We start from the raw sequence: 243,793 nt of genomic DNA, 5'->3' as shown, positions 1-243,793 counted from the left end.
GACCCCATGGCATCTCTCTCCTCCCATCTCCTGATAACATTTGTTCTCTTGGCTGCTGGCTCTCAGCCAGTCTTCCTCCAGCAGCAGCAATGTTCACCTTGATGCCTGCGGAGCTCACTGTGCAGTCCTGGAGGGACTTTGTTAAATGTACACATACATAAGGGCCTCCTCCCTTTCTTGATTCATTCACAAAGCAACATAAGATGGACATTAACCACACACGCGCCAATTCATGCTTTTTAATAGCTACATAACATTCCACACTGGGGAGATGCCTTCCCTACCTCCCGACCAGTCTCCAAGCTATAGCATTAAGTTATATCCAGGTTTTGTTTGTGTTTGTTTCTCCCAGTACACATCTCTTGGTCTGTCTGCAAAGAGAAATGAGTCTGTTCTTTCTATAGGCTGGATTCCTAGAACTGGGATGGCTGGGTCATGGAGGATGAATGTTACTGAACAGAAGTTCGTATGCCCAACGCACAGTGAGGCCAAATAAACTGAAATGTTGGAGTTTGGAGCAGAGAAAGGTTTACTGCAGGGCCAGGCAAGGAGAATGGATGGCAATGGTTTTCTGCGAGAAGTTTTTAAACGCAAAATTCAGGTGAGGGCTGCTGGGTGTGTGACTTTCTTCTGTTTGTCTGGTGGGGAGGTAACAGGGCTGTGCGCCAGGAATCTTGGGTTTGGTCTGAAGTTACCATCCTCCACCTGGGTGAGGGCCTTAGTTTCCAAAGAACTCAAAGATATTGTATACGCCTGGAGGAGGAACCAAGACCCTGCCCCAAGACTGCACTATTGCTTCTTGACTGCCCTCCTTTGTTTCGGTATCCCCTCCCTTCCCTGAAAAGCAACTCTTTAAATCTGCCCTTTGGAACTCAGAGAAGGTCAGGGAGGCTGAATGAAGCCTACAAACAAGAAACAGGGACATGGAAAAGATTTTGCACCAGGGAGGACCCCACAAGGTCCTGCTCTGTTTCATGAACATTTGCAATTTTTACATGCTGCCAAATTACTTTTCAAAAAGGATGTAGCAATTCACAGTTGCCGGCAGCGAGTGAATGCCTGTCTCTCCACATTCCAACCCATGGCCAACACTCGCTGGTATCAGTCTTACATTGTTGCCAGTCTGGGTGTGTTGGGGGTAGTGGAAGGTATAGCCATTGTTGTTTTAACTAGTGTGATTCTGATTTTTAGTGTTTTTGTTTGTTTCGTTGGTTGGCTTTTTAAAATCTCACATGTACTTATTGTTAGCATTTCCTCTGTCTCTGCCGAGTGTCTCTGAGGTGCCTTTGCGGGAGGGGTGGAGAGGTGAACCTGCCCGCTGCAGAGAGGGCCCAGATCTAGGGTCTGGTCACTGAGTCTGTGCACTGTCCAGAGGCCTCTCAGGGCCTCTCATAGTAGTCCCGCATCAACTAGGAGGGCTCTCTGGCTCGGGTCCCCCAAAGGCCCGGGACTTGCCCAAGGTCAAGGCGCCGCGGGCGCCGCCATGGGGGCAGCAGCCAGACTGCGCCTCTCGCGTGCCTCCTTTTCTCTGCACCAAGATCGTCTGGGAGATGCCTGAGGGCACCTTGAGGAAGGTCGACGGCTCTGGGCCAGCTCGGGCTGGGCAGGAGAAGTGGGGGTGGAGGGGTGGCGGTTGGCACTACCGGCTGTGGAAGCCCGGGACGCTCTCGCCTGGCCCCTCGCCGCGACTACCGCGGGGAACTGGCCGGACGACGGAAGGCAGGAACTGGGGTGCAGACAAACCCGAGCGTCCTGAAGTGCCCAGTGGCTCTCGCGCCTCAGTTTCCCGCTCGGAGGCAGGCCGCGGGAGACGAATCCAGAATGTCCAAGGGCCTGAGGTTTCAGCTCCGGGGCCCTGCGTGGGCACCGATGGAGTAGGCGGGCTGCGCGGGGTCCCGGCGAGGAGACAATCGGGGTGGGCAGCCTATGGGGGTTGCGGGGGGCGGCGGGCGGCGGACAAAGCGGCTGCACCACCCCGCAGCGCGGCCCAATGGAATGAATGGGCTATAAATAGCGGCCAATGGGCGGGCCGCGTCGCGCCCCTTAAGAGCCGCGGGAGCGCGGAGCCGCCGCTGTTCGCTTGCGCCGCGCCCGGAGCTGCGGAAGGACCCAGGGCCCCCGCCCCTGCCCGGCCAGTCGGTGAGTGGGCCCGAGGGCTGGGGGTGGCCGCGCGAGGCGCCAGGGCTGGGGCGCGGCGTCGCGCGCTCTGGGCACGCGAGGGCCCGCCGCCTGGGGAAGGCGTGCCAGCTGGGCCTGGGGTCCTGGGCGGTGCAGGAGCTCCCAGCGCGGTGTCGGCCCCGCCGACCTTGACCGCGTCCTAGGTGACCCGGGCCCGGGGTAGGCTGGTGGTTTCCAGGAGGCCTGGTGCCTCGGGACCCCGCTGACTCCCGCGTCTCCCCGCAGCCCGCCGCCGCCATGCCCTTCTCCAATAGCCACAACACGCTGAAGCTGCGCTTCCCGGCCGAGGACGAGTTCCCCGACCTCAGCAGCCACAACAACCACATGGCCAAGGTGCTGACCCCCGAGCTGTACGCCGAGCTGCGCGCCAAGAGCACGCCAAGCGGCTTCACGCTGGACGATGTCATCCAAACCGGTGTGGACAACCCAGGTACGCGCATCCCAGTCCCGGGGGTCAGGGTGCCGGCGCCTTATCCGCGAGCCACGGGCCCAGCGCCACCCTCAGATCCCCCTCGGGTCAAGGTCCGGGCGCCCCCTTTCTGTGCGCAGCCGCAGGGTCTTCAGCGGCTCCCTCAGGTCTGGCAGTGACGTCACTGTCCCCATTCCGCGCCTCCCCCACTAGGCCACCCCTATATCATGACTGTGGGCTGCGTGGCTGGCGACGAAGAGTCGTACGACGTGTTCAAGGAGCTCTTTGACCCCATCATTGAAGACCGGCACGGCGGCTACAAACCCAGCGACGAGCACAAGACCGACCTCAACCCCGACAATCTGCAGGTGCCCGGCGGCCCGGGGCGTTGGGGCGGGCTGGGGAGGGGTCTCCGGGCACTCACCCCACCTCGGCCCCCAGGGCGGCGACGACCTGGACCCCAACTACGTGCTGAGCTCGCGAGTGCGCACGGGCCGCAGCATCCGTGGCTTCTGCCTCCCCCCGCACTGCAGCCGCGGGGAGCGCCGCGCCATCGAGAAGCTCGCCGTCGAAGGTAGGGGTGAGGCTCGACGGGCGCCCCCCCATCCCGGTCCCAGCCTGGGTCCCCGCTGGCTTGTTTACCAGTCACCCGAGCTGCCGCCGCCGTGCCGGCTCCGGTTTCCCGGAGGGACGGAGGCCCGGCCCTGCGCCTACAGCGCCCTGGGGCCCGGCGAGGGTCCGCCCGAGTCCGGGTAACCCGCTCGGACTGCCAGGACTGCACTCCTACCAAGCTCGGCGGGCATGGGGAGGTGGGGCGGATCCGTGTCGCCTGGGGTGGTGGGGGTGGAGGTAGGAGCCCACCAGCTTGTCGTCCTGAGCGCGCCCCTCCGCAGCCCTGTCGAGCCTGGACGGTGACCTGGCGGGGAGATACTATGCGCTCAAAAGCATGACCGAGGCGGAACAGCAGCAGCTCATCGACGACCACTTCCTTTTTGACAAGCCCGTATCGCCCCTGCTGCTGGCCTCGGGCATGGCCCGCGACTGGCCGGATGCCCGTGGCATCTGGTGCGTACTCCCCAAACCCCCTCCCGCGGGTCCCTCTTCCCTCCCTGCCGAAGCCGAGGAGGAAGAGGGAGGGGCCGCGCTGCCGGGATAGGTTCGGTGCCGTCCAAGCCTCTTCGCAGGTGACCTCGACCGCGCAGGTAGGTGAAGGGGCCCGGGCTGGTAGAAGCCTCGGCCTCAGGATCTTAGAGGTGGGTGGGGAACGAGTTGTGTTGGCTTTTTACCCTCCACCCCCCGACTCTTGGGATCTTGTTTTCTCTCCTCACTTGCTTCCCCACGGGGACTCTGCCAGGTGCTAGGTGACGCAGACGCTTTAAGTGGGGGGGAGGAGGGCCCACACACTCTTGTCTGTGCAGGGCAGGCTCCCGGCCAGATACAGCAGGCACATCCCTCTGGGGTGCTGTCCTGACTGCCTCTGCCCCTTAACTCCTGCTCCTACTCTCCACCTACCTGGGCCACACAGTACCTGCCGGCCAAGCTGGAAAGCAGCTCAGGCCTCTTTTGGTCCCCTCCCTGAGGTGTCCTGGCCTCCTTGCCTGCCCCCAGGGTGTTGATGGGGCTGGGGTCCTGGCAGCAGCCCCTGTTCTTGGGTACAGCTGGATTGAGCACCTAGGGGTCTAGAGGAGTGCGTCAGGACCTGCTAAGAGTTTCCCGGATGTAGCCCGAGACCGTGGTCCAGGGAGGAGGCTTGACTGCGCCCCTCCCCCAGGCACAATGACAACAAGACCTTCCTGGTGTGGATCAACGAGGAGGACCACCTACGGGTCATTTCCATGCAGAAGGGGGGCAACATGAAGGAGGTGTTCACCCGCTTCTGCAGTGGCCTCGCCCAGGTCAGGCCCCAGGGTTCAGGCAGCCTCCTTGGGGAGCCCAGGTCTCAATCACATCAGGAGTCCTGCAAGGGGGCTCTGGGGTCCAGACCGACGACCCCTGGGGAGGGGGGAATCTCAGCCAGGCCTCCCCTCACACCTTCTCCACTTCCAGATTGAAACGCTCTTCAAGTCTAAGAACTACGAGTTCATGTGGAACCCTCACCTGGGCTACATCCTTACCTGCCCGTCCAACCTGGGCACAGGGCTGCGGGCAGGTGTGCACATCAAGTTGCCCCACCTGGGCAAGCACGAGAAGTTTGCGGAGGTGCTCAAGCGGCTGCGGCTTCAGAAGCGAGGCACCGGTGAGTGGCGTGGGGCCTGCAGGCAGCGCTCTCCCGCAGGCAGCCCCCAACCCAGCCCTGCTGACCTAGCTGTCTCCCTAGGCGGCGTGGACACGGCCGCCGTGGGTGGTGTCTTTGACGTCTCCAACGCAGACCGCCTGGGCTTCTCAGAGGTAGAGCTGGTGCAGATGGTGGTGGACGGTGTGAAGTTGCTCATTGAGATGGAGCGGCGGCTGGAGCAGGGCCAGGCCATCGATGACCTTGTGCCTGCCCAGAAGTGAAGCCTGCCTGCACCTGCGCCACTGCCAGCCCCACTGCTTCCTAACTTATTGCCCAGGCAGTGCCCACCATGCACCCCTGAGGCTCGCTGATTGGCAGCTGAGCCCTTAGCCTCGCTGTAGAGACCTCCTGCCCTTGGTAGAGTTTATTTTTGTGATGGCTAAGATATTGCTGATGCTGAAATAAACTAGGGTTTTCGGCCTGCCCCAGGTCTGTGAGTGGTGCCTCCTCTTTTTGGGGGCAGCCTGGGGCCCAGGAACTGGGCTTTGGGACCTGATCCTTGGGTCTGCCCTTTCTGCTTCACTGTAAGATGGTAAAGTAGTTGGGAGGCAGTCACCTTGCTGTACCCCCCAATCCTATTCCATGAACCTCTCTGCCATCCTGTCTACTTGGCTTCTCTACAGGCCTGGAGCGGGCTGGTTGGGGAGGGGCAAAGAGAGGGAGGAGCCCCAGGCTGGTGGAGCCCCAGCCTGAGCATCTAAGGGACATTTGGAGTGGGGCTGGGGCCAAGGCCTTGGTTCAGCCCCACCCTGTGGCATGGGGGAGATGTTGCTGGGGGGTGGGGGGCTGGAGCCCAGAAACTTGGTACCTTTCCAGTCTTCCACCCCCAGAACCCTGTTCCTCCTCTTCCTGGCAGCTTCTCCCTGCCGCCTCCCCAACACCAACACCCACTCTGTCTCCTAAATAATCTCTCTCCTCCACTTCCCTTCCAGCCTCCACTCAGGCTGAACTGACCCCTTGCTGGCCCCAGGCCTTGCCCTCCAGCCCCTTCCATGGAGCCCCGGTGCCCCTTTACTGCCCCCTTCTCACAGCCTCCTCTCCAGGACCCTCAGGTGCCCTAGTCCCTGGGCCTTCCATGGCGGGTCCCCACCACAGGGTCCCCGAGCAGGAAGGAGGTTGGGGCTGTTCAGGGCATCATGGTCTCTAGGTCTGCTTCCTAGCCACTTCCCAGGTGCTGTGGTCCCCAACTGGTCTCTCATTCAAGGGTCCCACTTCCAGCCAGGGCCTGGGGAGCCGAGGTGGGACACAGCCAGGGGCCCTGGGCGTGTCCTCCAGCTCCTCAGCTCTGCGGATGGCCCGTGCTGCCACCTGCTGGCCAGGGCTGCCTCTGTCCTGTGCTGGCACTGCCCGAGAGAGCAGGAGCAATGGGAAGGCTCCTGGCTAGTCCTGGAGCTGCCCACGAACAGGTGACTGTGCCCACACCACCTTAAGGTGGGCACAGGTGCCTGAGGGGCCTGGTCAGACAAGCAAATCATGTCCTGAGGAAGTGTTTCAATACCCTCCTTTCACCATCTGGACTGTCAGAATGGGGCGCTCCCTGAACCACCTATGAGCTGAAACCCCAACTGCCCCTTGCAGGCCTCTCTCATCCAGGAAGGCCAAGTGGGCAGGGTTTGACAAGGCAGTGAAGTCAACTCCCTTGGAGCCTGAGCCTCACCCTCTTGCCCTCTGCCTGCAGCTGGGGCGGAGCACACACAGCACCTGGGTCCTTGGGAAGCTGGTCAAGAGGGCAGGGCGGGCACTGCTCCCTGGGCCCTGGGGGAGAGGACTCTCCTCGGCCACCGCTGCTCTCCTTCGCCACCTGTTTCCCACCATCGTTTCCCCCTTGCCTCGGTTTTTACTTCTCTTTCTTGCTTATTTACTGGCTCTACTTCCTGCACAATGTAAGTCACATTCATTCCTTTTGGACAAGACCGCTTACTCCACACGCCGGGGGCACCCCTTCGATGTAACTCCCTCCAAGCTCCCTCCCCTTCGATTCCAGAGACCTTTCAGCAGTGATTTCCATCCTCCTTAAAATCATGGTCAAACGTGGGAGGCCCAAGAAACACCCTCCTCCACGCCAACGTGCCTTTGTTCCTCACTACGGTCTTGGGCAGAGGGCACCAGTCAGCAGTGGCGACAGCATCGGACGCAGCAGCCGTGGCCCGCAGCACCCGGCACCCGCACGTGATGGGGGGTCCCCAGGCACTGTGGGGCACTCAGCAGGACTCCTAGCCTCCAACCTCTAGATGCCAGAGGTATCACCCGTCCTGCCTGGGACAGTGGAGAAACAATGTCTCCAGACAGTACTAACTGTCCCCTGGGGGCCCAAATCGTCCCCAGCCTGAGAATGGCTGCCCCACAGAAATAATGAAGAGTTGCTTCATTATTTACTCAGAACTGGGGAGGGCTGGTCAGGGTGGCCAACAATAAAGGGCTGGTCAAAACCAGGACCGCTCCCTGAAGGGGCGCCCTGCAGGCATCCACAGCAGCAGGAACTCCGTGAGATGGCAACCTGCTGAGAAAAAACCCAAGCGCGAGAGCAGCTGATGAAACCGCCTGTACCCTGCAGGCCCCGCACCGCACGCGTGTGGGGAAGGCCCGCAGAACAGGAGCTGGTGGTGGGCGGTGGGGTACCAAGTGATTTCCTTCTTTATCCTTTATTTCCCACGTTTTCTACAGTGAACATTTATTACTTACATAAGCCAAAACAAATTCCTTTTTTTTTTCTTTGACTGTTTAAAAAAATGCCTGTGTGTGTCCCGGTTGGTGGGAGACTGCCGGGGCTGCGGGACAGGACTGCCCCAGCCCCTCCTTCACTGCGGTGAACCTCTCCCCGTTCTGGGGGTGGAAACCGAGGGGAGAGGGGACTGGCTGAGGATCACCAGTGAGACCAACCAGTTCCAAGTCCTGAGGTCTCTTCACTGCTCTTTGACTTTTCAGAACATTCCAGACGTCGTCCAGCATGCAGGACCTGGCGCTCTTGGCAGTGGCTGAACAGGCAGCAGTGCCTGAACGGTCCTTACTCTGCACTTCTCTTGGGAGCTGCTTGCTGCCCACACCAAGGCCTCCTGAAGCTCCCCCCGGGGGGGGGTGTCACATACGTGCTCACGAATTCTAGGATAATTTCCTTTTCCCCAGGTAAACCACCTTTTCATTAACAAGGAGTCGTCTTGTTGGCTGTGAGGTTTCCAGTGCACAGGGGACAGCACGGCAGCATGGAGAAGCGGGGCCTTTCTGGTCCTGCAGGGGGTGGAGGCTTTTCACATGTGAGCTGGGTGACAAATCGTGCTTCCTGAGTCTGGCTAGAGGCTTTCTGCCGGGACCCATGCACAGCACCCGGACTCCCTCCACCTTGCTCCCCACACCTGTCCTTGCATACTGGCTCTGCTTTGCCAAGGACACAGTGAAGCGAGGATGTTCTGTTTGGTTTCAGAAGTCCTAACCTTTACACCTTTCTCAGAGTTGGGGCCTTGTCAAAATTTAAGGCTCGACTTAAATAGTCAAGCTTGAGACTCAAAACCAAACAGCACTCCTCCCGGCTCCTCACGTTTCTGATCGGTCTCTGTGCAGAGGCGGCTGCAAGTCTTCTGGCAGCCTTCTCCCCTTCTGCGTTCCTAACAAGAGCCTAGCATGCAGCTGCCCAGCTCGAGGGCCAATTCCAAGACGCCGCTGCAGCAGCCGTGGGGTAAGATGCTCAGAAGCCACCTGAGACAAGGGCACTAAGCACGGCGAGTGGAGCACCTGCATGTTTAACCTGGCGCACTCGTGGGTCATGGCCAGTACCCCTCCTGACTTGGCGATGGGACGGGCTGGGACTGTGCCTGGCCACAAGCTAATCCCGCTGCAAGGTCAGGCCTGGGTCGGTACCTGCTGGTTCACGTAGGGTCCTGAAGGGCTTGGAGGTGAAATCTATCCAGGAATTTAGTTCGAAGAGAGACCAGTAGCTCCAGAAACAGCCTGGCTTTGGGCATCTCCCCCAGTGTGCACTCCAAAGGGCACATGTGAGACCAGAGACTGATGGCAGTGGCACCAGCACCTCCAGACTTCTCATTTGCCATTCTGGTCCAGCCCCGCCGGGCTCCCTTCTGCATGCCTGCGTTCTTCTTGCCACACTCTGCCCTGCCTACCCAAAGCTCAGGGCCCACCCATGCCCATCTCCAGGTAAGGCTTCCCCACCTGCTCAGCCCTCCTCTGGGAAGGACCACCCATCCTCCTCTTGTGGCTTTATCCTCTGTCACCCTCCCCGTGACACAGTTTCACCGTACATCTTCTGAGAATGGTGGCTATGGGGTCAGGCTTTGGGTCTTCCTTGCTTCAGCCCACCTGAACTGGGCTGTTGACCTGAACTGGGCTGTTCTTATTACGCGTACAGGTGGTCTGTGTTAACACATGCCCAGGTTACTAGAGATACACAACTGGCAAATAAAAAGAATAAACAAACAAAATAGAACGAAAGTTACATTAAATTTTCACTGAAGTAAAAAGTCTAGTTTTGTCAATACTTTCGACTCATCAACTGTCCAACTTTAGTAGTACTTAAAATTCATTACAATTTCAAAAAAAGAAGTTAATAAAGGTGGGTGGCCCATACTGATCCGTACTTGAAACTTGACTCTGTGCTTGACAGGGGCCTCCTGCTGCACCAGCAGCCATGGCACGGGTGCCTCTCTAGGGAGGAAACGCTCTCAGCAGAGGGAGGCCAGTGGTCCTGGCTCCTTGTTCTTCCTCAAGACCAGAAAGGACCCAGGAGCTGACTGCTCTCCTCTCTTCTCCAGCCTCCAGGACACAGGACAACATGACTTTCGCTTTTCCAGCGCAGTGCCAGTGTCGTGGTTCAATTAATTACTGCCATGATACTAGGAAACGCAGTCCAGCAAAACGTGCCCTACACAGTTAGCAACATCAGGACGAGAGGAGGGAAGGCATGGTCTTCAGGGTAACAGGAACTCCCACCCACCACCCACTGAGTCGGTATTTGACGAGCCATGAGATGAGTCCATCACCAGTCTCTAGAGCTCGGAGAGGAGGGGACCCGGGGACACAGGGCATTGGGGCCACAGAGGAGAGAAGCCAGAGGGGCTGAGGCCGGGAGGGTGAGAACTCCAACCACTGGAGGCAGTTAAGTGACGGCTGAGCTGGTACAGAAGGAGCAGAAGCGGGCCTGGGGACACGGCTCTCAGGGGCACCCTCAACCAGGATTCCGGTGCCAACTAATGAACACGTCTGCACGTGCTCCTACTTCCTGGCTCATTTCCATGCAGAATACGCCTGCTTTGAGGTATTCACACCAACCCACGCCTGCTGGCAGCTCCCAGCCCAGAGAGAGAGGCCAGTCAGTGCAGACCTCACTCTGGAAGGAGCGGGGGTACCAGGTGTTCACACTGTGATGCTTCCTCCCTGGTCCCCGGGACCTGGCTCCCCAGGGCAGCAGGTCTGTTTTGGTCTGATGGCAGCAGAGCTCTACCCTGAAGCCAAGTCACTCCCTAAGGAAGTGTTGGGCCAAATCCCCCTGCGCAGAACAGAGGCGCCCTGAATGAGACATGCTTTCCTGGGATGGTGATGAGACAGAGACTGCCCAGCAGCATACCCGCACACCCCCCGGGGCGGGCTGGACCTGTAATCTCCACCTGCCTCCCCCACCCAGACTGGGCTTCCTGCTCGGTCCTGAGCCCCCGCGTCCCCCCTTGCAGCACTGGCCACACCAGGTTTCAAGACCATATGTTCCTCTTCCTGTGAGAATGAGCTTTTAAAGGACATGGGTTTTACCTTATTTTTGGATCCCCAGAGCTCAGCACAGGGCCCTCCAGAGTGGCCACCATCTCATACCATCTCCCCCGAAAATATGAATGTAGATCAATGAACACATGAACAAACCAACAATGATAAAAAGTCCTTACACCTTGTCCTGAAACACCTGAGAAGAACTGGAGCAGCTTAAGTTGAAGAAGCAAAATTCAGGGAGGGACACAACTTTTATCTTCAGATATTTGAGCCATGACTTGTTAAAGCTCCCCAGAGCAGGAGATACTACGGGGAGGTATCAGGAAAATGCAGCCCCAGCCAGCACGGCCCCAGGCCCTGGGGGGTGCCTGCGAGTGCCCTGCACCCAGGTGGCCCAGCAGAAGCTGGAGAAGTTCCTCATGAGCCACTGCAGACTTCCCTCCTGCTTGAGGGATGAGTTCTGGCTTAAAATAACCCTGCGAGGTGGGTTCAGTGGGTGGGATGTAGAGAGCAGGAAATTACAAGAGGCACAGGCTGGGGGAAGAGCCATGCACGGTGTGATCGGTTGTCTCTTTTCTCAGCGACACCCCCACGAAGGCCCCATAGTTAGAAAGCACGGAAATCTGCTTCCAGGGAGCTGGGAGAGGGTGTGAGAACCTTGGGGTAACCTGCCAGCCCTAGCACCCAGACAACAACACAAATACATCAAGAAGGCAGCAGAAATGCCTGACGTGGCCCCTGGCCTCCCCCTCAAGGTGACCCCTCTCTCCCGCTCAGTGGGTCTCAGCTGCAGCCTGGCACCGAGACAAAGCAGGCAGAGTGACGGCCACCGTTAGTGAATCTCGGAATCCGGAAGAACACGGCTCCCATGCGCTGCCAAGCCTCAGGTGGCCATCCTCTTTTAACAGACTGAATCCAAACACTGCTGACCGTGTGACTCCTCGTGCTCTGGGGCAGATTAAGGCACTAAGCCAAGCATTTCACATCTGACAGCAAATGTCATGTGACGCAGGATCTACATCCACAGCAACCAGCAGGGTCTGAGCCCGTCCTCAGCTGGATACACAATGTGGGCGTCAGCCAGACAGGTGGCGTAGAGAGAAGCGCACTGGCCCAACCTGCCCGTGGACTCCATTCTCATCACCCGAGCCTCGTCTGTAAAACAGGAAAGGCTGGGAGAGCTGCTGGAGACCAAGCAGGATGGGTGCCAAACCAAAACACGGCTCCCCACTGCTGCCGCCTGCCTGCCTGGGCCGTCTGGGGAGGGGCAGCCATGGGGGAACCCGGATGGGGGACAGCGGCCACGTTTTCCAGACCCCTCTGGCCTGTGCTTCGTCATCATCACCACCAGTACTAAATGAATACTGAGTGTAAACTCTGGACTAGGCACTATTCTAGGTATGTGGGTGACAGGGAAAAAAAAAAAGATGAGGATTCCCGCCCCCCCCCCGGCTTCTCTTCTAGTAAGGGCAGGGAAGGGACACACAACGGACGAAACCAAGCTGTCAGGGACGTCTGCTAGGGTGACAGGAGCAGCAGATGGTGAGAGGGCAGAGCTGGGCAAGCAGGCCTGGGAGAGCTGGGTGCAATTTTAAACGTAACAACCAGGGCAGGCCTGAGGACACGGGAGCAAAGTGTGCAGGGTGGGGGGCCATCAGTCTCCTCCTGTTCACCCTCTTATCTGGGCTCCCAGCTTTTCCTTGTCTTCTGGGGACACCGGCAAAGGCCTGGGGCCAAAAGGTGCGGCACAGGCCTGTCAACTCTCCCAATAGCCAGCTCAGAGCCCAGAACTTTAGAAACCGGGGAAATTTCCTTATCAAATCTCTGCTGGCAGGGCAGCGTCTTCTTCTCAAAGGCGGTGCCCGCTGTTTAAGGACCTCTGTGCCTTGGGTGAGCCGGGAGGGAGGGAGGATTAGCTTGTACTCTTGTTTAAAGATCTGAACCTCGTGAGCCGCCCTGCTCGCTAACATCTGCCCCGTACCCTGCTCTGCACTTGCCATCCATCTGGTGGGCTCTGCCAACAACCCAGGGTGAGAGATTACTACTAACCGTGCTGACTTTATACAGGAGGAAAGTGAAGTTAACCTGGAACCTGGAAACCAGGCTGCCTCGGTCAAGGGCCCCCACCCACAAAGCCTCACCGCCCAATTCCCTTAACAGGCACTGATGTCTGCGTGGAGTGAACCCTAAGAGCCCCCACTTTGGGCCCTGCCTGGCACCGGCCTCCCTGGCCACCCGAGTCCTGCTGCAGTGACCAGCTCAGTGCCTCTGCTGTGCCAGGGGCTCGCCTCCTGGCAGAGCTCTTTCTGACTTCTGAGGATCACAACGCTGCTTGACACTTATCACCCCAAATTTCACTGGTGGCTGCTCAGCTGCCACCTCACCACACACCACGGCGAGCACTGTCTCTGAGGAAGCATTACCTCTGGCTGGGTTCTGTCTCTCCAAGTGGTAAACCAAAGACCAACTTACAAAGCTGCTGGACTTTGCCCTCCTTGCTGACTGGCAAGGACACCAAGTTCTACTCAGGGACAGTCACACCATGACTCACCTGTGCGCTGTCAACACCTGCAGGGCGTGTCATTCTCTTCATGTCGCTCCCTCTAAGAGCAACCACTTCCCCCCATTTAAAAGTAGCTGCTGAGCCGTCTAGAGGACCTCATGGTAAATTAGCAATTCAACACAACACAACACAACAAAAACCAAAAAAGTAAACCGAGTCCAAGCCCTTCCTCATTCTCGACCACATTTCTGAGGCCCCTCCTGCCCGAGATGGACAGAAGGGGCAGCGACTCACAGACACGCGCCTCCACATCCCTGCGTCTCCCCTGCGCCTGCACTCACGGGAGACACAAGCCCTCCGTGGACCCCAAGGCCACCAAGCGCCACTCACTGAAGAACCGAGGGGACGGGGCGCTCCAGGGCTGGTTTCCACAACAACAGCAACCTGTTCATACCGCAGAGGGAGAGTCCTCTTTTAAACAGCACTGTTCTCTAGACCTCTGGAGAAGCACGTGCTGTGAGAGCAGCCGCGGCTGCGCTCCTGCACGTTCCCAAGCCCTCCGCACGGCCTTCACTTCAGAAACGGAGGGACAGCCCGGGACCCAGGCGCGTCTTGGTTCCTCTGATGTGCCTGGTCTGGGTGCGAGGAAAGCTGGCATAACGGGAATAGTAACCTTATCTTCAGGAGTAGGACAACACTCTGGTTGTCGGGTAAGTAAATCCAGCGCTGTGGCCCCACCAGCTACCTCACCTGACCTGAGAGATTCCAAGCGAGTAAATGAGGGAAAAACAGGGCTTTATCTCAATGATGAAAATACTCTAGTCTAGAATATTCCTTTTCAAAATTCACTGTATGAAAAATAAAAATTATACATCCCAAGAATGTACTATGTAAAGGAAGGGCATGGGCCCCTTAGCAACGGAGGAAACAAAGTTAACACTTCCCGTGCTGCCGCTGGACCCAAATCTATGTTGGTCAGTCATGGAGCCTTTTAAATACAACCAGTTCAGATGACTTCTGGGGGTGCACACTAGTATCACAGACACATGCCACTTCTAACTGGATCAGTAATGTACTGAAATGCAGAGAAGGCTTATGACAAGCAATCAAAATTAAGAACATTTCTGTCTGCAAAAAGAGCGACCATTTTATCAGGGCAGGTGGGAAGCTAATCTCTCTTAAAGGAGTTTGTTTAACTTCTAGTGTTCAATTTGTCCTTGAGAACATAAATAGAGAAAACAATTTAAAAGGCGTACTGGGCTAAAGGATAAGAAACTCGGCTGCAGCCACACCCCTGCTTGGCAGGGCACTGCCTCACCTCTGCAACTCCTGCAGGGCGGGCCTGCACCGGAAGCCGCCCACACTGAGCTCAGAAACGCGCCGAAAGGGGAAGGGTCTGGACAGAGAGGAAAAAGGCTAGAGTGAAAAAAGGAGGGGACTTCTTTTCTAATCATGAAGGCTTGAACGTTCCAGGTGAAGTTAAGGTGAAAACGACCTGCTCCGTTGTTAGGTCAAAGGGCATTCACCCCGTCCCCTCCCCCGCTGGGGCCCACAGGCCGACGTGCCCCCTACTGCACGACGTCTCCTCCCTGGCCTCAGCAGGCACTATCTCTGGGGCTCAGCACTGGCCTTCTCCTCTCAGCTTTAAATAGGAACAGTCCACCTGCCCAGCGCTCCTGAGGTCTCTCCCGGGTCCCCACCTCGTTCTAAAGGCATCTCAAAAGCTAGGTATCCGAACCTGCTCTTCCACCCCTAGACTTCTCCAGGCAACCTGCCCCAGTTTAACAGATGGGAACCGCATCCTTTCTGCTGCTCAGGGCAAAAACCGAACAGTCACCCTTGGCTTGTTCTCACTCACCCATTTCCAATCCATGAGTAAATGCAGTTGACTATTTCAAAACACCCAGAATCCAAGCACCGTCTCGCCAAGTCAGCATCACTTCTTGCCTAATTACTTTCATCAGCCCTCAAATGCCTTTCCTGATCTCTGCTTGCTCCCTGTGATAAAGTCACAACATAGCAGCTGGAGCAGCCTTTGAAGGCCCAAGGCCACTCTTCTGCCGAACACTCCCTCTGCTCCCACCTCTGAGGAATGGGCACATTCACAAGGGCCTGCACAGCCCGCCTGGTGTTCTGACCGGCTCTCCCACCACTGTGTGCTCCGGCCTCAGCCTGGCGCTCCACGGAGATGAGCCCAGGTGCCTCCCTCTGCTCAAGCACCACGTCCCCGCCTGTCGCCCTATTTAACATGGCACGTTCCCGAGCCCCGAGCCCTCTGGAATGCCAGACCCAGCGCTGTGACTTCCTCCTGCCACTCACCACTTCGCCTCACACTAGGTACTGTATTGTTGTTTATTGGTTGCTGCCCCTTTAGGACACAAGCTGTAAGAGTCTAGGGATACACCCCGAACACCCACAGGGAGTGTTTACAACAGTGATTGTCTGCCCAGACTTCCACACGCGGACAAACCCAGAATCCACACAGCACACCCACAGTGCGACAATTTCAACACGAGATTAAAGCATCAGAGCTCATGACCCTCACTACGTAACCATGTAGGTGTTGGAAAAAGTTGTGGGTCTGATTCGTGTACTGAATCACAAAAAACGAGGGGAAAGTTACATACTTCTTGGAGAACCAGCCCAGAACTGACAAGAGCGGATGTTCCTCCATACGCAGTCTCGAGGCTTAGGCTCCAGCCACTCCCGGCCCCCATTCTTCTCAGATCACCAGGAGGCCCGTCTTCTCCTGGCGCTGCCTTTGGAGAAAAAGATGCTCATGATCACAAAATGTTGGGATCCGTACTAAGGACAAAGTGGCCCCGGTCTTCATACACTTTCCGTTGGCTTCTGTTCAACTTGGTGGTGGAGGTAAAAATAAATACTTTTAGCCACTGCCTTCAGCTGAGTCTTAAATACAGTATTAGGAGACAATGCAAGATTTTACTGAGAAAAAGTGAATTTTTAATTATCTTGTGAAACTACTTAGAAAAACACACAATGTTCACAACTATAAATTTAAACCTTTTGCACTAAAAACCATGAGACAACAAACACAAAACCACAGGCATGAACTGTAAACCTGTATTAACTGTCAACTAGTCTTGAAGTTAATTCTTAGTAGTATTTCAGTATTTTCCTTCTTGGCAATTCTAATGTTTTAGCACCAAAGGATCTCCCACAGAGGTACTCGTGACAACTCTGGTTGCCAGTGTAAGGAGATGCTTCCGTCTGCACTACTTCACACACACGCCGTCCACTCTCACACCCGCACAGGAGGCATGTGGAGATGCTGTCACACGCTGACAATGGAAATAAGACAGAGGGCACACGTGTCACACACGTCTTTAATGTAGTGCATTCGTAGAAAAAAGGCCAGCTTTCGCTCCCAGGCGTGCTCTCGTCCTCGTATTTTAATATCATGATTTAGAAGATGCAGATGTTATTGCCTAAATATTACTCTATACATTTCCATCAGTGTTCATGAAAACACTTTAAACTGCTACTTAATTTACACCGTAATTACCGGGTTACAGCTTTAGCTCATTGGCAATTTTGGAAGCAATATTTTTGAAAGCTATGGACGTCCCTGATATCCGCTTGAACCGGACCCCATTCAGAGACAGTCTGGGCAGCTTGCACACCTCCATCTCCCACTGCACGAGGCTCTCTGCGTGCCCATCGCCGTGGACACAAAAGAGCAGGAAGCGCTCTCTCTGCTCATAGTCGCAGTTATTGGCGTCCAGCACTTTGCGGATCTCCCGCATCATGTCATTGGGATCCATGGAACTAGTGGTTTTCATGCTCCAGGTAAAGCGCAGGGAACGAGGCTTTGCTTCTTTGTTTTCCTCCTTTTGTTCAGCAGATACGTTGCGACTGAAATGCACAGTGGCAGGTTTATTCTTAACTGCACAGGAAAACCAACCTTTTCTATTTCAGCTAGTTCATGACCACATCTCCAATACAGCATAGTAAACGACTTCCACATTTTTCCTGCATAGACTCACATTTGGTAATTTGCTCCTTTACCACAAAGTATTCATCTGTTTTCCTTCTCCCCTAAATCATAAGTCACACACACACAAAATCTACCTGGGTGAAAAATCTTCACCAGTCATCTGTACTTACTAAAATTAAGAAAATAATTTGTTAAACAGAATCCTTGGGAATCAGGCAAAGCAGAGAGAGGGCGAGCGCATCCCCTAGAGCCCAGCCCTGCCCATCCAGGCTGGCTGCAGGGGGCAAGATGCCGGCAGGGCCCCTCAGAGGCCCAGCTCAGGAAGGAGGGGTCAGCAGCCCAGCCTCCAGCTCTGCTGGGCCTGGCCTTCTCCTCCACCGCAATTTCTAAAAATTTACCACAACCTCTACTGTCACTGTTCCTCAGGATAACCAGTGGCTCGGCAAGTTTGAAATTGCTTTCCCTGCAGACAGCTCCAGATGTTAAGCACAGCTGGATGGAGGGTAGGCCATTCTCTCAGTCCCTTCCACCCACCTCAGCACTTTTCCTTCACTTTTATTAATTTCAACTTTCAATTTCACAGTTAAAAAGAATTCTTAGATGGCACAACCTTCTTACTAAAATAGGAAAATGAAATGAGGCCTTTTGCTGGCAAGCAGTGAATGACCAGTTTGGATGAAAACTGTACGAATTCACAGTGCAGGCTGTGGTCCCAGTCTCCGCGAGGTGGTGTCACAGCAGGGCCCCACGCGTGGCTCTCAGTGGCTCTCCAACAAAAGGCACCCGCTGTCTCACTGCTCTGAGGCATTCAATCATCGCTGCCACAAAAAACTGTTCACACTCTCCTGTGTGTCTGGGCGCCTCAATTAGGAAAATCAGTACCTGACACTCTTGCGCATTAAAAACTTTCTGGATATGTAGTTAAATACACTAATCCTCTGGCAAATTCATCAGAGCTGAGGCTGGGCCAGAGGTTTTACTATGCATACGGCTCTCCCTGTTGCCAAACTGCTAGCAGAATACTGAGTTTGATTCACACCTACCAAAACTGTTCGAAAGCTTCCTACATAGAAAATGCTGCTAGATACGAAACAGGCTACAAACATGAGCAAAAGCTCTCTAAGCTGGGGCGGGGGAGGAAAGATGTAACACAAGAAGACTGCAGTAGCAGGTAACACATGAGCAATCGGCTGGAGTCACAGGAGAAGTGGAGCCTGCCCAGCGGGGGCTTGCATGCAGAAAGGCAGGGTGGGATAAGGAGGCAAGGGCTCCAGTGGGGTTGGGTGGCACAAGAGAAGAGCCGTGAAGAGGTCGTGGGATGGTGGTGGACGAGAGTTTGTGTGTCGAGCAGAAGAAATAACTAAGTGAAGGCCAGGAGGTATGGAAGGCACAGAACGTGTCGCAGGCACAATCAACTGTACAGACGGACAGGAGCTGAGGGCACAGCGTCAGGCCCCCCGCCCCCAATCCATGCAATGACAGCTACACAACACGTAAAAGAAAACATAATTCTTTAAGAAAAAATCTAATTTGAAATATGAAAACTCTACTCAATACCCTGCTTTCACCCTTAGAGACCAGATCTACACCAGGAGTTGTCACCCTGCTCCCATCGGCTCCCATCGGCTCCGGGACCTCACTTCAGATACCGGACATGCTCAGGCAGGAGGAGGGCTGTGCATTTTAACACGCAAACACCCTGTCAGCTGGGGCTGGGATCTGGAGGTTTCGCCCAGCGGGCGGCGAAAGCACTTGAGCGCCCTCACGTGGCCACTGGGCACCAAGCCACTCAGGGGCCCAGGTCCACGTGATGCTGGCCTCACTATGCAGTCCTGCCCAGAAGGAGGACTATGACGCAGAACAGTGTTGCCTCTGCCACGGAAAAGAGGTAAATACCTATAAAATATTTTAAGTAAAAATCATTTCCCTCACCTTGAGCCCTCATATCTCCCGTTCCTCTCATATTCAGTTGGAAGCCTCAACGAATAGAATTCAGAAGCACAGAGAAGTGGGAAAGAGAAAAGAGATCTTACACAGCAGTACACAACCACCTGTATATAAACACAAACACTGTAAAGTGGGCTTTTAAAAACTCCTCCTTTCATGGGTGCGACTCAGCCAGAGACCGCCGTCCATGCGTCTACAGGCCGTGCGGGGGGCGCGCTGCACACCCACTTCACATCCACTGCGGGCAACCCCGGCCAGCTCTGGGCCTGAGCGCACTCATGGTCTTGGGCTGCAGTCACTCTGACTCTTCCCTCACCCCTCGAAGCGCAAGGGGTTTCCAGGGAAACAGTCACGGAGTGGAGTCTCCCACAGAAGAAGGCACTCTTCCCACAGCTTCTGGCAACGCCGTCTTCCAGTGGCCACAGGCAGGCCAGCACCAGGAAGGCGAGTGGCGCAGCACACACAGCCGCACAGGTGTGCGTTCTGAGACAGCGAGCAGCGCTTCTGGTGTCTCGACTGTCATAAAAAGACACCCACCTAGTAGGAGTGACATTTAGTACAGCGCAGTCAGTACAAAGGAGGCACATTTCTTCAGTGGCTGGTTGGAAGCGGCTTTTAGAGACAACACTACTTACTCTTCAATTCTTGGAAAATACTAAAACATTTCTGCTATGCATCTGGCCATGTCTTAATTTCTGAAAAACCCAAGCCAAATGAGGCTGTAGATCTGAATTTTATGCTTGTTTCCAGTATCAGGACATTAGCTAATTTCTCTAGCATTTTAAAGCATTTTGCTAATGCGATCATCCACGAAATAAAAAATGACAAGTTACCACTTACCTTGTGCATGCTTGAGGCTAACCATTAATTGCACACAGTTACTGAGCATCTCACTCTTCAAACAGAAGCATGCTAAGTGTTATTAGTATAAAGACAGAATTATTTGGATGCTAAATAATTCTACCAGAGACAGAAGACGCACAGAGCATGCGCAGGCCTCTTGTTACATGGGTGCACAGTCCCTTTAAAATGCCTAACAGAGTTAATCTTTTTCTTTCCAGTTTCCTTTCAAAGACATAGGTATTTAGTTCTTGGCAGAAAGTTTAGTTTTTAAGGAAAAAAAACAGGGCTAGAAAGCCAAACTTGATGTTAACTGCAGGAGCCATTTTGAGGTGAGGATTGAAAAAAAAAAAGTGTATATATAAGTCCTACCTTTTGATAAACCTGAATGACATGTTTCTAAAAGAAATTAAGCCAAAGAAAAAAAATTAACAAAAATGACTTTCACAAGTTAAATAGTCAATTACAGAGAACAAAAAACAGCAAGTAAAATGGGGCTCCCCTCCTGTCCGACAGTGAAACTGTGACATTTGATGAAAAAGAAGTCATCACAGGTAAGTGGCATGTGATCTTTTAATAGAAAAATAAAAACATCTGTGCTTGCAAGAAAAAATTTAGCAGTAAATAGACATCAGCTGTAATTAAATTAAAGGTTCTTCAGATGGATATACCTCGAGCCAACAAAATTCAACATCTTGTGTTAAAGAAAAGTCATTTGCAATGTATTAGTAATAACATTTCTCAATTTTCTTCAGAATACCTTATGAACAAAATCTCACCTTATATAGAAAAGTTGAAAATTTCATTATAAAATATCTATGAAGGGAATTATTACTTATTTCAGGAAGATGATTTAAACATTAACAGAACCTCTGCCACGGTGGTATGATATAAATCACTTTTTAAGAAAAAAAAGTTTCTGGAGGTTTTTTTTTCCCTTGCAGTTTTAACACACTTGACATACAGCACTCTAGTAAGTTATGGGGAGTTTAAAACGAAGTAGACTTTTCAGAGTTTTAGCTACCAAAATGAATGAAAATTAAATGACAAGAGTAGGGGTTTTATTTTTATGGAATAAACTGGAAAGCTGCATTTAAAAGAAGTGACTCTGCTCGTTAAAAACAATTTAAGAAGAGGCTTAAAGGAGGCTGCACTGAACAGAATACGACACAAAGAACTTTAAACTGTGGACCAGGCTTGTATGGTCATGTGACCAGCACTCCTGGGCAAGTACAGGTTGGCCTATCAGACTATTTCTAGAACTCAGTCTATGAGCACAGGAGGCACACGTAAGTATTTGCTGAGTGACTGAATTAATACATTCCTTCCCCTAATTCGGGATGACTTCAGCATTGCTTCAGATCCCAACCAATTCTAAAAGTATCTAACTGCTGTAGATAACCGTCCACCACTTCATAATCAGCTCAAAAGTAGTACACGGCAGGGCTACACGCAGAAAAGATCATGCATGTGAAAATATTTTGTAAATAATTAAACACTACATAAATACAGGGCAGTATACTTCAAAAGATTATTTTAGTTGAAAATTGATTAAAAGGTCTTTAAAATGTATTTTCATTTCCAAATTTTCTACCTGAGAAAGTCAGGTATCATAGGGCTGCCTTTCTTAACTTTTCCTCCTACAAATCCCTTCAGGTACAAAGAGGAGGCCGCAGGGCTGGAGCTCTACACCCTCCTCCACGGGGACGGATCCTTAGGAGCCAGCAAGGGCGGGCTGTTCTGCTCGCAAGGTATGGGTGACTGAGTATGTGCCGAGCTGGTGGCCAGGTCCCCGGGGGTGGGGAGGAGCTCCAGGCCCTGGGGGGTAGGCCTCGCCCCCTCTGCCCACAGAGGGCCTCAGAGGTTGCAGAGCCACAGCTCTCTGAAGCCACACAACACGCAGGGCCCTGCTAGGAGCAGAGTGTAGCCTTCTGATACCAGCCTTCTTCCCACCAAGTCCCGGCAGGTCTCCCTGGCGGCATCTCAGTGCCAACACTGGACCTTTCAGGCGCTAGCCCCTTAATCCTGGCAACTATCGTTAGGGGAGGGCAAGAAGCAGATGCGTCAGCAGCAAGGACCCCGAGTGCTTTTAGGAATGAACCGACTACAACTGAAGCACAGGACCAAGGGGACTACAGCCCTCGGACTGCAAACTAACAGACAGAAGATGATCTTTCTGCAAAATGTGGGGGTGGAAGCTGAATGATAAGATGATCACCCCCCAGAATATTTTTAACAAGAAACCTCAGTCTCTAATTTCAGCTCAAACACTTGAAATAAATTTAATTAGAAAATGAAGGAGAAGGACTCGTGCCTGTAACAGTCCCTGGCGGTCGTCCACCAGGGAGCACTACGTACCGGGCTCCTGTGGGGACACGGACTCTTTCGCTGCAGGATCTTGACCGTGTGCTTTAATCTCTCTGAACCTCATCTCCAGTCTCTTCTACACAATGGGATGTCCTCCTCACAGGGCAGATTGTGGGGATTAGACAGAATGTGTGTGTACACACACACACTCATATTTACACATGTAAAACGAGGATTTCTGTATCTATCAGTCTACAGACATCTGTTTATCTCAGTGCACAGTAAGCACGCAGTATATGGTGGTTGATACTACTTTTATCAATGATAGTATTAAGATGACCAGAAAAAACAGCACAAAGGAGACAAATAAATTCAAGGGCTTTAATGATGTGCAAGGTTTTACTTGGAGAGCCCATCACAAACCAAAGTGTAAGGACACAGAGCTGACCGTCCTGCCTGTGACTAGAGCTGGGACAGACCTGACTCTGCACATCCCCTCTGCGCACAGGGCCCGGGGGCGAAGCAGCAGTTGACACTAAGCAGCCCGGTCTCCAGGGAAGGAGCTAAGGCATGGGGAGGCCTGGGACAGCCTTGTGATGACCCTGAAAAGAAGCAATGAATTATCTGGGGGTCACCAGACTCTTCTTGGACTGAACTCACTGTCTCCCTTGCTGGTCACAGGTACCCCAAATCTGCCAAGGCTCTCTGGACCGTTCTGCTCCTCTGCCCAGTCTGGAACGGGGCGTCTCAGCAAAGGGGCTGAGAAGAGAGTACGAGGGTAGACTGGAGCCTTCTGACTCCTCTGACCTCTCATCAGTGCTGATGGGTAGCACAGGTCCTCCCTAATCTGGCATTCAACGTCAGGAGGGCAAACAGATCATCTGGGGAATGACAGATTAATGTGACTTGTCTATGTTTTTGATGACTCATTTAAAATAAAATTACTGGAGGAATTCGGGAGAGTGAAAAGTGGTATTTAGCTTAGCGGGTGAATGATAACAGTGTGGAACAGATCAGCAGGCTGAGGGGCCACAAGGAATGCAGAGAAACAGAGGAGGGTGTGGGCCCTCATAGACTGCTGTTCTGTAAGACACGGATGATGAGCAAGAGGGTCTGTAACAGGCAAGCCTGCAGGACACCTAAGCTTAAGTTCAAAGAATTTCCTCTGGGCATCCTGGAACTGCAGGGTCTCTCAGGTTTCCTGGGTGTGGTCAAGGCTAAAGGTGCATTTGCCTATTTGCTTATGTTGCAAACTGGTATTTCTTCTTTCTCCTCTTGTAGCAGCCAATGCTTCTAGGCTTTGCAACCTCCATACTAGATTCTGGAAATAAAGTTAAAGTACCTCAAAGGACCTTCAGAGATTTCCCAAGGCCCCAGATGACAGACTACTGGACATAAGAAAGGTTTCATACGTGACCAGACACTAGCTTCTTTCTGAGAATAAAGCAAGAACTTTATCTTCAAGGCTATACAAGATGAGAAAGATCACTTGTTCTTACTGACTTACGGAGTGCCAGCCCCCAGACTACACGGGATCTGGGATTTTGCTAAACTGCAGTGAACATGCCACATGGAGAGACGTGATTAAAAGGAACAGTAATTAGAGAACCACCACCACCTCCCAAGTGCTAGAGAACTTTGTTTGAGTGTTGTGAAAAAATTCCGAGCTCTGTAATTTCTCTTCTAAGAGGCTTTAAAAGTATACACTTAGATATACAAGCCAGAAAAACCTGAGCTACAAGGAAAAGCCTCTGTGCAGTGGCTTCACACAATGGAGAAGACATTTCTCCTTTTGTTCTCGTGTTTGCTTGAACCAACCAGCACCACTTGGCACTTACCTCCTTGTGAGTTTGGAAGTTAATTTACTAAAAAGATTAGTGGAGCCTCGGCTTCGAGTCTGCGACAACGGTGTGGCTTCATGGGACAGACTGGGCGAGGCAGGTGGGCCGTTATACGTGGCAGTGCGCCGCTCCCGGGGCTGGCCATGAAAAGTGCTACGACTGGCGGTGCCTCTTGGGAAGCGGGTCCGATCTGGCGTGGCTGCACTGCTAATACTGTGTGTGGACGCAACTGGAGCTCTCTGGTCAGGAACAGTGCTACGAGATCAGAAAATGACAGACTCTTACATTTTTGTTCACAAAAACCCTGGCTTTCTGGCAAACATGGCACACGAACATTTACAATCACAATATACTTTTCATATAGAGTGGAGAAAACCAGCCATATAAACCCAGATCCAAGGAGTATTTTACAGGACTTTGGAGCAAAACATAAGTTAAATGCGAAAGGGCACCAAAGGAACAGTATATAATGAAACAAAAACCTCACAGCATTTAAGGGAATCATACATACGTATTTTCAAGGACAAGATAATGCAGGGAAATTCTAGAACAAAGAATGCCTAACTCAAGTTTTTCCCCTTTGTTTCCCTCTCAAATTGCTTACATGCAGGAACCTTGCCAATATAAAAGAAAGAAAGGCTATGCAGGTGGAGCCGAAGAACAGGCAACTAAAGAGTTTGGAAGCACACAAATGATGAAGTACTGCAAACTTCCACATGCTGGAAGCAACCTGGAAAGAGGGGGATTTCTTACACCTTTCACAGTACGGAAGAGCATGAAGACACACAGATGACCAAGGACCATGAGACAGGATGGGCTTAACTAAAGCCACACACAGGAAGAACACTCTGTGGACAACTGGAACAAAATCTTGGACTGTAAAATCCACAGCACAAAATTCAGAAGCAGTGGGTACACATTAGTTTTACAAGGAATGTGCATTTTTCTTACATAGCCTTGGAGTTATCTCCTTCACTGTCTATTGGAGGTAACATCATCTTGGGGTGCCCAGAGGCTGACATGGACATCGACTTCTGATGTCTCAGCCGACAGGTGGAGGATGTGGTACAAACAGAGGCAGGGCTAGCTGCGTAAGCGAACATTTCTGTCAGGCTGGGAGGGGGTTTGGGTTCAGGCAGAGGCAGAAACAACAGTATGACGGACCAGTGACAAAAAGAGCAACCTGTTGTTTAAAGCATATAACCTTCCTCCCCAAACCACCTCATTGTTGTCAAAGAACAAAAATCTCTTAAACTTGTTTTGGGGATTCTGGAACAGCTGCTAACTTGTATCTGCTTTTTTTTTTTAAACAGCTAATTTTTAAAGTTGACTAGCTTTCAAAACAATGAAATAACATCATATATGTTTGAATATTTCTGTGAGAGGGACAATGTCTTCCAAGCTACATGTAAAATAAGGCCTATTCTAAAAGAGAAGTCTCTATTCAGATGGAAGTGGTAAATGAATCTATAATACTATGAGCAAACGGTGCTCTCGAACTGTTCCCAAAGCACACTGACGTGCTGTAAATGAACTAGTAAAATTATGGGCAGAGCAGTAACTAGCTGTACTTGTCAAAGTATCCTGTGTTGCTTAACTATAATTGAGAACCTTCTTACTCAAAGGCCATTCACTTTTTTATAAACAATTCACAGTACCCAGGGAGTCAAAAGAGACCCATTTTTCAAAGTGGGAAAACTAATAAGAGCAAATTAAATATCTACAGACAGAGAAAGAGTGACAGAGTGGTGAAAAAGCTTAAGGCTGCAGCTTCACCGGGCAGACAGCTACCGAACGAATCTGTCCCCTGTCCACGCTTCCGGCTCGGACATCATGTCCTTGGAATTCCCAAGGGGCAGTTTCTTTCCTTTAAGGAGAATCAGGGATTTAGAATTCTGACCACACCCTTTCAGTGTCTTTCTGCAGAAATCCTTTCAAAGCCTGAAACTTGGAAACCATCAGGTTCTTTCCCTCATGCGCCAAATGCAGAGCAACCGGGACATCATGTTGGTGTCAACCCCCTAACAAAGCTCTGGTGAGCCGGGTCCTCCCCACTTCTACTCTGAAGGTCTCAGTGCAAAGCTTCATCTCTCTCACAGGGCTGGCTCCCCAGTCACCTGTCTTCACTGGTCTCCTGGCCTCCAATCTCACATCTTCCAATCTATCCACCATACAGCTGTGAACTGTCTAAAACGCAAACCTGACCTAGGCACTCATCTGCTTATAAACTTGCAAACATACACTGTGTCTTCAGGATAAGGTTCAAACTCCTCACTCTGGCAACCAAGTCACATCCTCAGGCATCCACAGCTTGCCTTGCCACCTCTCTTTACTGTCTACTGTTACCTCCTGGAACTCGGCTTTCTGGCCCTCCTGAGAGGGTGCATCAGGTCAAAGAGCTTTTGCAGGTGCTATTCTCAGCGTCTGGAGAGCTGGCATCTTTCTGCTTTCATCCAAATGCAACCCCCTCCACAAATGCTTCACTGGTTCCCTCTCCCATCAGGAGTCACCCTTCCCTTCTGTGTGCTCAGTGCAGGCACTTGCCACTGCACACCACACTGGACTGCGGTGACTCCTGTCTGCTTGTGCGCCCTGAAGACACCACCTGCAATCTCATCAACACATCCCCGGTGTCAGCGGTGCGCCTCAGGGAGAGCAGGTCCTCAATAAATGTTCTCCTAACTGATAAGGTAAGTTAATGAAATGAGCCACTGGAATCCTAACAGTCCCAAAATGATGGAGACAGGTCTTCACACTAAATTGCTCAAGAAGATCTGCTTGGTCCTGCATTTCTGTTTGACAGTTCTGCCCTCTGACTTGGGAGAATGTCTCTAATACAGTCACAGAACTGGAAACAAGTGCCTCATAGAGATTACACACAGATTCACGTTTGTGCTTCGGACACTCTTCCTGTGGTAAACAACACTCGAATCCTGCTCTGGCAGAAACAGGTTGCTGGTCTCTAGGTGTTGTGGAGTCCACGCCAGGCTTCTCCAGCCAGCCTGGCCAGTGACGGATTTAGAGGCGGGCACATGGTCAGGGCCAGACCCGCACAGACCGAGGAGACGACCCCAGGGCTTCTGTCTGAGGAGAGCTGAGTGTGGGAAGACGTTAGGGCCGACGTTGCGGAGCCCAACATGCAAGTCCTGCAGAAGCAGGACTGTGAGACCGACCTTCACTCTACCCCTGGACTTTTAGTGACAGGAGTTCACAGATGCCCTTTTGAATTTACATTTGGGTTCCTCACTGATGGAACAATCTGAAGAAATGCTTTGTTGTTTCCATTATGCACATGCAGACACACTTGCACACAGACACAATTTTACTGATCTTTAACAAGTTCCGAGTAAGCACAACTATCTTGTGCTCTGCTGTGTGCTCAGAGCAGGTCAAGGGTCAACACACTTTATTGCTCCCAACCAGCTGCTAACGTTTTCTTGCCCAAATTAGCAGCTAGGATCAATGGAAGCATTAAGAAAGCAGGGGAAGAAGAAGAGGCAGGGGGTATGTGGCATCTTCCCTGGAGACTATCAACGTCCCAATCCGTGGAGGAGGGGGCTCGTAGCCAGCGCACCAAGCAAGCAGACGCTCCACCTGCCCCAGTGAGGCCCGCCGGCCCTTGGGCAGTGCCGCTCAGACCCACAGGGCACAGAAGCCCCGGGCGACTGTGTGGACAGACACCCTGCCACGAAAAACTAACTCCCCGAAAGTCAGAGCCAATCCTAAAAAGGAAGTGTAAACTCACATTTTCAGCATAAATTATTTCATTTGGGACATAATCTTAAAGGCAATTAAATGAACAATTTCTTTAGAAATTTAATCATGTCACATTAAGAGTTCCACAAAGCCAACAACAAAACAGATGTGTTTTTTTGACTTCTAAAAGCAGGCCTACTACCTTGATTTAGGAAACAATAAATTCAGTAAATCTTTGCTGAATTTCAAGTTTGTACAAACTCACAAAAGTTCTACTTACAACAGACAACACAACATTACAATGGGCTGCATCAAGTTGGTTGTTGTAAAGCCAGACAGAACTTCCCCCAGAAAAGTGGTAAAGATGACGGTTATATATCTCACAGACTACCTCACAACAATCTCCATAAACAAAAACAGTAGCTGCATTACATTTCTAGTAGTTCTGGGTCCGAGGAAGAATCATTTTTTATACCTTAACTTACAGAAACAGCAACCGTGTTTCTTAGAATTCAAGTTGTATGAAGTTCCTACTAATCTTCCTGCTTTGTATTTATGTCTGATTATCTTTTTTTTTCACTCTGATACCCTTATGGTTATTAAAGGAAAGGTGTTTTCAATTTGTTTGATATGACATGTATCCCATATCAGAACATGGTTACTGAATCAAAGCATACTCAGTGACTGGGCAAAAGCAGAATTAAAAGTAGAATCCAAAAGATTCATGTGTTAACTGTGATAAAACCCACACACCTTTTATTAGGCATGATCATTCTCATGTTGGAATTTTCCATTTTAGCATTCAGAATGCTGGACTTTTTTTCTTATACACATGTATATAAGAATGTATGTAAGAACGTACATATGTATAGGAAAAAAAAAGTCCAACATACTGAAGGCTAAAATGGAAATTAATGTCCTTCTTTCAGAAGTTAACACAAATCCAGGCATCCTGTAGCTCACCAGTATTTTAGCCAAGGAATAACATATATATATGGGAGAGGAAAAAGTAACAATCTGCTGCCAAAAAAGTCATCTGTGTACAGAGAAGGTTCAGTGCGTCTAATTTATGACTCAGATATCTATTTTCAGGGTGAGAAAGTTGTCATATTTAGTGCCTGCCTTAACTGAAAGTAAAAAATATGACCATTACTCTGGCACTCAAATCTCCATGTTTTCCCACAATTTTTCAACTCATTCCTAAGACAGAGTAAGAAAATCCAGGTGTTACTAAAATTATGGGCCCCATCTTGTATGGCTGGAGGCTCTGTTTGATTAAAGATAAAGATCACACTATCACAAGCAAAGCATTTGAGTAACTGATGCCAACAAAAGCAGTGAGGCCCAGGCCGGGGTGAGGAGGCAGCAGCCTCACTGAGGATGTCTGCAGATAGAACACAGGCAGGTAAGACTCCAAAGATATTAGACAATTCTTAAAATTGTTTCTGAAGAGTGAACTGAACAATGTAGGAGAGGGGAATTAGAGGAGCATGTGCACACACACAAACCAAAAACCAGGGGGCAGACAGACCTTGGTCTGACTCTGTACCTCAGAGAATTGCACATTCTAAAGTTTAAAAGGAATATGTTCAACAATTTTGAAGAATTTGTAAACAGGAGGGTCATGAAACAACATCACCCCAGTTCTACAGACTAAAATCCGTAACAGAAACTTCTGTCTAATTAAGTCTTCTGCTGGTATCTTCTATTCAATCACTTTGAACTAGAAGAAATTTTATTTGAGAATATAACTGCAATAAAAGAAAATTTACCAAAAAATAGACTACTTAAAAAAAAAACACCAATCATTAATTTCTAAGCTATCTAGCCCAACTGCTATACTCAAGTTATTGGCAGTTTTTGATCATAATGAAAAAGACAATGTTAAAACAAGCACACACACAGTATTCAGAAGACAGAATACTGGAATGTAAATATTTCTAAAAAGTCACTGAAAAATAAACATAATCTCACATAACAAGCCTTTCACCTTCATATCAACTCAAATGTAAGTGGTCTGTGGAAGAAGGAAGAATGATAAAATAGTCTGGTTTTAAGGATGAAGGAGGGAAGAAGAATCTTTGCTTGGGCTGTTACAGAAGTTAATGATCAAACGTTTCATCTGACTAACGAGAGCTAAAGGAAGCAAACCTTACAATGCCGTTTCAAAAAGTAAACTTCAGAAAAAAAGGAAAGAAAGTTTTGATGCCAGACATGGGAGTGTGACATGACCAGACAATGTGCAAGTTCAGAGGCCAGGGGACAATGAAAGATGAATTTATTTTACGGATTTCTACTCTAGAACCTCATCTACTCACTTTGACTTTATCTCACCACTCTGAATTTAGTTTTATACTACTCTTCCAAAAAGAACAAAGGAAAATCCATCCTAGTTTGGGAAGTTTGTCTATATAGAATATATTTAACTACTTTACCAATCCAACTTTTTTTTCTCTCTCTCCAAACTTAGTTCTACTCCATGCTTTCTGGACCTACTTAATCCTACTTTTCTGACTATTTCTTACTTTGTAACCCCAGGAAAGTTGTTTGCATAATCTGACTCGTTACTGACATATTACTTTGTTAGTATTTTAAATCACGCTTATCCAATATGATTGCTTCTCTACCAGATTAAAATCACTTGGAAGACTGCATTCTCCACTTCTCTGGGATTCTCAAGTGCATCTGGTAAAGTGAAGACTATGTTACCACTTGTCCCCCGGCCCCTTCAGCACACTGCTGGCCTGCAACTGAAAGCTCACCCACCCACCTCATGCTCTGTGTCCTCCAGAGGCCGGCTCCCTGCCTCAGGTCCTTATCCTTTCCCCTTCGACACTGTTCAAGTTATTCATGGGCACAAAATAATCTCCATTTCCCTGTTCATAATTCTACAATTAAATTGTAAGGTTACTATCTATTTCCTCTGGAAAAGCTCCCTGGTTTAACTCAACTCATCCAGTCATCACACAGCTGGCCAGGAGGATAAACTCAAGACAATGAGAAGAACTTGGAATTGTAGGAGTTCACTAAAAATCTGCATTCAAATTTAACTTACCATTAGAGAACACTTACCACCGTTATGTGAATTTTGATCATAAAAACTGAGAAGTAAATAACATCCTTCCATTTCTCTTGGGAAAAACAAATTTTCTTGAAATCAGGTAGAATTTCATACCTGCTTTCTTTGCCATTCTGAATTACTGAATGCCTGTCAGCTGTAGTTCTTTCACTGCAGACATAAGTATTCCGCCGCGTCATTCCACCAGATGCTGAATTACTCTATTAAAAAAAAAAAAGTGGGAGGGGTATTTTCATCTTAAAACTATTTAGTAAGTGTAGTACAACAGGACCCCTCTCATTTAAATAAACATGAATACTCAGTCTTTAAACAAACTTACACTAAAATATCGACAGTACTGGCCAATAGAACAGAGGTGAAGGCAGCCACTTTTACCCTCTTTCCCACCCTCCATTATTTCTGCAATAATGAAAATGGCTATGGTAGAGTGACTTTGAAAAGCTGGCTATAATAATCCACAGAGTAACAACTCATGGATTATTTAAAGCAAAGCAGGAAGAGAGAGAGATCCACTATTTTTAAAAGCTCATACTTTCAAACTAAAAAATTAAAAAGGAAGGATTATAAATATAAAGTAAATATACAAATAAAAATAATAAAAATAAAAAAGATGTAAATATTAGAGTTAAAGCTATAAAACTATTAGGGAAAACAGGGTAAATCTGCATGACCTTGGATTTGACAAGAGATTCATACACATGACACACAAAAAGCAGGAGTAACAAAAAGGAAAACAAGACAAATTGGACTTAATCAAAATTAGAAACTTTTGTGCATCAAAGAACACTATCAAGAATGTGAAAAGAGAACCTACAGAATAGAGAAGATGTTTGCAAACCCTGTATTTGGTTAAGGGTTAACATCCAGACTATGTAGAGAAGCTTACAACTCAACTACAAGATGACAACCCAATTTAAAAATGGGCAAAGGACTTGAATAAACACTTTTCCAAAGAAGGCATACAAATGGTCAATAAGCACATGAAAAAGATGCTGAACGCTACTGGTCATTTAGGAAATGGAAATCAAAACCACAACGAGGTATCACTTCACACCCACTTGGACAGCTGTAACAAAAAAAAAACAAAACAGGAAATAACTAGTATTGGCAAAGACTGGGAGAAATGTGGGCTCAGATATAGTAGGGATGTAAAATGGTGCTGCTCTGGTAGAAAAGTTTGGTGGTGCCTCAAAAAGTTAAAACACAGAATTACCATACGACCCAGCAATTTCATTCCTAAGTATATATCCAAGAGAAATGAAAACATAAATCCACACAGAAACTTGTACACAAACATTTATAGCAACATTATTCATAGTAACCAAAAAGTAGGAACAATCTAAATGTCCATCAACGGATAAACACAGGTAAACGAACTGGCACATAAAAAGCAACGACTTAGATGAACCTCGAAAATATGCTGAGTGAAAGAAGCCAGTCACAAAAGGCTTGCATGAGTCCATTTATATGAAATATCCAGAACAGGCAAATCCACTGAGAGACGAAGCAGATGAGTGGTTGCCAGGGGCTGGGGAAGGGAGCATTGGGGTAATTACTTAATGAGTACAGGGTGTTCTTCTGAGGTGTTTGGGAACTAGGGAGAAGTGGAGATTGCACAACATTGTGAATGTATCAGATGCCACTGAATAGTATGCTTCAAATGGTTGATTATATGTTGTGAATTTCACATCAACTTTTAGAAAGCTAGTACTTTCAAAATTAAAAAGCAAGGAACCAAAGTCATAAGTAAAAACTTATCAGATAACAACAATTTTTAAACAAAGACAAAAGCGGCCACCTTTAATACAGCATGAGCAGATCATGTACAGGGAAACTGAAGACTAATGGGAGAAAATTATAATAACATTACTTTTTTCCTTTATAAATAATCAAATACAAATGACTGATAATGCTCAGGACATATTTTCAAAGGGGGAGTGGGTAGATGAGTAGACAGAGATGGAAGTTGCGAAGGCAGGGAACAAGGTCCTTTCCTCCCTCTGGTAACTGTCAACAAAAGTTGGGGGCTGAATTTAAACTGCAGGGCTATGGTACGACGATTCAATTTTACAGCCTCGGGAGGCCAAAATAAAGAACCTTTCCACACAGGGTTTACTCTGCTAAAGCACAAGGTCAGAGAATGGGGCAGACAAAACCCTCTGGGCTCCTTTATAAGCCTCATCCCAAGAAACAGACAAAGAGAGCGGCACAACTTCCATACGGATGCCTCACTCTGGGGTTTCTTTGGGGAACAGGAAAGGCTCTGTCACTGTTAACTTTTAGGGGAAAATATGACTACAAAATATGCTTAAAATTGTTCATTCTCTGCAAATTCTTTTTAAAATTACATTTGGAGTGCTAAGAGTAATAATTACTATGGTAGGTCAGAGAGAATCCACAGAAAAGTTTCTGAAACTGAACAATTTCAATTTAACAAATACTACCTACTCACTGGGGAGATTTTTTTAGGAGCAGCAATTAAGAGATGGACTCAACTTTTCTTCAATTTCTTCACATTAACATTGAGTTAATACATGGAAAAGCACTCAGCATGGTCCCTGGCACATGGTGAGGACTCAAGCAATGTTCTGTATCTTTTCAAAGAGCCCTTTGAGATGCAGTGCAAACACCACGTCCCTGGCAGTGAGACTTCACAGTGCCCTGTGCAGACTCTGCTAGCCTTCTGTTTGGGGTCGTTAGTCTGCACCATCACCATTTGGTTTTATTTCTTTCCTGTTATACCATGAAGTCTTTCCATCTTTCAGCACCAGAGAGAATCTAAACCTTAGCAGATGTTTACGGAATAACCAGAAACAGCCCTTGGCAAAAAGTACCTGACCATTCATCTAATGGGAAGCGGCTCAACAAGAAATACCTTCAACGCAGCAGGTGATCTCCACAGGCTGAGACTGGGCACGGCGGCCCATCGGGTAGGCCATACCGGGCAGAACACAGGCGCCAAATGTCTAGACCATTTCAACCCTGTAACCCTACCCATGCTATACAGTTCAATAATACTTACACTAGGCACAGTGGAGCTTTTCTTACGTTCAGGAATATCTGCCTTATTGGGATTACTTGCATTCCCAAGCATGGGACTGGCTGGAGCAATTCCCTTTCCTCCAACAGCACTGCTGCTTGGTTTCCTGGAGGGAATTCCATCTTCTTTGAGGTCACTATCTGCAGTGCTGGTCTGACTCCTTTTTGGATATGCCACAACTGAAGGAATAGCTGGTCCAGCTAAAACAAAGAGTTGACTTTTAAAAGTCAGAATATTGTCTCACATTTTATTCAGCGAAAAGAAATATTTTATAAGGTGACCCAAGATTTCTATTCATCTAAGAAAATATAACACAGTAAAATTCTTTAAAATGTTTCCCATTCAGGTATAATGTTTTTGCTACACAATGAGTTCAACTTTAAAATTTCACTCATCAGTCCCTAACTTTCTACCTTTTTTGAGTCTTTTTTTTTTTTTAAGTTAATATTAAAGCTTATACAGTTGTCCTTTCAAAACATCTTTGGGGGTGTTACCATACAGATAACTAATCAAACTAACCTGAGGCACACATTATGCAGAATGAACTGCTTCACCTAGTACATCTGAGTGAATCACATCCTTCTTTGTACAAGAGATGCCCTCACCTTTTGGAACAGAACAGTACAGATTCACAGGCCATTTTTGTTTGAAGTTTTATTTTGGCTTTTTTTTTTTTTTAAGCACTCAATCTTCTAGATAAACAGGAATTTGAGTAGACAGGGAAAGGCAGTACTAGTGGAGGAAAGCATGTTCCTCATATAAATGACAGTGAGGAAGTGGGTGGATGCTCCCAGTGACATTCTGGGTGGGCAACTGACTGATGTCCTGCGATAAATCATCTAGACTCTGATGACACAGGAGATAAGGAGTTCAAAAGAATTTTACAGATGAATAAGATAACTAATATATTCATTATATATGATGCCCAGTGGTAATCTCAAGGAACGGCACTGAAAGCTCATCATTTATTCTATGGTAGAAAAGACTTTATATTTTAGGTCTATTAAAAAGTGAATGGGGTGGGGGTAGGGTATAGCTCAGTGGTAGAGTGCGTGCCTGGCATGCACAAGGTCCTGGGTTCAATCCCCAGTACCTCCATTAATAAACAGACAAACAAACAAATCTAATTACTGCCCCTCCCCTCAAAAAGAATTCAGAAAAGTGAATGGAGTGAGGTGCAGTAAAGCTACTTCTTGGACAAATATCTAAATGGTAAATCTATCTGAAACAGAATTAAAAGTAAACAAGAGTTTGCTTTTATTTATAGGGGGAGAACAATTAAGTTCTCAATTTGTCAGTTTTAACATAAAACAAAGAATTAGCCAAGTACAGCACGATGCTACCCTTAATACTTATCTTTTCTCTCAGTATCATGAGACATCTAATGACATTCTGAACCTTCAGTGTTACTACTGTTTTGTTTTAAAATATTAATTCTACTTAGAAAATTCAAAATTTTTTAAGACTTGAGATTGTGAATAGAAACAGATATTGATACAATCCACTGAGCTCCAGGTCTACTTGTTTTATACATTTATACATGTGCATATTTTAATCACATGTGCAGACTCACAGGACCACCACCAGTAGACAGAACAGTTCTACCTCAAGGATCTCACAGCCACCCTTTCACAGCCACAGCCACCTCTTCCACCTCAACCCCCTTCCCTAAACCTGGAAACCGTCAACCTCTTTTCCATTTCTGTAATTCTATCATTTCAAAAATGTTACATGAACCGAATCAAAATACTCTTGAGATTTTTTTCCGCCTTCTCCGCATAATTCCCTTGAGATCCATCCAAATTGCATTTATCCACAATTTGTTCCTTTTTATTGCTGAGCAGTGTTTCATGGTGTGGATGTATCACACAAAAATGCGACTTTTCTGTAGTCAAATCTGCTAAGTCTTTTCTTTCGTGGTTTTTAGTGTTTGGGGCTATAGTTAAAAAGATCTTCACTAGTCCAAATTACAAAGCAAATTATCTTTGCTTTTTGCATGTTTTCTTTTAGTATCTTTCTGGTTTCATTTTTTTAATACTTTCTTCATTCCAACTGGAATCCAACCTTGTATAACATGTAAGAAATGAATGCAGTTCTTTTTCCTTGTCACTACCAAACCTCCCCAATACCATTTACTGACTGATAGACCAGTAATTCTTTCTTTCTTTTTTTTTAAGTAAAAAAACCTCTTGAAAATCTGATGATCACTCTTCCTGAAAAAAAAAAAAAAAAAGGCACACACATACGGGGGTTCACACATGGGACCCAAATTAAGAAGCAAAAAAATTAAGTTGTGATTTTACAGAAGCAGGTATATGTGAATCATTGGCACCTAGGGGTAGGGAACAAGGGCAGAGATGGGGAGGGGAGGGCAAGCTTAAAACTGATCTAGTTACAGGCTGGTCTCCTTCACGTGGTACCAAGTGAATGTGCTTCACTAGATGTCATTATTTGAAACCTATCCCATTTTCTGCACTTAAAAGAACAGTGCCAGAGGCATAATCAAATCTTCATGGTTTTTTTCCCCTGATCACTATCTTCATCCCCATAAAGAATAAAAAAGAATGTGGCACTGAGTGATTTTTCTATATACAGAATTTCTGGAAATATTCCTTTATGAACTTTAAAAAAATATATTTTTATTGAAGTATAGTCAGTTTACAATGCTGTGTCAATTTCTGGTGTACAGCACAATACTTCAGTCATATAGGAACATACATATATTCATTTTCATATTCTTTTTAACCATACGTTACTATTAAGATATTGAACATAGTTCCCTGTGCTATATAGTATAAACTCGTTGATGAACTCCTTTTTAATATCAGAGGCTACAAGAAGGCTGATTATTATTACAAAAGCACTACTGCAGGAGGTAACGGGTGGTTAGTGGGCAGAGCCCCAGGCGTGGGTTCCACCTCAGGCATTCCCACTTCCACGTAACCTCGGGAGAACTGGTGAGCTCTCTTGACCTATTTCTCTACTGATAAAAATGAGTTTGGTGGGCTCTTTTTAGCTCTAAAATTTTCTGAGCTGGGGAAAAAAGGCATGACCAATCCAGATGGATTCTGTGCTTAAAGAAGAATTAACTTATTAAGGCAGTTACTAGAGATAAGAGAAAACTCCATTACCAGGTTTCTTCCCAGGATTCAGGAACAAGTCCCTTTAAACTGGTTGGTTTAGAACAACGCATAGGCATTTCGCTGATTGCTCTGCAATACACAGGCACTGAGAACCCCTCCTTGTTAGCAACTAATATGAACACAAGAAATAGAGACCCAGACCAGCACTTGGTTTACAAATGCCGTCTCTACTAATCCTGGCATCAGAAAGGGTTCTGAACTCTCAGTTTGACTCTAGAATAGCAGACATGTGGGCAGTTCACTGACAATGTCAGTACAATGTGCTGCTTCAGCCCAAACCACACGGAGAGGCATCATCAGCAGGAAGAGAAATGGAAAGTGAGCAAAGTGCCTTCACTTCTGGTATAAACTCAAAGCTGTAGACATCTGGAATACTCTGTGCAGTTCTATATGCCAAGTCGCCAGGTGAAAGAGCGGAGCAGGACAAAGCCCAGAGAAGGGAAATGAACTGAACTAGAGATGAGTGGGTGTTCTAGGTGGGTCTGTAGTTTTAAAAGTTAGGACCAGGCCAACAGAGATTTAGTTCCTGCATGCTGAAATTAAAAATAATAATAACATGTGACTAGTGGGGAGGGTGTGGCTCAAGTGATAGGGCGCATGCTTAGCATGCACAGGGTCCTGGCTTCAATCCCCAGTACCTTCTCTAAAAATAAATAAGCAAACCAAATTACTTCCCCCTAAGAAATAATAATAAAAAAGTAAGCTTTAAAAAAAGTAATAAAGCTTAAAAAAGTATGTGAATAAACACATACATGCTTGAGTCTCTGGATTCCAACACATGGGGCTGCCTTGGAAGTAGAATTACTGGTTGTTGGTAAGTATACCCTTTAGGGTCCTGAGTCTCCTTAAAGATTCACTGCTGTGGTGAAAATGTTTTATGAGTGAGGGTATTTAGATACATCAACAGCTGGAGTGTTGAGAAAATGACACAGGTCAAAAATTTAAACCAATTAAGGCAAAACTGGGGTACTGTACATTTTCCAGGGCCATGCTGTCCAATATGGTAGCCACTGGCCACATGTGGCTTTATAAATTTACCTTTAACAAAACTGAAAATCATTTCCTCAGTTTAAGCACTCAACAGTCACATGTGGCTAAGGATTCCACCCAGCCACTGAATGTACCAAGGAGATCAGAGCCTTGAGATAATCATGTTAGCACCTACGGGACTGCTATAAAACAACCAAGAAGGGAAAAGCCTGCAATCTCCAACCCCAGTAGGCTAAAAGCGAAAGGATGCGTCCCAAAGTTAGGAGGCCTCGGGTATACAGGAGATGCCAAAAGAACACACTGGAATGGTCTCAGACTGACTTACCATGGTCACTGTACCGCCTCTGCTTCTGGCTTGAAGAAACACTTCTCTGCACTTTGTGGTGAGGAGACTGGCCGGTACTGTTGTTGAGGTCACTGCTTGGCCTAACCTTAGCAAGTGAGAGATTGCTGCTAGAACTGGAGTCACTAGCATCCAGCTAAGAGAAAATGAGAAAAACAGAGCAAACCACAACACGAGCCCAAATGGTTTATCAGGAAACTACAGTTCTCGGAACACACAAACCCTTACAAATAGTTCACTCAGAGAAAAGAATCACAACGGACAAAAATGACAACCCTAAACTCAGGCAGAAGTTTCTTTCTGACTGCTGGAAACACACACACAGCTTACAGGTAGTTATGGCCTTCTCTCCAGGCTTCTGCAAAACACTAAAAATGCTCTATTTACTTCCCCTGATTTTACATAATTTTAAAGTTATTAATGATTATAGGTTAACTTGATGAAAGCCAAGTTTGTGATAATATCCCCTATGAAGGTTATTATCTTAAAGTTAAAATAGTTCAAAAGTTATTTCCAGGTAAATTAAAAAAAAAACAAACTAAGAGTTTACATGAGCTGAAAATTTACATAAAGGTTATTTCAGGTTTTTCTCTCTGATTATTCTTACCTCTGAAGATTTTCTCCCCAACAACAAATACGTAGCTGTGATTTCATCATATTTCATCTTACTAAGAGATTCTTGAATTTCTTCTTGTGAATATCCCATTCCCACCATAATATCTAAAAGAAGGGCATCATACAGTTCATGTGTTTTGTTTGGTTAAGAAATCATTCTGTTACAGGGTAAAATAATTTCCTTTATTTGACACAAAAGATCACGCATTTTCTAACATAAATGGCAGTTGGCTTACTCCTGAGTTACTGAAAGCTATTACAGGAAACTGCAGGTAAACCCCTAAATATGACAAAACAGATAAGCTAATTCATGTATCTTAGGCCTGACTTCCCATTATTCCTGCATTAGGCATATACATCAATCAAAACAGAAATATGTTACTTGCACACACAAGCAGGCAGGCACAGAGTAATTACCTATTCTTTTCTGGTCTGAGATGTCCAGTTCTGGTTCAACAAATGGCTTAAGCTCATCTTCCTCGTGCCCTGCATTGATCCACCTGTCCTTCATGATTTGCTGAAAGGTGAACTGTTCATTAGCAGCATAAAATAAAACATTCTGATAATCACAATATTCAGGAAAATTTATTTTCAGTATTTCATCCACTATGGCTCAAGGGATAATTAAAAACAAACAAACAAACAAACAAGCAAACAAAACCTCCATCTTACGTAAAAAGCCCCAGGATAGTATTCAATATGCCACACAAACCACAGTTCTAAAAATACTTTAAAGACTCCCCACAGTTGTTCCGTATTTCCACTAACGTGATTACCTCTAGAGTGCCTCGTTTTATCGGATTTAGCACCAGGAAACGTTTGAGAAGGTTTTCACAGTCTGTAGACATGTAGAAAGGGATTCTGTACTTCCCTCTCAACACTCTCTCTCTCAGTTCCTTTGGGGAGGTAGAGAGCAAAGAAAACTAGTGAGTCAACTTTTAGGTTAAAAGAGAACTCAGAAAACCCCAGTGAAACCCCTTGATACTGAATTACTGATACACTGATAAAGCGTTAGAATATTAACTCTTATCACTTCATAAAATTCTTTTAGCTTTCTGAAGAACCTGGACGCAACTGCTTCTTATACCTTCAGGTTCTGTCCGTCAAAGGGGAGTGACCCGCTGACCAGAGTGTAAAGGATGACACCCAGGCTCCACACGTCCACTTCCGGCCCATCATATTTCTTGCCCTGGAAGAGCTCTGGGGCTGCATATGGAGGACTGCCACAAAACGTATCCAGTTTACTGCCAACAGTAAATTCATTGCTAAAACCAAAGTCAGCTATTTTAATGTTCATATCAGCATCTAACAATAGATTTTCAGCCTAGAGGGAAAACATCAAGACAAAAATGAAATTTAACCAAAATATAATTAGAACTGTGATAGAATTAGGCATTTCATAAAAGCTTTTTACAATGGTATAAAGTTAATATATCCTAATGAATAAGGAAACATTTTTTCTAGAGGAAAAAATAGGAGGTAAGTCACAACTCTTAATTTTTTAGCATTAACAACCAAAGATAGATACAAGGTTCAGTTGTCCCTCAGTCTTCACAGGGGAGTGATTCCAAGACACCCTCACTGACATCAAAATCCATCACTATACACAATGGTGTGGCACCGTGGGCTTGCCTCAGCCACAGAGGCAGAACCAGGGGACACAGAGGTCTGACTCTATAGATCAATTCTAGCACTAACTTAAATAGCAAATGTCCACACACACACACACACACACACACACACACACACACACACACCCCTTTAAATAGCTTTTCCAGTTAATAATAAGGGGCTTTTAAAAAATGGATACTTGCTTTAAGCAGAGAGCCACATTTCATGAACAATGCTAAGTAAGCTGTACAATGGCTAGTACTGAGGAGGGGAGAATCCTAAACTTGACTGAAGACAAAGGTCGAAGCCATTTTTATTTGTTTAAACAACCATTTACCATGTGGCAATCACGTATCAGGTGTTCTGTGTTAGTGTCTTGATACACAGACAGATTGAGTCTTGCCCTCCAGGAGCTCACAATTTAGCAGGGGAGAGGCAGAAAAATAAGCAGCTATATTCTCTGGCCTAAGTGCTGTGACAGAGGAGGAGTAGGGAGCCATGGGCCAGGCACTGGAAGGTACGGTATGGTTTCCTAAAGAGGCTGAAACTGAAGTCGCTGCCTGGAGGTTTAGTTGGTAGTAGTGGGTGTGTTGACAAGAAGGTATTTGAGGCAAAATAAACAGTCTAAAACCCAGACGGTGAGACAGTACATGTTTTGCTCAAGAAACTGAAAGACAGAGTGTGGGAGAGAGGTGCACAGAGAGATGGCTGCAGACGTGGCCATGGCTGAATCACAAAGGGCCAGTCAAGTGGCTTATAGTCAGAAAGTTTGGGTTTGTCACCTAAGGGTGACGGGAAGCCACTGAAAAGTCATTCAGGCACGGAAAGGACAATCTTATTTGTGGTTTTAAAGGCCATTCTGGTTGCAGTGTAGGAAACAGACATGGAAGAAAGAGGGAAAATTGGAAGCAGGGAAGACGAGGCAAAAGGCTAGAGCAGTAATCAAGTATGAGATGCTGCGGTCTGCACTAGGATGGTGCAAATGGGGAGAGGCAAGGGCGAGCTCTAGTGATGCTCTGGGAACAGCAGGAACAGGACATGGGGACTAAGTGGACAGAAGAGCAAAGGGGAGGCAGGGACCTGAGGGACATCAGTCATCACAATGAGAAATATAAGTCCAAGTTTAGGAAGGAGGAGTGTAGACTGTAAACATCCTGAACCTGAGCTGCCTGAGGGATGCTCAGGTGAAGCTGTCCTTCTGTCAGCTGGATACTACATCCTAGAAGAGAGCTGTGGCTGCAGAAATAGATTCGGGGTCTTCCAGCCACTGTAGCTACTAGAGTGGATATGAACGCAGCAAGGGTTGGTGAGCAGAGAACAAGCAAATCGGTAACAATTACGTGAGGAGAAAGAGGAGTGAGTACCAAGTTAAGAGAGAATCTAGACAATGTTGGAGAAATAATGGCTGAGAAGGTGAGAAGAGAAGAGGGTGCATATGGAAGGAGAGTTACGGTGAGGAGGTTTTTTGATAAAAGATGGTAAAGACTTGAGCATGTTTTTATAAGGGCTGCTAGTGAGAAGCCAGCAGAGAGAGAAGGTGAAGAAACAAGACATGGGAACTACATTCACTATCTTGCAGTAACCTATAATGAACGAGAATATGAAATTGAATATATGCATATGAATGACTGAAACATTATGCTGCACACCAGAAATTGACACAACATTGTAAACTGACTATAGTTCAACTAAAAAAATTTAAAAACAAACAAAAAACGCCAAAAAACCATGAGATAGGAAGAAACAGAGTGAAGCAGTCCCTAGAGGACGTAGGACACAGAACACAGAGGCAGGGTCAGCAGAGGCACTCCGCTGTCTTGTAACACGAGGAAAATTCTGGAAGGTGAAGGGTGAATGCAGGTGCAGCTAAGTTTGAGGGCCTGCTTGGTGTTTCTATTTTCTCTGTGAAATATGAAACCCTTTTGTGTGCTAGGAGAGAGAGCAGAGGTGGAGACCTGTGAAGTGGGTCTCAAATGGCCACTGTTGTAACAGGAGAAAAAGGGTGCCAGGTAGCACTGAGGACGCTGTCTGAGAGAGTGTACATTTTTAAAGGACCCCAACTGTTTAGTGATATGATTTTTCTCCAGAGACCAACTATGGCTACCCTAACTGAAATGTAAAATATATTTTAGGGTTTTTTTTTTTTTCCCATACTAACACCACAATCCAATCTGTACCTCATCTGTGTCATAACCGCCGGGAGAATGGAACACAAGCAAGCAAAGCAGACACTAGTAGGGGCACTGTGACTCACCTTGAGGTCTCTGTGAACGATCCGCTTCTGGTGGCAGTACTGGACTGCAGACACTATCTGGACAGGAGATGCAAGGTTGTGAGTCATCACTGGTGCAGATTCACAATTAAGATGAAAATACTTTGTCAACATTCACACATGCAAAGTACGCAGTGGGCACTTCAATGTCTGTGTGCGTCTCTAAATATAATTTTCTCATGCTCTGAACTTTCCAGTTTGGAGAAATGCCGGGTCGGGTGAGAGCAAGAAGAGACAGGTCAAGGTGTTCTTCCTATTCTCTCCAGTTTTAACTGGAAAGTCTCTTCTTGGGCCCTGTCCCCTGGCAGTCCAGTTATTTCTGAATGTGGTGCCAGGACTCAACGAGTCATTGGCATTCAGAGGACTTTGGCTGCCTGGGCCCAGGAGCAGAAGGCTCTGGCGCAGCCTCTCCCCGCCCAGCTGGCAGCTACAGACTGCCCATGCCCGCTGTCTTCTAGGTTGGTCAGCTTGCTCCCTGCAATGCTCTCTTCCTGGCTGATGTGGGGTCAAGGACAGCAATAGTGACTTCACTTCTCTGAGGACCAGTTTCCCCTCCTTAAGATGGGAGAATGAGTGCTGTAGCGGACACGAACGACACAGTGTGAAGACTGCTACTTGCTCCATGAGCGAGGACCCCTTGCTCGCAGCACACCGTATGCTTCCATTTACTCAACTTGGATTACTCCTGTGATTAGCACAGTTAAATAACCGCTCTGCTGAAATTTCACACTTACTAGGCATTTTTTAAAGTATCCTATTCTAATTATAAAAGTTTTATATGCTTATAGAAATTTTAGGAAAAACAGAAAAGCATATACAAAAATATGCTCGTATAACCACCAAACAGAGATAGTATCTCTTGTTATTTTGGTGTATTTGCTTCTAGTCTTTTCTTTGGCATGATGCATGTGTATTTAAATACATATATAATTACATATACACAAAACTGGGGTTATAACAAAAATACTGCTTGTTTTTCCAAGTCACCACCAACTTTTAGTTATAAGCAACACACACCTAATTACACTGGGCATAAAAACTTAGAAAGGGCTGTTCTAACAGCTGATATTTTGGTTCAGAAAAAGCAGTAAGGAGCAGCTGGGCTAGGGGTAGAATGGGATGATGCCAAAATTAGGGTGTCACCGAGCAGTTTCATACTTTATAAAGTGAATATTCAAAAGATCAATCAGACCCATTCGTAACCACCAACTAGAGGTACACAAATTCCAAAATCAAAATACAGGTTTCAGAGCATCTATCACTTTGGACACAATTACACTGTTCTATTTTGTCCTCATGAAAACTGGGAAAGTGAAATAGATTTGTTTCCCTAAGACACAGGAAAATTTTATTTTCTGCCTGATTCAATTTTCCCCTGTTTTTTCCCCTGCATATTAAGATTTCTCTTGTAGGTTATTTTCAAATTCTGCTTTTGAATCAGATTTGATAATTTCCTACCCTTTCTCAAAGAGAATTTCTCTTCTTTTACTTCCAAACAGCCCAAAGCTAACCTAATGCTACAATTACCTGAACATACTCAACTTTCAATTGCTTTTTTGCATTTTGCTTTTAAGCTAAAAGAGGTTATTTCTAAAGAAGGCTAAGAACCTCGATGTTTTTTTTCTAGGTTACAACATGAACGCAAGCCTAATTCACTTCCAGTCATACAAGAAAGAACGGAGGCAGCAGCATTAGCAAGCCACCACGGAAGAAGTGAGGCAAGAAGGTGGAGCCAGGAATCTGTTCTCTTTCTTTGAAAAGAACAAGAGCTCAGCCAAAAAAAATTAAAACAGCATATGCAATAACCAGGATGAGAGTGCTGAAGGGAGTGGGAAGAGGAAAAATCATCTGCTGATGACTACGGAAAGAACGGCCTATTCTGGACAGAAAACAGCTCACGCGTAGTGTACTTGGTGTGTGGCACACCTTTCTCTCTGGTATCAACAGGAAAACTTTTTATTGAGTCTAAGTAATGATGACTTATAAACTTTTGGAAAGCATGGCAATTAGAAATGGAGAAAAGCGGAAGCACCAGTATCATGCTTGACCCTTCCAGGTTTAAATGAGCTGTCTTAAGGAAATACATTAAATTAAATGTATTTAATTTAAAAGGAAATGCTTTAAATTAAATTTAAGCAACAGCAAATAGCAGAAGTTGAGAAGTGTATAAGGAGAAAAGACTGCATTAATTCTAAGTACTGTAAACCAAGTTATTAATTGTTAAAGTACATAAACTATCTTTCTTGGACCAACTAATAGGTTTCTCAAATGCTCCAGAATTTCTGCAGGGAGTTTCAAATAAAAATCTGAGTGACAACTGTCCAAGTCCCTCTGACAAGTGGACTGCCACCTGGGGGATGGGTAGTGCTGCAAGAGGGTAGGGGTCACAGGTTTAAGCAATAAACTGCTTCCCTGGAGAAGGTCCAGGCTCAAACCTGCTGTTGCCAGCCAGCACTAGCTTTTTCCTCACAGTCAATAAATTCTATCTGCATAAACGTTTGCAAGTCAGATTCATCTGAGTGGTGAGGAATTTAAGTTTTATGAGGCAAAAAAATCTTGGCTTATTAGGTGGCCAATATATAAAAATTAAGAGTACAGTTATGGAAAGGGCCAAACAGACTTGTTCTGTAATAGAGAGAAATTTGAGTTTCCTTCCATAGACCATAGAACAGTCCTATCAGAACTGGAAAGAATGTCAGAATTCATCAAGCATAACTTCCTCTTTTCACAGCTAGAAAAACAGGGTCAGGGAAGTTAAATGACAGTCAAAGGCAGCTTCAACTTTGGTATTTAACAGGTTTAATTCAAAGTACCACCAGTATTTCTTAAGCTTTAAATTAAATTTAAGCAACAGCAAACAGCAGAAGTTGAGAAGTGTATAAGTAAGTCCTTAACTGTAAACACTAGATTAAGCAAGTCAGAAGAGGCAACTGTAAAGAGAAATTTTGAAATAAACTTGCCTTTCCAGATACTGTGAAACCTTTAAAGACGTCTATCATACCTCTACCTTCACAACCTTTCATGTGACTAAAAAAATTTAAGGGTTCTGAGAGAAATGAGCCTGTACTGATATTTAAGTACAGTGTTAATTTAAAAGTAATAAAGTACTTGTTCCTTCCCTTCCACATTATGGCCTGTATGTGCAGTCTGGCCCACACCTGCTTCTCTGAGTGAAGTATTGCTGGAACACAGTCACGCGAGCGTATTCATTCAGATATTGTCTGCAGCCGCCTCTATGCTACAGCAGGAGCATTAAATAGTTGCAACAGGCTGCATGCCTACAAAGCCTAAAATATTTGCTATCTGGCACTTTACAGAAAGAGTTTGCAGATTCCTGCACATCACGATGATTAAGAATTTTAGTTTTGGAGTCAGGGAATCTGGGTCTGAACCAATGATAGATGTGCTATTTGCCCGGCATCAAATTTTGGGCAAATTAATCTTCGTGAGTCAGTTTCCTTATCTTGAGCAAATGGGCGTAATACTCCTTACAAACAAGGCTGCTGCAAGAACTACATTAATCCAGATAAAGCACTTATCCCAGTATTTAGTAGGTAATGATCAATTAATAAACAGTAGTCATTATTAATAAAAGCAGAAGAGTTAAGTCACCTTTATGCTTAAAACTTGCTTATTAAAATGAGTGTCTCTTTAAGGAATGGGGGTAACGACAAAGAAGAAGGTAAGCCATTAATTTATGGGTTAAGCTCCGTTTGGTTGTACCTTATGTAAGACAAAATTAATGATGATTGTTTTGGATTGTGACATTCTTTTTGCTAAAAAATTGGAAATGGTTTTAATTAATGCAATCACAGGTGTTTGAAAGGTTCTCTCGTTTTTTAAGGCTCAACTGTCAAACACTAAGGTTAAGAATGAGACTAAAATCCCAATTACAAACCTAGAAATAGAACCCATGGCTGTCTCTAGCACAGTGCCTTAGGCATGAAAGCACTTAATAAATTAATAAATTTCTGTTGAACTAAATGGCCAACCCCTGCTCCAGCCAACGTGCCCTACAACTGTTTAAAAAGGCAAGCACTTGTTTGCTTCAGGGTTTAAGTTAGATAATGTTATTAGATCAATAAACTAAAGGTGCATTAATCCATACCTGTCTAAATTTAGCTCTTGCTTCTTTTTCCTTCATTCTTCCATGTGCAACCAAATAGTCAAACATTTCACCTATAATTCAGAGAAATGAAAGTAAGCAGAAATTCTACTTTGGAGCATTAACTGTCCCATAAACTGATAACGTTTCACTTTTAGTAATGCTCTTGTTTTAATTTTTAAATATAAATGTTAAGATAAACAGGAATACACAGAATTTGAACTAAGTTAGCCTTAACTATAGGCAAAGTTTATTGATAAAACCTTTTAAGCTGGAGAAAAGCCTTAAAATTAAATTCTCATATGTTTAAATTACATAACTTTTATTTTTTAAAGGTTATGTTTCCAGATGCTTTAATAAAAACTTAGCAATGAAAATTGGAAGTTAAAATGGATAAGTTACTTGTGTTAAAAGATGTCTTCACTATAGGATTATGACCAAAAGAGCATTTCCTGAATACATTCACTCATTCATTCAACCAATGAGTGCCTACTAACTGCTGAGAAATGTTCTAGGCCCTGGAGAAATACAGCAGCGAACAAAGCAAAGTCCTTTTCCTCATGGAGTTTACATTCTAGTAGGGGAGACAGACAATAAACAAACAAACGCAACACAGGGTACCAGATAAGAAGCACTGGGAGAAGAGTCAGGGGAAGAAACAGGAAGTGTGTCTGTGTGGGTCAGGACTGTGCTGACTTCTGCGAGGGAACAACAATGTAGTTATCTGGGAGACAGATTCCAGGCAGAGAAAAGAGCAAGGAGGCCACGAGGCCAGAGAAGCTTGAACAAGGGAAAGGGGGGCGGGGAATGAGCAGAGAGATGGGTAGGAGACCTCCTGAGAGCATGAAGAGTCTTCAGGCTTTGCTCTGAGAGAGGAGAGGCAGAGGACATGAAATGACCTCTTAAAAGGATCACTCTGGCTGCAAAGAGCCTTAGGGCTGGGGAAGGGACCGGGAACCAGCCTTGGTGGTGACAAGGAAGTTGGGGGGGATTCAGGACACAGTGTAAAGGTAAAGCCGAGAACTTGCTGGTGGACATCTAGGTGGCAGTCTGTAAGGTATTAATCTGTCAGGGAAGAGAGGTGACACTTCAAGGAATTTATTAGTATTGCCAACTGCTTATGAATTTGGAGTAAGGATACACCTCTGAAGTCAACAGAAAAGAGTACTAATTTAGCAAATTAGATATAAAATGTGTTCAGGAAAGAATCACACCTACTACATACAAATGAATACTTCCATCAGCTTAATGACAACATTCAATTAAAACATTTTGATACTTTAGAAAAGCTTAGTTTTAGACCTTAAATATTTTTGAGAAAAAGATTCTGAACTGTACATTAATATCTGACTTAAACTTTTAGCCCTAACTCTGAATAAATTTTAAAATAATAAATGGGTATAAACATTTTCAAGTATCAATGATTGTATAATTATCTTTTAATAGGAATTACATATTGTTAATTTACACTACACAATTCATTTAACTATGATGAATTATAAAGTTAAACATCAGCTCAGTAAAATGTCAGCATTTTCTAAGACAATGACCTTTCTATTTGCAGAAAAGTATATTATGTCGAAACAAGTGGTTAAAAAGTGAAAACAAAGAAGTGTGCATGTCATACTGAACAGTTTTGACTCAAAAAAAAATTAAGGATTCACCCAGTAGTTGTAGAGTAACACAGATAAAGTTCAAATCTGTCAATATAATTTTAAAATACTTTTATAAATTCAGATGCAATATAAACCTCTTAAGAGATTTTGGAATCATAAAGTCACACTCCCAATTACTAAGTTATAAATCAGGAATTCAGCTCAGCTCTCCCCCCTTATTAAAAATGTATTAGTGCTCAGATTAGTGGCTGAATTAAACACCTCTAAAGGCTATTATTTATTAGGAGCAAAACCAGCAAACAGTGGCTCTCCCCACCCAGGTCAGGGCCCATGCGGCTGATCAAAGGACATCAGACAGGACAGTTCAGACAGCCTTTGGTCCTAGTTCAGGTCCTGCCGTAACTAGTGAAGAAACCACTGGCACAGAACAACCTTTCAGAGCTTTATAGTTTATCTGTAAAAATTAGGCAGTTGGCCTAGATAATTTCTAAGATTGTTTTCAATTCTAAAATTCTATGATTCTCAGGATGGCCTCCCACGGTGCCACCTCTGGTTCCTCTCTTGGTGGTGGATGTTCCCCGGGGAGGCCGGGCCCAGGCAAACTAGGGGAAGCAGCCCAAGGGCCGTGAGGTTCGTGGATGTGGCCGTGCATTTCTCCCTGGAGGCGGGTGGTGGTGTGTGTACCAGGATGTAACGTGGGAGACCTACCGCCTCCTGCTCAGTGAGACCCAGTAGCCCAGTAAGGAGCCAGCAATCTGTGGGAAGGAGGGACTGATGTCCCCAGAAGTGAGTGGGCTGGAAGCATGGAGCACTGAGCATGAAGCCTCAGCTCTCCTCCAGGTTCTCAGCTAAGCCCAGTGTTTCCCTTTCACAGGATTTTCAGGCCCCAAATCTGCCTTTATCTCTTGGGTGGAGGCATGGAGCCCTGCAGCCATCAGCAGAGAAGGGTAGCAGGTACTTCACTTCAAACCCCAGGACATGACCTTTGAGAAGCACCTCCCCTACTCGGCTCCTTAGCACACACTGCTCCCTCCAGAGCCCCTCACCTCCAGAAAGGTTGGCCTCTCAATGCAAAACAGAAAAGCTAAACTGGGACTTGTAGCACCCCTTAATCACACTGGAAAACCCCAATTCAATGCAAAATAGAGTTTGAGCTTCCAAGGCAGCCAAGGGAAAGAAAAAAAATTCTATGATTCTACCATATTGAAACATACTAGGCTGGGGAGGAGTAGGTAAAGAATTTAATGAAATTTTTGTCATTCAAAATGGCAAATGTATTAATGATAAAACAGCTGTCCTGGAGATGGATAGCGCTTCGTTGAACTGATTAAAACAAATGGCCCAAGCCAATAAATCACCATCACCATTGATTAGTGCTGTTCTGATGCTGAGCAGTGGCGCTGAGCCTTCAAAGGAGAGCTGTGTTACCATGTCCACCGGGAAGCTCAGAGACATGTAACTTATAGGGTCACACAATCAATGAATGAGGGGCACTGGCTAGGCTGACTCCACGGCTGCCTTTCCCAAAGCCCATTCTCTTTCTGGATGGATACTTCTCAGATGTATTTGACATCCCCTGTAGAGAAATCTCTGTGACCCTGGTACCTAAAATAGATGGGAACAGAAAGCCACCACTGACTGACCATTCATGAGAGGCTACATGGTATCAGAAGACTGGGGCTCCAGGCCTGGCAACATGACCACAGTGAGACTTCCCAAACTCCATATCCTCCAGGGTCTCAAGAGTAAAAGCCCATCACTCACTGTCTGGCCACATCAGAGTCACTGTGAAAGTCAAAGGAGCTCAGGCAGGAGACAAAAGCACTTGTGCACTGCAGAGGCTACACAAATGAAAAGATTTTGAACCACACACTGTAACATGAGTAGAAAGTATTAGAACCCCACATAGATTTTTGGTTCTACAATTAACCTTCAGATTCCTATTACTCCTCAATTGTGAAAATCCCAACTGAATTCTCAAACCACACATTTAAAATACAAAACACACAAGTAATAGTGAATGAGGAGTATGAAAAAGTGGTGTCAGAGGTGTGCCTGCCATCCCCACAACAGGTTTACAATCTTTCATTTAATGGTTAAATCACTACAGTGAGGCTCCAGGTTTTGCATCCTGAATCAAAGCGCTACCAATAAAATAAAACTCTACTATAATCAAAACAATTTAAGCTATACTGTAGAGTTAAACAGAATATGTTCCCAGTAGCTTAGTTTATAATTTCATAAATTCAACTTTCATTTGTCAAGTATCTACCATGTGCCAGGCCCTGTGCTACAGGCAGGGAACAGCCGGCAAAGACAAACAGGAAAGCTTCTGCCTTCCACGGACAATGAAATTCACAAGTGGTTCCAGAACATTATAAGCCTAGCCCAAAGACACTCCTAAAATGAGAGTCTTTGTAAGAGACAATGGCTATATACATTTATTTCATGAAAATGTCTACATTTATACAAACTTACAGGCAAATAATTACCAGTCTCTAATCTTTAAGGAAACTATAACCATATAACCACCATTTCTGGTCTTGGGAAAAGATGGACACCAATGACATAAATATCTGATGAAGAAAACCATCCAACATGCAGTAGACATTTATTTCAAATAGGCTAATGCACTGATATTTTGGAAAATCCAAGTACTTGGAGTAAAGAAAATGTAGTGTATCTATGTATGTATATATGTATACACACACACAAACACACAATGGAATATTATTCGACCTTAATAAGGAAGGGCATTCCCACACATGCTACAACATGGATGAACCTTAAGGACATTACGCTGAGTGAAAGAGGGAATCACAAAAGGACATATACTACACGATTCCACTCCTATGTGGTACCCAGAGGAGTCAAATTCATACAGACAGAAAGCAGAACGGTGGTTGCCAGGAGCTGGGGAAGGGAAGACAAGGGTTATTGTTTAACAGGCACAGAACTTCATTTTGGGAAAATACAAAAGTTCTGGAGATGGATGGTGGTAATGGTTAACAATGTGAATGTACTTAATGTCACAGAACTGTACACTGGAAGTGGTTAAACTGGTAAATTTTATGTTATGCATATTTTATCATAAAAAAGCCCAGCTATTTGCATATTATCAATTAAGAATGCTAAGAGTGGAACACTTCAAAGCAATCCACAGAACAGCTGCGAGTCAGTAGTGTATTATGACTCTGAATGTTAAATGAAACTTTAACATTTATCCATGTGGGCAGCGTGGTTGCGTAGTCTTCTAAAAGGGAAGAAAGAAAAAAAAACATAAATTTCTTACCTCCACTTGCATACTCCATGATTAGGTAGAGTGTTTTGTCAGTTTCAATGACTTCAAATAACTTCACTGGGGGACGGAAGAGGATACAGGAGAAAAAGAAACAAACATCTGTATGCACATACCATGTACATATAAACTGTCACTACAAGAAGTAAACTTTTCCCTGTTAAAGATTTTAATAGCTGGACCTCTAAAAAAAGCTTTTAGGAAATTTTATTATATATTACAACAGCAGAAAATATTTTTAAAAGCATGGAATTCCAAAAAAGAAAAAAGATTTTTTTCTAGGTGCTCAAACAACGTAACTTTAGGACACACTCAGAAGTCTAGTGAAGTGTATTTGATCTCATTTCATCGTCCTGTATTATGTCTACACTGGCTAGTTGTGGTCCCTGCAGCTCAACATTTGCACCTCAGGAAAAGCATTCTTACTTTGCATTTCACCTCAGGAACTGCTCAGATCTATTCTACTCCTACAAGTGCAAGTCCATTCACTTGTTGTCATGGCTTTAAGGATACATATCATTTCCATTTGAGGCTTTTGTTGCCTGGGAAACTTATCACAATTCTCAGAGAACAAGGTTCCTTTGTTTCTATTCTGAAGCCAGAGACAGCAAAGTAGAAGGAATTATACTATAATTGATTGAAAAGAACTTTTTAAAACGAATCATTTTCTTTTTGTGACTCTGCTATAGCAGTCTCTTCTTACAGATACAAATAATATTTCTACTGCTATTTCATTAACCCATAACAAAATCAGAAATATATACATTTAAAAATGAAACCGAAGTTAATTTCTAAAGCTATCAAAACATTATCTTGTGTATTTTGGTAATACACATTATAAAATTAAAGTTAGCAAAAAAAAGGGGGAGAATGCTAATCTTACATTGCAGGTTATTTTCTGATGCTTTAATATAGAGTATTAGATCAAATAAAGTGGCTAACAGTACTTAATATGTTTGTCGAACTGCGGAATAGAACTATAACTTCTAAGATGATATAAGTTCAGGTTGTCAAGAAAAAATATTTAAAGAAATTTTAGGCATATATGCTGGTGAATCATCAACATATAAATAAAACCTTTCTAAAATTCCAATACAAATATTGGCTTTTCTGGGGAAACTGGAAATTTAAATCTATTTTCAAAAATATGTCATTTAGTAGTAAGTAGAGAACTCTAATCAGGGTATAACTTAAGTAATTAAAAAACAAAGTAAGTATGTTTAAGTTAGCTAGTTCTTGGCAGTAGTGATAAAATATTTTTTTGGTGATAAGTTGGTATTTGCAATCCAGAGTTGGCTAGCTAACCCCAAAGGGCTGAAATAAAAAGCAAAGGTCTTCTTCCCACCTACTATATTCCTTGTTATTTTTCCTTTGTTCAAACATCATGATTCATTGATTCTAAGATGTATATTTTTCCACATTTTAACTAACATCATTGACAAGAGGGTAAGAGCTTGGCAGCACTTTCTTAGAACGTAACACGATAAAGCCTTTTAAATGGCGGTGGCTCAGATGAGGTGAAGTAAGAGTGTAAGTTTTTCCCTCCTGTGGTTCTGTTTTATTACTCTACCTTTGCACCTCAAGAAATCTTGATAAGATATCCTTAACATCACATCACACTCCCACTTTCTAGAACTGACTTTGATAGTAAACTGATACAACTGGTTGTCTTAAGAGCTATTTCATTCCAGAAATATTTTGAGATTGTAGAAGGTATCATTGTGTAAAAAAAGCTGTGTACACAGAGAATACATAAAACAAAATTCATATCAGAATTCCATTAGATAGCCAGTATCCTATATCTTCTAAAATAGATTCAATGTACCAGTATTTTCTTAGCAACACAGCTAGAGCAAAACACTCCACACCTCTGACACATTAACTCTAACTTACCACAATTCCCTTCTGTCTATAAATTAAGTATAATTATGGTATTTCTGAACTATTAAAAATTAGAAAATTATAATGATTACAGATGTTTCTATTGAATTAAAGCTTTACATTAAAATGTTTAATATCTAAGCTTTTAATTTATCTTTAATAATTTCAAAAAGTTAATACAAATGATCAACAATTTATACAAATATATTTTCTAAAAGTGTACCTGGATTGGGAGAAGGGAAGAAATCTCCTGTCACTCCTGGAATATATGTTTAGCTTTATGACATACTTTCAAGAAAGCATTTAGACCCAAAAGTATTTAAGAAAGCAGAAAGTACCTATGTTTGGATGATTTAAAATCTTCATTATTCTTACTTCTCTGAAGAGCTAAAAAACAAACACACACACAATCCCCCCAACACAGGTTATTAAACATTACATTCCATGGTTGCAATATAAATTAAAAATTTCCCTTAGATAACTGATTCACTGATAATGTTTAGCAGTAGTTCACATCTAATACATGGAAGTCCAGGGTAATTATGAAGTAGCTTCATAATCTATTACTAAATGAATCAATTTTATCTTACGGAAAAGCAGAGATCCCAAAGGAGGAGGATATCATAATGTGAATTACATTGTGCTATCCTGAACACACAAGGTGAGATTTAAGCAGGAACAGTTTGTGATTAGACTTAGTCTGATTCAGTATCTACCCAGGGGTTCTAATTCTGCAAATCAAAACTTGTAAAGTCCCAATGAACTGCACCATGAGTGCATTAGACTGATAATTCCAAGTAATTCTGTGAGAAGGTTTTGAATAAAACCACTTCAAGAAATCCTCATTGGAGAAGGTAGGTAATTTAACATGAAGGCTGCGGTAGATGGTTACATTAATGGCCCTAATGAGTCCTGCCTCACGTGGTCACGTTTTTGTACTGGCTTTGTGACACTTTGGCCAATGGGACATTATCAAATTTGAAGGAAGCAGAAGCTGGATAAAACTGGGGCTTACTCTCTTGGAATGATGTGGCCACGATATAAAGAAGCCAATCTAGCCTTCGAGGATGAAGAACTACAGAGAGGGACCCACTGCTCCAGCTGAATGCAGCTCCTGCCAACTTGCCAGCTAAGTGCATACAACCCAGGAGAGACCATGAGAAAAGCTGTCCAGTCAAGACCAGCAGAGCTGTCCAGCCATCACACAGAACAAGGGGAAATATTAAACTGTTGTGTATAAACATGTGCTGTGAATTCAGAGAGGCCTGGACTAACATGAGATGATCTCAGAAAATAACAGAATTTTACAGAGCATCTTCTACAACCTTCTTGCAAACAAGTGGAAACTAGAAAAAGAGAGAAAAAGATCTTCCAAGGCCCTAATATCTTTCCATAGGAGTCTGGCCAGAACTAGGTCTCCCAACATCCAGGATACTACAACCTACAGGAGGCAAGGTTGGGAAGAGCTTTGGGAAATGAGGAGCAGCTGGCTGTGTGAAAAGGAAATTGGTGAGAAATCACGGGGCTCTCACTGCACTGGTCTTTGTCCACTATGTCTAGTCTAGAACTGAATCAGCAGCTAACAACTGAAAGCATGGAGGCAAGGTATCAGACCTACAAACTGAGCTCTGCGCTTAAAAACATGGAATCAAGGTGAAGAACCTTCCTGTCTAGAATTCTGGCTCCTCCTTAAAGGCAGGAGCACTTTTATCTCTAACATAAATACCTCCTATTGCTGTTGTGGTCATTCCCACATTTCCCGTTCCAAGATGAGAAGCTACCCGCCCTGACAACCACTCAGGCTTGAGTTCTTTCTCAGCATCCCTCTATTAAGCTAACAGAGGAATCTCGTTTTCCAATCCATTATAGTTAGGTTTGTAGCTATAATCTGAATATCCCAGTTATTTCCACAACTGCTAAATTAGTAGAGTGCCAAGTTGGATGTCATACCAACACAGCTTAGGACACTGCATTTAGAATGGAATCCTGACCATGGCCATGGCCGCCCCTGCTTACCCCTCCAGCCGCAGCTCTGGGCATGCCACTCCAGCCACCTTGATTCCTCTCAGATACTAGAACAAACTAAGCTCTTTCCTTCCTTAGAGTCTCTTCTTCTTTTCATCTTCAAGTCTCAGGTAGATTCTTCAAAAACCTTACCTAACTGGGTCTCCTGTTTTACATCAGAGCAGTGTGTTCACTTCTTTCCTAGAATGTCTTTCAAGTTGTGATGACACATTTTTGTGTGCCAGTTTATTGTCCCTATCATCCATAGGATGATCTCCTTTAACTATACTGTATACTTGAAACCAAGCCTAGCATACAATAGGAATTCATTTGTTTGATAAATGCCTGCATGAAAGTATTATCTACTAGTAAGAAGTGTGGTTTGAGCCACCCTTAGCATTCTAATGACCACACTGCTTTTAAATCCTGAGTAGTAGAATGGCTGTTAAAGAGTTGTCACAGTTCTCCTGGCAAGAGGTTAAATGAAGGCAATTAAAAAAAAAAATCCCTATTAGCAGTGCAGCACTGAAACACAGAACCAAAGAGAAAGAAAAAGATAGAATACTACAGGAATTCAAGGGAAGGAGAGCTCACTTCTGTCTAGGGTGGTGGGCATGGAGGTAATCTGACGTACAAGTTGAAAATGAGCTGGCTATGCCGGCTTTGTATATGTGCACAAAGACAGGGAGGTGCAACTGATTAAGACTATTTAAGGAAGATCAGGTGATCGGTCTGGCGGAGCAGTGAGTTTCCCAGTGTGGGCTTTAGGCCACCAGCATCAGAATCATTAGGGTGTTTGTGCAAACTGCAGGTTCCTGGGCTCCACCTATCACTAGATCTGAAATAAGCCTTAGAATCTTACTTTTCAACAAGCACCCCAGATGTGGTGGTTTTAAAACAGGTTTTAAAATAGAACTTAAAATCCCTCCCTTTGAGTGTGGGCTCCCACTTAGTGATTTGCTTCTAGCAACGAGAGTTAAGGCAGGCCTGACGGTGAGGGGACTTCAGAGACTGGCCAGGTTGTGAAAGGCGCTAGGGTCCCTCCTCCTTCTCACAGATCACTTGCTTGGGTGTCACAATTAAGTACCTCAATGGACAGGCCCAGATGGCAAGGTAATGAGGCCTCATACCCACAGCTGGTGAGGACCTGCAAGCTCTTGACAACAGCCAGGTGAGAGGGCCTTTTGGAAGCAGATACAACAGCCCCAACCAAATCTTTGGATGTCTGCAGCTGTGGCTCTTGCCCAAAACCCCTTGAGAGCATCCGAGCCAGAACCATCCAACTAAGTCACTTCCAAACACACAACTCATGCAAACTGTGAAGTAGCACATGGTTCTAGGTTGCTGTTTTGATGTACTTATTAGCAGCAGATAGGTTATACACTACAAGTAAAGCATTAAAGTTTGAAAACCCCTGAGTTACAGCAGAGGTCACACCAAGGGATGTACCGCGAAAGCAGAGGAAAGGTGAAAGGGACCAGACACAGGGATGAACAGTACAAGCTTAATTCTATAGACAAAAAGAGCAGCCAAAGGTTTCCTAGTAGGACAGTGTCAGGGGCTTACCAAAATAACTACGGATTTACCTCTATCAGAATTATACATCAGGTAGAAATGAGTTAATAAACTCTATACCAAGTTAATCAGGAGGGGTAAGAAGGGAGAAAGAAGTAGGGAAGGGGGAAAAAAAAGAGCAGTGGGGAGGAAGCAAAAAGTGAATAGTTACCAAGTGCTGCCGGGGCCCGAAGCACAGCACTAGATGCTCACACCTGTGGTTGTCCCTACCTTAGTTTTCTTAAGTCTGTCAGATGACTATGACCATCTCCAATATTCAGTAAAGGAAGACTGAGAAAGTTAAGAAACTTGTCCAAGTATTCCCAGCTAATATGTGCCGGAGCCAGGACTCTCAACCCTGAGTTGTCTGACTCCAAAGTCCACACACATCTCACGATTCCAAGCAGCCACCTCAAAATTTACAAGTAAAACAACTGATAGATTACAAGTTGGTACTACAGGAAACTCCAGAGCAACATGCAGGCACTGGCACAGAACTTTTAAAAAAGGTGACTATTTGCATATGTGACAAAAATGCCAGGATTTCATGTATTTGTATCAACTGTGAACCCGATGGCTGAAGATAAATTTGGATAGATATAATTTATTAGAAAGAAAATATGAACTTTAAGTAAAGTCCCTACTAGGACTGTACAACTTTTTTTAAAGTTTTGTTACTATAAAAGGACATCTAAACAAGTTCACCTATTTCTACTATCTTAATTCAACTTATTTCTCTACATTCCCTTTCAATCTTATGTAGATGCTAATTATAAAAAAAAAAGAATGAAATAACACAAAAATGTAGAAAGTGAAAGAATTCTCTCTTGCTGACTAATCTGCATCCCTTCTACATCTCTGCGTTTTTGAGTCCTTTAGAACCGGCACACAGGGGAGGACAGACAGCTCGAAGAAAGACTTGGATCTTGGCGATGAGAATACTAAGGATACCGAGCCTGCAGTACCACAGAGCAAAGGCATGTCCCAAAGCCAGGGCCGAGGATGTACAGGAACATCTCTGGGAAAAGACAATTTTACCAATCGATACAAAAATAAAATGAGCACATAAGAGACAGTACGGGGTAGGGGGCTGTCATAACCACTGAACTGTGATCTAAATAGTCATGACAAGAGTGTTCAGACTTCCTTCTCCAGACACACAAGACAGAAATGACAGCCCTAGATGTTAAGAGCTAGGCTACTCCAGGCAGCTGGTAGGCTGAATGACAACTTACGTGTTAGAAATAACGGAAGGGAATAAAATGGCCAACCCTTCTTTGTAGGAAAGAGCTGTACAGTAAATCCAAGATTATAAATAATCACTAGCAGTCTGGATGAAGAGAATGCGATACAGGAGAGCATTATCAGGGAATAAGAGTGAGGAAGACAGAGTTGAGGCTGACACCCGTGTCTGTGGATTCGGGAGCCACTGTGAGACACAGATGACTTCAGCTGCAGCGAGGAAGGGCAGCAGGCTGAGTCTGGTTCTGCACGTACCACGTGAGGGGCAGAGAAATGAAAACAGTGAAAGCAGAGCTTGGTACTTGGTATCTGGGTCTGAAGCTCAGGAAAGAAATCTGGGCTAGAGATACATTCTGCAGCATTATTAGCACAGAGATTGTATCCTTGGAAGGAAATGACACTGCCTAGCTATGCAGAATGAAGACACAATCATTGTTTCACAGACGGAAGAGCTGGGGTCCACATGGAGACTCAGAAAAGGCAGCCAGAAAGAATGAAATCCAGACACTGGAGTCTCCCCGCCTACCACAGACCTACAAAAGGGGCCTCAAGTCTCTGTTCATAAAGAGCTTCCCAGCTCCTGGAACACCTCTCAGCGCTTCATGAAGGAAACAGGATGCTGTGCCTGCTTTTCCTCATCACACACCTTCGTCTCAGTGGCCACAAAGATCACAGCACCTCTGCTTACAGAAGAACAAACCTCTGAGAGAGCCTGACAAAAGCCCACAGAGCTCATGGAAAGAGAACTGTCAAGAAAATGCACTGGTGCCAAAAAGAAAAACAAACAAACAAACACACATCCCTTCGCTTCTCTATACAGAGTATCTCTGGAAGGGCAAACAGAAACAGGATGCCACTGGCTGCTCCAGGGCAGGGCCCTGGGTGGATGAAAGTCAGCGGCAGGTAAAGGCTTCTCCTTCTACACTTTTCTGCCCTTTGAACTCTGAATCACAACTGTATTGCTAATTTCCTCTCCCCCAGCGAATGCGAATTTTAAGAAAAAGGGTTGAGAATGAAAAAATAAAAACATTTGGGGGAGGGGGCAAAAGGGGAACTCCTGAAAAAGAAAAGGGAACTGAAACTGCTGTATTTTGAGGACTGTTAATAAGGGAGTCCACTATTCCTTTTCATAGTGTGGGCCGAAGCTGCGGGTGGGTCAATGGCAAGCAAGTCTTCCAGGAACATTTTCACAGTCCAGCAAACAAGAGAGTCAGCACACTAAGGTAAAACTTAAGGAGGTTAAGGAGAGTCTAATTACTCTTAGAACCACTCTAACAGTAAAACATACACGACAGAACAGGGAAAGTTAACAGATGATAAAGAAGATAACTGAGAGCATCACGAAAGACCGTTTGTCTCCTGCCCGGGAAGAACTGTCTACAGAAGGATGTGTGGCTGTACTGCAGTGTATTTAACCAGAATCTGACTGCTAAATTTTGCTGCTGTAATATTACAGTGAGTATGCCTGTATACATACATCCTTGTACACTTAACGCAAATGTACTGGCAGAGTGGATTCCTTGAAACTGAACTGGGGGGAGGGAGCAAAGGGCATACATGCTTTTAAAACTTTGTTAGTGCTATATTACTCTCTAAAAATATATTAACTTACACTACTGTCAACAATGTGAGATTTCCTGTTTCTCTACACTCTTGCCAACACTATATAAAGTACCATCAGGTTTTCTGCAGATCTGATTGGTGAAAAAATGTTACCTTTTAGCATGTGAACATTTTTGCTTGACTACTGACCATCTGTCCTACCAACTGCCCGAGTCTATCTTTTGACTATTTTCTATGAGGTTATGTGCTCCTGCTTCTCCTCCATTTTCAAGACCTTTCATACAGTAATGAAATGAAATTTTTGTTGGCCACAGCAGTCAATTTGGGTATTTACCCCAATTTACCCTGACCCCTTCTTCTCTGCTTACTTCTTAGGAGCAATCTTTTCAGCTTCTTTGGATGATTCATCGGCTGTTTACCTGCATATTTCTAAAATGCCAAATTATACTGCTTCCTTGATTTTCCATTTTAGACACTGTCCTGTGGTTCTGCTTTGGATTTAGTTTTCCTAAGCCCTTCCCAACGCTCATGCTTCCCTCCTCCATCCTCCTCATGAGGTTCTATCACAGTTTTGGCTAAATACTGTGCTCAACTTTTATTTATAAAAGTAGTACGTAGACACTGTCTTAGAAGTCGAACCGTGTGATATAATGTCTCTCTCCACCCTCAACTCTTGTTTATCATGCAAGAACTTTCAACTCTGCAATTTGCTGCCTTACTTCTGAACAGCATGCTCGTGCAGCTGTTCAATGATTTCTTAGCCTCTCTCCCTCAATATTAGCTACTGACTTCTTAATACAAGCAGTGAAGACTAAACTCTCTTACATCCTGTCCCCCACCCCACACCCCTTCCCTCCTTCCTCCTGATCAGTTATCGTCATGCTATTTGGCTGAATTTTTCAGTAAACACTACATAAATTTTACAGCCACACTAGGAATGTATTTCCATTCTTTTTATTTATTAAAAATGTTTCCTTTGAGATACTAACTGTCTCGGTTATTTGTTCACTTAGGTTTTCTATGAATCTCTCACTACTAATTTACCCTTAAACTTTGTAACAGAAGTGTATATCTCCTCTCATATACTTTCAAATAGTCAAGTAATTTTTTCCACTTGAAGATATCCATATTATTTTTTAAAATTGTGTCAAGTTTTAAAATTTTTACTTATTTGGGGGCTTAGGTTTACTTATTTATTTATCAATGGCAGTACTGGGGATTGAACTCAGGACCTCCTGCATGCTAAGCACACACTCTAGCACTAAGCTCTACTCTCCCCAGTGATATTCATATTCTGAAGGACTTTGTCCTGTTCTCAATCCTATGCTTTTCTCTTTTTTGGTATTCCCTCTTGTTGTCGTGAAATATCCCATCAATAGCTCCCGAGGAAGGGCAAGTAAATGATTAAATTTAAGGCCTTGAATGACCCAGAATATTTTGATTCTATCTTCACATTTGATCGACAGTTTGGCTAGGTAAAGAATTCTAGGTTAGAATCATTTTCTCTCAGAACCCCTCCCCCCAGCATTAATTGGATACAATTGACATATAACATTGTGTTAAGTCTAAGGTGAATGTAGTAATTTGATACACATACATATTGTGACATTGTTACTACAGTAAGCTAGTTAACATGTCCTTCACCTCGTATAATTACCATTTTGCTGTTGTTATGGTGAGTTAAGATCTACTCTCACAGCAACTTTCAAGTATACAATACTTATTAACCATTGTCACCATGCTGTACGTGAGATCCCTGAATATTATCCACTTTAAAACTGCAAGTCTGTACCCTTTGACCAACATCCCCCACCTCCCCCACCACCCCTATCCCCTGGCAACCACCATCTATTCAGGTTTTGTAAGTTCAGTTTTTTCATTTTTCAGTTTTAGTACGTAAAATTGATATAATTTGACTCTACAGATACAATATATTGCATGTAAATACATATATACAATATACTGCACATATTTGCTTTAATTTACATATATTTACTGTTCATTGTTTCTAAGAACAGTTTAGAGCTTTAGCTTTTTAAACTTACATAGTTTTATCAAAGGAATAAAGTCAACCACAAAATAATAATCAGCAGAATGCAGTAATCCAATCATAAAGGACAGTAAAATGTGCTTACACATATTCAAGAAATCAATCATCAGTATTATGAATAGTTATAAATAATAAGTAGTTCATTTGTGTCCTTTTTTTTTTTTTTAAAGATTTCACATATAAATGATATCATATCACTCCTCATTTTTCTTTCTCTTTCTGGCTTACTTCACTTAGAATGACAATCTCCCGGTCCAACCATGTTGCTGCATATGGCATTATTTTATTCTTTTTTTATGGCTGAGTAGCATTCCATTTTATAAATATACCACATCTTCTCTATCCAGTCATCTGTTGATGGACATTTGGGTTGTTCCCATGTCTTGGCCATTGTAAACAGTGCTGCTATGAACACTGGGGTGCATGTGTCTTTTTGGATTATATATTTTCTCTGGGTATATGCCCAGGAGAGGGACTGCTGGGTCATATGGTAAGTCTATTTTTAGTTTCCTAAGGTACCTCCATACTGTCCTCCCTAGTGGCCACAACAATTCACATTCCCACCAACAGTGTGGGCAGGTTGCCTTTTCTCTACACCCTCCCCAGCACCAATCCTTTGTAGACTTTTTAATGATGCCCACTCTGGCTGGTGCAAGGTGATACCCTCGTAGTTCTGATTCTCATTTCTCTAACAACTAGTGATGTTGAGCATCTTTCCATGTGCCTGCTGGCCATCTGTCTGTCCTCCCTAGAGAGATATCTATTCAGGTCTCCTGCCCATTTTCTGAGAGTTGTTTTTTTTTTTTTAAGATTTCACACATAAGTGATATCATACAGTATTTGTCTAACTTAGTATAATGTCCTCCAGGTCTATCCATGTTGCCAAAGAGCAAGGCTTCCATTTTTACAGCTCAATACTCCTCCTATTACTATAGGATAAAATACAGAATAAGAATACACCTCACATACTCCTTATCCATTCATCTGTCAATAGACAAGTCGGGTTGTTTCCCTAACTTGGCTACTAAGAATAACACTTGCAATGAACATGGGAAGTCAGATGTCTTTTGAGATAGTGATTTCATTTTCTATAGAAATACACCCAGAAGTAGGATTGCTGGGTCATGTGGTGGCTCTATTTTTAAGGTTTTGAGAAACCTCTATACTGTTTTCCATAGTAGTTGTACCAATTTACATTCCTACTAAAAGTACACAATGTTTCCCATTTCTCTGTAACCCTGTCAGCATCCATCCTTGTCTTACTGCTAACAGCCCTTCTAACAGGTACAAAGTGATATCTCATTGTGGTTTTGATTTGCACTCCCCTGATCATTAGTGATGCTGAACACCTTTTCATGTACTTATTGGCTATCTGAATGTCTTCTTTGGAAAAGTGTCTATTAAGATCCTTTGTCCATATTTAAACTAGATTATTTGGGCTGGGGGGGTTGTTTGGTTTTTTTGTTTTTTGCCATTCAGTACAAGTTCCTTCTATATTTTACATATTAATCCCTTATGAAATACATGGTTTGCAAATACTTGTTCCCATTCTGAAGGCTGCCTTCTCATTCTGTTGACTGTTTCTTTGGCTGTACAGAAGTTTCCTGTAGTCCCACTTGTTGATTTTTGCTTTATTGCCTGGGATTCTGGTGTCACATCCAAAAAAATCACTGCTAAGAACAATGTCAAGGAGCTTTTTCCCTGTTTTCTTCCATGAGCTTTATAGTTTCAGATCTGCTTACGTCCTTAATCCATTTTCAGTTAATTTGTGTGTAGAATAAGAGGGGGTCCAGTTTCATATTTTTACCTGTGACTACCCAGTTCTTTCAGAATTTTAAAGGCCTTGATCCATTTCCTTCCAGCTTACAGCAGTGTGGAATGGTATGGTGACATTCTGTTACAATCCTTTGGTTGTGACCTATTTTTTCCTCTGCCTTCTCTTTAACCTTGATGTATTTAAATTTTAATGTATCACCGATTCAGTATCTGTACATTAGCATTCAGTCTAGATACACAGTGGGTCTTTTGTCATTTACTACATTGGGCACTGAACCTTTCAATCTGGAAATTCTAGTCCCATAGTTCTGGGAAATTATCTTCTGTTAGTCTTTGATCATCTCCCTTCCTATCCTCTGTTCTTTTCACAATTTATTTTTATCAAAAACTAGACCTCCTAGATAGGTGATTCAATTTCATACTGTATCCTTCTTGATTTTCATCTCTTTGAACTTTTTATACTACTTCGAGAGATTTCCTCGACTTTATTTTCCAACCCCTTTACTGAATTTCTTTCCAATACCATAAGTTACCCTTTCCCCAATGGTGCTTTTCCAATGCATCATGTTCTTCTTTCATGACGAATATAATGGACATCGTTGCATTCCATCTTCCTCTTTTTTAAATCTTTGAAAACACAAATTACAGTGTTGTTGTTGTTTTTAAGTATTCGAGTTTCCTCTTCCAGTTTTCCTTTCTCTTCTTCATTCCTGTTTGTTTTAGTCTCCAGTTATCCTCAAATATCTGGAGATTTTTGGCCTTCCCATATTTATGAGAGGCACCAAAACGCTAAACTGAATGTTATGCATATAAGGGCTGGACCACAGGATGACCGGAAAGATATTAAGTAGATTCACTGAAAGACACTGAATGTCTCAATCTATATTTTCATTTAACTCAGCTTCCCCAGAGAAGAATCCTTGAAACTCCTTCTTAGGCAACACTTGAGGGGCTAACAGAGTTCTGGGAAGCAAGCAAAGAGAGGGGGTAGAGAAAGAGTGTCTCACCACTCAGTGGACCCCTATTATCAGCATGGAGTCTCCAAATCCAGATGCTCTTTGATTCAACCTCTCCTGAAAACAAACGTCCCAATTTCTACTGGGGCAAAGAAGGGCAAGTTGCCTGGCTGGCAGGCTGCAGGTGATAAGAAGCACAAGTTCAGATTTTCAGCTAATCCTGTTTCCGCTTCTACCTGTGCCTCTGCCCATAAAAAGGAGCTAACAACTCATTTTTAAAACTTCCTGAATTCTGTGGCATGATTCAGCATGATTCTGGTTGCCACCACCCTGCGGTTTCAGCTCATTATGATTTGTTAAGTCTATTACAGAAAAAAGTTATATATATATAAAATAGTGTGTACACACACACACACACACACACACACACACACAGAGCTATTCATCCATCTGTTTCCCATCTGGCAAAACTAGGTTCAATTATTCGTCTGCTAGTCTTCCCTCGTATTTTTAACACTACTTTTTAATTCCTTTACTACTATTTAGTGAATTGGGGGAAGGAGCAAAGATAAACATACTAATGTTTAACTAGAAGTCCTATACGCTAATACTTTTTAAACCTTAATTTTTGAAAGGATGTTATAAGTGAGACTGAACTGTAATTTTCTTCCCTGTTTCCAATATACTTGATAGCCATGTATGTGGAATCTGAGAGTAGTATTTGGAAGCTTCCCATCACGATTAAGTTCTGGAAGAGCTGGACAGAAATATAACTATTCATTGAAGGTCCAAAAGAAGTCAATCATGAAACTGTGCATTCAGCAATTTGAGGCGGGCAACTGGCCTTTTTACCATTCTCAATTTCTTCTAAAGTTACTGATGCATTTAGACTCTTATCTAGAGTTAATTTTGGTACGTTATATTTTCCTAGAAAATCATCCATTTCTTTAGGCTGGTTCTAATTTACTTGCACAAAAGGTTCCCTCATTATAATTTTAATTCCTCTCTGGTCTTTTCCCTGCCCCTCGTTTCACATTTTGTATTGTCGCTCCCTTTCCCCTGGATTAAAACTAGTGGTTTATCTATCTTATTGTCTCCTCATCCTCTGGCAAACAAACAGAACCCCAAAAAGCTCTAGATCCATTATTTCTACTGTTTTCCAAATTCACTAATTTCTGCCTTTATTAGTCCCTTACATTATTATTAGTTCCTGAGATTTATTTTGTTCCCTTTCCTAACTTATTTAATATTTAATTCATTGCCACTTTTTCTTGTTTACTAACGTGTTTAAGGTTTCAAATTTTCTTGAGCACAAAGAGCAGTATTCTACAGATTCGGATACACAGTGTTCCTTTCTAGATACACTGCAACTTTGGTTTGCGTTTTCTCTTTGACTCATGAACTCTGTGAGTGTGTTTTAAGTTCCATATGATTGTACTTTTCATTGGTTTCTATTTTTATTGCTCATTCAGAAAATGTAGCCTGGAAAGATCTCTTAGCCAGACTTATTAATCATACCAACAGGACCACTGCTTACAGCTGTGCAAGTTATGTACTGCCCAACCCTGAGGAAATCATTTACCCTGTAGTCACCACAGATCTTAATAGTTATCACAATAATTTCCTGGCACCCAGCTGTAATGTATCTTAAGAAAGGGATGCTTTTATTTAAAAAAAAAAAAAGCTCAAATGTGTAGTAAGGGCTAGTGGAGGGACTCTATATTGAGATCTGTATCTTTCTTCCTCTAGTTAATATGTTATGCATGACCTGAGAGAACTAAGTCTCCTTTGTCACTCTTGTATTTCTACTTATTTAGCTTAGATTTTACCTGCCACGTATTTTGGGGTTCTATTTATCATCTGCCATCTACTATTAAAAATAAAAATTTAAAATATGAAAATAAATTTAAAATAACTGCCTTTAAAATGGCAATTGTGAAGTGAAGCAGAATAATCATTTCTGAAGAACAAAAGGTGTGTGTGTGTAGGTAGGTAGGTATAGAAACTGCAATGCAGACCAGTGAGGAGAGATTAGGCAGTAAGTTGTAACACATACGAAAAAACACGAAATTGGATTCCTGCTTCACAATATGCACAACTTCCAATGGATTAAAGATTATAAAACTTTAATAAGACAATAGAGAAAAATTTCTTTGTAGTTTCAGGCAGGCAAGAATTTCTTAAAGACAACAGAAAAGGTACAGATCATATAAAACTGGCAAATTCAGGTATGTTAAAATTAAGAACCTCTGCTTTTCACCAAAAGACATCAAGAGAATGAAAAAACATACCATCAAATGGAACAAGATATCTGCCATATGTTAGTATCCAGAATATATAATCTCTAAAATGATTTTAAAAAATCCACTAGACACTGAACAAAAGACTTGAACAAGCACTTCACAGAAGAAACAAAAGCCAATAAAAATATGAAAAGATGAAATATTCATCAGTAATCATGGAAATAGAAATGAAAACCACAATGAAAAATTTTTATATCCACCAGATTGGCAAGAATTTAAAAAATCTTTCTTATATGCTACTGGTAGGAATATAAATCAGCACAGCTGCTTTGGAAACAACTTGGCCTCCGCTAATAAACGAGGATGTACACACCCTATGAACCAGTCATTCTACTACCGTATGTATTCCCTGAGTAACTCTTCTCCTTCCCCAGGGCACATACAAGACAATCCCTAGCAGTATTTGTGATACAGACAGCTTTATAAGCAATCCAAGTGTCTCTGAATTGGCCAGAGAATAAATAAATCATGGTATTTTCATATAATAGGATACATAATTATGAAAATGAGCATAGTGGTGAAAGTGAGTTACATCTAAATACATCAACATGGAACACAATTTGGGCAAAAGAAAGCAAATATGAGAAGGATATATAGAGCATGATTCTGTTTATATAATATTTAAAACTTTACATTGTATTGATGAGGGATCCTTATGTGGTAAAATTATATCAAGAAAAGAGTAACAAAATTCTTGTTAGTGGTTACCTTGTTAGGTGGGAAACAAAGAAGGAGGTCAGGTTGGGAAAGCTTAAATATGACTGATTTAAAGTACTGTTGATCCATTTCTTGAATCAAATTTCCTATACATACATATGTACATGTAATTTAAAATAACTGCTTAGATTTGGCTGGTTAATAAAATAAAGCATTTTTTAAATTTAAAATAAAAGTGGCAGCTATGTGCACTTTTATGATCAAATATATCAAAGATAAAGAATATCCTATCCCATCAAAACCTAAGGTTCTGGAGGTCAAGATTCCTGGAAATCAGGGCAATATGAGAAAATATTAATTTTAGTGTTTAAAAAAGTTTTGTGCTTACAAAAATACAGAGCAGATTTTACTGGGTATCTCCCACAGGCAAAGGGAACTTCATATGCTCCTTTGCTATCCTTTCCGTATGGAAGGTGCTGGGCCTGATTCCTTCCAAGGGGGCATGTTGGGAAAAGGCTATATGATGTTACAGCTTTAAGTTTTAATGCCAGTTCAGTCACTTTCTCACTGGATGACTGAACGAGCTACAGAATCTTAGAAAGCTTCAATTTGCTCATCTGTAAAATACAGATTAAAATAGCTACTTCCCAGGGCTGCTGTGAGAAATAGGCAGCGAACGATGCAGGTAATGTGCGCAGTAGTTAAGGATCTGACCCCCGGAGCACACTACCCGGCCCACCTGGCTCTAGTGCTCACTGCCTGACGTGGCCTCCCTAGAGCTTTGTATCCCTGGGATAAAGGAGCCTGACCTGCAGGCTTGGAACCGTGCCTGGCACACAGTAAGCGACACGTGGCTGTAATTCTGGCTGTTGTCGCTGGTATTATGATTCTCTCCCAAATGGCTAATCACTGCCCAATGTTCAATTTTCTGCAAATAGGTTCATGATAGGCTCTAAGTTTAACTCACTTAAAATACTCGTTTTTTAGTGACTTTTAAAAAATAGCATAATGAATCACTGGGACAATTAAAAATAAGTTCTAATATCCTCATTTCATAATCTACTCTAAATTTCCTGCCAAAGCAAAAATAAGTCTGGCAATAAATTCAAAAGATACCCATAAAGCAGCAGCAACACTGAAGCTGTATTTTCTTCCATTTCTACTACCACTTTTGAAATCTAACAATATACTTTAAAAAAATCTAATGATATACATGTCTTTATTTTCAATATTTTAAATGTGTATAATGAAGACAGGTTTGTCTTACATTCCATTTACCATGTCCCGCTTGCATTAGTTTACCTGATTCATTACACTGATCTGAATGCAGGTGCTGGATGTAAAGAATAGTCAGGACGCTAGTAACTCCTTCGCTAATGGCCTGAGCCGTTTAGCCTGCTACAGGTCAATGTGGAAAGAGGAGGGTACTGAGAAAGGAACAGATGAACAGAACTGTTCAATGAAAAAGATTCCAAAAATGATTTGTGCTTCACCTGGTGGGGAAGAAGGAAAGAAGTCCAGAAATTGGGTACCAAGGCATTCTCAGGAAAAGAGTTCGAGGGAGGGAGATGTTCAGCAGTGGTAATGGCAGCAGTCTGTAAGACTTAAAACACTGGAGGAAGGGCTCATCTTTAAAACAGGTTACCTTTAGGGAGAGAAGAGAAATTAAGAAACTTGAAGGGAGCCAAAGGAACTCTAGGAGCCATTCTCACCTGGGATGGGCACTAGGAAGTCTTCTGTCTCACCCTAGACCCACCAGCCAGGACCTCTAGGGAGTAGGGTGGGGGAACATTCTGAAGAAAACATGGATTTTTTTTTTTAACTCCGTAGATGATTCTAATGCACAAGCAAGGATTGAAAAAGACTGGTTTAAGGAGGCTGAAGCAAAAGTGCCCCAACTAACCCAGTGTGGTAACAGTAAAGGTATATTACACTGCAGACCACATGAAAAGCATTAACCTGTTCTCTCTGCCTCCAAATACACAATTCCTTGGTTTGTCCCACAACTAAGATTCCCTGGGATGCCAAAAAGAGACATTGCTATCCCAGAGCTCTAAGCATTAACGCTGGCTCCAAAATAAACACTAACTTAAAAAAGAAAACAGATTTGAGTGGGTGTAAGTAGAATTTCCCACAAAGACTCTGATAAAAGGAATTTATACTCAATACTGCCTCCATAATCATTTAGCAACCTACTGTATATTTTGCACATACTTTAATTTAATGTTCATTTCTGTTTTTCCCCATTAATTTTGATTAATTTTTTAAACACAGGGGATTTCCTTTTCTCTCTTACTAAAAGTCTAGATTTAGGAATGGTGCTTGGATCTCACTCAAAAAATGCTTTACTACTGGGTCAGCAGGATCAACTGAAGGATGGATTCTCCATTTGGGGGCCTTGTCTCTGCCCTGTCATATATTTTAGTTGGATGAAGACATCCTTATCCAATTTACACAGCATCAAACTAGAAGTGACAGCTAATACAAATGACTCATTTTTCAAAAATACCCCAATAAACTGAAATTATGATAGGAAACCAATTAAATGATACTTAGCAAGAATCAAATAAATTCAGGCAAAAAAAAAAATCAAGTATGCATACAGAATAAACTAGGCCTGTGTTGAGGGCAAGTTCTGCAGCTGGCCCAAGAGGCTGCGTATTTACTCTGGAGAAGGGACCAGGAAGACCCAAAATAGCTGGCTATGTTTGGACTTGTAGATTTAACCTCTGTGGCTCCATAAGACAGAAGAGAATTGTGCTGTAGAAGTCTCTAGAAGACAGATGCTAATATGCGAACTATAGAAAGAAAAAGCTGTCTAATAACTAAAGTCATCCAACGCTGGGAGCAAGATTCATAGGAAGAAGTGGGTCTCCATTTCTAGATGTGTTTAAAGCTGGCCAACCAGCTGTGGTAAGTATATATTTTTAAACATCAATTATTTTACTACATGTTACATATTTCTTGCTTTTAATTAGATAGTTCCAGTTTAAGAAAAAGAGATTACTGTTTAGATTCATTACGTCACAGTATGGTGACAATTAAGTTTGTGCCACCAAGAAGACTGCGTATTTCTAAGATAACAAAATCTTAGAAGAAACCAGCAGAAGGTCACGGAATCACTGAAAAGTTTATTACACATAGATGACTGTTCCTCAAAAGAGCTGGGGCTTTCAAGGCTCCTGGCATGGCCTGGTGTGGCCTCTGGCTCGGGACCCTGCAGAGCGCAGGCCTCCATAGCCCTCTGCTGCTGCTGCTGCTCCTGCTCCTGCTGCTGCTGCTGCTGGCGGAGCTGTGTGCAATCCTCCCAACACGCTGAGGGAGGACCCCGTGTCAGCAGTGCAGTGAAGACTGCAAAGGTCTTTCCATTTTTCACTTGATGAAAAATATTTAGATCCTTCAAGACCTGGGTAAAATTTTACTGCAAACCACATGGGATCACCCAGAGTCCGCTGCACTATCTGACCCTTATCACAAGGCTTGGTTCAGGAGAACGAGTACGCTTCTTACATGAATCACTAAGAGGACACCCCTACTTATCACCTGAAATCTGCATGTTCCTTGCAATACTATCTCTTCATTCCGGTTTTAAAATGTAGATTTTATTATCATTCAGGCATGGTGACCCAGGAGCTCAGGAGAAGACTACCACTAAAAGGATGGCTTGCCATTTATAGTTACCAAGAGAAGGGGGCACACAGGGCCGTGCAGGGCCACATGAGGGAGTACCAGGGTGGCTCAGGAGGCAGAAAGACCAAGGGGAAAGCATGGAAAAGTTTTTATCCTGGTTTCCCAGGAAAGGCAAGTCCAGGCAGGGTACACAGGCTGAGGACTGGTTCATTTGAATACTTTCAGCAGGCTCTGGGGTACAAATACAGTCTTTAGTGTCGGGTACCCAGCCCTAGAATGATTAGGGCAGTGAAATCCTGCCTCCTGGAGTTTAAAAGCCAGATAGAGCCTCTGTACTAGTTGGTCTGCATATGAACGATGCATTCATAGGGGTGTAGTTTACTATTTCCAGGAGTTAGCTAGCCCTGTGGGGTATTCTCTCCCAGGTCACCAAAGCCCCAGATGCCAGAGCATCAAGAATTCAGAAAATAAGAAAACAGTTAACACATCTTGCTTTATTTTTCTTCACAGCACTGCCATGCCATGTTATATGTTTGTTTACTGCTGCTCTCCCACTATGATGTCAATTCCATGAAAGCAGGAAATTCATTTGGTTCAGTACCCACAGTGCTTAGAACAGTGCCTGGCATACAGCAGGTATTTAGTAGTGTTTGTTAAGTGAATGAGTGAATAAACAAACTTGCATAAAAACATGACTTACACGAAGTTTAGAAGGGGAGTGGGGTACAAGGACTACGTCTCTTAAGTACTTGAAATTATTTCCTCAAACTTGAAACTATTAACTAACTTCTTCATAGCTACTATAAAGAAAAGCTTCAGATTAGTTCCCATTCAAGTTTTCATAAATCCTCAATTAGGGAAATTTAACTAATTGCAGTAAGGTAGCATAATGAAATGGAGAGGGCCTACACTTTGGAGTCAGACTAAGATCAACATGTTTGCTCCATCAGTTACTAACTGGAGGGCTTGGCTACATCAACTTCTCAGAGTCTGTCTCCTCAATGGAAAATCAAGACGGTAATAATGCTCACCTAACAGAGCATGAAGGTGAAAAGATACCTATCAGACTAGCTAATGTGAAGAAGCCTTTAAGTGTAGGAACATGGGGAACACATGCTCTAGTATGTAATGACCACGAATTCCTATCCAACAACACACTTGGGACATCGCTTGCCACGAGCACTCTATTATCTGAACTGCGGTAAGCATGTTTTCACGAAGAGGTCACTGACGCTCAACTCAGTGCTAACCACACCTGTCATAAATGACTGATTGCTCAAGTATCAATCATTAGTTGGGGACTTTGAGCGGGTTACTTTATCTCCCTGGCCTCTCTTTCCTGAATAAGAGAACTTACCTCATGCAGCTGTAAAGATTTATGTATTCCCCACAGAATTCATATGTGGAAGCCCTAACCCACAATGTGGTATCTGGAGATGGCACATCTGAGAATTAAGTAGGTTTGGATGAGGCCATGAGGGCAGTCCTTATGATAAAATTAGCACCCTTATAAGTAGAGAGGCACTGGAGACCGTGCACAGGTGCTCACGCAATCTCCCCCATCTTTGCCGTGAAGGCGCAGTGAGATGGTAGCAAGCCAAAAAGAGCTCTTACCAGGACCCAATCGTGCTGGCACCCTGATCTTGGACTTCCCAGCCTCTAGAACTGTGTAAAATAAATGTCTGTTGTTTAAGTTACCCAGTCTCTGGTACTTTGTTATAGCAGCTTGAGCAAACTAATATGATGACTTGATACAGGTAATAAACTGAGCACAGGCTTAACATACACCAAACGCACCGACGGCAGCCACGGTCAGATGCAGTCCACTGCAATTAAGTCCCTCAAGAGATGTCAGCCAGAGCCTAGCATCCAGCCCTTAAGCTTTACTTATTTCCTGAGAGGGTAAAATTTAAACAAACAAGCAAATAAAAAACATCTCCCACCCACACCTAAAACCAAGCAAACAAAAAACTAATACTCAGCATGACACACAATACGAGCAAACACTCGGTCCTGACGTGCCAACTAATATCATCAGCTCTCCTGAGGGCTTTTAAGTGGTAACTTATTTCTCGCCACAGCCCTAGAGGTACTGTTATTATTCCAGTTTTAAAAACAGGAAAACTAAGATCCAGGGAGGTAACCTGTCACACAGCTAGGCTGGGCTGAAGCCTAGATTTGAATCCATGCAGCCTGGCCTCACTGTGTTCCTGACCATTACTCATACTCCCTCTTTACATTAACAGTCTACTACAAGACTGAAGAAAGAATGTCAATAACTTTAGATGGCTTACACTTAGTGTACTGGCATGTCTTAATAAAATTTTATATTTTTGAATAGGTAAACACATTTTTAAAAAATGAGCCATGACTTGCTTCTTAATGACAGACTCAGATTTAATAAAACAAGACCCAGCAAGATTACCTGCATATAACCAAATCAAAGCTAAAAATGACTTTGTAAAACCAGGAAGATGACTAACATTTTACTATTCCTGTTGTTTTCAAAACTATTATAGATACACAACATTACAGAGTTCTTTAAAGGCTGGCCTAAAAGACATTCATGAATAGAAAATGTCTCAGGAATAGCAGTTAGAAGTTGAGAAGTACAAAAACAATGGAGAAAAATACATTTTCCTAGACTTCAACATTTATTAACTCAATGGCTGGAAAAATAAAAAGGAAAAAAGGAAGAACTTGTCAGTGAAAATAACAACAGTTTGCAAATATGCAGTCAAATCAGGTTTACTTCCATGCGTTTATTAAATATACCTGATTCCACGTGCCTGAATATTGTGAACATTTTGAAGTCGACACTACTTTAATACCCGTGTTCAAACACTGCCTGAATGAGCCAGTCCACATTTTTTTGGTAGTGGCAGCACAAAAGGATTGCATATTGTTGACAGCAGAATGCTCCTTAATGTAAATGTTAGCTCCTAAGGCAGTGCCCCAAGCTCCAGAGTTTAAAATCACAATAAAAAAAAAAGAACCACCCACTCCTGACACAGGTGTGATACAACTATGAGTCGTGCTAAGGAAGAAAGAAGCTGCAAGAACCACTATTCCAAAGGGAAAAGATGCCAAGTATACCCCATTCTGCTGCTACTTTTCCTATGGAAAATGAACTCGGCAAAAAAGAATTTGAAAGAAATATTCAGAGAATGCTCCTAGTTTATAAGAATACATGCTTATACACACGATTTAAAACAATGTCCTATAACCTGAAAACAATACACTTACCAAATCATTTAACTTGGACAGATCTGGTTTTAGTATAAATCTTTTGTGGATGGTTCATAATTGAACTACACCACAAACAAATCTTACAGACTTTTTAGATTATTTATGTGCCAAAATCAGTGCTGAAGCAAATCCCCATAATCACACTATCAGGCTAACCAGACGACCTATTATGCACTCAATTGATAATAATGTGACAAACAGTAATTCATAACTAATAAAAAACAATAGTGGCAATTAAACACCATGACCAAAAACAGTGAAAAAAAGCAAGCAAGAAGGAAAAATTACAACCAATTCAGGATAATACTACGATAAGATTCTTCCTAGAAAACTGCTAGAACTCCAGTTATCTGCAAGTACACACGAATAGTGGAAAATTTGTAACATCATTAGAATATTGAACTAGAATCCTCAGCAAACTTCTGTACGTGTTAATTTTAGTAACCCCTAACTACTTATTAGTACCAAATCCTTAGATATATGAAGAAATAAAAGTGTAAGGAAATGGATACAATTTCTACTTTGGAATAAAGGACTGGAATTTTTGGATCTTTCCAGGGCCATTCTGAGAACCTTTAAGGTCCACTATTCTCTGCAGAACCACTTGTTTAAATACCATTTTCAGTGTAAGATAAAGCCTATTTCCCTCCCCCAGCTCGCTCTCTCTCACACACACACAGAGTTCCAAGTTATTATGATATAAATGGAAAACAGCCATTAGAAATATATTAGAAGTGTATACAGGCCATTACACTTAAAATATCTTACACATACAATGCTTTGCTGTTTACAAAGCTCTAATATGCATCATTTCATTAATAAATCCATCATGAGAAGATTAAATCTCCATTTAACTATTTTTTTAACTGAAGTATAGCTGATATACAATATTATGTTTGTTTCAGGTGTACAACATAGTGATCTGACAATCAAACACATTATGAAATGATCACTGTGACAAGTCCAGTAACCATCTGTCACCACACAACATTACAGAATTACTGACTACATTTCTTATGCTGGGTATCATATCATATCCCTGTGACTCGTTTATTTTGTAATGAAGTTTGTACCTTTTAATCCCCCTTAACTATTTCACTTGACTCCCTTCTGGCAACCAGCAGTTTTGCTCTCTATAAGTCTGTTTCTGTTTTGTTTGTCCATTTGTTTTGTTTTTTTAGATTCCACATAAAAGTGAGGTCATAAGGTACTTTTCTTTCTGTTCGACTTAATTCACTCAGCAAAATTATCTCCATTTTTAAAGATGAGAAACCCAAGGCCCAGAAAGTTAAAGTGACTTGCTCAAGGTGAAGTTAGACATTCAGCTAAGTGGTAGAGTAAGGAGTTAATTCAGGACTTCCTGTTCTTATTTCAAGGTCTCTGTACCCCTCAACTATTGTAGACCAAATGCAGAAATAAATGAAGTATGTAAAAAAGCTTTGCAAAACTAAGAACAAAAGGGATCTTATTATGAAGATCATTAATCATTCACTGATGCATCAGTGAAATACCTCTGACCAGGCCCTGCCTGAGCAATTAAATCTCCCCCATGGGTCCGTGATCTTAGAAAAGAGGCCCAGGTGATTTTAAAATGCACCAGAGTTGAGAACTTCTGCTCTACATTAGATGACACAAATGGCAACACTGCATTACAAACATGCTTTCAATTATCATCCAGCTTTACCTTTATATTTTCCTTTTATATGAATTAATCATCACTCCTTAATTAGACTAGTGTGACAGTTTAATAAAGCCAAAGTGCTAACTTTAAAAGATCTCAGTATTAGCTGTGAGAGAGATGTATAGCTCTGCATAAGACTAATTACATGAAAATATGTTGTTCTTTTTTAAAAATTCTAGTCAATATTTAGAATATTCAATTTAAATGTAGAGCCTTCAGTTTGTACTAATAACATTTAAAAATCATTATCTTCAACTGAAAGAAAAAATTGAACAATATTACCTTAAACAATATTACATTTCAGTTGCATTCATTTGAGGAAGAGGAAGCTTTACTGTACTAAACACAAGAAATAAAAATAACAGCAGAGGTAATTAAGGGACAAATCAGATGGCAATCAGCACTGAAAAATCATTAAATAAACCCTGGATACTGGTACAAATCTTACCTTTTGTAGACTTGTTGGATTCAACTGAGTTTTGTCAATTATTTTTATTGCAACCTAGAAAAAAAAATAAATATTTACGGATTTTAAGAATCTGGTAATTAGACTAATTGTTAATAGTTTTGTAAATGCCCAGACATGTGGCATTGTTAAAAAGTAAGCAAGTAAACAAACCTCAAAACCTCAAATTCAACTAGTTACAATGATGTTTTACATTTCATAAATACTTTATAGTTGATAAGAAGGGCTTGCCCCCTTCCCCCTTCCCCCAAAAGGGAGACAAGATTACACAATGAAAACACTTCTGAAAACATGGTAACATAGCAAATCTAATCACTACTTACTGACACTTCAATTTTACCTGACTCTGGGATCCAAGGGCAGAAACTATAGCTTTTACAGATTTATACAGCCCAAAATGCTTCCCAGAGTGTCCTGCACAAAGTGGGAGCTTGATAATTGAGTAAATATATGAACAAATAGGTTGATGTTGAATCTGAAAACTTTAAAAACATTTTATTAAAAAAAAAAGAAAAGCCCTTTAGACAGTTAAAGAAGGAAAAGGCACTAGTTTCAGATGAATCCACAGGCTGACCAAGTGAATATATAAGAGGCAACAAATGGGTCACCTGTTAGCCACTGTTCAAAAAGGGGTAAGGCAGTCTAAAAGCAAGCCACTGAGACAAAGGAAGAAAGAACTATAGCTTCTAGTTATATGCACTCTTAAAAAAAGAAAAAAATTAAATTTTACTAATATTTACTAAATGGGCCTGTACTGGCATCCTCACCTGTTCAGTTTGTATTTCTTGCTTAAAAGTGAACTACAGACATCTAAAACTAAGAACTATGGATTTTGAGAAGGAGGGATGGAAGGGGAGATAAGTGAAGAGAGAGGCTTTGCCATGAATTGGGGAACATAATTAAGCCAGCTCTGCACCGACCTCGCCCCACATCGGTGAGGCTGTGGTCCTCCTGTGCATCCTTCAGAAAACAGATCCAGTAAGAAGAAAGGGACTGTAGCCAAAGTCTGGGGAAAGTGTTCAGAGATTCTTTATGTCAATACTTCTCACACTCTCTGTCCCCTTTACATTTTTAAACATTATGATGACTCCAAATATGGGTTATATTGTCAATATCTAACATACTATAAATGAAAACTAAGAAAGTATAAAAATAAGTGCTAAACAATTCAGTTCAACGTAATGATATTCAACAAATGATGCTGGGGAAATGATATCCATGTGCAAAAGAATGACATTGGAATCTTAACCTTGTATCACACACATAAATTAGCTCAAAGTAGATCAAAGACCTAAATTTAAGACCTAAAACTATCAAATTCTTAAAAGAAAACGGGGCCGGTTGGGGGGTGTGTGGAGGGACCAGCTCAGTGGCAGAGTGCATGATTACTGCCGGGGTTCAATTCCTAGCACTTTCATTAAAATAGAAAAGAAAATGTAGGGCAAAAGCTTCATGACATTGGATTTGGCAATAATTACTCAGACATGACACTATAGGCACAGGCAACAAAGGAGAAAAACTGGACTTCATGAAAATTCTAAAATTTTGTGCATAAAAAGGAAGTATCAGAGTAAAAAGGCAACCCACAGAATGAGAAACAGTATTTGCAAATTATGTATCTGATAAGGTATTAATATCCAGAACATACAGAGAACTCTGAAAACTCAACAACAACAAAAAACTCAATTAAAAAATGGGTAAAGGTAACTGTACATCTAAAACATGTGTAGTTTACCATACAGGAATTATACCACAATAAAGGTGTTAAAAAAAAATGGGCAAAGGACTTGAGACATTTCTCCAAAGAAGATATACAAATGGTCAATAAGCACATAAAAAAGACACTCAACATCACTTATTTTTAGGAAAATGCAAATGAAAACTACAAGATACTACTTCACACCCAATCAGATGGCTACTGCTAAAAAAAAGCCCCCAAAAAATAAGCCTTGGTGAGGATGTGAAGAAACTGGAACCCCTACGCACTACTGGTAGGAATTTATACAGCTACTGTAAAAAATAGTACAGAGTTCCTCAAAAAGTTGAAAATAGAATTATCGGATGATCCAGCAATTCCACTTCTGGGTATGTACCCAGAAGAATTGAAAACAGGGATTTAAAAAGGTATCTGTACACCCATGTTCACAGCAGCCTTATTCGTAACAGCGAAGATGTGGAAGCAACCAAAGAGCTCATCAAGGGATGAGTGGAAAATCCCTAAGACGGAATGTTATTCAGTCTTAAAAGGAAATAAATTCTAGCACATTTTACAACAAGGATGAACCTTGAGGACACAATGATACATGAAATAAGTTAGTCACAAAAGGACAAATACCGTATGCTTCCACTCATTTGAGGTACCTAGAGGAGTCAAATTCATACAGATGGAAGCAGAATGGTGGTTGCCAGGGGCTGGGGAACGTGGAGTTAGTGTTTAACAGGTACAGAATTTCAGTTTTACAAGATGAAAAGAGCTCTGGAGATGATGACTGCACAACATTATGTATTTAATACCACTGAAATATACACTTAAAAACAGTTAAGATAATATACTTAATGTTATGTGTATTTCATCACTATTTTAAAAATTGAAAGAAGTCTATTACATGTTAATATAAATCACATTTTTACGAAACTCTCCTGCAGTCAATCTGTTATTGTATCACGTCACATAGCCTCTGAAAAATTCTACTTTACACACATGAGAGAGAATGGAGAAGCAAATAATGTTGTAATAGTATTACCAAAACAGTTTTGACTTCATAGATCCCCTAAAATGGTCTCAGAAAACTTCCAAGAGTCCACATTTCTAATTCAAGAATGGCTGCACTATTCATATAACACTTTTTTTTTAATTGCTTAACTTGGTCTGAAGCCTCCATCTGCCCATGTTATTTGATTACTTCCTATGAACCTAATTAATCTCCAGGGGAGCTAATGAAAGGGAAATGCTGTAACAAGGCATCCAGTGAGTTTGATCCTGAAATGAAAGGAACCCCCCACCCCTTCACTCTGGCCTGGAGAAGGGGGGAAAAAAAAATCAGAACTGGTGGGTGAGGGGAGAGTTCATGAGTGAGTGTGCTAGCAAAAACCAAAGTGAGAATTCTAATTCTGTATTTGGAAAATATAAGTCTTGACGGAACTACAGTAAATAAGATGAAAGGAAATACTGATTGCTGGAATATGCAAACAATGACCACCTTGTGCACATCTCCATTGGGAAGAAGACATCTCATTCAGTGCTACAGTCCAGGCACAATACCACTACACGAGAAGCTTCTTGCTGAGGTGGATCTGAAGCCCTGAACACTCAAGCCAGTAACTGCCCGCATCAGAGATGCAGATAATAGCAGTAAAGAAACAGTGTTTCCGATATTTTAACAAATATCAGTGTGGTTTAGAACATTCAATTATTTTAGAGTTGAATGAATTAATTTTCTTCAAATTCTACTTTCATAAGTAATTTTATGTGGCAAATTCAGATCTCCCAATTTCCAAAGAAATCCATCAGAGAACACTTCTGGCCACAATCCTATTTTCCTCCTTCTTCCCATGGCCAAATCCATCAACTATGCTTCCTTTTCAGTTCCTCTTCACTCTGATCTTCTGAGACTTTGTTTCTATTCTCCTGACAGGCCCTCCATCACTAGTTTCTTCTGGTTCTGCTCAGTATCCGCCTTCTATTCTAAAGATTCTATTCTGATTTTGTTATTAAACATTTTCATTTTCAAGGACTGCTGTTCAAATAGTATCTAAAGCAAAAACAGGAGCTCAAAATACATCACATTCAGCTAAATCAAACTGTAGAAGAGTTACTTTATCAAAAGCAAGTGTCCTCATAATGAAACACTGTCCTGTAACAAGATGTGTATTGGTGGCAACAAAGCCTGAGGGGAAGCTCCTAATCCTCTCTTCCTCCCAGTTCCCTGCTGGGATAACGCAACTACCAAAGTAACCTTGGCCCAGAGCTAGAGTCTGGAGAAGAGCTCAGACCTCATGGTTACCAAAAGAGGAGGCAGTTGTGGGCATCACTAGGTACCTCAGAAAGATGGACACTGGAGAGAAGACCACTCACTCATTCCCAAGACTATGGAGTCCCGCATGTGTGCGTGCGGGCACAGCAAATGCCAGGGGAGTTCACTGGGCGACGGAACAGGAGTGTCCCTGTCACTTGTGTAAAGTTCTGGGAAATTCCATTCACCCCGATGCCTGAAGCAAAGTGGAAAATTAAAAAATAGGGATAAAGTGAGCTCATACACAAGAAGGGCTTTTCCCCCAACATTCCACAAATCGAGTCCAACAAACCCACAGCAAACACCCCACTGGAGAGAAATCTTCACCTTCCACTTTCTGTCAATTAACCTCTAGTCAAAAAGATCCTTATATCCTGCTCTTGACAGGTGTTTAAAGCATCTACAACCACCAAAGGAGCAGGCAAAAAAGAAAAAAAAAAAAAAGAAAGAAAAAGATCCTAGTCCTTTAAGAGGACACAGTAGCCCAGAAGAATGGCATATTAGTAGCTTGGCTGTCATAACAGAAAATACCATAGACTGGGTGGTTTAAAGAGCATTTTCTCACAGTTTGGGAGGCTGGAAGTCAGAGATCAGGATGCTACCATGGTCAGTTCCTCTTGCTCACAGATGGCCACGTTCTGACCATGTCCCTACAAGGCGGAGAACGAAAGCAAGCCCTCTGGTGTCTCTTCTTATCAGGACACTAATCCTATCAGATCAGGGGCCTATCCTTACGACCTAATTTAACCTAATTATTTCCACAAAGGTCCTATCTCCAAATAGGCTTTAACATATGAATTCTGGGGGACACAATTCAGTCCACAGCAATCAACCTGTTGGCTACAAAATGAAACCTCAAATTAAAACTGAACAATACACAACAAAATGGGAGAATGTCATAAGCATAAAGTGGAGTAAAAGAGGCAGACACAAAATAATATTGTATGGTTCCATTAGTACAATTTTAATAGAAAAAACAGTATCTATGGTATTTTAGAAGTCAAGACAGTGGATGACTTGGAGAGGAAGGACAGCAAAATGATTAGGAGATAGAAGGGAGGGCTTCTGGAGTTCAAGTCATGGTATATTCTTGCCCTGGGTCATGGTTATGCAAATTTGTTTACTTTGTGATAATTTATCAAGCTTTACACTTAATTTGGGCACTTTTTCTGGATGTGTGCTTTATTTCAATACAGAATTTTTTTTTTAAGTCAGTGATGACTTTAAAAAACCATAATAAAAAGTCAATGGATAATGATGACTAAAACTGAAAAATAATTAAGAATAAAACATGCTATTAAAGGATACAAAAATAAAACCTAAAAAAATCAGTTTAAAAGACTAAAAGTGGCCATATTAGGAGATTAGGAAAAGGGGGAAGGGGAGCAGCAGACACTTAAAAAAAAAAAGCTCTGACTCTTTAAACTGTATAATATATAACTTGAACAAAAATAAATAGAATTTTTTTGTAACCATAAGGAGGACATATGGTTAAAGATAACAGTGATCACATGCATTTCTTTCACCTCCCCAATTAAAGGACAAAGACAAAATGGCAAAGAATATCAAAGAGAATAGGAGAAGTGGCATCAGCAAACAAATGACTTTAAACACTTTCTAGGAGACAAAAATCAGAGGCACACGTAGCAGGGTACGTACAAGCCTAGAGATGCTCAAAGAAGGGTATAATCCAGGAAAAACTTTACTGACCAAGGAAAGTAACTGTGTGCTCTGTGGAAGATACTAGTGTCAAGGTCGACCTTCCTCCTGGCCACCACGAAGCTCAGCCAGGACCCTCCACATACCTCACGCAGAGAGCTCTCAGCTTGCTTCTTAGTTCTCCACACTTGAAACTGTTTCCAAGAATCAGACATATGAGGAAAGCCTACAGTTTTTTCTAATACCCCTTCCCATATATCTGTACTTTGGAGAAAACACCAATAATCAAGCCTCTTCTTTCAAAAAAAAAAAAAAGAGAGAGAGAGAGACACAGCTGGTTCTCTTTATTCACAGCAATTGTGTTCTATGAATCACTGTGAACGATGAACCATTTCCTAGGAGAAATACAGAAATTCGTGTGAACCCCGGTCATAATATTTTTATCAACTGAGCAATATATAACCTTGTTTCATGTATGTTTCTGTTTAAGGACTCCTCATTTACTATACATTATTGATTCATTAACACTGAACAGCACTAACTCATCCCTGAATAAAGCTTATCTAACAAATGTACTTTCTTGGGGGAGGATACAGCTCAGCAGTAGAGTGCGTGCTGGGTTCAATCCCCAGTACTTCACTAAAAAATAAAATAAAAATTTAAAAAATTAATTAACAAATGTATTTGCTCTATAAAGCACATCACAGCCTTCCACTTAGGAACACTGGCTAGTACCTCAGCCCTACACTTGGGAGCCATTTTAAACATCAAAAACCACCAACAAAACACACAAAAATGTGAAAAACTGGACTAAACAGACCACAAAATGGGCATTTGTTAACAGTATAAAGGCTGAAACAAGGTAGAGTGCCACCTTGTTACAATGCAGCTGGGAACTGCACATTAAGCAATTCAAACTTCTAGCTGTTCTGTGCATGTTCGAAGAGGACTGAAGCAGCATGCTAGTTTTGACTTTGAGACTGCAAACACACTTGTTTTGAATAAACATTCTATTAATCACTAGCTCTCCCCCCCGAAGTGACGACTCGCTGAGTTTGGTATAGCACCAAAGAACAGTATTCGGAACCACCAGAAAGGGGGACTGAGATACCCCTTTCTTTTCAGCTGCATCTCTGTGTAGGGCTGGATTTTCTTCATATACTGCTACCAGAACAACATACCAAAACAGTCAAAATGCAGAAGTAGCTATGAAAATCCAGCTAACTTCCTAATTTAGCCAGACATTAAAGAGACTTGTGAAAAATTAAAATGACGCCCTTCCCAATAATTTGTTTTAGGAAATAGCTATTCTTCATTAAAATGTTATTTACATTAATATGCAACAGGTCTGTTATTCTTTAAATGAATTAATGCACATTTTCAGTTTCTTAGTATTAACTTCTAACACAGTAAACAGTAACAGACACAAGCCATATAAACAAAAGCTTGCTGTGAATCCTTAAACTACAAAGTTTGATGGAACTCTGAGACAAAAATGTTTGAAAACTGCTGTTCTAACAATGGAACTGCACATAACCTACAACCATGATTTACACAGCAATGCAGAAAACTGCTGAGGATAAAATTCTGAGGGGAAAAAATCAGGATACAAAATTATGTTGAAAATACATATAAAATACAGAGAATATACAAAAAATAAAAATGGTATTCAGAATATTATGACTGCGGGAAGTTCTTCCTCGCTCATCTCCAAACTTCCTCTAAAGCTATTAAAGTAGTCTTCACATACACACAAAAAGCGACTAAAATATATAACCATTTAGTTAAAGTCTCAAGAAGTTTAGTACATTACAGGATGAAGAACTAGGGTTTTATCATTCTTATAACCAACAGCAAACACTTCCTGAGTACTCAGAGGCCAAGGCAAATGAGACTCAAGATCTAATCCTTCCCTCTGCCCTCTGTCTGGTGTCTCCTGTAGTGCAGGAGAGAGGACAGAGATATGACAAGTTAACAGCACAAGTCCAGGTAAACGTGGAGGACTGACAGTAACAGCATACAGCCATGACAAGTTAAGACAACAGTGGGAATGATATTTCAAGAATTTCTGAAAGAGAGAGGAGAAAGCAGAGGAAAGGACACTATAACCAGAAACAATGTGATTTCCCCAGCACGACTTGGGAAAGACTCCAGACTTGGAGGTTCTGGGGAACCAAAGACGACAGGGAAGCTGCTAGGCTAACTCCAAAGTCAAAAGTCTTTATAGAGAACACTGCTGCTCCCCAACCCAACCAAGAACCACTAGAAATTTATCCTGTGGAGAAGATAATGAGGCTCTGGACTACAGGCCGACGGGCCCAGGAGAGGGCAGAAGTGAGGCATGGAGATGAAAAGGGAGGAATTACTGTCAGAATGCCACTGAGGGGTGGGATCACAGGTCCACCCAGGCAGAATAGGGGATCCTTAACCTACAGAACTGAATGGTTCCAGAAAAGAAAGAGACTAAAGACAGATATCTGGTAAAATAAATAAAAGCACTGGACAAGTCCCAAAAGGAAAGCTCTGAGGTCAGACATATCTTACGCATGCAAACGCAGCTTCTGGTCAGCTTCTTACGGTTTCACCTTAAATACAGACAAATAACCAGAGGTTACCAGGTTCCAAAGAAAGTCTCTGTATGAAAGACAGACACCAAGCGAGAACCCCAGAAAAGAGAAACAATGTAGGGAGCAAAAAAATCTATCTTAAAAAAAAAATAAATAAAGCCTTTACGTATCCTCAGGAAATGAACAGAAGAAATAGCATTCATGATACCAGAACTGGACACTATAAAGACAGCTAATCAGAAAATAAGAAGTAACTGGGAGGAGAGGGGAGGACATACAGGAACATAAATGTAATAGAAAGATTGGAAGATAAAAATAAAGACATCTCCCAGAAAGTAAAATAGAAGAAACATAGAGATAGAAAACAAAAAACATTTTTTTTAAATCGAGGCTCTTTCAAGAGTTCCAATTCCCGATTAATTAGAATACCAGAACTAAGATTTTAAATTATAAAATAAGACAATTCCCAGAACTGAAAGAATTTCCACCTTAAAAGGGTCCGATGAGCACCAGGAACAATGAATGAAGACCAGCTCTTTGGGACTTCACTGTGAAATTTCTAAACAGCAAGGATAAAGGATAAAGGTCTAAAAAGCTTCTAGAAATGGGGAGAAAAAAGCCACATGCTTAAGCCATTTACAGTGTTATATACACTAGTCTTTAGAACTATCAGCATCTGAAAACCCTTTATGATCTTAATCTTACTGAGTTTCCCACTCTAACCACCTCTTCCTACTTTTCCCATCCACTCACTCTAGAACTCCAGTAACTGTCTGAACTCAGCAGGATCTATAACCCATTGATTCCACCACCTTCTTATGGTCTGCCTTCCCCTTCAAGTTCTTACTTCCGACTTAGATCTGTAGTCCTTCATTGTAATCACTCCCTTGGGTATTCCATATCACTAAGTGTGACAAAATTCCAACCACCTACAAACGTCATGCCTGCACCTGGTTAACTGAATGTTGCTGGAAAGTAAGTTACAGCTGTGCTGTTATTTCCATTTTAAATCCATGATCACCAACCTCAAGGAAGCTTGAGGGCTGCCTGGTAATTCAACTGCATTTCTCCATTCCATTCACTCTGCTAGCCCATTAATTATGTAACCTTCTCAGATCTCTGGTATCTCCTATCTCCTCGATAATCACACTCTTAGTTGATCATCTCACTTTCCATTTTACTGAAAAAAGAGCTGCAGTAAGAAAACTTCTCAAGCTCCCACCACCACACAGAACCACTCACCTACAGAGTACTGGCATAGTACCGGTACTCTACTTTCCTCCTGTTTCTAAGTAAGAACCATCCAGGTTATCCAAGGCCACTTCTTCTACCATCCACTCTCACCCCTCCAATATCTCTCACAAGCACCACTTTAACTGCCTGTTAAATTACTGCCATTAGCAGACAAACATGTTGGTATTCTGCCCACCTTTAAAAAAATATCTTGGCCTGACATCTCTCTGTAGCCACCATCTCATTTATTTGTGCCTTGAAAGAGCTTTCTTGCTGTCTCTAATCTCCATCCCCCTATTCTCTCTTAAACTAAAACATCACATCATATGCATGGGTACTGCAAGATAGCTGAAAGATATATTGGAACACCTGGGACAACTAGCAGAAAATACACAGAACCATAAGACAGTTTAAAAATAAAAAACCTGATGGGGGAGGGGACAGCACAGTGGTAGAGTGAGTGCTGTGCATGCACAAGGTTCAACCCCCAGCACCTCCAATCAATCCATCCATCAATCAATAAGCAAGCAAGCAAGCAAGCCTATTTACCCCATCCCCCCCAAAAAAACCTTGAGGCAACTATTAATTCTAAACACAGTAAAAAATTATGTAATAAAAAAATTATTGTGGTCCAATACTGAACAATATTTACATAGCTTAATTAAATAAAAACACTTTAACTTTAACCAAATACATCGTTGCAACAGAAAGACTGAGGATAGCACAGCGAAAAAAAAAAAAGTGACAATGAATATATGTATGTTCATGTATAATTGAAAAACTGCTCTACACTGGAATTTGACACAACATTGTAAAATGACTAACTCAATAAAAAAGTATTAAAAAAAAAAAGAAAGACTGAGGAAAGGAAAGTAAATGTGGAAGTGAGTTATTCAAGAAAGCTATATCCATCTTCCATATGGAGAAAGTCAGTGATGTCTACAATAATAAATCTAGAAATAACCAAGAGTATCAGAAGAAAGAGCCTGAAAAATTTGAAAGTAGAAGCCTCTGAGTAATGCTACTGAGTGATAAGGATGAGTGGGAAGAGTCCAGTTTCAGTTAGGAACTTTTTAGTATTATTTGACTTTTTAATCTACATACATGCATCACTTTTGGAAAAATAATTTTTTAAGATAATAAAAAACAGCCTCAATTAAGTACCAAATGACAGATACAAGTAAATTCTCCAATGATTCATGTAAGGGGAGAGATCTCTGGGAGGCTATAAAATAAGTGGGGGGTAAAAATGAACTTGAAATAAAACCTTGACTTGAAAGAAAACTAATACTAAAACAGACAATATTTCAAAGACCAAAATAATCTTCAGCTGTGAAAAGCTAGCCAAACACATGACAGCAGATGGAACTAACATCCCCAAATCCCAAAAATGGGACAGCTGCTTCTATGACAATAAGAATAATAGGTAGCATTTTGACCAAAGAGCTAAATCAGATGAGTTTTATGACTAGCGCTTGTATTTTTAAACATATGTAAAATAAGGATTTTGGCGTATTTCTGATTGGTTTATGGTCTAAAAATGAAGAATCATCCTAGAAAGAGGGGTCTCACCTACACCAGATGTCTACCACAATCATTCCACTTTAAAGACTTGATTAGAAACTGTTCTCTAGATGTAAGATGTTCTCTTGTTTATAATTCATTACACGAATTTGTTCAGTAGAAATGCCATTCTTCCAATTCATAAATTTTCTTGAGCATCTTTTATGTTCACAATAACCTTGTAACGTAAGTGTATGATCCAGATTATCCCCGTTCTCTTCTTTTAGAGAATTCTTTTCACTATATGATTCTACCACATTGCTATTCTTACTCCAAGGATAGCAGTTAAAACTGTTTCTTAACGTAAAATAGAGTAATTGTCTTATACTGACTCAGAATGAATGCAGTCTCCAAATCACCAATAGCACTCAAGAACACTGGGTTTTCTGTAGCAGTCTTAGCTACCTAGACAGGCAAGATACATCACATTCCCACTGAAATGCAAGAGAATGCTGACAGAAATAAAGACTAGCTTTTAGTGGGCTGAGAACAGCACCAAGTGATAAAAGCACAGTAATAAAACAGACCAGAGGTTTTAAGTTTCTTTCTATTAGGAATATTACACTGTAATAAACCTGTAATAAAACCAACCTTATAGAAAAACTTTCGTTTTTCACCACATGACCCAGCAATCCCACTTCCAGGTTGACTATCCTAGAGAAATTAAAATTTATGTTCATATAAAAACCTGAACAGAAATGTTTATAGCAGTTTCATTGATAAATGCCAAACACTGGAAACAACTCAAATGTCCTTCAGTGGGGGAGTGGGTACAAACTGTGGTCCAGCCACACAATGGAATACCACACAGCAATAAAAAGGAACAGACCATCAACACCATGTTCAACAACTTGAATGAATCTCAAAGGCATACTGAGTGAGGCAACTTACTGTATGATCTCATTTACTTGACAGTCTTGAAAGAGACAAAATTATGAGAATGGAGAACAAACATGTGATTGCAGGAGGTTATGTTGCCAGAGAGGAGGGGGCAACCATAAAGGGATCACACAAGAGAGTTTTCTGAAGTAATGGAACTGCTTTGTATCTCGATTATGGTGTTGGTAATATCGATCTATAAATGCAGTAAAATTTACAGAACTGTAAACCAAAACAAATAACAATGTATAATTTTTAAAGTAACATAAACTTGCTTAATTTTAATGTCCAAAATGAGAGTTCATTCAAAAGGTATTCAGATACAAGATGTTGTACAAATGTGGTAGCTTTCCCATATATTCACAAATCCCATTCACAACAGCAACAAAAATTACAAAATATCTTGGAACGAATTTAATGAGAATTTTATGAAAAACCCAGATGAAGATTACAAATCTTAAAAACAAAGTTGAGGCACACTTTATATTTCTTGATAGAAAGACTTGGAATCACTAAAATAGCAAATTCCCCCTCATCAGTTTATAAATTCAATTCCCACCAAAATTAATCTAACCAAAATTCCAGTAAGTCTGTTCTTAGAACATGGTAACTTAATTCTAAAATCCATCTGACAGAGTAAATGGCAAGAAGAGATATGAAATTTTTGAAAAATAAACATAGTCAACAGAGGACTTAATCTACTCCAAAAAATCAACATGTACAATCAAGAGCTGCAGTAATAAAAATACCATGCTATGGGTACAAAACTAAATAAATAAATCAGAAAAACAAAAGGACATGTATGGGAATTTAGAAATCAGGGGGAAAGGACAGATGATACTGAGTCAAGCAGTAATCCACATGAGAAAAAAAAAAAGTTAAAGACCTACACACCTCATACTAATACCCCAAAATATATACCAAATGAATTAAACATTCAAACGTCAGCAACAGGAGTATTTTAAGAACAGAGTCACTTTTAAAATCTTGGGGCAAAGAAAATCTTCCTCACCAAGACGTGAAGCCCAAATTAGACATGAAACCCAGACAGACTGATGTCTGAAATACACAAAGGATTTTAAATCACTAAAATTTAAAAGAGAAAAGAAAAACGGGTAAAGGATACAAACAGGAAATTTATTTTAAAAAGAAAATAATGAATAACACAAATATGAAAATATCAATCTAAATGGTTATCAAGAAAAAAGCAATCCTTTTTTAAATACCATTTTTTGCCCATCAGATAGATAAAAATCATCTACAGCATTAGCAAGGGTTTAGAAAAATGTTAAGTAAAAACCTTTCTCTCAAGCCAATCAAGCAGTACCTATTACAGTGTCAAATACTGATCCCTGTGACCCAGGACTTCCACTCTAGGAACTTATCCTACAGAAATACTCTTAGTAAGAACACACAGAGTTATGTTAAAGAACAATCACTACAGGTGTTTGTAATAGCAAAGCAATCAGAAACCACCCAATGCCCACCAACAGGGGATAAACCATGGCACCAGCACACATTGGAAAACGATGTTCCATCAAACAGAATGTGTGTCAGATCTAAGATCCAGACATGGTCAAGTACGTTAAGAAAAATTATCATTATGTCCCACAAGTCTCTTTGTTAAAATAAATAAAAAGTTACTGTATATATTAAAAAAAACTGTGGTAATCTACATCAAACTGCTAAAAGTGATCCTCTTTGAGGAGAGAAAAGTTCAAGGAATTTTTACTTCTACCTAATGAATTTCTACAATGTTTATATCTTATGATTCTGGGTAATACCTACAATGGGGGGGGGGGGAGTAATATGGTTTTGTCCAAAGTTAAAAAAAAAATGTTTTTAAATGTAGCTACTATCTAATCAGATTCAAGCATTTCTGGAGAAAGAACCTACTAGATGTCAACATGGCAGGCCACACTCCAGACACACAAGTTCTGTAATCCACCATCTCTTCCTACAGAAAGAAACTGGCCACGTAAACACCTGAGATTGGTGAAGGAAGCGGGGAGGGTAGAGCTCCGTGGTAGAGTGCATGTTTAGAATGCACGAAGTCATGGGTTCAATCCCCAGTCCCTTCATTAAACAAACAAACAAACCTAATTAACACCCCCTACCCCCCTAAAAAACAAAACACCCAAATAAACAAAAACCTTTGATCAAGGGCAGCAAAGAAAGCTCCACCCATTCACTGATTCCAAAAGTAGTCCAGGCATTTCTACAAGGAGTCTTAACCGGGGAACTGCCACTAAAATTGAGATGAAATGTGAAGCGGTACATTTTTAGTTACAGTCTTTATTTAAGACTCCAGTTAGCACAAACTAACGCTCCCCAACCTTCTTTAGATCCCAGCACACACAGAAGATAAGAATATTTTAGAGAGCAAATTGTAGCAAAGCCAGAGTAAGTCTTGCTCCAGCAGCCCCAGGCATGCTGGGGTGCAGGCATCAATACCACTGCACACCTGTAATACAATCTTGGCACGGGTATCAAGAGGCCCTGACACAGGGGAAGCATTTCTTTAAAAAAGCTTCCTTGAAAAGTGTCATTAAATTCACACAACGAATATTTATTAAGTACCTAATAAGTGTCAAACACAGTTAAATACTGATGTCTACCCAACAGACTAGAGGAGGAAGACAGGTAAATCAGCAATTCCAAAATAACGTAAAACATGCCATCTGAGGGAAGTATCAGGATTTTTAACATGACTCCCACGCCTGGGGAAAGGGAGTCTGTCTATGACTACTTTCCAAAAGAAGTGATTCCTACACAAAAGGCTGAAGTGTACTTCAGGTAAAGGTACAAAGATCCAAATGCAAGAAACTATGTCAAAAGAAGCAAAACAGGTTCTTTATGGACTGCACAAAGTAGAAAGTGAGGAGGGAGCTAATTTAGTAGCAATTTTAACAGAAGTGTTTTTAATAAATATGGAATGTGGTTGAGCAGAAAGCCATTATCACAAATATTAGGAAAGCATGTGCGTTCCCACACAATAACCTCTCAAACACAAGCTATGAGAAAAATATTTGGGGAGATGAAGAAACCTCTTGAAGACAAATCTATAAAAACAGACAACACTACTGATTTGCAGGTTCCATGAGCTTACAGATGAAGTCCCAAATTTTTACTATGTGGTAGAGTTTACTACTGAAAAAGAACAAAAGTCTACCTCTTTTTAAATGTGAAAGACTATTCAAATTCTCAATATAATCTTCACATTTAAAGAAATGGGACAGCATAAGAACTCTCAGATAATTAATATATGTTTCTTGTTCTTAAAAAAAAAAAAGTTGAATTAGCTTAGAAACAAGCCCAACTATATATACTTCTCTTCCCCTCTCTCTCTCTCACATGGAACTAAACAGATCAAGTGTCACAACAGAAATCAAGCGTAATTTGTATTTACCTCTCTGCCTGTAAGGATGTGTCTTGCCAATTTCACTTTTGCAAAATTCCCCTTGCCGATTGTTTTCAACAGTCTGTAGTTTCCGATGTGCGGTTGTTCATCTGCACAGGAAGCTATAGAGTTTCTACACCGTGCTCCAGAGCGCCCGGTGCGAGAGGTAACTTCTTGCCGCCCATCTCCATGTGACGTGTGCTACAATATAACATATGACAAAGGTAAGGAAATGAGAGAACCATAGTACCTGACAAGTTTTAAGAGCTTCAAGATGAAGAACAAAACATCACTGCTTTAATTTTAATCCCAATGCATCTGGCACTTTAAAGGAATCTGCTCACATGATATAAATTTATGAGGAAAACATGAGAATGCTGAGAAGAGAAATATCAAGTGTTTAAATTCAACTGGGTGTTCAGAAAGAAATGAGGTATTTTCTTTATGTGGCTATAACAAAAAACAAGAGAAACAGAGCTGCCTTACACTCAAAAAGAACTTAACTTTTCCATATGCTATTAAATGTACCAGCACACATTATCCTTAACACACTTTGTGAAGTGGGCAGAACAGCTAATATCACCATTCACCAGATGAGGATACTTTTGTGATTTATTCACGGCCAAATCACTAGTGAGAAATCCAAAGAAATCTGGATTCTTAACTCCTTTCCAAACTATGCTACTAACAATAATCCAAAATAACGTGTACCTCTTAATAAATATTTGTTGAATCAATGAATACAGTACTCAACATGCCCCACAAAGATAAAACAGATCATGCATGACTCTATAACCATACTAAACACAAAGGTACTAGAGTCAGGTTAGTCTGATGTGTACAAGCCTGTACGCACAAGCAGCCAGCTGCCTAGCGCTTCCTGTTTCCCCACACATGCTCACAGAGGCCGGGCCCCAATGCCTTCCCTTCATGGCAGCTAACTCCTTCCTGCTCAAGGAAGGCCTCTCCCTCTCAGGACGCTCACACAGACACTTTTGACTTCCTTCATTCTTTTCTCTCTTCTAAGGTTTTGTCCAGGAAAATGTTCCCTCTTTCTTGTGTTCTCTACTTACAGGTCAAAACAAGACTGATTCTAGGGATGAACATACGAAACTATGCTTTGTAAGACACTCCTATCAAGGAAAAAGGAAAAATAAGTATCTTACAGTGAAAGCTTAAGAATCTGACCATCAACCTCTGAAGCCCTCAAAAGTTGTCCTTTCACAATGAATATATGTTATGTTCATGCATAACTGAAAAATCGTGCTCTACACTGGAATTTGACACAACACTATAAAATGACTGTAAGTCAATAAAAAAATGTTAAAAAAAATGTTGTGCTTTTCAGAATGTCCATGTTAATCTCCATCTACTTGCTCATATTCCTCTAAATCTCTCTCCCTAGTACCAGGTTTTGCGATAGGTTCTCTTCTGTTTAATTCAGTTATCACATAATACTGCATTGCAAACAATAATTTCTATGTTTCTTACTGTAAATGTATATTTTAGGTAAAACAGGCTTTTACAAACTGGTTACAAATCTAAGCAACTTTGTTCCTATAACAAAAAGGATTCTAGGGGGAGGGTATAGCTCAGTGGTAAGAGTGTGTGCTTAGCACGCACTGAGGTCCTGGGTTCAATCAATCCCCAGTACCTCCATTAAAATAAGTAAATAAATAAACCTAGTTAACCTCCCCTCTCAAACAAAAACAAAACAAACAAACAAAAAGGATTCTAATTTCCAGATTACAACTTTGGGAGAACAGTCTATTTATAAGTGAGAATTTGTTGATCAAAGCAAAAACTAAAACAACTAAGATATGACACTAAGGCCTTACACAAAACAGGTATACTCTGTTGTACCCAAGACATGCTGTTGTAATGCAAATTCTAACTCCAATTGTCTGTTGTCTTCTGCTCTCCTGGACCAAGAGCAGTGTCCAAAGATGGAGGGCCAGAGGACCAAATAAGCCTGGACATGGAGATCAATCTTCATGGAGCCAATGACCCCCAGGTAAACTCTGTGTGAAGAAGCACTTTTTTTTATTGTGTTAAGCCACTAAGATTTTGGTCAAGTATATTACTACAGCATAACCTAGCCTAACCTAATATACCCTTAAGCAAATAAATAATCATAATACAAAGCAAAAAGAAAACTGCATTTCCCCATAAGATTATAAACTCATATAACAGATCAAAATATCTGATGTTTGTTAAATTCCAACAGAGTTAAACTTAGTATATTTCATTTGGCGTTTCCTTACATAAAATCCTTAAATTTTAAAATTTAATGTGTTTAACTTAAAAAATTGTCTCAAAACAGAAGTAAATTAAATTGCCTTATGCTTCTACTTGACCTTGTTTTAATTTTTCCCATGTATCCATCAGTGGCCCTAAAGAAGAAAAGCTTTCCTATTCCTATATCATAACACTCAATGCCAATACTAAGCATTTTAATAATTTTGGATTCTTGCCAATTATTTCATGCATGAATTTCTTTTCTCCCTAAGGTGACGATAAACAACCTGAGGACCAAAAAAAGTTACATAATTCTTCAGTAGCCACTTTCTGTGGCAGCACTAACAGGTACTCAAAGCTGTTTAATTCTTTTTTTTTTTAAATTGAAGTACAGTCAATTACAATGTATCAATTTCTGGTGTACAGCACAATGTCCCAATCTTGCATATACATACATATATTCGTTTTCGTATTTTTTTTCCAAAGTTGTTTAAATCTTAAAAGATTTTAAGAGTCCTGATCCTTCTTCTTCCCAGGGAATTGAGACGATACCACTTTATCCACCATGAAAACTAGTACATGGGTAGTGCTACTAAAAATTATACAGAATCAAGCCAAAGACAGAAGACAATTAACAACTCATAACTGTTAAAACACATTCATTTTCAAACTAAAACCTCTCGTTAATGCAAAACATTTAAGTTGCCAGGTTATTATTAGGGAATGAAGTAAACACTGTAGGTACCTACTCAATATCCATTCCTTCCTTCCTAATTTCTCAGAGAAGCTAGATGTGTGTTTGGAAAAGCAACATGGCCAGTGAAATTCTTGTTTTCCCAAACTTCGCTGCAGCTGGAGGTAGCATATGGCTTAGTTCTGGTCAGTTCTCATTAGTGAAGTCCATTGGGGGATTCTGGAAAACTTTTGTTTCTCATAATGGGAGATAGATACACTAGTATAGCCCCTTCTCCCGCCTTGAATGCAACCACAATACTTGGAGCTGTATAAGTGATCATGCACCCACAAGGTCTCAAACATAAAAGATGAAAATACTTTATAAAACCACCAGCTCTAATAATACTGAACTGCTGATCCAAAACTAGAAGCTGTCTAGATTTCTTTCATTGAGAAAAACAAATCCTTATTTGGTTAAGCCATCATGTTAGGTTTTGTCACTTTCAGACAAAGGACTACTAAACTGTTACAGGGGCCATATCAATATTAATGTAAGAAGCAATAAGAAAAAGATGAATGGGGAATGCATTTCATTTTATGTTATACATAACAGTTCTTTTAAAAAGTATCTATATATAAAAGAGCCATAGAATATAAATCATTATATTTGTGATGACACAAACAGGAATATACCTTAGATACACAGACACCAAAAAAATTCGTGTGTGTGTTTTTTTAACATAATAAATATGGTTCCAGGTTTGCCCTCAGATTTATCTGCTAAAGTACCAATCTGAAATTTGAGAAGACTACTTAAAAAATCAAGTTTAAATGTTTACCACAACTTTACGCTATGTTTAAATCTTTCCTGAACAGAGTTTAGTCCCTTCTATAAAACACAAGACATGTGCCCACACATCCTTTCTAATCCTTAAAATAAACAAGCCACCTCCTTAACACATGGGCAGGTTTTTCAATGTAAAAAAATCTACAAAGCCAGATTGTGACAATAAGAGGCTATCTCCCAAATATTTTTGTACATTAGAGATATTCACAAAATCATAATTCATTCTTCAAAGCAGTTGGGCAGTTATTTCATTCACTGCAGGAAAAAATATCTGATAAGATTGAATAATTTGTGATTAAAGAAACTCTTAGCAAACTAGGAAGAGTGTAACTTTCTTAACTAGGTAAAAATCATAGAACAAAAACCCTTCAGCAAATATTACACTAAAATAAGAGACTTTACATTCTTTTAAGGTCAGAAACAAAACAAAGCTGCCTATTGTCACTACCATTATTTATTATTTATCACTATTATCACTACCATAATTTAACATAATACAGGAGGTCATGGTTAATATTTTAAGGAAAAAGGTTGCAAGATATGAATATCATTGCAGATGATATGATCTACTTACAAACCAAAAGAACTGGAGATACCAGTGTAACTCACGAGAGAGCTTGGCAAGATGCAAGATCAACCTATAACATTTCTCTATGCCAGTAGTAACCTACCACAAAATTTAACTAAAAGTAACCATTTATAATGGCAATAAAAGCTATAATGTAGGTAGAAAGTAACTTAATTGAGAATATATAACAGCTCTCTGGAGAAAGCTTTAAATTTTTAATAAAAGACATAAAAGACACTCTGAATAAATGGGAATTCCACACTCTTGGACAGATTCTACCAAAATTAATCTAAAAGTTCAATGCAATCTCAACACTTTCAGCCAGTAGTTTATGAGTAATTTTAAACTTACCCTAAAGTGTACATGGATGAGTATTTCAGGGCTGCAAGGTCAGCCTTGAAAAAGAACAGTTAAGAAAAACTCAGAAATAAAAAGTGCTCAAGATTAACACCAGTAACAGGACATAACTATCACTGTATACTCTTAATAGCATGCACTGAGAGGGGCACATCTTTTCTGTGGCATTCTTGCCAAAAATATATAACCTAATCTAATTTTGAGAAAACATCAGACAAAATTAAATTGTGGGATCTCTGATTGGATCCTAGAACAGAAAGAGAACCCCAGAGAAAAACTGGTGAAAATTCAAGTAAGTTCTGCAGTGACTATTAACAGTATCAGACCAATGTTAATGTTCTGGTTTTCATAACTGTTTCACAGTTATCTAAGTGTTAACATTAGGGAAGCTGAGTGAAAAGTATACACGAACACTGTACTAACTATGCAATTTCTATTTAACTCTAAAATTATTTCCAAATAAAAAGTTCAATAGATACACATACAGATACATAAATTACGATACACTACAAAGCCACAGTAATTTGAGAAGAAAAGAAAACCTGTGGGGTACTGGCACAACAGAAAAAGATCAATGCGACAAAATGCAAAGACATAAATGTATGGGAACATAAGATATGGTTAAAATGGTCCTATAAACCAGTGGGGAAAGGATGGCCTGTTGAGTAGCTAACAGTGGGAAAACTGGTTCACTATGTCAGCCTATAAAGACAAATAAAACTAGATCTCTGCCTAAATCCCTACATAAAAGGCAGGCTCCCTTTTAATCTAGAGGGATAAAAAACGTACATGTGAAATGTAAAATGACAAAAGGTTAACATACAAAATGTAAGAGAATATCCTTGTGACCCAGGTGTATTAAGTAAAAGTTCAAAAGCACAAACATAAGGCAAAGTTTATGTTGGCTACACCAAAATTAAGGATTTTTGTCCAATAAAGGCATTACAGAAAGATGATAGAAGACACATGCAATGTCTAAAACCTACATCAGATTAATACCCAGAAAATCAAGGAACACCTAAGAATCAACAAGAAAAAGACAACAACCAAACAGAAAAAGGGACAAAGGAAAAAGGGCAATTTACAGAATGTCCAACAAAGCCAAGGAATATATAGATATACTACAAATCATAAAGAAACACAAGTTAACAATGAGGTATCACATTATAGCTAGTAGGCTGGCAAAAAAAATTAGGAAGCTGGTAATTCCAAATGTCAGTAAGAACCAGGGATACCAAACCCCTATGCACTACTGGTGGAAGTGTGGGCTTATAGAGTCATCCAGAGCAACCTGGAAGTACTGACGTTTCCTGTGCCCCAGCAAGACCACTTCTAGCCACACATCCCCAAGAAATTCTTACACAATTCCATTACTCATTGTTGTAGTGTGTGTGTGTGTGTGTGTGTGTGTGTGTGTGTGTGTGTGTGTGTGTGTGTGTGTGTGTGGTGGCAGGGAGATGGAGGCAACCTGAACGTCTATCCTGATGAGTAGACAGATAAAATGTGGTAGACTCATACTACAGAGCACTATACAGCAGTTAGAAGCAACAAGTTCAATGTACAGATGAAACATATGTAATATTTACACAAAGTACCAAACATACACTTTTAAGGACACATACATTTACACACATGACAACATATTAAAATGTTAGAATGGTAACCTCTTGGAGGAATAAGGGAAATGACACATAGGAATTAACAGGAATAAATAAAAGAAAAGAATGGCCTCACAGTGATCACAGATAATGTGACTTTTTGGACGTGAGTTTATAAAAATGTTTCCAAGAATATGAGTAATAGGAAAGAGGAACTATTATCGTTCATATCCATAAATTCCACCAAGTTGATTTCACTAGTAATAAAATACTTATTATTGGTACAGCAGGTGAACTACCATAATAATGAAATACACTGAAAAATAACTTACCTTCTAATCCTCAGAAGAACTACAGACACAAATAAATTGTGGCTAAAGAAAACTGACTCAGTAGCTTCTGACCAGTTAACTATATGCTAAGCACTTATTAAGCAGCAGGCACTACAAGAAGATAGAAGAAATAGAAAACCATAGTGTCAAACTTTTAAGGCACTCGTAATCTAGCTGGGGAGCTAACATGGGAAACAGTAACTGAAACAAGGGGCAATCCCTGCCCCATGAGAAAAGTCAGAAAGTGAATACTCCCAGAGCCATCCAACAGCTATAACATGAGATATACATGTAATTTCCAATCTTATAGTAGCAACATTTAAAAAAATAGGTTAAATTAATTTTAATGTTTTATTTTAACCTAATATAATCCCAAATGTTCAGCACATAATATAAAAAGATCAAGATTTTACATTCCTTTTTTCATGCTGTCTTTGAAATATGGTATATATTTTATACTTACAGAACATCTTAATTCAGACCAGCCACATTTCAAGTGCTCAGTAGCCACATGTGGCTGGTAGCTACTGTGCTGGACAACGCAGCTCCAAGCACTCAGAGGATATGATCACATTTGAGAGAGATGAAGGAAAAAAGGTATCCTGGAGATGAAGGGATGGAGTCTCTGAAGGACAAGTAGTAGCGTTCTAATGGGAGATGAAGGTCATTTCAAGCCAGGTACTAGCACACGGTAAGGTAAAAAAGCTTGGGGGACCTGGGCGAGGATTGGGAGCTGGGTGGTGACCTCCCTTAACCTGCAGGTCTAGCCATTTTCGTTTCTCACAACTCTTTCATGCGCCATTAACACTGGGGAAAAAAAATGGCTTTAGTTCCTTGACATCTTGACTGCTGGCAATTTCTTGTTTTTATGTTCTTGATTAGGCTGTCACTTCTGCTTTGTACCTCCTTCCTTAGCTGAGTGAGTCAATTCCTGCACTAAAGTATCTAGCAATGAGCTCCTTTAGTGCAAAAACTTTCTCATCTGTTATTTTCAGCACACAGGACCTGGCAACCAGCAGGTATGAAACTGCTAGGTGAATAAATAGCCAAGGAGAATTGTCTGGCTAAAGTGTTACATTTATATAGGTGAACTGTTAGAAATAACAAAGCTAGAAAGGTGGGTCAAGAACTTTGAATACTACATTAAAGACTTTAGATTATCCAGTTTTTGAATAACACTACAAAAGCTACCTCGAGAGGGACTTAACATTTAAAGAACCCCCATCATGTGGAGTAGAGTGGGCCTAACACTTCACAGGTGTTAGTTTCTTCAGTCACAACAACCCTGAATAGATGGTGTTATTCCCTTTTGCTAAATAAAAAAGATGTATGGTGACTATAGTTAGTAATACTGTATTGTGTATTTGAAAGTTGCTAAGAGGATAGATTTCTAAATTCTCATAACCAAAAAAATCTCTAACTATATGTGGTGATGGACATTAACTATTAACTACTTACGGTGATCATTTCACAATATATATACAAATACCAAATCATTATGTTATACCCCTGAAATTAATATAATGTCAGTTATTATCAATTAAAGTTTTTAGTTAAATTTTTAGGTATTCTGTGAGAACTCTTCCACGTGTTGATGTATTTTTGATGTATCTGTAGGTGAGGAGGAGCTCTGCATCCTTCTATTCTGCCATTTTAAAGCCCCTCTCTTAAATTAAATGTTTAAAAATGAGGCTCAGACAAGTAATTAACTTGCCCATGGTTATTTATATTTGAAGACTGGTTAGAATGCAAGCCTGTAATTCCAGATCCCAACTTTTCTTTTTATGTTTTGTTACTGCACCACATCTCGCCACCCTACCTCAGATGTGTCTGAATCTCTCCTTAACCACAGTCTTAGGCTCCCATCTTTACTCTCACTTCCAAGCCCAGACTCTGCATAGACTTTTCAAGCCTCCCTTTACATGAGGTTTTAAAAAAGATGATGATTTCATTGGAGCAAATCAGAGGGGAAGAGGCTGAAGACACAGGACATGAGATGAAAAAGACGAAGACAGAGATGAGAGATGAAAAGACCAGTAAACTAGACATTAATGACAGCTACCATTTATCTATTACTATGTGTCAGGCACCATTCTAAAATGCTTTAGCCATACTGTCTCATATAATCACTAATTCAACTGATATTTATTTACTGATCACTTGTAATAAATGACTACCATGTTCTAGGTATCTGAAATAGTATCAGTAAACAAAACAAATATTCCTGCTCTCATAGAGCTTTCAGTACACCAGAGAAAAATGACAAAACAGAGTAAACACTAATATGTAAATTATATAGTATTTTAGAAGGTAATCAATGCAATAAAAAAAAGCTAGATCAGGATTAGGGAGTTGGGGAGGGCCACAGATGGTCAAAGTAAGCCTCACTGAGGTGATACGTGAAAAGAGGAGGTGAGAAAGTTAGCCGTGTGGATATCTGGAAGAAAGTGTTCACACAATGAGAAGAGCCAACATCAAGGCACTGAGGCTGGATTATCCCTGGTGTGTTCAAAGAACAGCAAGAAGACACCAGGGTCTGTTACTGCAGGGAGTGAGGAGAGGCAGAAGATGAGAACAAAGAGGGAAGGGAGGGCAGAGCATGCAAGGCTTTTAACAGCCCTGTGAGGTCGTTACTATACCAATCCCATTTTACAGATGAGGTAACTGGGGAATAAAGAAGTTAAATAACTTGTCCAAGATCAACAGTAAAATGTTAGGTCAGATTATAAACCCAAAGAGTTACTACTACAGTGGTTTGAAAAACATGACCCCAAAGACTTTGACACACCTCCCATTACAAGGTAAGGTCCATGTCCCTTATGCTTGAATCTGGGAGCCTATGACTGCTTTAACCAAGAGAAAATGGCAGAAGTAATACTATATGACTTCTGAGGCTAGGTCATAAAAGGCAGGCAGCTTTCATCTTGTTTGCTGAAACACTGAGCCACCTAGGAAGAAGTCCGATCACACTGAGGTCTCCATGCTAGAGAGGCCGCTCTGGCCAAGAGTCCCAGCCAAGGCCAGCCTTTTAACAATACCTACCAAGGTGCCAGATACGTAAGTGAAGAAACAGTCTAGGATGTGGATCTTCCAGCCCAGCTGTTCAAATCCCCATAGTTTTTCATGATTCCCCCAAACTATGTCCCAGACATAATGCAGCAGGAGATAAGCCATTCCCGACTGAACTCCTCACACAAAATCTGTGAGTATAATGAAATGGTTGTTGTTTTACACTACTAAGTTGTAGAGTGGTTAGTTCTACAGCAATAAGGACAACTAGGAAATAAATGTTAAGAATCCAAGTTAACAGAAATGTGGGAAAAATTAGACTACATTACCATGGTATGTGGAAGATTCTTTATCATTGAATGTCTTTAATGTCTAGAAGGCAACCTTCTTTTTCAGTCCATTCCACTAGTAAAGCTACTACATGCATGAGTCCCAAGGCAGGCCGAGGATAGGCAAGGGCTACGCAAGGGAAGGAAGACAAGGGAAGAGGTGGAAGACAGATATGAACAGAATGCCATCAAAAACACCTCAAATGCCTTCAGCAACAACTGCTTGCCCAGTTTAAATTATTCTTCTGGATAAAGAATGCTAAGCCTAAGAGCAGAAGGCTAAGGTAGGAAATGGTACTAGTCTACTCCTCTCCAGGATTCTCATTCTAATCTGCTACTGTAGTCAATGAAGTCATAAAGATACTGACTACAAAAAGAATGGGGTTATATAACATTCTGGAAGAAAAACCTCTGAGTTCAGCTTACTCAAAACTTCATTATTCTCCCAGTACAGACTTTCACGTAAAATGCCCATGATACAACCCCCACAATATTTTTAACCTCGACCCAAAAGCAACTGCCTAACTATAGCAAGAAATACAAATAAAACACCTCAAGCTCTGTTCAAGCTTCAACTCTGAACACCAAGATCCCAGGTAACCCACAGAAACAATGCCTGATCTAGTCTACATGAGACTGTATAAGACTAACTATGGCCGAACAGCTCAGGTGGCTGAAGTGCAGGGCTAAATAACTCTAGCTTGAAGAAAAAGTTGGACTCGCCCCAAAAAAGTCCTTTTCTTCCAGTGCCAACTTCTGCCCTCTCAATTACTGTACACACAGGTGCATCTAGGTCAGCACAAACCCCTTATTACTACTTGCAGACCAACTCCAAGCACATTCTTTAAATTCCTGTGTAAGACAACATTAAAGCTGGCAGATTCCCAGGGAAAAGATTTCTTTTCTCCACATTTATTTCAAAAGTTTAAAATGGATGTGAGGCAATAAATAAATAAAAATAAAACAAAATGGATGTGAGACAAGTGAATTTCTGCATTAGTCCTCCCAATGGTGATCAGAAGGGGCGGCACTCCCTCTTACAACAGTTTGGAAACAAATTTGGCTGTATCTTAGAATCCAGAATAATCCTCTTTGAAATGAAAGATAACAGGTACTATGAACTCATATTAAACTGTGTATAAGTATTACAATATAAATAATCATGCACTACACAATCAAAAAGACCAATATTCTACTCATTACAAATTTCCACCTTCACCTAATTTACATAAAAAAGAAACAAAAACTCTCAAACTGAATAAGATCTTTCCCCAAACACTTTGACCCAATAAAAAATATTAATTCTTCAGAGATCAACTTTTTTTAAAAGACCCAAATAGCTTGATTCAATAGATAGCTGTGCCTGGAAGTTAAGCAGATTAAATGAAACCATATTATATATTTTAAATGAAATATTATATAAAGTACTTGGTACTGGTGCCTGATATATAGCAAGTGATCAACAAATGGCAACTATTTTTATTATCCAGAATCATATTTTCCCACAAAGAACCAACTTAAAAAAACTCAAGGAACCTGAAAATGAAACTACTGAAAATCTCTCTTCTTTAGTCACAATACAATCTAAAGGAATATAGTTTAGTTGGCAAGCCTTCACTAAACACTAAGACAGCAATTCATAGAGTGTGGCCCCTGGACCTGTAGCATCAACATTACCTGGGAACTTGTTAGAAATGAAAACCCTAGGGCCCCAAAAGTAGAATCAAGGTTTGGGGTCGGGGTCCAGCAATCAGCGCTTTCCTAAGCCCTCCAGGTAATTCTGGTGTTCACTACAGTTTGAGTTTACAGACCAGTTTCACAAAGCTCAGAGTGCTTAGTTCTGCAGGGACTGGGAAGTGCTAAGGAGCAGGAGCAGTACGGTTCCTAGCACAGTGTCATACACATAAAAGGCACTCAAATTTGACCATGTTAATAGCCTCACATAACCAATAGCTGGCTAGACTACAACACCATCAGTTTATATACTTCACAGAGATAAGAAATTCTGATAACTGTCTACATTAACTAACAGTAAGTAAGTACACAGTGTGCACACACTCTAGGAGCTGTTAAATTGGCAAACTCCTGAGGTGTCTGGTACTTTGGCAAACAATCCAGGCTTACTTACAAAGTGTCATACGCTTTGAAATATAAGTGAAAAATACTTTTCTAGTTTCACCAGTATACAAAAAGGATTTGATTTGTCCATGACTTCTATACAACTCAACTGTAGAACATAAACTAAAATGCAAACTTTTTTGTCGCCTTTTAAAAAGTATCTTGCTTCACATATTAGCCAACTATAATACACGGACTCAAGATGGATTCTAATTTGAACAAAGCATTAAAAAAGTAGACAACTGAGGAAACTTAAGCACTGATAGTATATTTCACATTAAAAAATTATGATAAAGGGTTATGATTACATTTTTAAAGAGGCTTTATCTCTTCTAAAAGCTTTGGAGACAAAATGATACCAAGTATTGAACTTGCTTCTTGGGGAAGAGAACACATGAAATAAGACTGGTCACTGAACTATATACCAGGGCTTCCCAACCCTGGCACTACTGACACTGTGGGCCAAATATTTCTTTGTTGGGGGGACAGGGAGCACTGTCCCATGTATTGTAAAATATTTAGCTGCATTCCCGCTCAGTAGCAACACTCTTCAGTAATGACAACCAAAAATGTCTTGACATTGTCCAGTGTCCACTGGAGGGGTATGTGTGGGAGGAATCCCCAGTTGAGAATCACTGATAAATACTTATTAAATCCTCTCTAAATATTTGTTTGAAATTTTCCATAACAAAACATTTTTTTAATTCTTATTTTAATTATACTCTGTGTAGTGGTACAACCACATTTCCCTAGTTGAATAATTAGTACACAAGCTTTTGAGAAAGCCTGATACACAAAAAAGCAGAGAGGACTAAGCTGGACATCTGAGGCCCAGTAGAGACTCTGTCACCTTTTTAAGCCTCAACATTCTCATTAGGTCAGATTGTCTGGCTCGTCCTTTTGAGTTTTAAAATGATTTGGTAACATTTTATGTTTTATATGCCTATCCGCTAAAAGTGGATATTCACATTTAGAAGTCAGACAAATGAAAATAAAGTAGTTAACTAGGATAAAGATAATATTCTTCTTGCAAATTATCTACCCTTTATTAATCTTGATCTGTAAGCAACATTGTTATCACAATTATATATAATTACTTAAAATTTAAATAAGATTCCTAGGGTAAGCAAAATGGAAAGTCTTTTCACAAAATATAAAGACAAAGCTGTTAGTCGTAACAGCCAAAATGTCCATCAATTGGTGAAGTGATTTAAAAATCCAAACAATGAACTACTTAACAATATAATGTTATATTATAATAATGTCATATACATTAATAAAAAGGAATGAACTACTGATACACAAAGATGACTAAATCTCAAAAGTATTATGCCAAGTAAAAGATGCTGGACACAAGATTATATAATCTTTGACTCCATTTAAATAAGGTTCTAGGAAAGGTAAAACTATAGGGGCAGATAACAGATCAGTGGTTGCCAGGAACTGGGGGAAGGGAGTGGAGACTGACTTTAAAGGGCCACCAGGGATCTTTTGGGGCAATGAAAGTGTTCTCTCACTTAACTGTGATGATGGTTACATGACTATACATTTGTCGAAACTCATCAAACTATACACTTAAACAGAGTGAACGTTCTATCTCAATAAACCCGACGTTAACAAAAGAGCTGCCCAATGGACTGCGAACTCCCATTCATTCTTGTACCCTCATCACTCAATTGGCAAAAAGTCTAATACTTAGCAGTTCAGTAATGGTAGGTAAATGATACGGTATATGCCAGACATGTAAACACTGACACAAGGGCGCAACATTGTGAAAGACACAAAACTACTTCCAGAACACATCAATTACCACAGTTACACAAGAACAGGGCACAGTGATTAATGCAACGATGTGCTACAAATCTCTATTTTAACACTGTCAAAACCTCAATTTCATTTTATTTATTCCTTTAATTTATTTTATTTTATTTATTTTATTTTGGAGGGGAGGAGAGGTAATTAGGTTTACTTATTTATTTTTTAAGGAGGTACTGGGGATTGAATCCAGGACCTCATGCACGCTAAGCATGTGCTCTACCATTTGAGCTATATCTTCCTCCCCCAAAACTCAGTTTTAAATACATTCCATGAGAATAAAAGCACACTCCATATCCTACACTGTTTATAAAGTTAGTAATTCCTAATGACACACAAAAAGATTACAACATGATTCAACAGAGAACAAGGTAAAGACCCATTTAGCGTACATCATTATAACAAACCTGATCGGTTTTGGCTTCAGTTTATTTAAAAAGTATGGAGCTACTGCTCTGGCTCAATGTAAGATTTTGCTTCTTAGAGTGAAACTCAATGAAGCAAAGCTAATCAACTCATTTTTTTTTGCCTGCTCCACCCTACAAGGTAGTCAAAGAACAGGAAAATGATGAAGTCAGAAATAGGTTCTTCAAAGGGTCTACAAGAAAATGAGTTCCCAGACTCACCTAGTCTAGACTTTCTATTACTTTTCATGTAATTTCATCTAATCCATCTCCTATTAAGGAATGTATACCACTGTACAACTTATTTACCAGGTGAAAAGGCATTAAACACAATACAGTAATATACTACAGAGATGCTTTAGACCAAGGTTTCCACAAAAGATTAAATCACCTGATACTTATCCAGCGACCAAGTGGTATTTTGAAGATTAAAATGAAGGCATTTGATATCTCTAAGCCACAATGTCTCAGGACATTATTGAAAGCATGAAAACAGGCAGAGCAACGAAGCTTTTCCTGAGTGATAGCATTTTCTTGCCAGGAATTACCTCATAACACTTATAATAAAAGACCAATGAAGTCTCTTTACAAGTTATTTTCTAGATGTTTTTGTTTTTAACAGAAGGTAACTCACAGCTAGATTGAAATAGTTCTGAACCCAGTGCTAGAGAACAGTTCAGAAAGTGCTAGAGGACAGAGTGAACATTTCTCCAGTGGAATTTCTACCATAAGTTGTCATTCCCTAAAAATGGTGCTCCTGGCCTTTTTAAAAGGTTCACTTGAACAAAATCAAAGCTTCCTTTTACAAAATCATAGAATGAGTGCTAAGAGGGACCTAAGAGCTCATCTGAGCCAACCTCTTTTTAGGAAGGAGGAAAGCTAAGCCCAGAGTGGGTGGCCCTGGGCTAGGCAGTGAGTGACACGGCAGCTTCACTATGCATCTTCCTTTCAAACATGCTTAACCAACTCCTTTAAAACAGATTCGTAAGGAAACGAAGTTACTCCTTAATAAAGTGTAAGCTCTCTCAAAGAACTTCTGAATAGGTTTGGAGTTCCTCCCAAGGGGGCCGAAGAGATTCCTCGGTGGGCACTTAGTTTTAGTGGCTGTCACTAAACTTCGCTCCAGGCAATTTAAAGAACGAGGCACAAAGGACAGTCCACTTGATTCAATCAATTACTTTTACTCAACACCACGAACATGTTTTTAGCCTGGCAGCCTCTCATGAGCTGCCTGCCTAATTTACTAAGAGAGTTTAAAAGAGCCCTCAACACTGCAGAGATCAAGACACACTCTGGGATACTCCACTACGAGGCAACCTAGCCTCTCAAGACACTGGCTGGCAACGCTGCAAGCTCCGGGCTTCCCTGACGAACCGGACTCCAGAGTAATCACGGGCGCACGCACTTCCCCGGCCCGCACGCGAGCGGCAGGAGGGCCGCCTCCCCAGGAAGCGTCCGCCCTGGCGGAGTCCCGGCGCCCACTACGCCCAGAGCGCCCCGGGCTGGGAGACCCCCGCCTGCAAGGGCTGCCGTCGTGCTGCCGGAGGCCGCGGGAGGAGACCTGGCGGGAGGAGACCCGACGCGGGCAAACCGCCCAGGTTACTCACGTTCTCAGTGTCTCGTTCATTCACCGTTGGCAACGGGGTCCTAGTGGACATTTTACTTCACTTCGCTTCTGCACGACGCGAGGGTGAAACAAAACAGCGCGGCCCTCGGGGGCCGGCGACGGCGGCGTCGAGCGCCCGGCGGTTCTGGAGCGGCGCCGCGGTAGGGCGGCTCCCCTCCCCCACGGCCGTCTAGATCCCGGGCCGGACCCGGGCCGTCCCCCGGCGGGTCGCGGGGCTCATGCTTCCCCGGCCCCGGCGGCCGCGCCGAGGAGCCCCGCGGGTGGCAGTGGCGGGGCCGGGCCGACGGCAGCAGCGGCGGTGGCGGGCTGTGGGTCGGCCCGCAGGCGTCCCCGCGCCTCAGGGCGCCCCGCGGGCCGGGACCCCCTCGCCTCCTCCTCCGTCCCCGCCCGTCGCGCCGATTTCAGATCCGGAGCCTCCACACAGCGCCGCTGGGGGCCCCTGAAGAGGAGGAGGATGTGAAGGAAGTGGAGTATAAGACAGGTCGCCGCGGGCTGCGGGCGCCGACCATGGAGGGGGCTGCGGAGGCGGCGCCTGCGCCTGGCTGCTCTTCTCTCTCGGGCTCGCTTTCCGCCTCAGCCTCCGCCCGGTGGCCGCCGACACCTCCGCTCCCGGCACCTCCGAGCCTCACGGACCCAAGATGGCCGCCCCTCAGCTTCCTTTGCTGCCTCCGGGTGCCGGAAGTGACGACATCGCCGCTCCCGGAGTTGGGCCAATCAGCGCGGCCCGAGGAAGCCGGCCGGGCTGCTGTTGCTAGGGGCGACTTGGCCCTGTCCCGGGCAGAGTGGGCGGTGCCCAAGGCTGGGAAAGATTGGCTGTCCCGGCTCGCGGCGGGGGCGGCGGGTTCCCCGCGTCCGGAGCTGGCAGGCACCCCCGAAAGAGCCGGCAAACGGCCCGGGGCGGCGGCCTGAGCTTGACTGACAGACTGGCATTCACGGTGTTGATCGAGCGCCGGCTGTGTGCAAAAGCTGTGGTGGCGTCCCTCAAAAGCTGGGGCCGCGCTGCCCCAAATCGAGTCTTGACAACAATTGTAGGGCCGGGACCGCGGGGAGGAGCCGAGTTCCTGCATCATTGACGGTGACCCGGGAGCCGAGGACTCAGTCACCCTTCCTGCCTCCGGCTGTGAGCAGACAGGGAGTGGGGGCGGCTGGGCTCTGCATCCTGAGGGCAGCAGACGCGTTCTGCCCTCGAGGACCCGGACCCAGAAGGAAAAGTGCTTGGGGCGGCGGAGAAGCGGGGGGGAATAAGGCGAAGCCCTGGAAGCTCCCAGGGTCCGCTGCCTAAATGCCGGTAGGGGATTTCTAACCAAACTCTTCTTACACACCAGCATGTATCTGCTGGAGGTCTGGAAGCATCCCCGGGTCTCACCTTGGAGCCAGCTCGGTGGATGCTTGCAGGCTGGGACGTTAGAAATGGTACCTCCCCTGGAAGCCTTCTTTGCTCTTGTGCCTCTGAATGTGTCTCGTGGACCTGCTTAGAGCCTGGACAGCGGTGGATGGAATGCATCTGTGCAGGGTTCGGCGGCAGGAGAGCGGAATGGGCGGGAATATCACGAACTGTTGCTGACAGTCTACCTTGTGGGTCCATTACATCTGTTACCTCATTTAAGCCTCAGGGTAACCCTGGGAGACCGGGCAGACACACCTTGTGATCCCAAGTCTAAACAGTTTATAAGGACTTGACCAAAGTACCCAAGTTGGTTAGCTGCAAAGCTGGGGTTTGAACTCATATTCTAAAACTTCAGTAACAGATAAGCCCTTGTAGTGAGTATGTCTTGTTTTTCCTCTTCTGTTATAAATTTCTTCTCTTTTGGTCACCCAGCATGTGCATCCTCTTGCTCCGTCTGGGACATTTCTGGCTCTGTGAGGTATATAAGTCTTTTTTTTTTCATAATTAAATATTTTGAAGTCTAATGGAACATTTTACTTATCAAATATTGCACTTTGAGTTATTAATATGATGTAAGTGAAAAGGGTTTTTTGATGTTCAGATTCTAATGCTATTGTAATAAGCATTAGTAGATCTGACTACCTATACTTGAATTTCTATATTTACATCAACTGTCGTTTTGAAAATAAATAATCATGGATAGTACATCATGGAAGTTTGGGAATTCCAATCCTCCCATTTAGTAAGATGGAAACTTTTTCATTTCAGGCATGCTTGTGAATGTTTTAGACTTGAGATTCTGAATACTCTTATTAGAATTTTCAGTTCTCACACTGTGGAGTCATTTTGGAAGAAAGTTGACTCAAGGCAGTTTATGGGGACCTTATATTAAAAGTCTGCACAGTAACAGGCAACTGCTGGCCACAGACATGCGCATGTGATGGGTCTGTACCTCCCTGGCAAGCCTGTCCACTTCAGCCTCTTGGCTCCTCTCCTTCACTCCTGGTAGGTTGGCGGGTCCAAGAGAACCTACCCAGTGTGGCAAAGTCGCAAAGAAACTTGGGTGTTGCTTTTCCCAACACTCTTCTCTCATGAATTAGGATCCCATCTCATTGTGGTTCCTTCTTTATGTCTTTAATTTTAGGAGATCTTTTCTGGTAGGTTTCGGTTTTTTTCTTAGATAGTTGTTCTGCAGTTGTGGTTTTGGTGTGTTCGTTAGAGGAGGGGAGCTCAGGGGTTCTTTCTACTCTGCCATCTTGGCTGGTCTCCCTGAGACATCTATGTCTTTAAACACCAGAATCATCCCACAGAGGACAGATTCTCACACCGTAAAAACATGTGAGGACTAAGACGCAGTCAAAGTCTTCCATGTCACCCTTTCAGGCTGAGTTCACTGGGTCAAGGGCAGCCCTATTTAAAATGTCATTCTCTCTCTCCCTCCTTGGCAGGCAGAGAGGGTTGAATCCTTGTTAGTTAAATGTGCATCTCACACAGTTCAACTGAAATGTGAGTGGGCACAAGATTGTGGGAGTCCCTGCAGGGACGTTTAGCCCAACTTAGGGGGTTGGGTCAAGTAAGCTTCCTGGAAGAGCGGTGTTTATGCTGAGTCTAGAAGTGTGAGCAGAGGTAGCCAGGTGAGGATGAGTGTGGGAAGGGATTCCAAGCAGGATGGCCTGTACAAGGGCACAGAGATGAGGAACAATGTGGTGGGTTAGGTGAATGCCAAGAGGTGAGAGATGAGATGGAGGGGGAGGCAGGCCAGATTTGGACAGAGCATGGCACTCAGTTTGGCACCCTGGTGACAGGAATGTCAACTAGGTCAGCTGGGAAAACACCTAGGGGACCCACAAAAGAGCGTCAGCCTTGGGCAGGAGCTGAGAGAAAGGGTTTGGGTGATTCAGAACATTCCGCATTGGCTAGAGAAGTGGCTGGGGATGAGGTTTCCATTTGCACGCTGTTTTCAGTGAGGCCACACATTAAATGAGTCAGTGGATGCCAGCCGCTAGGAAATGAAGCTGACACCACTTGACTCAAGATGCTTCTTTTCATAACGGCTAGATTTGAAGAGACACTTTGAACTCTTCATAGCACTTGTGTCAAATGATATCACAATACTATAAAGAGCTGGAAATGGGAGGCAAGGTGTACAAGTTACATATAAAAATGGAGGAGGAAGAGGAGGAAGTGAAAAGAAAAGGAAAGGAATGGAAAGGAAAGAAAAGGGAAAAAAAAATCAAAGCATTGTTCTGTCTGAAGGACCCTCTATAGCCCTGAGTTTTGTGCATCTGTGGATCTGTGTTCTGGAAGGAGTGGAAGGGCAGGATCTGGAAGCTGTTCTTGGAATGCCTTCTTCTGTCTTTTTTCATATTCCTTGATTCCTAGCTTCAAAATAAGTTCTATCTCAGGCCCCTTAAGCTGCAAAGACGTAACTAAATCTACCAAGTTGTGTATGTGCATAGGTGGTGCTTGCTTGCGTTTCAAGAAAGAAGGTCATCCTGGGGGGAGGGGATAGCTCAGTGGTAGAGCGCATGCTTAGCACAGAGAGGTTCCTGGATTCAATCCTCAGTACCTCCTCTAAAAATAAATAAACAAACCTAATTACCTCCACCCTAAAAAAAAAAAATCAGGGTAAATTTTTTTTTTTGATTAAGAAAGATCATCCTGAGACTTGAGAAGCTGAAGATAATGTAGTCCTACCCTTGCTGCTATAGGACAGAAGAGAAACTGAGCCTCAGAGAGGTGAAATGACTTGTCTGAAGCTGCACATATAGTTAGCAACAGAGCCAGAAGGGGGCCCAGATTTTCCAAAGCCCAGATCTGTGTCCTTTGCTCCACAGCTACTGTGGTCCCAGAGTGGGGAGATCTGTTTAACATCCACCCCACCCCAGCATTAGAAAGAAAGAGCAGCTGCACCAGCCCTGAGACTGCTCTCCTCCAGATGTCTTCTTATGCAAGAAAAAGAAGCCCCCATTCGTATAAGCCATGAAGTTTAGATTGTCTGTTACTTGCAGCCCAGTGCGTTCCTAACCAATACTGTCATGTCAGGTGGTCAGATCTCCTGACCCCCGGTCCTGTGTTCTCTGCACCACATCTGGTGTGGCAGAGGTAGAAAAGCCTGCTTCAGCCTGGCCATCATACCACAGTGCTCATGTCCACGTGAGAGGTTGTGGGCACTGCTGGGACTCAGGAGCTGTTCTTCTGTGTGTGTGTGTTGTTACTGTTGCTGTTGCTGTGTAATTGGTAGGGAGCAGAGAGCTGAGCACTGAGAATAAATAAAGCCAAGAAGAGAAGGAGTGTGATCATTGTGGGACGTCTGGGGTCACGGTGTCTGGAGGCAGGGACAGGTGGGTCCCATGTAGTCCACAAATGCTCAGGGACTCTAGGAAATATGAAGTCCTTTCCAGACTCCACCCTCCCCCACACCCCCTGGCTGCTCCCAAACACATCAAGGCTCAGAGCAGACATGCTACTCTTCTTTTAATTCACTACTCTGGTCCCCTTCTTCGCCCCATGGGGGCCATTGTTGTGCTCTGGGGGCTGGCAGGCAGCTTAGGAATTCTCACATCCAGGACCCTGTCCCTGCCAGTCTGCCTGGCATAGCCTCCTGGTCTACCTGAGTCTTCCCAATCCTTATACAGCCCTGTCATCTCCCTTCTTCCATGGAGCCTTCCCAGGCATGGTCCCAGTGAGCATTACCCCACTCCCAGCATCCTTGATTTTCACTGCCTGAGGTCACATACATTTATTGAGTTCCATTTGGAGTACATTAATTGCAGTGCACCAGCCACCTGTGCTAACACTGCTAACTCTGCAACAACCTGCTAAGGGGAGATGTCACCAGAGTGTTAGAAGGGGGTGCCGGGGCTCTGAGAGAGGCTGTCACTTGTCCCACATGGCCTCCATCGAGAGAAGAGCCAGGACCAGACTCCAACGCTGTCTGCTTTCCAACTGTCTAGCAGTGACTGGTCCCTTCCAGTCCCTCTGCTTAGCTCAGCAGAGGGTCTGGTTAGAAACTCAGCCTAGATCTGTCAGCGATTTTCCGCCCTTCTCTCTTCCACAGTGCTGCATCCTTTCAGAATAATTGTGGATGGACTGCTTCTGTAATGGATCACAGACTTCCCAGCCCTCCTAAACAGACTATTCTGAAAATTTCAGCATTTATCAAGGATTCATACTTAGCCTTTTATCAGTTCCCATGATGCAGTACTGGGGTGGCCTTGGGGCATATGAGGATAGAAAGGGCCATTTGCCCCAGGCTGTTGACATGTTCTATCCTCAATCTGCTGGAGACTACAGGCCTAGGTCTAGATGCGTGTGTGCATAGCCTTCTGTTGGGCGTCATTGCTGAGAGCCTGACAGCGGAGCTCTCTGGCAGGCTCTCTTCCTGGCCCCTCGGCTGTGATCTAGGAAAACCCACTGTTGAGAATCATATCCAAGGGTTTACGGAAGACAACAGAAGTGGGAGACAAACAAGGGCCCTGGAGTTTCAGACCTGATTTGAACTCTGGCTATGACCCCAAATGCTGTGGGTGACCTTGGGTAAGTCACTGCATGTCTTTGAGGCTTAATTTCTTTATCAGTCAAATGGGAACAACAGAACCTTCCAATCACAGTTGCTGTGGGGATCCATGGAGATAACGCCCAGAGAACAGCAGAGTTCACCCTCCCACCACAGAGAGGACCCAACTTCCCAGGCAGCTGCATACTTTTCAGTTCACCCCTGGGATGAGCACTGGACTTGGAGTCTGGAAACAGAGGTCAAGTCTTATCAGGCCACGTGTGGCTGGGAGATGGAGAATCAGTCCTCCTCCCAGGTTTCATCATCCAGTTTCACCTACCTCACTGGATACTGAGCTCATCATAGGAGGTAACGGGTGCGAAAGTGCTTGGTGAGCAGCCTGCAATACAAGAGAAGGCGTCAGTATTCCTATTATTGCCTGCTTTGCAGACGGGAACATGGGAACACAGGAAGGGCAAGAGGCTTGCCCAGGCTTCCCTGGGCAGAGAGCCAGAGCCCTCAGACCCCAGTCTGGTGGTTCGGACACCTTCTGGCTGTGAAAACAAGTGGGCAACAAAAGCATGGGGGAGAAAAGGGATGAGTGGGTGAAAAACCCACTACCTCTCCCAGAGCCTCATATATGCCTTTTCCTTTAGGGGTGTCTTATTAAAGTAAGCACCCATTGGGGAGGGTGTAGCTCAGTGGTAGTATGCACGCTTAGCATGCACGAGGTCCTAAGTTCAATCCCCAGTACCTCTGTTAAAAAAATAAACCGAATTACCTCCCCCACAAAAATTAAGTGCCCCCAAACAAATATAAATCTCCCAAATATAAATAATAACCTTTGAGTCTAAGCTCTGTCTGAGGGAAGAATATTTCTTCCATTACTCTGGTTCCTGCCCAACCTTTGGAGCCTCTGAATCCCTGCAAACAGCCACGTTAGCCTCTAAGGTGGCCCTCTAGCCTTGCCTCCTCTGTTTCCTCCGTCCCTCTCTTCCCCAGTGTTTGGTGAGCACCTAGTTTGTGCGAAGCAGTGGTTTAAGCACTGGGGATATAGCTGTGAACAGAAAAAGTTAAAATTCTCAAGTGTCATTTACAGGATACATGTGAAAGAACTCATGAATAATATAATTTCAAGACACAATAACGAATAAAAAATTAGGGCAAGGTGATAGAAATTAGCTCTTTTAATTCAAATTTTGTTAAGTTTTTTCTTCTGGTAACCGATGCACATGGTGCGAAATGTAAAAGGTACGAAGGTACACACAGTTTTAAAAAAGCTCCCCTCCACTCTATGACAATTTCTGTTTTACAAAAACATCATCGAGAAGGTGAAAATACAAACCTCAAAGTGAGAGAAGATATAAAGGATGCTATCAGTTACACCACACAGAGAATGCCTACAATTTAATGAGATAAATAACCTAGAATAAATAAGGGAAAGACATAAAAACAGGCCCTTCAGAGTGGCCAACAGGGATACAAGAACGGATGCTTAACTCATCTGTCAGTGCAAAAGCAAGCAGAGACCGTGATGGGTTACCAAGTGACAGCCCCAAAGAGAGTCTGCCAAAAGCAAGTGTTGTGGAGGACGTGGAGGGAGAGGAACTCTTAGACGCTGCTGGGAGGAGTGGAGACTGATAATAAAGGCCAGCACAGAAAATTATGAAATTACACAACATAAAGGCCAACAAAGCCAAAAATTGGTTCCTTGGCAAAAATGGATACAGTTGACATCTTGGGAGAAAATCTGGCATTAGCAAGTTCGGTCAAGTTTATACGCTCCCCCACAACCCAGCAATACCATCCACAATATTTACCCTAACTCTGGACCGCATGTGCAGGGGACCTGCATAAGAATAAGATCACACCGCCATTTGTTATACAGAAATGCTAGGAAGAAACTAAACGTCCACTATCTGCATGAATAAAGAATATAGCACGTTCACACAAAGAAATAGCATGTAGCAGGGAGCACAGGTTTGTGACAACTATGCACAGTGCTGTGAATGCATCACAGGAACGCGACCTTGAGTTAAAAGAAATAGTTCATAGATTATATAAAGCATGATTCCACTTATGAAAAGCTCAGAAATGAAAACCAAACAGCATATTGTTTAAGGATACAAATACATGGGATTAAAAAAGTGAGAAAAACACAAGGGGCTGATAAACACAAAAATCAGGGTAGTGGCTCAGTGGTTACTTTGAGGCAAGAGGCGGGAAACAAGAGGCAGGTACAGGAGGGTTTGTGTATGGGAGTCCTGACGGATATTTGAGATGTTATTTTATATCTTTTTGATTTTTAAAAATAATTTATTGATGTGAAATTCACACAACATAAAATTAACTAAATTAAAATGAACAATTTCGGGCAATGCTGTGCAACCACCACATCTAGTTCCACAACATTTCCATCACCCCAAAATAACACCCCCAGTAAGTAGCTTCTCCCATCCCCTCCCTCCCGACCTCTGACAGCCACAAATCAGTGTTCTAGCTCTAGCTTTACCTATTCTGGATATTTCATAGAAATGCAACCAGACATTATTTGACCCCCTGTGTCTTGCCTCTTTCACTTAGGATGTTTCCAGGGTTCATTCACATTGTGGTACATATCAATACTTCACTCCTTTTCATGGCTGAATGATAGTCCACTGTATGGACAGACCACATGGTGCTTACTCGTTCAGCCACTTATGGACAGTTGGGCTGCTACCTTTTGGCTACCGTGAATAGTGTGGCAATGACCTTGTGTATGCACATACCTGTGTGTGAGTACCTGTTTTCAATTCTTTGGGGTATATATCTAGGAAGGGAATCGTGGCTCTACTCAATTTTAATAAAAAATAAAAATAGTGAACAAACATTGGTCAAAAATAAAATAAAAGGACCCTCTGGTCGGTGTGGAGGGGCTGAGAGGGAAGCTGCAAGCCTGGTGAAGAAGGTGTTGCATGTCCAGTAGAGAAGGAGCTAGGGCTGCAGGGTTTGTGCTGGGTCAGATTTGGGAGAGCTTGTCCCAGTCAGGACTGCAGGACCTGCGATTGGACTGGGTGCTTGGGAAGAGAGAAAAAGAGGAACTGAGGCTGACTCCTAATACCATTTACTGAGATGGGAGAGATGGGACTGAGGGAGGGTGCTGGTTCTATTCTGAGTCATAATTTCCATCTAATAAAAATGGGGTGGGGGGAAGAAAGATGTTTTCTTTCTTTTTTTAATTGAAGTACAGTCAGTTACAGTGTGTCAGTTTCTGGTGTACAGCACAATGTCCCAGCCATGCATATACACACACATATTCATTTTCATATTCTTTTTATTACAGCTTTTTACAAGATATTAATATAGTTCCCTGTGTTATACAGAAGAAATTGGTTTTTTATCTATTTATATATATAGTGGTTCACCTCTGCAAATCTCAAACTCCTAAGTCTGCTCCCTGTGTTCAGTGGAGTACTGTTGAATCCATTTAGGTAGATTCCTAACTTTTTGGGCACTGACCACTATTGAAAATTCAGCCCAGTTTAAAGCTGCCAGTACAAGGGTAGGATTCACTCCACCCTGTGCTGCAGGTGAGCCCCCAGCCTTGGCATATTTCCTCCCCCTTCTGGGCTGGAACTCCTTGGGGCAGTGGGGGAGGGGTAAATTCTGGGGTGGGCCACGTCTGCCTCAGGGGACACTGAGAGTCAGAGGAGCAGCAGCAGCAACCCACCCAGAGCCTGTGCGGCTCACCCTGTCCAACGTCTCATGGCCCGGAGGCCCCCTAGACGCCCTGTGCCCCATGGAGGGTTGCCTTTTCCTTCTACTTACCTGCATGTCTGGGCCTAAATCCTTCCCTGCCCCCCAAGCCTTCCTTGGACCCACTCTGGATCCTCAGCGCCCCCCTCCCCTGCACGCCCTCCCTTAGGCCCTTGCCCACAGGCACCCACCAACGCCTTTCTCTGTGCCCTAAAACAGAGGAGCCCTGTTTGTCCCCTGCCCCAGGCTTTGGTTCTCTTCTCTTCCATTCTCTCCTGAGTTCAGACTTTTCTGTCTGCGCCATCCCTACCCAAGGTCCTGGGTTGCCCCTCCTACGGCATTTCCAGCACCATTCTCCCTCAGCTTTCTGTGGTTTCCCTCTTAACTTCCTAGCCTCACCGCAGTGAATGAGTTCCCACTTTACAGATGAGAAAACTGATAGTCTTAAAGGTTAAGCAGTTTGCTGAGCTCCCCCAGGTGGCAAATGCTGATTCCAGCCTCCACGCCATCTTCTGTGTCCTGTGACCTCACCAGTGAAGTGTGTGTCTCCTGTCCCAGATCACACCCCACATCAGCCAGCCCTGGGCTCCAGCGGACTTTCACAGATGTAAGGATCCGGAGCCCTGAATTTGGGCCATGAGAAAATGAAAATGAGTCATGAGAGACCGACTTCTCCATCAGAGCTCAGAGGAAGGAGCCTCAGAGTTTGCTAGCCCGGTGACCCCGCAGCCAACCAGGAGGGAGCAGAGGCAGGGACTGGCCAGGGACGGAGGTGCTGGAGAGGTGGCCACATCTCCTCCACCTCTGACGATGCAGGAGTTTGAAAGACCTCCCAGAGGCTGCCTGGGCTTGGCAGGCCTGGGCTCGCCCTGTTTGGCTGGAGGAAGGCGCGTCGGTGGGGTCTGGACAGAGGAACACCCCAGCGCCCACACCCACAGCGCAGGAGCTGCGAGTCTCAAGTCCCGTGTGGGAACCGCTGCGCTGGCTGTGCAGCGCCGGCAGCGCCCCGCACGTGCCCACATCAGCATCCTTGCTGGCCTCCGCGTGTCGCTTTCCTGTGGCCACTGTAACAAGTGACCGCAGCCTGTGGCTCAAAACGACGTGTTTATTCTCTTACAGTTCTGAGGGCCAGAAGACCCCAGCTGAGGCTGTGGTAGGGCCGCCCTCCCTCGGGGGCTTCGGGGGAGAATCTGTTCTTGTCTCTTCCAGCGGCTGGTGACTGCCAGTGTTCCTCGCCATGTGGATGCATCGCTGCAGGCTCCAGTCACTGTCATCGCCTCCTCTGTCTCTGTATTTAGTATCCCTCCGCCTTTCTCTTAGAAGGACACTTGCCCAGCTGAGGCCGTGCGAAACTAAGGCGCCCGCAGCAGGTCCACAGCTGACTGCGTGCGCGAATGGGCCCGGCCGAGCTCAGTCGGCCCCACCCAGGTCAGCAGAAGCACCCAGCTTCCCGACACAGTCAAGAGCTACATAAATGCTTATATTTTTTAAAAGGTGATGGCATTTAGAGTCCACTCGAATAATCCAGGATAATCTCCCCATCTCAAGATCCTTACCATCATCAATCTGCAAGATCTTTGCAACACAAGGTAAAGTTCACAGGCTCCACGGTTCAGGACCTGGTGTTCTGAGGGCCGTTGTTCCGCCTGCTGCACTCAGGCTTGGAGGGGTTGACCAACTCGCCCGAGGTCACCAACTTGAAGTGACAAAATAACCAAGAAAGTGTGGCTAAAATATGCTGGCAGTCTGTATTGACTGTTTTTGAGGTTTTGAAAGAACCTGCTGGTAATGAATTTAATTTTATCTCGAAGTCAGTGCAAGAGCACAATTAACAGTCGGCTAACCATCTGTCTGTCCCTCATTAAGGATTCCAGGTGAGGAGCTGAAGTTCCACCCCAGCCTTGCACCTGGCTGGCTGAGCGGCCTTGCTTGAGACCCTTCCTGCCCTCCCTCCCCTGTTTCCCCATCTGCTGATCACACGGTTCTGATGGTTCATCATATTCTCCAGCACACGTCAGCTGGGAAAGCAGTTGTAGAGACCAGAAAATATTTGCTGTTAGTACAATTCCAGGTCAAAGACAAGGGCAGAATTGAAAGAGTGAAACTCTCGAAGGCCTAGCATTTCATCTTGATAAATCCTTCACCTCACACGGACAGCTCAGGAGCTGAGCATGGCGAGGCAGCTTGTCGCCCACCAAGTTGTCAGAACAAAATTCTGTTCTGGCGGGTGCAACTACAGACGTGAGCTGTCCAGGACTGGCCTTCTGAGTCAGCCCTGAGTCCCACCTACACGCCCTTCCTGTGGGGCCACCAGATTCAAAGCCTCCTTTCACAAAGAGGGCAGGAGCATGGATGACTCCGAGTGTGGAATGTGTGCAAGCTTGGGTGAATAATAGATGTGCTTGAATATTAGTAAGTAGGAGCTGGTTTCTGTAACCAGGGAAGCCCAAAAGAGATTCAGTTAAAGTAAACTCTTGAATCTAGACCTAAGGCAGGCAAACAAACGTACAAACAACAGCAGTGAAACCTCAAACTTCCTAAACTCCCCTAAAAACAGAAACCTACACACGTTTACATACACAGGGATAATTTATAGGTCAAAGAAATGAAGAGAAAACAGTAGAATTGAATAATAAAAATTTTACACATCAAAACTTGTAGGAAACAATGAAAGAAGCATTTAGAGAGAAAATTATAGCTTATATGCTTAAATAAGAAAAGAAGGACTAAAAATTAATGTGCTATGTGTCAATATTAGGTAGTTAGAAAAACAACACAGTATCCAAAGAAAGTAAAAAGATCATAATGAAAAGCAGAAATGAATGAAATAGAAAACAAAGAAAAAATGAGATCAACAAAGCTAAGAAATAATTCTTTGAAAAACAAGTGAAAAAGGCAAAACTCTATCCTGGCTAGCTAAGAATAAAGGAGAGGAAGCATGAGTAATGCGTGAGAAAATATAAAGGAAGCCATGACTGCAGGTGTTGCAGAGATTTAAAAAAAATAAGGGAATCCCATCAACAGATTGTGTCAATAATTTCCAAGCTTACATAAAACCAATTAATTGCTAGAAAACTGTAGCATCATAACTACTGAAGAAGAAATAGAAAATGAATAGCTCTCTAGCTATTAAAGACATTGAAGCAAGTCGAAATGGTTTTATAGGTAAGTTGTACCAAATGGCACAGAGAACACATTATTTCAGGCAAGAAGAAGAAAGACTGAAAATCCGTGACCTAAGCAAGTATCTCAAGAAGCTGTAAAAGGAAAAGTAAAATTACCCCAAAGAAAGGAAATGATGAAGAGGAGAAATAACAAAACAGAAAACAAACATAATAGGAAGAATTAATCTCCGCACTGGAGAAACTGATCACGCTAAGAAACAGCAGCACAGGTAACACCAAGAGCAGAAAAAAATTATTATTCTAGATAGTAAAATGGCAGCGAGAGTGTTATGAACAACTGTATAACAATACACTTGGAAATTTACATCATATGGACAGATTCTAGAAAAATACACCTTACCAAATTGGCATGAGAATAAATAGAAAATCTGAACAGTCCCATAGCTAACAAAGAAATTAAACCTGCAGTCAAAACCTTCCCACAAAGAAGGCCCAGGTGGCGTTATTATCTGTCCTACCAAAGTTCTGGAGAGACGTAACACTAACCTCACACGAACTCTTCCAGAGAGAAGGGGAAGAGGAGACACTCACAGGTTTGTTTTAATTGGACATTGTAGCCTTTTCCCTAAATCTGATGAGGACATTATAAGAAAAGAAAATTACACGTTAATATTATACTTCTCTGGAGCATGGATAAAAATAATTCTAAATAAAATATTAATAAGCAAGCCAAGTTCCAGTGATTATTGAAAAGATAATACAACACAACCAAGTTGAGTGTATTCTAGGAAGGCACGTTCAGTTTAACAAATCAACGTAATTCACCAAAATAGTAAAATAAAGGATAAGAAAATCATATGAACATCCCAATACATGCAGAAAAACACTGGTTAAATATTTCTAGCAAACTAGGAATACATTGGGACTTTCTTGATCTGTTAAAAATATCTGAACAGTCCATGTTTAACTGAAATTGTGCTGTACACTGGAATTTGACACAACATTGTATAAATGACTATAACTCAATAAAAAAAGTTAAAAAAAAAATCTAAACAAATCTGTAACATACATTATTATCCCTAATGTTAAAATGTTTCCAGCTTTCCCCTTGCCGTCAGGAAAACACAAGGGAACCCACTTCTGCAGCTTTAACTTAGGGCTGCATTGGAGCTCCCAGTAAGTGCAGGATGAAGAGAAAAATAAGAGATCATAGGATTAGAAAGGGACAAGTAAAACTGTCAGTATCTGCAGATGACAGAATGTGTATATAGAAAAATAAAAAATAATAGACGGATAAATTATTAGAATTAATAAATGACTTCAGTAAGGTTGCTGGATATAAGATCAAAATATAAAAAGAAATTATATTTCTATAAAGTAGACACAAAGAGCTAGAGAATTAATTTTTGTAAAAAGACATACTATTATATAAAGGGTACACAAGGCATCTACATAGAAAACTAAAGAGAATTAAGAGAAATTAAAAAATATCTAAGTAAAGGTGGAATAATACTATTTTTATGTATCAGAGGACTCATTATTATAGACATATTAATTCTTCCATAAAATTAATCTACACATTCAACGTAATCTCAAAAAACATGCCAGAAGGGTTGTGTGTGTGTGTTTGTGTACATGTCTGTGTAACCTGACAAGCTGATTCTAATTTATACCAAATGTAGGAAAGAGGGTAGAGCTCAGTGGTAGAGCGTGTACTAGCATGCACAAGGCCTGGGTTCAATCCCTCGTACCTTCATTAAAGACAAATAAATAAAAATCTAATTACCATCCCCCAATTTTTTTCCTAAAAATTAAGAAATGCAAAGGACCAAGAATATCTAAAACCCTTTTAAAGCAGAGGAACACAGCAGGAGAATGGCCTCACTGGAGATCAAGGCTTAATAAATTATAAAGTCTGGTAATTAAGGCCCTGTGGCATTAGTGTGTAAATACAAAAATAGTTCAGTGAGATAGCAAGTAAAACTCAGAAGCAGACCAGCACATTGATGGGGAGCTGGTCTACAACCAAGGGGGCATTGTAGAGCAGTGGGAAGAGCAGTCTTTTTTTTTTTTTTTTGAGTCTGTAAGTAAATGGTTCTGAACAACTAGATATTCCCACAGAAGAAAAACAAAACACTTGATTTCTACTCCATACCATACACAAAAATTAATTGTAGATCTAAAAATGACAAACTATAAAGCTTGTGAAATATAAAGACTATAGTATCTTCAGGCATTTAGGGTAGGAAAGACTGGTAAATTTGATGACAGTAAAATTAAGAACTTCTGTTCACGAAAAGACAAAATTCAATGAGTAAACAAACAAGCAAAATCAAGCAAATGCCTGGGAGAAGATATTTGCAACATATGTAACTGACAGAGGCTCATATTCAGAACATATAAAGAACCTCCATAAATCCTTAAGAAAAAGCCACACCACCCAGTAGAAAAACAGGCAAGCGACATGAAAAGGCACTTCACAAATGGCTGGGAAACGGCCAGTAAACATACGTAAAGTTGCTTAATTTTGTCATCAATCAGAAAAATACAGATTATACCCACTTTGCATTAAAATATCACCATGAAAGGGAAAAGACATGCTACAAACTTGGAGAAGATATTTTCATGAACATCATTAACAAAAGATCTTGAATGCATAAGAAATTCCTGTAAGGCACTAAGAAATAGCCAACACCACAGTGTAAAATCACAGTCCCTTGTATGTGTATAGCACATTGTGTTGATCCATTCATTGGGTGGTGGATGTCTGGGTTGTTCCCACTTCTTGACTAACGCGAATAATACTACTATAATATTCAGGGACAAGGTTTTGTGTGGACATACGTTTTCATTTTTCTCGAGTATATACCTAGGGAGTGAAATTGCTCTGTCATATGGTAACTCTGTATTTAATCTTTTGAGGAACCACAAACCCGTTTCCCAAAGTTGCTGCACCATTTCACATTCCCACGAGCAGTGTATGTGCATAAGAGCTCCAATATCCCTACCCCCTCACAACATTTGCTATCTTTTTTATTACAGCCAGTTGCATTAGTGTCCTGGCTCTGCCCAAACAGACTGCCACAAACTCGGTGGTTGATTTTTTTTTTTTAATTTTCTTTTTTGTTGTTGAAGGGGTAGGTAATTACATTTATTTGCTTATTTTTAGAGGAGGTACTAGGGATTGAACCCAGGACCTCGTGCATGCTAAGCATGTGCTCTACCACTGAGCTATACCCTGCCCCCAAAACGTGGTGGTTTTAAACAACAGAAATTTATTTTTTCACAAGTCTGAAAAAAAATGATCTGCATGCAAGGTTACTGCAGCATTGTCTGTCCTAACAAAAGGTCAGAAACAACCCACTGTCTCTCAGTAAGGGACTAGTTAAATAAATCAAGATATAGCCACACAGTGGAATGGTATGCAATCGAAAAAAGAATGATAAACTCTATATACTCAAATGAAAAGATCTCCAGCATATAATAGTAAGTGAAAAAGCAAGATCCAGAAAAATGTGTCCCAAGTGCTACCACTTTTATTTTAAAAGGTAAAAAAGTAAAGAATATTCACGAGAATCAGAAGACAAGCCACAGACTTGGAGAAAATATTTGCAAAAGACATATCTGATAAAGGACGTACCCAAAATATACAAAAAATATAAAAACTTAACAGTAAGAAAGCGTGCCTCTTTCTTGTAAGAGTGCATGTGATTGCACTTAGGGTCCACTCGGATAATGCAGGATAAGCTTCCTCTCTCAAGGTCATTAACTTAATCACATCTTTTCCCACACCAGGTGTGGCATTTTCAGGTCCCAGGGATTTGCTGTGGCTCTCTTTTGAGGGGCCATTTTCTGACCAAGCACACCATCTTCGTGGGTGTGAAGTTGTATCTTACTGTGGTTTTGATTTGAATTTTCCTGACGGCTAATGGTATTGAGCGTCTTTTATGTGTTTATCAGCCACTTGTACATTTTCATTGGAGAAATGTTTATACAGATCCTCTGCCCACTCTTTAATTGGGTTAATTTGTCTTTGTAATTTATAAACTGGGTTTTTAAGCTTTATATAAGCGTTCTTTATATAGCAGTGACATCAGGGATGATGGAGTGGGAAGTGCCAGGAATCTGTCTCCCCACTTAGACAACAATCGCACTGGCAGAATCTGACGAATGTAACTATCTTGGAACTCTGGAGTCTACTGGAAGGCTTTCAGTTTCCAGGCAAGGCTTGGATGGTAAACCCTGGTCAATTCCAGGCAATTTATCTCTTAGCATGGTAGCGGTATCCATTCTTCAGTCCCTTCAGCCTGATAGCAGGAAGCCATGCCCATACTCCTGGAGTGGTTTGTGGGAGCCTGGGTAGGTAACAAAGACCCTGTTCTCTGAATACCAGGATCTGCGTGCTGATCCATGACTGCTTCTTTGCATCACAGATGTGCAGGCACAGAGGTGGGCAGTCATTTCTTGGTGGTTTAGTCTTGGCAGGTTTTGTGTTTCTAGGAATGTCCACTATTACATCTAGGTTATCCAGTTTATTGGTGTACAACAGATCATAATGCTCTTATGACCCTTTTTATTTCTATACATACAATAGTAATATCCCTATCTTCATTTCTGACTTTAGTAATTTGAGTCTTTTCCCCCCTCCTTATTCCGTCCAGCTAAAAGATCGTCAGTTTGTTGATCTTTTCAAAGAACTAACTTTTGGTTTCATTGATTTTTTTTCTATTATTTTTATATTCTCTATTTTGTTTATCTCTGTTCTACTCTTCTTTATCATTTTCTTCCTTCCACTAGCTTTATTTTCTTCTTCTTTTTTCTAGTTCGTTAAATTGTAAAGTTAGGTTGTTGATTTGAGATTTTGTTGTTTTTTTTAATGTAAGCATATTTAGCTATATATTTCCTTCTTAGCACTGCTTTTGCTGTGTCCCTTAAGTTTTGGTATAATGTGTGTGGCTTTTTAAAAAAATTATTCATCTCTAAGTATTTTCTAATTTCTTTTGATTTCTTCTTTGATCCACCAATTGTGTAAGAACATTTTGTTTAATTTCTACAATTTTTTCTATTTTTACTTCTAACTTCATCCCATTGTGGTAAGAGAAGATACTTTGTATGGCATCTTTTAAAATATACTGAGACTTAATTTGTGTTCTAATATATGGTCTATCCTGGAAAATGTTCCATGTGCACTTGAGAAAAATGTGTACACTGTTATTGGGTAGAGTGTTATGTATATGTTTGTTAGATCTAGTTGGTTTATTGTGTTGAGTTCTCCATCTCCTTATCTTCTGTCTCTGGTTGTTCTATCTTCCCTTTCTGAGAGTCGGGTATTAAAGTCTCCAAATACTACTGTAGGACTATCTATTTCTCCTTGAAATCTGGCAGTTTTTCCTTCATGTATCTTGCTGGTCTGTTATAAGATGTGTAAATGTTATATCTTCTTGATGTATTGAAACTTTTTTTAAATACTTATTTTCATTTTTCGTGGGGGGAGAAGAGGAGGTAATTAGGTTTGTTTATTTATTTTTAGGAGATTGAACCCAGAACCTTGTGCATGTTAAACATGCGCTCTACCTCTTGAGCTATACCCTCCCCCAGAAACTTTTATTAACATATACTGTCCTTCATAGTCTCATAAACTTTTTTGATTTAAAGTCTATTTTGTCTGATGCTAGTATAGCCACTCCTTATCTCTACTGGTTACTGTTTGCATGGAGTATCTTTTTCCATCCTACCACTTTTAGTCTATTTGTGTTTGAAGCTGACTCCACAGCTCACGGGTTAGAGCACTGGTCTTGTATTTGTGTTTGGACCTCATATGAGTCTCTTATAGACAGCACGTTGTTGGATCATGTGTTTTTATCTATTCTGCCAATCTTTCATCTTTTAATCGGACAGTTTAATCCATTTACATTTAAAGTAATTACTGGTAAGTAGGGACTTAATTCTTTGTTTTTTATATGCCTGATAGCTTTTTGTCCTTCATTTCCTTCATTACTGTTACCTTTTGAATTTAGTTGGATTTTTGTAGTTAAATGTTTAAATTCTTTTCTCATTTCTTCTTGTTTATATTCTAGAGCTATTTTCTTTGTGGTTATCATGGGCATTACATTAACATCCTAAAGTTATGACACTCTAATTTGAATTTATACTATCTTCATTTCACTAACATACAAAATCTCTGCTCCTTTACAGCTCCAACCCTACCCGTATCTGATGTCACAAAATTACATCTTTATACAGTGTAGTGCCCCCAAAACAACAAAGTTACAATACTAGGTTTTAGATGAATAATTTTTTTAACATAGTATCTTTTTTTTTAAATGTATTGTTCTCTTAAATTATGTAGAAAACTAAAAGAGGAATTACACACTGTTACAATATTAGCTTTTATAATTTCCTATGTATTTACTTTGAGATCTTTATTTCTTCTTATGGTTTTGAGATTATTGTCTAGTGTCCTTTTAACAGTACTTTTTTTTTTGCGGGGGAGGGGGAAGTAATTAGGTTTATTGTTTTTTACTTTAATGGAGGTGCTGGGGATTGAACCCAGGACCTCATGCATTCTAGGCCTGTGCTCTACCACTGAACTATACCCTCCCCCTAGTGTCCTTTTATTTCACCCTGCGGGAGTCCTTTGAGCATTTCTTGTGGGGCAGGTCTAGTGTAAAGTCCTCCAGCTTTCGTTTATCCAAGAATGTTTTAATTTCTCCTTCCCTTCTGAAGTTGTGACAATATTGTATTCTTGTTTAAGTTTTTTAATTTTAGCGCTTAAAAAATATATCAACCCACTGCCTTCTGGCCTCCGAGGTTTCTGAGGAGAAGCTTGCTGACTGTTGTCTCAGGGTAAGACACACACACACACACACACCCCTACACCCTGTATGTTGTAAGTTGCTTCTCTCTGGCTGCTTTAAAGATCTTACTTTGTCTTTCAAAAGTTTCATTATAATGTGTCTCTGGATTTATCTTACTTGGAGTTTCTTAAGCCTCTTGGATGTTTGTGGAGCCTCATTCACTTGCTTTGGGATACTTTCAGTCACTATTCTTTCGTATATTCTCTCTGCCCTTTTTCCTCTCTCTCTCTTCTCCTTCTGAGATTCCCGCAATGCATATGTTGTTCCTCTTCATGGTGTTCACTTTTCTTCAATCTTTTTTCCCTGTTCTTCAGACTCAATTTCCATTGTCCTATCTTTAGATTCACTCTTTTCTCTGCATGCTCAAATAGTGCCTTTGAATCCCTCTAGTGAAATTTTCATTTATTATTGTAGTTTTCAGATACAGAATTTATTTTTTTTAGGTTTTCTATTTGATATTTACATTTTGTTCAGACATCATCTTCTTGACTTTCTCCACATCTTTAGTTTTCTGATCATCTTTAGGATGGATGTTTCAAAGCCTTTGTCTAGAAGATATGCTGTCAGGTCTTTCTCAGGGACACTTTCTGTTGATTTATTTTCTTCCTTTGAATTGGCCTTATTTTCCTGTTCCTTTGTATGCTTTGTGATTTTTCTTTTTCTTTTTTGTTTATTTGGTGGGGAGGTAATTAGGTTTATTTATTTATTTACTTTTTTTTTAGAGGAGGTACTGGGGATTGAACACAGGACCTCATACATGCCAAGCAAGTGCTCTACCACTTTGAGCTATACCCTCCCTGCAGCCTTGTAATTGTTCTATTGTATACTGAACATTTGAATCTAATAATGTGTTAACTCCAGAAATCAGATTCTCCCACTACCCCAGGGCTTGCTGGGTTGTTTTGTTATTGTTTTTATTATTTTTTATTGTTATAGGCTGTCTCTGTGCCAAGTGTCACCCTGAGGTATAACCTCAAGGCCTTCTCAGGTCTTTTCTGGGTCTGTGCTTTTCCCTGGGCGTGTGTGGTCCACTTTCTAGTTTTCCTCATATATGCAGTTGCTTTTGAATGTCCTAGTCTTTAATGTCTGGCTCCCAAAAGGCAAAAAAAAAAAAAAAAAAGAAAAAGAAAAAATGAAGGAGGTTGGGGAGAAGGACATTGTCTTTTGAAATCTCCTGGGAATTACAGCTACCAAGGATGAGGGGCTTGCACCAATGGAGAGGTGAAACAATGGCTTCCTTCTTGTCTGCACTGTGTCAGAAAGAGCAATCAGTGATCAGAGCACATTTGATACTTGGAGGACAGGGTCCTTTTGGCCCCCTCTGGCTCCCGCAAGCTGTGTGTAGACTGCTCCAAGAACATGTGCTCAGCTGGCTGCCATGTGGTTGGGGGTGGAGGATGGCTAGCTACTGCTTTGTTAGGATCTGAAATTGAACAAAATCAACTACAGTTTATTTTACTGTCCAAATCTTCTCCTGGAAGTTGCAAGCCTTCACCAGGCTCAAGTTCCGAAGTAGTTGCATTAGATTGTGCCAGTGCAGTTGTCTAGGTGGGGAGACAGATTCCTGGTGCTTCCTACTCTACCACCTTCCTAGAATCATGTCTATTTTTGAATGTTATCCCTTTACTGATGTTTTAGTGCCATTCTGGGAGGGACTGGAGTCTATTTGGGTTCAATTCACAATCTTAACTAGTAAGTCACAATTTTTATTATCTTTTTCTTAAAGTTGCATGTAGTTAATATGTGCCTGGACATTCCTGATTGTCTTTTTCCTTGTTCTTTAAAAAAAAAATTCATGTCCATAAATGCTTAAGACAGAGATATTTAATCAAATGTACCTGATGAGTATCTGAAGAGCTAGGGGAACCTGAAGCTGTTGTGTGCTTTTCCTCATTTTCATTTCTAATGGTTGTACCTTATGTTTGGTAATTTTCTATTGTAACCTTGTATTTTGTTGAACTCGATCTGTCGGATTGAGTAGGGACCATGCAGAGAAGGAGTCCTGCCTAGGAGCCAGGGGTGTCACAGGCCTAGGTCTCCTTCAGCCTCCCAGAACCCCTGGCTTACTGTGGGGCCCGACTCATCTCTACACCTCACAGAAGGTCTTAGTCTGCATCTCAGTGCTGACTCAGGTGTTTACCTTCAGCACAGCCCTGTCTTTCATGTTTGCATGCTCTGCACAGGCCTCTGTTCCAGTTTAAGCTCTGGTTTCTCCAGTCACCTGTGACATTTCCGTGTTCTTGGTGAGTAGAGCAACACATTAAAATTATATTAGTGTTATTTCTTGCAAAAACAAATTGCTTTTAGTGGTCGGGGCCTTCAGAGAAAGTAGGCCAACACATATCTGAAATGGAGTCTCCATTTTTAAGCCAGTATTTTTTAAATAGAATTTGGCCTGTTCACACCTGGATTTAGTTCTCCCTTGTTCTGTTTCTATTACATTTTTTTTCCTACTACATTTTTGAAGTTTCCTTTTCTGCTTTTCTTTCTTTTGCTAGTTTGACCGTATTTCTACTTACCTCCCTTTCCTTTTTGTTAAATTAGACGTTCTACTGTGTGTTGAACTGCATTATTGATTACCTTCCCATCTGTTTTGGTCGTAAATTAACCCTGTTGACTGCATTGAACTGGACTGGACTGGATATGAGCTGAGTTTGAGGGCTCTTAGGTTTGGGTGGGTGTCTAAATTCTATGCCAGGCTCTAACGCAGCCCCTAGGGGAAATGTGCATTTTGGGAGATCTCAGAAGACGACTCATGTAATTTCAAAGCTGAACAGAGTGATAATGGAGGTAATGGAGACTGGCAAGTGGACTGCAGATAGTGAAGATGTCAATGGGATACCAGTGGTGTGGGATGGAAGAAGAGATGGGCAGGGTTGTCAGTGAAAAGAACAGAGAAAATAAAGCAGCCTGGCTTGTAAAGAGATAGGCTGATTTTGTGGAAAGGAACAGGGGAAGGGAGCAAAGAACCATGCTCTCTTGGTCTCCACACGGAATTACATACTATGAGTTTGCTACTAGGAGAAAGCATGTTCTGAATCACTGTTCACCTCCCACCGCCCCAGCCATCCATCCACTTCCTCACTTAATTATCCCTTCCCCATCCTTTCACCCACCCCTCTGTCTATTCATTCACCCTAACATCTATCTATCCATTCATCCACCTACTCATCTACCAAAGTACGTACTTCTCTGCCCACCCATGGTTCCATCCACCTATCCATCCAGGCACTTGGCGATTCCTTGAGTATCTCTTCCACGTATAAGCTCAGCTCTGGGTACCTGGGGATGAGGGTGAATCAGATCTGTCCCTGCCCTTGCAGAGAAATGAAAGCTTTCCATGAGCAAACTCTACTGTCACCTTGGCAGATAGAATTTCCAGCTCTAGACTCAATTTGTTCCTGGACCCCTCAACCTAGATATGCCAAAGGCACCCAAACCCATCAGGTCTCAGATTGCTCTTCTTTTCATGCAACTTGTCCCTCTCTTGATGTCCCTTGTGTTTTATCTAGCCACAGTCTGTTGATTTCTCCATCACACAGAATGTTCATCTTGAGTCTTCATCTGGCTCCACCATCTGGGGCTCCCTGTGGCCCAGAGAGTGTTATCTAACTTGGGGACGACCCCACTCTGCATCCTCCCAGGAAACCTCTGCTGACCGCCTTTTACAGATTCTAACCACACACGTCCAAGGCAACCTATTAGGTAACCCCCAACGGCTTCCTGAAGGCAAGTGGTGCCTCCCGGATCAGCTTGCAAGGCTTCTGCAGCAGGGCTTGTGTCCCTTCCTCTTGCTTCCCACACAGGGTTAAGCAGGGCGAGTTCTGTGCCCTCGCTAAGGGCAGAGTCCACTTGCTGTTTGGTTGACTGATTCAATGAGGCTGCTGAGCAGCATGTCCTTTACAGAGGAAATAGGTTCCAGTGAAAGCATCGTGTCCTAGATATCTCCAAGTGCAAGGGTTTCTGTTGCCCCAATCACAAACCCCTATTGTGAGGCAACCTTTGGCAGCTATGTTTCAAATCCCTTGTGACACCCCTCCCCCGGCCAGTCCCATTTGACTGGAACTGTCAGTGAAGCTCATGGTGGCTGAAGTGAACAAATCAACCTGAAAGAGTCTACCAGACATACCTTCTCAGGAATTTGAGAACAGGGCATCAAGCACAACAGAAAAGCCTAATGGCCACAGGGGGGCCATGAGAAAGCCAAGTCACGAAGAGGTTCAGTGCAGTTCCACAGGACCAGGAAGCTCGTGGGTAGTGGAAAAGGTAGTAGAGAAATTTAGAGGCAAGTGGACAGCATGCTGGAAGAATGTTCTTTCCCACCCAGGAGCCAAGAGCCCTACTTGGTAAAATGTGTCCACAAGACTGGACCTGGTGATGTCCCTGGGTCCTTGCAAGGCCAAGCTTGTGCAGTAGGCTTCCCAGTGATTCTACTATCATGTCAATCCTTGGACTCTCTCCCCACCCCACTGACTCCATGACTTAGGGTTGTCATCCAAAGGACTTGACTAACACGTAAGACCTGTGACAACATCCGAGGATGCCTGTCTTTGCTCTCTTTGAGAAATCCAACCCTAAGTCCAACTACAGACGGCTATTCCTAACTTGGAGATCTTAACAGAGAAACCCTGTATCCACTCAGGCCTTGAACCTCCAGGAACCCCCTCCTGGGTGCTAGCCTTTACCCTAACCCCAAACAGGCGATCCTGGTCTCAAGTATCACTCTGAGCAATAGAAATGCTCAAAGGTTCTGCCACCTGCAGCTTGCAAGGGTTCAATCCCAAGGTTCATTTTGCACATGAGGTCCTGCCACGTCCCCCAGCCTCGTCCCTACTGTGCACTGCAGTCAACTAGAGTAGCTTCTGCTTTGCAGTTGTGCTCCACTTCCTCCCAAGTTCCTATCCTGTGAAATGCTGCCTCTTTCGTAGGACATTCCTCAAAGTCCCCAATCATTTCCTCTCTCCTCCAAAGTTCCACTCCTCTGCACTGTGTCTGCTTAGCTCTGGGAGCTCCTTTAGAGGGGAGACAAAGTTAGATCAAATGTGAGGTTGCCTAAGGCCTGGTGCAGGCCAAGGGCAGATTGGGTGTGCAAGGCTGGCACCCTGCCTCGTTTCCAGTCTGGAGCTTCACTCAAGGTCAACCTTGGACCCTGAGAGCTTGTATCCTGTCTTCCTTCCACTGCGTAACCACTGTAAGGACCAAAATGTTACTCTTTACCTCTGCCCTAAGTCCTTGACAGTGCAACAGTGCCTGAAGACTGTATGGAAACGAAGTGTAAGCTTACGTAAGCTTACGCAGCAAAAGCCATGGGGTCCCGCCCTATGTGGGTGTGGTGGGACCCTAGGCCAGCACCCTCCTCCACTGGGTTTGTTTCTTCATTACCTTTGTTTCACCAATCCTACGGGGTAATTTCTTTTTACTAGGATTCTTTTCCTGGAAGTTAAGACGACCACTGGAATCAAGACTCAGCCCAGCCTCACACCCTGCACCCATAAATCCTTACTTCAAGGCTGGGCTGGTTACTGGTTCAAGATGCAATCTGCAGCTGCTCTGAGACCCCAGGTAGTGCCATGGCCCATCCTGAACCACTGACTGTTCTGAGCATCCCTGCAGAGTATTAGAGCACATTAGGGGCTGCTTAAGGTAATAACTCTACCACCCCAAAACTCCTCCCCAGCCAAAAAGAGCCCTCTTAACTGTTCATTACTCTGCTGTAACCTGTTCCAAACGTCTGGAGGTGCCAGCACAGGCTCTGCCCTTTTACCCGCCGCTTCCAGACAAAGCAATTCTCCCTGGCTGCTTGTCAAGCATCACCTCTACTGACTTTACAGCACTTTAAACACTGTACACAGAGGTTACCGTTCCCATCAGGCATAGGTAGATGGTCCTCCAGCTTAACAGGGAGGTATTGCCAGAACCTAGGTCTGATTCCAAAGCCCAAGTAAAACCTCACTGAAAGCATAACCAAATGCCACACAATGGCAGCCATATTCACTTTCCTGGTGACACAGGAGCCAGACTAGAGGGACCTTGGGATAACAGTAACCACACCTCAGAATTACTGTAAGGTATGAGCTGTCAGATGAAAAATACAGAAAAGGTTCATTTACACCAGTACCCTTCTGTATTTTCTACTCTTGGCAAGAATTTTCATTTCATTATGCCCAGGTCAAAGGCTTTAGTCCCTGATGCACTGGTATGAACAGTGGAAAGCAATCCTAACACAACCCAGAGCAGGAAGCACTGAATCAGACAACACCTCTCTTCTCTCTCGAACCTTTAGGACCCCCATAGTACCTTTTAAGTTCATCAATCCCAGAGAGAACTTGTTTAGAAATAATTCTTTCTTAACTGAAGACAAATGCTCTATACCCAGTTATGTAACTACCTACTTTACACCTGCAGGTCCTAGTGAACACCCAAACATTTTAAGAAATCAGATGAGGACAGACCTTCCCAGTTTGTAATCAACTTGAGTTACAGAATAGGAACACAAGATCTAAGGAAAGCCACTGTAACCAGCAATATGTTTTGTGAGTAGGGGGGCAACTGCAAAAGAAAACATCTGACACAAATCTGAAGCAGCAACTACCAAAACAGGGCAGATTCTGATGCTCCAATTTTATAAAATGAAATTTAGCTTACTTTTAATATTAAAGCAGAGACAAAAAATAATTTTAACATTGTTTTAATCAAGTAACATAGCTGTCTGAAACAGTAAATTTTAAGACAAGTTGAACAGAGCAAAGTGAAGGACTACTCTATGTAGGATAGCCTCTCTGAATAAATTTCTTACTATGTGGATTTGAGTCCCATTGGAAGTTTGGCACTAGACTAAACACTGGTCTAAGCCAAAAATTTTCTCCTTAGTGTCTAGAAGCCCTGCACATTTTTCTTCCGATTAAGAAAAAAAGGGTGTGTGGGGGGAGAAACCCCTCTATAACAGAACCTTATTAGCTTGACACAGGGTATACTGAATGCAACTTGGCTTAGGTCAACCAGTATCCCATACAGGATTTCAAACGATGGCAAAAATTTAATACCTAGATGAGATGTTAATTTGCAAAACCCTTTTTGTCTTTGGTGTGACAAAGCACATTCCCTCCAGGTAGGTATATGGCTCCTCCTTTAGTCTCATAAGGATCTATCAAAAAGCTGCTGGAGACCAACGTGTATCTCTCCAGTAAGACTTAAGGTTTAATTTCTTAAAACATCAAGCTAACAAGGTTCTATTATAGGAAACATTTCTATTAATTTCAATGTGAAAACAAGTTACATTTGTTAGGGTCTCATAATCTGTGAGATGGATCACACAAGGAAGAGGTGAATGATAAAAGCCCGTGCTTTGTTATTATAAAATTAACTCCATGCATTTGATTCCCAGTGTACTTTTTGTGTAGGTTTTTACCTCAGACGGTTCCTCAGATGTAGACATAAACCATTCTATCACTTGAGTTTAGATCAGCAAATGGGGCAAGGGATTCAGAAGCAAGGTATTTCCAAATTTAAAGCCTAGGACGGGCTGGGTCAGGCCCTAGTTACCAACATTCAGTTGCCATCATCATGTATTTCTTGCGTTATCTCACTATATTCAATGTGAAATAAAAAACCACCCCAAGTCTTACACCAAAATATAGGCTCTGACTTAGAAGTATGCTTTCAGCTTTTTTCTTTCAAATAAGACATGGGGGGGGGGTGTCTGAGACATAGTTAACACTTATTTTGGCAAGATAGCAACGAAAACCTTAAAAGCATAAGCTATCTGTCAAATGTAAAAGAACCATAGTACTGGGAAAAATTCACAGCGAACAAAAAGACAGTTATGTCTAAATATTTTGAAATTGTAATTTGAACCATAGAGTACATGCTGAAAATTATGCCGTTTTCCTAAAGATTAAGTGCACCTTTTCCTGCTTTCCCCAAATAAAATCATAGAGCTTACTATTTAATCACTCCCCAAGTTTGTTTTCTCTCAGTATAAAGCAATAGCTACATACACATAGAATGCTTTTGTTTAATGTAGTAATTCCCCTGGCTCATCCAACGTGCAATGCACATGACTTCAAAGACTATAATTTGGGGCAAGTATAGAACTGGAAAAGAACCAAAAAACAAAACCCAAAAAACCCCCACAATTCAAGTTTCAAAACCTGCTCATAAAATTATTTATAGGACACTCAGGTCATTTTAACTTCTCAGTAAGATAAAGGTGTTGCACTGTCATTTGATTATCAGTCCACCTTGGCATGAAAAGAATGTATGTTACCAGATGCCAGTTTGAGGGACCAGAGGTAAGACTTAAAAATACTCTACTTCTTAATGGCTGAGTAAGGTAATTGTAAGTTTATGTTTACATTCTGCTGAAGGCCTCTCTATAGTCTCAGCATCTAATAACTAACAGGCTCCAACTATCCTATCAGGTTAAATGATGGTACAACATTTTTTAAAGGAGCCTATTTCTTCAGTTTAAGTCATTCAGAGCCAAAAATCTGAAGAATGACCAAAATCAAGTCTTTATTTTTATAACTATAAATGTGATCCAAATGTGTCCACCACTAATTTTTCAAAAAGAAACATGCTATAAATAAGCAAACTACATCTGCTCACTGCTATGTGTATGGACTCCCTAGATGTCTTGTTGGGTTTAATTACAGACCACTCACAGCAATACATTTTTAGTAGAAAGTGTAGCATGATGTTAAGCCATTTTAGCTTTTGCACATACATGTTGCACTTCTGGCTGATGATGCAAAGACTCTCAGCATTACACGGTTAAGCTGGGTTGCAACCACCCCTTTAAATGGCATCAATATCAATGTCATCGTCCTTGTTGTCAGACTTCACAGCTTCAACTTTCGGTACACTGGCAGTCTTCGAATATACCACCTGATAAAACAAAGGCTTTTAATTGTAAAACTTTATCCCCCAAAATCTGCATATAAAGACAGTAACAAGTCAGTGGTCAACAAAGGAGAAAAACTATCTAGATACAGAACTTGTTACACAAAAACTAAGTAAACCTCTCCACAGCCCTCGTTAATTTTTATAGACAATTGGCACCCCTATACTTGATGTTAACCAATTGTGCCCTTCGGAATTCAGACGTTTATATGAAATCATGATGTCTGTCTATGGCAGAGATTTCCATCACCTTTTCTATTAATAAGACTGAGGGGCTGTATTTTATTGCATCTCAACAACTTAAATTTGGAATTACCCAAACATCCATAACACACTGTATTTAACAGTTTCCCCAATGTTTACCTCAATATTCTCATCTTCATCATCTTCTTCACCACCAGAAGATTCCTCCTCTGCTTCCTTCAACCATTTTATAAATGGTTCTGCTTTGACACGAATCTCTTTGGCAAGTTCTTTTGAGACATATTTCTTAGAGGTCTAAAAAAATGTTCAGTAAAATTTTCTTAGTTCAAGGAATTTCAAAATATCGCCTATGCCCATTTCTTTGAAGGCAATGGACCACATCCTAATCTTAAAACCCTCAACAGAACACATGTAATCAGCAAACGGAGTCTCAAAGTTCTCCGTGGTCACCACTAGAAAGCTGCTGGGGGGAGGGGGGGTCCACCCTGCAGGTTATACTAGTCAGGCACAGGACTCGAGTCTCAATGTAGAGCAAACTAAGTATTAGAAATTACTACTTCTTCCAAAAAAGTCTCAACACTTCTGATCTTGAAGAGCTTGTGTATTTCCCACCTTCTCTGACCAGCTAATGATGACTTCTTCCTCCAGAAGGTCTGCATCATACATCTCCTTCAAGATGTGTGGGATCTTGGAGATGAGCTGAGCTTGATGCATTGCTACCACACACTCCAAACCATGAAGAAGGTACCGCTGAGCTTTTTTGTTGTTGTGACAAAACTGCAAATAGACATCTTGGCATTAACAAGTTTTCTCAGATGTTCTAAGCTGGTAATTCTAATATCCATGTGTACTCTTTGCCTTAGTAGGATTGTTCCTTAAGGCCATGGCCCTGTAACAGTGGTTCCAAAAAGTCAATTTTTTAATGATCTCTAATTTACTTCATGTATATAAGGGATTACGTGCAGGATTTTCCAGATACTCTCATGCTTGTTAAGGTAGGTCAATTATCTCTATTTTCAGGATGACAGAACAAATGAGAGGTTAAAGTGATGTTTTTAAGGTCATATAGTTGTAAATCTTACTTATGAAATCTAGAATAATTTTGCTTACTCGTAAGAAATGGCGCCTGTATTTCTTAATTTGTTCTCTAATCTTCTCATTAAAAAGAACTTCAGTCAAAACAAGAGGGCCCATGGCTTTTACATCCAGTCTTTCTGCTTCAGCAACAATCTCTTTGTCAGATGAGTCAATTATACCCTCTTCTTTCTTTTTCTGCAAATGAAAGGAAGCAACTCTGAGACAGAGGCAAATCTTGCTCTACAGATACCATAATTAGACCCTGCTCTCATGGACTTTACAAGTTCTAGGACTTCTAAATGACACACAAATGCTTAAGACAGTGCTTGGAATCACCCTCAAAAAATATTTAAACAGGAAAAAAAACCCGTGTTTGAGTATTTCAAAAACAGAATGGAAGAAAATTACTTGCCAAGTATTAAATATCTAATGGAAGTTCAAAGCTGTGTAGAAGCTTCGTTCTTTTTCAAAAATTTTTTTTTCAAAGGTGTTACTGGGGATTGAACCCAGGACCTCATGCATGCTAATTAAGCATATGCTCTACCACTGAGCTATATCCACTCCTCACAAAATGACTTGGGATCATCAAAATGTTTAACTGCTCTTAAAGCAAGTATTTTACCTTAACAAAATCAAACAGGATGTTGACCCGCTCTTCAACAGTCCTTTCCAAATCATCGCTAAGGGTTAAAACTTTTGCATGGTCACTGATTTCATCCATTCTGCGCCTTTGAGCTTCCTCAGTTGTATCCTCCCCCCAATCATCATCCTCCTCTTCTTCCTGTTTGAAAGAACAAAAGTGCTTGGCCAAAGAGACCTTAAAAACATAAATTAAAAAAACAGTACACATTTCTAGTCAGGTTAATGACATCTTTAATTCCCCATGAAAATGTGTTTCAGTTTAATTTAATCAACCAACAGCACCTGGAACGCAAAGACTGGTTTCATATTTTCTGACCATCTCAACCAAAGGTCACATTTTACACAATTTTAGTACCTACCACACCATCAACCCTGCACTCACCACAGCATGTGGAGGAGGACTGATTTCATTTGGTGGTGGTGGTGGTGGTGGTGTCTCACTGCTAGACACGGAGCCATTTTCCTTGTCTTTGCCCTTTCTATTTTTCTTTTCCTTTTCTTTTTTTCCTGTACCACTGTCACTATTCTCTACAGGGAAACAAAAAAAGAGTTCAGCACCATGGCTTATATTACACCTTATTGCCCATCATAAACATTTAAAGCACTTGCCCGGCTTTTGTTTTGAAATCTCCCCCCTCAGAAAACTACACAAAACACTACCTATAATTCTAAAAATTCACAAACCAAATTTCATAGGTAAGGAACTCAAGTTTCTCAACATATCAGTGGCATTAACTATTGGGTTAAAATAAGATCAAACAGTAGTACCTCAAATGACTAGATAACACTGGTCCTCAGACCCTCTCCCCTTCCATCCCTCATAAACAAAGAAAGGCATATATATCTCAACTACACTTTAACCAACATATGGAACACTGTTCAAGTCTATATAACAGCTTGTCTCATGGAAAAGAGAACACCGGAATAGGTTAGACTTCCTTACTATAGCAAGCTCAAATTGTGTCAGATAGCTTTGATCATCTGCCACAGAGTGTTGCTTGCAATGCTCTAAAGCCACTTAGGTGCAATGAACCAAGACCTCCATTTATAAAGCAGTATTCCTAAGTAATCTTTTACTAGGACCCCATCACATTTTATTAACAACATGTATTTCATACATTCTAAACTATCTTTAAAAAAAAAAACTGAGGGTGTGGTAGTTTCACTGGTAGCCTGTGCTTCACCTTTAACAGTACATAAAACGATAGTACATTCAACAAAGTTCTAAATTCAATAAAACATGGCACAAGATTAGGAACTCCTTAAGCAGCTGACCTAAGAATACAGGTTCAAATGCACAGGCTTATTTACATGCACATTTTTTCCCAGCAAATACATACTACAGTATTACACCACCCAGTTAGTCAAATGGCTGACTGTATCATAGGTTAATTTTCACCTGTGCAAGTGTCTAAGGGTCAACTTTATTCCAGTTTTATAGGAGCAAAGAAACTTCCATTTTGTTTCTACCAATCAACTGCTTATGTCCAAACTTTAGAGGCTCATTATAAAGACTTACCAGGTGGGTTTTTGAGAATGAATGTGCAGAGTTTATGATGTGTGTCAAGCATGCCTCGATAGCCACAGGCTTTACAAGAATTACCTATTGTTTGCTTCTTTGGATTGACATGCTGTCAAAAAATAAAAACAAGTACGTTACCTATATGATGAAAACTCTGTGAGGAACAAGCTGTGAAAATATCTAATCATGAAAACACATCTGCGGAGGGGGTGGGTGTATAGCTCAGTGGTAGCGGGCTTAGCATGCCCAGGGTCCTAGGTTCAATCCCCAGTACCTCTGCTAAAAAAGTAGTGATAAATAAATGAGCCAAATAACCCCCGCCAACCAAACAAAAAATATCTAAAACACCAGTTCAATAATTAAAATAACTAAAAGATTTGATGTGTTTTGCTTTATTTTCACTTAAGTCTGTTCTGCCTTCCTGGGAAGGTGATCTGTGACATAACAGAAGCAGATATAGTTGTTTTTTCTTTTGATATAAACCTCAAGGGCACTCACCAGATCTGTTTCAGGATTCTCACACTCAGGACAGAGAACAAATTTTTTAATGAATCCATCCAACATGTCTTGCAGCTTATTCGCCTCATGAGATCCATTGACAATGTAACGGTCATTCTTAACATCAAACTGGGTCTGTGCTCCCAGCTCACAACCAAAATATTTGGTGGGATCTATTCAGGAAAAGAATTTAGAAGTCTGATTCATTACAGTTAACCAAGTTAATCTTTGGCTACACACCCTTCTTTATACAAGTATCACTATATTTTTATATTGCTAGGTTTAAAAAACGTGGCACCTAGGTAGGGTTGTGTAGCGATAACTAATATGAATTGGTTTTAAGCCCAAGTTTCTATTTACCTCAGAAGCTAATCAGCATACAATTCAGGCAAGATTTGTAGACCAGAAATTATCATAACTGTATCAATAAAATGCCTTTTCAGACTTCTTGGAAGAGACATTACTTACACGTTGGAGGCCGATTAAGCGCTTTGGCTACGTCAACCATGTTGACTATAACTGTCTTGATTCCATTTCCTTTGCCCTCAACCTAAAGGAAGTAAGAATTTTAATTTTGCAGTGTCTATCCTTTAATAGTCTAAGAAAAAAAGCTTAGAACTTGCTACAAAAATGTAGATCAGTATTACCTTGGCAATCAGACGGGGCATCTTGTAGCGATAGAACTGGTCTGACACGCTGCGGTTGACGTTGACAGACATTTTGGCTTATTAGTGGCTTTATCAATAAGATGAAGAGATCTTTGATTGCAACTTTTTGGTATCCTCTGTCTGGAGAAGAAGGGATGACATAAACGACTGCAAGAGTTCTCGGTCTCTGACATGAAAAAATTTTCGCCACTGAGGCTGTAAGCTTCTTGCTTGTACGCTATGTTTCCCCAATACAGGTACCAATGGCTGCGCAACAGCTCTGAAAGACAGAGAAAAGAAAACAAACAAACCCTCCACGTTTAACATGATTTCTGCACTGAAACACGTCCCTGTCCGTTCTGTAGTTATGCCTAATGCTCCTATGTTAGAAGCACCTGAGTACGTGCGGAAAACAGTTAATACTCAAACAACACGGGACACCTGTAGTCAACTTAGAAAACGCCTCCATTTTGATGAAAATGTGACTTTGATTAGGAGACGCCAGACTGAAAGCAACAACAAATACCATCACCAGATCAAAGAGCTGATTCTGCCGAGTGGCCATTATTTTAACTGCTGAAAAACGAACACAGACCACTCCTCCCCAAACCAAGCGAGTGGTACTTAAAAAAAAAAAAAAGATACGTTACGACAACTGCTCAGCTCACAAACACACTTCGATAACAACACACAGAGCACCCGGTCTCGCCCGGCCCAACCTCGACCTCTCCCTCCCTTCCCTCTACGCAAACACAGTTAACCTTCGCTCTGTCCCCGCCGCCAGGAGGCCGGTCCGGGCACCGCCTGCGAGCCGGGCGCTGCGGAGGCGCCCCATGGAGAGAGGTTCCCAGGCGTCGGCGGCAGGAGGGATCGGGCCGCTGCCGCCCCGCCATGTGCACCGCCCGGGGGAAACGAAACCGGCAGAGGGGCGCCGGCCTGGGCCGCCCCCGCCCCGCCCGGGAGCGACGATGACTCAGAAATGCAGCAATTAGGTCTGACTCAGCCCCGGCGGCTGCGGGCCCGCGCGGCGCGTCCCCGCGAGGCCGGGGCGGGGGAGGGGACAGGGACGCGGCGCCCGCCGCCCGAACTGCGCCACACACGCGCGGGTCACGCGGCGCGCCGCCATCTTGTGCGGCCGCCATCTCCCCGCCCGCCCGCCCGCCGACTCACCGTTTTCGTCAAATAAAGACATAAACCCAACGCTGCTCGCCCGGGACTGGGATGAAGTGAGGCGCGTGTGAACCCGAGTCCGAGGAGGGGCGCGGAGGCGGCGGAGGCAGCGCAGCGAGCAGCGGCCGGGCCAGGCGCCGCCGAGCAGCGGGGAGGGGCTGTCCCAGCGACGTCCGGGGTCCACACCCTTCAGCGCCCGGGGCCTGGCGACCTGGCGCAGAGAGACGGCGCCGTGAGCCGCGGGCGTCGGGGCGCCTTCCCCGCTCAGCCAGCGGCCCGAGGGGGTCGAGGGGGCGGGGAGGACGGGGGAGGGGGCGCGGGGCTACCGCCCCTCCACCGGACTCACCTCTGGAATGTTCTCGCTCTGACTGAACAACGCCGCCGCCGTGCTCAAGCTACCCTCGGCCCCAGCGCCCGCCCCCCGCGCCAGGACGCACAGCGCATTGGCTAGAGGTCTGCCAGAGCTCGCTCGTCACTGGCCTTCGTGCCGCGTCAATCGCGCCTTTCCCCGCCCCTTCTGCTTCCTGGAGCTCCCCTTGCCGCCTCGGCCCGCCCCCCGCCCCGCGTCTTGGCTTCCTTCTCTTGCCCTCCCCTCCCCCGCTTTTCCCAGAGGCCTTCGCGGTCTCGCGAGAGTGGGCGGGCCGGGGCGGTGAAGCTCAGTCGTGCTTTGTCGGTTTGGGCGACGGGGAAGATGGCGGTCGTTTTCCCCTCCCCCCTGCTCGGTTGGACGGCGGCTTCGTCCGTCCCTCCCGAGGTCGCGTTCCCGTACGAGTTCTCTCCGCGCCTAACGCGCGGCTTCTCAAGGCCTCTTCCCTGCCCCCTACCCTGGAGACGCCTGTCGTCGAATCTTGAGAAAGAAGTTGTTCCTCCCGACTCCCCTAGGCTGGGCTAGGGGGAGAAGATTGGAGGGCAGGGGTCTTTCATCCCATTGCTTCCTTTTATCCTCCGAAGCCCAAATCTGCGTGGCCGCGGCGACTGTGACTCCACCGCCCGCCTCGCTCCCTCCCCAGCGCTCGGCCTGCAAGCCCTGCTTGTCTGGTCCCTCTTGTCCACTCGTTTTCTAAAAAGGAAAGCAAGTTCTAACTCTGGGGCCTCCTGAAAGCGATCTTGGAGGCGTCTCCATGTTCTCGTGCTCCACCGTCACTTAGCTCAAATGAGCATCACGTCAGGTTACCAACTGTGGAAATGGACTCCTCCAGTTTATAAATTGTGACTTCCTTGCTGGGCAAAGCTTAGCCCAAAGCAGGTGTTCCTAGAGGTTCCGATGTATTCTCTTAACAACAACTGCTTAGAAAGACCATCTCATATTTCAGTACTTGAAGGTGATTACAGGAACTCCCATTCTTTAAGAAACTTAAATTTTGTGTAAAAGTTCCAGTTGCGACTGTTAACGCACCCAGAGTCTTCCCTGAAATTTGAAAACATAACTTGACTGTAACAGAGCCACGGCCACATAATCTAGCGTTGATTCCAACTGAGTCGTTGGAGCAGTGTACCCGGCAGCAGTGTTTCCCGATCCGGATGAAATAGCAATGTTGTTGAGGTCAGGGTACTCAAAGGCTGCCCTTTGTTTTAGACCAGTAGAATTTGCAAGGTCAGAATTGAAAGATACGTTGCTTTTTATCAAAGTTCAAGATTATTCCTCCATGGTCTTATAAGCTTTATAAGCCATTTAAAAAATTGATATTGTCACTGGGGAGAATAAATAAAAGGGATGACCCAGAATTCGGAGAAGCGATTTGTCCATTACTGTGGGGGCTTTTGTTATCAGTGTATACGTATGGTGTATAATTGTTAAACCAAATGCACAATGCTTTATGGGTACCAGGGGATCCATCAGATAGAAAACTGAAAAGATAGATCTCAGACATGCTTCTCTGGTTCATGCTGGGGCATGACTTAGCAGTATTGAAACTTTGAGTTTTTGCATGGCTGCATACAAATAACATTAAACACTGTTAAAAGTATGGGCATGAAACTGGTCTGAGGTTAGAGGCCTGCTTCCTCAGAAAAGTTTTTTAACAACTACAGAGTGATCATTTTGGGGGATAATGTTTGATGACTCCATATTTAATTTCAGTAAAGAAGTTTGTATTGATTTTACTTTTAATTTTTTAGTATGTGTACCATTCACTTGTGTTAATCGTGGACTTTTAAAAATTACTCTTAGCCTTACCATTTGTTGAATGCTTCTCAGAACCTTGGATTTGCCAGGTTCTTTTTTTCTTAAATTTATTTTTTGTTTGCTTGTTTTTTGGGGGGGTAATTAAGTTTGTTTACTTATTTTTTTTAAAAGGAGGTACTGGGAATTGAACCCAGGACCTTGTGTGAGCTAAGCATGTGCTCTACCACTCTATACCCTCCCTCCCTGCCAAGGCCTTTGAATACATTATCTTATTAACTTCTTAGCCCCTATGAGGAATTTTTATTCCCATGTTGCAAATGAGCAAACTGAGGCTTCCTGGAAAAAAATTAAGCAACTTGCCCAAGATCATATAGTAGTAAGTGGCAGGGCTAGAATTTAAACCCAGAGCTGTCCGATCCCAAGTCTGTTCCCTTAACCATTATGTGACACAGCCTTTCCAGATAAATATAAACAAAACTAGGCAATTTGCATGTGTTAATCCCATTTAATTCTTTAAGGATTCTGTGGGGGAGTGTTGTTAGGCCCATTTTACAGGTTAGGAAAGAGACTCAGGAAGGTTAAGTAATTTCCCAACGTCACCTGTTCAGCAAATAGTAGACAGTGTTTGAACTCCAGCTTGACGCCAAGCTCATTGCACAATTCTACCTCCCATTTCTGGGTCTCCGCCTCCTTTGGCTGCGGAACACCCAGTCAGGTGCTCACAATTTGCTAAATTAATAGGTACTTGGTGCTTATGAAATCCTTGTGGAATGAGTGCATTTCAGTGAATGCCCCGGACAGCAGACATGAACAGCTGTTGAAAGGGTAAATTATTAAATCAGTCTTATTGTTGTTTAGTTATTGGTGTCTGTGTGTCTGTTTATCATGAGTTAGCCCTTTAAGCGAGATCAGATTTGGGCGGACTGAGAACCTTGTGCTTCTGAGCTGTGGACTGCTGAGGGGAGCAAGGTAATTGCCGCCTGTGATGGGCCTCCCTCTATGACATCCCCCTCTCGGCTTTCTCTAATCTCCAGCATACTTTTAAAGCTGCACACTGCTGGTCACTTCAGTTCCTGTCTGCCCTACTTGAGGATGAGCTACAGGGGATATGCTCCGTTCTTTGTCTAGCGCAGGCCTGTAGGTGTTTGCCTAAGGCAGACATTCACAGCTGCTGGAAGGGCACTGAAGGTTGTCTGTGAGTTCAGAGGTGGTGAAGGGCTGTGTGGAGGGCTAGTGTCCTAAACCGCGCTAATCTAATACACCCGTATCGGTAAACATTTCAGAATTGCTAGGCAGCGAGGATACAGACCCTGTCTATGTCTCAGGCCCTGCCCAGGGAGACCGTGTGTCAACAAGTAGTGGCTGAGAGCTTCCTTGTGGACGCCTGGATGAAGCTTGCCCCGCTCCAGGGAATCAGTGACCCTCTGGGTGGGACGTCTCCCAGGCTTTGCGACTGTCCCCCACCCCCACACCACACTGCTGGCATTCACTGCACTTTATTGTAGTTTCCGGTTCACTAGTCCCTCTTCCTCATTAGGGTAAGTAATTCACAGGCAGGAAGCTTATCCTTGAGAACCAAGGATCTGAACTGTCCCTCAGGACTGTGGACCTTCAGCTGCAAAGGGGACAGAGGCAGGAAGCAGTGACACCTCTGAGGAAAAGGCTAGGCATCCAGGCGTGGTGTGGCTGGGGACTGCCGTGACGTCTTCCTTCTCAAACTGTGCAACTCCAGCCGACCCCACCTTGTGTCATTCCTGGAAAGAGAGAAAGAGGTGCCAAATGGTATTGATTCAGCAGATGATGGAGAAATGTGGGTGACTTGGATATCTTGGCCACACATGACAACCCGGTATGAGACTATGACCGTGCTGGTGGCTTCTGGCTCACCTCAGGTCCTTTCTTCTGGGAAGCAAGATGTGTGGCTACTGAACTGGCCCCTCACCTGTGTGATTCTAGTGGCAGCAGGAATGGCTGTTACTGATGCGCAGTGTGCTGCGGTGGGAACACGCGGTGTGTGCTCCAAGGGCTGGAAGAGGCCCAGGGGTGGTCTGCCACTGGCTTTCCCACTGAAGACCCTGGATTCCTGCTCTGATTCCTGACAGCCATTTACAAACCCTCATGAGAGCATCTTCCTGTGTTCCCATCTCTGCTACACACTGTCCTCTTTCGTCTGGCAGTTTATCCACATGCCAGCACGTTAGCTCACTGGCTGCTGATACGCTGTGGCCTAGGCCTTGTAGTCCGCGCTTGGACCCAACCCGCCGGGAACCACGAGCTCACTGAGTCAGCCACCGCTTGGGGGAGACTTGCCGTCTAGGTCTTTTCTGAGTGCAGGTGTCTATGGCTACATTCTGGGCCCTGCATTTTTTGAAGGACGCATATTCTGCTTGTCTGTGCACGACCTGGGTTTCCTAAGCCAGGAGTTCTCACATGGGCTGAGCATTAGAATCCCCGGAGGGCTTAGAAACAGATCGCTGGGCCTTTTCCAGAGTGGGAGGCACTAGGTCTGGGTGGGGTCCAGAATTTAGATTTCTACCAGATTCCCAGGCACTGCAGGCGCTGCTGGTCCCAGGAAACACTTTGCCTTAAAGCCAGGGGACCACGTGACTTTGGAGTTCAGATACCTTGTTTCCTCACCGTCCTTCTTTTGAGATAGTCCGTGTGCCCTAATTCAGGCCGTCTGTCTGTGAATCAAAGTAAGTAAAGAGCAAAACCTATGCCCCCTGCTGCAGGGCAGCACTGATCCCCAGGCCTAATGGAGGAGTTATGGGAGACTGCGTTACACTGAGCGCGCCTGCTGGAATTATGACAGTGGTCCTGACGTAGTGCGTTGCCGCCACAGCCCTGTCCCCGGCGTTCCCTCATTGGCACCCTGACACCTCAGGGAGGTGGCAAGTATGCCACTTATCCCCCACCTCTCATGGATGGGGAGAGCGAGGCTTGGAGAGGATTTATCTCAAGGCTGGGGTTCAGGGTCCTTACTCCCAGCTTTGGGGCTTTTCCCACTTGGTAGGGACTAAGTATCCAGCTTGGCACATCCAGACTCTAGAAGTGTGCGTCCCTCCCTTTCGTAGGATTTCAGTTGCCCTCGTGCTCTGTGAACACATCAGAGAGGAGGCGGGATCCAGGGGCTGACGGTATGTTTTCCTTATGCCACTGATTCTCTTTCTTATTTTTGACTATTTAGAAATCTTAAATTCTGTTCTGTAAAAGTCACCATACACAAAATGAACAAAGAAGAACAATGCACTGTTCCACACACACATTAACGCACGTATGATCCAAAGAGATAGGAAAGGATTAGTATTCAGAACATACAAAGAATCTTCTACAAATCAAGGAGAAAAAGCCAAACAACCCAACTGAGAAATGGGCAGAGAATACTAACAGTAAATTTGTAAAAGAAGAAATCTTAATGGTTAATAAAAATAGTAGAAGATATTTGGTCTCACTAAAATAAAGTGTCCACTTTACCCATCTATTGGCAGAATTTTCAAGTCTGGCTTTGTCAGGTGTTGACCAGATCATGGAGAAGTACAAACTATTATAAGCCATCAAGAGGTTTATAGATTTATTGAACTGCATCACAGTTTAGTCTAGCGATTATTATCTGCAATCCAGAAATTCCACTTCTAGGTGTATATTCTAGAAATATATGGCAAATGTGCAGAACAAAATGTTTGTTGCATTGTTTCTAAAAGTAAAAAAGGAAGTACTAATCTAAAATACCCATCTATAAAGAAAAATAAACAAAATAAAATAAAATATCCATGTATACAGTATGAGCTGATTAAGGTGGTGTATATGGATGTAATGAAGTACTATATGGCAGTTAAAATAATTTACATGGGGTGAGGGTACAGCTCAGTGGTAGAGTATGTGCTTAGCGTGCACGAGGTCCTGGGTTCAATCCCCAGCACCTCCATTCAAAATAAATGAACCTAATTACCTCCCCCTCAAAAATTAAAAAAATTTACATAATATGTATAAATATGGCTAAATCTCTGTAAAACATAATGTGGAATGAAAAAACACAATGCAGGCTCTTGTATGTATAAAAAGTTATATGATAAATACATAATGTCTAATTTAAATATAGCACATGCATGTGAAGGATAAACATAACATCTGTGATTGTGGCTGCCTTTGAGATTAAGGAAGAAGAAAACAATGTTGTGATAATATACTTAAAAAAAAGACTCAGTTGCATCTGTATTGTCTTTGTTCTTTCATGAGTAATGGAGAAGATCTGGAGCAAAGACAGCAGGATGCCACAGTATGTTAACTCTCCATGTGACACATTGATATTTAATGTCTCGTTCTTTGTAGTTTTCAACATTTTAAAAATATTTGATTCTAGTGTCTATAACTCAATAAAATGAAATTAAAAATTTTTTTATTCTATTGTGCAAGTACTTATTAGGTACCAGTTGTATACTCAGTACAGTGCTAAATAAAAAATAAATAAATAAAAGAAGGAAAAGAAGGTAGAAAGTGGAAGGAAGGAAGGAAGGCAGGCAGGCAGGCTGCCGTCAGCGTCAGGTCCCTGTCTGTCCCCCAGAGCTCTGCAGGGCTGTGAATGATGTCTGTGTTTGTCGCTTATGTCACCAGGTTAGCCGCTGTGCGTCCTGCCAGGGCTGAGCCAGGCTTGAGGGATGCAGGTGGGCCTCTGGAGGTGCAGCGTCCACCCGTACACTTGTTTTATTTGTGAGCTCACATCTAAGAACTTGAGAGATTTCACCTAAAAGTCCAGACTTCTGGTTCTTAGAGAAGTTGGAAGTCCTGGCATGCTGCGACATAGTCACACGTGGCAGCTGTTCCAGAAGCCGAGTCTCTGTCGTTCAGAGCCTGAGGTGGGGCATGAGTGCTCACGGGTGTGAGCCACTGTCCCCTCCCCATCAGGTGCGCAGCTACACCTGTCCTATCACTCACTCCTATTGCCTGCCTCACCTCTGTGCTGGTCTTCACACATCTGTTCGCTCACTCATTCAACCAGTGTGTATCAAATGCCTGCTGTATGCCAGTTCTAGGGAATTTAAATATTTGAGATCTTGTATTAGTTTCTTACGGCTGCAGTAACAAAGTATCACAAACTGCCTGGCTTAAAATAACAGAGGCGTATTCTCCCATCATTCTGGAGGCTGGAAGGTGTCTGCAGGGCCGTGCCCTCTCTCCAAGTTCTGGTGGTGGCCGGCTGGCCTTGGCCTTCCTTGGCTTGCGGTTGCTAAGCTCTGCCTCCATCACGTGACCTTCTTCCCTCTGTGTACCTGTGTCTTCACGTGGTGTTTTCCTCTGTGCCTGTCTCTGTGTCTCTTCTCTTCTTGTTAGGACAATAGACATAATGGATTAAGGGCCTGCCTTACCCCTCAGTCCAATGTGACCTCATCTGAATTACATCTGCCAAGGCAGTGACACAGGAAAATTGGGCATGAGAGGGTGGCCATTCACCAGGTCTTGGCTGAGTCCCAGAGACGCAGCCCGCCAAGGGAGGGTCCTTGGCTCGGTGCAGGAAGGAATTCAAGAGCGAGCGGTAGTTGAGTAAAAGTAGATTTACCTAGAGAAATGCACACTCCACAGGCAGAGTGTGAGCGTCTCAGAAGGCCAGAAAGGCTGTGAGGCTTGCAGGGGGAGGAGGGGTTAGAGTAAAAGTAGAGGCACACTCCGCAGACGGAGTGACTGTGCTTGCTTTTATGGGCTCGGTAATTTCCTATGCTAACGAGCGGGAGAATTATTCCCACTACTTTGGGGAAGGGGCTGGGATTCCCGGGACCTAGGCCATCACCCACTTTTCGACCTTTTATGGTCACCCTCGGAGCTGTCCTGGCACCTGTGGGAGTGTCATTTAGCAGCGAATGTGTGTCAGTGAGCGTATAATGAAGCTCAAGGTCTCCTGGTCTACTGAATGACTCTACCGCCATCTTGGTGCTAATGGCTGTGCCCTGCCCCCTTCTGTCTGGTCTCAGCAGCACCTCCAAATAAGGCCTCATTTGCCTCACCCAGTGCTGGGACTACAGCATCTCTCTTTGGCGGACACAATTCAACTCACAACAGACAGAGAAACAATGACAACAGCAACAAAAAAGCTCGAACAACCCCAACTGAAAACGTGACCCTTGCTCATCATTCAGTAGACAAGACTCCTGAAGTGTCAGCAAGCACCCTGGTGGCGCTGTAACCTTCCTGGAGCACATGCAGTGAGATGGCTCGGTGGCCTCAGCGCCTCAGACACAGTGCATCAAATTCTCAGACGGCCCTCCAGGCAGATTCCATTGTTAGCCTACTTTGCAGACGAGGAAATTGAGGCCTGGAGAGTTTACACAGCATGATCAAGGTCACCAAGGGAGCAGAGCCCATGTGTGGAGACAGAGCAGTGAGTTCCAAGGGGTGGTGAAGCTCAGCAAGGTGCTTCTTTGACCCCATCAGACTTTCCGCCTGCAGTGTGGACATCAGCCAGCCTGCCCCGCTGCTCTGGGACCTCCCAGGGCAATTGCAGGGGCTGTGAGTATGATGTATAAAAGGTCTGATTGTTTTCTTGACCGGGAGGGTGATGTGTCTACATTTACACTTAAACAAGATTTAGCCCATATTAAGGGCCAGTTTCCTGCGCTTCTGTTGCTTTCTCTAGTAGATGGAAGAACCATCCAGAAATCATAACAATATGCTCTAAATCAGCTTAATTTTGTGGTACTGATCCATCTAAGTATAGTTAGTACCAGATGGGACTTTTGCAATGCAGAGTTCTGAAGGAAGGAATAAACTCATTTTGAGTTTCCTTAAATTAGATGAGAGATTTTTTCTTGGGTGATCAGCTCCCACGTCCAACATTCCCAGCATGACGTTTGTGCTGTTATACTTGGGAAGTAAGCTCAGCTGTTCTGAGCTTCAAGTGCCAGGAGCCTGTGCACAGGGTTCCTTTTTTAGTTTAGCTCATAAAGTCTGCCTGTCTGGGTGGTTTGTGCAGAAAGCCGCCTTTCAGGCTAGGTCACTGACATTCCGTGCTCTCTGGCTAGGCATGTACAGGGTTGATGGCTATTTTTAACACACACCTTTGCTACCTTAAAACCACAGTCAGAATTTAGAGCCACGACTGGACTATTTCACATAACATAATGTCTTCAAGATTCACTAATAATGCTAAGTGAAATAAGCCAGTCATAGAGGGACAGGTACTGCATAGGTCCAATTGTGTGGGCTTCCTGGAGCAGGCAGGGTCATAAGGACAGAGTAGAAGGTGGTTGCCAGGGGTTGCAAGGAGCCGGGTGTAGAGAGTTAATGTTTAGTGGGGACAGAGTTTCAGTTTGGGAAGATGAAAAAGTCCTGGAGACGGGTGGTGGTGATGGCTGAACAACAGTGTGAATATATTTAATGCCACTGAACTGTACACTTAAAAATGGGTAAAATGGAGCATTTTACCACAATAAGAAAAACCCTATAATAACCTAAGCCACTATAAATATGTACACTATATATCGACTGTGCTTAAATATATGCAAAATATATATATATATATATATATATGCAATGGAATACTACTCAGCCATAAAAAGAATGAAATTTTGCCATTTGCAGTAACATGGGTGGACTTAGAGGGCATTATGCTAAGTGAAATGAATCAGACAGAGAAAGATAAATACTGTATTATATCACTTATATGTGGAATCTAAAAAAAACAAGCAAACCAGTGAATATAACAAAAAAGAAGCAGACTCAGATATAGGGAACAAAGTAGTGGTTATCAGTGGGGAGAGGGGGTAGGGCTTCAAAGGAGTTGGGGAGTGGGAAGAACAAACTATTGGGTATAAGAAAAGCTCAAGAATGTGTTGTACAACACAGGTAATATAGCCAAGATTTCTTAATAACTTTAAATGGAAAGTAACCTTTAAAGATTATATAAAAATAAGAAATTTAAGTTAAAAAAATGAAAAGTTCCTAAAAAGACAACCAAAACCAAAAAACCATAAAAGACAACAAAAAAATTTAAAAAAATGAAAAGTTCCTTGGCAAAGGTAAATAATTTTAGCTCCCTGACTTACTAACTCTGTGACTTAGTGCAAGTCTTTTCATCATCTTGAGCTATTACTACCCTATACAATAGGGATCCTAACTCTGCATGGCTACCAAGGGAGGAGGGAGACTTAAAGACATGGAATTTACTCTGCAGCACAAGTGGAAACCCAAGTAAATTGAGGTCATTTCTCAGTAGGGTTGAAGGTGTAATGCAATCGGGTGTAATACTGGAAACGTCTTAGTCCCACAGAGCAAGAGTCATAAACCGAAGTCCTTCAAGGGCCGGGCAGGTGGTAGTATGTGTGCAGCAGGCAGTTAGGAATGGCAGGGCCTGGAGAGCCCTAGTACAAGGGCATTCACATCCAATTTAAAAAACAAAAGACCAAAAGCTCCAGGCAGCCCCAGCAAAACATTCAGGGGTTCTGTCTGGCCTGTGGGCCACCAGTTTGCACCTTCTGCTTTGGAATGAGAGACTCTTAGATCTGAAAGGAACATAGGAGGGCTTCTGGTCCCAACTTATAGTTTTTTCAGAAGAGGAAACTGTGGCTGAAGATACGGGTTGTTTAGAAAGAACTAGCCTACAGGGAGGAGGGTGCAGCTCAGGTAGAGCCATGCTCAGCATGCGTGGGGTCCTGGGCTCAATCCCCTGAGCCTCCATGAAAAAAAAAAAAATCTAATTACCCCCCCACCAAATAAATAAATAAAATTAAAAGAAAAAAGAAAAAGAAAGAACTAATCCAGATCTTAAGTAACCATCTTAGGCCTCTCTGCTCCCTCTCTGCTGACTAGAAACATTTTTTCCCAGATAATATGTCATTCCAACTTTGAATCTTTTTTTTACCATAGGTAAATCCATTTAATTTTATCTCACTGCCCACAACAAGTCAGCCCCTAATCTTTTTCTATTTTAATAATAGCTGCCACTTCCTAACAAAATCCAACACTCAATGGTCAGTAGAAATTTTGATATGCATACTATGTGTCTACTGGCATTTTAAAAATTGCAAGTATTTCTGTTTGGTTCTTTGGGTTAAAATGCCAACGGAATTCATTGGTGGGCATTTGCATATCTCAGATTCTGCTGGCCTTCTATGAGATGGAACATGTCTTAAGAAAGACAGATTGTTCTCTGGCTCTCAGGTTATTAACACTGGCTGTGAAAATTTAGATTATTTTAAGAGCATTCTGATCCTGGGGCACAAGCTGGGCAGACCTAGAATGAATATGGGCTCTGCAGATGCGTTCGGCTTGGCTACCATTTTTTGAAGGAGGGGAACGAAATGCCTTAGGTCATTATGTGTTTTGAGGAGTCCAATAGACTTTCCCTCTCCCCCACTAATGACTGGCCACTGAAGGCAGGTGACATTGTGATCTGCCTCACTCAAGGGAGATCATGGTGTAGTGCTATCAAAGTGAAGGTCTCCAAAATATTTGCAAATGACACAACTGACAAGGGACTAATTTCCAAAATATGCAGACAGCTCATACAGCTTAGTATCAAAAAAAAAATAGCCCAATCAAAAAATGGGCAGAAGATCTAAATAGACATTTCTCCAAAGAAGATATACAGATGGCCAAGAGGCAGATGAAAAAATGCTCAATATCACTAATTATCAGAGAAATGCAAATCAAAACTACAATGAGGTATCACCTCACACCAGTGAGAATGGCCATCATTAAAAAGTCTACAAATAACAAATGCTGGAGAGGGTGTGGAGAAAAGGGAACCCCCCCCATACTGTTGGTGGGAATGCAGTTTGGTGCAGCCACTATGGAAGACATTATGGAGATTCTTCAAAAAACTAAAAATAGACATCATATGACCCAGCAGTCCCACTCCTGGGCATATATCCAGAGAAAACTATAATTTGAAAAGACACATGTACCCTAATGTTTATGGTGACACTATTTACAATAGCCAAGACATGGAAACAAGCTAAATGTCCATTGACAGATGGCTAGATAAAGAAGATGTGGTATATTTATACAATGGAATACTACTCAGCCATAAAAATAAAATAATGCCATTTGCAGCAACATGGATGGATCTAGAGATGATCATATTAAACGAAGTCAGATAAAGACAAATATCATATAATATGACTTATATGTGGAATCTAAAGAAAAATGATACAAATTCTATTTACAAACCTAAAACAGACCCACGGACATAGAAAATAAACTATGGTTACCAAAGGGGAAAAGCGGGGGAGGGATAAATTAGGAGTTTGGGATTAACAGATAACACATTACTATATATAAAATAGATAAACAGCAAGGACCTGCTGTATAGCACAGGGAACAATATTCAATTTCTTATAATAACACATAATGGAAAAGAATCTGAAAAGAAAATATATATGTATGTACATGTACAAGTGAATCACTTTGCTGTATGCCTGAAACGAACATTGTAAATCAACTACACTTCAATAAAAAAATTAAATTAAAATAAAGTGAGGTTCTCCAGGAGCTCTGTTCAGAGGTCGAGTGTCATCTGACCTTGCCAGGACAGCTGCTCATGTGGTCATTGGATTTGGCCCATTGGACAGGGGACAGATCCATTCAGCTGCTCTGCCTCTGGCCACGTGCAGGAGGGGCACATGGCCCTTTAGCCAGAACATCGGGAAGCTTCGCCCTCATGAAAGGGGCGAGCTCCTTGAGCAGCAAAGGAGACCCCCATTTAGGAATGGAACTCAAAATCATTCTGGTCCAGAGCAAGCCAATCAGCATTTAGGGAAACATCCCCACAGCCTGGCCCTGTGGGGCCATCAACGTGAATAACCATAATAAAACAGCAGCCCACGTCTACTCAGCACCTGCCAGGCAGCCGGTTCTGAACAAGGTTCTTTCTGAGGGTGAGGAGTCAGAATCCACCGGGCTAACAGAGCGTCGGCTGTGAGGGGAGCTCTGGGGACCAGCTGGGCCCAGTTGGCTCAGGACTTTCCTGGTTTTCACACCAAAAGTCCCTCATCCTGGAAACCCTCTCAGTCCCAGGCAAACCTCAACAGTCACCCTGGGAAGGGGCATGAGTTTTATCTAAATTACTGGTTGTAACGCAAAGTGGAATGAAAAAAAAAGTGGGCCAGAACAATAATCAAGATCAAGTTCTCTAGGACGTGTTGTTCACACTGCAGGTGGTGGCCAGGGGTCAAATCAACGTAGTGGGGCCAGAAGAGTGTTTGCTTGATTTAAAAAAAAATCTTTTTAGAGCAGTTTTAGGCTTACGGTAAAAGTGAGCGGAAAGGACAGAGTCCCCCTGCACCTCTCCAGGACCCCGCCACGCACAGCTGCCCCACGGTGCCCACCTCCACCGGTGGGAGATCTGTTACAGTCGAAGACCCTTCCGCGACACATCATTGTCCCACGAGGCCCACAGCTGACTTCGGGGTGCACTCTTGCGGACTTTCTACAGGGAAGAGCACCTCAACGAAAATGAAAGGGAGTAGAATGGAGGACGCGGGCGTGCCCTGGGCTGGCAAGAACCGTGGCCCCGACTAGGTGGGAGTGGCAGATGCTTGAGACACTGCTGGGAGCTGAAGGGACAAAGGGCACGTCAGGCTGGGGAGAACCTGGAAGGTTCTGTGGGGCAGGGAGGAGGGCCGAGAGAGGCCCGGGGCGGGGTGGGGGGTGGGGGGGTGGGGGTGGGGTAGCCAGGAACGCAGGGGGATGACGACGGCAGGGCGGTGGGGGGGAGGCTGCAGGTGGGTGAGGGGTTAGGTTTCGACCCCTGCTCTGAGGCTTGCTGCATGTGTAGCTCTGGCTCGTTACCGTGGCCTCGGGGCCTCTGTTTCTCAGCAGTGGGAGGGCTGGGTTGGGGGTCCGGTGGTGCAGCGCCTGGAGTGGGGGGGCTGTAATTTAGCCATTATTACGGTCAGCCTTCGTTTAGGAAGATTTGAGAGGCAGCCCCCCGAGGACATCTTGGGGAAGGCAGAGATGGCATCTGGCCAGGCGGACGGCTGGATGGCGTGCAGGATGCTGAGGGCCCAAATGAGTGGCCTAATTTGGGGGACAATTGTTTTGCTGGAGGTCATTCTTTCATGTTCTGCTTCAAGGGGCAGAGTCCCCGATACCACTGTGTTCTTTGTATCGACTTGGTGTAGGGCAGAGGACAGGCGAGCGCTGTTCGCTCTTGGGGCTCCTAGGAGATTCCTACAGGACCCTGGGCCTCCCGCTAAGGAACGTCTGGCTCTTTCTCCCACTCAGCCGGAATTCCGCAGGGTGGACCTAGCACAGGTCAGGATGCCTTCAGTCTCCACCCTTGGCCACTTTCTCTTTTAAACAAAGTGACCATGTGATGTCACTTCCTGGCCAGTAGAGCTTGGTGGCCTCGGATGGAGCCTGTGCTCCTTAACACAGAATCCCTGCTGCCCCTGAGTTGGCCTGAGGACCTCATCTCCTTCTGGCAGATGCGTTCTCTCTGTACTGGGGCCCCTCTTCCTCTCACCAGCCACTCTCCTGGAGCATGCCCGCGTTCCCCCTCCCCCTGGGTGAGACCTAGTTTTAGTGCCTGTTGTGGACTCTTACAGCCTCTCTAGGGAGCCCTGCACCTGCTGGTAGCTTCCTGCTGTTCCTTTAGGAAACACAATTGCCAATTACCCTCCCAGCCTGAATAACAGAATGGACTGCTTTGAGAGATCTAGACTTTGAAACAAAAAGCCTATTTCTCAGGCTTCTTCCTCCCAAGGTACTGCAGGGGACCAGGGAAAACGGCACTGCCTGCATCTTCAGCAGGGCCTTGGGCTCCCCTTTTGGATGCTCCATGTCTGCGACCAGATGCTGTGCACAAATGATGTCTGGGCTGCTGTGGTACCCAGAGCAGTGTCCTGCTGTGTCAGCTACTGAGCGATGAGTATCAGGGTCAGTGATGAGACGCCTCGCTTTAGGGAATGACACATGGCAACACTTCCTACTCACACAGCTGCAAAAAACCCCATCACCAGCTGCTTTTCCCCTCAGAAAAGAGTCAGGTTTGAGGGAAGATGACGCTAATCTTCAAGGATATCCTCTACTGGCACTGACGTTCCATTAATCCAGCAACGGGTCTTAAATTCCTCCCCCGTGCACGTGGTGCCAGACCCCATGCCTCCAAGAAAACCAACTCTGTGTAGGATGCAACGTGACGGGTGGTAAATCGTGAACACCTTGCATTCAGAGAAGCAGTGTGCGTTGTGGGCTGGGGTGGGCAGGAAAGGAGCCCCAGCAGCGGGGGGAGGAGGTGGGTGTTGGCGTCTCTCTCAGACGCGGTGAAGAGCAGGAGCAAACGTGTGGAGGTGGAGGTGTGGAAGCAGAGGCTGCATTTAGAAAGAACATCAGTAGCCCAGGCCAGCAGCAGGCGAGTCTCAGAGAGGGTTGGGAGGGAAGGTGGGCTCGCGCTTGTGGGGTGCTCACTGGCTGAGAGAGAAGTGTGTGCTGTGTCGCAGCCACTGCTTTAGACTGATTAAGCAATCAGTATTTATCGGCTCCCTCCTAAGTGCACCCCGTGTGCTGGACCCGGGGTACAGTGATGAGGAGACAGCTGTGGTCCTTGCTCTTGGGGGCGGGGGTGGGGGGAGGTGGTGGGCAGATGAGCACATGGACAGTGTAAACAAGAGGCCAGCACCAGCCTAAAGAGTGAGAGAAAAGGGGACCCAGGCTGCGGGTTAGGGGGTGGCCAGTTACACAAAGCCTTCTGAGCAGGGAGTGGCCAGATGAACAGAATAGGGGGCTTTCCAGGCAGCAGGAACAGCATGTGTCAAGGCTCAGAGTCAAGAAGAGGGACACGGGCTCCCGGGAGAGGAAGAGGAGGTGTGTCACCCCTGCTGTGTGACTGCCGGCGTGTGCCTGAAACTGGTGGTAGAGAGGACTCTCCAGGGTAGTGGCCCCCGGGGAGCACCTGGGCGGGTGACACGCTTCTGGGCATGTGGAGGAGGCTGCAGCAAGAGGAAATAGGCCTTAGTCCGGGTGTAGCGAGGGAGCAGGAAGCTGGACACTGGGATGGCATGGCGCGCAGAGCGACCGTTCCCGCGGCATCAGGCTCTGGGAAATCCCAGTGAGCTGGGCTGCTGTCCCCCACCTCCAGGACCTGTGGTCCATGAGGGACTCAGAAGTAGCTGGGGGCTGCCGTGGACCTTGCAGAGGGGAGGCAGAGGACAGGTGGGCACATGACGCATGTGTCGGGTTTTTAAAAAGGGCCCCTATGTGCATTTCTTCTTCACAGGCTGCAGAGCTCTCTCTGTGCACGGCGCCCACTGCGTTCCAGATCTTCTCACTCCTCGCTCCTTTAATGATCAATATCTGAAGGCTGTGTTGAAATCTCTCCCTAAGACGGTGGCTCCATCTCTCTGTAGATCTTTCCCCCAGCCTTCGCTTGAGAGATCATGAGGCTGTGCATACATATTTAAAATCGCATTACTGACTGTCTTGGTGAATTGAGCTTTTTTCATTATTTTTGGCCACCTCGAGCCCTAATTAGACTTCATCTTAAAGCTGGGGTCATCTGACACTAACAGCTGCCTTCTGGTTAGCGCTTGCGCGATGTGTCAGTCTCCACCTCGCATTTTCAGTCTTTGTACGCCCTTAGGTTTATGTGTCTCTGGCAAACACCACTTGTCTTGATTTTTTAAAAGACCACTGTGTCCGTCTCTGTCCCTTTGACTGATAGGTTTGGTCCATTTTCTGTTACTATAATTATTGATACATTTGGACCAGTTTCTACCATTTTAATCTTTTAGATCCATGTGTCCCACTTTTTCTGTATCCTTTTTAATCCTTTCTGATTTCTTGAATTGATATCTGTGTGCTCCTCTAAACAGACAAGGGCAGACCAGATGCTCACATCCTTTGGTCTTCCCAATACCTTGATTCCTCTCAACTTCATCACATCTGTCTTTTACTTCTGCATTGGGATAAATACATATTTTCTCGTATTTATTTAAACAGTCTTGGCCATTTGGATTTTGTTTTCATCTGCAGTGGCCTGTGGGTGCTCTCTGAGTCTTCAATGTCAGGTCTTTTATTTATGTATTTTTCCAAGTCGAAGAAACTTATCTCCATTATTTGTTCAGACACTTAGCTCCTTTTGGATCCCCTATGCCCCAACGTTAGCAATTCGATACCTGCTTACCCTTTGTCGTCCTCTTCCTTCTTCCTCCTAGGAAGTGTCCTCCATCTGCCCTTCCCCTCGGCTGGCTTGCTCCTCAGCTGTTCCTGGTCCTTCTTCACTCCAGTGTAGTGTGTTCTTAATCTCAACTCTGTGCTTCACACCTAATATTTCTGCCTCACTCTTTAAAAACAAAAATTGTTTTCCTGTTACTGTTTTGTGTTGCTAATCTCTCCTCTTATCTCATTTGCTGTTTAGTAGCTCATTTCAAACCCTTGATCCATCTTTTCTAATCTGTTTCTGGTAGAATCTGTGACATAGGCTGTAGGTTTCCTTTCGAAAAAGTCGGCATATCCTGCAAGTGTCGGGAAATTTTGTCCTTTCTGCTCAGTTTCCCCTGTGGGTACTGGCTTCTCTGTTAGACTTCCCATAATGGGGGGAGGCCAGGCGGCTCAGGGACATGGGTGGGTGAACTCTGGATGAAGAGCCCTGGGCATGAGAAAGACTGGAACAACTCCATAAGCCAACGTGTGGCCCTCTGTCCCCGAGGAGAAGTGGCACCTGCAGCAGACCCAGACCGTAATTCCCAGCCTGGGGATTTTGGTGGTGGGGGTAGGGAGGCTGTAGGAGGGTCTGCTGGGAGTCTGGTGGTCTCCCTCACCTTTTCTCAGTGCCTCCCAAGCTCAGGGCTCCTGCGGGCCCTGATTGCACTCCTGAGGCTCTTGGATTAGCTAGGGAGTGAGATCAGCCAGGCTCTGGCAGCCTCGAGGCCATGCAGGGAGAAGCAGGCACAAAATTCCCACAGCTCCTGCTCCTACTTTATTCTCCTGAGGTCCTGCTGCCTTGTGCTTGAGGCCGAGGTCACCACCCGCCTGGTTAAAAGAGCATCCAGCACGTTTTACCAGCTCACGAATTCTCTTCTTCCTCTGCATCAGACAGGACCCAAGTGTGGTCTGTAGACCAGCAGAGTTGGCCTCACTGAGGAGATTTTTAGAATTGTAGAATTTCAGGCCTCACCTTGGACCTATGAAATCAGATTCTCGATCTCTTGAAAAGCAGAGTTTTTTTTTTTTTGAAGAGTAACTGACATACCATAAACTGCACATATTTAAAGTGTACAATTTAATAAGTTTTGACATATGCCTTGCCCGTGGAACCATCACCACGATCAAGACCGTGAAAAGCTTCATCATGGCAAAAGTCTGGTTTCTGCCACTAAACATTAGTTCGTATTTTTCAGGGTTTGCTGGCTTGCATCGTGGGGTAACGGAAGAGCAGTGGCACAGTCTGGAGCAGCCCCGGGGTGTTACTGCAGTTCCTTCCGTTGGTCGGGGCATTTCACAGGGGCAGTGGTAGCAAGACCGATTAGAGGGACGGCACTTTTGAGTGAGTGTCTTGTATCCTTCAGAGATGTTAATGTGAGGGGTGAGGTCCACGCAGGTTAAGGATGGGATGAGAACGGCAAGAGGGATAGGTTTAGAAGACCAGGACTGTTGGCCAAGGGGAGAGTGAGGTGGTCATTTTTAGGGGTGAAATATAATACCTTTAGCCCATAGGTGTCTCTTTGAAGGTTGGGGGGACAGATCCAGCATCAAGACGGAGTTTGTCTGATGGCTACAATTCTCGAGAACTTTACTACTGCATCGAACTCCCTTTCCGCATGGTCAGTTGTAAGAGATACGGCAGAGGGTTAAAAAGAATAAACAATGACAGACATCCTGCTCCCATATTCATATCCCCTACATCCAGCATGAAGAGGCGATGTTTACCAAAGGAAGGGGATTGGGCCAAACGGCAGAAGTCAGGTAAGGGAACAGCAGTGACATGCCAGCTACTCCGCCTGTTTACCTCGTTACGTCTCTACTGGTAAGTTTGTCCTTTTGAAAAGTAACAAGATCTGAGACAGGGTCACCGGTGTGCTGAGTGGGTAACTCGGTAACTTCTTCCTCAGGCGTAGGTGCTGTCTTCACTCTGGCATGGTGGACCCCGTGGTCATGCCCTGTAATCCTAGGCAGAATGAACAGCCCGGTCACTAGGTAGGGTCCTGTCCACGTGGGGTCTAACTGGACCTGTGGATTTCCAGCCTTCCAGGTTCTCAAATCAATCCAATCCCGGGGAGGAGGGATGTAAGACCATGTCAGGGGGGGAAGGCAAGTCCTGGTTTCTGTTGGCATGTAGCGCTTTGACTCTTTCCCCTGTCTGCAAGGCATGCTTCAGTCGGTCCACATCCCCACGGCTGGCTTGGTAACCAGGTCCTTTGGGAGTGAATCTCCCGTACATGATCTTATATGGACTTAGCCTGAGCTTTCCTTTAGGGGCTCTTGTGAAAAGTGTGACAGGGAGAAGGCGGGGTCCAGGGTTGATGAGCCCCTTGACATGGCTTTACTACATTTCTTTTGAGAATTTGATCTGTTCTTTCTGTTTTTCCTGAGGACTGTGGACTCCAAGCTGAGTGTAAACTCCATTTAGTTCCCAGGGCCTTCAAGACTCCCTTAGTGAACAAGAATGGGCTTGCCGTCCCTTTGAATGGGTTTAGGGAGCCCAAACCGAGGGGTTACTTCCTTGAGCAGGGCCTTAGAGACCTTCAAGGCAGTTTCAGTTCAGGTAGGAAACACCTCCGTCCATCTGGAGAAGGTGTCAGTTAAAACCAACAAATGTCTAGGGTTTCCTCGTGCCCAGGGCGTTACTGTGAAGTCAACTTGCCAGTCTTGCCGTGGACATGTGCCTCTCTACTGGGTGGGGGCCCCCCTGACCCTGGAGAGGCGAGTGTTGGGGTTATTCCGGAGGCAGAGAGGGCAAGCCTTCATCACTTGTTTAAGGAGACTTCAGAAATCAGGAGCAGTCATGGGTCTGATAAGCTGTTGACAGAGGGCCTCCTGCTCGTGTAAGTGCTCTGGTGAGCTTCCCAGGTCACCTGGAGTGCGATGGCCGCCGGGATGCCCGTGGCCATGAGCCAGCCACCCCAGGTATTCTGGGCGTTTAAAATAGCCCCATCTCAAAGCCTTTTCTCTTTCTTCTGGGGTGTATATTGGATGGGAATGTAGGAGTTAGGGTCTGGGAGAGCTGGGGGTCGTGGCATTTGGAGCCTGTCCCCACTCTCGGCTACTTGTTTAGCTGCCTTGTCTGCTCTGTTGTGTCCTCGTATTATTTCAGCTTCTCCCTTCGGTGGCTTCTGCAGTGGAGTATAGCCTCCAGCAGCCCATGATTTCCCCCTCATTCTCAATCTGTTTATTCCCCGAGGTCAGCAGTCCTCTCTCCTTCTGGTGGCCCCGGGGGGTGGGGGGGAGTTAAATAGGCAGGTTTAGCATCAGTGCGGATGTTGGCAACTCCTCCTTTCCCAGCTCTAGGACTCCGATGAGGGTGACCAGCAGGGCAAGCAGAGCAGCCAGAGGACAAGGGTGTAGCTCCCACCACTTGGGTGATAGAAACCACACATGGCCTGCCGGTCCTTCTCCATTTTCCAGAAAACTACTCCCATCCATGAACCATTCCCATTCTGCATTCTCTGCAGGGGAGTTCTTTAGGTCAGGCCTACTGGAATAAACCTGTTTCATAACTTCCTCACAACCATGAGTTAATTTTGGACCTGCCTGAGGTAGCAAGCATGAGCACTGTGGCAGGGCCCCCGAGAGAGAGAGAACCAGGCACGACTTTCTTGACCTAAGAGAAGCCATTTATTTTGTGATCTAAGCCTGGCCACAATGCTTGCCCTTGAAGAGGTCTCAGTAATAATGATCTTAAAGGGAAAAAAGGCAGCGGAAACTGTTCTCAGGCAAAATAAGTAACAATAGCAGAGATAAGAGATCAGTTGTAAAGACTCCTAGTTCTGTGTCAATGGTAAAGACTAGCCTGAAGCACTTTCTTGAGGTGTTTTGCAGAATTTAAACCCCTTCCAGCACTCAACCTCCAGATCAGCTGGAACCTAAGGGGTGATGATTTTGACCTTTTCTGACTCTGGTGACTTCAGTCAACCAAAGCTTGGACTCTGCCAACCTTCACCCCAATTCTATGCTGCTGAAGTCTCTGCTCAAGTCCATTGATGGTTACACATGTACCCTTAGCTTAAAACTGTTACTGGGTCTAAGCTTGTACTGCTGACTGCATGACAGGCCAATAAATCGAGGGGCGAGTTATTGGGGCAGGAGTAGTGACTTTATCCAGAAAGCCAGCAAACCAAGAAGATGGGGGACTAGTGTCCCAAAGAACCACCTTACCTGAATTAGAATTCAGGCTTCTTTTATGTTAAAGGGGGAGGGAGTAAAGTCAAACATCTCCTGGTTAAGTCAGCCCCTGGAGGGGAAGTGTTATGTCTACCTTCCCGCAGGTGGGCCTGCTCAGGATGTTTCCTGTGAGCTAAACAAAGGTATTTTAGCTAAATGCTTATTACCTGGGAGGCAGGGTTCCCAGAGATGAGCCATTATGTGTATGTAATTCAAGCTTAGAGGCAACATCCCTTTAGTGGTTAACTTGTAGCAAAAGCAACAGAACACACAGATTAATGTAAACGACGCAGATCCAACGTGGAGTCAGATTTGTTCTTCCCTGTTACAAAACTCCCCCGAGCCTGCTGTTTGGGGAGACACTGCTTTGGGAAACAGGAAGATCCCCATGTTCTCCTCACTTGCTGCAAAGATAGATCTGTCATTCTGATCTTTGACTTGGTTGTGTCTTTTGGCTCAGCACCCACCAAGAGGTGAACCCAAGTTTTCTGGCTAACACTGACTCCACTAGCTGGGAAGTGGGCATGGTGGGCCCTGTCTCCGGCTTTTGTAATTTCCTCCCAATGTCTGGGGCACCCTGGGAAATGATGCGGGACTTAGGAACGGCCTGCCCTCCTCTGACTCTGGGCTCACGTTTGTGTGCACCTGCAGGCTCTCCTTAGGTGCTCAAGGAAGGCCGAGGGATTTTCCTGTGGTCCCTGGGTGACCCCCTACTCCAGTTTATGGGTTTCTTCCCTGCTGATCGAATGCCGTTAAGAATTAAATCCCGTAGAAGACCTAAATAAGCAATTCTCCAATGAAGACGTACAAATGGCCCATAGTCACATGAAAAAATGCTCAATATCACTAATCATCAGGGAAATGCAGATCAAAACTAACATGAGGTATACCTCATACCAGTCAGAATGGCCATCATTCAAAAGTCCATAAACGACAAGTGCTGGAGAGGCTGTGGAGAACAGGAAGCCCTCCTACTCTGCTGGGAGGCAGAGAGAGCCATGCAGGCGAATAAACCAGTAAAGCGTTTCTTCATTACAAGGTGACCCTTGCAGTGAGGGAAGTGGAGGTGGGCCAGGGAGCAGGGACCCTGCCCCAGGAGCAGGGTGGTCTGGGCCTGTCTAATCCAGAGAAGCGGGAGGCGTCTGGGAAGAGCTTCTGATGGGGGACATTGGTGCAAAGTGATACAGGCCAGTCTGCCTGGATGGAGGGAGACACGGGGCGTAGAGGACGTCTGGTTAGAGAGAAGTTGGGCCAGGCCACGGAGGGAGGACAGATCGGGGGCAGGGGTGGGGGCGGGGAGGCCAGGCGGGGGTTCTTTCCCACTGTCAGGTGAGGGACGGGGTCAGCTGAGGAGGTGGTGGGACATGGCATCGGGTCTTGGTGTTTGTATGTGGGAAATGTCCATGGGAGGGAGAATGTGGTGGGGGGTGCAGAGCAGCCATGCAGGTCTGGCCTGAGGGAAGGAGGGAAGGCTGGCAGCATCCTGGCAGGCCTGCAGCCTGGAAAATTCCTGCCCAGCCACCAGAGGAGCCCGTTTCCTAGGAGCAGGCTGCTTTCCTGGCCCTGCTGAGCTAGGTCCCTGGCTGGGAGCGGCAGGGGGAAGCATGAATTTCAGAGCTCAGCAGCTGGAACCCTGGGCTGGTTACCCTTTTTGGGTCTGGGGGTCTGCAGGTCCGCACTCCCTCGCGCATGAGCGGCCTGGACCTGTCCCCTCCTCCCCGCCTCTGTGAGTCCAGGTGCAAAAGTCAAAGGGGACAGTGACCCAAATCAATGCATCGTAACCAGTTCCTGCCAGTTTTCCGACGTCCGTGCTCTTTGCTTTGGGGGCCAAGCCCCTGTTCGATGGGTACAGGGGCTAAGATGGACAGTGATTCTGTTGCTACCGTAGAGGTCCCAGTGGAGAGAGAACGGAAAATCACAGCAGGAGACCTAGGAAAGAAATATAGGTTGATTAAAGTTTAAAACTCAGATCTCTGCAGTGGTTCCGTGAGTCAGCATAGAGCCCGGAGAAAGAGGCCTAGGACGCAGGGACTGGGATGGGGTCCTGCCTGGCGGCCGTGGCCTCTACATGCTGCTGCCACCACGGTCCCCACTGGACAGAGCCACCCAAGTTTGCTTTTAAGCAACATTGAAATGCATCCTGTACATCCTGGACTGCCTGGGAAACATCCTACTTCAAGCTGAGAATCTGGGTCAGCTGTTTATAAGAATAGCATTTGCTGAATGAAGCTGGCAGCCCAGACAGCGGGTGACTTCTTGTGGGGCAGTAGGAGGTGAAGGGGGGAAGGATTTGGCCGTGAGGGCACTTGTTTGACACCTGTGCTGTGCTGTTATTTTTACTCTCTGGGTGTTGATCTGAGCATTGAGGCCTCCTTGCACCACCAGAAGGACGGTACAGCTGGGCTCCCGGAAAGGCTTCCCTGCGGACGAGGGCTCAGTGGGAGCTGCAGGTACCTGTAACACAGAAGGATTAGCATCTGTGGCCTGGCCAACACACACACACACACACACACACACACACAGAAACTTGAACACAGGGTTTGTTTGAGCTGGATGGGGTTTCTTTGCAGCGGGTCTGGGTAAGGCAAGGCCCTGTGCCTCCCGCCTCTGGGCCACAGCCCGGGCTCCTGCCTTGATGGTCTAGCCTGGGTTCGGGCTCTGCTCTGGGCTGGGCTGTATTCTCATCTACCAGATTCTGAGACACTGAGGGTCCCAGGAATGTTATTTTGTCATTTCTAAGCTGCAACATCCATGTTGTGGGCTGAACTGTGTCCCCCAAAGTGATAGATAGAAGTCCTAATACCTTGTATCTCAGAATGCGTCTGCGTTTGGAGGCAGGGTCTTGACAGATGTAATCAAGCCAAGAAGAGGCCACTAGGGTGGGCTCTGATCCAGTCTGACTGGTGTCCTTATGAGAAGAGGACACTGGGACACAGACACACACAGAGTGATGGCTGTGTGAAGACCCAGGGAGAAGACAGCTGTCTGCAAGCCAAGGAGAGAGGCCTCGGGAGGAACCATCCCTGCTGACTCCTTGATCTGGGACTTTCCAGCCTCTAAGACTGTGAGAAAATAAGTTTCTCCTGTGTGAGCCGCCTAGTCTATGGTGCTTTGTGGCGGTCCTCGAGAACAGCGTCAGGTGTCCTTGGGTAGCTTAGCACTCGTTAGTTGATATGCTGGTTTCAGGCGCGCTGCGTAATGACTTGACATCTCTGTACACTGTGAAATGGTCACTGCCAATGTGAAGGAAAAGCCCAGCTGGGCTAACAAGCTAAGTCACAAATCTAAGTGCAACAAGTGTCGGATTACTGATCTGAGTTCTGCTGGGCTAACTCATAAATCTGAAGTTTAGTGTCAGTCTATTGGGCTAACGAGCTCAGTCACAAATCTAAGTGTGATAAGTGTCGGTTTACTGATATAAGTTCTGCCGGGCTAACTTGTAAATCTAAAGTTTAGTGTCAGTTTACTGGGCTAACAAGTTAACTCGTAAATCCAAGCTCAACAAGTGTCAGTAACGTGATCTGTTCCAAATTGATAAGCTCCAGTGTACTGATTCCTTGCTTTTTGTTGTTTGAACCTTATTGGCTAATAGCCCCATACTTGTAATTAACCCTATAAAACCTCATGTGCACGTCTTGGAGGTGCTCAGAGCTTCGGAGCAGAAGCCCCTCTGAGCCCGCCGGCGTAATAAATCTGAGTACTCCAACCCTCCGAGTGGTGCTTGTTTCTTGGCTGGCCTGTCATTTCCATAACACCATGAGCCTCATAACCATCTGTCCCCATACGAAGTAATTGTAATGCCACTGACTTTGTGTTCTATATTATATCCGGTGACATATACTTTCTTTTTGTGGAGGCAGGTAATTAGGTGTATTTATTTACTTAGTTATTTTTTTGATGGAGGTGCTGGGGATTGAACCCTGGACCTCACGCCTGCTAAGCGCGCGCTCTACCCCTGAGCTCTACCTTCCCCTCCCCAACATTTACTTTCTCACTGGAGGCTTGTACCCTTTCACCTTTTTCACACCCCGCCCCCGCAACCCCCGCAGAAACATCCTTTTGTTCTCTGTATCCATGAGTCTGTTTTCCTAAGATGGGAGCGATCTTCAGTAAAATCACCAAATCCTGGGTGTTATTCTTTAGAGCAGGCGGGTGAGGGAGGCCCTGGGGCAAAACTGCTCACCCGCTGCTAAACTTGACGATGTCCTGGCGGAGCTCAAGTCCAGGTCTTGGGTCCCAGGCAGAAGCTCCTCCACCCCAAGATTTCTTTCTTCCCAGGCAAGGAAAAGAGGGACCTCGGTCTTTGCCTTCCGCATTTCCCACCGACTTTGGGAGGGGCCTGCTCAGCCATGGGAAGTGGGGGTGGCACTGGGCCTTCCTCCCGGGTGGGCAGCCCCCTCCAGGAGACTGCGGGGGGCGGGGCTGCCAGAGCTGGGCCTTGTCACTTGATCTCAAAGCCGACCCTCCAGCTGGTGCCTCCAAAGGCTCGATGTTGACACCTGAGGGCTCTGGGTGACAGTGGAAGCGTGTTTCTTTCCATGGGTCAAGTCAAAAGTGACTGACTTGCAGAGGGCTCTGCCCTGGGCACTGTCTGTGTGAGGGTGTGGTCCCCCACCTCCTAAGGCAGAGAACCTTCCAGCACTTCTCTAGGATGATCAGGGGAACATCGAGAGAGCACTGGGGAGAGTCACTTGGGCCAAGTCTCTTTGGATATTTCCCTGGAGGACAATGCTGCGGACAGGATCTTTGTGTCCCCCGGAACTTATATGTTGCAACCTAACCCCCAGGGCGATGGTTAGGAGGGGAGGCCCTTGGGAGAGATGGGACTGGGGCCCTTATGAAAGAGGCCGGAGGGCTCCCTGGCCCCTTCTGCCATGTGAGGACACAGTGAAAAGACTACTGTCTGTGGTACCGAACCTGCTGGCCCCTGGATCTGGGACATCCAGCCTCCAGCACTGGGAGAAGTAAACTCCTGTTGCTGATAAGCCCCTGGTCTGTGGTATTTTGTTATAGCCGCACGAATGGCTAAGACTGGCCAGCGGGCTCTGGAGTGACCAGTGCCCTTTCTGTTTGGGATGCAGGGCTTTTATTGCTAAAGCTGGGATGGGCTGGTCCCGCCGGCAGGCCCCAGCACACCTGCGAGGCCTTTCAGCTTAGAAAGCTGCCTCGCATCTCTGCGAAGGAGACTGGTCCAGACTGGGCTGCCCGACAACCCCGGTGCCCTGGTAGGGGGCTGGGCATGGAGGGGCTGACCGCTGGGGTCATTGACCCTGACCCTGGGACCACCGCTGTGTCCTGGCAGAGCAGGCAGAGCAGGGGGCAGGCTCTGTCCGGCCTCCAGGAACCCCCAGAGCCGGCTTCCTGTAGCAGTCCACGTCTTGGCCTCAAAAGCAGTGCCTAGGCAGGGAGGCATGGCCTGCCTGGAGACCTCTGCCTGGGGAGGGGAGGTGCCCTGCAAATAGGACAGGCGGAGCTTAACCTTGGGGGGCCTGGTCATTTTTGCTGGGACCCCGTTGACTGGGAGAGTGGGCAGCGTCTTCCAGGGTGTCCTCGGGGCAGGGCTGGTGCCTCGGCAGCAGGAGAGCTCCGGTTCCATCTGCCCCGGCCTCAACTGGCCTTGCCGAGTTTACTGAGTGTGGAGATGAGACCAGCTCGAAGTCACCTCATCGGACAGTCTTCTCCCTCCAGACCACACGCGGGGGTGGGTCTGGGACCCCTGGTGGAAGGGTGTTATTCACACTGAGGAGGCGAATGGGGTCTGTCCTGGGGCCTGCCTGGGGCAGGCTATTTGCATTCCAAATTGTGTCGTGACATCCCTTTGCTGAAACATTCTACTGTTCTTTTTTTAAAAAAACTAATCACTATTTATTTGTTTTAATTGTAGTAAGTACACTTATCATGAAGTCTACCGTCTTTCTTTTTTTAAAGTATAATCAGTTACAGTGTGTCAGTTTCAGGTGTACAGCATCATGTCCCCTTCCTGCATGTACATGTGTATATACACATACTCGTTTTGATATTCTTTTTCATTAAAGTTTATTACAAGATATTGAGATTATTCCCTGTGCTACACAGAAGAAATTTGTTTTTTTTCTTTTTTTCAATTCTTATTTTTTATTGAAATGTAGTCGATCTACAATGTTAGTTTCAGGTATAAATCAAAGTGATTCAGTTATACATATATATATTTATATTTTTTTCAGATTCTTTTCCATTACAGCTCATTGCAAAATATTGAATATAATTCCCTGAACTATACAGTAGGTCCTTATTGTTTATCTATTTTATATATAGTAGAATATATCTGTTAATCTCAAACTCCTAATCTGTCTCTCCCCTCCTTCCCCAACTGGTAACCACAGTTTATTTTCTATGTCCGTGAGTCTATTTCTAGTTTGTAACTAAAATTTGTATTTTTTTTAAGATTCCACATATAAGCAACATCATATGATATTCGTCTTTCTCTGAGTTACTTCACTTCTTTATCCAGTCATCTGTTGATGGATATTCAGGCTGTTTCCATGTCTTGGCTGTTGTAAATAGTGCTGCTGTGAACACTGGGGTGCATGTGTCTTTTTGAATAATACTTTTCTCCAGATATATGCCCAGGAGTGGGATTGCTGGGTCATATGGTAAGTCTGTCTTTTTAGTTTTTTGAGGAGCCTCCATACTGTTCTCCACAGTGGCTGCACCAAACTGTATTCCCACCAACAGTGTAGGAGGGCTCCCTTTTCTCCACACCCTCTCCAACATTTATCGTTTGTAGACTTTTAAATTATGGCCATTCTGACGGTGTGAGGTGATAGCTCATTGTAGTTTTGATTTGCATTTCTCTGATAATTAGCTATATTGAGCATCTTTTCATGTGCCCTTCGGCCATTTGTATGTCTTCTTTGGAGAAATGTCTATTTAGTTCTTCTGCTCACTTTTTGATTCGGTTGCTTGCTTTTTTTTTTTTTATTAAGCTATATCAGCTGTCTATATATTTTGGAAGTTAATCCCTTGTCAGTCGCATCGTTTGCAAATATTTTCACTCATTCTGTAGATTGTCTTTTTGTTTTGTTGATGGTTTCCTCAGCTGTGCGAAAGCTTTTAATTAGGTCCCCATTCATTTATTTTTGCTTGTAATTCCATTACTTTAGGAGCTGGTTTGAAAAATCTGTTCTTTTTTTTTTTAAAGAAAACCTTTTATTATGGAAATGGCCAACATTCACAAGAGTGGGGCCAACAGCCAACCCTCACGGTGCACAGTTCAGCTTCACCAGCTGCCCTCACTTTGCCTCGCTTGTGCTGTCGAGTCCCTGGCCCAGGTCCCCCTTTGCCTTGAAGTATAAGCCAATCAGACATCACTCACATCTCAGATGCTACGCATCTCTGTGGAGAAGAAGGTCGAATTCTTAAATAACCACAATGCCACCAGAACATTAATCCCTCCCACTCAACATCACCATAGGCCACCTGGGTCCAATGGACTCTTTACTTTTTTTTTTTTTTAACATTTAGTCATTTTATAGATAACTTACAGAATTCTTTAAGAATAACAGGATAGCATCTTTTGACTGCTGCCAGCTACTGGTCATCCATCATGCCAGAATCTGGATGGAATACATCCCCCTTGTAAATGCTGACTCCAGGTTTCAAATACACCTCAAACAGGTTCCAGCTTATCGTTACGTCTCATTCTTCTTGCACTGGCATCACCAGAATGCAGCATTCAGAAGAAACTTCTGAAATCTTTGATACTCAGATTTTTGTTAAGGAAAGCTTGGCTACTTTCTTTGCTCTATTTTTTAAAATTTATTTTTTAATTGAAGTATAGTTGGTTTACAATTGTGTTACTTTTTAGTGTACTGCACAATGTTTCAGTCAAACATATGCTTTTTCATATTCTTTTTCATTATAGGTTACTGCAAGATCCTGTTCTTTGCTTTATAACTGCAAAACATTTTCATGTTTTGATTTATAAGCACCCATTAGAATGATCAATTTAATTAAGTTTTAAAATTCTGCATCATCTATTTCTTTCCCATATCTTGTATATATACTTGCATTCAGCATTTATCCACTTACGAATTGCATCAAATTTTGTTCATAAATGTCAAAAATTGTGGAAGGACACTGCCATATGCCCTTTAGGAAACGTTCACAAAATATTGAGTGAAGTCTTTCCTGTTGACTCATTGGATGAGAACATATTTCCTTTCTATCCTTAGAAATATGGTTTTGGGAGAATTCGTCTAGGATGTGGTCATCTGAAGACTCACCGAGATTCGTCTCACCTGGTCAACGTCAGCATCTTTGCCGGCGTCTGGGTGGGGCGTCCCTTTCCGTCCTGCACTTCCGACTGTCTGGCAGAGGTGAAGTGTCCTGCTCTGCCAGTCTTTTCCTTACTGTTACATGTGGGAAATGAGTAATTCTGAATTCTCCGCCATGCTGCATAGAAGTGGAGGAGAGAAACACCCATCTCCGGACTTTGATAACTTCTTGAAGGTTGATGCCACACCTCGGGCGCCGTGGGAAGGAGACGGAATAAGGGTGCACCAGGGATGATTTATCTCACTATTGTCCTTTGAGACAATTCCACCGTTTTCCCATTGTCTTGATATCTTAGATCCCTCTCGTGTATTTGGGAATACTGAATAAGTAATGATGAAATAATTCTCGGGATGATAAAATAGCCATGTATTACAAGATATAGGAAAACTAAGATCTTGAGATTCCCTAATACATCTTAGATTTATAAAAGGCATGAATGAACCCACATGGTAATTGCAAGACAGAATGGGTTTCGTTTTGATTTTTAAAATAAACATTTTGTTGTTCGTTGCAAAGTCTCTAAGACAGAGTAACTCTTACATGAAATTTCAACCCTTAAAAATTATTCAAACTGCTCAAAAAGTAAACTAAAAAAATGAAAACTAGATCCATTGGACCCTCATGGTGAATATTATCCAGTACCCAGTCCACATGTCAATTGCACTGTCCAAAAAACATCTTTGTCCAGTTGATTTAAGTCAGGACCTAAACGAGACTCATGGACTGCTCATGTTGGTAAGGTCTCTGAATCCCCAGCTGTCCTCCCACCCCCTTAGTTTAATGCTGTCGACATTTAAGAAGAGTCTTGCAGGGTATCCCACGTTTTGGATCTGATGGCTCAGTTGATCCCAGGGGCTGTGGATTTGCCCCAGTTTTCCTGGTGACTGGCTGGGACTCAGTCTCAGTCTCTGCCTTTGGTGGTGCTGGTGCTCAGATGGCAACATGGTGGTCAGGGGCCCAGGGGCAGCTGGTCCACTGAGCCTTGCCTGGTTTGAGGGGGCGCTTCTCTGGCTGGTGAGTGGCGTTCTGCCACATCAGCGTCGCCAGGGCCTGACCACTCCTGCCCCTAGTTCTGTGGTTGGGGGGTCAGGATCTCTGCACTCCAGTCCTGGTGCGGCTCCTTACTGGTTTGTGTCGGCTTGAGTGGCCTTATCTCTCCCTGGGAATAGTGCAGTCAGTTCTTGTAGGAAGGCAATGAGAAAGTTGAGTTGAAGGAGTTTTGGAAGTTATAAAGTGGCATTTCGGGTGACAATGATACTACCCCACTGTCTGCAGCTCAGGCACTCCTACCCCTCTGCACCCTCCACCCCTCTCAGACGTCTCCCCCTGCTTCTTGCCCTGCTGCACCCTCCCTCCTTCACCAGCTGACCCGTCCCTCCTGGGCTCTGCGCATGGACTCTGTGATGGGCTGATTTTAGCCTCACCCCCCCATGCTGTTGGGAGCCCACTGGAGGGTCCTGCTGCCTGGAGGGAGGGGAGCTGCTGGGCCTGAACACCAGGGCAACGCAGTAACATTGGGGTGTTTGCTGCTGGGATAAATTCATGCTTTGGGGTAAAACTCTTGGAACCCTGCTGTATTTGGGCCTGCAGAGAAATGAACTCTTAGAGGCTTATGTGTTTGGTATCTGGAGGAAGAGAAGCTTAACTGACTTTCAAAGAAACTTTTGGAACTTTTTATTGAAGTACGATCTGCATGCAGAGATGCACACAGAAGTGAGAGCAGGACCCAGTGAATGTTCACAAACTGACTGCTTGTGGGGACAAGTGTCCGGGTCAGGAAACAGCCTCATGCCTGGGCTTGAAAGCCTCCCTCGTGCCTGCTTCCGTCACCCCTACGCTATGCTGAGATTCCAGGTGTTTGAAAGGCTTATTTTCTCTAACCGTAAAGATGGCTGAACTGCGCTCAAAGCAGACCAGTCCCTCCCATATCTCCAGCTGAGCCTTTGCAAAAGGCTCATCTTCCTCAAAAGGGAGCTGAAAATGCTTTATCTAGAAAGAATCATTTTCTACTGAGATCCAAGAGGGGGACAAGTGGTCAGTGACAAGAGGTGGTTATTGGTGGGTTTCTGAAGAGGGTGGCACTGGAACCCCTCTAGAGCATGGTTTGGTCCGTGTGTGTGAGTGTGTGTGTGTGTGTGTGTGTGTGTGTGTGTGTGTGTCTGTCTGTCTATCTGTCTCTCCACTAGTCAGCCAGTGGTTAGAAAGAAAGTACGTCTGTGCCAGGACCGAAGACACACCATATTTGTTTGTTTGTTACTCAGTTGAAGTATTTGAAGCTATTAAATATGTAGTTTTAAAGGTTTAAGACTTTTTTTTACTTAAACTGGCTTGTAAATGAGACTGAACTGCAATCAAAGGCCCCTGGTAAATGGTTGTTAAAATTGACTGGGTTTATAAACAGCATAAGATTTTTAAGTTGAAGGAAATTTTAATCAATTGAATATTTATTTAAAAAACAAAATGACTGTCCAAAAAACCAAAACAAAACAACACACCAAAACAAAGTGACTGCCACGAGTTGTTTATGTGCTTAAGAGTCATCTTTAAAAAAACCCCAAACCTTTCCTGCGGCGTGTGTGGACCTTTGGACGGGGAGAAGTGGCTCTCTTGTACTGTGTGCATGCTGTGCATGCACTCCACCACTGAGCTATTTCCCTCCCCATTGAAGTGACTGTTTTGCAGACAGAAGGAAGGTGGGTCTCAGTAAGGAGATGTGGCGACTGCTGGCTTTGAATCTGATTCCTGCACTTGCTTTGGTTTCCCCTGTGGAAAGAAATGCCGTGCTTCTGTCACCTAAGGCAGTGTCTTCAAACTAGGACCTGTGACTTACTAGTTTGCTGTAACATCAGGGTATGGGATTGCAATCAATAGTTTTATAGGGTTGCCAGGTAAAATATAGGACATTCTGTTAAATTTGAGTTTCAGATAAAGGAGAAGTTTTTGTTTTTGTTTTTGTTTTAGGATAAATATATCCCTTATATTATATGGGGCATATATATTTTCAAAAAGCTCTTTGCTATTTACAAATTCAAATTTAACTGGAAGTCCCATATTTTTGTTGCTCAATCTGGCAACCCTAAGTAGTACAGAATAGAAAGTATTGGAAGGAGACACAGAGTACAGGGGGTAAGTGTCACTTCAGGTGTGTGTAGGGGGCACTCATTGGGTCACACCTGGGGCGCATTTCTTACTATGGATTGGGCAACGTGAAAGCCACTGTGCCAGCTGGTTGTGTTAAATGTAAGACAATCACAGAGGTACTTAACAGCAGCCGGTGTGTAATAAGGGGCAGCCCTGGGTGCTATAATAATCATTGTTCCTCCATTCTTTGCCTTACTCTGTGTTTCTGTTCTTTTGTTTTGGAAAGAATTTTTCTTGAAAGAACTCTGAGCCTTCAAGTGTTTACTGAAATATTACTCAGAAAACTTCCTCTGTTGATCAGATTCTCGCCTCTCCCCTGAGCGGAAGAACCCAGTTCCATCTCTCATCTCACCTAAGAGCTGCCAGGTGGGCTACCAGGTGGGCAAAGCGCCCGTCGCCGACGGACACTTCCACCTATGGCCACTAGGTGGCGAAACGCGGCCGTGAGCTGTGCGTAGCGACACTGTGCGAGCTAATCAGGCGGTCTACACCGCGCGCGGTTCATCCTCTCCCTCGCAGCATCCCCAGGCGGTATCCTCTTCTCATCCCAGTGCCGCAGCCGGGAGCAAAAAAGCCCTCAGGTGCCTGGAACCAGTCCAGTGAGGTGGGCTGATGAGCGTGGGACGAGGGTGCCAGGCGTGCCGGGGACTCCAGGTGTGGCCAAGGCCGCTGGCTGAAGGTGTGGCTCCAGGACTGTCAACCCAGGGGAGGGCGGCCGAGACAGGGGAGGTGAGAGCTGAGGGGCTGTGGCCAGTGGCCGCTGAGGGGAGTTTCCCAGAATTCCCCCGTGCAGGGCATCCGTCGCCCCTACTCGGAGTTTCCCCCTCCTCTCAGGGGCGCCCCTTCTCTGCTGTGCAGGCGCCCCTGTGCAGCCGCTCCCCTCCGGCCCGCGCGCTCTGCTCCCTGCGGATTCTGTTATTCTCTCCTTCCGTTACCTGATCGCCACGCGGAGCAGCGGGCCAGGGGGTGACTTCTCCAACGGAAACTTAATTCTGCAAACCTACAAGAAAATGCAAGTACCCATCCAGAAGGAAAACCTTCTAAATCTACCGTAAACCTTGTCCACTTCAAATGCGTCTTGCTGAATGTTATTTTTCCTCCTCCCCCGCCCCTCCCCTCCCTTCTTCTTCCTCTCCTTCTCCTCCTCCTTCTTCCTCTTCCTCCCCTTCTCATTACTCAGAAACATCATTGTGAACATTGACTACTGAGTTAATCTGGTAATAAGCCTGATGCTTACATTTTCTACTTCTTTTGATTTGTTTGTCATTTCTCCTTTGTCACTTAATTGGTTTGAATAAATCCTCAGTCTCTGTGCATGTGTTTCACTCACTGTTAGATTTGCTTAAAGTTTTTTTGGTTGTCTTTGTTTTAATGTCAGAATCTGGTGAATTGAATCTTTTCTAATTTTTTTGCTAAAATCAACTCCTGATTTGGTTTCCTTCTAATTTAGGTGACGAAATAACCAAGCTTGTCAATATTGTGCTTTACTGATTTCTTTAACTCTACTAGAATAATGAGTGGCCCCCACTAGTCGATGCTGCTGGAAGGGGACCCTTCCTGAGATAATGCATGTTTAGCTCTGGGGAAGAGGCCATCAGCCCTTCCTTCTCCTGGGTCTGGGGTGCCAGCCTCCACATCCCACCCCTTGTCCCTCATCCTCTCTCCTGCCAAGCTTCTGGGGGTCAAGATTGATTGAAAGTCTGGGAATGGAGGAGGAGAAGCAGCGGGCTTCCCAGGGATGGAGTCAGTGGGGGTGCATTTAGACTGATGGGGGATTGGGAGTGGGTGCTAGAGTGCCGGCACCCTGGGGGCTCAGCCTGTGCCCACGCTGGCCCTCAGCGGGCTCTACAGGTGTGGACAGCGAGCTTCTCTGTGGGCACAGAGGTGGATGAAGATTGAAGTGTCTGTCCCCAACCTCAGCACCTTCCGTGGTGTTCTTTAGTGTCTGAGGAGGGAGAGGGGTGGTACCTGTAGCCTCTGACTGTGGGAGCTGAGCTGGATTCATCTGAATCCTTTTGTTGTGGAAAAGCCAGCCTCTGTCCCCTGATAGCTGAATTGAGAGTTGAAGACAGAGTTTTGGAAGGAGAGAAAAAAACAGCTTTATTGCTTTGCCTGGCAAAGGGAGTCACAGCAGGCTAATTCCTTAAAGACTGTGAGCTCGCCTTGTGGGAAGGGTCCTGGGGTTTTACAGAAAAATGGGAACAGGAGGGTGGTAACAATCAGGGTGTGAGCAGGGGCTGCTTTCCTTTCATCTTGGCAACAACTTGCTGTTGTTAAGGAGGAATTTAGGAGGGTTTGCCCATTTTCTTGAGGTTCAGTCCATGACCTTCTTTCAAGACCTCTAGGGTAGGAGGACAACTTATTCTAAGAAAAGCGTGCATGGGAGGGGGCGCATTAGGCGCAAGACCGTCCAGCTGGAGGGGCGGGCCCAGCAGCTCCCGAGCAGCTTGCCTTCTTCTCGCTCACTTTCTCACCCAGGTGGGACGGACTGATTCCGGCTCCTGATCTCATGCTTTCCCCCCATGCATGACCTCTGCCACCCACAGCCACACCTCCGCTAGGCCCTGTGTTCCTGGCCGCGGTGGCCCCTGCTTAGGAGGCTCTGGCCCCCCTCAGTCAGCAGACCCCATGTAGGGGTGAGGGCAGACCCCTCCTCCATATTCTCTGCTTTAGCTCCTCTCTGAAGTACCCAGGTAACAGTAGCTGGATGCCTGTTTCCTGAGTCCAGGGCTAAAACCCCCACCAAGTGAAAGAAGTTAATTCCTCGATGACCATGAGCTTGGAATCCCCAGACCTCCCGGAGCCTGAGGACTAATGACGTCACCCCTGTGACGTCAGCCAGTCAGAGAGCTGCGTGTGTGAGCCCTGAGGCTCCCCTCCCTCACCTGGCCTTTATTTATGTTTTTATTTTAATGAGGGGAGGGGTGGTAATTTTAGGTTTATTTATTTGTTTGTTTTAAGCAGAGGTACTAGGAATTGAACTCAGGACCTTGTGCGTGCTAGGCATGCAGTCTACCACTGAGCTATCCCCTCCCCTCTACCTTGCCTTTAAAAAGTCCTCCTTGAAACCCATCGGGGAGTTTGGGTTCTTTGGGCACTAGCTGCCCCAGACTCCTTGTCTGGTGCCTTACAGTAAACACTGCACTTTGCTTCACCACAAGCCGGTGTCAGTAGATTGGCAATACTGTGTGGGGTGAGTGGCCCCAAGTCTGACTCGGTAACAGCATGGCCAGGGGATTGGTGCAGCTCGGTCGAGAGCCAAGCTGCATAGGATGGGGTCTCCCTGACTGGCCCCTGCACTCCAGGGGACACCTGTGGGAGAGAGTGGTCTTCTCCAGCCCCAGCCTCACTCACCTTGAAGCATCAGGCTTGTTTCTTCACAGAAGTACGGCTGCCCGCGGGGACGGAGGGGCGCAAGGCTCCGTCAAGGCCCCCTGCTCCTGAGATGGGAGCAGTGTCTGGGGGAGGCACTGAGGTTCAGACTCAGACCCCTTGGAGGTCTCCCAGCCCAGCCCAGCCCCCACCCCAGCAGGAGTTCTGGGGTAAGGGACACACCTCAAATGGGGGCTCAGGGGCTCTTTCAATCATATGCTCATTCACTGATTCATTCACCGATTCATTGGGAGTCTCCAATGAGCCTCACTGCGCGGGCTCTGCCAGGCACCAGGACTCAGTGCTGAAGCCGAGGCCTCAGCTAGCATGGCTGGTGGGCCTTGGAAGAGGGGTGCTGGACAGTGATGAGGAAGAGAGGGTCGGAGGCGTGGGGTGCATTCAGGCTGCTTTGACCTTGTCTTAGGGGCTAGGGACAGCCTCTTGGAGAAGTGACCTTCAGCTGAGACTGACGAGAGAGTGAGAGAAGCAGGTGGACAGAGCAGTTGCAGGTCCCCAGCCCTGAGGGGGCCCAGTGGGGAGGGAGGTGGGACACCGAGCAGTGGCGGAGGTATTCAGGGCTTCAAGCTCCCCTATTCCTTGTAGCAGGAAGAGGGTTAAGTGGGGCTGGGGGGTGAGATGATCATATTGCATGTGAACACAGTAATCTGCTGGAGAAGGGGAAGCGCAAGAGTGAGCTTGACTGCGGTCCAGGCCAACTAGAGTGCTCAGATAAGGTGGCAGTGGGAATGGAGAAAAACGTGCAGATCTGATGCACATTTTGGAGGCAGGATTTTGTGTCAAGAGGTAGGGTTGGCAGGACTGGGGGCGGGCTGGCAGGGTTATCTCTGTCCAGAGTCAGATGGGAATGCAATTCCAGTCTGGTGGCAGCCCTGGTCTCTGCGATTCCCTTGGGCATGAGGTCTTTTTTATTTTTTGCATTCTTTAAAAAATTTTTTTAATTGAGGTATAGTCAGTTCACAATGTTGTGTCATTTTCTGGTATACAGCACAGTGCTTCTGTTGTACATGAATATACATATATTCATTTTCATATTCTTTTTCACCATAAGCCACTACAAGATATTGCATATATTTCCCTGTGCTATACAGTATAAACTTGTTTATCTACTTTATAGATACCAGTCAGTACCTACAAATCTCAAATTCTCAGTTTATCTCTTCCCACCCCCCTCCCCCGGCAACCACAAGTCTGTATTCTATGTCTGTGAGTCTGTTTCTGTCTTATATGTAAGTTCATTTGTCTTTTTTTTTAGATTCCACATATGAGTGATATCATATGGTATTTTTCTTTCTCTTTCTGGCTTACTTCACTTAGAATGACATTCTCCTGGAACATCCATGTTGCTGCAAGTGGCATTATTTTATCATTTTTTATGGCTGAGTAGTATTCCATTGTATAAATATACCACATCTTCTTTATCCAGTCTTCTGCCAATGGACATTTAGGTTGTTCCCATGTCTTAGCTATTGTAACTATTGCTGCTATGAACATTGGGGTGCAGGTGTCTTTTTGAATTAAGGTTCCCTCTGGATATATGCCCGGGAGTGGGATTGCTGGGTCATATGGTAAGTCTATTCCCAGTATTTTGAGGAATCTCCATACTGTTTTCCACAGTGGCTGCACCAAACTGCATTCCCACCAGCAGTGTAGGAGGGTTCCCTTTTCTCCACAGCCTCTCCAGCATTTGTCATTTGTGGACTTTTGAATGATGGCCGTTCTGACTGGTGTGAGGTGATAACTTACTGCAGTTTTGATTTGCATTTCTCTGATGATTAGTGATATTGAGCATTTTTTCATGTGCCTATTGGTCATTCATATGTCTTCATTGGAGAATTGCTTGTTTAGGTCTTCTGCCCAACTATTCAATCTGTAACGCATAAATACACAAAGTCTTGTTTGGGATTCCACTGGATGTACCTTAAAGTGGACTCAAGACAAAATTTTATTTACTTCCAACAGAAGGGAATGCTTGAGTGAGCCATGATCTGTCCTCAGAGTGGAGTATCATGCAACTATAAAAAGGAATGAGACTTGTGAAATATGTGTAGTTTACTGTACAGAAATTATAACACTATCAATTGGTTTTATAAATAAATAAATAAAGTGTTTAAAATCTGAACAAAAGAAAAAAAAGAAACAAGGGTGACCTCTGTGCCATTGCAACAGGAGGGAAGTGGACAGAGCACAGCCTTTATTAAAGCAATGACAAGCGATTGAAGATATGACTTCCAGTGACCTTGAGCTTCATTATACGCTCACTGTAATAGATTAGCATGCTAAATGACACTCCCACCGGGGCCGTGACTGTTCCCCAGCTGAGCACGAAAGTCGAAAAGCGGACGGTGGCCCAGGTCCTGGGAATCCCCGCCCCTTCCCCCAAAGTAGTTGGAATAATCTTCCCATTTGTTAGCATAGGAAGTTACCACGCCCATGAAAACTAGCACCACTGCACCTCGAACCCTGAACCCCAAGGCCTCTCGCTCTCTTGCCTTCTGAGAAGGCCCATGCTCAGTCTAGGAGTGTGCATCTCTCTGAATCAATCTACTTCTCTGAATAAATCAACTACAGTTTGCTCTTGAATTCTTTCCTGAGTGAAGCCAAGGGCCCTCACCCAATGGGGCACGTCCCAGGGAGTCGCCTGGGACCTGGGACACGGCCATCCCCTCAAGTTCCATTTTCCTGTGTCACACCATGTGTGATTTGATGGTACATCATCGAGGTCGGCAGAATTATGGCACCCCAACGATATCCCCACCCTAATCCCTGGGCTCTGTGACTATGTTCCCCGATGTAGCCAAAGGGGCAGCGCAAATGGATTGAGGGTGGCCCAGTCGAGCCACATCAGTCCTTAAACTGAGACCCTTCCCCAGGTGTGGCAGAGGGAGAGAAGTGATGGCAGAAGCCAGGTCAGAGAGGTGTGAGGCTGCTGGCTTTGGAGATAGGTGAGCGGGGCCAGGAGCAAGCAGCAAGTTTGTCGTCCTGGGCTGTTTCCATTGAGCTGCGTGTCTCATTGCGCCTCGTGGCTGTCAGTGGCGGTGGGAGGTCCAGTATCTCTGGCCACTGTAAACGGTGTGTCAGACCGATTCCTTCGTGGTGCATCTGAGCCTGCACGTGGCTTCAGCTTTTACAAAGGCACTGCAGCCCTCTTTGTTTTTGGAGCCAATCTGTGTCCACTTGCAAGGATATCAGAAGGGTAAGTTTTTGTTGTGCAAAGGCTTAAAATCCCAGTGGATTTGATGAATGCCCTCCTCCCCCCAGTGATCCCCTTGGCCCCCTCCCCCTGTGCCGGGGGCCACTCTCCCATGTATGGTGTGGATCTGACGGACGTCATATGGGGGGAAAGAGAGGGTGCTCTGTTCTTACCAACTGAGAATTGGCACTTGCCATCTACCTCGGTTTGAGTTGCGTCACAGCTGCTGCAGCCGTGGGCCCCAACGCTCCCCCAAAGGCCTTCGGGGTGGGGATCAGGAAAATCTCTCTGTGCTCTGGAAAAACTGATAGAACAGGCCTTCAGAGAGTTAGATATTTTCAGGAGAACTGTGTAGCACAGGGAAATATATACAAGATCTTGTGGTAGCTCACAGTGAAAAAGATGCGACAATGAATATATGTATGTTCACACATAACTGAAAAATTGTGCTCTACACTGGAAATTGACACAACGTTGTAAAATGACTATCACTCAATAAAAATGTTATAAAAACAAAAACAAAAACAAGAACTTCCATGTGGTTTCCGAGAAACTGCAGGATTACAGTCAGAGAGCAGAACTGAAAATAAATAAGCTCCTTTCCTTCCAGGAGAAAACGGAACCGCCTGGTTCCCATGGGGTAACTTCACTCCTCCCTGGCTGACCTGCTCTCTGGGGTCACGTGTCTGCATTGTCAGCACTGTCCCGAGAGGCTCCGGCCCGGAGTTGCCCAAGTTACAGGTGCTGTGCTCGGAAGGTCCCGGGCTGGGCTTCTCTGGTTGGCCCCGAGCCCAGCTGGTGGGTACATTTTGTTCTCGGTCCACCCATCCTCCTACGGCCTCATCCAGGCTGCAGTGCTTGTGTGTCACCAGCACAGGGGGCTCAGAAGGCTCTTGCTCACCTGCACTACAGATGGGGCCACCCCGGAGTCGAGGTGTGCCTGTGTGCCCAGACTCCCAGACCCAGGCAGGACGCCACGGCCCTGCCACTTCCTCCCATCAGCATGATAGCCATCATTCTATTCTCTTCTTGCTGCTGTTGTTTGTTGAAGTGTAGGTGACCCGCAACACCACGTCAGTTCCAGGCGCGCAGCGTTGTGATTCGGTTTCCATGCGTGGCAAATTGACCCCCTGGATAAGCGTAGTTACCGTCTGGCCATCATCCCAATTCTTGGTAGCACTCATCCCGGACTCTTGGAGAATTGCAACGGGATGCTGATATTCACAAGCCACCCCGCTGGACACGTTCGCGGCAGCCTCCCCAGTCACCGCCCGAGGTCGGCCATGGCATCAGAAGGAACGTGAGTGCTCACACCTCCTGCACTTGACCCAGGGCTTTGGTTCAGGCTGCTGGAGCGTCTTGCTGGTTCTGGATTCTGAATACCACGTGTTTCATACTCATCACCCCAGAGCCTTTGACTCAGGGCACTATCCTAGAAATACAGGAATGTTCCAGAATGCTGAACTGAGTCCTCAGTGAGGAGGCTACATAGTGGCTACGCAGTGGAGCTCAGGACAGAGAGAGACCCAGACTCTTCAGGCTGGGTTGCAGAGGGCTTGGGGAGGGTGGAGACCAGGGGAGGTCATCCCATGATGCTGAGGAGAGAGGAGGCTGTAGCCAACTGGGCAGGGGGCTAGACAGGACAGTGCCCTCAAAGATGCCCGGTCCTAACCTTTGAAACTGTGACTATGCCAGTTTCCACAGCAAGGGTGAATTAAGGACGCAGATGGAATTAAGGTTGCTGACCAGCCGACCTGAGCACAGGGAGTGGGGCCTGGATGACCTGGCGGGCCCACTGTCCTCACAGGGTCCTTAACTGTTAGTGGGAGAGGGAGGCAGGGCGGGGGCTCCGGAAGACGGGAAAGGGGGAAATGGATCCTCTCCTAGAGCCATGGGAAGGAACGCAGCCCGGGAGACCCATGGCAGACCTCTGACCCCCAGAACCATAGGATCATAAGTCTGTGTGGTTTCGCCCACTACATTTAAGGCCGGTTGTCACAGCAGCGACAGGAAACTCACACAGGATATGTCAGGTTCAGGTACCCTGGGCTCTCAGGGTTAGGGGTTAAGCCAGACTGCAGTCTGGCTTGAAGCAGATTTCAGTTTTGAAGTTGGAATGTTGGACACATAAGGGAGAGCTGTCTCTGATGTCAGATTGGAGTCCGGAGTTACTACAGCAGGGAGATGTTCATTATCTGCGTGGAAAAAGGTGATGTTGGGTCCCTACTTCACAGCACGCTGAACAGCAGCTGCCCCAAGTCTGGGTCCTGCCGAAGCCTCCAGGGATGTGTGCTGCAGTTTCTTCTGGCATGAAATTAGGATGCCAGGCGTCCACGAGAGCCAGTGAGAGCTTCTAAGGTGCATGAAGCTTTCAAAACCCCAGTGGTGAGAATGCCGTTGTCAGTGGGAAAGAAAGCCCAGCTAAGAACTGAAAGGGGCTTTAACAGAAGTGTGTGCTCGTGTTCACAGCAGCACTGTTTACAGTAGCCAAAAGGTGGCATCATCCAAGAGTCCATGGGTGGATGGACGGACGGATGGACGGATGGATAAACACGATGTGGTCCATCCATCCAACAGAGGCTTATTTGGCCTTCGAAAGGGAGGAACTAGCATGTGGATGAACTCTGAGGATGTTTTGGTGAGTGAAACAACCCAGTCCCAGGAGGACAAATGCTGGATGATTTTCTTTAAATGAGGCACCCCGGAGAGTCAGATTCTGAGAGACGGAGAGTAGGATGGCGGTTTCCAGGGGCTGGGGAGAGGCAGGAAGCAGGAGTGAGTATTTAGTGGGACGGAGTTTCCCTTTGGAAGATGAAGACAGTTCTGGAGGTGGATGGATGTATCAACAATGTGTGATGATACAATTAATCACACCGATGTGTGCATTTGGACACCGCTAAGCTGGTAAATTACATGTTGTGTGTATTTTAGCACCATCAAATAATTTTTAAAAAGTGAATTGGTAATAAAGTTAATTCACTGTTTCATAATTTTGTTTTAAAGGAAGGAAAGTCCAACACACACTGTAAAATGGATGAACCTGGAGGATTTTACGCCAAGTGAAATAAACCTGTCACTAAAGGACAAATACTGTAGGATTCCACGTATGTGAGGTACCGAGAACATTTTAATTTGCAGAGGCAGAAGATAGAACAGGGTTTGCCAGGGACTGAAGGTAGGGAACGGAGACAGTTTTAGTTTTGTAAGATGAAAAGAGTTTTGGAGATGATGGTGATGTTGCACAACAGTGTGTATTAGTTGATGCTACTGAACTGTATGTGTACTTAAAAATGATTAAAATGGTAAATTTTGTGTTCCATATATTTTACTACAATTTTTTTTAAAAATGAAAGAAATCATAGCTATGGGTAACTTCTTTAGTGACAGACTGAAAAAAAAAAATCCTGAACAGAGTTCATCCTCACTTTTGACAGCAGTGATGGGATGGGAGTGTGGGAGTGTGGGAGTGCGATGGTGGTGGGGAGTGGTCCACTGTGAGCACAGGCTTCACGTGGCCCTTCTAACTGCATGACCTTCTGCCCTGTCCTAGAATTGACCCAAGACATCAGGGAAACATTCTTGGGCTAAATAATGAAACTGCCACCTTTGCTCAGAGGGAAGCCCTGCTGTGTGAAACAGGAAACTCTAAAAAGCATTCATTTCCATTTCAGTTTCGTTTACTCGGGTGCCCACCCAACTTTTCCATCACTCCCATTTGTGCTTTTTTTTTTTTTTGTTCGGGAGAGACAATAAAAAGGCCAGGGACTCAGAAGCTGAGAGGCTGTCTGTGGAGCCAGGCTGATCAAGACAGCGAGATGGATCAATTCAAAAGGAGGTTTTTTCCAGGGAAGAAGAAATCAAGGTGGGAAGGAGCAGAAGCATATAACGAGCTCCAAGAGATCTGCTCAATGGCGACCCGAGAGCACTCGAGCAGACAGAACAAAACCAAATCGAAGATGCAGTTTTTAAAGAAAGGTTCCCGCAGTAAGGAGGAGCACCACGCCCCTGCTGTGTGTCAGGAAGAACTTTCTAAAGGTATGAGCGTCACCTTTCTCATCTGGCAGGATGTCCTGGTCTCTTGGTTCTTCCGTTTGTTCACTCCTTTGCTCATGTGTTCATCCCTTCATTCAGTATTTATGGCATGCCACCCTGGTGGGTGTCACTCTGAGGGCTTGGAGGAGTGAGACTGAGGGATAAGACCCTTCCTCCCCAAGCCTGGAGGACCCCACCTGGTGAGAGGTGCTGGCTACCGCCTGTCCTGCGATGGGCTGTGATGGGGCTGGAGTGGGGAGCAGGACTGGCACCCACACAGGATGCAGCCGCCAGCAGTCCTCCCTTTTGTGAGACGCACCTCACCATGGCTGACATGTGAAGCTCCAGTCAAAGCTGATGAAACACAGGCTCAGAGAATTTGCATCACTTGCCTGGGGACACACAGCAAGAGAGGAGTTCAAGGTTCAGATCCAGGCAACCAGAGCTGGATACTTGGCTGTGGGCCAGGCTCTGGGGCACAGGAGTGAGAGAAGAGGCACCTGGGGGTGAGGTTGGGGCTGTGTGTGTCTGGTTTGTGTCTGATCCATGTTTGTGTCCCCACAGCCCAGCATGGGTCTATGCCCAGGGAAACTCACTGGGCGCCCTTGAAGGGGAGAGTGGGGCTGCGGCCATTCTGTTAACTAAGGCTCTGGTCCATAGTGGGTTGGTGGGAGTGGCTGGGTTTTCTGGGAGGCGCTGGTGTGTTTGTAATGTAGGGAGTGACTTCCTGAAGAGAAAACGGGGCAGGTTTTACATGCGGTCAGTGGGAAGTGGCAGATTGTCGTGGGAGCCCAGGGTCGTGGGGTCATGGGGTGTCACCAGCTGCTTTTATATCTCTGGCATCTGGATGGTGACTAGCACTGTCCCCTGAGAAGGGACAAGCCTTTATCAGTTGATTCCCAGGTGATGGGATCTTGAGGGAGGGTCTCTCCTCACTAGCTCCATGCCTGGTGACGTTGGGTGTCCTTGCCAGGACGGCCACTCTTTCAGGGCCATTTCCTTCCTTCCCCATGCCAAGTGTGGCTGGCCCGTGACCCAGGTCAGGTGGTCTGTCTGCAGTTCCATGGGCCTGCACAGGGCCTGGTGGGTGCCAGGCGGGCCAGTCTGCTGTGCCCTAGCAGCTTGGGCATGTGCAGAGACAGCTAGGGACACCAAGTGTCTGTCTTTGCCTGCCTGACCGTATCCCCACTAATGTCTCCATCCAGAACCTGTGGCTACAGGCCGGGTCGTCTTGCTGAGGCTCCTGTGGGATCCAAAGTGGAATTCCCTTCCACCCTCTCCCGGCCTGGCCCAGCCCAGCCCTCCGAATTTACAGAATCCTCAGCTCACCCCTGCCCTGCCCGACACCCACAGGAGATACGATCGTCCCTAGCCCCTAAGTGCTCATCCCAGAACTCGGGGTGTCCTCACCTCTTTTCCCTTTTAGCATATTCAAAACCTCTTCATTTAATTTGTTCTCCATGCCTGGTTCCTGGCATCTCTGTGGTCGCTCAGGGGCGCTGCTGCCTCCGATCCTGGATGCTGAGAAACGGGGCCTTTGAAATCCATCAGGTGCCAGAAGCATCCAGATGCTCACAGCCTCAGTCTTGGGCCACTGCCCCTCGCGGTGCTTCCCCTGTGCCGTCCCAAAGCCTCTCTGCCCCTGCCACCGACCCCAGCGCCCTGTGACTCTGCCCCCTGGTCCTGAGAGCCTGATCCCAACAGCCCCTCATGCTGGGGACAGCCCTTCTCTTGGGGTCTCCTTCCCACAGGTGCTGCAGTCCAGAGCCCCCCAGAGCCTGGACTGCCCTCGGGGGCTTCTCCTCTGGCAATGACTTGTGGGTCCCTAGAGGCTCCGGAAGGCATCCCCTTCCAGGGATGGGTGTTAACGGTCGCAGTGCATGTGTGCGGGTACCATGCTGGGCGCTGAGCCTGCTGGGGGCGTGGCCCCAGCACTGCCCTTGAAGCTCTGGGCTGGTGCCCCCAGTCAGTCAGGGTGGCAGCAGCTGAAGGAGGTGGCGATTGAGGGTCAGACAGTCGGGGGCAGGCGCCTGGTGGAGGAAGACAGACAACCAGGGATGTCTCCAGTGGTGGTGGCTGCGCGGGGCGGGGCAGGGAGAGTCTCTAGGCGAGGAGCACTGCGAGCTTGGGAAGGCTGGGACATGGCGCCGCAGGCGCGTCCTGGGTCGGGGCTGGGCTGGTGGGGAGGCTTGGTCTCGGGGGCTGAGACTTGCCTGCTGAACAGGTTGGTCAGAAGGGGCCAGAAGGCTTTCTAAGAGCCCAGAGCTTGGGAAGTGGGGCACAGGGGAAGTCTGGGCGTGACCCAGCTGATGCCAGGGGGACTGAAGAGTCCTGGGGTTGCCATGACAAGTGACCACACCTGGGAGGCTTAAAGCCACAGACATTTATTCTGTCAGTCTTGGAGGCCAGCAGTCGGAAATCAAGGTGCGGGCAGGGCCATTCTCCCTGGAAGGGATCGTGGGGAGGACCCGTCCTGCCTCCTCCGGCTTCTGAAAGCATCCTTCTCTTCCTCTTGCCTTGTGGAGGCTCCAGTCTCTGCCTCTGTCTTCACGTGGCCTCTTCTCTATGTGTCTTAGTTTTCTTTTCTTATAAGGACACAGCCATACGGGATAAAAGGCCACTCTATTCCAATAGGACCTCATCTTTTTCAACTTCATTTTTTGTTAGTTTGCATGCTAACTTTCTAAAAACAGTTTTAAAAACACAGATTTATTTACCTTCTTTATTTTTTGAAGAGGGGAGGTCATTAGGTTTATTTATGTATTTATATATATTTTTAATTTATGTATTTATATATTTTTTTAATGGTATTGAACCCAGGACCTTGTGCATGCCCCCGACCCCGAGCTACGCCCTCCCCTCAGGACCTCGTCTTAACCAGTCACATCTGCAACAACCCTATTTCCAGATAAGGTCACATTCTGAAGCTCTGGGAAGGTTGTGAATTTTGGGGGATACTATTCAACCCATGATACAAACTTTCTTCTTTTTTTAATGTCTGAGAAATGGAACATTCAGAAAAGCACAGAGAATAACACCCATGCCCCAGGATTCACAACAGGCCTGCATTTGTTATATTTGCTTTAAGGATGGGGACTGATGAAATGCTGGGGCATCGGGTAGGAGGCAGTGCAGCCAGCTCAGAACAGCAGGGTCAGGCCTCCGCACCCCTGAGAATCCTTCTCCTCGTAATGTGCTGCCACCAGCTACCCAACTGGGAACCACAGCCCAGACCCTGCAGAGAGCCACCCCCTGGTGCCTTGCTTGGGAGAAGTGCCCTCCCTGAACAGCCCGGGGTGGCCGGGATCCCAGGTTGTACCTGGGGCTCCTGAGGATTGTGTGCTCGGATGGGGAGGTCTGGGCGTGGCACAGGGCAGTGCACAGGGAGCCCACGTGTGGCCAAGGACACTGCTCACGAGCACGGCAGCAGCAGGACAGAGGGGAAAGGTGAGAATATAGAAGAGGGGACCATGAGGAGGCCACCACCCTGTCCAGGGGAAAGCCAAGGGCTCGAAAGGGCATCAGCTGGGGCGGGGGACTCTCCCTTCCATCCACTGGTCCGTCACATGCGGGGCCTGGGCTGGACTGGCTGATGTGGCCGAGATCCCCCTTTCCCTCCGAACTTTTGAAGGGAAGCCCCAGGCACCCATCTCAGAGACTTTGCCTCCAGCTGCTGCTCAGGTCTGAGCTGCTTCCTTGTCTGTAGAAGGGCCAGAAACCGGGGAGCCCCAGGCTCTCTGGGAGGGGGAATGGAAGGCTGCAGACCACCACCTGCACCCCTACCCTGCCTGCGGGCCGAGCCCCTTCCAGGGTGGTTCTGTGGGAGAGCCGTCTCCCCCTCTGTCTCATTTACCTGTCAGCCATCTACTCCCAACCTGTCTGTCTACCATCCGCCTGCCACCCAGGTGTCTATCAACCACCGTCTGCCAATTATCTGTACTTGTCATCTGCACATCTGTCTTACATTTATCATCCATCTACCTACCCATCTCCGTGGCTGAGCTGAGCGTGGAAGGAGGCGGCGTGCGAACTGCCCTCGACACCACGTAGAGCAGCTAGTTCTCTAACTGTGGTCCTGAGACCAGCGCTGTCAGCACCGTCTGGGAACCGTGCAGAAAAGCAAATTTCAGCCTGGGCTTGGAGGGGCCCCCCAGGTGGTCCTGACATGCACTCGTGCTGAGAACTGTTGTGCTGGACTATTTTCTAGTAGCTCTGCCCCCCCCAGCCGCATGCCTCTGTGTCCAGGCAGGATGCTGGGTTAACAACCCACAGCTGATGACGGCGAGAGCGGCCCCAGGAGCTTAGAGGCTCCCAGGTGTGAGGCTTTGCTCTGAAGCCAAAGCGACACAGCACCAGGCTTACTGGCCTCCTGCACGCGCAGTAAAAGCCCTTGACCTTCTGCTCCTGACTGGCCCATAGACCCTGCTCCCAAAGGCTCTTCAGACTGGCCTCTGAATCCTCTGGTGGGCGAGTCCAGTGCCTGCGCGCTCATGCAAGGGGGAGTGACCCCGAGGAGCCCTGTGGCAGGCGCCTGCCCCGCCTCCCCAGTGCTCTTCCATCGAGGCCCTGGTAAGTCTTCACCCCCGGCTCCCTTCTTCCAGACATCTCACAGTTGGTCCAAGAGGGCCGGTTCCTGGAAGCCTGCAAGACCATCTCACGGTCGGCAGCGGAAAAGCAGGACTGTGGCTCCCAGTACCAGGCCGTGGCCCAGGGCATGTGGCAGGTCGTCCAGGAGGCCCTGTCAGGCAGCGGGAGGAGCCGGCAGCTGCAGCCAAAGCTCCAGTCGGTGATGGCAGCTGTGAACTGGGCCAAGAACTTCGAGGGACCAAAGCCCAGCACCCTCCAGGGGGGTGGCCTGGAGGCCTGGGACAGTCAGCTGCAGAGCCTGCTGAGGAAGGATGCCGAGGCCCGGCTGCCCGGCCCCGTCTCCGGGGCCGAGCTGAGCGGGTACCTGGAGGAGCTGGGCAAGGCTGTGGAACATGTCCTGGGGCCCCAGCTGGAGGGCCGGCTGGGGGTCTGCTTCTTGGCCCTCTACAGAGTGTGCTTCCAGGAGGTCCTCTGCAGCCACCTCTCTGTGCTCCTGTCCTCCAGTGGTGAAGACCGGGAAAACTATTACAAGCTGTACACCTGGGGCAGGGCCACCTTGTTTGGGCAGTGAGTCCTCCTGGGGGGCCTTGGGGTCCTGGGCAAGGCCACTGCCTTGTGGTGAGGGCCCTCAGGCACAGGGCTGTGGTCAAGGCGGAGGCCATCGGAAGGGCCACTTGGGCGGGGGTGGTCCTCAGGGGACAGCGTGTGCACACACGTGTGTGTACAGGTGTGTTAGCGTGTCCGTGCATGTATGGGGAGCTTGTGTGTGACCCCTGAGCCCTTTGTTCCCCTTTGTCACCCCCAGCTGCCCTCCCCAGCCATGGCCTGTGTGCAGGGGGGGGTGGGGCCCGGCCTGGAGCCCACTGCCCTCAGCTTCGAGCTGCCCTCCTCCCCAAGGCCTGTGCCCCTCATGGCTGCTTCCAATCCAGCAGGGAGATGCGTCAGAAGGCACCTCCCGCCTCCAAGGAGCCCACAGCTGCCAGGAGACTCTTGGACCCAGTGATGTTTGTTACCTGGATGTTCCAGGTGCAGGAGAAGCTGCTGGAGCTGATCCAGGTAAATGGCCCCCCAAGCGGCCCTCTCCTTGTCCTGCACCTGGGGGTTTGAACCAGAGCCCGAGTCCACCCCTGGGGCTGGGGGTGGGGCGCGGATTCTGGCCCTTGCCTGCTGTCCTGCGGGTCTGAGGCACGAGGCAGCGCGTGGGGGGTGCCCGATCCGGCACCGCTGCTGCCTTGACCCGAAAGTGCAGCCTGGCTCCCTGGGCACTGGCGAGTGACAGAGCAGGGCTGGTGAGCCTTGCACAGAGTCGGTTGTCCCAGGGAGGGTGCATGCAGCTATTCCCCTGCCAACGCAGCTAGCACGCGAGGGGGCGTTGCAGCTGTCTACCATGGCAGTTTTGTCAGACGTGATTTGCTATAGGCAGCGCCTCTGGGCCTGGGCCCGATGTGAGGACTAGTGGAAGGAATGTGTGAGGGTCCAGGGAGACTCCCCGCCCTTCTTAGCTAACAGATGTAGGAACTGAGCTTTACGAGAGTGAGATAAAGAGCTTGTACAGACTTAACTGGCATTTCCCAGTGACTGATGCAGACGCTTCAGACTTTCCCTCCGTGCTCACAAGAGATTAAGGCCAGACTCAGGGCTCCGTCTCCCTGAAGCATCTGGGTCTGGGCCTCCTGTTCTTCGAAGCTCTCCTGAAGCTGTGAAGTTGCTGAATTTGAAAATTCAGGGCTTATCCTCCTCTGCTCTTCCCGGCTTGGACCAACTGCCAAGAGCTGGGCTGAGCTGCCAGGTGTCCGACTAGTCCACTCAGACAAGCAGCCAGAAGCAAAGGAACGGTGCGGCCGCCGTGGCGTGCGGCCGTGGTCCCCATCCCACCCCCAGGAGCCGCGCCAGGCGGGCTGGGGAACCCTCTCCCTGCCCAGGCGCCAGCCGGCCGGACCAATTTTCCTGCTGGTCTAGGGACCTGGGGGTGGGTGGTGGGCGGTGGGCAGAGTAGAAGGGTTCTGAGGGCTGAGTCGGAGGGGAGCGCCCTCATCGCAGGCCTCCAGGCGGAGACCCCCGGGCTCACGTTCACTGTGAGGCAGGGCGCGCCCGCCGGGCCTGAGACCGCAGGGCGCGAGCCGCGCCTGGGGTGGGGAGGGCACTTCCTCCGGGCCTGCCAGGAGGCGGGGGCCTTGGGCGTTCCTGTGGGCCGGCCTGAGGGGTCACACGGGCTTTTGGCCGGGTGCTGGGCTCCGGCACCCGGGGCTCCCCGGCCCAGCTGGGCCGCACAGGCCGTGGTGACCGGCCCATGGCCATGGCCATGGCCTGGGCAGTCCTAGCCGCCTGTGGCCTCTTGACCTCCAGTCGGCTGGTGACTGGGCACCTCCCTCCGGTCGTGGTTACTGCAGGGGCTCTGGTCCCCCAGGAGCTGTTCATTGCCCCTTGACTGAGTGGGGATTGCGGAAGCTGCCAGGAGTGAAGAGAGGGTGTCTAGACGGTGCTTCACATCCACCTACGATAGACAGAGGGATGGGAGCCATGAAAGAACGGGTTTACTGGGGAAACTGGGCCCCTGGGGGGCAGATTTCCGGCTACTGGTTGGTGGGGGTCTCTGGGCTGGTCAAAGCCTTACCCCTCGCTCCTGTCTCAGTCAGGGTGCCCCAGCTTCAGCTGTGAGGGGCTGAACCTGCCCCCCACCCCTGAGAAATGCACAGGAATAGAATTGCTTTGATTGTGTTCTGAGCAGACAGAGTTGACAGACACACTAGAACGAGTCCTGATCTATGATCGGAGAAGTCAGGCCGAGTCTTCCTACAAAACGTTCCTCGAAATCTTCCAGGTAAATGCCAGCTGGTGCCTTTCAAACCCACCACAAGCATCCCGCGCCCCTCCCTGGTGGAGGAGGGGCCTGGAAGTACTGGGGCGCTGGGAGGCGGGTGCAGCAAGGAGGGGGCTGTGTGGAGGAGGTGGATGTCCTGGGCCATTGGAGCAGGGACAGTGCTGGGGACACGCAGTGTTGAGGGCTGAGGGCGTTGGGCAGAAGCAGGGAGTGGGAGCCTGGCCCTTGAATGGTGGGGCTCCAGTGCTGGGATGCAGGGCGTATCTTTTGGGGAGATGCCTCTGCCAGGAACCTCTCAGCTCATGAGGACGGACTGCTTGGGCCTAACCAGGACCTGTGAAGAGATGGGTGTCTAGGGACGGCTGGGACTTCAGCAAGGGGGTGGTGTGCCAAGTCTGGAGGAGACAGTTGTGCAGCCCATGGGGGTGGAGGGCGTTTGGTCCACGAGGAGCATGTGTGTGTGATGCTGGGGTGTCCCGTTCAGAGCATCCAGTGGGGTGTCAGCAGCTGGGGGTGGGGGCTGTGGGGAGAGTTGGCAATGTCTGTTGGTGGGGGCTTGGGGCAGCTTCAGGGCCAGGCGGAGAAGCCCAGCGTGGGTGTGGCTGGCCGCGGGCCGCAGTGAGGCAGGACCGGGGGTCAGTGAGGTCCTGGGGGCTTGCTGACAAGCGTTTGCCCCTTGCCGCCTGCAGTGGGCAGGCGGCGGGGGGGGGGGGCAGCTGTGACAGGCACGCGGTTGGGAAGGGCCACATCTTCCCAGTGTCCCCTGGCTGTGTGATTGCCCCCTGCCCCTGAGAGACCACTTGCTCTGACCAACAGCTGTTGAAAGAAACCATAATTGTGGGCCAGAACATCGGACCACCCATCAGCAGCCAGGTTCGAATCATGGTTGTGAAAACATTTTTGGATTTTCTGAACAGGTGAGTGAGAAGGCAGCCCACCCAGACGGGGGACGTGGACGCTGGGTCCATCTAACCCAGGTCAGAGCACTAACCAAGCCACCGGCTGTCAGCCACCAGGCCAGGGCCAGTTGCCAACACAGGGGAAGGGGCTGGGGGTGCTTTGGGTCCCCCTAGTCCTGCTGTGGCTCTGGAGCAGCCGTGTGTCAGGTGGAGACGTTAAGCATGGAGGCACCAGCTCCGGAGGCTGTGTGGCTTGTTTCATGGGGGAAAGGAAGTTTAAATTGTATTTAATTTTAACTGATTGACATTTGAACAACTCGTGGGGCTCATGACTCCCATGCTGGATGGCAGGCTGGGCTTAGGCGGAAGCCAGGGAGGGGAGTTGTAGAAGATCAGGGTCAGATCCTGTCCGTATTTAAAGTATGTGCATCGTAGGTTTTTTTTTTAAAAAAAATTGCAATAAAATATTATTTCTCTCAGTTTCTGAACTTTCGGGTTCTGCCTTAGACCTTGCAGCCGAGGTGTCTCCCACCCCCACCTCTGGTTTTCCCAGCAGGACCTGCTGTCCAGTCCGAGCCCCACACCCAGCTCTGCCCTGGTCGCTGGATTTGGGAGGGGCTCTGCCTCTTTCCTAAGGGGCTCCGGCGAGGAGGTGTGTCGTAGAGTCCTGGGGCATGTGGACTTCCCAAGAAGAAGTTTGGGGCAAATCATGGTGTGTGGTCACATCACGAGGCCCCCTTTCCTGGGGTCTGCAGAGTGGCTCTGTTCACCTGGGTCGAGGGTCTCCAAAGGGCTGACACCAGGCAGGTTACTCAAGAAAGGCCAAAGACGTGGATTTTTAAGTGAAATCAGCCAGGCTGGCTCGTTGCTTTCTTTCTTTATCTTTTTTTTTTTAAACTTTAAAATTTTAATTTTACAGCCAGGTTTTAAATGTTTAAGAAAATACTGCTGGGTGGCCAGTCTAAGACCCTGACCTGCGTTCTCGGGTACAAGGACCCCCTTCCTTTGCTGTCTTTGGGGAGCAGCGAGGCCTGCGCCCTCCCCAGCCCTCTCCACACTCTCTGCTTCAGGGCAGCTGCAAGGGCCGAGGCAGGAGGTAGGCGGCGGGCCCCCCTCCTCGTGGGCATCCTGGACTCTCCTCAGGGGCCGTCTTTCCTTGCCTCTTCCTCCACTTGGTGGGGTGGATGCAGCATTAGCGGTGACACCAGACCACAGGAGAAAGCCACTCCCACTGTGTTCTAGAAGCATTTAGCACAAAGAATCATGGAGAGCACTGCATGAAAAAATCCTCTGAAAGCATCTGGCTTAGGCGGCTGGGACAGAGCCAGGCCAAGTTGTCAACATCTTAACTATTGTCACCCACATTTGTGATTCTATGAAAGAGGTGGCAGTTAAGCTGAGAAAGGAGAAAGGCTCAGCTGGGTGGGGCGGGCCCAGGGGAGGGGCCTGCACCTCTGCCTTCACTTGCAGATACCAGAAGGAGGGTGCTCCGAGCTTCATCCAGCTGCACGCCAGTGCCGGGACCTTCCCCCAGCTGCACGTGCTGGAAAACTGCTGCATTCTCAGGTGTGTCCCTGCTGTGTCCCAGATGAGGGCAGGGGGCTGGCAGAGCTGGGTGGCCAGACCTCGGACCTGGGGGGCTGATCTGTGTGGACTGCAGACTTGATGCCATCTGTGAAAAAAGGGGGAAGAACATCGCCCTCGTGTATATCCAGTTGCACAATTTCGTACTGGAAATGCCAGATGCCAAAAACACTGGCTGCCTCTGGAGAGAGTTTTTCACTGTACCTTTTGCATTTGAAGCCATGTGGATGTAACACTTATTCCATAAAGAAATACATTCAGAAGAAAGAGTAGGGACGAGATAGATGATAAGAGCCGCAGGAATGGTTTGTCCGCGGCTGCCTGGGGTGGGGAGCCGACGGTGGGTGTGCAGCTTGGGAGCTGTGGCTGGGCTCCTGGCCAGGCCCCATGGGCCCCTTTGGTTGCCCCCAACAGGAAAACATGGGAGGCTCTGGTCCAGGAAGGCTCGGTGCAAGGCATCATCAACAGCATTGAGGTCTGGAGCCAGGACGACCTGCTGATCAGGGTCAGAGCCCTGTTCCAGGTGATGCACCCCTGACCACCGCACCCTGGGGTGGGGTCTTGCTGCTCCCAGGGAATGAGGCCTGTCTCCATTCTCACCCAGGGCACCTCCCTGGGCAGGGCCCACTTTTGCATCTCTCTGTTGCCTCGGCCAGACCTGCCCTGTCCTCTCTCTACCTGCGGAGTCACCATCCTGCCAGGCAGGCCAGCTGAAGGCTGACACCGACTCCCCCAGGCCTGACCCCTGCCCCCTCCCTCCAATCCCACTCTGACCCAAGTGCCTCCCCAGGCAGGCGCAGCCCCTCCACTGTGTTCCCAGGGCCTCTGTGCCTCCCCACAAGCCATGGCTGCCTCCAGGCTCAGGCCTTGCCCTGGGAGTTGCCCGAGGCCTGACCCAGGAGCTGAAGCTTTGAGAGGACAGGGTGGCCTCCCAGATGTGGTTCGGGGCCTCCTGGGTTCCATTCAACTTCAGGCTGAGGGCAAGGCCCACACCATCCTCTCCCCAGGGACCTACTGGGCAGGAGGATGGGGAGGTGGGAGGTGCTAGTGAGGGTGGGCCTCCATCCCCGACATCCCACAGCTCTAACCAGTGACCCACTTTCCACTGTGGGAGCTGGCTTCTGGGTAGCTGCCACTGGGTTTTCCACAGCGGTCTGAGCACCTGGCTCAGTGTCGCATGGAAAGATCCAGAACGGTCGTGTCCTCCCAGGATGGCAAAGGCAGAAGAACTTGCCCTTGTCTCGCCCTGAGCTGTGCAGACACTGCTAATCAATCCCAACTTTCTGCTCTGCTCACGTCCTCTCTGTGCAGAGCTCCAGGCAGCCGCAGCTAACTGATTGGCTCGACAACATGTTTTGCAGATGATGCTCCCGAGGCTGCATCATTCAGACAGGGCGTTGGAGGGTTGTGTCTGGGACGGGATGCTTGGGCTCCCTGACTAAACATTTGGTTTTGCCTCCCCTGCTCATCCCCTGGGGTGTCTACTGAGACCTGAGCTGGCTGGGGCTGCACTCAGGTGGGGCTGGCTGTGTCCCCCACCCCCATGTCTCTGGAACTCAGACTTGGGGCAGCGAGCATCACTGGGGTCTTGGGCCATGCTCTGGTGCTATGGGGACCCAGCGGAGAGAGGAGGGGCTCTAGGAGGACTGGTGGGCTCCGGGGCAGGAGCTTGCACCAACGTCTGTGGATTGAGCCTGGGATGCTCTCAGGAGTCAGCAGGAGAAGGCGGACAGAGCTCTGGGGCAGACCGGGGAGGGGGTTGGGAGGGTGGTGAGCCTCTGGGTCCTGTGATGTGGGTTCAGGGGAGGTGGGGACTGCAGGGCTGGAGGGGAGGAAGGATGAGGGCTTGAGGGAGCACAGCTGCCTGGGTGCCTCAGGCCCCAGTTGCATCTGACCCTCCTGTCCTCAGAGTCGGCTGGAGCATCACTTTTCGACGAGGAATGATGGTCTGGTCCAAGCTCTGCAGTCCCTGCAGCAGGCCCTGAAGGGCTGCTCCAACATGCACAGCACTCCCACATACAAGGTAGGGAGGAGCCGAGAGTGGACTTCCCTGGGGGTTGGCCCTGCATGGCTGCTGGGACCCTGACCCCCGAATGCGGGCTGGAGTCTCAAAGGGCTGTGGGGACCCTGTTACCAATGGGGAGGCCCAGGGCCAGAGACAGGCAGAGCAGAATGGCCCTCGTTGTCCCTCTGGCTCTGGGTCTCCTGAGGGAGGCAGACTCAGGGAGCTGATGTGACAAGCTGACGGTCACCCTGAGAAGGTGAGGCTGGCTGCCTCTGTGCCCCAGTGATTAGGGTTAGACCTTCAGGGTAGGGGGCAGGCCCCACAGACCCATGTAGACAGTGTTTACGGAACATCCTGCGCCCTCCCTTCCCGTCCCATCCTGGAGGGAGAGCCACTAAGGCCACTTGGGCCATGTCCTGGGACCATCTTCAATCAAGCCTTTGTGTCTTCTTGTCTTTTGGGGGGACAGGTCCTTGTGAAAAGTCTGTACACGGTGGTTTTGGGGGAGTATGTCCATGCCCTGGTCACCTATCTCAAGACGCTGGAGCCTGGGGTGTGGGCGGACCATGAGGGTCAGGTGAAGAAGGAAGTCTTGGAGCTGGACACAATTTTCGGGGAGCGGGAGGTGAGCCGGAGACCCTTGGGTGGGTCCGAGTGCGGGGCCTCCGCTCCCCCTTTCCTGGTCCTCACGTCCTGCCCTGCCCCCTGCCAGCCTGGGGCTGGCTGTCTGCTCCGCCTCTGCCTGTTCCGGGGCCACCGGCTTTCACAAGGCTGGGAGCTGTGGGGCGGGGACGGGGCAGAGCCCTGGTCAGGACAGGCTGCGGGAGCTTGGGCGGCGACAGACAGGTAGGACCCCACTCTGCCAGGCAGTGCAGGTCCTGGGGCCTGTGAGCGACCCCGGGGCGTGGGCTTGTGCTGGGTGTGGCGGACCCAGGCTTCCCTGGAGGAGGCCAGGGGCACACACCCCGGCTCACCCACCAGCCATTCCCAGCAGGACGTGGATGACAGAATGCCCTGCTGGGAGACCATCAAGGACATCTTCCAGCTCAGACAGAACAGGAGCAGAGAGTCTCTGCATGAATGGCTGGCCTCCTTCAGAGACGAGTTCCCGGGTTATGTGAGGTGAGAGGGAGAAGGGGGTGGGGCAAGCTTACGGAGCTTGGGGCAGGGCTGGGTGAAAGGCAGGGGTCCTCAGGTCTGGAGGGTCAGTTGGGACCATCCCCTGCCTGGGGGTCATGAGAGGGGCTGGTCTCACCGCCCCCTGCTGCCGAGCTCGACTGAGCAGGGCCCTGGAAGCGCTCCTGTCTGGACGCCTTCCTAGTTTCCAGGGCTCCCTGGTAGGCTTCCCAGGGGTCTTGGGGAGGGAAATGTAGGTGGGGGCTTGGGGAAGCACCTAGTGTCCCAGCTGCCCTGGAAGAGATTGCTCTAGACGTCATTCTGGTCTTCACCGTGTGTGCCCCCGGGGGCGCAGACTCTGGGCCCGCGGCTGCACTGGCCCAGTGTTCACAGGTGCACAGAAGCCCTCATTTTGCTCCCAACAGAGAGGACTGGCCACGTAGTTCCAGTGACTCGGACAAGAGAAGCTGTTGCTGTCTCCAGCTTTGGACAAGGTGACCAGATGCGAGGCTTCAGGGCTCTCCTCCAGGGAAGGCAATGGGGCAGGATCCGGCCCTGGGCGGGGTGGCCGGGGAGGGGCTTCTGGGGTGCAGAGGGAGCCAGGCGGTGGGGCACAGCTGGCGCGTGGGTCCGGTAGCCGTAAGTGGACACTGGGGGCAGCTCCTTGTGCCCTAAGCCAGAACTTCTCAGATGTTCTGGTCGCAGGACCCTCTTTACTCTTAATTGTTGAACTTAAACTATAGAACATTAGCTCATGTGGGTATAGCTGTTGATAGTTATTAACATACTAGAAATTAAAACCAAGAGATATTTATTCATTCACTTATAATATTTATTCATTAAAAATAGTAGAAATTCATTAAAATACAAAATTAGTATTCTTGAAATAAATTATAAACAAAGTAAATAATAAGATTTATGAATAAATAGATTTGGAAACAAATTAGTATATATATAAAAAGAATATTCATTTAGAAATATTAGTTTATTTTTAAATAATGATAATAACCCCATAACTTAGTAACACTGATAATTTTTTTAGCGGGGGGAGGTAATTAGGTATTTATTTATTTTTAGAGGAGGTGCTAGGGATTGAACCCAAGACCTTGTGCATGCTAGGCAGGCACTCTACCACTGAGCTATTCCCCTCCACCAACAATGATTTTTAGATGAAAAAAATAAGTAATTTTCTGAAACAATAACAACAAACAATGATATGGGGGTAACTGTTCTACATTTTTTGCAAATATCTTGAGCTTGCTGAGAGACAGGTAGACTCTCATATCTGCTTCTGAGTCCAATCAGTTGTGATATGTTGTTTCAGCTGAAGTGTGTGAGGAATGTTCAGGCTCTCATGCCCCTGGCCACTTCCCTCTTTGGGAAAAAGAGGGGTATTTTAATGCCTGTTTTAGGTAATTTGGCTATTCTTCTTTGCTAACACACCAAAACTGGACAGGAACTAGTTTGTTAAAAATGATCGACAGCATGGATCCTGAAACCATCTTGATGAATTTTATGAAATTTGCCTGCTCTGTGAAAGTCAAGTCTATTGGTCTGTCTCACACTTTGAATGGCTCTTTAACCCACATGTGCTTTTCTGACGTTAGATGTTTATCACGTGGCAAATACTGGCTCATGGAGCAGATCTTCTAGATGTTGACCCATTTTATTATATGTCATCCCTAAAGAAACTTCGTTAACATTGTCAATCTCACCAGGAAAGTATTTTGCTATTGGGAGTCTTAGACTCACAGTGAGAGACACAAGTTTTCCCAAATCCTCATTTTGCTGGAGTGCTCAAATTAAAAAATAGTTTTCTCTTTCTTTAGAAAAAAATTTTTTAAATTGGAGTTACCGGGAATTGAACCCAGGACCTCGTGTGTGCTAGGCATGCACTCTACCACTGAGCTATGCCCCCACCCAGCTGAGTGTTCAAATTTCTATCACTGGCAACAAAAACTTTCAGTTTACCTATAAGTAGCCACCTTGCATCATTCATTTTCAAAAATATGCCAATCAACAGCTCAGACCTGAGCAGGCAGAGTCTCTGAATTCTTAAAACAAGTGGCTAGTTCAGCTGGTAACTCACACAGGCAAATGCACAGATGCTTTTCCTCAGCCCCTGTCCCACACTTCGCAACAGAAGGGCTAGAGGTGGCCTTGGCATTTCATCCTATAAATGGAAAAGATGTATACTCAGGGTTGAGAGTTAATAAAAATAACCATTTTTACTGCTGATCAGCATGTTTTAAAGTGAAACTAGGTCCTTTTCCTTCTGTGAGTGCATAGTGGTGCTGGATCCAGCGATTACTGGTAGAGCTTGGTGCAGCTGCCTTGCCCTGGGCTGAGGTTCCAGCAGCCCTACCCGACAGGGCTTCTGCACTATTGGTGTAAATGTCAGCCCAGTGAGAAGGGTGAATAATGCTTTAGTATTATGAAAGGAGTTTTGACCTCATGGGTCCCCAGAATGATCTCAGGACCCTAGGATTCCATGGACCACACTTTGAGAACCACTGGCCTAGCTGATCTGGGTTCTTCTTCCCCTCTGCCTGCTTTAGACTGACTTACATGAAATTGCTGATATCGATCACATTTTTTCCCAATAAAAATGACGAATTCATTTATATCGTTCAAATAGATTATCTCCACGTTTTTGCATGTTCTGTTCCACCTACCTGGAATGCCCTTTCCCCCTGCTGAAATTCTTTTTCTTCTCGGTCTGGCTCCTAGACAGCCCCTAATCTGAGACACACATCAGTGTTTTCTTTGGCCAAGAGCTGTCTTGTCTGTGTCTTGGCAAATGTCTTGATGGTGGAGGACCAGCTGTGCTTATCTTTGTCTACCAGTGCCTGGTGGCGTGCTTGCTGCCCCAGATGGAGGTGGAGCTGAGCCCCTCTCAGGGCTGTGGAGGTTGTGTGGCTCTGACCAGCTAAGGCAGAGGATTGGAATGTTCCTGGCCACTTCACAAATGGCAGCCTGATATGGAGAAGGAAGCCAATCTTTCTCTGGACTCTTCTACCAGAAGGAATCTTGATACCAGACACCAGGAATACTCTGTGGTCCACCCAAAAGAACAGGAGGACAATGGGGATGGCCAGGGACAGATCAAGACACCCCTGGATGCGTCCCACCATCCTGGCTGTGTCGTTCCTTTCTTGTGTATGTAACAGTTTTATTGAGATATGTTTCTTTTTTTTTTAAACATTTGTTTATTGACTTATAGTCATTTCACAATGTTGTGTCAAATTCCAGTGTAGAGCACAGTTTTTCATTTATACATGAACATGCATATATTCATTATCACACTTTTTTTTCGCTGTGAGCTACAATAAGATCTTGTATGTATTTCCCTGTGCTATACAGTAGAATCTTGTCTATCTGTTCTACATTTTGAAATCCCAGTCTGTCCCTTCCCACACCCCGCCCCCTTGGCAACCACAAGTTTGTATTTTATGTCTGTGAGTCTGTTTCTGATTTGTATTTATGTTCTTTTTTTTTTTTTACATTCCTCATATAAGCGATCTCATATGGTATTTTTCTTTCTCTTTCTGGCTTGCTTCACTTAGAATAACATTCTCCAGGAACATCCATGTTGCTGCAAATGACATTATGTTGTCGGTTTTTACAGCTGAGTAGTATTCCATTGTATAAATATACCACATCTTCTTTATCCAGTCATCTGTTGACAGAGATGCATTTCATATACCATGCAATCCACCAACTTAAGTTTAATGTACCATTCAGTGGTTTCTAGTATATTCACAGAGTTGTGCAATCATCAACACAGACAACATTAGAACATTTTCATAACCCTTGAAAGAGACCCTGTACCTTCAGCTATTGCCCCAAACTGCTTTTCCCCACGTTACCCCAGCCCTAGACAATCACTACCCTACTTTAATATCTATGTAGACATGCATGTTCTAGACATGTCACACAAGATCAATTATATAAGTGAATGAATTATATACCTTTTGTGATCAGCTTCTTTCACTCAGCATCTTGTTTCAAGGTTCATCAATGTTGCGACTTGCATTGATATGCCATCCTTTTTATAGCTGAATAATATTCTATTTTATGGATAGTGCGCATTTTGTTTATTCAAACATCTGTTGATGGGCATTTGAGTTGTTTCCACTTTGGGGCTGTGATGCATAATGCTGCTTTTAACATTTGTGTACACATTTTTGTGCAGACCTTAGGAGTGGAATTCTACTTAGGAGTGGAATTCCTGGGTCAAATGGTAACTCCATTTAACTTTTTCAGAAACTGTAGTCTATTTTGCCAAAATGGCTGTACCATTTTACATTCCCACCAGTGATGTATGAGCTCCTCCAAGGATCTAAGTAACACACTCTAAAACTGAAGGATTATGCCCCCAGGTGGCTGTCACTGTGAAAACAGAGAATACCAGATGGGGAGGCACCACAAAGTCAAGATCAGAGAGCAGCTTCTTTTAACCAGAGGGGAGGGCGGGGAGCTGGAGGTGGGGCTGCTGGGAGGAGTCCCTCACCACATACCCAGGGGCCCCACCATCAGCAGAAAATAAAAATGGTCCTTACTTAAACCCACACTGAGGTCTCGGTTCCAAAATCCTTACGTGGAGAACCGGGGCGCTCAGCAGTTTCCACGGGTTTTATAGCTGTGCTTTTGCCTAGGTTTTCCAGTTTTTAGTAACGGCCAAATGCAAGCGTAAACCTTCTAAAACCGAGTTCCTTAAGCAGTTTCCATACTTGTCCTCTTTAAACGCTCGAGTTCAGCATTACCCACCCGGGAGGGCTCTTTGAGGCGGGGTTTGACGGAGAACACACGGCACCTCCTCCTGGTGACGGACAGTGTTTGCACGAGTCCTTCTCTCCTGGTGGTGCTGGCATTAGTTGACGTCTTGCTTCTGAGTCTTCTCTGAGGTCCAGAAGACACCAAAGGCAGCCAGGCAGGCTCTTGTGCTGGCGAGACGGGCTCATCTTCCGGGTGCGATGCGTCCTTATGCCCAGCGCTCTGGGAATCACAGCTACGCTGAAGTAGATGGCAGCCTGGCACTTCAGTCTCCCTCACAGCCTGGAATTGCAATATTCTGGATATCGTTGTTGTTTCGCGTTTTTATGTATATAGTATGACATACTTAGCATGTCTGTATTTCTGCATGTTAAACTGAGTGCAAATTAAATGGTTTTTCATTTTCTGTTCTTGAACAGTATTTTAAAGCTGTACTCCAGAGTGCCTTGCAGTCTCATGATGTGGCGTTATTCTTTGCTGTTGTTAATTTTCTCACCACAGAGCAAAAATCAGCTTCTTCCACTAACAACGTTGTTTGTCATGTAGTTTTTTGCTTCTGAATACCTGAATATTTTGACAAACACGCAGGGGTTGAAATAAAACGAAGTAATTAAGAAAAGACACTCTTTTGGTTTTGTGAAGGAAAAGCCGGGCTGGTCTAACAAGATAACTCACAAGTCTAGGAATGTGAAGGAGAGGCTGGGCTGGGCTAACAAGATAACTCACAAACCTAAGTATTGGAATACTGATCTGAGTTCTGGTAGACTAACTTGTAAATCTAGGTTAATTAGTGTTGGTTTGCTGTTCATGTTTTTTTGCTAGCCAGCTGGATTTTCAAAGATACATATCTGGCTTTGGAATGTTGGTTTGCTGCCTCCCCGCCTCCACTTTTGTGATGATAATGCTGCTAAAGCTGTTCCATGCCTATTGGCCGAATACCCCAAGCTTGTACTTTACCCTATAAAACCTCATGTGCATGTCTCGGAGGTGCTCAGAGCTGCGGAGCAGAAGCCCCTCTGAGCCCGCCGGCGTAATACATCTGAGTACTCCAACCCTCCGAGTGGTGCTTGTTTCTTGACTGGCCTGTCGTTTCCGTGACATTTCGCTTTTAAAAACACAGATGATATTTTAAAAATACTGGGAAGGTTTGTCATGTTTGGTTTTGGTTCGTGTGTGTGTGTGTGTGTGTGTGTGTGTGTGTGTGAGAGTTGTAGGCGTCGCCACCTGCAACTCACCAGCTCCCAGCACTGTTCACCTTCAACTTTAGGCGTTGCCTTAGGCATCAGAACATTCTTCGAAACTAAATAAGAAAACTCAAAAGTAATTTTCATCTGTATAAGCTGCCTGAGCCTGTCAAGAGGAGATGCCAGTGCACGCAGGGATACAGTGGAGTGTCACTGACACTTACACTGCGTGCGATGCTATAACAGGGCGATGGTCCTCAGAACTACAGAGCAACAAACATCAGTCTTTCCTTGTGGGGATACCCCCCCAGGACTTCAGTTCTCAGCACTGTGGGGACTGGCTCTGTGTCTTTTAGGCTCTAGGCTGTTTTTCTCTTCCTCCATTGGGATTTGGGTCTTTACTTCCAATGACATGGGGAAAAAAAGTGAAAGGCTATTTGTCTCCCCAGATAGTGGTAGGGCCCTGACCAGTTGGTCTTCAGGCCCTCCTGCCTGGCTCCTAACGCCCCAGGGAAGATCGCTGCCCTCTTCTGGGAAAGGAATCCTCATTCCTTCCAAGAGGCTCAGACTTCAACCAGCATGCACTTTCAGTGGGTCAGTGCTCAGCAGCAAGTCATCCTCACTGAAGCCCGGCTGCCTTGTGGGGTCAGAAGTGCAGACTCCAAGCTGTTCTCTGAGCAGGCGCTGAGATATGTGAGGACAAACTGTCCTGATGCCCAGTCTGGAGACCCTCACTCCTCGCTGCCCACAGCCCGGGACGCCCATCCCTCTGCAGAGCAGGAAAAGAACACCCAGGAGGGAAGCAGGGGATCCCATGGGCAGAGACGGGAAACGCCCCTGCACGGGGCTGGCGGTGGGGCAGCACCCCACACTGTCCCCCCAGGGGCACCTCCAGGCCCCACCTCTTCCTATTTCATTGTCCTCAGTCATTCTGTCCCCAGTCAATTGTCTCCTTCATTGCCTCCATCCAGCCTACATGAGGCAAATTAAGCAGCGGGGAAGCAAGCTCATCTGTCACGCTGACGCCTTCAGCACCGCCACTGCGGGTTTACCCAGCACGCGCGTGCCGACGTTTGGTCTGCAGTCGCCCTTTCACCCGCCCGTCTGCCTCCTTCCGCCTGCAAGACCAGAGTTAGGGCAACAGGGTGGAACAGTGATTTTCCACCAAGATTGCCAGATTGCCTACCAAGCACAGACTACAGCTTCTGGACTTCTTTGACTTTTCTCAACAATATATTTGTTGAAATTACAATATTGAAATGTACTTTTCTGTCTGGTGATCTAACAATAAAACACTGTATTTTCTTTGTTTTTTTCCTTGTAATTCGCTTTTATTGTATTTTTATAGAAGTATCCCTTTGCTAGGTTAGGGGAAAAGATGGGGCTTCCCGGCATATAGTTTGAGAAGCACTGGGCTCAAGCCCTTAGGAGAGCAAGGTCACAGGGGAGGGAAACCCAGAGACCCCGACGTGGGCGGGGGCATTGTGGAGCATTCTTAGGAGACTGCATGGAGATTGTAGACACTGGAAGATCTGTCTGGGGGCAAGTAGGGTGGTAAATAGCAAACATTCTATATTTTTCTTCCAGTGAAGGTGGGGCACCCCTGGAGTTGGGGCTGAGCTGTCACCTGGGTAACGATACACTTGTCTTCACCCAGTCATTACTCTTTACTTAAAAAACCTCTTCTGTTTAATTTTTTGGGCACCACTTTATTCCACTGAGAGTTGCAGGCAGCATATAAAGACAGAAACGATGAATGCCAAATTGGGAACCGGGCAGAGAGGCGGCTTGATGTACAATTCTCATCTCCAGTGCTGACGGCCTACACTATTTGGACCAGCATCCTGGTGAAAACAACATTAAGTGCTGGGTACAATTTTTAAAAAGAATTTTCAAAGTATTGGATAGCTGCTGAGATCATAAGGGATTTCCAGGCCGAAGCTGAAGGGGTTACAGAAACCTGGGAAGGTGAGAGACACAAGAAAAGACTTTAGCCCTGACAACTTTGTCAGTCAGGGAAACTTCGCCTTTGGTTGTCCTGGCTTCTCAGGGAAACAGGGAAAGAAATCAAACCCCAGAGCCCACTGAGTGTGTGCATGTACTGGGGGGCATCTAAGAGGGGACCCCCACACTGGGCGGGGACCACACCCCAAGGATGAGTGCGAACCATAGGAAGACTGGCCTTCTATGGATTTTCAGTCACAGCCACATTATACAGTGTGACTTAATCCAAAAACAAACAAAAGGAAAAACTCAAGCCATGCACTTTATTAAAGATGATTCCAGGCTGGAGCTGGGCGGTAGCAAACACAGCCTCTCCGTGGGGAAGGTACCTTCATTCTAGGTGTCAAATTACTCCTACAAATAGTTTTTGAAGGACAATGAGCTGTATGCAAAAATCGTCAAGCACGCAAGGACAGAGGAACCGTGAGCCAGACCCAGCGGAAACTGTAGACAACAGAGGCAGACCTACGAAGACTTCAGCTGCCAGCTGTAACCGCACATATCACACACATCCTGTAGAATACGCACTAGCAGGTGTAAAGAAAGACAAGCTTGAAAACACCTATGGGGGCAAATGCCGCTGCCCCCTCACTGTACATCCCCTTAGTGAAGGTCCTTTGGAACCTCTTGGGGAACAGAGTCACCAGATGGTGAGTTCTCTGGTGTCATGAAAGAAATTCACTCTGTTAATGCCCCCTTCCCTGGGCTTCTGGTCCCTCCCCAGCACAAGGTCAAGGCAGTCCCACATCTCTGCTACATGATCAGTTGGCCATTTTCAGGAAGGCAGGCACCCCAGCTGTGCGTTAGGATCAGCCTCAGGGGTCCTTGCTGGAATGCTGGTCCCCGAGCCACAAGGGGATGCTCTTATGTCAACCCACCCCCAATCTGTCTTTACACTGTGCCCACATCCGAGGTCCCAGCCCTTTAAGTCCATTCGCACATGGCTTCCCCAGTTTCTGTGGGTCCGCATTTGCCAGAGACTTCAGTTCCTTCCTTGTGTGAGCTATTTTCCTCCAGAGTAGAAACTACACTCCCTGGCGTGTGTGTCCATTGTCCGACCCTGGTCTGACGACATGAGAAGGGGGGGCAGTTCTGAGAGAAGCACGTGGTCTCCTGCAGCAGCAGAATCCCCAGGGAAGAGGAAGGTGCTCCCCTCTTTACAGGGGTCTGCTTCTGACAGTCGGGCAGGGCCAGAGGCACCTTGCCATGAAAAATTCTTAGACTCATCCACCCAAATGTCCCCATCCAGCCTCGGGTTCCTGCTCCTTTCTGCCACTGAGCTTTGAGTGAAGTTTTTTTTTTTTTTTAATTTCTTATTTTTCTTTTTCTTTTGTCTTTCTTTAGGGGGTAATTAGGTTTACCTATTTATTCATTTCAATGGAGGTGCTGGGGATTGAACCCAGGACCTAGTGCATGTGCTAAGCATGCGCTCTACCACTGAGCCACACCCTCCCCTCCTGAGTGAAGTATCCAAGGGCCACATCAGTCACACAAGCCAGTACTTCATCCTTTGCTGCAGCTCACCCAGTGCCCCCAGGAGAAGCTGTCGATGTCCTTCCCAGAACCCCTCGGTCCATGTGGTTCACCCGCAGGTGCGGCCGGGGCCGGGTGGGGGCATCTCCCGTCGCTCTAGCAGCCTTCTATCTCAGCCGGCTGGATCTCTCTGCTTCTTCACCTCAGAGCTTCTTTCTCAGGTGCTCATGTCTGGGCGTCCTGGACGTGCTGCGATCTTACACTCACTCTCAAGACTCCCTCGATAAAGAAGCAAGAAGAGCGAGGTCGTAAGAACCCAGGCTCCCGGGGACATTCCACACGGTTGTTCAGAGGGCTCCCGCTAGGGTGCGGCCCAGCCGTCCACGGCGGCACCCACTCCTCCGTACACCTTTAACTGGGTCTTCTTGCTCCTGCCGTAGTCTCCCCACCCCCTTGCTCCTGCTTCTGGGATCACCTCTCAAATAAACCGTCTGCATCCAAGCTCTTTTGCTGGAACCAAACCGAGACCCGATAACGGATGAAAGTCGTGGTAACTGTGACTCTGCTGCTGCCGGGAGCTGTCACAGCCGTGCCAACGTCACCTCGCAGCTCAGAGGGACCCTCCAAACCCAGCAGAAGGGTTGGCTTTCCGGGACCACCCCTGGTCCCCACTACCTTGGCCAGGGCTTCCCCACCCCACCAAGAGCAGAGCCCAAGCCAAAGCCCTTCATGCGTGTATGTCCTCAGCACGAGGACTCCAGCAGTGAGGGGCCAGGGAGAGAGGTGTGGCGGGAGGAAGCCACCCCAAGGGCTTGTGCTGAGGGAGTGTGGAGGCTGGTTGTCGGCTGGCTCGGGCTTCGGGAGCCGCCTTATGGAACCGCTGATTGCCAGATCCCTCTGCTCTCTTTCTCTCTCATAACGCTCTCTCCTCTGAAACCTGACTGGTGTGATGTTATGAGAGAAACTCCAGCTTTCTCATGATTTGACAAAGCATATCTTTTACCTTTAAGCTGCTGTGTCTTTATATTGAAAGTGGGTTTCTTGTGGGTAGCATATGGTTGGATCTTGCTTTTTTAAAACCCATCTGTCCATTTCTGCCTCTTATTAGGGGAGTGTGGACCACTGCATTTCACGTGACGACATCCTCATCCGCTGTTCTTTCAGCTGTAGCCTTTGCGGGTCCATTCTGATTGGCTGCCTTTTCCCCTCACGGCTCCATTCTCCTGTTTCCTGTGTGCCTCATACTGTGCGATGGGCAGTCAGACCAGGTGGCGCCTACCTTCTGGGAGCTGGATATTTCTGTATCCCCTAGGTATTCTGGGTCTTCCTTCTGGATGCAGTTCAGTTACTTGAACTAGTCTGGTGCTTTCGGGACTTGCATTTAGGCTTGCTGGGCGGGACCCAGGCAGCACTCGTCCCCGGGGTGGCAAGCGGGCTCCCACTCCCGCTGGCGGGACGGACGCCCGACCGCCCCCACCCTGCGCCTGCCAGGTGCTGCGTCTTCCGGTCCTTTCCCAGCCCCGGCAGCTTCCCCCTGCCTGGTCTCACCGACCACAGGGAGACCCCTGCAGGTCCCTAGAGCTGTCTCTGAGGGTCTGTCCTCTGCCCTGGGCGCTCTGACAGCGTGGCCCCCTGGACCCCACTCAGGAGTCCTGTCCCCCCGCCTCCTGCCCCGGAAAAGCCGCAGGCCGTGCCCCCCCCCAAGGGCTCACCTCGCTGGTTTCCGTTGTCCTTCAGCGCCCGATATCCAGTGTCTTGAGGGCTGTTTTCCTTACCCTTTCGTCAGGTTTTTTTTTTCAGTTGTTTAGGTCAGAAAATAAACCGGTCCTGATTGTTCCATCTTGACTAGACACGGAAGTCCTCCTGAATCTTTTTATTTTTATTTATTTTTAGTTTTTCTTCCAGTTTCCTTGAGACATAATTGACACAGAGTGCTCTACAAGTTTACAGTGTACAGCGCACTGATTTGACTTAACATACATCGTGAAATGATTATCACAATCAGTTTAGAACATCCATCATCTCATATTGATGCAAAATCAGGGAAATGGAAAAGTTTGTTCTTGTGATGAGAACTGTCACGATTTACTCTTAGCTACTTTCATGTATGACATGCAGCATGTTCATTGCATTTATCATGCTGTACGTTACATCCTTACTGCTCATTTCTTCTATAACTGGAAGTTTGTGCCTTTTGACTGCCTTCATCCAATTTTCTCTCCCCCTACCTGCTACCTCTGCGGCAGGGCGGAGAAAGGAGACGCACCCTTCTGGGCCCTAGGGGAGGACTGGGGTCCTGGGGCGACTCCCTCCCCTAACCCGACAGATGGGCTCCAGTGGGACCCCGGCAGGGGATGCACGAGGAGCTGGGACTTGGGGCTGCGACGCCTGGTCCCGTTCCCCCTCCAGGCTGGATGTCCCGGAACCAGCTCCTTGTTCCAGCCAGGCTCCCTCCAGGCGAGGCAGCTGCTTTGACAGGTCTTGTCTGAGAAGAAGAACTCAAGCGAGACGGGTCCAGTGGGGACAGCAGTGGCGAGTCTCCGTCGATGCCGGGTGCTCACTGTCCACAGGCAGGCTGTCGGGAAGGGAGCTCAGGAGCCACCCGCAGCCCCCCAGTGGGAGCTGGCGCCATGAGGGTGGACTGGAACCGGACCAGGCTGAGGCACGAGGTCAGTCATTGTCTCTGACCTCGGTAACGTCGTATTCTGCTGAAAGCCAGTTATTTAGTATCATATTTTTCTCATATCTCTCACCTATTTTTTGTTTTTAAAACATGACTTTGCGGGTTTTTGTTTGTTTGTTTTGGGGGGGAGGTAATGAGGTTTGTTTATTTATTTAATTCTTTAAATGGCGGTGCGGGGGATTGAACCCAGGACCTCGTGCATGCTAAGCACGTGCGACCACTGAGCTGTCTCCTCCCCCTGTCTTACGTCTCCGATCTGGTAATCCTGCTGCCTGGGAATTAGACTGAGCTGGCTCTGGCTTGCGGCAACTTGTCCTCTTACCTGTTCTGAGACTTTGGACGATGAGCTTTATCCAAGGGGATCACGGGAGACCCCGGCTGAAGGTACATCCTTCCAGAGAAGTTGCCTTGTATTGCTTCTGGGATCTTTAAGGAACTAGCAGCCTGGACCCCTTAATTTCTCAGCATGCTGTTTCCAGGACCTCAAAAGGATGTTCAGTTTGAATCCCCCACCCGCTGTCCTGGTCCCAACTCCTCCCAGGCCTGGGCCCTTGTTACAAACCTTAGGGAAGATCTTTTATTTTTCGTCCTAGAAGAGCCCTGGAGAGGAAAATTTCTTTCTCCTCTCCTGTTGCTGATGGTTTGAAAATGTTTGAATTCATTCATTCACTAAAGAGGTGAGCCTTCTAGGCTGCACACTTTGTGTGGGAGTCTCAGTTCCAACTGGGAACTTTCTAAAGGCTCACCATCTTGTCTGTCATTGACGCCCGGAGCTCTTGGTTACCAAGACTGCAAATTCCCCAGGGCGGGGTGGGGGGGGGTGGCTTTCCCGCTTTGGTTTTCAGCGACTTCTTTGTTTGGGGCAGTTCCTCTTCCCCATTGTCGCAACTCCGCAGTGAAGGATTTCACAATAGTTCACTCAGAATTGCTGGTCTCAGCAGATTTTTCCGCCAGCCATCTGAACTACTTCACTGCAGAAGAGGGACTGTCCACTCCTGCTTTGCACTGGCTGTGTCCACATTGTTTTCTCCAGTCAGCAGACTGCCCAGGATGTTTGCAGTAGTCCCAGTGGTCATCACAGGCCTCCTCTGTTTGCTACTCCCGGGAGGTTCATACAGTTGTTCCCCACAGATGCCAGCAGCAGCTGCTTCCTTCCCGGGAATGCTGGCCCTCTCTGGGCCTAGTGCTACTGAGACCCCGGCTCCTCCCAGCGGGGTGGAGGCTCGGAGGGCAGAGGGATTCTCTCTGGGCCCAAGGCCAAAGGCTCAGAGACGTGAAGGGCTCCCAGGCAGCACAGACTCACATAAAAGACCAGGGCAGGCCAGGAGTTTGGGAAATGGGCACCTGGAACATGGCGTGAGTTTTACCACCTGAAATTCTCTGCCGTGAGTTTCCAGGGGCTGCTCCCCCTGGGCGTGGCCTGTAGAGCTGCCGAGTTGCCCACCACTGGGCAGGTGAGTCCAGATGTGGGGTTTAGGGTTAGGAAAGTCACTGGTGCAACCTGCTCAAGTCATCTGCTCTGACCCAGACATCACCTGTGACAAGATGATAATTTTATATACATGTTCTTTTATATATGTACACATACATATACATGTTATTGAGTCCCCTTTGTCATACCCCTCAGGTGTCTGGGTTGGTCTTGGGCAAGAATAATGAGATGTCCCTCACTGGGCTCCTTCACATCCTACAGTAACACCATCTTATTCTATTACGCTATACAGCCTTTTGGGTGCAAACAGCCTCAACAAGCAATTAGCAAATTAATTTCATGAGTATACTGAGAAAATAGTATACCAGGATAAATTGGGGTTCAGCTCAGAAAAGCAAGGATTTACTCAACCATTCAACAAATATGGTCAGTTTTGCCACGACGTATCATAAGCATTCCTCAAATTCAAGGTGCCATGCATAACTGCACAATAAAAACCACAGGGCTTACGGGGGAAATGGGGTTGGGGCAGGACACTCAAAATACTTCATCAGTGATACATTGTTTAAAAAGATAAAAACCTGGTAAAAAAAATAGGTTCGCACAATTGTATATGTTAAATTGTTTTTTAAAAATACGTAGACACTACAAGAAATACGGTACTTTCTCTGCAAAGGCCTGAAGTTCGCTTGTAGAAGTTGCCATCGGAAAGGTTGCAGCTCATGAGATATTGTCAGGTGGTTAGAAAGCCGGAACAGCGGTGTGGATGGGGGTGGCTCAGAACAGAGGTTACCAGGTAGCCGGGAGACTTTTGGGGTGCGTGTGTGCGCGTGAAACACACCTCAGTTCAGCTGGTGGAGTTTTCTGTGTTCACCTAGTATTTCTCATAAACAAAATCACACAAAAGGCAGAACTCACGTTATGCTCGAATTGTTCAATTACCTTGGAACAAACTCACATGTTCAAAGGGAGCGTCACGGCAGAGCTGCAGAGGTGGTGGTCCCTGCCGTGTGGGAGGCGCTCTCCTGGTCATCGAAGACAGCACGTACTGTCTCTGCCCTCCTGGGAATTGCGCTGCGATGAGGGAAACAGCCACCAACAAACAATCTCATATGTTATAATTTGCGTATCGCCCCCTGTTCATACGTTGAGACCTGACCCTCCACGGTGCTGGTGTTTGGAGGCGGGGCCTTTCGGAGGTGATTAGGTACTGGGAGTGGAGCCCCACGGATGGGATTAGTGTTCTTATAAAAGAGACCGCACAGAGCCTCCTGTCCCTTCCATCACGTGAGCACACAGTGAGAAGATAACTGTGTACGAACCAGGAAGCGTCTCCCACCAGATGCCGAGTCTGCTGGCGCCTTGATCTTAGCCTCCCCAGCCTCCAGAAGTGTGAGATCCATGCATTTTTGTTTAAGTCACCCACAGTAGCCCAAACGAACCAAGGTGCCAGGACAGTAAGTGATGGGCTCCTGGTGGATGGAATCACATCCCCCCAAATTCTTGTGTTGAAGTCCTAGCCCTCTTACAGGTTGATGTGTTGGTTTCTCATTTCTGCCTTAACAAAGCCCCGCAGACTGGGCGGCTTACACAGAAATTTAGCATCTCACAGTCTGGCGGCCAGAAGTCTGAGATAAAAATGTGTTGGCAGGGGTCATTCCTTCTGTGGGTTGTGAGGAAGAATTCATTCCATGCCTCTCCCTTAGTTTCTTGTGATTTGCCAACAACCTGTGTCATTCTTTGGTTTGTACAAACACCACCCCAATCTCTGCCTTCCTCTTCATGGGGCGTTCTCCCTGCGTGTGTGTGTGTCTGTGTCCAAATCGCCCCTTTTGTCAGGGCACTAGTTATACTGGGTTAGGGCTCACCCTATGCCAGTGGGACTTCATCTGAACTAATTACTTCTGCCGTGTCTCTATTTACAAATAAGGTCACATTCTTAGGTACTGAAGGCTAGGAATTCAACACATGAACTTGAGGGATACAGTTCCACCTATAACAGCTGGTAAGGGAAGATCCCTTTAAGTAAGGGACACTTGAGCAAGGGATTTGAATAAAATGAGGGAGTGAGCCACGCAGACTTCTGAGGTAACTGCATTCCCGGAGGAGGGGACAACCGATGGGAAGGTCCTGAGGTGGAAAACAGACTGGCCTGCCCAAGGAACAGGCCATTGTGTCTAGAAGGTGGCAAGGAGAAGAGTGGTAAGAGATCAAGTGAGAAACAAAATGATTCATCAATAGGAAATCCATTGACTAACCATCATCCAATTAACAAGATTAAAGGAGAAAAACCTTGTGAATTTATCAGAGATCAAAAAATGAAACAAAACAGTGCTCTCTTTGGCAGCACACATACTAAAATTGGAACAAAACAAAACAAAACAAACAAACAAAAAACCCAGGAGACGTTCCCAATAAAAACCCTCACGTATAAGCAGACAAAAACTCCCTCTTGTAATAAAGAATAGTGGTTAGAGAACAAAAGTATACGTCGTATTAGTGGTGTGCTATAAAGACATTTCTGTTAGTCAGAAGAGAGGGGTGCCAGCTATTACCTCTTTGGTTCAATAGTGTTAATTTTGGAGAGTCCAGTTAAAGCAATAAGACAAGAAAAGGAAATAAGCAGTATACTCATCACTGTTTGCAGAGAAATGCTCCTACATGTCCCCTCTCCCCAAATGAGGTGTTTTCAAACTATTAGAACTGAGTCAGTCATGTTTTAAGCCCTAAACTCAGATACTCTGGGTCCACATTTTTGCTCTAGTCATGGCTACAGCAACTGGCTGGTCGTGCAGATACAGCCTGGCTGCCACTTGTCTCAGCTGCGCTGCACGCCCCTTGCTCTCTACTGCTGCTGCTTGGGATGCTTCTGGAGCTCACTCAGCCTGCCTGGCACATGGGCACGCCTGGAAGAGTGTGGGAGTTTGCAGGGCAACCCCGGAACGATGAGGGATGGGTGCCAGTGGACACAGGCTCCCCTCACTTCTGTGCATCTGGGTACAAGGCTGATGTTCATTCCACACTGTTCCTCAAGAGTACTCTCACAGCAGTGGTAACTCAGGAATGCACCTGGCATGGGATTCCTCCCCCCTTCCCTGCTTCTCTCTTCCAGGACCCCCATTCGTGATCCCTGTAATCACTTCCAAATATCAACAATTTGCCCACAAGACCATGTCCCATGTCATAAGCTCTGTTTTTAACGTCATAATGACCCACCAAGTGTGGATGAGGATGCGGTACAGGTGGAAGCTGAAGGATGAGCTTATATGGTAGCGGTGGCACTTTAATTGCATTGAGGCAGTGGTAATAAGAAGGATGGTGGGGTTGGCTGACTTTTGTTAATGGCTTTAAAAGCCTCAAATAATACTGACAGGCTCAAACCAGCCAACTATCAATTTAAAGCACTCTGTGAATGTCCGGCAGCCTCATGGCAACCTGAAGAAACCCTTATCTCCTGCAGGCACAGGGCATTTTATGATGAAATTCCTACTCAGGGTTATTCACATCTCTGAATAATGTTGGTTTTATTTCTCTCTTCAGCCATGTTTAATCTCTTGTTTAACCTATCAATGGGTGTTTATGTTAATTCAAATAGTACATTATTATAGTCTACATTTCTAGAAGATTTTTTTTTCTTTTTGGGGGGAGGAGAATCTCTTTCAATTACTTGACCATAGTTTATAGTCTCTTGTTCCTTGCTCATATTTTTAAGCCTTTCTTTTATTTCTTTAAATACATTCAACTTAATTATATTGTATGTCTGATTAACGCCAATAGCTGCAGTTTTCTGGATGTGATTTTATCGTCTGGTGTTTCCAGAGTGATTTTTTTTCCTTGTGTGTTTTGTGACTTTTTTTTGACAGTGAGTTGCCTATGTTCCCTCAAAAGTTATCTGTGGGAAGTTGTTGGCTTGAACTTGCATTTCTCTAGAGAATATTTGCAATTACCCTTTTTAAAAAATTGATTTTTAGTTTTGCTATTTTGCAGTTAGAGAATAAGTTTTGTAAGATTTCTCTATTTAGAAATCAAGTTGTCTGTTGCATGAAATATATGATTAATACTATACATTAAGGATGTTCTGTGCACTGTTTATAGAAAGGCATGTTCTGTGGATGTATCTTATTGTCACTTAAACTTCATCTCTGTGTCTAGGCTGTCAGGGAGGCAGGAAATTCCAGCTCAGTCAGTATTGGGGTCCTGCCCCCTCCAGGGCTGCCGCAGAATGAGGCAGGTTCAGTGGTACTGAGACAAGAGGGAAGGGGGCAGGGCACAGCCATTCAATTAACACCAAAATTGTGGAAGATTTAACTCCTAGTTGGTCTTGAGGCTCAAGATGGTGGGAGATTTGACTTCCAGTAGAACTTGAGCTCCATTATATGCTCATTGTAATATATTAGCATGGTGAATAACATGCCCGCAGGCACCATGACAGTCCCAAGGCTAGCCACAAAAGGTCAAAGTAGACAGTGGCCCAATTCCTGGGAATCCCAGACCCCTTCCCCAGGGCAGTTGGAATAATCCTCCCACTTGTAGGCGTGGGAAGCTACCGAGCCGATAAAAGCTGGCGACACCACACCTCGTGGGCTCTCTTGCTCCCTCGTCTTCGGAGACAGCCCACACTCTGCCTACGGAGTGTGTACCTACTTTTACTTTAACCTGAGCACCCAACCCCCACACCTCGTGGCCTTTCTCTCACCTTCTGAAACAGCCTACAGTCTATGCAGTATGTATATCTCTAAATAAATCTACTTTTACTCAACTGTGGCTCACTCTTGAATTCTTTCCTGCGTGAAGCCAAGGACCCACACTTGGTGGGGCACGCCCCAAGGGCTCGACTGAGGCCTGGGACACGTCCCTCCTTACGCCGCACACCGTTTTCCTGCATCCGTGTCCCAGACATCATCAGGGCAGTATCTCTCCTTCCAACCCAGGCCTGCAGGTCCCCGGAAGTTCTAGGCACCTGCTAGTGCCTGAAACAGTGAGTGGAGTTTACTCTAGTGGACCATCCCAGGACCTTCTGTCCAGCCCCGACTCTCCCACTACACAGCCTTATTCCTCTGAAACCAAGGAGCAGCAAGAAGGTCATGTGCCTGGAGAGGAGAAGCCTGAGGGACACTGGGACGGAGGAGTCAGACCGAGTGAGCCCCTTTATAAACAGGGTGACCCCAAAGCTGTCCCCAGGGCTCTCCTAGTTCTGGCCTGCTGCTGGGTGCATGGGTACACGATTTCATTGTCCGTGTTGGGACAGTGAGTTAGGTGGTTACTCTAGTCTTAGGTAAACAAGACACAACAGAAGGTCAGGGAGGGTTTAAGTAGGGGAGTGAAAGGTGATTTACACTTTACCAAGCTTCCCTGCACTCTGCTCAGTGACAAGAGGGGGCTGGAGGGGCCCCAAGTGAGGCAGGGGCATGAGAGACCCCAGGCACAGAATGGGTACCAGGAGGGAGTAACTTGGGACCTTGGGCCTGAGGCTCCCTCACAAGTTCCCCCACCTCGGGGGTCCTCCTTGCCTGGAAAGGGGCCTCAGCTGCGGAGCCCGGCCAGGCCTGACCTTAAGTGAGGCCAGCCTGGCTTCTGGCCACTAGACTGGGTCTGAAATGGTGGAGAAATCCTCCTAGTTCCCGGTTGACGTGGAAGGGATCAGGTTACCTTCGGGTGCCGCAGACAGAAGGCTCTCTCCTAGGACGGGGGAGCGGGGAGCAGGGACTGATGGAGGGGCCCCAGCTGGCCGTCGGTGGGGTGCGGGGGCGGGGCGGGCGGCAGGAAGCAGGGCCTGGCAGCTCCGGGACCTATCGGAGAGGGAGGCCTGGGACGTGGAGATGGTGGGTAAGGCCGGCGCCAGACCGTCAGGGCCAGGGGCGGAGCAGACGCTGGGGAGGGCGCGGGAACTAGACGCCGGGAGAGGGGCGCGCGGGCCGAGACTCCCGGGGCTCGCGTCTTGGCGGCGGGGCGGGTGACCCCTGAGCCGCACGGCGCAGATCGGGGCTGGGCGGGGGCAGGGCTGGGCGCGAGGGAGGACGCCCACCCTGGCCCCGCGCCGGATCCCCGGGGTCCCTCCCGCCTTGCCTTTCCTCCCCGCCCCGCGCCCCCCTCGCTCCTCCCTCCCCGCCCCTCCTCCCCCGGTCCCCCGCCCCCCGCCCCCGGCCGTCCCGGCAGCCCCGGCAGCCCGGCCCCCGCCTCCGCGCGCCATTCCTGCGCGTCCCGCCTGCCGCGCCTGGCCATGGCCGGCCTGGGGCCGCGACCCGCCAAGGGCTACCGGGTGGTGCTGCTCGGGAGCGTGGCGGTGGGCAAGACGGCGCTCGCCACGCAGTTCGCCTGCGGCAGCTTCCCGGAGCAGTGCGAGCCGTCGGTGGAGGAGCTCTTCAGCAAGGTGATCGAGGTGAACGCGGCGCCCGCCCTGCTGGAGATCGTGGACACGGTGGGCGCCGAGCACCTGGTCACCCTCAAGGACCTGTACATCAAGAACAGCGACGGCTTCGTGGTGCTCTACAGCGTGTGCAGCGAGGCCTCCTTCGAGGCGGTGCGGCCGCTGCGGGAGCGCATGGGCCGGCTGCGGGGGCCCAAGGCCGTGCCGCTGGTGCTGGTGGGCACCAAGGCCGACCTGGACGCCCAGCGCCAGGTGCTGACGGCGCAGGGCCGTGCGCTGGCCCGCGAGTGGCGGTGCCCGTTCCTGGAGGTCACGGCCAAGAGCAAACTGATGGTGGACCAGGTGTTTACGCAGGTGGTGCGCGAGATGGAGGCCCTGGCGCCGCCCGAGGAGGAGGTCCCGGCAATCCCCACGAACGCCCAGGATACGTGGCCATCGGAAAGATTCATCGGCTGATATCCAGCGGTTCCTGCTTCATTTGTTCCCCGCTTTTCGTGATTTCTGAAGCTCACTATTCCTACTCTGCCTTTTAAAAGAAAGTTATCCAGCGGCAAACGACAGGTTACTTCTATATACTGACTCAAACCAGTGCTTCCGACTGCCCACAGAGCCTCTAAAGTCGTTGTTGAAAACTTTGCGACTTTGTTTACCTCCGACAGTGCTAGAAGAAGAAACCAAAAATCGATTTTCCCCCGTATGGAGAGAGTACTGCCCTGTTTTTCAGACGGAATTTGTCATAGGGATTGGTTGTTTGTTTTTGTTTTTGTTTTTGTTTGGATAATTACAACTTCAAATGTCATCTGACATTTGAAATCAGTGAACATGAACTACAGTTTAAGCTTTCGACTTCATGAGGCTTTCATGTGTTTGCCTCTCATTTACAGCCTTGAATTGTAGTAGTAATATTTTCCTCTCTGCGTATGTCTAAATATAGTGATGGCATACATAGCATGGTTTGAAGGGGATACCGGGGTACCCTGGGAGCGAAAAAATCAACTGTGTATGCACACGAAGATAGCTCAGCTCTGCCTTCAGTTCTGTAACTGACGTCTAGTCGATTTCTGCAGCTGTAAACTGAGTGAAAATAAAATAACTTTAGAAGTTGATAGTTTTTAATATTTGTCTTTCTAACACCTAGAGCTGTAATTCCCAAAGTTTCCATACACGATCTCTTTGCTCTTCAGTTATTCTCCGGGAAACAAGTTAGTAACTAGAGTGAAAACAGTATCACATCTTTTCGTGTTTCTGCAGACGTGCTTCAACACCTGGTGTGTTCTCTTGTTGGTCGCCAGAGCTGGATATGTTGTCTGAATGCCTGTCTAGTTCGGCAGTCACATGGGTACAGAAATAGAAGCAGAACGTGAAGGCTTGCTTTATATAGTTTTCACACAGTGATCAAGAGACTTTTCTTGTACTGGTTTAAAACTATGATTGTTTTCTGATTTTAAAATTTTGTCTCTGATACAAGTTGCTTGTGCTTGTTTGCACAAGTTAACAATTTTACCTCGACCACTGAAACAGGTTTTTCAAATTTAGGAACCTGACTTAGCCATTTGAACAGCCTTTTAAAAAAACAGACAAAGATCTGTGCCCGTAATCTGAAATAATTTTGTTAAAGGAAACTTATCTAGAACGTGATGGTTATACAAGGCTCTGGGAGTTTTACTTACATTGTATGTGATATTTAAATAGAAGAATGGATTTTAAAGCAAAAAATGTACTTTAGAACCTAACAGTGCCGGACAGCCAATTTGCCCCACAGGAGAGGGCTAGGCTGGGACCTCCCCTGCTTTTTATCCCTTTCTCTCTCCCCTGGACATTGGGGGCAGGGGCAGCTGGGGTGCTTAGTTTTAAAGCCTTGAAACCCAGCTCACTCCCTGCTCTCTTCTGACCCTGTCTCCTGGGGTCACTCCTCCTGGCAGTGTTATCTCACACCCTCTTCCGGGACCATCATTTCTTTAAGGGGACATTTCAAACAGGGAGGAGGGGAAGGTGCCCTGGGGGGATGGGCAGGCGGGAAGCATCTCTGGCCTCAGCTGTCTTTGTCCAAAGCTGCCCCCTCCTCCTGCTAAAGCAGAAGGAAAAACCCAAGGCTGTTCCCTGACTGGGTGTGGAGGGTCTGGGCTGTGCAGAGCGCACAGGGTCCATGAACAGCATCCCTTCCCCAGACATAAGAGCTGGGCCTCAAGGACTGCAAGGTGGGGACCCCCCCTCACCCTGCCTGCCCTGCTTGCCCCCACCCCCCTTTGAAAAACATCATTTTTTAAACTCTATTTTGGGGGGGGAGTTAATTAGGTTTGTCTATTTATTGTTTATTGTTAATGGAGTTACTGGGCATTGAACCCAGGGCTTTATACATGCTAAGCATGTGCTCTACCACTAAGCTATACCCTCCTCTCTGCCCTGCCTTGCTGAGGCCTCCAGGGAGGTTTTGTGTCCCTGGATCCCAGGCCCTCTGGATATCAGGCCTGATGCAGGAAAAAATTCACAAAAAGCCATCTCTCCCTTTAAATTACTGGAACCACCTCAGACTACAACTTACATCCAAGTGTTGGCTAAGAGCCCGGGGCTGTTCCAGGCTGACTGGTCAACACGGGGAATGATCACACCAACGTGATCAGCTCTTGTGACCTCAGGAATGTGTATAAAGCAGTTTTCTGGGTGTATGCATGCGCGTGCGCGCGCACGCGCACACACACACACACACACACACACACAATTAAAGACCTATGCACTGGATTTTCTTTCTCATTTCTAACTTACATATGTTACTTACAAGTTGCCTGCAGTCCCCCTGGCCTCAAGTGAGGCCTAAGTAACTTGAAAGTGAATTTGCAAGTGACCAGTGTGACCACTTGTCAGGGTGCCCTGGTATCTGGAGCACGTGCCCAGGTGGGGGACCCGTGAAACTGGCAGTCCAACTTGTTAGCTCCCAAGTGGTATTCAGACCTCAAGCTCTTCGCAGTCAGACACTGTTGTAAGATGTGTGCAGGCTCAGCACAACTGGGGAATGTGGAACTGGTTTCCAAAGAGGTTGGAACGTTCACATACCCACAAGCAGGGTGAGCACTCCTGATTCTCCAGCGCTCTGCAACTCGGGGCACGGGCAGATCTTTTTCTTGCCAATGTGTTGTGGTTTCAGTTTGTGTTATTCAGATCACTGGTGATGTTGAGAATTCTTTTGGAGGGTTTTCAATGACTTTTGATTTCCTCTTCTGTGAAATGCCTGCTCTATTTGTCCCCTTTAAAAAAATTTTTTTTGAACTATAGTCAGTTACAACGTGTCAGTTTCTGGTGTACAGCACAATGTCCCAGCCATGCGTATACATACATATATTCATTTTCATATTCTTTTTCATTATAGGTTATTATAAGATATTGAATATAGTTCCCCACCCTATACAGAAGAAACTTGTTTTTTTAAATCTATTTTTATATATAGTGGTTAACATTTGCAAATCTCAAACTCCCAAATTTATCCCTTCCTGCCCCCTTTCCCTGGTAACCATAAGTTGTTTACTATGTCTGTGAGTCTGTTTCTTTTGAAGATGAGTTCATTAGTGTCCGCTTGCCCCCTTTTAAAATTGTGTGATCTGACCTTTTCTTCCTGGTTCTTGGAGGTGTTACCAGAGAGTAGGTTCTTGTCTCAGGAAGAATTCAGAGTGGAGGCACAGAAGTCAGGAAAGTAAAGTAGGGATTTATTAAGCAATAGTATGGTATCAAAGCAAGAGTGGGTAAATTCAGATGCTTGTCTGTGGTGAGTTTCTTTGGCAAGCTGGTTTTATGGGGTGTAAAGGTGAGTGGGCGGAATATCCCCTGGGGAGGGAGGGGTCATATTTCCTGATTTGCATACTAGCTCCACCTTCCCGAGGGGAGGAGGGATTTTTGTCCTCATTTAGTCTGGATCAGATGCATCATGGTGTGGGTGCATGATGGGTACTTCTTATCTGCAGGGCTAATTTTATTGTAATGAGCATATAATGAGGCTCAAGGTCTCCTGGAAGTCAAATCTTCCACCAACTTGGGCCTAGTTGGTTCTAACCAGCTTATGTCCTATCCTCAATGGCTGTCATTCTTTTAATGGTCGTGCCCTGCCCCCTTCCCTCCTGTCTCAGAGGTCTTACTCTACTCTGTGGTAGGCAGCCTCTGAGATGCCCCCAATGATGCCCACCTCCTGGTACTCTCGCCCTCATGTGAGGCCCTCCTTTCGAGTCCAGGCAGGACCTAGTGACTCTCATCTAAGGGATGTAATGTGACAAGAGTGATGGGATGTCCCTCCCAGATTATGTTCCAGATGCACGGATTTCTGTCTTGCTCATCCACTCTGTCTCTCTCTCGGAGCCCTCGTTCTGGGAAAAGCAAGCTACTGTGTTGTGACTAGCCCAGTGGAGAGGGGCACATGGCAAGGGGCTGACGTCTCTAGCCAGCAGCTAGGAGGGTCTGAGACCCGCCAGCAGCCTCATGAGTGAGCTTGGGAGGGGGAATCTTTCCCACTTGAGCTTTGAGATGATGGCGACCCCAGCTGACCCCTTGCTGCAGCCTGTGGGAGACCTTGAGCAGAGGGCCCACCCATGCCACACCAGGGCTCCTGACCCACAGGAACTACAGATGATGAACACTTATTGTTTCGCACCACTAAGTGTTAAGGTGATTTGTTACGTACCAATAGGTAACTAACACAGCTTTGTGGTACCTAGAAGTGGGGTGCTGACACAAATACCTAAAAACACAGGAGTAGCCTTGGAATCAGGCTGTGGGTTGGGGCCAGAAGGATTCTGAGGAGTGTTAGATAAAAGCTAAATAACCGTGGACAGACCATTTGTGAAAAGCTGGACTTTGAGGATGCTACCAGTGAGCGTTCCAAAGGAGGTAAAGAACAGGGGTTCTTGTTACATAATATTTCTGAAAAACTGGCCTCTGTACCCCAGTAGCCAAATTGAGAGGCAGAGGCAGAGTTTTGGGAGGAGAGAAAAGATCAGCTTTACTGCTTTGCCTGGCAAAGGGAGTCACAGCAGGTTAGTGCCTTAAGGACTGTGAGCCATCTTGGGGTAGGGGTCCTGGGGTTTTATAGAAAAATGGGAAGAGGAGGGTGATAGCAATCAGTGTGTGAGCAGGGGCTACCTTCCGTTCATCTTGGCAAGAACTTGTTGATATGGAGGAATTTAGGAGGGTCTGCCCATTTTCTTGAGGTTCTGTCCGTGACCTCCTTTCAAGACCTCTAGGGTAAAAGGGTAAGTTATTCTAAGAAAAGAATGCAAGGGGAGGGAACTAGCTCAGTGGGAGAGCACATGCTTAGCATGCACAAGATCCTGAGTTCAATCCCCAGCACCTCCATAAAAAACAAAAACAAAAACAAAAACATAAAAACCCTGCCTAACACAACCCCCACAAAAGGCAAAAACAAATAAAAATAGAGCCATTTAAAAAGTGCACAGGGAGCTAGTCATAAGTTCAGTGCAGCTATACCTACAGGCCTGAACAACTCGGTAGCCATCTGGCGAGTTTTCTGCTCTTTCAGCAATGGCAGAAAGCTTGGCAACCATGTCAGATCGGTAGTTACGTGAAAAGCCCAAAAGGTGCCTATGAAATTCACGATCTAGCTAGTAGGTTTCCCAGAACAGCGCGGAAGGTGCTGTCTGGTCTCTTCCTGCTGCTTAGAGTGAAACACCAGAAGAGGGAGACAAGCTGCGAGAACTAGTGAACCAAAAGAACCAGTGCTTGATGGGTTTGAAAATTCTGTTTCTCCAAATGGCCAAAGAGGCTAAAATTAAGAAAGGACTTCCAGGGGGATTTCAAATCCAGAAGAATTGGTCTAACAATGAAGCCAAGAGTGTGACTGTAAAACCTTTTATAAAAACCTCAGAAAGATCAGAGTTAATGTCTCAGCGTACTATTCAGTCACACAATGGTTCTCTTAAAAGGATTAAGATGTGTCCACAGATCCTCTCAGTTGAACAATAGGGCCTCCAGTAAGCCTAGATATTGCTCCTCAGACAGGTCAGTAGGAGCCCAAGGTAGAACAGGGCTTATCTCAAAGACTTTTGTGGGTGTGTCTTTTTGCTAACGGAGTGAACTCAACTTTCAAACAGATTTGTGGGTGTATCTTTTCTCTTATAGAGCTAGCTTTAAATCATAGATTTAATTCACAGAGTTTTAAAAAGAATTTTATCAGCAAACACACTACCAGTTTTGGATTGAAAAAGACAGAGCCAGTTCAGAATGAAAGGAGACTTTGGAATCACTAACTGCCCCCCCCAATTATACTGGAAGGAAGCAGGCTGAGAAAACTAGTTGATTGCAAATATGTGCTATCTTTCATTAAAAATAACAATAATAATTTTTTAAAAATAAGAGGATGACTCAGAAGGCTGAATACAGAGTTCAGAGGACAGAGTCCAAAGAAATGGAGGATTCTTTCCAGGACGTAAGACCCAACCAAAGAATTTCTTGGCTGGGTTTCAGAATTGCTATGGATTCTTTTGTGTTTCCCATCTGCACCTCCTTCTTGAACAGAAATGTCTAGAGCAATTATCCTATGCCAGTTGCCCCACTGTATATTGGGGGATATGTGTGGCAAGGGAAAGGCTGATTAACTGTCTCTCAGCTTCATGGATCTGCAGACAAAGAGCAATGGTATTTGAGAAGCTGTTTATGTAAGGAACTACACTAGAGGAGCCCCATCCTCACTAGACTTGATTTAGATGACAAGATTGTGAACCTTAAGCTTATTAAACATGAAAGATTACTAATCCATTTTATAATATTAAACCAACCTTGCATTCCTAAGATAAACTCCAGCTGGCTGTTATTTGATATAAATTTGATACATTTGAGCAGTTGGTTTTCCTAAGATTTCATTTCGTATTTTTGCATCTACGTTTATGACTGAGTATTGCCTTTAATTTTTTTCTTATATGGCCCTTGTTTGTATTTCATGTCAATATTACATTAACACACATGAAAATATAGTGGGGGACAGTTTCCTCTTTTTATATTCTCTGCAGTTTCTGTGTGAGATTGAAATGATCTGTTCTTTCAACATTTGGTAGATACTGCTTGTAAATGTGTTATTTTGAAAAGATTTTTAACATCTTTAATTGTTACAGGTTTTAAATTTTCATCTTAATTTCGTTTCCTAGTTTATATTTTTCCAGAAATGTATACATTCTATGTCCTTTCAAATGAATTAGCATAAATCATTCATAACAACCTCTTGGTCAAGATTTTGAATGACTGCAGCATCTCTGGCTACCCTCTCCACTTTGTTCTTAATGTTGTTTATGTATGCCCTTGCCCTCTCTCTCTCTCTATCTCTTTCTCTAGTTCTTTTTCTATCTCTGTCTTTGGCTTACTCCAAAATTCACAAAAGAGAAAGTCGATACATTCTCAGAAGCAGATCCTGAGATGAGTTTAGCATGCAGGATGCTCATTGAGAAATGCCTTTGGGAACAACACCTACGGACAGAAGGGGAAGGACGTAGGAGGGCAGAGGGAGAGGCTGAGGTGCACTGCACTGCAGCCTGATAATGGCCCCAGCCAACCCCACAGGGATCTCTGGGACTAGAATGGCCCTTCAGGTCTGAGTTGGGTAAAAATGGTCAGGTCTTTACACTCCCCAATCTGATCAGTCACTGGAGATGGGAAGTCCCTGTGAAAGGGTGTGATATTGAGCAAGGCGTCTCTCTATAGCTGAGGCAGCTCCTGATTGACAGCTGAAATCTGTCAATCAACAGCCCTCCCAGCAGTGGAGGCTGTTGAAGGAGAATCTGGGCAGCGCATCCGTAGTCTGTCGTCGTGGCAGTGGTGGCGTGTGTGAGTCAGAGCTTCATTCTCCGTGGCTTGCTTTCAGTCTAGCTCACCAGTTCATCTTTCTCTCTTATAATTTTGCTAGAATTACCCTGAAGCAGCTGACACATGCCACTCTTTTGGCTTTTTTCTAAGTGCTTCCCTTACTATATGTATCAGTCAATTCAGAAGAAAGAACCACGCTAATTGTTTTAACAGAGAGAATTCAACATAAAGAATCATTCAGCTGGTATTAGAAAGCTGAAAGAGCAAAAAAACAATGATAATTTATCTCAGAGGTGGTGTTTCAGGAAGCAGCGACCATGCCCCTTTGGGGAGATTTGAACAGGGACCCAGCTGGCGAAGGAGAAACGTGGTTTGCAGAGACCCCACCTCATCAGAAGGCAGAGGCTTGAAGAAGAGACAATGATCGCTAGCACAGTCCACCTCTTTGACTACTAAGCACGCCCCCACCCTTCTACACACACACGACGGAAACAACTTTACGCTTCTACTAAACACGATGTAACTATTTATTCTAAATTGAAAATGCTTGCCTCCTCACCCCAAGCCCAGGGCCACAAAGTTCCAACCGTCGTTGAATCCATCACCAGAATACAGTCACAAGATCCATTGCTGGACTACAACAATCACTCCACAAATTCAGATGCAGTCCCACATGAACATGCTGTCACCTAAAGACTAAATTTGAAGGTTAACCACCACTAGCAATCCTTCTAAAAATAATGGGAAGAAGGAGAGAAAGAAGGTATCAGTGCTGTGCACACACATCCACGTGACAGGAAAGGAAGACAGTATTTGTGGCTTCGGTAACTGATCAAGAGGACATAGCTGATTTTTAAATGGTGATAAACTGCGCATAACACAAAAGTTACCATTTTACATTTTTGAGTGTACAATTCAGTAGTGTTACAGACACTCATGTTGTAGTGCAACCAGTCCCCAAAAGTTTTTCGTTTGCAAAACTGAAACTCTGTGCAAATTAAACAACAGCTTGCCTTTTGCAATCTTCCCTTCCACTCTGTGCCTGGAAATCACCATTCCCCTTCCTGTCTCCAAATCTGACTCCTGTAGCATCTCATGGAAATGAAGTCAAATTGCATTTTTCTTTTTGTGACTGGCTTATTTCCTTTGGCGTGATGTCCTAGAGGTTCAGAATGCTGTAGCATATGTCAGAATTTTCTTTCTTTTTAAGGCTAAATAGCGTTCTGTTGTATCTATACATACATACACATGCGAATGTGCAGACTGCACTTTGTTTTTTCACTCATCCATCCGTGGACACTCGGATTGCTTCTGCCTTTTGGTGATTGTGAATGGGGCTGCTATGAACTTGATAGGGGTGCAAATGTCTCTTCAAGACTCTGCTTTCAATTCTTTTGGATGAATACCCAGGAGTGGACTTGCTGGACCATATGGTAATTCTATGTTTAATTTTGGGGGAATCGCCACCCTGTTTTCCATAACAGCACATTCTCACCAACGGTGCACAAATGCTTCAATTATTTCACATCCTGTTGACCACTTACCATTTTCTTTTCTTTTTTTTCATGACAGCCACTCTGATGGGTGTGAGGTGACGCCCCACTATAGTTTCAGTGCTCATTTCCCCGAAGATTAGGACGTGGAGCGTCTTCTCATGTGCTCATTGGCTACGTGTGTTTCTTCTTTGAAGAGATGTCTGTTCAAATTCTCTGCCCATTTTTGAATCAGGTTGTGTTTTCCTTGTTAAATTTTAGGAGTTCTCTCTATATTCTGGATATTAATCTCTTATCAGGTATGAGATTTGCAAATACGATTTCCCATTCTGTGGGTTGTCTTTTTACTCTGTTGATAATGTCCTTTGATATAGTGTAAAAATCTTCACGAAATCCAATTGTTCAGTTTTTCCTCTTTTGTCTGTGCCTTTGGCATCCAAGAAATTACTGCCAAATCCAAAGCTGTGAAGCTTTTGGCCTGTGGAAACATACGGTTAGGTCTATGCTCTTACTTTGGTCTTTTTGTCTCTGCACCAGCGCTGCGCTGGTTTGGCTACTAAAGCATTGTAAGTTTTGCAATCAGGAAGTATGTCTTCTGGCTTTGTTGTTCTTTTTCAAATTTGCTTTGGCTGTTTGGGATCCCTTGACGTTCCATGTGAAGTTTAGGGTGGACTTTTCTGTTTTTGAAAAAAATGACAGTGGAATTTTGGATCTACAGATTGTGTAGTACTGACAATTAGCAATACTAGGTCTTCAATCCATGAACATGGAATGTGTTCCCATTCATTTGTGTCTTCTTTCGTTTTTTCAGCGATGTACCGTCATCTTCATTGTGCAAGTCTTTCACCTCTGTGGTTAGTTTATTTGTCTTTTTGATAGTATTGTAAATGGCCTTGATGTCCCAGTTTCCTTTTTGGATTGTTTTCTGAGGGCGGGTTAAGGGAATTAGGCTTCTTCATTGATTTCCGCTTGAAGGAGGTACTGGGGATTGAACCTGGGACCTTGCGTCCTGAGCGTGCCGCTTGAGCTGTACGCTCCCCCTTGGATTGCTCATTGTTAGTGTATAGACATGCAACTGATTTTTGCGTGTTGACTTTGTATTCTGCTACTTTGTTGAACTCATTACTTCTAATATTTTTTTTTTAATTTTGTGGAATCTTGAGGGTTTTCTACACATAAGAGGATGTTATCTGTGAACAGAGACACTTTCACTTCTTCGTTTCCAATCTGGACGCCTTACGTTCTGCTTGCCCTAATTGCTCTGCCTAGGACTTCCAGTACGAAAGTTGAATTGGAGTGGTGAAAGCAGGCACACCTGCCTTGACCCTGACCTTAGAGGAAAAGCTTTCAATCTTTCATCGTTGACGTGATGTCTGCTGTGGGTTTTATATATGGCTTCTACTACGTTTAGGTAGTTCTCTTCTATTCCTAGCTTGTTGAAGGTTTTTATCATGAAAGGGTGTTGAATTTTGTCAAATGATTTCTTTTTGCATCAATTGACCTGTGTTTTTTGGGGGGTGGGGCGAGCAGGTAATTAGGTTTATTTATTAATTTATTTAATGGAGGTGCTGGAGATCGAACCCAGGACTTCGTGCCTGCTAAATACATACTCTGCCACTGAGCTATACCCTTTCCCTTCTTTTTGCATCAGTTGAGATGACCATTTTTTTTCTTTCATTCTGAGAATGTGGTATACATCGATCAATTTTTGTATGTTGAACCATTCTTGCAATCTGGGAATAAATCCCTCTTGGTCATGGTACATAAGCCTTTTTTTTTAAAACTTGCATTTTTTTTGAATTGAAGTATAGTTGGTTTACAATATTGTGTCAATTTCTGGTGTACAGCATAATGCTTCAGTCATACATAAACATTCATAGATTCATTTTCATATTCTTTTTCATAATAGGTTACTACAAGATATTGAATATAGTTCCCTGTGCTGTACAATATAAACTTATTGTTTTTTGTATAAGCCTTTTAATGTGCTGTTGAATCCTGTTTGAGAGTGTTTTGTAGAGGACATAGTTGATTCCCCACCCCCACCACCCAGTTTTATTGAGATATAACTGACATAGAACATTATGTGCGTTCAAGTTGTACATTTAATGTGATGGTTTGACACACATATATACTGTAAAATGGTTGTCACAGTTAGGTTCTATAGCGCACCCTTCACCTCACGATTGCCATTTCTTATGGCTGTAGTTGAGATAAGAACATTGAAGATCTACTCTCTTAGCAACTTTCAAGTATGATTTCTTATAATCTTATTTCACTATCCATTTCATGTTTTCTTTCCCCTTAGCCAAGATGTCAACAGGTTGGAGTTTTTCACCTAGTAGTCTGACTCAAACATTCACTCCCCAAAATCTGAATCCTCAGTAGATTTTTGCCACTTTGGGGTTGATACTGTTTTCTGATAGCCTTTTACTACTGGAGTGGAAATACCAACAGGCATCTCAAAGGAAGCACTTGGCCCCTGAGTGTCACAGTGAGAGGAGCAGCCCCTCCACCACCCCTTGCCTCCCAGACGCCTGTGTTCTGGCTATGGGAAAAACAGACCATGTAATAGTCACTGATTAAAGATTATGTCACAACCCGTAAGATTGAGCCCCATCCTTTCAGAGCATTGTCTCCCGGCTGGTGCTAAAGAGAGTCTTCAGTAGGCCATTCAACCTTGTTCTCAGGCCAGCTACTGCAGGGTGAGCAGATTAAAAAGTAGGACCACTGAATTCCACGGGCATAGCCTATTGCTTCACTTCTTTTACTGTAAAATAATCCCTTTATTGAAGAAATATTTTGCAGGCCCGTGAAGGTCTATAAGGCATGGTGTGGACAGTGGTGCTGGCAGAAGCATCACAGGCAGGGAAGGCACATCCACATCCAGAATAACTGGATCTACTCCTGCGACGACAAATTGCTGCTCCTTCCATGATGGGAGAAATCTAATGTAACTGACTTTCCACCAAGCGACTGGTTGGCCCCTTGGGAAGTCACCCCCATCAGGGCCCAGTACTAAGCCGTGCTGTTCGGCAGGCAGGCTGCTCAGTGGCGATGACGGCCAGGCCAGACTTGGTGAGGCGAAGTCCCTGACGGTGAGCCCATTCATACCTTCCATCCCTGCCTCCTTGGCTATTCTGAACACGGTCCACTGAGCAAGCTCTTGGATGGCTGGCTGAAGAGGCTGACTGCTATGCACAGAGTGGACTGTCTTACCCAACTGATTACTGAGAGCCTTCTCTGAAGACGCCTTTGGATGGGTATTCACATATGGTAAAGAAGCTTCACCGGCTATGCCTATCCAGAGAGGACCATCCTCATGTCTCTTCCAACTCTGATGGTCCAGCCAAGCCACTAGCAACCATCCATGAGCAAATGCAGAGCTATAGGTCTAGCCATCCTTCAGTCCAGGCAACGTGGACAACAACCCCACATAATGCCTGAAGTAAAGGCCGCTGGGAGGATCTTCCTTCATCCCTGTCCTTTAGGGCCACCTCTGGGTGGGACTATAGCCATCCATTTCTGGACCATCTGTAAAACAGGGCCAAAGTTTTTCCTCTTCCATCAACTAGTCATAAGATCTCCCTGTGAGGTCATAGGTTTGGCTTGTGGGTAAGGAGACAGCGTAGCCAGAGTAGGTGAGAGACACAGCATTTCAGCACACTTGACAGACTCTGTGTACACAGTCTACCTTCAAAGGCACTGAAGACAACAGTGCTGCCAAATGTTTTGCTGTGGTAGCACAGGGCTCACTTGCTTCCCAGCCCACATAAGTGCACACTTACTGCCAAGAGAAAAGCAGCCCCTGCATCTGGGAGCTGGCCTGGCCCTCACAGCTGCCTCGTGGCCTTCTCCTGCTGAACATAAACAATTTCACAGAACTTCAACACCAGACGAGGCCACTCTGTGACCAACACGCATCAAGGCAGAACCAAGGGCACTCGGTAATGACATCTGAACACAGACAAGAGTATGAATACTTTCAAAACCACAAAAAATGACCAAGTTCCACCGCCCCCATTCCCGCTACTATGAGTGACGACTGCTTCTTTACCAATCACAGCCTTCCCTTCTAGGTAAGAGTTATCATGACAGTCAACCGTGTAATCTCCCCCACTTTCTGACGCATCTAAACCAGAGCGAAGCCCTGTTTCTCAATTAAACTTTCACCAATCTCACCCCATACAAGCCCATCTCCAAGCAGCTTCTAACATCTTCTTACGGAGACACCGCATGGTTCCCAGTGTGTGTTCCCCTCATTTCAATAGGTAGGAAAGTCAGCTTGCTCCATGACAGCAGTGCTCCTGTGGTCTCTAGCTGGTGGGCATCGCCCGTGCCTCACATGCAATGATAAAGCCACGTCATTTCTGGAATCAAAGCGTGTGGTAGTCAGGGTGCGGGAAGAGAACCACTGTGGGCAACGTAAGCAGGTGCTGATTAACAGGCACCATCAGGTGCTTCCAAAGCTGCTGAAGAGTTGGGGGAGTAGGTTCTGGGCTTGGCTTCTGAGAATAAAAACTGCATGGGGGCCGGCTGGGGGTGTTCCTCTCTCTCCGCCTGTCACTGGGGCCATGAGTTTGCAAAGCATCCAGAGCTACCACCCCAGGTTCTGGCAGCCAAAACAGAGATGCTTCTGCTGGTACTGTCACTGCTGTCCCTGCCTCCAAGCACCCAGGTGGGACGGGGAGGAGACACTGCAACCAGCTCAAAAAGTCCCCACCCTTCAAGACCTTGCTTGTCAGCAGAAAAGGGCCCTGAGCAGCCAGGACGCGGCCTCCACCCCTTCTCCCACTTGCAAAGCTCCTGGAAGAGCACGAAGTTGGCAGACTCCAATTCCCAGGCAGACCTGAGGTGCAGGAAGAGGGGACAAGCAGCTGCAGCAGTTCCCAGAGGTGGCCTCCGGCAGCTGCTCTTTCTCTGCCCTCCACTGCCCTTTTTTAAAAAAACAAAACTAAACGTTTGTGTTTAACCCGACTGGGTCCGGACTTCTGACTGGCACCGGGAGGAGCGGGGTCTCCTTGGAGTCTGGGTCTGAGACTCTGACTGGGGACGGAAACTGGCCCTTGGGGATCCCCGGGAAAGGAGGACCTGTCCTGACCTGTGGTGGGGGGCTGGGCGGGCAGTGTCGGGGCCACTAGTCAAGGGTGGCTCCAGTGGAACGGCGCCAGATATTCAGTCCTAAAGGCATAACGGCCCCTGAGCCGTCGGAGGGCACCTTGGGGAGGGAAGGAATCGGGGCGCTAAGGAAGCCCACGGGGTGGGGGGCCTCCCTCTAGGTTGTACCCGTGAGGGGGTGGACGCCTGGCCTCCCAGACGGGCCTCTGGCGCCTTCCTTGAACCTCAGCACAGGAGGTCAGGGCTGCCTGGGGTGCAGAGTCCGCAGCTCGGCCTCCCTGACGCCCTGTTACACGCGCCTGCGGCGGAGCCCCTCTCGGCTCGTGAGCGAAGCCCGTCCACATTCCAGGGAGGACTGCGGGCGGCCCCGGAGCGGGCGGAGAGGCCAGGCCCGGGCTTGCAGCGGGGGGCGGGGCGGGGCGGGGCGTTCCTGCGGGTGGAGGCGGGCCGCGCTGGCTGACCACGCCCCCTCTCGGGCCGCGCAGCCGTCCGCGCGTGCGCGCACGCGGGGCTGCAGGGGAAGGGCTTGGATGGAAGCAGGATGCGTTTTCCTGGATCGAAGGTCTGCTGTGCTGAGAGGCCGGGAGGCAGAAAGCCTGGGCGGCCGTGGGCCGGCACAGACCGCGGGGAGGGGCCCCGGACGCTGGTCCCCGCCGTGAGTTTGTGCTGCGGCAGCGAGGGGACAGCTTGGGAACAAAGATGCACGAGGGAGGAGGGCAGGAGCCTCTACCGCACAACTCCGAAAGGCGGCGGGCCTCCACGACGACTTGGAGGGGCGTGTCCACGGGAGGAGTCCTTACTCAGGCTGTAAGGTGACACCAACTGCGGAGGCGAGGGGAAGGGAGGCCCACCCTGCGTGGGAGGAGGGCTCTGAGCCTTTTGGTTTCCAAGGTTTCAAAGAACACTCCAGCTCCTGGGAGGGAGGGGACGCTCGCTGACTGAGCCCGCCCTCCTCGGGTTGAGAACTGAGTTCTTCGGCTTTGTTTCGGTGGGAGATAGTGAGTAAAAGCCATCACCTTATTTAAGTATTACATTAAATATTAATAAAGCTTCCCTTGACAAGATCAAAATACGGTTGTGGGGGTCACGGACACCAGAGAGGGACAGGACCGAGACAGCCGGCAGGGGCAGGGGTGGGAGAACTCACAGCTCAAGGGCGCCCCGAAAGCCCAGCTGCCACCACAGCCCCGCCTGCCCCCAGCCCCCACCCCGCCAGAACAGGGTGTGCATTCCTGGCGGGGGTGCGGGGGCACCCGGACCTCTTTATCGCTCCACTGCTTAGTTGTTACCAGCCCGGGGCTCTCCTGGGCGGTGCTGCTGGGAACATCCTTGGTCCCATCCTTGGTGAACGTGGGTGCAAGTTCTGTATCGTGGAGTAGCTGCCAGGACGCAGGGCCTGGGCGGTGCAGCCATCCTAGACCCCACCCAGCAAAGTGGTTTCACACACGTGCACCTGCCAGCCAAGTGGAGGCTTCTGGACGCCGGGCATCCTGGCCACCACTGGTCTTCCTGGGATGTTTTCATTTTTGCCTTTGTATCAAGTTGTGACTGTAATTGACTTTTGGGGGGGGGTTAGGTAACTTGGTTTATTTATTTCTATTTTTTTAATGGAGGAACTGGGGATTGAACCCAGGACCTGTGCATGCTAAGCACGTGCCCTACCACTATGTCCTCCCTTCCACTGTAATTGACTTTTTAAATATACTGTTAACCTTTGCAGGGCTTTTTTTTTTTTCACATTCTTATTTAAATCTTTATTATGCAAAGTTTTCTGCTGGGTTTCCTGCGTTGCCCTCATTGATCTGTAGGGGTTCTTGGTGTTTTCTGGAAACAGCCTTGTTCAGATACACGTGTTAAAGTAGCTTCTGGGTGTGGTGGCCTGCCTTTCACTCTTTTAGTAATAACATTTGAAGAATATAAGTTTTTAATTTTAATTAAAATTAAAGTCTCATACTCATCATTCTCCCCCTTCATGGCAAGAAAAACAGGAGCAGCCCTGCCCCCCGGAAGCTGCCGGCTCTTCAGACTGGACAGTGTCACCCTCCTTGTGGACGTACACCACTCAGGGACGCCAGCTCGGACAAGGCTATTGTGAGGCTGAGTCATGAGACAAAACTCGGCCACTGCACAGCGCTGTCTCAACACAGACAGAAGCAAGGTCGCTGCGCCAGCCGCAGAATACCACACAGCCCCTGGCTTGGCTGAAGTGAGTGACAGCTGCGGCTGTAACCAAGTGCAGCTCCGCCTTCATTCTAGTCTGTAGAGAGGGTTTACTGAGATGCTTTCTGACAGCATCCAACCAGCAGCAACCCCTGCTTCCTTAGACCCTACTGCAGACTTCCTTCCAAGCCCTGTCAGATCACACACTGGCTGAGCTTCCTTAGACCCTCCCACAAACTCCCTGCCAAGCCCCTGTCAGATCACACATTGGCTTAGGGCACGGACAGTGGTGAGACATGCGTGTTTGGAAATCTGTCTGCATCAGAGTCACGCAGGAATGCTGCTCACAGGATGACCCCAGGACGGAGGGGGTTCTCAGAAGCAAGCCTTTCAGTTTTAAACCAGAGAAGTTCCCAGGTAAACCTGGGTGAGTTGGTCCCAGCTGTTAACTCTCTCCCTGAGGCTTCTGCCCAACTCTGGAGTGTTTGAGCTTCTGCTTTGCAGGTTTGGGGCTGCAGGGACAGGAATTGACAGCCAGAAACTGCCCAATGAGGGAAAGCCAAGAAGAGGACCTGAAAAGTTTTTATTTTATTTTATTTTATTTTATTTTATTTTATTTTATTTTATTGAAGTATAGTCAGCTTACAATGTTGAAAAGTTTTTTTTTAATGATAACTTATTTATTTGTATTTATTTTTAATTGAAGTATAGTCAGTTACAATGTGTCAGTTTTTGGTGTACAACATAATGTTTCAGGCATACATATACATACATATTCTCGTTTTCATATTCTTTTTCATTATAGGTTACTTCAGGATATTGAATATAGTTCCTTGTGCTATGTAGAAGAAATTTTAAAAATCTATTTTATTAAAAAAATTATTAAATTTTGTAACTCTCGAACTCCCAGTTTATCCCTTCCCACTCCTTTTCCTGCCATAACTTTTAAGTTTTGATTTTTTAGTTGTTGATTTTTTTCCCCTAAGGGAGGTGCTGGGGATTGAACCCAGGACCTTGTGCACACTAAGCACATGCTCTACCACTGAGGTGTACTTCCACCTTTTAAAAAATTTGGTTAGCCTATTTATTTTTTATTTCCAAGGAGTCTTAAAAAAAATTTTTTTTTAAATGGAGGTGCCTGGGATTGAACCCATGTCCTTGTGCATGCTAAGCACACACTCTACCACTGAGCTATACCACATCTCCCCACAAGCTGGGCCCCAGAAAGTTTTAAAACACTTTATTTGCACTCAGTTTTGAACTAGATGCAAATTTCAGACCTGACAGGCAGAGCTGGGCTCTGTTTCCAAACAAAATCAAGTTACCTGAGATACAATCTCCTTTAAAAGGCTTCAGAAAGTCATAACTGTATTTAGAACTACATGGAACTTAAGACATTACTGCTCAGGCAATGCTATAAATGAGATTAAAACATGGCAAATCTCATGGGAGAGTGTGCTAAATGACCAAATACTCTTTCAAGTGGTAAATGTAATTCTCAGACACAGTAAATAACAAATCATACCACAAAAGACACCTGAAGGAGGAGGCATTCTCCTGTCCACACGCGTCAGTCTGCTCTGTGGGCGCGGAAGCTCTGCCAGGAGCGCCCTCAAGACACCGTCTCAGGAGGAAGACTTTGCAAATGGAATGAAACCCAGTGCAAAGCAATTAATGCTACAGTTAAGGCGCAGCTTACTCTCCATCATAACTCTGAAAAGACATTCACTTCTGTGAATGCACTAAAAACCGCTGAGTTGTGCACTTGCTATAGGTGAATATATATGTGAATTGTATCTCAGTGAAGCTACTTTTAAAAAATGACGCGGCCGACTTGTTCCATGCTTTGTAAGCGGCCACCATTGTGGGAGGCTGAGGGACGGAACCGGACTTTACTGCTTCTGCAGCTTCTGTGAGTCTCTAATTGTTTCAAATAAAACTTTAGTTAGAAAAAAACATCGCTTAGTTAATAACAAATTTGAATATTTAATAATTAAGTTAAGAAATTGAGAAAATTAAAGTATTTTGAAAGTCACGGTGACAACATGTGCTGGTGGATTTAAGGATTGGACTCTGGGGCCCCTCCCTCCTGGACTCCAGGGCACTGGACTGGGGCAGGTCCGCGCCGGGCGCCCCCGCCCCGCCCCATGGCCGGGTCACCTCTCCCCGCCACCCTCTTCCCTGCCCGCCCGGGGCCGCACCGCCCGACCGCCAGCTTGGGGCGGGTCTGCAGAGGCAGCCCTGGTGTGTCCTGGCTGCAGCCAGGCGTTCTGGGCTCAGGACCCCTAACTGGGGTTCCTCCGATTCCCTTTGACCCACTCACTCCTGGGGAGGACCCCGTCTCAACCCCACCTCACCTATCCCCTAGCCCAGTGACCTCCCGATGGGCTAGGACCACACCAGACACCGGTCCTGGACTTCCAAGGAGGCTCTTGGGGACCTTCATGGGATTGTGAACCCAGAAAGGAAGGTGAGAGGGATGGAGACGGACACCCTCGCCTTTTCTGCACGTGGCAGCGCGCCCCCTGGCGGCGGGAGCGAGCCTCATCCGGGTGCGGTCTGAGCAAGTTCCTGTGACACCGGATCGTTCCTGCTCCGCATCATTAAATGCTCTGAGCTAATTGCCTGTGGTTCCGTTCCCCTCCGGATTTCAGCAGCTTGTGAGAACTTACCCAGGGAATAAAAAATCATGCAGAAGACACAGGAGAAGAAGACTAAGTGAGAATGTCCACAGTCAAACCGGTCTTCCCACTGAAAGCTTATAAAATAGTGGATTAAATGCTTTAAAAAAAAGGATTGAATTAATAACCCAGATGAGATGGACCAATTCCTTGAAAGACAATGAGTCACAATACACAAGAAGAAAGTGGCAATATGAACAGGCCTGTATCTGTTAAAGAAATGGGGTCAGTAACGAATAGCCTTCAAACCCAGAAAGCTCCAGGCACAAATGAATTCACTGGTGAACTCTACCAAACGTTAAGGACAGAATTATGCTGCTCCTCTATAGACTCTTCTGGAAGATCAAAGCGGAGTGAATGCTTCCTACTTCATTTTAAGAGGCCAGCATTACCCTAATAACAAAATCAGACAGACATTACAAGAAAACTGCAGACCCACATCTCTGTTGAATGTAGATGCACAGATCCCTCAACAAAACGTAGTTCAGAGTCTACGTGTATGAAAAGAGTTCTGCACCATGACCAAGTGAGACTGATGCCAAGTGTGCAGTCGGGTTCCAATTTGAAAAATCAATTCATATCATCAGTCACATCAACAGACCAAAGAAAAATGAACCACATAACCATATCAATAGATGCAGAAAAAGCATTTGACTAAATCCAACACCCCTTCATGATTAAAAAAAATCTCATGAAAACTAGCAACAAAAGGAATTACCTCTATTTTATTTTTATTTTACTGAAATAAAAGTAGTTTAAGAAAAATGCTTACTATAAAGCTACCATAGTCACCACAGTGTAGTATTGGTAAAAGAATAGACAAGTAGATCAGTGGAACAGACTAGAGAGCCCAGAAACAGACCCACATAGATACAGTCAGCTGATCTTCGACAAAGTGGCAAAGGCAACACAGTGAAGCAGAGACAGTCAAATAGTGCTGGGACAACTGGAAAGCCACAGGTAAAAAACTGAATCTAGGCAAAGACCTTACACGCTTCACAAAAATCAACTCAGAATGGATCATGGGCCTAAATGTAAAACACAAAACGATGGAACTCCTGGAAGATAACACAGGAGAAAAGCTAGCTGAGCTTGGGTATGGTGGAGACTTTCTGGATACGCTCCAAAATCATGATCTGCCGAAGTAGTAACGGATGAGCTGTATTTCACTACAAATAAAACTTCTGCTCTGCGAAGGACAATGGCAAGAGAATGAGAAGACAAGTCATAGACTTGCAGAGAATGTTTGCAAGACTCACATCTGACGGAGGACTATTTTCCTAAATACACCAAGGACTCTTAAAGGTCAACAGTAAAAAAATGAACAAGTTGATTTAAAAATGGGCACAAGACCTGAACAGACCTTCACCGAAGGAGAAACACAGACGAAAAGCAAGCATGTGAAAAGATGCTCCGATCACCTGTCATTAGGAAAATACGAATTAAACGAGATGTCACTACACACCTAGTGGCCAAAATCCCAAACACCGACAACACCAGATGCTGGCGAGGCTATGGATCGGCACAAACACTCTTTCACTGCTGCTGGGAACGCAGGGGCTTATCCTCCCGGGCCTGATGAGTTATAAGAATTTCTGCAGGAGGCAACAGGGTGAAGCAGGGCCCTGGCTCACCAGCAGGGCTCTTCTGATCCTGTGGCCGGCTGGGCCCAGGCTCTGGGTTTTGGAGGGGCTCGCAGTCTTCTGGAGCCCAGCCCAGCACTGGGGTCCCTGCATCGGTGGGTGGGCCCCAGAGGGACGTCCAGGGGCCAAGGGTGAACACAGAAGTACCACGACTTCTGTGCTAAGCCGTCATTTCAAGGCACCCAAACTCCTGGCACCCAGGGACCAGCGTGGGGGTGCAGAGTCCGTGCACGGGGACCCCTCTGCTCTCGCATCTCCTCCACGCCAGGCCCAGATCAGAACCTGGAGCCCCTGCATGTGTTCTGGGGCTCCCCACACAAAGACCTCAGGTTAGGACCCCTGGGGCCCTTCTTCCCCAGGCCCGGGATATCCATTCCTGGCCGCCAAGGGGAGCCTCAGCCTTGGGGAGGGGCCTCATTTGGTCCCTGATGCTCCCAACTTGGGCCTAGTCTTAGAACCCTGTGGAAATTAGTGCAAGATCCCGAAAGGTTGAAGTCCAGAAGGGATGCCCTGGGGTCCTCTGGCTGAGGCTCTGTTCCCCTGATTTGGGTGACTCCTCGGGTCCTGCTGGGCACACAGCCCATTCCAGCCTCAGGATCAGGATTCAGGTCCAGCATTGCAGGGCTGGTCAGGGGTGTGGGAGCTGGTGTGTATGTGAGTGTGTGAGTGTGATATGTGGCTGTGAGTGTACGTATGAGTGTGATTGTGTCTGTGTGTGTGTGTGTGCCGCCTCTTCTCAGTCGCTTTCACGCCCACCCCTTTCCCACTCGGCGGCGGAAGCACCCGTCACCCACTTCAGTTCCTTGTCCGGTGCATCACCCGACCCCTCACCACCTGCCCTGTGACAAAACTTGAGGACACCAAACTCAGGTCGAAACCACTTGCATGATTCAAATGGAGCTTCCATCTGCTGACTCCTTCAGGTTGAGGCACTGGGAACCCACCCCAGGTCAGGTCTCACACAGAAGGCCAGTGTCACAAGCCAAGTACTTTGACCTGTGTTGAGATGTCAAACTCCAATACTGGGGCGGGGGGCACTGGACAGGGGTATTCACAGAACCTTCCCTTCTGAGACCGGCCAAACGTGCCTGGCCCCCGGCGGTGGCTGCCCCTCTCTGCCCCAGTATAGTCTGCAGAGGTGTCTGGTCTGGGCGTCCTGATATTTTGCACGACGTCGTGCTCATTCACTCTGTTGATGACATCGTGCTAATTGGACTTGTTCAGTAAGAAAAGGCAAGTACTTTGGATATGCTAGTGAGTCTCATATGTGCGAGATAACGGGGAATTAAACCCTGAAGTCTGTTCAGTGGACTGGCACATCAGTGAAGCTTTTAGAAGTCCAATGGTCCGGGCATGCTGAAGCAGCCCCTCTAGGGAGGGAAGGGAAGGGAAGGGAAGATTGCTGTCTCTTACATCTCCTACCATTGAAAAAGAGGTCCAGCTCTGTAAGGGGGCTCTTTGCATTTTGGAAGCAATAATATTGCACCCATTTATTGAGTGATCCAGAGATTTCCAGCTTTTTTTTGGTCTTTAAAAATTTTTATCGAAGTATAGTCAGTTTACAACATTATATCTATTTCTGGTGTTCAGCATAATGTTTCAGTCATACATACACATACATGTATTCCTCTTCATATTCTTTTTCATTATAGGTTACTACAAGACATTGGATAGAGTTCCCTGTGCTGTAGAAGAAACTTGTTGTTTATTTTATATATAGTAGTATCTGCAAATCTTGAACTCCTAATTTATCCCTTCTCACCCGCTTCCCCACTGGTAACCTATCATAAAATTGTTTTTTATGAGACTTCCAGTTTTGAATAGGACCCAGAGCAGGAGAGAGCTCTGCAGCAAGTTCAGGATGCTTCGTGAGCCCCAAGATCCCCCAGGTCTAATGGAAATAAAAACCTCAGGCCTGGATTTGAACGCTATTTGGATTCTCCAGCAAGCCTGGATGTAAGAGCTGCAGCCTCTAGAGTGTGGGGCGGGCCCACACCCACCCCAGCGCTTACAACACAGCTCCTGGGAGACACGCAGCATGGGGCCCAGCACAAGTGACTGCGCACAAGTGCTCACTGTCCTGAGCTGTTATCTGACCCACTTAGTCATCAGAAAGTCAGAGGGCAGGCATGCAGAGGAGCCATCTGTCGTGTCATGGGAGTGACTTCCAGAGCCAGGCTCAGGCCAGTCTGGCAGACAGGAGTGAGTTATACCGACAGATGCACCGCAGCTTCTCTCTCCACCCCCACCACGGTCCCGCGGGGAGTTCCCGATAACCAACTGATGGAAAAATGATGGACTTGGGTCAGTGATGACCCACCTGTGGAATTTGTGCTTCTTGTCCCTAAAACTCTGTCAGGTTATGGTTCCTGAATTCCCTCCCAGGAGAGAACACTGAAAGCTGGGAGCCACAGGTTTCGGTAATTATCACTTGGCTGCTAATTACCACTGGTAAAGTTTCCAGTAATTACCATTGACCTCCTCATGCCAATGGACCAGAGACAGAAAGGTACTAGATCCCAACCACCACGAGACGCCATGGTTGCTCCCACCCAGCGGAGGCAGGGAGGAGACTGTCTGGAACTTGGGGATTCTCTGGGACATCTCGTCTTAAGACTTCCAAGAGATAGCTGCTGGCCATCACCTAGAAAAGGAATCTGTGATTGATTGGAATGACACCATCCTGTTCTCCTTTAAAAGGGGGAAAGAAAGGGCCCCCATATTATAACGTGGAAGGAGACTAACAGCCCCAGGGGAGCAGAGGACAGACTGTAATGGACACGGGTGCTACGCACCAGATCCCCGCAGTGCAGCCCACTTCCTGAACCTCTCTGACCCTTGTCCTCCCCAGCTGTCTCTGCTCCCAGCTGACTCGAGCAGGGCCCAGATTGTTCTGGCCCCTGGGACAGGTCAACCAGGTGCCCTGAGGATGCCGGACTCTTCCCCTTGGCAACCAGTATGTAGTCAGACCTACCAGACATATGTGGAATGTTGGCCTCCTCTGCACTCCTCTGGGTGAAGCACCGCAGAGCCCCCAGCTGCATGGTCTGCACCTGACTGGCCCTGAAGGACCAAACGAAGCAGCTTAGAAGGGTGGGAAAGTTAAGTCCTCGTAGGGCAAACTTTGGCCAATGGAAAGCTGACGGTGTCTAGGCAGACACACGTCCCCCCTTCTTCCCTTTCACCAAGTGCCGAGGAGAATTTCTCCTACTGGTTTATCCAAAGAAGCCCCACGGGCCAAGCAAATTCGCCTGCCCAGCGTCTGCTTATCTGTCTGCGGCTCGCTGTGCAGTGCGTCACTGCACGCTGCGCCCCGCCCTCCTTGCTGCCTGGTTTGCATCTCCCAGGGAAAAGCAGCGCTGCCTCCATGTTTGCCTCAGACCGCCTTCTGCAAAACCCAGGTGAAGCCACACTTCACGGATTTATTTTCATTTTGAGATTTGTGTTGGAGCAAAGTACTCAGAGCTGTGGTCGTTTCTTTCTGTTACTGTTTCCCGTAGATTCCGACATGCAGTGTTTCCATCATCGCTCATTTTCAGAAGTTCTTTCATTTGTAGCTGGGTTCCCCCTAACTGTTTAACAAGAGATCTTTTTTCCTTTCAAGATGGAAAAACTTTAAATTTCTGATTTTATTACATTTATTTTATTTTATTTATTTTATGTATTTTTATATATAGTGGTTAACATTTGCAAATCTCAAACTCCCAAATTTATCCCTTCCCACCCCCTTACCCCTGGTAACCATAACATTGTTTATTATGTCTGCCAGTCTGTTTCTGTTTTGTAGATGAGTTCATTAGTGTCTTGTTTTTTCTTTCTTTTTAAAAAAATTCCACATGGGTGATATCATATGGTACTTTTTCTTTCCCTTTCTGGCTTACTTCACTTAGAATGACATTCTCTAGGAGCATCCATGTTGCTGCAAATGGCATTATGTTGTTGGATTTTATGGCTGAGTAGTATTCCATTGTATAAATATACCACATCTTCTTTATCAGTCATCTGTCAATGGACATTTTGGTTGCTTCCATGTCTTGGCTATTGCAAATAATGCTGCTGTGAACATTGGGGTGCAGGTGTCTTTTTGAATTAGAGTTCCCTCTGATCTATGCCCAGGAGTGGGATTGCTGGATCATAGGGTAAGTCTTTTCTTAGTTTGGTTTTATTGCATCGTGATGAGAGAAATTTGTTTA

General features: G+C 45.5%; 5 protein-coding genes, 2 long non-coding RNA genes and 3 other non-coding genes across 21 annotated transcripts; 5 read left to right on the top strand and 5 right to left on the bottom strand.

Moving 5' to 3' along the window:
- Positions 1–286: 286 nt before the first annotated feature.
- On the top strand, positions 287–5,290 carry CKB (creatine kinase B). Of its 2 annotated transcripts, none has more exons than XM_072963815.1 (8): positions 287–601; positions 2,404–2,608; positions 2,801–2,955; positions 3,029–3,161; positions 3,481–3,652; positions 4,359–4,482; positions 4,634–4,823; positions 4,905–5,290. In XM_072963815.1, exons 1-8 carry the CDS (start codon positions 503–505, stop codon positions 5,081–5,083), a joined length of 1,257 nt encoding a protein of 418 aa, XP_072819916.1. In that variant the 5' UTR covers positions 287–502; the 3' UTR covers positions 5,084–5,290. The 2 variants fall into 2 exon arrangements, with proteins under 2 accessions (XP_072819916.1, XP_072819918.1); XM_072963817.1 differs by lacking the exon at positions 287–601 and adding an exon at positions 1,982–2,139.
- Positions 5,291–16,404: 11,114 nt separating this feature from the next.
- MARK3 (microtubule affinity regulating kinase 3) lies at positions 16,405–108,678 on the bottom strand. 11 transcript variants are annotated; one of them, XM_006216869.4, is made up of 18 exons: positions 107,996–108,678; positions 92,108–92,299; positions 76,767–76,820; positions 53,992–54,040; positions 51,767–51,832; positions 46,862–46,932; positions 42,736–42,792; positions 39,958–40,194; positions 39,647–39,766; positions 39,288–39,387; positions 38,863–38,975; positions 38,238–38,391; positions 33,762–33,979; positions 30,836–30,939; positions 23,962–24,219; positions 20,189–20,215; positions 18,962–19,006; positions 16,405–16,947 (listed from the first exon to the last, which is right to left on the bottom strand). In XM_006216869.4, exons 1-18 carry the CDS (start codon positions 108,044–108,046, stop codon positions 16,602–16,604), a joined length of 2,262 nt encoding a protein of 753 aa, XP_006216931.3. In that variant the 5' UTR covers positions 108,047–108,678; the 3' UTR covers positions 16,405–16,601. The 11 variants fall into 11 exon arrangements, with proteins under 11 accessions (XP_006216931.3, XP_015105542.2, XP_072819898.1 ...); XM_015250056.3 differs by having other exon boundaries at positions 38,238–38,343; XM_072963797.1 differs by lacking the exon at positions 107,996–108,678 and adding an exon at positions 102,052–102,277.
- Positions 34,801–34,877, top strand: TRNAA-GGC (transfer RNA alanine (anticodon GGC)). The gene has a single exon. It is a non-coding gene; the product is annotated as a tRNA-Ala (tRNA).
- On the top strand, positions 108,664–109,931 carry LOC140697020 (uncharacterized). The gene is made up of 2 exons (XR_012073848.1): positions 108,664–109,135; positions 109,341–109,931. It is a non-coding gene; the product is annotated as an uncharacterized lncRNA (long non-coding RNA).
- Positions 109,932–127,288: 17,357 nt separating this feature from the next.
- TRNAS-AGA (transfer RNA serine (anticodon AGA)) lies at positions 127,289–127,361 on the bottom strand. The gene has a single exon. It is a non-coding gene; the product is annotated as a tRNA-Ser (tRNA).
- Positions 127,362–136,105: 8,744 nt separating this feature from the next.
- Positions 136,106–142,740, bottom strand: EIF5 (eukaryotic translation initiation factor 5). The gene is made up of 12 exons (XM_031679418.2): positions 142,625–142,740; positions 142,279–142,489; positions 141,109–141,388; positions 140,930–141,011; positions 140,462–140,634; positions 139,961–140,072; positions 138,824–138,969; positions 138,422–138,580; positions 137,833–137,994; positions 137,335–137,499; positions 136,882–137,016; positions 136,106–136,503 (listed from the first exon to the last, which is right to left on the bottom strand). The coding sequence occupies exons 3-12, from the start codon at positions 141,178–141,180 to the stop codon at positions 136,414–136,416; spliced, it is 1,296 nt and encodes a 431-aa protein (XP_031535278.1). The 5' UTR covers positions 141,181–141,388; positions 142,279–142,489; positions 142,625–142,740; the 3' UTR covers positions 136,106–136,413.
- On the bottom strand, positions 139,316–139,441 carry LOC116281100 (small nucleolar RNA SNORA28). The gene has a single exon (XR_004190556.1). It is a non-coding gene; the product is annotated as a small nucleolar RNA SNORA28 (small nucleolar RNA).
- A 42,814-nt stretch (positions 142,741–185,554) lies between the features above and the next one.
- On the top strand, positions 185,555–204,717 carry LOC107034810 (uncharacterized). Its single transcript, XM_072963788.1, has 12 exons — positions 185,555–185,786; positions 190,385–190,937; positions 191,300–191,426; positions 193,099–193,191; positions 194,008–194,108; positions 195,561–195,656; positions 196,089–196,197; positions 197,584–197,697; positions 198,149–198,304; positions 198,671–198,801; positions 199,221–199,289; positions 203,991–204,717. The coding sequence occupies exons 1-12, from the start codon at positions 185,567–185,569 to the stop codon at positions 204,115–204,117; spliced, it is 1,896 nt and encodes a 631-aa protein (XP_072819889.1). The 5' UTR covers positions 185,555–185,566; the 3' UTR covers positions 204,118–204,717.
- Positions 204,718–210,043: 5,326 nt separating this feature from the next.
- On the bottom strand, positions 210,044–218,451 carry LOC116281040 (uncharacterized). Its single transcript, XR_012074063.1, has 3 exons — positions 217,997–218,451; positions 213,290–213,421; positions 210,044–212,450 (listed from the first exon to the last, which is right to left on the bottom strand). It is a non-coding gene; the product is annotated as an uncharacterized lncRNA (long non-coding RNA).
- A 44-nt stretch (positions 218,452–218,495) lies between these two features.
- LOC116281039 (ras-related protein Rap-2a-like) lies at positions 218,496–219,820 on the top strand. Its single transcript, XM_031679417.2, has one exon. It carries the CDS (start codon positions 218,568–218,570, stop codon positions 219,168–219,170), a length of 603 nt encoding a protein of 200 aa, XP_031535277.1. The 5' UTR covers positions 218,496–218,567; the 3' UTR covers positions 219,171–219,820.
- Positions 219,821–243,793: the final 23,973 nt, after the last annotated feature.

Source organism: Vicugna pacos, chromosome 6, assembly GCF_048564905.1.
Source record: "Vicugna pacos chromosome 6, VicPac4, whole genome shotgun sequence".
In the NCBI taxonomy this organism is placed as follows: Eukaryota; Metazoa; Chordata; class Mammalia; order Artiodactyla; family Camelidae; genus Vicugna; species Vicugna pacos.
Note: the sequence above shows the minus strand (reverse complement) of the source record. Positions and strands in the feature narration are given on the sequence as shown.

Coding starts and splice junctions, on each gene's coding strand:
- LOC107034810 (XM_072963788.1), top strand. CDS start 185,567: ATGGATCAATTCAAAAGGAGGTTTTTTCCAGGGAAGAAGAAATCAAGG. Junction 195,657..196,088: donor GAAAACTGCTGCATTCTCAG/GTGTGTCCCTGC, acceptor TGCCCCCAACAG/GAAAACATGGGAGGCTCTGG. Junction 196,198..197,583: donor GGGTCAGAGCCCTGTTCCAG/GTGATGCACCCC, acceptor TCCTGTCCTCAG/AGTCGGCTGGAGCATCACTT.
- CKB (XM_072963815.1), top strand. CDS start 503: ATGTTGGAGTTTGGAGCAGAGAAAGGTTTACTGCAGGGCCAGGCAAGG. Junction 2,609..2,800: donor AACCGGTGTGGACAACCCAG/GTACGCGCATCC, acceptor CTCCCCCACTAG/GCCACCCCTATATCATGACT. Junction 3,653..4,358: donor CCGGATGCCCGTGGCATCTG/GTGCGTACTCCC, acceptor CCCCTCCCCCAG/GCACAATGACAACAAGACCT.
- LOC116281039 (XM_031679417.2), top strand. CDS start 218,568: ATGGCCGGCCTGGGGCCGCGACCCGCCAAGGGCTACCGGGTGGTGCTG.
- EIF5 (XM_031679418.2), bottom strand. CDS start 141,180: ATGTCTGTCAACGTCAACCGCAGCGTGTCAGACCAGTTCTATCGCTAC. Junction 140,073..140,461: donor AGAATCCTGAAACAGATCTG/GTGAGTGCCCTT, acceptor ATTTTTTGACAG/CATGTCAATCCAAAGAAGCA. Junction 138,581..138,823: donor GTCCTCCTCCACATGCTGTG/GTGAGTGCAGGG, acceptor TCTTTCAAACAG/GAAGAAGAGGAGGATGATGA.
- MARK3 (XM_006216869.4), bottom strand. CDS start 108,046: ATGTCCACTAGGACCCCGTTGCCAACGGTGAATGAACGAGACACTGAG. Junction 38,392..38,862: donor TGGGGAGAAAATCTTCAGAG/GTAAGAATAATC, acceptor ATTTTCTCTTAG/CTGGATGCTAGTGACTCCAG. Junction 19,007..20,188: donor TCATTCAGGTTTATCAAAAG/GTAGGACTTATA, acceptor CTATTCGTTGAG/GCTTCCAACTGAATATGAGA.